The 255,027-nt window shown below is 35.6% G+C and overlaps 1 protein-coding gene across 7 annotated transcripts; it reads left to right on the top strand.

Moving 5' to 3' along the window:
• Nucleotides 1–2,486: 2,486 nt before the first annotated feature.
• On the top strand, nt 2,487–216,275 carry DEG14 (Trypsin family protein with PDZ domain-containing protein). 7 transcript variants are annotated; one of them, XM_089789654.1, is made up of 12 exons: nt 2,554–2,641; nt 2,710–2,882; nt 48,862–48,988; nt 49,131–49,265; nt 49,497–49,679; nt 88,662–88,789; nt 143,969–144,180; nt 161,005–161,083; nt 163,222–163,364; nt 214,901–215,021; nt 215,598–215,690; nt 215,790–216,275. In XM_089789654.1, the coding sequence occupies exons 2-12, from the start codon at nt 2,820–2,822 to the stop codon at nt 215,904–215,906; spliced, it is 1,401 nt and encodes a 466-aa protein (XP_089645780.1). In that variant the 5' UTR covers nt 2,554–2,641; nt 2,710–2,819; the 3' UTR covers nt 215,907–216,275. The 7 variants fall into 7 exon arrangements, 6 of the variants coding, with proteins under 6 accessions (XP_089645785.1, XP_089645800.1, XP_089645792.1 ...); XM_089789659.1 differs by having other exon boundaries at nt 2,487–2,882; nt 49,500–49,679; XR_016353291.1 differs by having other exon boundaries at nt 2,491–2,882; nt 214,901–215,415.
• Nucleotides 216,276–255,027: the final 38,752 nt, after the last annotated feature.

Consider the following 255,027-nt stretch of genomic DNA (forward strand, 5'->3'; position numbering starts at 1 on the left):
AAGCATTCACTTTCTTATTTGCTAGAGGAAGATTGTAGAAGATGACAACAAAGATTGGATGATTCGATACCTGACTATGTTCAACGCTTATATTAAACCAGGTGTGAACTTTGACAATTTGAACGCTCTCAAGTTTAGCACTGTTAATTCTGAAAAATCTAGCAGGAGGAAGCTTAGTTTCGAGCTACCACCGAATGCTAAAGTTGAAGACTCCAATGAGATTCCAGAAGTTATACTGGTTACCTGGAAGAAATAGAGATCGGTAGGGATAGTAAATTTTGTTATAATAAAATATAGGGCTTAATGTAACTAAAATATGCCAGACACTGGATCCTTTGGTGAATATGGAGTATAAACTGATGTGCTCTCATAGACTGTTTAGAAATTTTGGTTTGTAATTCACAATATATAAAGTAAATAAGAAAAAAAACTCTTTTATTAATATTTTGAAGTTTTATCATCAGATTAGTGATATATGAATCCGTGAATGTCAATAAGCAAGGAGGGTTTTAAATCAGTTTTGATTTCATTGAACATTAACGACTAAGGAAAAAGAATTAGATAGTATGATTTTACTCGATTTTCCAATCTGATTATTATGTCTCTACCCTGACAGGTTCAACAAAAATCTTGTGAACTGATATTGATGATCTTCTCATTACTTTATTCTACATTTATCTTCCCTTTTGATAGGTGAAATATCTTTAAAGTTTTGAATGTCAAGGATATAGATTAGATTGCAAAAGATTATTAGTCAGTTTGGAAATTAGATGCCTCCACAGGAGTGTTAGGATTATGATTTTGATGGATGCCCTTAGACAGAGTATCAAATGTCCTGTCTGAATGCCTAGAGGGCAGAGTGTTGTTAAACTATCTAGAGGGTCCATCCCTAGAGACGACGGATTGTAACACTAGATTTGAAATCAATGCCTGATACTTAAAGAGAACCCTTTTTCATTCTTATGAGGATTTTAATGCTTTCTATGGGCTAAACAAAATATAATAATGAAGGGGTTTCGCAGTAGTTTCTTAGACTAGTATTACTCATAATTGGTAAGGATTTCTTACAAAGAAATCTGGGCCTTAGTATTTATGTTAATTACATATTTGTTGGATCTTATTCTTCTGTCTTGATTGATGGGGTTAGGGCAAAAGGTTGGGGATTGAGGATATTTAATGGTCTGAGGCAGTAGATTAGCAGATGAGTGTAAGTTTTCCCTCATAGGAAAATACCGAGCTTCAGACTAGAGAAAGCTCGGGATAGTTTTTTGACTTTAATGCTAGGAGTCTTCTACAGATATGTTTTAATTTGTTCCAAGTTTAGTCGGTTTTATGATGATGGTAGCTCAGATGCATAGTGCTTATGTCATCCTCCTGTTTGCTCCATTTTGATCTGTCTATTTTTTATGTGGTTTGCTAGACCTTTGCTGGCTGAACGTCTGGCTATTTTGATTCTATATTTGGTTTGTTATTTTGTTTTGCATATACTATCTTAGTATTATGCTAGATTTCATAAATGGATTAATTGAAAAGATTCTGTTAGAAGTTTAAGTAGGCTTTTTAGGATATTCCTCTATCATTATATATGTTTAGATTTAATTTCTCTAAATTTCATATATATGGTTAAAACTTTTCCCTTATTTATTGATTTCTTTATATGGTTAAGGCTTTTAAAGGATGGGTTAATTTACTAATTCAATAAGGACTTGGGTCAAATTTGAATTTTTTATAGATCTTTTTTGGCAAGAGCTTTTTCTGAGTTAACTCTGATATAATATACTAGCTGAGATATCCGGTTTAACAACCTAGTTTCATAATGCATGGGTAAATGTTTCTCTCTATATAGGAATAGTTTTTTTTGTGGTGATAAAGTCTTACAGAAAATTATACTCTGATATCAACACCAGAAGATGAGAGACATTTGTAATATACCAGGGGTATGCCCCTGCATTAATTGCAATTTTAATTAAGATGATTATAGTTATTACCACACTGAGGAATGCCCCTTTTAAATTTTGTAATAATATAGGAATTTGTCCTGGGCAAGACTGGAAGTTTTCTTCTCCGTTCTTTCCTACCAGTGCCCGTTTGAACGGAGATAACTATTGTAATCTTTCTTTATTTAATATAATTATCAAGGCCTTGGCCGTTTACTAATTATTAAAAAAATAAAATAAAAAAATAAAAAATAAAATTATAGAATCTAAAAAATAATATTTAAATAAAAAACTAACTTAATATAAAAATAATTTTAAAACTAAAATTTAAATCAATTTTAAAATTCAAAGTTAAATAAATAAAGAGGTACTAATTAATTAAAAAAAAAGAAAATAATTAAAAGTGAAGATAATAAGTAATAAATATGAAAACAAGAGTTAAAAGTGAAGTTAGATTTGGGAATTGACAATTTTTCTATCAAATAAATCAATGCTTGTTCCCACAAATAGCCTTCCCACAAATAGCCTATGGCTAAAATTTATAAAAAAATTGATCGTTTAGAAAAGCACTAGAAGTTTGCAGGGTGTAGTCTTCCGACCAAAAGCTGCTTCGGCATTCTCTGCATGTTAATTGTTTTCCAAGAAACCTTTTAATTCTCGAGGGAAAACACTACATTTTTTTATGACAATTCCCTTCAAAATCCCTTCCTCTTTTGCTTAGAGTTTGTACTACAAAATTTTTTAACGGTCACGGGCTTCCATTTTTCTTATTCTTGATTTTCTTACAAAACTAAGCTGGATCATATATGGAAACAAGTTCAACTAATTTGGGAGATTTTTAAGAAAATTTTGGCGGAGCTTCTGATGAATTGATAAACAGGCATGGCTTTCAGGTTATTCGCAGCGTTGAGGCGAGGTGTGGTTCATTTTTCGTGTAAATATCAGGTACGCAGCATATACATGTGACATTATAAATTTTCTATACAACATTTATATAAATACGCATATATATTAGGTATTTGTGTCTGGAAATCGTGTAAGGGATGGTGTATATCATGTATACAATGTATGTGGATACATCAATATATACAAGCTGTATATATGCCGTCCTGCTAGCGGGGCGACTTCAGAACCTATCTATATCTATATATGTTTTTGCAGGAAGAAGGGCCGTGCATTTTTATTTGGGATGTCTATCTATTTATAGATGTAAATATATTAGGGTATATACAAATCGTGGAAATGAATATATAACTGTGTCTCTCATTATTTATTTGTTGTTGGTTTTCTGAGAATTGCTTACAGATGTAATAGCACTGCCTTCTTGGTATGTGTGTTCCAAGTGCAATGATCTCTCTTTATATATTGAAATTATATTAACTATTCATTAAAATGATAACAACATAATTATATATATAAGATCTTATATATATAATTTATTATTTAATTAAGTACATATATGTGTGTGAGACTTCAGTTTAGTCTCATGAGTTTATCCAATTGAAGCGACCAAACATCAACACTTCCTCTTAGCTAGGAAGGATAAACATAAGACATATATTAGACCATTGGTAATTTTAGGAATGGTAAATTTTAAGGATATTTTTGATCAGAAGATATCCACCATTTTGATCACGAGTATTGTTCTTTCAGAAAATCAACACATGATATTGTCTAAATACTCCAAGTAATATTTTGATATCGCATTTGATATCATGAGTATTGGTTTTCCAGAATATCAATACATGATATTCATCAAGTACTCAAATGAGGTATGATATCAGATTTGATATCATGGGTATTGGTCTCCTAGAATATCAACACATGATTTTTGCCAAGTACTCAAAAAGTTTTGATATCATATCTGATAGCATGAGTATTGGTCTCCCAAAATATCGACATTCGATATTTACCAAGTACTCAAAAAGTTTTGATATCACATCCGATATCATGAGTATTGGTCTCCCATAATATTGACATTCAATATTCACCAAGTACTCAAAAATGTTTTGATATCGCACCTGATATCATGTGTATTTGTTGCCCATAATATTGACATTCGATATTCACCAAGTACTCAAAATGTTTTGATATCACATTTGATATCATGAGTATTGGTCTACTAGAATATCAACACATGATATTCACCAAGTACTCATAAATGTTTATAAGGTATGTGTGTTAAGGAATGTGAGATGTGAGATATGAGATAGAGAACAATTTAATATTTCTTTTGATATCAACAGTAAGACTGATATATACACTTCTAATGGTTCAGATTTATATATTATTCTTGACTGGTCTTATATATGCTTTCACAGAAATATATATTATTTCCTTGATTATGATGTGTTTAATTCTTACCAGCAATGAGCATTGGTTTGATGAGTATGTACCAAATGCAGAAGTAGAATTGCCGTTATTATTGATTCTACTCTCCATCGATATCTCTGTAATATATATCATATTGGATAGTCATGTCCATGTAAGGACATGACCCTTACGTGGAATGACCCACGAAGGGTCATGGCCTTTCGTGGCCATGAATTTAACTAATTGTGTTTAGTGACTTAACATGAATCATGACAATCTAAAGAACTCCAATCAAACACAATGCAATATAATATGGGAAACACTGATAGTATAAGGCAGTTTGATTGTACCATTGTGCACAATACAATATGCGGTTCTCGACATAACTTGTCGATGGAAGGAGTCCATAACAATCATCAGGTCTGAACATACTTTGGCAATACAAATACTTATGTATATATTAACATACAGTTCTCTAACTCGATTCACTGGGCAGATAAGGATATTACTCACAAATTGATTTTGTATGAAGCCCGATCTGGGCATGATCATAACTTTAAATATTAGCATGTAAGGGAGACCAACTACACACACACACACATATATGTATATGTATATATACATACATATATGTATGTGTAGATTTGTTCTACATATTGATATTAGATTCGACTGAAGTTGTTACTTCGACACTCCCTCTTAGCAAGGGAGGATATGATCATTTTCTCAATCTCAATAACCCATGTTGGAGTTAGCATTAAAAGTACCTATCTACAGTGATATCCTTTTAATAATGTAGTCTATCTGATTTCCAACACATTCTGGGACAAAACATAGTCTATTAGATGGATAATCTTGATCTCAAGTCACAAGAATCATGATCTTCGGCTCACTCCAGGACTGAAGCAGTCTATTATGATTAACTTATTGTCATGACTTCTAGCACAATCCAAGACAATAAGTTAATGTAGTCTATCATGACAATGAATCAAGACCTCGAAAGGAACAACACAAGTAGATCATAATTTCCGGCTCATTTGGGGACAATGTAAGTCGATCATGATGCTTTTGCTATCATAATAATCGACACAATCCAGGACAACAACTTAATGAAGTTATATGATAATAGGTCAATCTATTGTGAAGATCGTCACCTTACTGTAGAGACTTTACACCAAAAAGAAAGATTGTCATCTTTTATAAAACAATCCACGTGCACAAGAGCAACCACAACAAATATATATATGTGTGTGTGTGTGTGTGTATTTATGTATGTATTAAACAAAATCGAGATTTAATCTCAGGAGTTACATTTACATCTTAATTATACCTCTTAATTATACCAAGTTTACTTTTGAAATATTCCACTTTTAATTCATAAATATGTTGGTAGTCTACTCTTCAGTGCTGATATAAGCCAACTTGATAACATTTCTATCCACCATATCCCTTATGTAGTAATAGGGAATTTCTATGTGCTTGGATAGAGAGTTTGATGTAGCTTTGATTATCACAATGGATAATTGTGGGATTCAGAGGTTTACCAAATAGTCCGACCAATAACTTTCATAACCACATTGCTTCTCGAGCTCTCATAGAGGCCGCTATGTATTTTGCTTCTATAGAACTCTGAGCAACAACAAATTGCTTCCTGCTAAATCAAGATACCATTGGAGATCCAAGACTAAAACAACATCCTGTAGTGCCCTTTCGATCGATAGGACAACTGGCCTAGTCAGAGTTTGTATATCCAAGAAGCTGTAGCTCAACATGGTTATATTTTAGACCAAGTCCAATGGTACCTCATTAGTATCTCAAAATGTGTTTATGTGTTTAGCTGCCATGAGATGGATCTTTTTAGGCTCACATATAAATTGACTTAATGTGTCTGTAGCATAACAAATATCAAGGCGAATATTCACCAAGTACATTAGAGATCCAATTATTTGTTTGTAGTATGTAGGATTAGTAGCTTTGTATTTAGATGCTTCACTTTTGAGCTTAAGAAGATTTGTCTCCATTGATTTGGACAGTGGTTTGCAATCCATAATGCAAAATTTGTTCAATATATCAATAGTATACTTGCCTTGATTCAGGAAGATATAGTCTTCCTTTTGCCATACTTTTAACTACAAAAAATAGTGTAGGAGACCTAAATCTTTCATTTCAAATTCAGATATAAGATCTTGTTTACACTTTACAATATGGTGATCTTCACCTGTTATTAGAAGATCATCAACATAGAGAACTAAAATTATCATATCACCCTTTGATTCTTTGAAGTATATATTAGGGTCAGCTTCATTTCTTGAGTACCCTAATTTGATAAGATAATTGTCAATTCTCTCATACCATGCCTTGGGGACTTGTTTGAGACCAAAAAGAACTTTCTTTAGTTTACATACATGTGTGTTTGTGTCATGAATAACAAACCCTTCTGGTTGTTCTGGGTATACTTGTTCAATGACACCATTTAGAAATGTTGTGTTTATATCCATCTGATGATTTTCCATCCTTTGGAAGTGACAATTGCAATTATGGTTATGATAGATTTATATCGAGCAATTGGAGCAAATGTATTTTCCATCTCGCTAACAACTAGAAATGTGAGTTCTGAAATCGCGATTTCGGAAAACCATTTGAAGAAGCCTTTCAAGATTCCGAAAAGTTGCAATTTCGGGAATGATTGCAAGACGGGTGTGCGAAAAGGTGAAATGGACTTCTCAGAGTTTTAAAGGACAAATCATTAATTTAATAACTTAAGGTACATGTCAAGTACTTGGGAGATGTGACAAATTGGGCAATTTGTGATGTGAATATATATGCTAAAAGTTATAAATCATAGATGAGGAACTAAATGAATTAATTTCTTTGGCGAAAACGAGTCTTTTCATGTTTAGCATTCAAGTGGAGCTGAGATAGAAGTTGACAGCAAAAGTTCGAAGGAGTCCTCAGTAAATTGCAGAAAAAAGTAAGTTCAAGCTTGTCTTACCCCGGTTACAGTCTACAAAACAAAATGCCTGTAAAAAAGTACACTAGTACTAAAGAATTAAAGGAAGAACACACTAAGAAATTAATTTAGAAGATGTTGTTAGAAATATTTCCTGGTTCCTCTTTTGGTAGTCAAATGACTATTTTTTCTGATAAACTTAAGGACTGTAGAGATGCTAATCTTCCATTGCATGATAGATCTTTGTTTTGGTATTTTTATGCAAACAAAGATAGAAAAGAACCTAGAAACAACCCATGGAGACTAGACCTAGGCAAAATTGTAGTCCCAAATGTGTTTGTAGACACAAAGCTTATAGACATTGTAGCAAATCATTATGAACTAGTTACAAGGATTGTAAGGAAAATGGATGGTATGCCACTACTTGTTATCACAAAGTCTTGTATTGAAGAGTGTTTTGGACTGAGCACCCAAGCCCTTACAAAAATCGATATGGAACATTTCAAGAATGAATATTAGAAAACAATGAAGTTTGGAAAATACAGGGAAACTGCACATTTTATGTATAGAGGCCAGAATAACAAAATGATGTATGTTGATCATATGGGTCCTCATTCCATTAAATCTTTTATGGATTTTTTCAAATATACTTTTTATGCTTGGTTGCAATTGTTTGGAGAAGATGAGAAACATAAAATTCCACTTGATGACATGTACATGTCTATGAAGATTCAAAATCCTCATACCTATTTAGAGTTCGACTTTGCTAGCGAGATTGAGAAAACCCTTCACAATCAATTGGTCAGATGGAAGACTACCAAGTCTTTCAAGAATTATTCTCTGCTATGCTACCTAATTCTCCATTAGAACACCACTCAGTTTAGGAATTCTATGAAGTTGGCTACAATTGATGAGGAGGGTAACAAGCAGCCCATCCAACTCTGGTGTCCACTTTGGGATACACACGCAAAGGATGGTGATTTCATTGTATTCAGAGATGTATTTGTACAATGGGTAGTAAGGATGCTTGGAGGGACTACCACAAGACTACCACAATCAATCAAGGATATATTAAAACCCAAAGAGCATTTAGCTGATAAAGGTTATGAGTTCAACTTGGATGATTGGATCTTCAAACAAAAATATCATTGATAAGGTTGTATGGATGCAGGGAGCCACCTTATAGGCTCTCATTGTTTGTTCCTGAGAGATTAGGTTTCTTGGAGTTCATACTGTAGTTACCATGGGTTGAAAAAGAAATTGCTCAACCAAGGAGAAAAGACAATTGATGCCTTATTTAATAAAATTTGATGGATATACAGTTGGGTATAGTATGATTCAAGATGTTCAAAATTACATAATGAATAAGTTTTGGCTGGTCAGCGATAAGGGCAGAGATTATGATCCAAAATGGCACATCAAGACCATAAAAGCCAGGTATGTACATCAGCTGAACATTGAAGATGACATTATCAGAAACTGTGATGATTTACAAGAGGCATACCAAAGGTTAAAAAAATGGAATGTCCTAACCAGAATAGAGGGTCAAAGATTTGCCTTGTTTTCATTTTGAGGAAGACACTGAAACTCTTAGGATTGAAAAATGAATCAAAGATTTTGAGAATTTGTACCAAGAATATGTTAGAGCAAGAAAAGGGCAAGAAGGTTGAACAGGCACCTCCTCCTCTCCCTCAAGCCAAAAAGAGAAATTTAAGTTTGGCAAGCTCAAGTTGTGATCCCTCTGCTCCCATACCTCAGTAGGAAGAAGGGACTAGTACCGCTTTAGTGTCCAATGAAGATTCAGATGATGAAGGGGCAACATAAATTGTTAGTACTCTGAAAAACATGAAGGAAAATAAGAATGCTGAAACATTAGAGCCACCTCCCAAGTTTTATGAGTAAAAGCATGGTTATTGTGCTTAGACTATGATAAATGATGATCTAATTGATACAAAGGTTGAGAGGGAGGCAATTTCTCGTAGGTTCATTGAACAAGAGAACTTTACTCAAACACAAGAGTTCAAGGACTTTTCAATAATATATAAGATGAGGGACTTTGAGGAGAGAAAAAACAAAAGACTTGAAGGGGTTGATGAATATCAGCATGCCCCAATTGTTCAACAAATGATGGATGAACTGCATTTGGATGATATTTCATGTATTGAAAAAGAGGTGAGGGAAATTGTAAGAAAGAGTGACATTTTCATACTTCTTGGTGTAACATTAAAAGAATTGTTTCTATTAGATCAAGTTTGGAAACAAAAAGACTCAACTTTTGTGTTAGAGTTTGAATCACTTGACAAGGTTGAGGGGACATGGTATGATCCCAAGACTGAAACCCTTACCACTTGGGTTACATTCAAAGTAAAAAATCCTAGGATGACTGATATATCTAAAGGAGAAGAGAGGATGACCCTGGTGCAAATTGTAGACAACACATACCCTATGCTTGTTGCAACACGATTGACACATGAATCCATGTTTAACCAAGCGCAGATTAGATATATACAGGAATTGATCAGAGAATTGCAAAGAAGAGAACTTGAGATGAATTCAATAATAAATAAAATATACGTTAAGACCAGAAGATTGGAGAAGGAATTTAATGAGTTAAAACCTGCTGAAAATATATAAGCCATTGTAGTTCATAAAACTCTTGTTGTTATTAAAGAAAGCCTAAACAAAGAAATGACCCCAGATGTTGATCAAAAAGACTGTTTTTAAGACATTGGAGGAGATTCTTGTCTACAAGGTAAATCTTATTTTAGCCAAATGTGATGAGTTGTTTGAGGGATTTAATAATATATGCAATATGTTAGATTTCTTTGCTAAATAGAAATACATACTTTCTGAGTTAGAAAGGAAATGGGCCCCTTCAAGGTATGAATCGAACAAACTCTTTGAAGTCACAAAAAGGGATCTAGATGCCCTTGCGCAGATAAAGGCCACCATTGACTTCATTGACATTGTTACAAGGAATCTAAGTTATATAAATCAAGAGCATCAAAAGCTGTAATAAAAATTGAAAATGATTGCTTCTGCTGATCATCAATGTTTTCTCGCCATTAGAAATGAAGAAGGTAAAATCAAACCTTTGGAGGATTGGAGGCATGAATTTGCAGTGTTATCCTAGGCCTTGATAATCAGATTCAAGGAGGAGCAGAATTTCCAAATGGATTCATTCCACAGGTTATCAAACTAAATGATTACTATGGAAGCAAAATTTACAAAGTTTATAACAGATGTTAAGATTGCTCGAGGGGAGAAGTAGGTTGATTTGCAAGCCTTTGCTCCCATAGTTTCAAAATTTGTATAGCCTATACATGCTCAAATTGCCAAATGGTTTGAGATTTATGTGTAGGTCCATGAAGATGCTCCTGAAGAGGCAGTGACCATTGAAGGTGAAGAAATTTGAAATAATTTTCATGTTTTCAATTATTGTTTAGTTATGTTTTTAGTTGTTAGTTAGTTGTATTTATGAAGGGGTCTCAAGCTATGTTGCACCTTTTCATTTTTATGAGAAAAGGTACCAAGACCCCTATTTAAGAAGAAAAGGTTTCGAGACATATAGAGGAGAAGATATATATATATATATATATATATATACAAGATATTGCCATATAGAAAAGACGTTATCAAGTAGTTTCCATTTTGTGTAATTATTTGTTTGGATATGCAACTAAACTACTCTGTTGTATTTCCTTATAAATGAAGTTAATACAATGATGTTTCCTTTACATCTAATTTAGCATATGGTTTTCTAAATTGTTCATGTTCTTCATTGTTCCTTTGGATTATTCTATTGTTTTGATGGATTAGAGTAATGCATGAACTTGATTATTTGATATTTTCATACTGAGTTATGGTATTTGTCTAATTGGTCTCCTTTGATTGGGGTTAAAATACATTTAGACTAGGAATTGCATATATATCTTATTTGTCCAATGGTTGATGGGGTGCACATTGTCTCTTGAGGTTTGATGAGAAGATTAGGTGGGGGTTGACTCTATACTGCCCAATTGGATGGACTGATCTTTGCATATTTCTTATAAGTTGATATATACAGTTGCAGATCATTGAAGTTCTATCCACAAGTATTGCATAAGTTCATTTTCCATATTCTATTTACATTCAAAACATTCATACATTTGATTTCTCCACTTGCCAACTCAAGTGTATCAGTTATAAAGTCTGCATTATTAATCTTAAAGCTTGCCTCAAGAAATATAGATAGGGGTACAACCACCTAGGTTTTGTAGAGCCTGAAGTGTGGAGATTGAACAATTACAATTCAATCTTCTTCGTTGACCAAGATTGTGTTGAGATTCCCAACATCGAGCAAGCACATCTCGTAGGAATTCAACCAATAATTTTCAGAAGCAACAACGTGGTTGTTTGATTTTAAATAGCCAATTTGAGGAAACAACATATTTGTCTTTGGGTCTTGGTATAGTGTCCCAAACATCATTGTTTAGTATGGATTGATATTCCTCAATCATGGCATTTTTCCAGGCTTGAGATTGGGCTCATTTATATGAGTGACATAACATAAGTGACTTCTTGTTTTCTTATTTTCTCTAAAGATTTCATCAGGAGCCACATTATTTTCTTCAATCATTTTCCTTTTCCATAATGGTCTTTTCTTGTTGAGTGCATTTGAGTCATTTTTAGGATTAGGGGTTGTGGGTCCCTTATCTTTTGTACAACTCTCCCTCCCAATCATAGAACTTTTATCCAACTTAGGGATGGGGTCATCGTTTGATTGTTCTGTATTTTTAGAGTGTTTATACACAATATCTTCTTCAAATTTAATATCTACTGATTTCAATTGTCCTTGATCCTGGTATGTATACTCTATAAGCTTTGGAAGATTCACTATAGCCAACAAATATGCCTTTCTTTCCTGAGGGCTCTAGTTTAGTCCTTTTCTCTTTAGGTATATGAATGTATACAAGACACTCAAAGATTCTTAGGTGACCTAGATTAGTATTGATTCTTGAGTAGACTTTTTTCAGGTGTTACATTTTCTAGAAATGAATGAGAACATCTATTTTGAATGTATATTGCAGTTATGGAGGCTTCAACCCAGAATGTTAATTGAAGATTTTGTTCATGCATCATAGCCTTAGCTACTTCAATAATGGTTCTGTTCTCTCTCGGCTACTCCATTTTGTTGAGGATTATATGGCACTGTATACTCCCTCTTAATCTCAATAGATATGTAAAAATCTTTGAAGTTTTCAGAAATGTATTCTTCTCCATTGTTAGATCTTAGGATTTTAATTTTCTTCCCTATTTGATTTTCAACTAAGGCTTTAAACTCTTTGAATTTAGATAGAACTTCATTTGACTCCTTTAGTTTCAAGAAGTTGATCCAAGTTTTCCTAGAATAATCATCAATAAAAGTGATATAATACAAGTATCCTCCTAGGGAAGGTACCGACATAGGTCCACATAAGTCAGTATGAATGAGTTCAAGTACAATTTTAGATTCATGTTCACTATGAGGGAAAGATGTTTTGGAGTTCTTTGCTAATCTACAACCTTTACATCTTCCTTCATGTTCAGATTTTAGGTTAGGTATGCCTTTTACAATTTTCTCTATGGAGGTAGAGCTCAGAAATGTAAGTGACCTAGTCTTCTGTGCAAGTTCTCATTATTCTTTGACATCATGATTTAGGGCTATATTTTGAGTGTTGCATAGTTTATATAGACTTCTATCTCTAAATCCAATAGAGATCGCATTTTTAATGTTTGAATTTTTAGGCCAAGATAGGACCTTATCTTCTTGGAAGGTAATGCGATACCCTTGATCTGCTAAACCTGAGATAGAAGATTTCTCTTGATACCTAGTACATATAGATTATCCTTTAGTTGTAAGGTAACTCCAATTTTCAGTTGAACTAAGCATGTTCCAATTCTATGTTCCAATTCCTTTCACAGGGTAAGTGGAGTTATTTCCTATTGGGTCTTCTTTGGTGGAATGTCCTTCGAAGGTTTCAAATTGGTCTCTAAATCCTGTTATGTGTCTAGATGTTCCACTATCAATTATCGAGGCATTCTTATTGGAGTTTAGCTCACTTGATAAGGCAAGGAAGAATAGTGAGTTTCTAGGTTCCTTGACTTCAGATACATCGACAAGGGCTTTCTTTCTAGACAATACCTATGTGTGTGTCTAAATTTGTCACATTTGCAACACTGAACTTTTGAAACCTCTATTATCTTATAATTTTGATTTTTCTTCCCTCTTTTCTTAAAGTGTCTCTTTCTTTTATTGTTAGAGTTCACATGTAAGGCTTGAACTTCCTCTTGTTTGTTATGTGTGACTTCTCTTGTAATTAATTGTGACTGCTCCTGAGTACAATCATTCTTGAGTTGATCAAATTTAGTTAGAGTAGGAGGAGCACTAACCCCTTGATTGAAGGATTCCCATGTAGTAGGTAACCCTTCAAAGAGCTATCAAGTATAATTCTTCTTGTTTACAATATTTCCAAGAGTAGAAAGCTGGTCTCTTATTTTGATATCATGAAGAAGAATGATGTGACAATTTCTCCTTTGTTCATCTTGATGTGAAGGAGTTGAGTTTTTAGAGTAAGCAATGTATTAGTGTTATTGATTTCATATGAGTTTTGAATTGTCATAAACATTTCATATGCGATTGAAGAGTTTGCTATATATGAAAGAATGTGATCTTTTACAGAATCAATTATAATCCTCATGGCTTTGTTGTTGTGTCTTTTCCATACAGTTTTGTTAGGCTCATTTTTAGGCATGGATTTGTTCTCTTCCACGTATTGCTCTAATTCAAGTCCTCTAAGAACAATCACGATTTGTATTCTCCAAGATACGAAGTTTGAGGCTCCATTAAGTCTGTCTTCTAGTTTGACTCCGTTAACCATGATTGCTCTTTCGAGTAGATTAAATAATTTAGGAACCTTTTGAAGTGTTTTCACGACCTGTTTTAATCTCTATTTAACAACAAGGCTCTGATACCATGTTAAGGAATGTGAGATCTGAGATAGAGAACAATTTTATATTTCTTCTGATTTGAACAGTAAGACTGATGTATACACTTCTAATGCTTCAGATTTTTATATTATATTTGACTGAGTTTATATATGCTTTCACTGAAATATATATTATTTCCTTGACTGTGATGTGTTTAATTCTTACCAGGAATAAGTAATGGTTTGATGAGTTAAGTATCAAATGCAGAAGTAGAATTGTCGTTGTTATTGATTCTACTCTCCATCGATATCTTTGCAATATATATCATATTGGATAGTCATGTCCACGTAAGGACATGACCCTTACGTGGAATGACCCACGAAGGGTCATGGCCTTTCGTAGCCATGACTTTAACTACTTGTGTTTAGTGTCTTAACATGAATCACAATGATTTGAAGAACTCTGATCAAACACAAGGCAATATAATATGGGAAATGCCGATAGTATAAGGTAGTTTGACTGTATCATCATGCACAATACAATATGCAGTTCTTGACATAAATTGTCGATGGAAGGAGTCCATAATAATCACTAGGTCTGTGTAACAAGCTGAAAAAATCAATAGCAAAAGTTTACTAAGTTTACCAACTGTTTATGACAAACTGAACTAGTCTACTTAAGGGAGTTGGAAGTGGACAACTATGTAATACACACACACACACACATATTTTAAGCAAGATATAATAAATGCTACACTAAATCTATTATAATGTTCTCGTTATAGAATAAATAAATAATCAAAAGCATTGTTTATGGGCTGATTGATTTAGTATATCTCGGACCCATTTCTATTTAATTGTTTCCATAGGTGTTGCTGTCAGCTATCTTTGTAAACCCTTGGGAGTTCCTTCGAAGGGTATTTAAGAATGACATGTAGGTAGTAGTTGGCATGTGATTTGGATTATATTTTTTTATACTGCAAATTCCAGTCGGAATTCTTTGTTGTTCACCATTTCGGAAGTGAAAGATCTTCCCTACTTTGTTATTCCAGTTTCGGTGAAATTTAACCCTTACCCTATTTCGTCTCTGTATTACTTGCTCAGATCTAGAAAATCCATGCACCATCTTTGTTTGCAAACGCACACACACATATATTTGGAATTGGATTGCAAATACTTGTATTGGCATTAATTTGCGTATTTTGGTAATATATTGTTCACATTGTTTTGGCATCTCAGATTGTAGCTCACTTCGTGGTGAAGCAACCCTCAATCTGTATAGATATAGGTTGCCTTCATCCTCCATCCTACCAAGACCCAAATTGCCCCCAACGACACTTCCTCCTAGCGGACTGTGACTTCCGTATGACATTCATAACCACCGTTTGTACGACACTCAACTATACATACCGTATGGCCTAATTGCAACTCTACATACTGTACGACCAACTGCAATTTCCACATACTATATGACTTAACTGTATATGCTTCCACTATATGGCTACTAGGGAGTTTTCCATCGTACACTGCCCTTATCCTCACCTAGCACACAAATTATATTTGCCGTACAGACATCTCCCCAATTGCCATCGTACGACATACTGTCAAATCCATCGCACGAACACCATTTCCCTAACCGTACAACTTGAATCAAACTGTACGCCTTGAATTTTGTCGTTCACGTTGCCTTACTGGAGTTAAGGGGAGTCAATCTTTAGATTTGCGAAGGAGGAACATTACATCTATCTTTAACAAATATTAGAAAATTGTAGTCAGGCTATCATTTCCCAATTTACTTCTATTTTAAAAGGAAAGGAACTACATGAGGTACTATGTAAGAAACAAAATATAAATTATCTAATTACATACTTCTTTTCCTTCTGAAATTCTAGAAAGTAACATGCAACATCTGAGATTAGAATACTCACATAATGTATGTAGAGGTTGAGTTGATAGTGTGGATACAACATGTAAAAGGTACCAAGTCTGCGACTTGAGTCACAATCTAGGGGAAAAGGCATCACTAGGACGTTTAACCACCCAGCCATGGATCATGTTTGATCCCCCTAGACTGCTTCAATATCCAAGCAGTCCCGACCCTCCGTTAGGGATGGTGGATGATCAAGTCAATAGTTCCAGGGAATTTGGTGTAGGAACACTTACATCGTGATTAGTCGCACTCCATAACTAGCGGTTACCTTGGTACAACTTTTGCCATGATGTATCCAGTGTCATTATTTTCACATCCGTTAAACTTACCTTGGCCAAGCATTTTCAAAGTCTGTAGTCAACTTATCACCTTCCTGATTAACCAAAGGTTTGAGTACTTCTTTACTTATTATTGGATAGATTTGAAATTGAGTCTCTTTCCTAATCAGCTAGTCTGCTGTATACTTTTTAGATGTGGAACTGTTGCAGGGTTGCTTTCGGTTAACATCTTTCCTAATGACTTCCACTAAATTTTGCTAGGAGTATGTTCTATACCGTAGTTCAGCTAACCTTAATCTGCAAGCTTTATCTTGGTGACATGACATTCTGAAAATATTTTCATGTTAATTGGTCACTTTGTTTTCAGATTTACTTTCAGCCATGATGCCAAAACTTTTTCAATTTTCTGTCCAGTGGCAAGACTTTCACTTTTCCACGACAGGAGCATTCAGAGGTTTAGTTCCAAATGTTTCTTAAGGGTTTAGTCACCCAGATTTTTTGGAAAATGACAATCGTTGATAAGTTTTTAAAACAATCTGAACTTATCAAGACTTACAAAGTTTCTTGAGTCTTTGTTCAAGGTGAGTTTACGTTGATAGTTCCCAGCTAAGAGGTGGTCCATTGTTTCTTCCACTTCCTTCATGCTTTTCTTGGTGGGTTGGGTTTAGTTCTTTCTTTCCTACCAATAGTTATAATTATTTTGAGAGGAAAAAGTTCCAAAGTTGCCTCAAAACATGAGGCAAGAATTGGTATAACAAGATAAAGAAGCTAAGAACATAACGAACTCATTGAAGTTTTAACAAGATCATCTTTAAGGAACTTTGTCATAAATGAAAACATTCAAGAAGAGGCATTCACTATTTCTGTTCGATGGCAATATTTTCACATTTCTTTCCAAGAACAGAGAGTGTATATTTGATTAGGCAGAAGTGATAATACATGAGAGATAGTTATTTAAGTATCAAAGGTTAAAGGAAAGTTCTTGCAATGCTTAGCAACCAGCTGCAGGTTGATGCGACTTGCCTGGTTATTTACACAAGTCTTCTAGTATGTTGTAAGGCTATCACTAACGTTTGTTGTCCCTCAAGTCGTTGTGCCGTTGATTCTTTCTAGATAGGTTGTCTACTATCAACAGTGTCGTCCAAGAATAGCATAACTGTTTTTCTTTGCCTTCTATCGTGAGATGGTAGTAGTGTTCGATTGCACTAAGTTTTGGTTTATATATTCCTTCCCTTCTCTTCTACGCGCACCAAGGAACCCCTAAACCTCTTAGCCACCCGATCATTCATGTGGCTATATCTCTGCCCACTTCTATCTTGCCATAGAATTCATTTGAGTGAGAGATATAACCTAAACCAATTCCTAATGTTGGCGTGGTGTAAATCCGTCTTCTGTAGAATTGAAACCGTGATTAAAAGATATCAAAGGTTGGCGTGACAAATCGGGATGTGAAAGATGATAGTCATAAAATTATATCCAACACTAGAGTTGCAAATTAATTTGCTTTAAATTATTAAGTGGCTAAAGGAAAAGAGAATTGTATCTATAGGAAGGTAATTTCCAAGATATGAAGTGAGATGGAGAAACGGCCTAAGCCAAGTTCAAGTTTTTTGATATACCTTTGTAATGTTTCCACTATATTAAGACTTTCTCCAATTTAATGATTAAGTGAGAATATTTTCATGATTGGAGGAGTCAAAATGAATAAAATAGGGTGGGATACTCGTTGATCCCCATCAATCTAAATTGATTGAGATAATGTTTTGAGATAGTAATCGTCATTGATCAGGATAAAATGAAATGGTGAATCCCTCCAATTTAAGTCACCTTGGCCACCTAGGCGTAATTTGCCAGATCTTACCATTTCCAGGATTCGGAACTTGGTCACATTCCCTTTCCCGATGATGCCTCCTCCCCCTTCAGGTCTATTTCACGTTCTTCTTGCATCTAATCCGAATAAGTGGTTAAACTTTGATTTTTAAATTTAAGTAGCAAAATCTTCATCAAATGATTACATTACCATGTCAGTAAACATCTTATTAATATTAATTTAAATCGACATACTAACCAATAGTTTTAACTATGATCTAGGTATAATCAACCAAATCCAAATGCAAAGTGTTAAACCAGAAATACCATAAATTCCGGATCCAGAATCCTTCTAGGGAAAAGTCTGCAAAAACCACAGTTAGTCCACATATACCGCCTAGGGCACAAAAGCTATACCATTGTTTCATTATAACCAAAACCATTGTAGTCAAAACCATTTAGGGCAACAAAAGCACTATTAGATTAGGTTTTTCCTACTTAGGGCACATTTGCAAAACCATTATAGGAAATAGTAAATTTCATCTAGGGCATCCTTTGATAAATATGTGAGCATTAAAGTATTAAAATAAAAAGGGTTGTGATAGTCTGAACATACTTTGGCAATACGAATACTTATGTATATATTAACATACAGTTATCAAACTTGTTTCACTGAACATATACAAATATTACTCATAGATTGATTTTGAAGGAAGCCCGATTTGGGCATGATCATAACTTAAGATATTAGTATGTAAGGGAGATCAATTATATATATATGTATGTATGTATGTATGTATGTATATGTATGTGTAGATTTGTTCTACATACTAATATTAGATCCGACTGAAGCTATTACTTCAACAATGTGCACATGCATTCTCATAACGTGTACCATATAAACATCCACCATGCAAAGTATAATCTATCATGATCTGCATAGACATCATAAGATATCCATCATAATAGAAAATTAAGTTATTTTAAGATTGTCACCTTTCAATAACTTCAACAAATACAAGTGATGATAATTAAGTTATTGTTGTCCATGAGCCTCATGTACCAAAGTTTTTGAAAAGATCTGGTCTGATTAAATACGAGCCTGCAAATCTTTAAAAATAATGACCACAGTATACTGGACCAATGTTGGATTGCAACGCAAAGGAGATAAATATCAGAAGGCAAGTGTTGTTACTCAAATACAATTAAAGAAGGGTGTTTTAGGAGTTTTTTGGAGAAAGACAAGCGTTCTTTGATATTCCTATGATACATATATATTTCTGGTATTCATCAGTAACTTGAGTGACAACAACTTGGTTGACTCACCTGTTCTTGAGGTCAATTATAGCATCAGAGGTGTGACATATATGTATTATACTTGCGGCAAAACTTGGAGATTTCATTCGGGATAACATGCATTGAAAGGCACACATTGTACACACACATGCATGCGCACGAGCACACACACAAATACACACACACACACATGTATATATTTATATATTGTTGAAGAGGCAAGCTATGGAATCAATTCATTAATTATTTCATTCATTGATTTATCAATGTTCAAAGATATGAAGCATCAACATTTCTAAAGTCCCGACAATAGACAAGCCATTTTAGACTACAAGGATAAATGAATATATGGTTTTGGAGATTATTCACACTATACATTCCAGAATTCGTGTGATTTATCGAAGTTTTTAAGTTTCTCAATTTCTGCTTGTGATATATGCATTTGCCTAAGATGAGCTTTCATATTGATGTGTACAAAAGTTTTTCCTTGTGTTAGGTGCATTCATTTTGCAGAGTTGTTTATGCAAAATATACCATCGTGGGTTCAATGTTGGACCTCAATTAACTTTAGCTATCATATTGAGATGACAACGTTGGAGCCTTCCAACATATGAAAGAATTTACCGGTGAATCCTTAATAGTATTGGGTCATTAGGATGATTACCTGTGTAGGCAGAGATTGGTCTTAATGATCATGTTCAAGCTCAAAGCTCAAACTATCTCAGAACGTTGCTATAGTATATGGACATGATACTTCAGAGATAATATACTATGTGGTGTTGAAAGAATTTACTGACAAATCCTTAATAGTATTGGGTCATTAGGATGATTGCTTGTATAGGCAGAGATTGGTCTTAATGATCATGTTCAAGCTCAAAGCTCAAACTATCTCAGAACGTTGTTATGGTATATGGACATGATACTTCAAAGATGATATACTATTTGGTGTTGATTGCTAGTCTTGTATCCCACACTTTCAGCCATATGTGGACCATGCTAGATGGAGAAAGTTGAAAGCCTAATAACAGTTGTGCCAAGTATGAGAAAGAGAGTAATTATAAACGTGTCATAATCTTACAAGTGGGGCTAGTGTTTTAGATAAAATTGCAGCACCACAAAATGAATTTGAATGTGGTAGAGGTGAGACGCTTTACTTGACAATGATGGTCGTGGGGAATAAACTTTATTTTCTTAGGAGCCTTCGACTTCCTTGTGACTATAAGTGCTATATGTCCACCATTTATATGTTTGGTATGTCACTCTATGTAGAAGAACAATGGTGGGAAAGTTTTTTTCTTGAGCCTACGGAGGATAATCTTTTTAAAGAGCAACCACTATTGTTTTATGAGGATGAGAAGGCATCAACAATATAGCAAGCTAAATCACTTGTCATTGGGTATAGTTTAGACTCAATTGCATTATTGAAGCAAAATATCTTCCATGATTGGGACCATGCAAGAAGGGTATGCTTCCATGACAGAGGGAGATGATAGAGAATCTGCTTCAATTGACTTTTGAGGATCTTGGTCATAGTGATCCAGAGGGAGAAGACCGTGTTGAGATGGTTTCACTAGTGACTAGGAAGCTGTAGCACTCAAAGGACTATGATTGGCATAATGAAGCTCCATGTATGCTAATATCACGGTCTTGATATTCTTGGATAAATGGATACTTGTTGGATCAAGGAGCATTCAAAAAATGAGTGTAATTCATACCAAAGAATAAAAAACGACTTGCTGCTAGGAGGTCAAAAGTTTGATATCATATTTAGAGGGAGTCTGATAGTGTAGTGTTCCTGAGTCCTACATCACCTCTGGAGACAATCTTCTTTTGACCATTGCTGAAGAACTACACCGGATGGTGTTATTTCAGAAGTCGTACAGTGCGCAAGTGGCAGTACGGATAGGGGGGTACTATATGGTCACCAAGGAGGATGGAAGCTGTATGGTTGTAAAGTATGGTGGAGCAGGAGAGGATGCCATACGATGTTGTGAATTGGCCATACGGTGTCTAGGAAGGGATGTACAGTGGTTAATGCTGGCCGTACAATGGAGATGGAGGGTGGCGTATGGTGTGAGGGCTAAGAAGGTTGTATGGTGGGTAGATGGAGGATAGAAGTACGGGGGTGCAAGTGGATGGTGTATGGAAGATAGAATGAAGGTCATACGGACAATGAGGTAGTAGTATTGGAATGTCCGGAAGCCGCACGGTTAGGTGTCTGAGCTGGGAATGATAAAACCACAACTATGAATGCAATCTTGTTCATATATAAACACAATAGATTTAGATGAAATCCAAACACAATAATAGAGACTTGAATAGAATAATCCTTCAATTAATATATGCCGAAAGATGATGCTTCGATTTGCTAGATCCGAGTGAAGTGTTACAGGCGACGGAATAGGGTGAGGGTTAAATCCCACTAAAACCGGATAAACCAAATAGGGAAGGTCTTTCACTTTTAAAATGGCGAACAATAGAGAACTTCAACAAGAATTTGTAGTATAGAGTAAATAATCCAAATTGCATATCTAAAGACTACCTATAAGCCGTGCTTAAATAACTATTGGGGAAAACTTTTCGAGGGTGTACAAGATAGCCAATGACAACACAAACTATGGAAACAAAACAAAAATGGGTTCGAGATATATTGAATCAATCCGCCCATTAACAATAGTTCGACTAATAATCTATTTTATGATGGGGATTTTATAGTGCTCTCGTCCCAAAATTTGCTTGTCCTCAAGCAAACACAATGTCGGATGCTGTATAATGTGCTCGCCTTCCTAGGTCGCGTTGTCCAATGACAAGTGTCTCCAGTGTACCAAATATTCCTTCACCATTCGGTTTTGCAGGCTCTTCTCATGTACTTCAATAATTTCTGCTGTTTCCAATATGAGCTTTCCTTCATTGAGCGGTGGAAGGTCTGTAGCTACTATGAGGTTCTATCCCACATCTTTCTTTAGGAAGGAAACGTGAAAAACATAATGAATATGGCTTCCCTTTGGAAGTTCCAGCTTGTAGGCGACTTCACCGATGCGGTGCACTACACGATAAGGGCCATAAAATCGTGGCTTCAATTTTTCTTTTCCAGTTTCTTTCAATGAGGATTGTCGGTATGGCTAGAGCCTGAGGTAGACCAAGTCTCTTACTTCGAAACTCCTCTCTATTCGGTGTCTGTCGGTGTACATCTTTTGTTGATTCTGTGCCCGTTGTAAGTTTTTTCCTTCAGGTATCTTAGGATGCCCTATCCCTCCTGAAGCCAGTCTCTCGCCCTTGGTGCGCGACTATCTCCCAGAACTGTGTCGATGAAGGAGAGAGGTTTGTACCCATATAGAGCTTTGAGTGGTGCCATCTCGATTGACATGTGGTACGTGGTATTGTAACAATATTTCCCAAGGTGTATCCATTTGACCCATGCCTGTTGTGCCAAAACGTAGTTCTAAAGGTAACCTTGGAGCCACTTGTTCACAATCTCCATTTGTCTGTCTGTCGGAGGGTGGTAACTAGTACATGGTGACAATTCTGTCCCTGCCAACCAAAACAGTTGTGTCCAGAAGATATCGATGAATCGCCCATCTCGATCATTGACAATGTTTTGGGGTAACTAGTGTAGACGGAAGACTTCTCTAAAAAACAGATTGACAACTTGCGCGGCTTGAAAATCTAAGGTGATGGCGAAGGAATGTGTGTACTTTGTCAATCTGTCAACCACTACGCAGATACAATCCTTTCTGTTCACCTTGGGAAGTCCAGTTATGAAATCCATCGAGATACTTTCTCACTTATGCTCTGGAATTGACAGAGGTTGCAGTAACCTGGCAGGTGGAGTATGTTTGGATTTGTTCTCTTGGCAGATCGCACACTCTCTTATATACTGCAATACGTCTCCTTTAAGTCCTTTCCCTGAAAACCTCTCTCTGAGATGTTTGTATGTTTTGAGGAAGCTTGGGTGTCCTACCAAGGCTGAGTCATGTACCTCCATCAAGATTTTCTGCTTCAATTTGGATTCCGACACTGAAAATATCCAATTCTTATAGTAAATGATGTCATCCACCACTTTGTACCGATCATCCTGGGTGTTGCCATCCATTAGCTCACAGGCAAATGTGTTTTTGGAATATTCTACCAACAAATGTGCTTTCCAGTCAGCTGAAATTTGGGTTAGTAAGTAGATGACAAGTTTCTTGGACAAAGCATCTGCAACCACATTGTTCTTTCCTTTCACATATTCAATGTCAAAATCAAAAGCTTGAACCTTGCTTACCCATTTTTGTTGCCTCTCGTTCAAGTCTTGTTGCTCCAAAAAATATCTTAAACAATTGTGATTCGTACGAATGACAAACTTGGCACTCACCAGATACTGCTGAAACTTGGTTAGTGCATGTACTGTGGCCAACATCTCTTTGTCGTAGATGGAATATAAACCTTTTGTTTGTGTAAGCTTCCTGCTCTTATAGGCTATGGGGTGTGTATCTTGCATCAGTATTGCACCAATGCCTTCTCCGAATGCGTCGAACTCCATAATGAACGGTTTGAGTGAAATTAGGTAAAGCAAGCATGGTACAAGTGCTCCTTGCTTCTTTTAGCTTATCAAAAGTGAGTTGTGCCTTTTCATTCCACTGGAAGGACCCCTTTCTTGTTAGATTTGTTAGTGGTGCCCTGAGCTGAGAGAACCCCTTTACAAACCTCTGGTAATAACTGTACAATCCAAAAAATCCTTGCAACTCCGTGAGTGATTTTGGGGGAGGCCAATCAAGGATAGCCTGAATCTTCTCCTCATGAACTTGAATGCCATATTTGCTAACATGTCCAAGGTACAATATTTTTGTCATACCAAATTCGCACTTGGATTGCTTAACGAACAAAGGCTGATCCTTCATGATCTTTAGGACTTCATCCAGATGATTTAAGTGCTCTTCCCATATCCTGCTATAAATAAGAATGTCATTAAAAAATACCAGAAAGTACTTGCATAATTGTTTGTTGAAGATGCGATTCATGCATGATTGGAATGTAGCAGGTGCATTCGTTAATTGGAACAGCATGACCAGGAACTCAATGCCTGTAGCGACAATGAAAAGCCATCTTTTCCACATCTTCCTCCCTCATACGGATCGGATTGTATTCGGAATAGAGATCTATTTTCAAAAAATAGACTACGCCATGTAATTGATCCAACATCTCATCTATCCTTGGAATGGGATATCTATTATTTATTGTCTTTTTGTTCAACGCACGATAGTCCACACACATGCACATCGTTTTGTCCTTTTTGACCAATATCAGTGATGATGTGAAAAGGCTAGAACTGGGACAGATCCATCCTTTCTTTAGTAGTTCTTGAATTGTCTTTTTGATCTCATCTTTGAATTTCTTGGGATGGTGGTAGGGTGTGGTTATGACCGGCTTGGTTCCTGCTTCCAACTCGATAGTATGTTCAAACCTTTGATGGGGCGGTATGCCAGGAGGAATGTCTATAAATTTTTTATCGTGATCGCTCAAAATATTTTGGAGATCATCCTGGGAGGTGTCTGTTGCCCTTTTATAGGTTCTGTCGAGACAAAACAGTGTGCAGTCCAAGCAATGTCATCATGCTGAACAATTGCCTCCATCTGATGTGCAGAAACTTCCCTCGGACCCTCATTTGCCATTCTGTGGAGAACAACCTTTTTTGCATTGACAAAAAAAGTGAAATCCATCCGTTTGAAGCTCTTAGTGTATTCATCATTGTCTCCATCCATTGTATGCCCAAAATAACCTCCATGTCATCAAGGTCCACTATGAAGAAATCCTTGGTCATCATGTGATTCGCCATTGTGATACTTAGCTGAGGAACAAGGTGTGTGCAGGGTAGAAGAGTCCCTTTGACAACCTTGACCTCCTACATGCGTCTTTGTAGGTATACCTCTTCGTTTCACCAGAGATGAGTTTATGAAATTTAGAGTGGCTCCGCTATCAAGCATTACCATAACCCTTTGTCCTTGAAGGGTTCCTCGTACATGAAATACTGTGCACCTTGGGCTGCTGGCTAGGGCAATAGTTCCTCTGCGCCACACCAATGCTGCAATTCTTTCCGTTCGGTTCAAACTAACCATTTTGGTGTCTTTGTGGGGTTGGTTGTCTTCGAAGGGTATATCTTCCTATTCGTCCTCATCATTTGACACAACCTCAATGTAGTGGATTTTTCCTTTCCCGAGGCATCTATGCCCAGGTTCCCATGGTCCTTTGCAATTGAAACATAGTTTCTTCCTTCAAAGCTCCTGTCTGGTAGCTTCGTCCAATGATGGCTTTCTCGGTGGAGGATTGTTATCTTTAGCCCTCGAAAACACTGATGGTTTGGAATGTGAGTAACATCATGAGGATGACACCATTGATGATGCCATACTCCTTGTCTTCTTAATGGCCTTAGGGTGGCAAGATTGAACCCTTCTACCCAACCCTTCAGTAGTTTTGTCAGTTTGTCCATGAAGAGTACTATCCGTCTTCTTTCAGAGATGTTCGTGACCAAAATAGAGAGTACTGGTCAACCGATCCAGTTTGCCTCAGTTGTGCCAAACCTTTGAAATTTATTTCTGGATCTTTACCATCATATCGATCTATCAATCTCAGTGAATTGCGCATAGGTATTTATTTTATTACACCCCAGTGTGATGGTGCCGTGCTGTCACCATTCATACGCAACTCCCTCCAAGTGTAAGGCCGCAAATTTAATTGCTTCTTCTTCTGGCATGGGCTTAAGCTAGAAGTAAGTATCTACCTTCATTACCCACGCTTGCGCAGATATGGATCCAGATCCATCAAATGGTGATAGATTTACTTTACTCAACTTCCTCCTGAGATCATCATTAAAATATCCTTTGTTTCCACCTGAATATCTCATTCTCAGATATGGATAATTGTAGGATATATCTTCCTCAAAATTCGCATTCTTCCAGTCTTCTCTCAACTGTTCTTGCATTTCTTCAAAGGTCGGCTGCTTCCCTCCGAGTGGTGTGTCCGTCCGTAGGGGAAAAGATGGCATGGAAGGTCTAGAGTGTGTTGGATGAGGGTTTTCTTTACCCAATATCGAGTCCGTGTTGTGACCATTTTGTTCTCCAGATATTTTATTGTTTGCCAACTTCTTGAGAGTCTCTTCCATGAGTCGCTGAGTATCATTGATCTGTGCTTGATTATTCGCAAGTTCTCTTAGTAGTGCCATGAGTTCGATAGCTGTGGGTTCTTGTTCGGCAGCCATTATATGAATGGAATGGGTTCTTCTCTTCCGGCTATAAACTCTCATTCACTGTCCACAGGCTGGTAGGATCGAAGCTTTGATACCACTATTGTATTCCTAAGTCCTATGTCACCTCTGGAGATGATCTTCTTTCGTCCGTTGTTGAAGAACTACATTGGATGGTGTTATTTCAGAAATCGTACGGTGGACAAGTGGCAGTATAGATAGGTTGTACGGTCACCAAGGAGGATGGAAGCCGTGCGGTTGCAGAGTACGGTGAAGCAGGAGAGGATGCTGTATGGTGTTGTGAATTGGTTGTACAATGTCTAGGAAGGGGGCCGTACGATGTCTATGAAGGGGATGTACGGTAAGCAATGCTGGCTGTATGGTGGTCAATGCTGGCCGTATGATGGAGATGGAGGGTGGCGTATGGTGTGAGGGCCAAGAAGGCTATACGATGGGCAGATGGAGGATTGAAGGGAAGTATAGGGGTGCGGGTGGATGATGTATGGAAGACAGAATGAAGGTCGTATGGACAATGAGGTAGCAGTACAGGAATGTTCGGAAGTTGCACAATTAGGTGTTTGAGCCGGGAATGATAAAACCACAACTGTGAATGCAGTTTTGTTCATATATAAACACAATATATTTGGATGAAACTCAGATACAATAATAGAGACTTGAATATGAATAATCTTTCAATTAATATATGCTGAAAGATGATGCTCTGATTTGCCAAATCCGAGTGAAGTGTTACAGGTGATGGAATAGGGTGAGGGTTAAATTCCATTGAAACCGGATAAACCAAATAGGGAAGGTCTTTCACTTCCGAAATGGTGAACAACAGAGAACTCCAACAAAAATTTGCAGTACAGAGAAAACAATCCAAATTGTATACCTAAAGACTACCTACAAGCCGTGCTTAAATGCCCATCGGGGAAAACTTTTTGAGGGTGTACAAGATAGCCGACGGCAACACAAACTATAGAAACAAAACAAAAATGAGTCTGATATATATTTAATCAATCGGCCTGCTAACAATAGTTTGATTAATAATCTATTTTATGACGAGGATATTACAGATGGTTCATTCAAAGCAACCTTAGACAAGGGGGTTAAAAGATTGATATCTGTGTAATGTGTTCTTCTCTATGAGAGAGTATAATAGCCCTGCTGGCTCTCTCTATAAATATGATGAAGAATATGATTTTTTTGTTTGTTTTTGAATGATATGCAATTTTTTTAGTTTTTTGATTATTTAGTTTTTTTCTATTTTCAAATATATATGAAATGCTGAAAACAAACCAGAAAACAACTACAAATAATGCCAATGTGAATTTAAATCAAACTTATGATCAGACTGATGCAATAATGAGTATTTGCAGATTTGAGGTATACTAATACTTGATTTTGTTTTTGCAGATGATAATCAGATATGTGTGGATCTGAATGTATGAAACTTAAGTTCTGATATTGCCGATTAGAAGAGAATAATGCATTTATAAATTTTGATGATATCTTTTGTGATCGGTCAACGTATATATTGCCATCAAGAGGCATGAGAAAGGCGGTCATGACTGTTCAAGTTCATGTCTCTTTGAAGAGACACAGAAAGCATAAACTAATTTGCCAACAGACCCGATAGTTATTGGGAATGACTAATCATTAAACCAGTAGTCAATAGATCTGATGGTCATAGGGCATAATTATTTACTAAACCAATTTCTCTGTTAAAGCCTCTGATCTGAATGTAGAGGATCAGGAACTCAATCGCATATGATTGCCATTCTATTGAAGAATAGTTTACTTGATTTTCAAGAGATAAAATTTGAATGTACAGATTTCTTCATGCTTGGTTTTGTATGAACAGATTAAGACAAATACAAGGATGAGTACTAGTAAAGTTCAATGGCAAGATATTCACAAGACTTATATGTATGTGTATGTGTGCATATATATCAGTTCATAGTTCACATGATGAACTGATATACATGCATACATGCACATATGTATACAGTTGCCATAGTCAGTATTCTTGTATCTGACCAAAGCTATCATATCTCAAAAGCCAAGACAAATTGTATGTTTCAGAATTATTGTTTTGCAATAAAACTCTTGCAAACTGATATAATAATTTTTTGAAGGAAACTCAATGAAGAACTTGGATAGAGCAATGGTGTTAGAATTACAATATGATCTCCCAACACCCAAATGCCAAACTCTCAGAAGAAAAATGTTGCATTTTTTAACTGCTGCCAGCTAGAACGCTGCTACAGGAAGTGATACTCAGTCCAATTAAGGCGAACCAATCTGCTTATAAGGAGGTCGCGGCTCATGTAAACAGACCCAAACCCAAATGCCAACCTGTATAGTGCAGATGCTGCCTCTAAAAACTCACGGCCTCTGCTGGGAAGATGACCGCCCAAATAAGGGCGCAATAACAAACTTCAAACTCCTAGATATATTAGAAATTCGATGGCCTTCAAGCTGTTGGTTCCCAAAACCACAGATTGGAAATCTAGGAGGCAGCCACTTCTCTGATAGGATTTCGCAATCAGTTCTGGCCAACGAACGAGAATCACCTTGATTCTCCTGCACTTCAGGCTCCGCTACACCTAGGCGGGTAGACCTTCTCCTCGAACCTAATCACTTGGTTTAGAGCTTTTCTATAAAAAAATTTAAGCTTGGTGAGTTTTTTGGCTGCAAGGTCCTCGAACTCGAACAATATGAAATTGAATATTTAATGTTTGAATTGAAATGAATAATTTGTACAAGGTATTTAACAATGGATTTGAGGTTTGTAAGAAGGAAGTTATAGATTTCTGACTTCAAATATAAATCCAATACTTCAATGATAAAAAGACCAGTGCTTTAGCTTATTCGGCCCATAGAGTCAACTACAATGAGGATTATCACGTACAACTTTATAATGTTCTATGCACATAAACTATAAACAGTTTAAGAATCAAAACGCGATAGATCAAATGTATATATGCAATTCTAAACTAGTCTAGATTGCACTTTAACTCCTAAGGTCGGGGAGACAGACTGGTGTTAGTGAACAGATTGTCCTTCGAGAAAGTACATGCAAATCTGACCCTGAATGCCCAAATGAAACAACAAATCGACACCAACAGTTGGATAGGTTATTATTAGATTAATAACCTTCCTCTGAATTTTATCGGGTATAGCTCCCTGTACAAGGTTTACAATGAATTAATTATAGGTACTTTTGACCAGAAAGCACGAAAGGATAACAAGCATCTATCCGTAAACACAGAATAGACGCGAAACCTAGGAACTAAAAAGAAAGGAAACAGAATAAAATAGATTATGCAAAGTTAATCTGCTGTACACTGCATTACATAATGTAAACGAAAATGTATCTTCCATCCTCTTGAGAGAATTAAAAAAATCAGAGCTTTAAAAGACGTTTTGAAAAGATGATGCAACAAGAAAACAACGATATTGAAACGTAATTCAGAGAAAACTGAAAATGACGCAAAGTTCATGATCAGTGGAAGGAAAATACACCATAATCAAAGTTCTGATGTAATTAACCTCCAGCCTCCCTTCCCTGACTGCAAAAGATCACAGAGTATCTTGTACACATTACAACCAAATCACTATTTCAAGAAAGACGGAAACTTCTTTCACAATGTTACATCAACCATTAAAATTCTATCTCTAAATTAGACACACAGTCCTGGAAAAGAGAAATAACCCATGCTCTGCCTCTCACAGCCTCTCAAGAAAAATGGAATAATTTGTAAGCTCTCCTCCCCGCCTGAAGCTCAAAGTTTGCAGTCTGGAAGAAGCCAGAATAGAACCCCCTGTATTCATAGCCTCTGTTTTGCTGTAGCCCAAAGTCTCTCAGCCAAAACTCAGAAAACTGGAACCCTTTTTTGTTTGATGCTTTCACCATATATAGAATTTGCGGGCAAACTGTTCAGTTTCTATAACTGATTCTTGAAATAACTCTTCCCATACTTTGGAATTATCTTCCTCCTTTTCGGAGTCCAGGATATGCCCGTTATCACCTATTGGGTTTATATGATTTAATTAAAAACACACCCCTTATTCTCGGGCAAAGGTCTTCTTTTATCCTCTTTTCAAAAATATCACAAGTGTTACTTATGATATTTAAGCATAAACCTCCCTCCAAGTAGGATGACAAGTGGCTTGATTTTACTGCTTGAGTGAATAACTTTATAAATACATTGAATTTTCTTGCATGAAACCTGGCATCCATTAAAAATAAGCTCGGTTTTTAATGACTTTTCACCTGCTGAAACTATCTATGGAATTTGTGAAATATCAAAGCATCCAAAATTGTTTTCTTACATCACTGCCACAAATTTGTAAATGCGCACACCTCTATTGGCATCTTTCTTTGCATCATTTCCTGATACCATGATAGTCATATCTTATAAAGATAGCATTTGATATCTCAAACGTACTTGTGTGCATTCTGTAATCATTTCACTTGGTGAAGATTGTAGTTGGCATTATTTATCAAACAATGTTTACGAATCTTCATATCCCTAAGTCTTCGCGATCCATTTCCTTTTGCTAAAATATAAATAGTGAGTTCATTCCTTGGTTGAATCTCAGGGACACACGATCACATTGAGAATTTGGTTGGTCTACCACCTCTGATTGTCATCCTGATGCATATGAGTGCGGGTGTATGAACAGAAATCCCTTTGCTTTGATTGGGTTTGAATTGAATTTAACAGGCTCTGTGATTGATTCCATAAATTGCTTTCTTCAATACCCTGTTCAAAGAAACGCTTAAGAGCATTCGCCAAATCCATTTCAAATGGACATATCCTTAGTCATCCATATTTTAAAGATACCCATACTCGATTACCATTATGAGCTTATATGCCCTCGAGCTGGAGATGATGGATTTGAAGACAAGTATAAGTTGCGACACATGTATGGGCTTGGACCATGGCCCGATACATGCTAGATTGTGGATGGAAATTATCACAATGTTGTTGTTGGTTCTGAATTTGAAGAAGAACCCGTGCCATATCACGACTCCAAACACTTCATCAGATGCGCTATATGTGCTGCCCGAGCTATGTGCATGACCATGCATTCTCTTCAAAACTGTGCACCATGCAGTCCATTGGCTCTAAAGATCTTCACGTGCCTCTTCATGGTGCCAACTACACAGACCCGAACTCATGTTCTCCCCTTCTGAGCATTATGCCCGATATTCTTTATCAGCATGGAGATCGGGTTCTTTGCGAGTTCCTGTGGTCGTTTGGATGTGAGTGCTATAATAATGTTTAAATCAACATTGCGGCTTAAAACATGCATAATCTCTTGCTGTCGGGTTGGAACACTTCTTCCTGACATTATATTTCAATGCCTCTGCACTATGATTTTCCGAGCTTTGAATGATGGAGTATATATATATTTTAAAGAATTGGAGGGGGGTGACAACTTATTGTACATGAGGATGCCGATATCTTCATTCTTTGCCAAGAATTAATGCTGATATTTGGTATTCACCGCACGTGCCTCCAAATACAAAAATGAGCAATCCATCTTTAGATGATTAAATGTGACCCGACTGTCAGTTTGGCTTTCAAGTATATAACAAATAATTCACAGGCATGTCTTACATGACCAGTTTCATCTCAACAAATAGCTTGTACCTTCAATGCTTCCCAAATTGTGACCTCTGAACTTACGTATTGACCTTGAATCATGAACTGGGGCTAGGCTTTGAACTTTTTTGAATTAACAAATCTGTGATTTGAACCCAGGATCTAAATCTGCAAGCTGAAGCAATAAGCCACCCTGAACTTCTGAACCATCGAACCACTTTGAACTACTTCGAACCTCAGTTCGAAGTGGTTCAAAAACTCTGAACTTGAAGTTTTAAAACTGTGACCATATCAGGTACTAACAACTGGACACAGATTCAAAAACAATTAAATATTTCACAATATCTGCGATGATCGAGTTTAAAATGCCATAGATGACCTCGTTCACTTATTGGACATAAATTGCTTACAAAATTTTAAAAAAATTGTTATAAAGAATGAATCAACTGCAATTTAAATCTCCATGCCATTTAAATAAAAAAACAGAAGCAATAGACTTTTTATTTATCATTAAAATAAAATATTTGAATTCACATTATAAAGCCATATTTTTGTTGCTTATTCCTTCATACAAATGAATAATGCTTTTCTTCTTTGGAATGTTGAATATTTTTTATGGAATGTGTATATATCCCCTATTTATACATTGATATTTCCTTTGCAAAACTAAATTGCACCTTTTGAGCTAACCAACTATTGTGTTGGATGCATTTTACTTATGAATAAAATATTATATTTATTAATCTTATTAAGTGCTCTTATTAGTTATTAGTATCGTTTCCTTGCAATGTTTCTTTTCCAATGTGGAGCCTTCTTGTCACTGCTCAACTCTTCTTTCTTGGTATTTCGAACATATTAGACTTTTATAATCTCCATTGTTGTGTGTGTTTAAACTTTAAATTATACTACAGCAGTCCTTGCTTCCTGTAGGCGGCACTTTAATTGGGACTTGACATCCTTTGAAATAAATTTGACTTTAGGCAATGATGCCACAGCTAGGGATTTACAGTAGTCACATCTTCCTTGTAATATTCATAGCATTGGAACTCTGTGTTCTGCGATAACTCTTGCAATTGATATCACGACTTTCTCCTCACACCATGCCGTCATTTGCTTCATCAGAAATGAAGCAATGTGTGATGTCCAGGCTGGTTTTTGGTTGTATTGTTGCCGGCTTGTCTCTACTTTTATATTTGGCACACCTTTCTTATTTCACCCTAACACACCTTTCTTATTTCACCCTATACACAACCTTGCAGGGAGAACCTGCCAAAGCCGTATACTGGGTCAGAGATAGATCTCTATATTTGTGAACAGAATGCCGGATTACTTTACTTGATTCTTTGCAAGAGCTTCCTAACGCCTCTGTATCTTTGTGATTATTTGCTTTTATTGTTACAGTTTTATATTATACTCATCGCTTGTCTCCTTTGACCCGTCCATATCCATCATCATGATGCTGGGCTCCAAGTTCTTCAAGAGTAATGACACCCAGCTTTGTAAAGATTCTATACGGTATATAATCTCTGACGTGCGTATTTGCTGATGGACAGTCCTCATCATTGTGTTCATGTGGTGCTGAAGAATTCTAAATTCAAAGTAATCCCAACACATTAGATTTCTTGTGTTCTGCCGTTAGTCTTCATGGTTTTGTATCATGGAGTTTGTAAGAATCAAAACTTTATGTACTTAGTTATTTCTGTGACTCCTTTATGTTGTAGTGTATTTTCCCATTGGCTGAGTATATTCATGTGTCAGTATTTCTGTGAATACATCATATATGCTGGAGATGATTTGTTCACCGTCTTGTACTGTTAACCATATTTTTGCTGTCTTCCATAATCTAACTTTTACTCTTCTGGAAAATTCTATACACATTCTTATTTTTACTTCATAGTGCCTTTAAGTTTCTGACTTATGATTTCCTGTTTTGTATTACCTATGGTATTGTGACATTCTTATTGCTTTCTTTCTCAGGTCATCTAACTGCTTCTTTTCATCATATCAAACTAGACATCACACCTGGGCCATTCACCATGGGAACTCTAAACAGGATCAGAGACCTTTAATCCTTCGTGAACTTTGGGATGAATTTCCTTCATCAAACCTTTTTTTTTTAACAGTAACAACACCTTAAATAGATTAAGAGTCACTGCCAGATTGTTACAATCAGAATTTGAGAAGTCCAACAGTCACTGTGGTAAGATAACAATGTAATTTAGCTTGTGAGCTCAAGCCCTTGAGATGGTTGCAAGGGGTAAACAATTTCCAATGAACGAACAACTCCTGACTGTTACTGTCATGACAGTAATATTCTGATGATCAAACATAAGCCCACAATATGGAATCCCTGTCTAATGGTGGGGAATAGTGTTGAAAAAGGATCACAAATTACAACCTTTAGAAATGATTATGAGAAAGTATATGACAATGGCAAAACATGACTATGACTGTCACAGACTTAGGACACTTCAGCAGGTCACCTTGCTGATCAGAGAAGAATTTTAAGTTCATTCATAACCCTTAATTAACAGAGTTGCACCATAATTTTAAAGTGATTTGAATCAAAAGACAGATGCTAACTGTACCTTATGTGTATATATTTTTATCTTCGCTGACCAGTATTTGCTTATGAGATTATTTGACATCAATTATTATCCCTTTTGAAGCCTCCAACGTCATAAATGGAGGCCCTGGTTTTTGGAAAAAAATAGGGTTCCATCACAAGCAACAACAAATCCGCAGTAATGAAGGCAATAGTTGGTGTCCAAAATCCTGATCAATTGCAGCCAAGTGTTGGAAAATTTGGTATACAACAATGCCAAATTTCCAATCAGAATAATCAGAATGAAACTCAGAATTTCAGAGCACAATTTATCACGTTTTTCAATGGTTCAAAACTTCAAAGTGCTAGTCAGAAGAAGAATCAGTCCTCACTCCTCACAAACCCTTGAAGAAACCTTCAGCCAAAATTCACAAAAGATGAAAACCAATAGACAAGAATATGCCTTTTTTCCTTCATGAAGTTTCTTTCATAAGTTATAATAAAAAATACAACTTGTTTTCTTCGTCACACTTTTCATTAAAGAATGCTTCATCAATAGACTCTTTGATTAGAAGCTTTCATTTTAATAATTTTGAATAAATAACTTCCAAGCTAAAAGCGTCATGAAGACACTTTTCTTTTAAAAGGCTTCTTCAACACACCATCAAATTGTAATGATAAAGTTATTCATTACGATAGCCTTAAAAAATAACTTTTAATTTGAAGCTCTGTTAATTGATTCAATCGAACATTGACGATGCCAAACACTGAGTTCCTCCACTGTACTGCTAAAAACTGTGATTGCCCACAATTGACTTACTATAAATAGCAAATCAATCAACAAAGATGCTCAAGACTATTTGTCAACTCATGACGGTTGCAATGATGAATTGACCTCTCCCAGCTACAGGAACTTGCTAAAAATGGGGACATTAAAGAGAGAAGTGTGAGGTGAAAGCCTTTATTCCACCCTCATATATGATTCATCGTGGATGTCATGTGTGACACCATGACAACACCACGTGAGAGAATTTGTGGTGATTTCCTTGTACTTTTGAAATGAATATTATTGTGAGATGACGATCTCACAATGATAAGACACTTGTACATTGTTACCTTCATTGTGAGGTGACGGTCTCACAATGATAAGACACTTGTACACTGTTACCTTCATTGTGAGGTGACGATCTCACAATGGTAAGACACTTATACACAGTTACCTTAATTGTGAGTTGACGATCTCACAATGATGGTTGATAACTCATAAAATAATGGATATTCATTACATATGTAGATATTTTAAAATCCATTATAGGGGGTAGCGCATGTTGTGATACTCGAGGACATGCCATAATGGTAGATATCATACTTCCATTAAGGAGGATAGGCATATGGTGGTATCCAAGGACATTATGGTAGATATCTTAAAAGTTAAAATCCTTTATGGTGGATAGCCTATGTGGTGGTATTTGAGGATATGCCATGAAGGTAACCTTTTAAATCCATTATGGGGGTAGCACATGTGGTGGTACTCGAGGAAATGCCATAATGGTATATATCATAAATCCATTATGGAGGATACCAAATACAGTGGTATCCATGGACATAATGGTAGATATCTTATAATCCTTTATGGTGGATAGTGCATGTGGTGGTATTCGATGGGTAGTGCACGTGGTGGTATCTGAGGACTTACCATAATGGTAGATATTCTAATCCATTATGGAGGATAGCGCATGTGGTTGTATCCAAGGACATAATGGTAGATATCATAGAAACCCTTTATGGTGGATAGGGCATGTGGTAGCTTCTAAGGATATGCCATAAAGGTAACTTTCTAAATCCACTATGGTGGATATTACATGAGGTAATATTTAAGGACATGCCATCTGGTAGATATATCCAAAATGATCATATCGCATAAGGTGATATCCAAGGATATGTCTTATGGAGATATGTAAAGCTCACTGTGATGTTTATGGTGAACCATAATAATGCAATCATTATGATTCTACCTAGTATGAAAACCTCCCTAGCTAAGAGGGAGTGTTGTTAGCTTTAGGAGACTTAATATTTCGAATAATTATTTGAGATATTAATTAATTAATTTTATTAGGACATTTATATATACTTATATATCATTCTCATAAGTAAATCATTTAAGACAGCGTCAGAGGGACAAACTAGAAGTAATCAAGAGGACTCCTCCCTAGTTAAGAGGGAATGTTGATATTATTATAATTATGGCCGAATTCCTTCAAGCTGACATAAGATAACGTAAAGCTTGTGATAATTTAATTATTGTGTCAGCAATAATTATATGAAATTGAAAATATAATTATTATTTGTTGACAATATAATTTCTATATTAATAATAATTATATTATAATATAATAATAATTATATTATATATAATTCTAATTATAACATAATGAAATGTGGTGTACCTTGGCTATGGGGCCGCACCATCATATATGTAAGAATATTAAGTCTTCCTGTAAGATGGAGATTCAAAAAAACACACACTGCTTGTGGGACCACTCTTTCCAGCGCTCTCGACGCCCTTTATTGGAGTAGTTCATTACCTCTTTCTTCTTGAAGTTGGGTTGTGACACCACAAGGCACTTGGATCCACCTTGCCAGCCTAGATCTGCGAGACCTTGGAGACCCAATTTATAGAGATCTAGTTCCAATTATACCACCTCTTCTAGTTCCAGGCACCTTTAGAGATAGAGACAATGACACCGTTTGCATTGCTCCACTATGATTTAGAGCCCTTTTGGATTAATCATTCAAAGACCAAAACACTCTACAAATAGCCCAATAACCCTCAAGGAACACTCACTATCCCAATTATACACTTTTGCCAATATGACTCAATCTTTCTTCCAAGACCCAACATTGATTCCAAGCCCTCCTATGGTCTCTCCAAAGCCATTTCAACTTGTGTCAACACTTATCAAGTGCCCACTACACTCACTGTATCAAAGACCATTAATGATTAATCATACTCGAAACTAGGCATTCCTTCCTAGTGTTGAAGTATAGCATCAGTCAAAGTGATATACTCATTACATTGAGTATTTGTATTCATGATTGTTTTTTGTCTTATATTATTGATAAGAATAATATATATATATAGTTAACTAAAAATGATTAACCATAGGGACATGTCTCTTGACGAGACATGTCCCCTCTTATATTTATATGAGATCCAAATCTGCATTTGGAAATCATCAATCACATTGACTACATTTGCAGAAACGATCCTAGAAAAACAACATGCTATCAGAGCCAAACTGCAAATGAAAAGAAATGAGGTATAGTAAAGAAACTAATGAAAAGAAAGTGGAATAAAAGTTGTTGATATTCCATGATGATTGGGCCCCGTATATGATTATTATTTTGAAGGTTCATATTCAACAGTGTATTTGGGTTTTAGAAATAACAAGGGAAGGAAATAGGCAGGGACCTGAAGTGATTTAACTGCTTAGACCAAACACCAAGCATAAGCAGATAAGCAGATAAAATAGAAAGCATCATAGATGCAACATACGCCTACGATTCAATGAGCATCACCCCACATTCTTTTCAGCATATCATCAAACTGGGAAGTGAGGATATGGAGGAATCAACATCGATTAATTGGCAGAATATAGTAAGGAAAGAGACGGACTGGAGTGTTTAATACAATAAAGTCAAGTAGACAACTTGGAAACTCATCCAATAAATCATCCAACTCTATTGCCCTTGTTTTGATAATGGAAACAATACAAGGAAATTTCAAATTAAACTCGTGATAGTAAAGGAGGTACTAAGGGGAAAACAAATCAACATTCTTCATAGCAAAGATTACTTGATCAAAGACTTATTTTCATATAATTAGATCTTGACTCCTAACATTGAAGATTCGAGCACAAATATAATTAAAATCATTTCATCCATATATATTACAATATCTTAGTCAATATCTTGGTAAGACATCTAGAACCAGCAATGCAACGTGGATCAAAATTTTTGTTGATACCAACACATTCAAACCCAGATGGTAATACTTTCTTATGGAACCACATCAGCACATCGATATTTATATTCATCTATAAATATCAAACAATGATAAGGAATATCAAACAAGAGATGGAGATAAATGAATCATAAATGTTACAATGCAAATAGTTTCAACTTTCAATAATGCAAAGAGCTAGCACTCCAAATAGTATGACAAATGTCACTCCTACTTTTTAGACAAGATTAAGTGGGCAACTAGATGAAGGTCATTACATCGACACCATAATATATAGAGTAACCGGCCAAAGATGTAGATAACATGTATCAGAAATATACGTGTCATAATAAATCCTAGTTACACTTATATTGAATCACTCGATGTTGAAACGAATATTGGTGCTCCAAATGAAATGAAAGTGTGAGAAATGGAAAGTGTATGAGACTGGTAGTGTGGTAAATCTCTTGCATCATCACATGAAAGATTAAAGAATATTCTTTGAGGGCTTGCTATGTTTCCATCTGAAGATTGAAAAATCAAAATTGAAAGGTTTTACTCTATTTTTGACACATGTAATTTAATCATAACATGGTGAAGGAGAAATCAAGTGCGCTGCAATTAAAGATAGCAAGATATTGTTATGAAGGGGTGCACCAATAATATTAAGACATGCCTTATTAGAGAGGTGTAACCTTAGGCCAATAGAGTTCATAAAGCCTTATTAAAAAAAAAAAAGAGGCTTGATCATGCTTCACACAGAATCCTTATGTGCGGCAGAGAAGAAGTTGTAGGCTATTGTTGAGCAATGAATCAGGGTTGCGAGTGATATGTTGTGAGATGCCCACCCAACATCACAGAAGTAGAGGTAAGGAGTTTGAAATGCTATGGTGTTCAACACTATATGACTACACGTAAGGAAGGATTTACAAGGAGTTCATTTAACTCTCCTTTGACCGAGCAATCATTTGGTGCAAATACCCACCGCAAAGACAATGAAAAGAGAGCATTGTGGCTATAGTCGAAGTGAACCCGATATATTTGGGTTAATACAAGCATTACGTGCCTAAGTTTTTATAAGATGAAATGTTAATAAGATAAGGGTGATGTGTAAATACAAATGAGATGGGATCCAATATCAAATATATAAAAAAAAGGGGTATGAACGTTCGACCCTTAATTATATATTGTGAAGGGTAACATCACTTGTAGAAGTTATAAGGTATGAGAAAGTGTATTTAAATTATGTATGTTACCATTTCATAGTTAGGTTATTCATTTTATAAAGAGATGAAGGATTAGATTATTATTGAGAGTTGTTATGTTATAGTAAACTAATTCTTAAATTTATCATATTGTTATGAATTATCATTATAACAATGTGTAAATATGTATTGTTAAATGATTATTCTTTAATGTAATTATAAATTGTTCTCTTATAAGGAATCTAATGTAATAATTTACTATTATTAGTAAGTGACAAATAAGTTTATAAGAACCGCTATGTAGTAAATAGGAAGTGTGGAAAGAGGGAGGAGTATATCACCCATGTTGGGGTAAGAGAGATCCACATTAGTCATGTCCTAGCTCGAGAAATTGTAATTCTTCCATCCCTTATGTGAGCTGATATATGTGTTATCTAGAATTTCTAATCGAATTTAGTGATGATCTTTACAACTTGGTTCAGGTAAAACTAATTAAATCAAGTTTCGACTTCTAGTGAACCTCATATCCTTTGTAGGATCATTATAAACCAACCTAATGGAAGGGGACATTAAAAGTTATAAATAATTGTTTGTCGATTACAATATTAATGTCTAATGACACAAAAGATTTGATAAAAGAATATTGATGTACAATTTAGTATTCATCCTTGAATATTTTATTAATCAATATAGTTTACTATAAGAGCTATTTTGCCTTGATCTTTCTTCTGAGAATGTTATTGCAAGAAGAGGGAGCTTGACATTTCATTAGAGGCAACCTTGAAAGAGAGGGAGCTGATGGAGGTTGTGATTCAGTTAATCTTTGCCTTATTGAGAGGGAGTAAACCAATGTTGTGATGGAATCTTCAATAATCAATAAATTTTAATAGACAAGAGGACTAGAATTCATGCAACTATGTGAATGGGCCTACCTCTTGTGTACATCATAAGAAAGTTGTGACTTTAATTAAACTGTCTACGATCTCTCTTTCATAAATGAAAGTTGACGTATGAGTTGTAGAGTCATTCAAGTGGCACAATCATACTCAATCAAGATATTGGCGTATTGTGGACGAGCTTGTGTTAGCTTCTACTATTAAGCTTAATGAATGTTTGGAGCTTCAATGGATGGAAAGAGCAAGTTGAGACTTAGAAAGAAGTCGCCAAATTTGATGTGATATAAAAGTGTTCAACGATATAAGAGTGAGATTTTACATTGTGGGGGGGAATAAAAGGCAATGCTTCATTCCCACTTGACCATCTTTAGGAAAAGAGATATTCCACGACCCTCATGTGTAGATAAACTTGTATCTTCTACATTTATCTATTCATTTATTTGTAATTCTATACATACTATAAGGGTTATTTGCTTTGATCTTTTACTTTATGTTTGAGGATATTCTTATAGGAAAAGAAGGTTGGTACTTTACATATGCTACCAAATATTGTGCAGACTAAATCTAATGATAGTAGTTCCAAAGACCTTGATGATTAAGATGGATAAAGTGAGGCTCTTGAAGAAAACATCTTTGATGATTAAGATTATGAGATTCTTCTATATTAAGAGGGAGTATGACAATTCTTTGAAGGCAATGCAGGAGCTTAGAAGATTGATACTCAGAGGGAGTCTAGAAATACATGTGAGTGACTGCATGATGTTGATGGGTCCACTCCTATGTATATCGTGAAGGAGTGATTAGTTCGATAGACATCCTTGGGTAAAGAGAGTTTCTGAGGAAGTAACTAAAGGATCTGACTTCCCAGGATCAATGTTCGGAGGGAGAAATTTTGAGATTCAATCCTTTGAGGATGATATCTTCTCTTTGAGGAGAAGTTCTAAGAGAAATTCTTTATAATGGGCTCTCCTCTATGAGAGAGAAATATGAGGTGAAAACCCTTTGTACCACCCTCTGACTGGGTTCATGGTGGTTGCTATTTCACATATGATATGTAATGAAAGGTGATGATCTTTCATTGACATATATAAACAGAAGGTAACCATTATAAGATGATGATCTTATAAATGGTAAAATTGTTATCATGGTTCTTTGGGCCGGATTTTGCTGGACACCATGATAACAAACAAACAGAAGGTAATCTTTGTAAGATGACGATCTTGCAAATGATAGGCCTGTTATCATGAAAATTCTAGATATTGTTTCGGACAATTAGAGATCATTGATAACGAATGCATTATGATTACTCTAGATATTGTTTTGGACAATTAGAGATCATAATATATGTTATGATAGTGTTCATAACATTGTGATTGTAGTTATTTGACAAGTCACTATTTTAGAGTGTTAAAGTTAGTTAATATGTTGTGTATAGATATCCTTGATACTAATATCTCATAAAATGTCTTTTTGTCGCTTCTCCTTTGCTAAGAGGGAGTGTTGAAGTATAGCATCAGTCGAAGTGATATACTCATTACATTGAGTTTTATATTCATGATTGTTTTATGTCCTATATTATTGATAAGAATAATATATATATTATATAATTAATATTATATATATTATACATTATATATTATTATATAATAATATATTACATATATAGTTAATATATTAATATTACATATATACTTAAAGGTGAGTTATTTATATAGTTAACTAAAGATGATTAACTATAGGGACATGTCTCTTGAAGAGACATGTCCCCTCTTATATTTATATGAGATCCAAATCTGCATTTGGAAATCATCAATCACATTGGCAGTGTTACTACATTTGCAGAAATGATCCTAGAAAAACAACACCTAGTAGCCCTACTTTCACTGATTTTTGGACTTTTGACCCAACACTTTCAAAACACTTGCCAATCAAATTGATGGTTTAGAAATCCAAGTTGGATTAATTTTGGAACATATGTATGTAATGTGGCAATTTGACAGTTTTCAAGGGCCAATTAGCCCATTTTTATAAAGCAAGCTATAGGAATACTTAACTCCTTCTCAAACCCCTAATAGTCTCTGGTAGGTTCCAAAACAAAGGATTTTGGCATTGGTTTGCAGACAAACACCTTCCACATGGGAAATCTACAAAACTCCCATTAAATTGGCCCAAAACCTAAGGCTTTCTCACAACCCCATCAAAATTCACTTCCAACTCCTGAAAATGGACTTCTCATCATCCACTAGACATGTACCAATGATTCCAAGCATAAAAAGCCCCTCTTGTTAAGGTACTTTGGTAGCTGCTATAACCATGGCACCATTCTTATGCACATGTCAGCATATTAATCACGGTGTACACCCACAGAATTAAACTTCCTGCAATTTCTGGTTAGTGACATCATTCAAGGTAACAAGAGCCCATTCTATGAGAATCAGAGGTGCCATTCATAGAATGGCTCTTGAAGCTATTGGTACCCTCAAAGTTTGTGGCAAATACAAGTTCTAAAGACCTGTAAGCACTTTTATGATAGAAACTGATTACTCAAATTTATAAGGGCATTGAATAATGTGTAATATTTTCTAATTTTAATCCACAATTACATATAACAGAGATTCAAACAAATATAAATCAATAGACCATGCCAAATCACAAGGAATTGCAAGAAGATAACCTTCTTATTGAATCTCTTCTTGTCAGTCCATACAATTTGTAATTCCCAATCTCCCGTTATATAATGCCTTCTAGAGGCTTTATATAACCTGCCATCAACTTCCCAAACCGACTGATATAGTTCAGGTTCATCAAAACATGCTTAAACCTCCTGATCTAAGTTTCCTGCCCAAGACCAACTAACCGTTGGTATGTGAAAATTCAAATCTTAGAAACTAATTGAACAAATTCCTAATGACTCAAAACTTTGGATTTGGTCTTTTATGACCTTATTACATCATTATCAATCCTAGGCACCTAATTGACTCAATTGAGCATCATTTTGCCATATGTTAATATTTTGGTCCTAGGGTCCTTATCAAGACCCTTAGGACATTTGATCATTACATCCAATTTATCATACTCAAAAGTCATTATTGGTTTCAAAACCTCTAAATTTGGTCTTAGTGGCTGTCCATTATCTTCTTCATGCTTTGAAGGCTTTATTGGTTTCCTTCGTCTATTAGGTTGTCCTACACCACACTACCACCACCACTACCACCACTTCTATGGTCTATCCCTCTATTCGAGGGTTCTTCTTTGTCTCTTCAGCTCCTTAGATTTGGTTGGTGTGGCGGGGTTACTGTCTTGCCCCTTCAACCCCCTGGCTTGTTGGGTTCTCAGCTTGTTGCTTGTTCCTAGTTCCTTCCCTTTCTCTTTTCTTGTTGGTTTCTGATCACCATTGGGGCTCTTGCAGTTAGATTTTTACCTGTTGCACCCTTAGTCCCTTTGACCTGTTTGTGGTCACTCGTTGGACATTAATAAATTTATCTCTTTCTTTATCGTATCTCTCAACTGAATGGTTGAGCTCTGTATCCTCTTGTATATATATATTCTAAATTTGTGAAATAGTATTTTAAGGTATTTGTGAGTTTTCATGGAAAGCTAATCGTAAATTATCCACTATAGTAAGATAACAGGGACAACATATGTATGTTATCTGTCCAATGTTACCATTGTAAGTATTATAACAGTACCTTGACACATTTGTCAACTTTGTCTTGTGTAATCTTGAATGGAGGGCACTCCCTGTGATGTCCCAAACTTGAGAACACTAATTTGTATCCTATTTTCTTAAATTTTAGGGGGCTTCTTTCTGTTTAATCCTTTAATTATCCTCAATCCTTCATATTATTGATTACTGAACTGATTTCACTCTAATTTAATTGCTCAAGGGCCAACAATGGTTATGCCCAATCTTTGGTAAATCAATCACTATGTTTGATGGTAGAGTCAATTGAATTATTTCTCAAGGAAGAGATAATGGTGTCTTATCACATGAATATCACTTGATGGATGCAAATGAATATATATAAAATTATTTATTCTATATCTCCCGATTGATAATATTCTGGGGGTGATTCTTTCGATTGCTGAGATAATACCCTATGTGGAAGTTTTGATATGTTGTGGTTCTATGTGAATCTGATTATAAGCATAGCAGGTAAAGATGTAATAATTGTTGCTTTTGCAATGATCTAATTACTTTTCCTTTGCTGGATATCCGTATGATCTTTTGCTAATCAATGCTGATTATCACTGTTCTTATTCGCTTCTAATGCTTATCAATATCTCTTGCAAGACAAGTGTATGACATTTGTGATCTGGTTTGGTTAACCTGCAACTATATTGACTCTCCTTTAAGAATTTGCCTCCAGGTTTCTGTAACTGATAACGTTGAATGACCAATTCTCCCTTCCGCAGTCCCAAAGTGGATAAATAGCTAAGACGAGTCCTTCCTAATAGATCATGTCGACTCTATTAATAGTCCATCTGTCAAGTGTTACTAAGTGTTGTGCTTCTGAGATTACCCAGCAACGTTACTGCTATTTAGTCTGGTAAGAGCTCCGTTGTTATGGTGTCTCATCTCTATTCTGTGCCATGTAGGCCTTCTTCCTTGTCTGCCTACAAGTCTTTTGTTGAGCTGATTGTTTTTTGATTTGATGATCTTCAACTCAAGGGCCTGCTTAGAGAATAACGTCTATGCTGAACTCTAATATGGTAAAAGTTTATATACTTGGATTATGAACTTCTGTCTCTGACTCACGCTGCTTCTCTATCATCCAAGGACTGGTTGTTTTCTAAGTTTGCATACGGGGGATCCAATAACATCTGTATGTGTCAACGTGGACTTCATTAATTAATTTACTGATTATATTTGAGGTTGACAGCTGCCGATCTGTTTGGCCGAATAAATAGTAAATAGTATAGGATGCTAACTCGTAATTCATTGTACCAAATGTTCAATCTCTTCTCTGGCTGTGTCTCTATATCTTTCCTTCAATGGTTCCAGATCTATATCCAGGTTCCTCTGTCTGCCGCTCATTGGAGATTTTCTCTGCTGAGTCAGATGCCCCTGCTTGATGTATGCCTGATGACTAAGTTCCCTGTAAGATAATTATTCATGCTCCAATATGCTGTGAGAGTTTCGTTTTGCATATGATACCTTATTTTTTCCATGTTGGCTGCCTGTTACTGTTTATATACACAGTGCCCATAGACAGAAGGTCATGACCCTTCCCAAGGCTGCAATTCTAAAGGACAACTACAAATATTTTAATACCCTTTTTACTAACATGATCGTCAGTATGATGTTAATATTAATACCGGTGCATATAATAATTAGTTGTTATCAACATATAATATCAATCTTGCTGTGTGGAATCAATCGTGGTCTCTCTATGATATAGCCACTATCCATGTTTATTAGTTACCGTGGAATCATATTCATCACTCTTATGGTGTCTGCAGAAATCTGCTTATGATGGCCCCATCTCTAATGTTGTGGATATTGAAAATTCACTTTATTTGTTATTAATCATTATCATAGCTCTTTCACCATTAGAGACTGAAGTATTATTTTGCGTGGAGGTAATCATGGATTGATTATAGTATTAGATTCTTTATTACTGTTTATTGTTTATAATGAAATGATCAGATATATTATCTTTATTTATTATCTCCATATTGCCTTTTAAAATATTTTTTATTAGTACTAATTTACATTTATTAATAGATAAGGTTAAATTAATGTTTAAACTTATCTAATTATATTATTAGTCACTTATATAGTTATTATTATCTCACATTTAGTAGCTTAATATTATGAGATATCTATTAGATTCTCTTGGGAGTGTAATGTCCCCACTAGGAATACCTGCAAAACCAATGTTAGAATTTATCCAATGGTAAATCACATTCATTATTCTACCCTCTATCCTAACCCCGACCTTAAAGATGTCTTCATATCGGGATCGATAATCCTCTTGAGGATCCTTAGGTCCTTGGTTACTTCGCTGTCTTCTATGAAGTGCTTCCTTCAAGGTCCTTCCTAGAATAGATATTCTCTATCTAGGGCCCTTACCACATATGCATATGTTAACATCTATGGAATATTCCAGCCTTATAACCATATTAAGTTCACTCTCTTCCCAAATAGGGACTCTCTTCATCTTAAACCTTTAACCATTAAGTCCATGTGTGCCATTCCCTTTTAATTCTATATCTACATATACATATATATATTGGTATATATGTGTAAATTATCCACATGCAAATAAATTATTTCATAATTAAAACAATTATAGTGTACCCTCCTTACCTTTTTTCTTTTCTTGGTCCACTTGGCTCTCCGTGATCAACCTGCAAATAATTCCTCTTAATATCCTCAATAATATATATTTACTAGATGCTTATCTCATTATATGAATGTATATTTGTGTTATAATTCTTATTTATATCTATTTCATAAATAATACATATATTTTTATATTCACTATTTAATAAAAGTTTATTACTTATAATGTTCATAACTTATCATGACCCAATTATATAATTATATTAACATGTATAAAAAAAAAGGAAGTAAGTGGAGCTTTTAATGGTATTGGAGATTATGGTTTTAAATCATGTGCCTTTTCCCACTTTTACATGTAATGTCCTTTCTCAAAAAAGTATGTTTTTGCTGAATTATTTCCTGTGCTCCTTTCTACATAGGATGCTTGTTCTTAATAATTGCTGATATCTTAATAGGATGATCTTTTTTTTAATGTTATTTTATCCCTTATACTATTCCCATCACCTTGCAAAAGTATACAGTATGGGATTACCTTTTTTTGACTTTTCCCACATATATTACTTGCATTCTTATTTTGCATATCCACGGTGTATCATTGAATGGTTTAATCAATCTTTTCACTTTCCCTTCTACATAAGGTGCTATGTCCTCATTTTTTTCAATGGTTCTCTCCTAAATATATTTCCTAGGGCGCACCGAGCGGTGTGACCCTTGGACAGTCCATCCAAACTTACCAACAGTCACTCATTTTTCTTTATTTATTATTTGTTTAAGTTTGGAATCGGTCCATTAAACGAATGTCTTTATTATTACTGGTGTCATTATAGTATAGGGTCGGTGTAAGGGCGATGCATATTTGCTTATATTTTAATATTAGTTCTGAGATAATAATAACTATTAATTATTTTATTTTATTTTATTTGAATAGTGATAAGTGTTTACTCATTGGTTTATATTAGATATTGTTTAAGACTAATATGAATATATTTTAATTGATAATGGGCATTATTCTATAATTATATTTGCTCAACATGATTAGTCTTTATGCATTTATCATTGATATTGAACAATTATTTTGAGTAACTTTGATAATGAAAATTATTATTGGATTAAAAATCTATTATTCAAATGTCAGTAATTATTCATAGCTCAATCAAGGTTCATTGCAGGGAGAGGGGACATTACATTCCCTAGGGTACTTTTATGTAGATAGGCACTCCATAGGGTACTTTTATCTAAATAAAACTGGGTTGCATTTGAATAGGCGAATGTCTGAAGATATTGCATTACATCCAATTCAAATCATTAAAATGAACTCTCTAATTATTTTGGTATGAATGATTTGACGATAAGCCTGAACTCTATCCCTTTTGTCTGTGATCTTTCATATCATTTTAGGATATTCTCGTTTCTGATTTTAGGACAATATTAGCAATCAATTCCCTCTTTCTGAAACTCCTTACGTATAGCCATATATAACAAACAATAGGTTAAGCATGGATATCATCTTTCTGTAACTTTGTCACATAGCTAGTTATTTTTAATCCTAATCATTTTGGTTGACATCTTATTCTTTGTGGGTAAATTTTTTGCTGATTAGAATGTAGCTTTTATTTGTGATAGACTTATCCAGAAAACAAGGCCTGCGACTTTCCTAAGTGCTCAAGAAAACGTTTTGGAAAAGTTGCCACATCTGTTGTTTTGTTCTCTGCTGCTAGTATAGGAGCACTATGGCACGAAAGGTCCAATGGTATGCTTTTGATACTTTTTATTACCAATAGCTATCAATTTGTTTTGTTTCCCCCTATATATTGCCCGTTATATGTGTTCCTACTGCTCATATTTTTATTGCATATCAATTTGCAAGATGATGAATTTTAACCTTGTTTTAGGTTCCACTGCAAAGGGCTCTTCAGAGATAACAATAAATTTGTCCCCACAGCTTCATTACTTTTTGAAGGATTTGTGGCAAAAAGCATTAGAGTATAACTATCAATCTGCAATATTGTCAGATATTTCTGTATCAGGTATTCATAGTTATGTAACTGCTATTCTTGGTGTAGTGCATAGTTGATATAGTTTTCCTTATGATGTCAGACACTAGACACAGTTAGCCACACAATAATATGACTATTTCCGGTACTCTACATATTTTGTCACTGGTTCCTGTCAGTACATTTTAAGCAGTGATAGATATGGAGAAGAATTTGCAATGTTAAATAATTGATTCATCTGTGAATTCTTTAAACATCATGCAGTAGATTGGTGCACAAGGTTCATTCCTGATAAACTGGGTACTACACATTTTTCAAATAGCTTTCAAGCCGAATCCCAAAATGGTGTGGATACAGGGCCAAATTCAAAATATTTAACAAGGAGTTCTATTGCTGATGCTGCTGCTCAAGTTTCTCCAGCTGTGGTCAATTTGACCACGACGCAGGGTTAGTTTTTGTGCATGGACTTATACAAGTACACATTGTTTTTGTCTTTTTCATCAAGCTAAGAAATATCGTTTTGATAATTTATTTGTCTCTTTCATGCAAATATGAAGTTTTTGTTTTGTTTAGGCATGTTTAATTCCTATTATGTGGTTAAATAATAAGCAGGGATAACTTTAAGAAACCTCTCCCGAGAAAAATATGTAAAATGTTGGCGAATTCAACATTAAATGTGGAGGAAAAATTTCTAATCGAGGGTGATTTTTTGTAATGGCCCTTGCCACTAGGCCACTAATAACCACTAATACTGAATTGTGACATTTCGTCAAACACTTGACATGCTAACTAAATACACTGCTGAAAGTAAAATACTGAATAAAGGAAATTGTTGTGCAACAAATCTACTCAAATAACTGATGTAAAATAGTGCCAATATATTCATTCAAAGATAACCAAATGCTTTTACATATGATATGCGATTTTTCAACTCAAAGCATTACAACATGGCACATTACAAACAACTCTTACTGGCTGAATGCAACTGAGAATTTCTTGCTATTATAAACTGAAATGAAAGAACCTGGATTGAGCAAATGTTGGAGACTGAATGCTGAAGACGAAATGGTAATAATGCAACTCCAATCTGCCCTCAAACTTGATGACCGTACGGCCTGTAGGTACAACTGTACATGTACGGACTGGTACGACGCTTGGAAAAAATAAATGCTGGGTTGAAAGGTGCCGGAAATGGTGTAGAAATAATCGCCAGGCTCTTAGGAAAATTCTCCCAGAAAATAAAAATCAAACTCCCAGCCAACAGTGAGATATGAGCAAAAATGTATGTCCACGTTGAAAATCGAACCCTGTTGGAAATGTTCAAATAAGCCCAACTTGAAGTAGCTGAATACCACTTCCAAAGTGCAACCCTTCAAAGGATATTTCACCTCCTCAGTTATACAAATCCTTAGGAGGCTCCTTTCCTAATGATCAAATGACAATTTGCAGAGCAAGATGGCGCCACAAATGCTCAAAGAGAAAAGTAGTGTAAACTCAAGCCATAGGATGTCCAAATGAGAGGCCAAGCACTCTATTTATTCACTTTTCTAAGAAGCCTCTAAGAACTTCTAGAAATATCCATAAAATATTCTTATGAAATCCCTTTATAATGCACCTTTATATAAAAAGTAACTTCATAAAATAAAAAGTGCAACTCAACTCAAAATTATAATATTTTGGCTCTGCATAACACATAAAAATTAAAATATGATAAACCCCATCTCTCCAAGAGCAAATAAGACTATTCAATCCTCAAATAATCATCAGAATGACTCTCTCACCAAAACCATCTGCCTACAAGAGTCCATGATAGGCAAATTCAAGCAAAATAACATGTCACTAAAAAGGGGACATGACATTTTTTCATTCAAGGCAAGAGAGAAAATTATTTTCTATTGGCAAAATTTTCCTTTCCATATGAAAATTTAATAAAAATTGTGGTGAATAATTTTTATTTTTTTTGGTATGCAAATAAATGTAGGCGATTTTTTTTGGTCATAAACATTCTTGTAATGTAGGAGCCGAATTAATTGTTTCATATAATGCAAAATATTAATATAGTCGGCTAATATGTCAGTTGCTATAGAGCAAGGTTGCATGGGTACTCGTACCCACACCCTTGGTACTCATACCCACGTACCCAAGTACCGGGTACACGTATCCCACGTATCGGGTACTCGGTGGAGAGCATCATAGCTAAGGACCTTGATTAAGATTCTGATTTTTTTTTTGGGTTTTAATTTTTGTTTTAGCTTGTTCTTTATCAAACTTAATTCAATACCAAATCAGTTTGAAACTTTGATACTCATTAACAGTAAACTTTATCACTGTTCAAGTCATAAGTTTATCATTTGCAATATGTCATTGTTATACGATTTAGGATCTTCTTGTTCATGTTTAAAGTCTGCCTTCTTTGTTATGCATCTAAGCATTTATAATGTATTATTATTTCAAACATATAGCAAATCTGAAACTGAAAACAATACATTACATTTGCAAACTTTATCACTGTTCTTGTTTTGAAAAACCATTGTCATGACTCGTAATTTCAGATTTTTTATAAATATAAAAGCATAATTTTTAAATAAGTTTGACATACCCAAGTACCTCCATCCCCTATTATGAAAAATACTTTAAACATTAAACATTCAGCAATAGCATATATATATAATTTGACTTATGGCTCATATTTTCAGATTTCTTGTTTTGAATGCTCAATGTCATGACTCATGAGTCATGATATATATTTTGATTTTTATATTTTCTATAAAATATTAATTATATAGAAAAAATTAGGCATACACACATACCCCCGTACCCTATTTTGAAAAATATGCGTACCCGTAGCTGTTCCCGATCTCGTACCCACCTACCCGTGCAACCTTGCTATAGAGAGATTATTTCATTTTTTGGTTAATTTATAGTCACAAGTGGTCCATGGCCTAGATGCCAAGTGTACGTTGTACAATGTACTTGTAGTCTGCCAATCCATTAAGATTCAATTAATAATGTGCCCTTTTTATTGCCAATTTGGTTGTCATCACTTTTCATGTTATCATTTTTTATGGTGAAAGGAATTAATTTGGACTGTTGATGTAAGATAGATCAATGGCCTTAGCTCTATTTCGGCCTTAATTTAAAATGCTATGACATAACTTCTAATTCTTCTCGAAATTAGGACACGTGTCCCAAAGCCCAAAACATAAAATAGTTGGCTAAATGAGGGTAGTTGGAGACATTCGTCGGTAAAATGGTAGGTGATGCACAACCCTAGAGACAATATTATTATATTCTAAGGGCGAAATAACATTGTCCAATAAGAAAACATTAGGGAAGGCCTGACGAAAATTTTAAAATAATTGTGTCCTAAATGTATATTACATTGGCAATTGGACCGTGATTTGGGACCAATTATGTGTAAACTAATGAGTGATTAGCCTAAGATTTGGACCCAAATTATTTAATGTCTTGGCAATGTAGTTGACCCCATATGTAGGTTTTATTTGCCAAATTGCAATGTCCCAAAAAGATGAAATTGCCAATTGGTGAAGATTTGCCACTAAAAACATCACTGATAATAACATATTTTTCAGTGATGGATTCATCATCATACTTGGAATAGTACTATGGACATTTTAATTTAAAGGATGGGTAGCTTGTAAAGCATCAGTGATAAAGAAGAAATGGTTAATTTCAAAATGACATCTCTATGTTGAATGGGCAAGTTCCTGACTTTCTGTTATCGGAGCATTCATGTCCTATCCACCTGTATTATGTACCCTAATGGTGCTGAATTTTCATATCAACTTTTTCTCTCTTCATATGTTTTCTTCTATTAGTTGTTTGATTATGTTTTAATGCTTTGCATTAACTTAAAATTTGAAAGGTATCATGCATGTGTACAAGGCAAAGAACACATTAAGAGAACAGAGATAGTCCTTGAATGATATTATCAATTTACTTGATTTATAGATATTCAGAAGAGAGGCAGACCATGCATGACATGAAAAATGGCAAGAGAACACAATCACAAGAGAAAGAGACAGTGGAATTTTTGTGGCACTCTATGAGTTTAGCATATAACTACACTGTATTGTCAGATTTACATCCTGAAAGGCTAGAGGTGAAAAAACCCATAACAAAGTGATTCTGGGGGCATACCAAGGAAAAGTGACATCACATAACGTCCTTGGTGATGGAAATAAAATGCAAAGTTAAGTAGCATTGGCAGCTGCTCCAAGGAGCACCAAAGATACTCTATGAGTCTAAAGGCAAAGGTGTAAGGGAAAAAAAAATAACAGTACAGTCTAGCAATCCTGTGCTAGCATTTTATCTCATGGCAAACAAGCATTGAGGAAATTGAAAGAATAAGATCCCTTCAAACAAGAGCTCAAGTGTTGGCATGAGCTACAATTGATTCATCTACTTAAAAGTCCTAATGTTGTGTACTGAATTAGAGAGATATGATTTTGCAGGAATGCTTTTTTATAGCAACATATGAGTGTAGCTACAGCCATACCAAAATTTCTAGAAATAAGAATGACAGTGCTGACCTTATCGCCATAACGTTAATGTTAACACAATAAAGACATGAATAGTACATGCCTTGAATTATGCTGAACAGATGTTGACCTAGAAGAATGAATTGATGGCATAGGATCTAGTTTGTACTTTTTAATACTACAAAAATCACGTTGAATCATTGGTGGTGCCCCTTGGAACTCCATTTTCGAGGCCTCTTTTTTTCAGCCACTTGTCACTTAATCGCTGAGTTTGCATTGTCTTCAAGTCAATTATTGTCTACCCAGTCTGCTTGCAGAGTTTATCTTGTCTTTAGTCCTTTCATGATAAAAGCCATCAGATTTCAGAATGCATAAAGTGGCAAATTGTAGATGAAAGTGTGCACAAGGAGAGAAGTTTAGGAGGCAGAAAGGGGTGTAGTGAATTATCAATTCAATTGTTATTATTGAAGAGCACACATGAATTGAGAAGGTGAATCAATATTTCAGAACTTTCAATCTTTTAATTGCATGAAACCACATAAAACATCGTAAGAGCAACCATAAAGATGCATACACCAAATTTCTTGTGGAAAACCCTTACACAAAGGACACCAACCCAGTGTCCAACACAAAATACAAAAGTGAGCACCAACCCTCTTCAAAGCACCAACTACAGTTGGATGAGGCATCAACCCCAATTTGAGAGCACTAACTTTCAGAGAGCACCAACTATCCTTGACACACCAACTTTGAACATTTGAGGCACCAACCTCAGTTAGAGCACCACCTCAGAAACACACTGAAATCTGAAGTTCTCTTTATGTCCTCGATTACCGGCTCAAACAATATATATGTAGTAATACACATAACTCCAATCCTATGCAACATAAAATCACATCACATAAAATCACATCTCACAGAAAGTCTCCCTTTTTCTTTATTGTATCCGATTTACAATGATCTTGTATCTGTTGACTTCACACACAGCTAGTTGACATGCTCAACAAATAATCTCTTTGGTTGAACCAATCTCTGTATGCATAAAATTTCCTTCAATGCACGACCACCTCGACCTACACAACACAGGTTATTCTTTTAGCCAATGACACACATGTTCTACTTATTTGTGAACATTTACTATGAACACTCTAAAATGGGGACCCAAGCAAAATTCCACCTGCTTGACTCATAAACAAGTGATGAAATGGCCTCGTTCCATTTTTTAACAACCCAACTTATCTCAGTAATTAAATGCTGCATAGACCAGACAATAAAAACGCTTGGCTTTAGTTAATATTGCACGTTTCTTTAGAACATCATCATTAATTTGGAGCCACCCAACAATAAAAAGATAATCATAAAATAAATGTCCAAAGATGCGCCCAGCCAAGGAGTTATTGAATTTTCACCCTTGCAGCCTACCATCTCCATTTATCCTCTATATGTGATAGTACCTTAGTTGCCGATTCGTGACACGAATTTGATTCGGGCACATGAATCGGATCCGTGGATTCAGGATTTTTTTTTCCAATTATGATTCGTGGAGGATTTGTGCATATATATATATACATTAAAATAAGAGAAATATACATAATTCTAAAACTAAATCATTTCATAGTATGTATCTATGATTCTAGTATGCATCTATGAATCTAGTATACTTGACAATTAATCTATTTTCACGATTATAAAGAAAATCAACACGTTCACATTGAATTACTGAAAGTGAAAGTTTGTAACATTCAAAATATAGATCATTAAACTTAAAGTTTGTAACATGATTTACTCATAAAAGAGTCAAGAGTCAAGACTAAAGTTTTTGATTTAATCATCAAATGGATTTTCAAGAAAATCCGCATTAGAGGGGTACTGATGAGCTGCAAATGCTACATCTGTATCAGTAGAGGAACCCAAACCACTAACAGTAGAGGGGATTGTGAACTCATAATTTTCCTCCTCATCATCCACATCAATCAAAGTGGATCTAGCAAGATCTCGAATGGTCATATCTAAATTAGGAGTCTCGGGTGCCCAAACCTTTTCCGGCCCCTTCTTGTACATTGGATCCTTCCATGACAACAAGTGCAAATTGTTGTGAATGGACACAAGGTCTTCTACTTTTTTTGGAGCCAACTAGTTGCATTTGACTGAGTGGATAAAGGAGTAAGTACTCCAATTCCACTTAGTTGCAGAAGAGCTAGCAACCTAAAGAGAAATTAAAAATTATTAATACAACAATCAAGATAAATAATAAATTAAGGAATTGAGAGTATTAACCTTAAGCTTAAGAAATGAACTTTAGGTGATAAATTTTACAAACTTACTTGGGATAGGACCTTTATGGCAAGAGTTTGGAGGTACACAAAGGCTTACCCATGAAGGTACCACCATTTGATGGCATCCATCCTGCTTTGATCTGCTATGGCAACAGGGTGGAAATTCTCACCTGAGATGAAGGCAGCAAATTCACTCCTCACAATTGCCCCAATCTCTAGATCTTGGAATATTTTAGCTAGTGCCCTCTTATACCCATTTGCAACCTCCGCATCTCTAAATGGTGGCACTCTACCTGGAAGGTGAAGTACATCTACACTATAGTACCTGGGGATAACAACAGACAATTGAACACTATCAAATGACAAATATCAATAGTACAAACATTGGATAAAATAAGCACAATCATTTGATAAGCACTACAGTACCTTGGGGATAGAGCATATTCAAGGAGGTGCAAAGGTGTGGTCATCTTGTTCCATCGACGATGAACAATTGTTTCCACCTTCTTGTAAAGGGTGTCCTCAGGATCATTCTCCTTCCTTTGTATGATCTAGGATATGAGATAAGAATAATAATAATAATTAGTGATTATGTCGATCTAAACTTTAGACTCTAGATATCTCTCAAATAAACAATTGCTGTAAAAGAGCTTATAAGTTACCATTTTAAATTTTTTCCAACATAGTGTCCATGGAATCATAAATATCCCCAAGGCATGGCTCATCACTGTCTGCAAAGCGAAGCATTGCCATTATTGGATCGGTGACTTCTAACACATAAGTCACAAGACCCCACCAATCCTCATCTAATATCATTCTTCTCACGTTTAAGGCCCTTGCTATATTGGAATTCTTCCAAATGCCCCATTGGGGGCTAATGACCATATGTTTCAATGCTTCATTTAACTTCACAAGTCGTCTCAAGATGATTGTGTGAGGCAAAACGGGTTTCAACAACCGAAGGACATGCTAAACTCAAGTTAGTAATACATTTAAAAATTAAAACATGTTAATGTAAACAACAAAAAAATTATGGAATCCAATAATATATAATTGAATATTAAATATACAAATTTACCTTCAATAATTCCAAGTTCAAGAAATTCCTAAAAATTGCTTGTGACATGTGGCGATTTGTCACAAACATTTGAATCTCTTTAGCTTCCTCATATATCTTTTTCATCCAATCTATTTCGGTGCCAATTGCTTTCATCACCAAATTTCGAAGGTGCATGGTGTCCAAAAGGTACGATCATATTTAGATTCTATAATTATCCCTGCAGCCCTGCAAACTTTTGCATTGTCCCTGACCACTTGGACAACAGTATCAGGAACCACTGACTCTATGGCATCGATGAGAATGCGTGAAATAAATTCTGAATTTTTCACTTGCCCTTCACAATCAATTGGCTTCAAGAACATTGCCCCCTTAGGGCACACTACAATAACATTGATCAATAGACAATTTTTACAATCTTTCCACCCATCCAAAATAATACACATCCGATTGAACCCAAGAATCTCTTATTGGTTGAAGTTCGGCCTCCACAGATTTCCTTTCATCATGTGATATGGTAGTGTGCAACTTCTCATAACGAGGCGGTTTGGAACCATGGGGTGCTTCATTTATTGCTTCCACCATCTCCATAAAATAAAGTGATCTCACAAAATTAAACGAAACACCATTTGCAATTAAACAACATCCAATTTTGTGATCAACAATGTCTCCCTTTTCATTTTAGAATGACCTATCTAGTGGGCCTCTTTTGTGGGCGAGTGGAGATGTGTCTTCATCTTCATCATTTGTATTTGGCATAGGCAAAAAAGGATGTGTTCTTGTGCTTGTTTGATTGGATGGTGTTGTTGGTGTATTTGTTCTTTTGGAAGCACCATGTTTTTCTTTTGCAACTGCTCTATAAGCATCTTCTTGCTCTTTTGCTACTGCTGCTATTTGTGTAGCTGGTAATCCTTTCTTATCACTACCTTGACACATGTTAAGTCCTTCACCCGCAGGGCCCAAAAATGTAGTTTCACTCGAGAATAAGAGCTTTTATGTTGTACATTGCAATAATTACATTTCCATATGTATGCCCCACCCTCAGGACATTGTGCGACTCTTGTTGTGTGTCTTTATAAAGGAGACCCATTATCAATTTTGAAGCTTGGTGATCCAGCCCCACCCACTAAGCTTTGACTACTCATTGTTCTATTTTTGCAATCTAGAAAAAAAATGAAAAAAAACCATGCTTCACACTTACATAAAAACTTGAAAATTTGGAAAACTAGAAATAATTCAATAATCTATGAAAGAATTCAAGAATATGGTTAAAATGCATACCTTAAATACTTCTTTCAAGGTATTTGGAGCTCCACAACGATCTCCTTTGAATCCAAGCACTTTATTTCAAACTAGCAACTATGAGAGAGCAAAGTAGAGAGAAAATGTGAGTGTAAATGAACTTGACTTAGAGGGTCGTTTTTAGGGTTTGGACCAAAAAGAAAATTAAAAAATTTGATTGGGCCCACTTTAAAAACTTTTTTATGCCTCCTTTGACATGGATTTGTGCAGGTCCGCGGTGGATCCTTGAGGATCTGGGCAGGATCGATCCGTCGGGATGCGCGGGCTGCTGTTCTTGACAGATCCACAAATAGGAAATCAGACCCTGCCTGAATCCTCACGGATCTAGACTCGGATTGGAGCCGAATCTGGATCTGGGGTCCGATACACGAATCCGGTAACTAAGTGTGATACTAATAATATTGCTATTGATAGTGTAGGGCCTATAAATACTTTCATAAATTCGTTTAACCACCCATAGGATTTGCCCATGCTCATATACAAACATTTTCATGTACTTACATGCCAAATATTCCTTTTGGAAAATCTGTCCTTATGTTTCTTTTAGCCATTTTGTAAAAACGAATGACTGAGCAAAATCGATCATATACGCTCATCTACGCTAAGTCTAGCATCTTAACATCTTCATTGAAACAAGGTGTCGACACATTGAATATCTTTTAATTCTCTCAATTATGAGTCGTTGCACCAAGAATAGACTATGAGCTTTTTAATTTTCCCATGAAATAGGCGATTTCAATAAACTATTAGTTGTTTTATTGCCACAATAGATTGTGAGTTGTTTAAACTACATGCCGTTTTGAATTTTAATAGACTATTCCCCATAAGCAGTGTGTTGACTATGTTCATGCCCACGTTCCAATTTTCTGCACATTATAATATACGACTGAGCTAGTACATAACTACATGCCCTATTTAAAGTGAAGACATTACTAAACTTTGAAGTTATGGCAGCACACAGAATAAATTGGATATCTTAAAAATTATCCTGCGGCTTGGTCTCCAAAGTTTGGTCAAATATTACATGGCAATATAGTTTATCCAGCCATCAAGATTTAGGAAATGAAATATTTAACTACACTTTAGTATCACTAAATGAAAAAGTCACTGCAAAAATCAGGTAGCAACATTTTATAGAAACTTTTGAATACCCCCTTGAATTTAAACAAGGACATGACACATTAAGCAGACATGGCGGTTGAAGAAGACGAGCAAACAACTGACGTAGACAGCCAAACAGCTGAACTTGGTAGACAAGTAGCTCAAGCAATTCAAGCCAATTTTTTGAAATTTATATAACCTTGATCATCAACCTTTGACATCAGTTACAATATATTGAACAATCTCCCCCTTTGTTGTTGATGGAAACACCATATGAAACCAACTTGAAACAAAGAAGCTTTAAAGAAATGTTGCTTTGAATTTATACTAAAACAAAGTGATTTATTCGGAAATAATGATGCTTCCTCTGACTTATTTCTCACTCTTTGGCATCAATGACAATTCCAACTTGTGTATTTGAAACCATCTTGCTCGATTGAAACCAATCTGCATAACTGAAACTATCAGAGCAGGGTGCCTTTGGAAATAGAGCTTAAACCTTGGGGGTTGATCTTGAATGCACACATGGAATCTTAGGAAGGTTTGGCCAGGAATAGATCACCCTTATTTGATGGCTCCAACTATGCATCCCAGAGAATTTGAATGCGCAATTACAAATGTCTATTGGTTTGTATGTTTGGTTTGTGGAGACTGGTTGCACTATTCCTACAAATCCTCCAATAGATGTTGTTGGGAAGAAAGGTTTTGAGAATAATTCAAAATATATATTATGCAATCTTATGTAGGTTATCAGAGACAAAATTTGTAAAAGTTATGCATTGTCATATAGCTCATGAGATTTGGAACAAATAATCTTTAATTCATTTAACACGGCTCTAACCATTTCCTGGTCTGTGCTATTCTTTGACTTCTTTTATACAACTTCATTTTTTTGTGGAGTTCTATATGCCTAAAGTTATTGCACATGTAACATATAATATTATTATCCATTAAAGGAGAAAATAAATTATAACTTCTTTTGGTGAAGCTAGGATCACTCTTGCATATATTCTAGAGTCTATTGCTTTGTAACCAAAATGATTGTGTGAATAAAATAGCCATTAAATGAATGGTGGAACATGATTATATATGACTATCCTTGAGAAAAAGACCTAACATTGTCCTTGTTTGCCTTTGGAGGTGGATTAGTCTTTTGTGTGACTATATACTCCTTGATCTCCTTCGTTTTGTAGTTATTATTGGTGAAATTCTCGAGAGCCTTGATGGAGTTCTTTGGCTTTCTTCATTTCCTTCTATGTAGAATCCACAGTTATAGAACTTGTAGCCTCTTTTGAATTCTTTTGATCTTCAAAAGAACCAAGACCATTCTTGATAAATGCTGACCTTTGTGATGATTTTAGCTAATCTTTTGGTGCTTTTGTCAAACTTTAAGCTTCGATAGAATTGTTCAACCGATTTTTTCAATTCTCTTCTTAAGGAGACAACTTCAAGCTCCAATTTCTCATAGTCAGGTCCTTTGGCCTTAAGCTGAAATTTTATGACCTCTTCAATCTGTTTTGCCTCCTCTAATTGAATTTTTAGACCACCTCTTATTTTATCTGATTTTTCTTGAGCTTTACAAACTTTATGAATTTATATCTTTTGTTTTGAAATCCTTTTCTTGAGCTTCTTGTTCTCTTTGTAGGCTTATTCAATTTCTTCCTCGATATCTACTTGTTCTTCATTGTACACCTCTTGTTCTCCTTCCTCTTCATTTTTATAAGTTTTCACTTCGATTGCGATGAAGAGTATCTCTTCTCCATCATTGCTTGAGCATTCTTTCCTACTTGCTTCCAATGTACTATCATTCTTCGCTTAATAGAGACTCTTTCTTGTATTTTCTAGAGTTCTTTTGATGTTGACCATGCCTGTGGCTCTTACCTTGATGACACTTGCTCTCCCATTCCATGTAATTGTTAATCTTCATCTTCACTACTCTCACTTTTATGTTGTGTACATTTGGAAGCAAATATCCAATTTTACTACAATTAAAACATTCAAATGACATCTTACGTTTATTCTTTTGGGATCCTTTCTTCAATTGCTTTGTTCATATGCTTTGCCTTATACCTTTCATTTTTTTTTGGTTGATAATAAGATTTTATATTATTAAAATATCATTTTTACAATATTATATCTTGGCTTCAACGTATAGCCTTCCTTTGCACATACAAGTTTCATCTCTAGAAACTGTATAAATATACAAAAAACTTCTACCTTTCCCCTAACCCTTCTATCTTCACAAACTAAACCCATATACATATTGGCATTTAATAATTGGCCATTGGCATAAACATCAAAAAACGAAAGGAGTATTTGCCACTTGTTCATTTGTACTTTTTCCCCTTTTTTGCTATCCATTCTGTCGCTTGGCCTTTGCTTCACCTCGGTCGGACTACATCCACGTGCGCCTCTGCTCTACTATCCCGGGTCTTACCAAAAATTGCCCTAAAAAACTATTGTTTTTATCGTTGAATTGATCTGCGTGTCATCTTTGTTTCTCTAACCTTCCTCAAAATTTCCTTCAGCGGTCACGTTTATCCTCATCCATCGACTTTCAGACACAAAATATTTTAACCCAAAAAGGGTAACTTTGTTCACTTGCTTCGTCACTCTTCCACCCTCACTGGGAATTTCATCCTTTCCATCCTCCTTATCCTTCTTCCACCCGCACTTCTCCTCTTCCTTGGGTGAGTGATGAAGAAACCTCTAACCCTTTGACCGCTCTCCTCCAGGAAGCTCCCAATTTTTGCTACCAATTTAGCCCATGCCAGCTTTATTTTCACTCTATAAACTTCCTTATCCACCCCTGTTGGCCACCACAGGAAACCCACCCTGCCTCTTCTCAAGCCTTCTTCATAATTTTCGTAGCATTCACTGTAGTCGAAGCCTTTCCCCAGCCACGCCCATTCTAAAAGGGATTCCATTCCCACAATTAGGTCATCCGGGAACAAGTTTTTCATAACCCACTTCACCTCATCTACTGGGCTTGCAATCTCCAGCCTTCATGCCATTATTATTACCGCAATATCCACATTAATCTTCCAATGGTGTGTGGCATTTTGAAATAGCTCTCTAACTGTCTCCTTAATGGCTGCCATCACTTCCGGTGTTGGGCATTTTAGTAGCAATTTCAACCTCTTGTCCTGCATCAGCCAAAATAAAGCCTTTTGCTGTCTGCTCATTCTAAAGGTAAAAGTGGCCTTCATCTGCCTTTCAATTCCGTTACTATCACTTCCTTAGATTACTATTCAGGTGGTTAGAATAGATCTTCTACCATTACTATATATTGCTTTCCGACTGCATTCACACTTAAGAAACTTCCCATCATCCATCTACACACATCAAACAAGCCCTTTTACCACCTCTTGTCATGATGAAAGTCTTTATTGCCGATTTCCCATATCTCTTCATCAGTTTTTTGACAGTCCTTTATGACGTTAGTCATCATTCCTTCATTTCCCCAAAGCATTCAACCATTCTTAAAAAGGTCATCAACTAATCAATGCAAAAAACCTCTTCGATCAATACTTCCCAACGACTACAAATTTCAAAAACTGGCATCCCATCAGCAATTAAACCTATTGCCCATTTTGAAAGGGCATCCACATCTCTATTTGCTTCTCTAAAAAATGACATTTTTGAAACTCCTCAAAACCATTTAACTCTTCCATGATAGAATCTAACAAATTTCCTAGGGGCCAAGCATGAATTGAATTATTACTCACCGCCTGCACAACCACCATCGAATCCCCTTCTAAAATAATTTTTCTTCCTCCACATTTTTTTACACATTTTAATGCTAATAATGCTGCTTGGAACTTTGCTTCATCATTTGTCCCATCTTGCAACCTTAATGCTCCATAAGCCATTGTCTCTCCTAAATAGTCCTTAATAATGCATCATGCACCTAAATTCCCGGGATTTCCTTTAGAAGCCCCATCAAAATTTACTTTTAACCAGCCTTTTTTAGGAACTACCCACTTCGCTTCCTCCATTTTTCTTTGTTTTAGAAATTGCATTTCCTGTAGCTCTCGCCATCCCTATTTCAATCCCTGGCCACATTTTCTGAATTGCCCTGTCATAGTTCATGAACGCAAAATTTGATAAATTTTTCCTAAAAATTGTTGCAATCATCACTTCTTCAATAGAATGATCAATCCGTTTTAGAAGCTGATCAATTGTCTTTGATCTATCTTGAAATATCCTTCTATTTCTTTCCTTCTAAACCTCCCATATCACAATTGAGGGGCTTACTCTGCAAATGCATTCAAAGAAGTTTCTTCTTCTTTCTCTTTCCCATGAGATAAAGAAAGCCTTAAGAGAGGGGCTCCATAGTCCAGCCCAACCCAGTTTCTCCTGAAGGCAACTCCAACACTTTGTTGCTATGTTACAATTTAACAATAAATAATCAGCACTCTCCTCTTCTATTCCACACATAACATATTTTGTAGGGCCTTGAAACCCAAATCTTCGCCTTCTATCCCCTGTTAGGATTCTACCTTGTATTGCCAGCCAGGCAAATGTTCCAGCCTTTGGGAGAATTTCTTTTCTCCAACACAAATCCCTAGCTTCAAAACATTCTTCCACCTTAGTGTCTAACATTTCATATCCAAGCTTAACTGAAAATTTACCTGAGGCTGCTGCACACCAGCTAATCTTATCATCCTTGTTAATAATGCAAACCTTTCTTCTCTTAAAGATCTCTCTTAGGGATTGTTGCTGTTCTCTGGAAAGGCCCTCCATTCTCCAGTCTTTCCACATCCATTTTTTCCCAAATACCTTTCAATTTCCTCCCTATAATTACTCACATTCCTGCCCCACAAATCACACAAAATTGTTTCATATCATTATCTCCTATATCCCCATCTAAAGATTTGTTTCCATTCCAAGAGTCCTCCCAAAACTTTGTCCTATTACCATTACCTATGACCCAAAAAATATGATCTGTGATGACATATCTACATGATAGAATAAAGTTCCATATTGCAGAACCTCTAATTGGATTTTGGATAGTTAAAATCCTTATATTCTCATTAGAATCCAAATATTTAACTTTAAGAATCCTTATCCACAATTGCTCTTCATCATTCGCCAATTACCACACCAAGTTAGCCCCCAAAGCTATATTCATTGTGTTCCAATCTCTAATTCCTGTCCCACCAAACTTCTTGGGCCTAAATTTTTTTTCCCACTTTAGTAAAGATCATTTTTTTCTCCTCTCCTACCCCACTCTAGACAAATTTCCTCATCTGCCTTTCCACTAGATTAATCACCTTCTTCAGGATTTTTAAATACATCATTGACAAAATGGGAACTACTGAAACCACAGATTCTAGAATTAAAATCCTTCCTGCTGAAGTCAACCACTTACCTTTCCTTTCCATCCTTCCATCTTCCTCAGACATTTTTCTGCCAATCCCTTCCACACTTCACTCTTATTATGCCCTTGGAATAAGGGATTCCCAAACACTTACTTGAAATAATTCCTTGTCTTATATTCAAAATTCTTGCAATAGCTCTTCTTCTATAAAGAGGGGTGTTAAAAAAGAAAATCTCAGACTTTGCCCAATTTAATTTTTGTCCCGATACTTTCCCATAAATTTTTGAAGTTTTTTTCATAATTCAAAGCTTCACCCGTGAGAAAGGTGTCATCCACAAACTGCAAATGTGAGATTGGGTCCACTCCCTTTGCCACCTTTACCCCTTTCCACAGGCCTCTTACCCTTCTTTCTTTGATTAACCTCCCTAATACTTCAGCCAAAATTATAAATAGGAAAGGAGATAAAGGGTCACCTTGCCTAATTCCTTTTTCTAACTCAAATAGACCTTGGGGACTTCCATTAACTAGCATTGAAAACCTTACAGAGGTTAAACAATCTTTTACCCATCTAATCCATTCTTCCTTCAAACCAAAATTTTCAAGAACTTTAAACAAAAAAACTCTATTTACCTCATCATAAGTTCTTTTAATATCCGACTTTACCATCATTTTGCTAAGTTTGTTTGTTTTGACCGAGTGGATCATTTCATGAGCTATAATCACCCCTTCAAAAATTGACCTTCTTGGGGTAAATCCACTTTGTTCTTCTTAAATTACTGCATTCAGTACCTCTTTTAGCCTATTGGCAACTACCTTTGAGATGATTTTATAAACTATGTTACATAAAGAGATTGGTCTAAAATTCTCAAAGGACTTACATTCATCCCTTTTTGGAACAAGGGCTATAAAAGTGTTATTCAAATCTTTAAGAACAAACTCTCCTTTTTTAGATTCCTCCACCAGCTCCCATATTTCCTCTTTTGTACATTCCCAAATTAGTCTAAAGAAACTTCCTGTGAATCCGTCAGGCCTCTTGTCTTTTCCCAAACCCCATAATGCTTTTTTCACTTCCTCTTTAGAGACTGCAGCATTTAACCTTCCATTTCGCTCCTCTGTAATGCATTTCTGAATGCACTCTAGAACATCCTCATCTAAAGCCTCCTCCTCAATCTTTGCTCTACCTCTATCTTTGAAAAAATTTACTGCTGCTTTCTTTATCAAGATTGGGTCACAAATCACCTCACCATCTCCATTCTTGATTGAAAATATTTTATTGTGGGCTCTTCTTATTTTAACTGAATTATGGAAGAACTTTGTGTTTCTATTCCCTTCTTTCAGCCACGTTTTTTTTGATTTCTGCCTCTAAAACACTTCCTCTCTTTGCGAGGTCTTAGCATACTCTTTTTTTAACCTCTTTTCATCTTTGAAATCATCCTCATTAATCCCTTCTTGGATTATTTTTTCATTCAAAGTTTTAAGTTCAGCTTCCAAGTCCTTTTATCTTTTAAAAATGTTTTGGAAAGATTCCCGATTCCACACCTTCAGTTTTCCTTTTATATACTGAGGCTTCTTAAAGACTTTAAAAGCTATGTTTCCATCTCACTTCGGAGCTTCCCTCCACCAATTTTTTACCATCTCCTTAAAACCTTCTGCCCTCATCCACATAGCTTCAAATTTGAAAGGGCAACGGTTAGGGGTGAGTTCCTCCTGTATTCTTAGACTAATTGGAAAGTGTTCTGATCCATGTATAGGTAAAATCTCAGCTTCCATAGACCAATCAACTTTTGTCCATTCACCCCCTAAAAGGAACCTATCCAATTTCTTAGCAATATTTATAAACCCTTGCCTCCTATTGTTCCATGTAAATTCCCCTTGTTTAAAGGGTATATTGATAGTCCATTTTCCATAACAAAGGTCGAGAAGTCTTCCTGTGAAGTAGACCTCTAATTTGTACCTCCTTTTTTTTCTTTTGGATATAAGATAGCATTGAAATCACCCCCTACTATAGTAATTGCATCTCGTAAGATTTGCAACATTTCTGTTAATGTTTTCCAAAGTTCTCTTTTCTCTCCACTTTGAGTTGGACCATAAACATTAAGGACATTGAATTCATATCCGAGTTGTTTTGAGGAGACTTTTAACCACTGCCAATTCCTTCCCATTTGCATTATAATTCCATTCATTGTCTCCTTGTTCCATAATACACACATTCCTCTTGAGGCTTCCTCAGTAGCCACCCATTCACTTTCTTATTTAAACAACTTTTTCCTCATCCTCTCCACATCTTCCAGCTTTATCTTTGTTTCTTGCATGAAAACTATATCTGGTTTGGCTTGATCCAGGCCTCTCCTAATCAAGCACATTTTGTCAGGGGCATTGCAGCCCCTGACATTCCACAAGAGGATCTTCATCCCTTCCAGAAGGGGTTTTTTCCCCTTCCCTTTTTTAGTTTACTTTGACCTCTGGCACTTCCTGCTATCTAGATCAATGCATTTAATGTTCTTCTTCCCCCTTTTTGGCTCTCTCCAATAGATACTTTCTGGTTTCTCAATGGTTCGTTTTTCTTTAAGGATCATATTTTCTTCCATCCCAAAGAAATCCTCATCATCATCTACATCTCTATCTTCATCCTCCCCATTGAGACTCTCCTCCAAGCTTGATTCCCTTGATCTTCCTTCTAGGTTTCTTATTGGAGAGATCTCAATATCCTCTAAACATTCTCCAATCCCCCCCTCGGTTTCTCCATCCTGCTCGGTCATATACTCTTCGTTCTCCTCCCATTCCCTTTGTGATTCTTTTGGCCTTTCTGACACCATTACTATTTGACCTCCTTCCTCTCGGGGTTTTTGAATTCCCACTACTTCCCTTCAAACCCTTATTTCAGTTTCTTCTTCAGTTCTGTCTTCCATCCTCTCCCCCCAATCTTCCCTTAGCCTTGGTTCCCTCTTATTTTCAGCATTCTCCCTCCCCATCTTTCTCTGCAAGTCTTCACAATTCTTTTTTTCACTTTGTGGTGTTTTTTTTGAGCCTTCTCCACTTTCCATATCTAAAACTTGTGCCAGCCCCACATCCATAATCTTATTGTCCCCAGGCCCTTAATCTTGACAGTTGTTTGCTCTTGTTTTCAACATCATAACTTTCTCTATTTCTGCATTTATCCTTTTTCCACCGATTTTCATTCTCATCTTTCTTGATTTCTTTTATCCTTGCTATCTCTAAAGCCCTCCGGACCAACCTTTCTTCAATTTTTCCTTTATTCCGTCCTTCTTGTTTACAACTTTCAGAGTCATGTTCTTTACACAAACAAAATTCACACACCTTTAACCCTTCTTCTAGAGACACCGACTGTCTCCAAACTACCCCCTCAATAAAGATCTCAATTAGTTCCAGGATTGGGTGACTGTCATTCCACACTATACATATTCTTGGAAACATTTGCAAGTTTTCCCTATCCACCATTTCTACTGCCTTGATAAATGTTCCTAGCTTGTTTCCTATCATTTTGTAACATTGTTCCTGCCAATATTCCTGAGGCAAATTTCTCAACCCTATCCATAGAGGGAGTTCCTTTATTACCTCCTTTGTTGGATCAAAATTTATGGTCTATTTCTTCATATAAAACCCATATCCGTCCATAAAATAAGGGCCACTATTCAAGATCCAATCCCTATCATGTGCTATATCAACTGTCACCATACAAAAACTATTTTCAAGGGTTTTAAAGTCTTTCACTTCCACCCATTTTTCATCACACCTTTTTTTAACCTTCTCTATTGCAGGATTTGGCCCTCCCCATTTTAGAAATAATGCATTTTTCTCCAAAAAGTCACTCCTTACCTTTATCAAAGTGCTGTCCAACACAACTTTCTCCACTGTGCATCGTGTCCATTGTTGATCTTCAACCATTTGCTTCCCCTGGTTTTCTACTCCTTGAGGTTTTCTTAATTTTTTTGCTATATTTTCAAAAACCACTTTCCCGCCTAGATTTACTGATGTGAATCTTTGCATCGGGTGTGTTCTCCACACATTTTCATTCTATCTGTCTCTTCCATTTAGCTAGTTATCCCTATTGTTCTGTCCCACTCTTTTCCATTGATAGCTTTCGTTTGAAGTTTCTGTTCCCATTTTGCCATCTCCCATTCCTATTTCCCCTGTAAGACCTTCCTTCATATCTTCTGAAAGTTTCCCAGCCATTTCCAAACCTTTCAAACCTCTCATTATTTCAGTTGTTCGCTGTATACCCTCCATGAGCACCTGTTCTCCAGTGCTCTGCCATTCTTTCCAACTTACTCATAGTCTCATAGTCTTGAATGCTATTCTGCCTTATCGCTTTCTTGATGCTTTAAAAGCTGACTTCTTTTGTGATGGTTTGTCTTGAATCCTCATTTCATAGGCAACGAGGATCCAATGCAGCTCTTCTTTTGTCAATTTGTCTAGGTCTTTCATTTCTTAAATTATCAAAACCTTGGAATCAAATCTTTAGGGCAAAGATCTTAGAATTTGAAGCTATGTTTTCCTCTTCGTTCATCTTGAGACTTTCAAATTGTTCCTTGTGGGTTTGAAACTTTGAACCTTCGTTCCTTCACTTTGACATCTTCAAAGATTTTCTTCAACTTATCCGATATGTCCTTCACTGATTGCATTGCATAACCTTTGCAAACTCAAATTCATATAGCCCTCAAAAAATTGCATGTTCGAATTTTGCATTATATCTCAACTGCTTTTTTTTGCTTGATTGATGGGAGGAATTTACAAAGGCATGTAGCCATTCACCACCAACTGCCAAACATTCCCTAGGGTATTCAAGTTGGTCTCCATCCTTGTGTTCCAAAAGGCATAATTTGTCACATCAAAGAAAGGTGATTTGTTTGATGAGAATCCATGTCCTTTTTTGGGCATTTGTGTTCTTATAGATCTACCTTTAGGTGGTTAGGTTTATATCCAAAGTGTTAATTTTTTTATTAGATTTCACAAAGTATGTTTTGTTTCAGTTTATATATATATATTATTGATACTCTTTATCAATATAGTACTTAACAAAGTTAGCGAGGTTGATTGTAGATTGTACTGTGCACTATATTTATTATTGATCTCAGAAGCAATAATCCACCTTGAAGACTTGAATGATGTTATGTGTTTGCATTGCATATCTCATGGTTTGCGATGAGATTAAATATAGGATTGTGAGACATGTCCATGGGGAGGCATAACTCCTCGTGAAGTCACATCCCATGTGGACATGACTTCATATGGAGTCATGTCTCTACATGGACATGACTTCACAGGCTCTCAACAACCTTTCGAAGAGTAAAGACACCCACTGGTCAAAGATATTTTCTTTTGGTTGATATCTCATAATTGTCTTAATTTAATACACACACACACACACAATTTGACGATCTCATCTATTATAAATGCATATTAACCACTTAATCAAATATACAATTAAATCTTTCAATTTGTAACAGGACACTTATCTATATATATGTATGTGTGTGTGTATATATATATATCTATATATATCTATATATATAAGAATGATTTCTATACTAACCAGTTATTCAACCGAAGCTACAAATCATCAACAGTCCCTCATAGCTAGGGAGGATAAAAGAATAATAGCATAAGTTATAATCGTATGTCAAATATCTTTGATCAGGAGATATTTATCACAATAATATTGTCTCATGATATCAGGAGTAATGACTTACAAATATCAAGTCACATGATATTTACCAAGTACTAAGAGTAATGACCTATGAATATCAAGTCGCATGATATTCACCAAATACTCAAATGTTCATAAGGTATGTGCACACGTATCACTCTATGATACTTACCATAGGAACATTATAATCATGGTTTTTTTTAAGGATGTTAGTCCACCATCATGTATCTATACAATATAACTTAGAGATATCTATGTGGTGATATCCATCTCTTAGTTGATTGATTTACAAGATATAATCTATCATGACCTACTTAGATATAAACCATGTGACATCCATCATGATAGAATGTTAGACTATTGTAAGATCGACACCTTACAATAGTAGCCATAAACAAACATCAATGAAAGATTGTCACCCTCCATGATGTTTGCATAAAGTCATGTAGTAACTCACATGATATCCACCATGAACAATTCGAGAGGGTGGAATAAAGGCTTTCACCTCAAGCTTCTCTCCCACAGAGAAGGATGCATTATAGTACATCTTACGTAATCACTAATGTTGAGGCTCCTTCTCACTAAAGGCCTCAATCCATAACTCCAAGCTTGTCTTCAATAATGTAAAAACATCACTTTGAGAGAAGGCTTGGAGAAAATATCAGTTGTCAAGTCTTTAGTGATAATGTACTTTGAATGAATAACATTCCAAGTATTCATTTACGGTTTAGGCATTCACATAAAGTGCTTTTCAATTTACACATATGGAATTTCATCTTATGAATCATAGTTCTTTGACTGTTACAATTTCTTGATCACTAGAGAATCCATCTCGATATGGTCTACTCCCTCTGAATCAATATGATCAAGATCTTCAAAAGTCAATTGAAGCATATCCTCTATCTACTCCCTCTGCCAATAAAGCATACCTTGATTCATAGTAACATGAGTGAATGTACTAAACCGTGGATATATCTTCAGGCTTGGGAACAACAAATATTAAGATAATGTGGTTCTCTTAAGTACATGTATCAACCTCTTGACCTCTTTGTCCAAGGTTACTTCAAATGTCAAGCTCTCTCTTGATATAGAAGGGTACTCATAATCTCAATCATCAGACGTATCTTGCTTCAAGAGTATCTTATTATCTGACATGATTCATATGTGGCTGAAGGTGCTAGATCTAAGACCACTTTGGAGTTACTATTATAAGATCAAGTCTTGGAGCAAATAGTTATATGACTATCTTGATATTTGAGCAAACTCTCATTGCAGTTTACTCCTTGTCATGAGAAGAGCCCCTTGTGTTTTTTTTCATAATTTCGGATGTTATCACCCGCAAAAGATGCCTCAACAACATTCCTAATGCACCATTCTTCTCTTCCTAGAAGAACATCCTTGGAGTCCAAGGAAAGGGACAAGAGTATATTAAGGCAAGTGGCTTTTATTGTTCATAAATAAGCGAGAGACTGCAATAAGCAAATAAATTTAATACTCAAAAATAATAAATACTTATCTACACATCAACATCCTTGATACAAGTTGCTCCAATGCAGCAAATCAGAAAATGCTTCCATATAAGCATTTGTCAAACAATTTGAGTACATTGTCTGTTCTCCCATTTGTCATTATGAAGGTCTCTAAAAGACTTTATTTGTGAAGTAAACACTCTAAGATTGTTTGAGAGACATCTCCCCTTTGAATCATCTTCCCTTTAGGGATGGTTCAAATTGTAACTATGATAGTGTCTCTTCTTTGACATCTCCCCTTTGAGGATGGTTCAAATGGGAATGGAACATTGGTTATTAGCCCCCCCAACAATGTAAAATTCCCACTTATTCCAATTTGTTTGCAAATCCCATGCTAGAGGTCCTACTGGTATTTAGATTGAAATTATTCCATTCCAAACAATTATGATAGTTGACTCAACTCAGCCAGCTCAGGCTGTACTATTCACAAGAGCATCAATTTTTCTTCAGTACATAGACAAATTGCTTGAGAAACTGTCAAACTTCTCTTCAAGAGATGTCTCAACTCAGTCCTTAAGGACAACATGGGCAGGCCCCTCACTCTCCAATTTAGAAATAATCATTCCACTGTCATGCCCAACTGCCAGAAAACTTGCTTTTGGATGTGCAAAAAGAATCTAGAACTGATCATGCCCTTTAAGAGTTCGAAGAATTATAAATTTGGACATACCATTTGGATATTTTTTTCTATCTTCAGAATTTGAAACAATAATGTCTTGGTGTGCACAGACAACACATAACACACACTTTGGTTGCTTCTAAACCTCTGCAAAGTAATTTTAGATAGAGTCCACACCTAAAGACACCATATTTTGTCGAGGCATTCTGTCAAACATGTCATGGGTATTGCGTAGACTCCTGCACTTATCATGCATATCAATAAGAGAACTCTCCACAAGTACATTTCCCACAAGCCCTCTTCTTTTAATCTCTTCATGCAACTCCTTGCCCTGTTTGTAGATCTTCCATTGAACTGCATGCCAATATGACACTAGTTAATGTGAACTGATCAGGTTTTAATTTTATTTGACTAAAAAGGTTGAGTGCCACTTCCCGGAATGCCGCTTTTGCATAAGCTGAAATAATTGCAGTCCATGACACAACATTTCTCTCAAGCATTTTGTCAACAGATTTTTGCATTTGGCATACATAATCACAGAGCTTGTTTTCTAAATGAACTTGACAAGGAAATCCTGCTTGTAAGACGCGGGCATGGATTAATTTCCCCTCTAGCACAACATTGCAGTAGAGATATATAGTCTGAGATGTCTGGAGAAACTCGCTGGAGGTCCATAGACTTCAAAACACTATTGGCTTCTTTCAATTTGCCCTGTTTACAGAGAGTAGAGATGTCTCCATTATTCCTCTTCTTTGTGTCACATATTGCAAGAGAATTGATATTAGCCTTGACATTGGTTGGCCCAGTTGAGATGACAATGGGAGAAATAAGAAACATCTTCTTCTGAACCATTTGACTCGTGCTTCATTGCAGCCTCACTCATGAATAAAAAGAACTGCAAAAGTTTGGTGTATCATTCAATGCATATTTCTTCTTCTTTGCATTCATTCTCAGGAACTCAGGAATGGATCTTGATCTTCCAATTTATTTTCTTTTCCACGGATATTCATTGCTGGCAAGGCCATGAGGTTATGCACGTAATTGCTGTGTATTATGTACAAACTCTGTTCATATTTCATACGGATATTCCTATCCTCATCATGCTTTGTTTAATATTACTGTGTATTGTTTACAAATTCTGTTTGTATTTCATACCTATATTCATGTTGCGTCTGGCCTTTGCATTCCTTCACAAAAAAATCACAAGTGGCAGTGTACACAGACATCAGAATATCTGTATATCCTCGTCAGCTCATTCACCACCATGTGCTTCACAAACATCATTACAATGCCTGTTTCTATTGCATCCTTCCAACCCATCAAAACATCAACAAATTTGAGATATATGTCGAGAGATCATATGGAAACATAAAACTCATACCTGAATAGAGTTGGTAAAATATCATACTTCTAAACTTATCAAAGCATCTGAAAGGAGGTATGCTCAGGTTTATATAAGACACAGGACAGTATTCTGAAGAATAGAAAACCTTTTTTATTTAATCACCTCCAAGATCGCTGATATGATCCGACTTTCTTCTACTTAAATAAATACAAGACACTGCTAGCACTACGATCCGTGGAACTCTTCCCACAGAGCTACCAAGAGCAATTGCAGTCTTATTGGCGGCGTCAGACTCACCAATGACTGTCCTATTCGACCTTGAATGCTGGTAATGAATCTGCTCTGATACCATGTTAAATATTTGATCAGATTTCACAAAGTATATTTGGTTTCTGTTTATATATATAGTATTGATACTCTTTATCAATATAGTATTTAATAAAGTCAGTAAGTCAGTCTGATTGCAGACTGTACTGTGCACTATATTTATTATTGATCACAAAAATAATAATACACCTTGAAGACTTGAATGATGTTATGTGTTTGCCGTGCATATCTAATGTTCTGCGATGAGATTAAATATAGGATCATGGGAGATGTCCACAGGGAGGCATGACTCCCCGTGAAGTCATGTCATCCCCATGAAGTCACGTCCCTTACGGACGTGATTTCATGTGGAGTCATGCTCCATGTGGACATGGCTCCATGGGCTTTCAACAATCTTTCAAACAATAAAGACACCCACCGGTCAACCGTCAAACAGATTTGCTTTTAGTCAGTTTTTCATAATTGACTTAATTTAATGACTTGTAATAGTTAGTATGTGTGTGTGTGTGTGAGATATATATACATATATATATAATTTGACAATCTCATCTATTATAAATGCATTTTAACTACATCAAGAATACAATTAAATCATTCAATTTGTATTAAGACACTTATGTAGATAATCACACTTATATATATATATATATATATATATATATATAAGAATAATTTACATGTCAATCAGTAACCCAACTGAAGCTACAAATTGTCAACACAAAGAAATCTACCGTAATACCAATTAAAGGATATATCAACAAACATTTACTTTTAAAAACTTGATTAAATGCAATAGTAATAGTTCATAAAGCTTAATCAATCACCCACATTGTAATTCCCCATCCCAATGACCAAGGAGCCCAATTTCTCAAACTTGATTAAATGCTATAGTAATATTTCATTAAGCTTAATCAATCACAAATATTGTAATATCCCCATCCTTATGACAATGGAGCTCACTTTTGTGAAATTTCTAAAAGAGACAATCACAATCATGAATTAGAAGATCTGTAAGGACCCCTTCTATTCTGTCCTCAAATTTTCAGTTTGGTCTCATAGGCATTTCAAAAAACAATTGGTATACAAAGTCTGATCTGTGTTTTTCCGTGATTTTTATTTACTGATTGTGACCGAATTTTGTTGGCAAATATCATATGAGAGATATAGATATGAAGAATAAGAATGTCCAAAAAGGAACAACTAATGACAATGAAAAGTCACTCTTTATTGCTTCACATCAGTCATATAAACATTCATGAGCAATTTTGATTTAGAAGTTCCAAACAATATTATCCTAGATAAGTTTTGTCATTTGATTACCTATATGGCCTCAAAAAAAGAACTCACATACATGGTGTTGGACATGTGAATAATTGGAAGGGGGGTGAATCAATTATTCAACAACACTTTCTATAACTTTTACTTTGTCGGTAAACTCATACAAATGATAAAGATTGACTTCTGATCTATCAGTAACCACATCAAACATTCATACTAGATGTAAAATTGAAAGCATAGAAATACCAACACAAGAACACTAGGATTTACATGGAAACCCTTATTGTGAAAAACTACAGAGAAACCATTTCTCATGAAATGAACATGGGTTAAGATGACACTTTTAAGGTGATTTTTATAGACCGCTGAGTGTTGGTTTTCTCATTGCGATTTGGATCATTGACGGTTGGCTCACTGTTGATTGGTCCAACTACTAGATATACGAAGCCAATACAAATAGGCTTACTGCTAATACAATCAAGCTTATAGCCAGAATATTAGTAATGAGAATTAAATCCATCATTGACCTCTCTATCATCAACACTCTGCAATATAGAAAAGATATTACAGTCTGCTACTGTAATGTCCCTTCTCCCATCTTGAGTCTTTGATGCTTAAAACCTGTAACAAATGTTAGTAGATGGAAAAGACAACATAAACATATATGATTATGGAACAATTACTAGAAATTAACAAGATGAATATTATTAAATCATCTAAGAACTAATTCCCATACTAAACCTACCTAATCCTTTGAAGGAGGCTCTACTCAGATTTACCTAACCCTCTAATGAGAATAACTCTCAATTAGGAAACCATCATGTTAAGAGCACCTTCTAAGGCCTCGGGGATCTCTATTAATGAGTGAACTCATTAACAATACATACTTGGTAGAGATCCCACCTCTAACCAAACCTCTTGTCTCTAACATATGCATATGATTAACCACTACAATATATATTGTCTCTAAGAAATTCTCTACAAATCTCTCTCTGGGTTCCAATTTAGAATCTTGACATTCAATCAAGAATGCCTTCTAATCTTTGAGTTTTCCTAAAAGAAACTCAACATTCTAATGAATGCCCTCTACTAAGTTCTTACTTGATCTCTATGAGAACTATAAAGTTCTCATCTCAATCCTTGATCTTGATACTTTTATCTACCAAATGATTCATATTTATTTATGAAATAAACATATCAAATGAACATACCTCTGGTTCCCTTTAGTTTTTCATTTTATAATCCTTCATAGAATATATATTACTTCAATTCCCAACATTCAATATATATTAGTTTAGTTTCTTTACTTTCTCTACTCTGATGGTTTTGCAGTTCAACTCTCTTAGGTATAATTGTTTTTTAATCCTCCCATATTTTATTTATCATCCATGCCCTTTTCAAAGAGTTGCAAACCTTCATAATCACAATCCTTTTGGAAAGTTACAACCCTTTATAAGCACAATCCTTTGGAAAAGTCATAACACTTCATAATCAAAATCTTTTGAAAAGTCACAACACTTCATAATCACAATACTACCAAAAAGTCACAACACTTCATAATCACAATATTATAAAAATGTCACAACCTTTCATAATCAAAATCCTTTTGAAAAGTCATAACTCTTCATAGTCAAATTATTTTTGAAGCGTCACAATCATTCATAATTACAACCCTTTCAAAGAGTCAGATTCTTTCATCATTGAAAATATTTGAAAAAGTCCCTAGTTTTTTTTTCTCATTCCTCTTCTAATAATCCTTCTTTAACTCTTCTCTTCTCTTCTTCCCCACTCTTTAAAATGAACTCTCCTCCCTTTTATACCTTAATTTTAAAGAGTCACATCTTTTTATTACATCTCTTGACTTTTTATTAGATTTAGTTAATTTTTATTATATTATTTCTTACTTATCTTTTTTGTATTTATTATCATTTATTATTAAATCTTATTTAGAAAGATAACATACTTTCTAAATATTCTTTTCTATTTTATTTAATTAATTAATTTATTCATATTAAATTTATTATTATTTAATTATTTTAAATATTATACTAAATATTATTTTATTGATAATATATTTTATATATATAATTCTTATTTCTTATTTCTAAACTTGAATGTAATTTTCTTATCGTTATTATTATTATTATTTTTGTTAAAGAATTATTTTAAAATGGGGACATGACAGCTACCGATTGCACCAACCTAACACAGATTCTGCCTTGTTAGATTCACACTCACGTTGCATATTACTTGCATACTAGCATCATGCATTCGTTGCAAACAACTGAGATCTTTCCTCTTCTTATACTGCTTGATGCCACCAACCATGTCAACCTAAACTGATTCAAACTTGGTTACAATGAAACATTCTAGTAGTAGCAAGGAATGAAACATGGACCACATCGCTCAATACAACACTTCTTGTACGTGCCAATATGTTGCACCATCTTCGAGATTTTTGGTACCAACAAATATGAACAATGCCTAAGACGGTAACTATTGAGATTGAAACATGAATGAACATTCTCCAAATAGGACCAAACCAAAACAAACAATCCACCATATGGTGCACATGAAATTGAACTATCACCAACACAAGAAAATGAAAAATGATAAATACTCAAAGCACATTATTCGGTGTACCTATATGCCAAGAATATTTGTACACATCAATTGATACAACAAAAACACCAAAGGAGAAATGAATCTCCTTTGTGCATCGAATATTATGATATCAATGACAACCATTAATGAGAGTGTCATGTCCCCAAATTTTATTGTAATAATTAAATTAAATTAATTAATTAACTGGTCCCAAAATTTAAATAATAAAATAGGACCTTTAATTAGTTACTTTAATTAATTAATATGGGGCCCAAGTTAATAATATTTGTATTTATGGTTCTGATTGATTTAGTATATCTTGGACCTATTTTTAATTTAATTGTTTCGTAGGTGTTGCCATCAACTATCTTTGTACACCCTCAGAAAGGTTTTCCTGATGGGTATTTAAGCACGGCTTGTAGGTGGTTGTTGGTATTTGATTTGGATTATTTCTTTTGTATTGCAAATTTTCGTTGGGATTCTCTATTGTTGGCCATTTCGGAAGTGAAAGATCTTCTCTACTTGGCTTGTCCAGTTTCGGTGGGATTCAACCCTCATCCTATTCCGTTGCATGTAATACTTCGCTCAGGTTTGGCAAATCAGAGCACCATCTTATTGCAAATATTAATTGAAGGATATTTGTGTTCAATCTCCATTCTTGTTTGGTTTATCGATGAATTCGGATCTATAAATTTATGTTTGCATGACTCAACATTCCTCCTCCATCCATATACCATCTATCCCTCACATCACTAAGTGCATCTTTCGTATTGCAACCGTACGACTTGGACAATTCCATAACTGTACTATTGCTATCGTACCGTATGGCTTGTCTTTTCCCCTCACGACACGACCATTGCACCTCCATATCGTATGACCATCTTTGTGCGTACTACAACATCACCATATCATACGACTTTCCAGGCTACTGTATGACCAATCAACACCACTGTCCATACTCCACTCCAAGCTATCGTACGACCCACCCTAAACAGTCCATACATCATTGTTCACTCCATTCAACTAGATTGTACGACCATCAGGACATTGGCCATTAGGCACACATGAACAATGGGTAGCTAGCCATCAGGCACACAGGACCAATAAGTAGTTGGCCATTAGGTAGACGAGACCAATGGGTAGCTGGCCATTAGGCACACGGAATCAACGAGTAACTGGCCATCAGGTACATGGGACCAACGGGTAACTGGCCATCAGGCACACAGGACCAACAGGTAACTGGCTATAAGGCACACAGGACCAACGGGTGACTGTTATCAGGCACATGGGACGAACAGAACATTACAGAGAGCAACATGAATAGCATCAACCTCACATTCTAACAATCTCCCTCTTTGTCATTGATGGTAATATTCATCAATAACAAATTACACAATCAAATATATCGGCATGAAAGTTCATTAACAGTTCTTCTGCCCTTTTCACCCTTTACACAACAATGACAAAAGGCCAAAACTACCCCTTACTCACTTTGGTCCCCTTCAGAGGGAGCTACCAAGCATTGATCCAATAGAGAGTAAACATGCAATATGCTGTACCAGTGCACTCACTAGTGCATCTAGTGAACACTAGGAAGGGGCAAAATGCCCAACTTCCCCTTGAGATACTCAAAAAGTGTCCTATCACAAAATTTTGTAAATATATTTGCAATCTACTCATTTATAGGTATGTACTCGACTTCACCTTCCAATACCTTCTATCTCAAGAAGTGATATCTGATAGCTATATGTTTATTCTATAATGTTGCATTGAATTGTTTGTAATATTTATAGCACTGGTATTGTCACACATAATTGAAACTAGTTCATCTAAAGTGATTCCTACATCCTTCAAAGTCTGTATTATTCTAATACTTGAGTACAACAAGAGGATGCTGCAATATATCCTGAATCAAGAGTTCATAAAGGTATAGAATTGTGATTTTTGCTTGGCCAAGCAACTAATTGGGAGCCAAGAAAGTAAGCTCCATGACTAGTACTTATTTGGTATGTTGATGTTGTAGCTTCAGTCGGATTGAATTGATTGAGAGATGATCCCTCTATGGTTATTGATTAAACATTATTGCATTTGATTAATCACCAATTAGACATATATGTGTGTGTTTATATTGTTGTTGACATTATCTAATGACAATTAACTTACAATAACCAATATTTATTAACATAGAGACATGTCTCTTCTACTCCTATATATATACATTCAGATTTGCACTTGGAAAACACATATTTTACAAGTAGTGCTATTACATTTGCAGTGATCCTCATAAATCAACATGGTATCAGAGCCAGGATGCAAATGTAAGAAGAGTTTGAACATTCGAATCAACATTCGTCTAGACAGAACTAATATCGAAGGATCCCAATGAGATATCGATTTATATATTCTCAATTTATAGGAATTCAAGCAACAGGGAAGTCAAACAAATTTGGCAGCTTCTAATAATTAGTTAAAGGACACACTTAGCATCTACATAAAAAGTGTTAGAAATACGAAATACTGAGAGGGGGGCGGGACAATCTGTATTCCACAAACTTTTGCCCAATTATGGATATCATTAACAATCTTATAATTTCCATAAATGAATAAATTGATTAAGCTGAACAGTAAACACAACCATAAAACAATGGAACACATAAACCATATTTTGTTAACTAGGGAAACCTTGGCTGAGGGAAAACTTTGGTGGGGATGGTACCCACAAAATAATCCACTAATCAAAAGTATCTTGTGAAAGATATTGACCCTGTTAGGAGTCTATTACATCCATATAATGTCTCGGTCCTTGTTAGAAGCCTCAACCCTGTTAGGAGTTGTTATTACAATTACATAATGTATGCAAGCTAAGCCCACTGCCCAAACATGCAGTATACAATAATATTCAGTATACTAAAGTGTAGATACAAAAACCTCTTTACAATTACTGATATCTTCAATATATGATATGATCTTTCTAGCTCATTGTGCCAACCTGACATACTCTGCCTTTATACTCCTTTACAATCAAGTTCACATCACAAAACAATCACATACTTATCACAACAACCACACTTAACTTCACATTCAAAAAGCTTCCTTTGTACACTGTTATTATGTCCTGTCGGCCTTCATGCCTTGACACGTGTCCCAAAATACAAAATTACACTTTTGTAACTTAGGGTTAACATCTAGGATGTCATCCCTAATTAGTTAAGTAATTATTTTGGTAAACAAAATAATTCCTTAACATTAAATACTCGATTCTTTATCTCTGTCCTGTTCCATTTGTTTATTACTGCAATTGGTAAAACTGCAATGAGTCTGTCCGTACTGACCATATTGCCTCATGCTCTTATGTATGGTATGTTGATATACTGTAGCATCACCAGGTAACTATGTATGTGCCAATGATGCCTCTGTAAAAGCTCACCAATCAAAACTATAATTGTACTGACAGATAAATTGCTTGATACTTAGACAGTTTTCTATGTCTAACTACCAAAACTGTATCTTTATACTTTTCTCACTCCATATTGAGTATATGTTGCCATTAATGACAACCTCATACTATTTACCCTAGCCAAATTGCCAACAATAAGAGGGTGATCCAAGTGGAGATAAGGAAACAAGGAGCCAGAGTATCGGAGGAATCGTAGGAGAAGATCATCACACTTCACATAATCCATTACGGAACACATCACAACCGACGTGGATAAATGATGGATGGATAACAGATTTTAGACGACATAAGGGGAACAAAAAATAGGGAGTAAATGGGATAACATGGAATATGACAGGGAGACATTATTTGCAAGACATATTGTTGCCTAGTTGGAGCAAACAAGGAGATAGAGATAATGACAAGTGGGTAAGGTAAAGTGCCAAATTAAACTCTCAAGCATATGAAGAAAGGCATATATGTTTAGAGGCATCTCATACATATCAAGAATCCCCAATCATGAGATATAATTAAATGTAATGTGGACATTTGAAGCCTTTAACATATATGCTATTAAACTTTAGTTAACTAAAGTATGGAAAGGTATCAAGAGAAATCTATATAAAGAAATATGATACAAGTGATTGAAATATCCTCTACATGGTCTTATATTGAGGATATATATATGATATAGATATATACATAAATAAATATATGCAATCGATAAAGGGGAGGACTCTTTTAGTAAAGATGACAATGTGAGGAAATATAATGAACCTTGAGTGGAAGATTATACAATTTTATTGGTATTGTATTTCATCAAAGTATACACAGTCACCATTAATTGCAATCCTAGAAGTACAAGAACTAAATGGACATATGGATTCTCATTGGAGCAATTTGCATCAAGGATATTAAGTGAGATAAGTATTGTCTGAGTATTGTATCTTGAGAACTACCTTTATTTACTTTATTAGTTAATCTTTTATTTGTATTTCTATACATACTAGAAAAACTATTCACCTTGATCTTTTCCGTTCTCTCCGGGGATGTTTTTGTAGGAAAAGGAAGATTGATATTAGATTTAGAGGGAGTCTGACACTTCATCAGAGGCAACATTGGATGAGGAGCTTTAAAGATTGATATTTAGAGGGAGTATGAAAATCCACGTGTGTGACTGCATGATTTAATGGGCCTGGCCCCTATGTACATCATGAGGAAGTGATGACTTTCAAATGATTATTGTTTGTATTTGTAGAATTTATTGAAAGGTGATGATCTTACAGTAACTTTATCTAATATTATGATGGTCATCTTATGATGACTAAGCGGATCATGATAGATTATAACTTGCATGGTGGATTAAGTTAAACAGACAATGACCACCTATTGTGATGGACATCTTATGATGTCTAAGAAAATCGTGGTAGATGATAACTTGCATGGTGGATTAAGTTCCTTAATCAGACCATGAATGTTTATGGTAAGTATTATTGATCATACATTATCTATGGACATGTTTTGAGTACTTGGTGAATATCACGTGACTTGATATTATGAGGCCATTAGTCCTGATATCATGAGATGATATCTGAATTGTGAGTATCTTCTAAATGAAGATATTTTTAATCATGGCAACCTTATATTACATTTAGGTAATCTCTAACCATGTGTTTATCCTCCCTAGCCAAGAGGGAGTGTTGATGTTGTGGCTTCACTTGGATTGAATTAATCTAGAGACGACCCCTCTATGGTTATTGGTTAAGCATTATTGCATTTGATTATTGTCAAATTGACATATCTACTTATATGTATATATGTTTATATTGTTTTTGATATTGTCTAATGGCAATTAACTTACTACAACCAATACTGATTAACATAGAGACATGTCTCAATGTCTCTTTATGAGACATATCTTTAATACTCCTATATATACATGCAGATCTGCACTTGGAAAACACATACTTTATAAGCAGTGCTATTACATTTGCAGTGATCCTCATAAATCAACAGGTTATAGAAACAACCTCCTCAATCTGCATTTGTGTAAGCTATCGGCATGAAATCTAAGCCTTTTGGATACCATAGTCCAAGTTCTTCTATAGGTATTTGAAAATCCTCTTCACTTCCATAACATGTGACTCTTTCGGGTCATTCTGAAATCTGGTTGGCAAACATATTGCCTACATGATTTCTAGTCTAGTAGCAGTTAGGTACAATCATTTATCGATACTTGCATCAGCTTTTGGTGAATCATCCTCCTTAGTCAACTTGCATCTGGTAACAATAGATGTACATATTGGTAAAAAATTCTCCAAACCAAAATTCTTCAACGATTCTCTCACATACTTGGACTGAGAAATGAAAATGCATTTACTGTTATGATTTACTTACAATCCAAGAAATAAATTCTAACCATGGACATCTCAAATTCCTTCTGCAAATTTCTTGCATAAATCATGTTTTCCTCCAAAAATTATGTCATCAACACAAATTGCAACAATCAAGATATGATTTGAATAGGTGTTTTATTGCAAATTACTGTTTGCTGATCCTTTTTTGAATCCTTGTAAAATGAGATACTTGTCCAATCTGCCAAACTCTGCTTGGGTGCCTTCGTAAATCCTCACAATGCCTTCTTCAGGCTGCACACAACATCCATATCCTTTTCAATCTGAATCCTTTCGGTATCTCAATATAAACTTCCTCCTTCAGTTCTCCATTTAGAAATGTTGAGTTGACATTCATCTAGTAAACCTTGAATTTCTTAAAATGCTGTAAATACTAAGAATATACGAATTGCCTCCATTCGAGCAACATAGGCATTAGTCTCATGAAAATCAATCAATTCCTTCAATCTGAGTGTAAGCTTTGTAAACCAATTTTATCTTGTTCCTTTTTACCTTACCATTCTCATTTAACTTGTTTCGATAAACCAATTTAGTACCAATCACATTCTTATCATCCAGTCTGGGTACAACTTCCCAAGTTTGATTATTTTCATTTTGATCTAGTTCTTCCTTTATTTTTCTAACACAATTTTGATTACAACATGCTTCTTCAACAGATTTAGGCTCTATTGCAGAAAGTAAACATAACTAAACTGGAGAAAACACAAGCCTCCATCCTTCCAAACTTGGTGGTGACCTACTAAAGGTGGAAACCATATACCTCGCTGCTCTATCAACTGTCACTGGATCCGACAACCTCGTCGCCAACCTTTGCTAAAAATCAAAACATTACATGACCCCTCACATGGGAATGTTGCTTGTCAAACTCTCTAGATAAAATATTGTTCAACACTATAGCATAGAGTTTGGCAAAAGAGTGTGCGATCATGATAGTCTTGTAGTTGCCAGGGTCTAAGACTAACTCGGTCTTATGAATCAGATAGATAATGTGCCTTGACCAAGGGTCAGGAAAATTAGTGCAAACCACTTTGTTAAAGAGCACAGAGAAGGAGCCCAATACTATACCCAACTTGAAGAGTTCTGCATCAAACCCTTCCTCGTCTGTTGGTTGAGTGTTGCTCATGGATCTGATGGCCCCACAAATGTCGGAGAAGGTGAAGAGATGACAGTGGGTCGGGGGTTGAGGTGGAGGGGAGGCTGGTTGGGGTTGGGGACGTTGTGAAGAGTGGAGGCGTGGGTGACTAATGCACTGTGGTCTAAGGTGGAAGGAGGTTTGGGTGTGGCGGCAAGGCATCAACATGCAGTAAGAAAGTCACACTTGGGTGAAGGACGAATGATGAGAGGTGAGGCTGAGTGAAGCGAACAGTGGAAGGGCTTGCAGTCATAACTGTACCACTAGTTCATAGGACAAGTGTTCCTTTGCTTGGGGCTAGAGGGCGGGGCTTGTGTTGTGGGGTATGGAAAGGAGAGAAGACTCCTAAAGTGAGTCGCTAGTAGACCGAACATGGACGAAGCATCAATGTACTTGGTGAAGGAAGTCTAAGGAAGGGGCCATCTAAGATGGAGGGTAAAGAGGTCATTGCCATTCTCAAAGAAGCGAAAGGAGGTATGGGTGATAGTTGAAATGACAAAGGGAGGTGGGGGCGAGGGGAGAGGGGCGTGGGAAGATGCTAAAGGAGAGGCTAAGCAGAGCGTGGCTAGCATAGGGGAAGCAAGAGACGAAGAAGAAACTAATGGAGGAGATGAAGGAAGCACAAGAGAGAGCATAGTTCACAACACTCATGCAACACAATGGGGTCAACAAGTGAAGAACCTAGTGTAAGGGAAATAGGGGAGCCCAAGGAGAATCACCAAGTCTGTAGCCTTGCAAAACTGGAGAAGAGGACGTCCATAACTAGTAAGAGGCCACTAACAGTCCTCAAAAAAGCATCAAAGACCCAAATTTGATGGATCTACCCTAGAAGTACAAATTGAGTTAGACTCACAATCGCGAAGGGGGCTCTGAAGATCTTTGGTCCGCGCATTAAAATGCATTAAGATGACGATGTCACCCATGGTTGAGAATATGGAGATGCACTCGTGTAAATCAACAAAAGGGTTCATATCATCCGTTCATAGGACAAGGAGGACGGCGGAAAACAGTATAATACAATGAAGACATTGTTGAGATGTTGATTGGTACGATCAATACAGATCCACATGAAATGGGTCAAAGTGTTAGAATGAACAATAGAAGTATTATGAAGAGACGGTCACAAACCAAGCAGGCAATGCGACTAGATCTGCTAGCTCGACCAGAAGTCTTGACCTCTTCTTTGTAAACAGAGAGCTACTAGTACGTAGTGAGTCCAAGAAAAGGACGAGCAAGACTTTTAACAGCCAACCAAAATGTCAGCATAACCAACAACATCTTGAAAAGACCTGACAATGACCATAAGGTGCCATTGCCATCCCAATAATTGACAAACATGGAACTAGTGGGAAATTTCCTCTCGCCTAACTGCTGTTGAGATCGTCATTTAGCCATGAGGGTCAATCTCAGTTCCCACCTAGGGGGAATCACGAATAACTGCCCACTTCTTGTTGCGTCTAGCCTTCGCTACAAGTCTTCGAGAGTGTTTAAGCTTAGCCACTTGTGACATTGTAAGATCCTCATCAAGAAAAATCTTATAAGGAAGAGAGAAACATTTCCTCTTCACTCTAAGAAACCGCAGCTGGTCGGTCAACAAAAGGAACTTGAGGAAAAGAGTGCCATCCATAACAACCCAAGCTCAACCAAGCGTAATGTCTGAGATGCCTAATTGGTCATTGAGTAAGGAATATCTAGTTGGAATGGGGTTAGTGGAAGAGAGAGATAAGTCCCAAACTCTCAAGTTGAGCTCCTGGACGCACCTAACATGCTCATCGACCAACTTTTCTTGTACAATCGTTTCCACACAAGAAAGAGGTGTAGTACTGTTTACAGATGGATGTCTAAGACTTAATCTGCTGTTCTGTTTCCAAAACTAGCGAGGTTTGCTAATGAGCTTGACCTTTTTATCCTTGATGATGCCAATTTCCCCGAACTGTTCAATAATGGATTCGACGTGAGATTCGATGCCTATAATTTTCGTGGTAAAGGTTGCTGAAAAGTCGTCGATGAGTGTAGAGTTGGAACGGACATGCTGTTTTGTGTCATTTTGCAAAGTAGTAAGAGACTAAACAATGTCCCAGAGGTTCAAAATTTCTTCTTTAATCTTTACTATCCGGTCTATCAACTGCTAATAAGTAATAAACAAAGGCTGCGATAGATTTGTATCCATGATGATTAGAGTAGTACTACTGTAGGCATAATCAGGAATAAGAAGACGAGAGCGCACAAAATCTCGCAATAGAGAGAGGCCAGGGAGGTCTGGACACTACAACAACTACAATCGTAGGAACGCAACACCCACGGAAGGAGCATAATTCTGTATGATTGTGACTCTTCAAAAATATTATAACTTATTGAAAGGAATATGATTATGAAGGGCGGTGATTGTTTGAAAGGATTATAACTATGAAGGTTGTGACTTTTCAAAACAATTGTGATTATGAAAGGTTTTGACTTTTTGAAAGGACTCTGATTATCAAGTATTATGACTTTTTGAAATAGGGTCAATTACACAAGGTTATAAATTCTTCCAATCATGATGAAGAGTTGTGACCTTTCACTTCTATAGGTAGACTAGCACAATCTATTAATACCATATACAATGTATCTATTCTTGGAAGCAACCAATAAGTAGTTATTTTATGAAACCATGACAAATAATAGGATGGGGACATTATACATTCTTCCCTCTATCTTCCCAAAATAGATCTCTTTCTTCTTAGAACACAAGCCTATGGGAGCAAATGCTCCTTTGACAAGGCGAAAACTTCCTAAAAGCTCTACACTTGGCCAAACTTCATGTGAGCTGACCCACAAGACCCATAAGAGGTTCAACAGGAACGACTATTCTAGCTCATGTAATATGATTCATAATAAATAATCTTAAGCATCATGTCCTAGCCAACAAGGAATAATATATGTTATTACAGAATTGATAATCTACCTGGGGTTTGTGTGTTCATGGAAGATATGAAAAATAGGGTCCTGCTCTTAAAAGAGAAGATTCTAAGAACTAACACTAAATAATAGTTTGGGTTAAGGGAAATAGATTCACATGAAAGGTATCATGCAAGGCAATAAAGAAATGACAAAGGCTTTTGAATTTTGAAAAAAAGCAATTAATCTTTTCTGTTAGTTACATCTTATTGCTACCTCACTAAAATATTACTCCCTAGCAACTTCACTAACCATGTACTTCTTAACAAATATACATCCAATCATGTCTCCAATACCTTTTGATCTTTCTAAAGTCTAAATATAACCATAATCTTATGCCTTCCTCATGAAAAGTAATATTAATATGTTCAAACTTTCAATTGAGAATGTATGTCTTCATTTTACGTATGTATATGAATTGATGAGCACTAAAACTTAAGCACGTTTTGGTTATTTGTTTGTGAATGAAAATTTCCTTCATCGCTATTTTTTTTTTCTCAAATTAGTGAGCTTTTGGACTTTTTAGTAATTACTATGCTTTTGCCTCACGTGTATTAAAAGGAAAAGTTTTCTGTGCAGGTCACATGGGCTTATTTTTCGGGCGTTCTACTGGATCTGGGACAATTATAAATGCAAATGGTATAATTTTAACAAATGCACATGTGGTAGCAGACCTTACAAGTGGAGGAGTTCCTCACAAAGGAAAGGTTGGGTTGTTATTCACAAAGGCTATAGTTTGTCTTTCTGTTGTAATGTAATTAGTTGCAAAGCAATGTTCAAGAGCTGTTGAATGATTTCACCCTCCTTATTTGCCTTAAATTTGATTTTCTGTATTGCAAGACCTTTTTTATATCACATTTTTCTGAAGCTGAACAACCTTTAACATATTTATTATTAAGTACAATAAAATGGTAAACTTGTTTAAACACATAAGACTTTGATCCTTACGGTATTGATGAACACCGTGATAGTTATATCTACTTAGAGAATGCTAATTACAACCACTAATATAAGTTTTCCATATGTTATTAAATAGAATGTATATAAGAGGTTATTAAATTTACAATAATCTAGGATTTAGAAGGCCTTCTTAGAATAAAACTTGAAAATTTGCAAAATTTGGCCAAGTTTGGAACTGAGAAATTAAAATAAAATTTGATTCAAGGATGTGTAAATTTGCCAAAGTTTGGGGCAGAGGAAACACCTCTTTGTCTCAAGCTGTGGGTAGAGGAAGCACCTCTCCATCTAGAGGAAGCATCTTCCATCTCAAGCTGGGGGTAGAGGAAGCATCTCTTCATCTCAAATTGGGGGTAGAGAAAGCATCTCTTTGTCTTAAATTAGGGGTAGAGGAAGCTCCTCTACGTCCTAAGTTGGGTGAAGGAAGCAACTCTTTTTCATAATGTTGATGAAGAGAAAATAAGGGAGATTGATTATAATGTCATTAATTGGGATGAAGTTTAATTTCAAGTTAAGGTAAGACCCCAATTTACCTCAATTTTACAAAAATATTAAAGGGTTTTAAATTGAAATGAGATTAGTTTTACCTCTAATTTGCAAAATGAAAATGAGTTTTAAATTCAGATGAGATTACATTTACCTTGATTTGCAAAAATGGAAAAGGGTTTAAAATTGAGATGAGATTAAATCTACCTCGATTTTACAAATGAAATTGGTTTTAAATTGAGATGGATATTAAATCTACCTAAATTTTGCAAAACATGGACTGATTTTAAATATGAATTAACTAATTCATCCATTGTGACATTGAGTTTATTCAAACGGCATCAATTGTCACAAATGGATGGTTGTAATTAATGAAATCAATTATAAATAGCAATGGATTGATAAATTGATTGAATTTTTTTCTTTTCATCTCTAACTAAGTTGGCCTAGATCAATGGTCAAAGACATAATAATAGGAACCTTCAAATTGTAGGGGCCAAAATTGTAGGAAGCCAAAATTGTAGGAGTCCAAGACAAACAATTTCTGCCACGCTAATTACAAGTCAAAGTCAATCGAAGTAATGTACTTAATACTAGAAAATCAAACTTGTGGGAGATATTGCAAACATTTGAAATCAGACTTGAAGCGACAAAGCTATCTCGACAAATCCAAGGCATAACACTTGGAAATTATCAAAGAAAAATCTAAATTAAATTATTTTTTGAATGGAGTCTGTGGCTATGACTGAATTATTTAAGTTTGAAGTGTTCAGTCATTTAGGTGAAATCAGATCTTAAAGGTATCTTTATTGAAAAAATTGCTTCTTTAAGCATTAATCTATATGTTTTTAGATGTGAAATACAAGTATTTGACAATATAATGTTGTGTTACATAGTTAAAAGGCGGATGAGCATTGAAAGGCAAGGTTGAGTTGAAATCCATTCATTGGAGCAACTTAGAAGATCAAGTCAAGAGAAAGACTCTAAGGCTTCTAAGGGAAGAGCATGATAGGAAAGGATTAAGAATATTGAAGATGAAGCAATTGAGAATTTGAGCCATCTCAATTGAAGGCTTAACAATGCTTTTTCATCAGTAAATAAGGGTTATTTGTCAAGTTTCTATTTGAGCATGCTAAGGAGGAAGCCATATTTTACCCCAATAGGAACGTGCCAAGTGTGATAGTGAAAATTCTCATCATATTGAAAATCATATAGAAAATAATATTCTCAAGAATGGCATGGTGTAAATACAAGTGGCATCATCTTATTGGTTCATTAAACGGTGGCTTTGTCTACAAGGTTAATTCTTCTACAAGTTTCTACCTAACCTCTCTTCTCATTGGCCCACAAAATATTGTATTTTTTTTATTAGCCCATTTGTTGGTGCATCTTATCTAGTGGTTAAGTCTAGTCTATTTTGTTATTGGCCCATTAAGGCAGTGTAATGTTTTAATTGGCCCACATGGTGGTGCTTAAATTTAATTGGGTGTAACGACCCCAACTGGGCTTACACTAAGTCTAAGACATAATTTTTCAATGAAATTTTAACACAAGACTGAATATACAAGTTACTTTTCACAACTAACTATGTCGACCATCAAATTGCAGATTAATTAGGCAGTTGGGATTTTTGCAAATTATTTCTTCTCAATTCATTCTACTAATGTTTATGCAAATACAACTCAACTGAATGCAACACCAATGATAAATTGTAATTATTGTCCTTGCATAATAGATATTATCTGGATACAAATTTATTTACTTTAATAACATCAATGAAATACAAGAACCTGGTAAATAAACACAAATTCACATGTCTGTAGTAGTCCACCAGCATGAATGCCACTCACAGATGCAATTCGGTGATGCCAAAACAGAGCAGCGCCATGCTGAAATTCACCCATGTGTAAGGGGCAGCTGACGCCAATTTGCAGTGTTCAATCCACAAGAAACACAGACGCCTATGCTGGTAATTTTACCGTGGCCCGTAGGGAAAAAGAGAGTTGCCTGGCAGTGGCATTGAACCCTCAGTTGGCTATAGGGAAGCCCAATATGCAACACCACAGCCTTCTATTGTGTAGAGATAGAATTGCCGAGCAGCAAAAATAAAACACAATCTCCAGGTGCTTGATTGCAGCTTGCCAAGCTAATGCCCTGAGTAGTGATATCTTGGCATTTGAATTTAGGAAGATTAAACACCTTACAGCAGAAATTAGGGTACTCGATTCTCTAAAGCTACATAAGTACAACCACGCCAAATTGTATGGAGATTGGCGTCCAAGGGTAGCAGAATTCTCAATGCCAATTGCACTAATGTAAATCGCTCCCAACAGCAGCATTATGAATGACAGTGATCATAATTATAAGTCCCAGTTTCCTTAGCTTAAATTTGCCCGAATGCTTATAGTGGGCAATACTCCAGCAATAGATATTAAGGGCATTCACAACTCCCCACACAAAAATGCCTTCCTAGCAACAGCAATGACAGTAGTGGAAGACTCTATACAATTTTCTAGAAATTCAAATACCAAACCTTCTTTTCCTCAACAACGAGATCATTTGTCAGCCACAGGAAATGCAGTAGAGAAAGTCACTAAAATGAAGATACCAAAATCTCAGTTCAAATCCATTATACGTCATCAATAGATTGAATTCACCAACTCCACACAAACTTTCACAAGAGATAATTAAAAGACAAATGACAGTTGGATGCCTTTTCTCTCACAAATGGGCTCATAATTATAACAAAAATCGGCACTTAGCTTCTTCACTCTTTTCACTTAAGAAACTTCATCTTTGCAACTCCATTTTATGACATTAAATAACATAAAGTGCCTTTATAATAATGAAGCCTCATTAATCAATTAATAAATACAAACCTGTTAATTAAATAGTTCAATCCAATGCAAATGATGACTGACTGCTAGCGCCACCAACTGCATTGCTAAATATGACAACTGCCCAAAATAGACTTACTAAAAATAGAAAGTCCACAACTGAGAACCTCAAATCTCACTGTCAGCTCATTAGGGTTGCGATGATGAACTCACCCAACCAACTGTAGGGACCTACTAAAAATGGGGACATTACATTGGGTGGGCATTTAATATTTGTAGCTATGATTATGGAAACCATAATTAGGGCTTATGTGGTTTAATCTTGGTCCTTGATTTCAAAGCAATCTTGACCATTCATTGTGATTGAGCCCCTATATAAAGGTTTGCTCACATCATTTGTAAGAAGCATGATGAAATAGGAGAAAGAGCCGATTGAGTAGGAATCCATCCATGGTCTATATGCATGCTAAAGGGTGGGAGCTAAAAGGTTTTAAATGAAGGGTGCTTCCATTTTAAGATGGTACATTTAGCCTCCACTTTAGCGGGAGTATGAGTTTCCTCAAACTTATGGTAAAGTAGATTGAATGAAAAAGCTAATCTCATCATGACTTAGCAGATGAAACCATCAAGTCCGCAACAAACTTGAGTCTTCATTATATCCAAAATCACAATAGACGAGATGCCATTGACAAGAGAAAAAGTGTAGTCAACTTGCCCAATAAGGTTTGTGTTTCTTATTGTGATCAGGCGGCATATAGCTACCCACGAGCTTCATCATCTCTCTCTAGTAAGTCCTAGCTGATTTTGATCATCACTAACATGTGTTTTTGTAGGATGCAGTTACTAATGTTGTCTTGGAGGAATTACGCTTGTAGAGTTAGCCATATCCTTTTTTATTTATATATTCTTTACTTACTTTAGCTTGCATAAGCATATAGTGTCATATATCACTAAAGTGGGATCTAAATGTACGGTTGGAAGCACTTCGATTTATGACCTTTTAGCTCCTCCTTAGTGTGTTTATATTGTACACTTGTACTTGGAGTACACACTTTCCTTTTTCTTTGTCTCTCTCCTAGGTGAAATTGAGGTAGGACCTAACACATCCTCCTCGATTTCCCTTTTTCTCACTCAAAGGCTGAGGTAGGATCTAGTTTCTATGTATCCTTCTCTTTCTAGGCCCTATTTTCCGATTCTAATCATGATTTATCAATCCCCTATGCACATTATACCTAGGTCTTTTGTAGTCTCGAAATCCTAGGCTGCAAATCCAAGATTCTGGACTCCTAGGGAATAGGTCGAACCAAATCGACCTATTCCGGAATTGGTCGACTTGTTCTCTGTTGGATAAGCAGTTTGGGTCCTTGATCTTATTTCAAATTTTAAATTAATTCCTACTTGCTGTAGTTGGCTCCTGCAGGAGTAATCTCGGAAATTCATTATAAAAGGAATCAATGACTTCATTCACACATGATGGAAGGAAGGTACAAGTATGTGTGGACACCCCAATCTGATATACATCAATTACAAGGTGGAAGCTAAGGGTTGAATGTAATTCTTTCATTGCAAGGTGAGATCTTCATCAACATCTTGCATGAAACCATGGAGGTGCAAGGGGATCATCAAGATGGGTAGATTTCTTTATCCTTGGTGGCTTGGTATGCTTTTTATGCAATTTTCAGATTGATCTTTGTCTCTTCATATTTTGCACAGATTTAATGCCAGGGTTTCATTCAGAGTAGATTCTTAGCATTTTTCTAGCCTTTTACATTCTAGATCTACAATCTAGGATTCACGAACATAACATATACACACAACAATCTTATTAATGGCTATTCGTGGAGGCGGAAATCACCAAAACGGAGGGTTGACTAAGGCAAACCTCTATAAAGCCCCCCACATGCACCAATTCTTCATTTGACTTGCAGGTTATCAAATTTGCTATCATTGATCCAAAAATTATTCGCCGAGACCTTTCTGAAGAAGTGGGGTCAACTTTCCAACAGTGTCCAAAGAACATGTCCATATTCTCGTAAAGTGCATGGACATTTTACCACCAAGTTGACCTGTTATTGGAGGTGTGAGAAAAAAAACATTTTTTGGGTTCTCTATCATGATTGTAGCTCCGCAATCTGAAGTTCTCAATCATAGTTCAAGATTTGTGATTTTTGGTGCATAAAGGTATATTTCCTTGCACACTTTGAGGTAAGTACTTTATTGTTTATTTCATCTTTTAGCATAGACCTATTTTCATTTCTTAATTGGGCTGATTGCATATATTTAACACCTAGAGCCATCTTACACTTGTTATTAAATCAATTGATTCAATTTACTTTCACATTGTTAATATCGAGACATTCACATTGCATGAAAGAGGTATTGCTTGCATACTTCCTTAATGAGATTTTGGTTTAGTATTGGCATCCCTTAATCCTATTTGGGGTTTTACTAATCTAACTTGACTTCATTGAGAGTTTTGTTAGGAAGTTCCTCTTTCTCTTGTATGAAATGACTTAGGGAGAAAGTGTTAAAATTGTTTTACCTAGTTTGCATTGTTAGACTCATTGATGCCATTTTCCCCATTAATAGTACCAAAAATACGGGGGGAGGTGTATAGATAGGATTAACAGTGTGGGATCTACCCCGTTGGTAGATTTTTTTTGATTCAGAATACTTACGAATGTGCTGTGAGAATAAGTGTTGCTGGTCATTTTCGAGCACATGCATATGATAGTATGCATTAGAGGTAAAAATCCAAAATTGTGAGGAGAAAGAAACAAAACGGAAACAAGAAGACCTGCTAGAGGGGATGACAAACAAGTTACATAAGCTACAAAACACAAATAGAGAATGGGGCAAAGAGTATTTCAAGGTATACAAAGGAAGTGGCTCAACGACTAAAAAGAAAAAGAAAAAGTTGCAAGGGCACAAGGAAATACAAGGTGTGTTTTATATGAATAAAGTTGAGAAAACCAAAGACAATCTACAAGGTATGAAGATTGTTTTGAAATCCAAGATGGCTAAAATAAAAGTCATAATTGAACAATTAAAAAGGGGAGAAATAATAAATGTGAAAGGGAAAAAGAACTTAAGAAAAAAGACAAGAAAAGTTTTGTAATGCCTACCCTTACCCTTAAGGGATTTTAAAAATCATCCATGGAAAGGAGGAAGCCATAATGGAATCGAAATGAAGAACCACAAAGAGAAAAATGTAGAGGTAAGCTTAGCAACTCGTACCAAGAGAAGAGGTAGAGATAAGTCAAAGAGCTCGTACGGAGCATAAGGGATTTGTATAATTCATGCAAGAGTAGGAGAGAAAACTATCATTCATAGGGAAGGTTGTACGATAGGTAGCAAAACATACGCAAGGAAGGGAGGTTGTTTGATGCGTAATAACCAAAACCAACGTGTACAAAGTAGGGTGTTAATAGGCTGTATGCCAGGTGACAAAGAACAATCTATACGACATCAAGATCATAAGGGAACACATTTTGTACAATTGGTACAACTCGGACCATTGTCGTATGCTAGACACTAATAGGTATAGACTATATGGTTTATGTCGTCATACTTGTGCAAGTGGGTGTCGTACGAGTTGTAGTCCATATAATAGTCCATACAATTAGATAGATAAGGTAAGATAAGATAATGATATTAATGTCCAACAAGAGACCAACAAGGGTCTAAGGGACTGAAAGATACAACAACACAGTGAAGATAAGTAACCAACAAGAGCACTCAACAGTGATTGGAAAAAAAAAGTGCTACAAAAAGGGAAAAGAAACAACTAGAAGAAAGAGAGAATGACCATCAGTCCTTTCTCGGTACAAAGAAGTCTCGTACAGAGGGATAAGGAGCGGGATGAGCAAGGGGCTGGGTCTAGCTCCGTCTCTACCTCTATATAACTATGGGGCTAGGGTGCTGCTGTCTAAGGAACCCATGTCGAGGTTTGACCGATTTGGTGTGTTTGGTGGCAGGTGGATGGGGTCGTTTCTTGCTCTTGGAAGTGGGTGTGGACAGAAAGAAGTTTGTGATGAGCCAATCCAAGGTTTGGTTCGGATGGAACCAGAGTTATAAGGTGTGATCTCTGAGTTGGGAGGCCTCTTAGAGGTAGAGCGCAAGGCACCTTTGGTTCGAGTAACTGAAAAAAGAAGAGAGGGATTTGCCGTCTTTGAAAAGGCAATGGAATCTACCTTTGATCTCATAGTAGATGGGACACTTGAAGATAAAATGGATTTCTGTTTCCGTCTCGGATAAAGTGCAAAGGTGGCATACCCGTTCCTCTCTAGTTAGGTGGTGATTAGTCTAACAATGGAGTCGGTGGGCTTTGACTCTAAACGATTCCAAGGCGATGTGGAGGGCAAGGCACCAGCGTTGGCTCAAATAAGAGAGGCGAATAATGATACCATCTTGGATCTCCAGAACATGCTCTGAGTAGAAGGCCATCCGAGGGCGTAAATTGTCGGGAGGGCTGATCCAAGTCATGGAGATGTACTGCCTGTATGTCAAGTTTGACGTGTCCGTTTAGCTCTTGCCGTGAGGGGAGGAGGTGAGCAGGAGTATCCAATAAGAACTGGTATGGCGGAAGACTGTCGATGTCAATCCTGATCGAACTCAGTAAAATAGTGGCTTGGATATACCAAGAACGAGTCCTAGTCGTCCCCACCGAGATGGCTATGTCCTGTGATGAGCAATAAACAAGTTACTTGCGCTAGACCATAGTTGAGTCTCCGAAGCCTCTGAGGCGGTGAATAAACCAAATCAAATCGAAAATGGTGCTAAGCCTGAAAGGATGAGCTTTCAATGAGCACTGAGTGTGCTATCGACCTCACACAACTCTACATCCGAGATAAAACTACTATGTACCTCAATCAACTCCTCATCTGAAGAAATGGAAGCCCTCACAATATCAGTATCCCTGCATGTCTTAGCTTCCACCTCAAAGGATAGATCCTGTAAACATTGATCCTGGGACCCATCCAAAACCTCCTCAGAGTCATTAGTTGATACCTAGCAAGGGATATCATACCCAATGCAGCTTATAGCATCATCAAATGTATCATTAGATATGTCCATACTATCTACATCCACATCTCCTAATAAAGCCTCAACTGTTGACACCTGACTCTGAACACATGACTCAGCGTCAACTTGTGAATCAATAATGCTAGAGTATTAACCCACGTCTACTGACTATGCTGTATCACCCAAATCACCAACATCTGAGCTGGGTGATTGCATACATGCATCAATCCCACCTAAGGAAGCAGTTGCCTTCTGCATCGGAGCAACACTATGACAACTCACATATAAATCTCCAATAATAATCCCCTCGAGAGAGTGTGAAGTATGTAATGTCCCCCTACTTAGCCAGTCTGGATGTATGTTGTCGTTAGCCCATTCTTGTATGATCCCGAGGGCTAACCAGGACTTCAAAGGGGATCCTGAGGTTATTTGGCCTAGTCAAATTTAATTACAGGCCAAACGGAGTTCGTTTGTTGGGTTTTCGGAAAGACTTACTATTTTTAGTAAGCCAATAGGGGGATGCAGTGCCTTCAATTTTCAGTGATAGAATGAGATGCGTTTTGTTGGGCTCTTTTTGATGAGCTATTATATGTGAGATTTCGAGTTTATTTGGTATATTATTTTAATGTTTGAAGTTACAACAGTAAAGTGACTATTTAAAATTAAATATTATAATGTTTCATAAAGTCACTTTATAAAAAATCAAGAGTCCCCCTTTTGAGTACATACATGGACTTTGTAAAAGGAAAAAAAGAAGTAATATTAAAACTCATGTATTATCCCACATTGGCAAGACGGAAGCGTGGAGCAAGTGAGGAAGGGATTAAAAGAAAGAGGATAGCCCTCATTTATTCATGGTTGGAAATATCAAAAAAATTGGGGAATTTTTTGGAGATTATGTCTCAATAGTTTGAAGGACGAAATCCCTTCAAGTTGAAAATTTTGACGCCATTGAAAGATATGGTCTTGAAATTCAAAAGGATAGCAGTCTGAAAAAGCAGATACGAAAAAGCAGTCCGAAAAAGTGGAACCAAAAAAGTAGGCCGAAAAAGTAGGCCGAAAAAGCAGAATCGAAAAAGCAGGCCGAAAAAGCAGTCCGAAAAAAGCAGTTCGAAAAAGCAAATCGGAAAAGAAAAGCAGAAGGGGCAGCATTGAAGAAAATTATTACAGCCATCTACAACCAGGTTCCTTTATTAGTATTGTTTTTTAGGGTGAAGTTTCAGCTGTAAGTGTGCATTATACCAGCATTATCATTTTGTAATCCATGTAAATGCCAAAAGTCTTGGCCATATTTCATGAGCATTGTATTAGAAATTTCATTACAAATTAAGAGGATAATAGTTGCTGGTGTCATTTAAGAAATTCAATATCATTATTTATCAAATAGTTAGTTTGTACACCAACTGTTTGTAAAAATGCCAGTTGGCTGTAGGTGTACATTTCTTATGCTTAGATCATATATATGCACTGAATATTGTCAAAATTAGTAGCACACTCATGTTAGACCATTCTGTAGTCCATTTGGAGTCTTCTAGCACAAGATTTTCATTGATGCAAATTGAAAAAGAGTCATTTTAAGCCAGCTGAAATACTATATTAGTCATACGTCCCTTGCATGTGAATTGTTTGATGAAATTCCTTGAGCTTTCATCAGCATTTTTTGAGAGCAGATTTGAGGAGGGTCTTTACAGTGGTATCGGAGCTTGCTTGCAAAGTGTTTGACGAAATGTCAAACAACTGAAGTATAAAGATTTTTGGTGTTTGAAGAAGTTATAACCTATTGGGGTTATTACAGTGGTATCAGAGCTATAAGTCCTGCCATTCTGTGGAGGTCTTATTTGGAATAGTTAGATAGAGAGAAAAAAATGTTTGACAACATGTCTATCAGTCCGGATCAGGGAAAGGAAAGATTCTTACAGATATTAGACACCTTGGCACAGGGACAACGATTAGCAGAGCAAAAAGCACAGGAACAGAGTCAGAGATTGGAGCTTATGATGCAGATGATGGCTCGTCAAATGGGGTTGAATGCTAATGTGGGTGGAGGAAATAATCAGAATGGTAATAGTAAAGATGGGGCACATAATGGAGGCGAACAAGTTGGGAACAATTTCGGTCATGCACCCCAGCAAATTAGGATAGTGAGTTCACTGCCCATGATTCCCATATTTCCTCCTAGAGCTCCAGAGCAGCCCGTACCAGAACCCCAGATCTCTAATATACAGGACCAATTGAGGAGAGATTGGGAAGCCGGAGGTCCAGATTTTATTGCTGCAATCACCTTTAGGGAGTATATAGATGTGCGGATGAAGCATATGCCACGTGGACATGACAGGAACCAGAGCTATGAGCTACAAAAGAAATTAGGGAAACTTCAGTTACCATATTATGATGGCTCGGGGAAGTCTACAGCAAGAGCTTGGGTTCAAAAGCTTGACACATACTTTCAAATGAACCCTATGCATGAGGAAGAAACTATTAAGTATGCAGCAATTCACCTGGATGGGTTAGCACACAAGTGGTGGCATCATGGTATGGTCACTATGGATCATGCACACATTACCTCATATTTAGAGTTTACGGAGAGACTGATTGAACATTTTGATAGGCCTAAGGATCGTACCTTCCCTATGACAAGCAGAAACTTGTATGAGGAGTTTAATAGACATGCGGATTCAATACAGGGAGACATTAGCACATATTCAGGTGAAATGTCCCTTTTCTGATTTTGTATGATATTTCCAACCTTTAATCAGATCTTTGATATCAAACAACTAATATCACAAAGATCCCCCAAATTTCTCAAGAAACCCCAAATTGGGTATGCCAGAAATGGTGCCAAAAGCTTCACAGCTTCACCTATTATTAATAAATCTGAAAATGGACATTTTTACACAAATTTCAGCAGCATAACAGCCTACAAAATGACATTTCCAGATCTATATAGCCTTTACACAACGACATTTTTACACAACGACTCACAAATTTAGGACAAAAACTATGCTCATCGGGCTCCCGAAATTAACACAAAAATGCCCGGAAACACCACAAAAACACTAATAAACTATTTCAAAGGTTTAATCACGTCCCAATACATATATTCAGCTCTATTTTAACAGCTTAAAGTCTGAAATACAGCAGCAACCCAAACTGATATGAAATACTCAACTGAAAACACCAAACTCATGCAAAAAACACACCCGAAAACCCACAAATCTGCACTGTTCAGGACAAAAGCAAACTCTGTATGAGCATGCACATGGAATGGCTTCAAACTCCCGTCCTTAGCCTTCTTGGAAACCTGCAAACTCCCGTTCTTGGGTTTCCTTGGAAACTTGCAAACTCCCGTTCTTGGGTCTCATTCTTCACAGGTTTGGCAGCCTTTGAAGAATAACAAAGAATGAGCAAAAATCAAGTTCTGGCCTCAGCCCAAAATGCCTCCAAACCCCTTAAAAGAGGGCATAACTGTAACTCACATCCAAGAGAGGTTAATGAAACATATTTTAATAATAATTTTCATTTATTAGTTTAACGGTTTCCAAAGATTAACCCCCTTTTTCTGAAACTTCACTTTCTTGGGCCTGCCTGCCTTAGCAAAGATTATTATTTTTTAATTATTTGAAAAGGGGACATGACAAGTCCTCCCCTCCCAAAAATTGCTTGTCCTCAAGCAATGGCTGAACAATAAACCAATCAATCCACCTGGATCCCAAATGTAGTCATGAACTATACTACTACCAATTAACACAGGCTCCTGCAATATCTTCTGCAATATGACCAAGAGGAATCCATAATCAAACTGACAATTATAGCTCAACCAAACTCCAAAATCACAACTTCCACAGTAAAAAACCCATGAGACACAAACTCTTAGAACATCAAAATCCAAGTAAAGTGGACTACCAACACAGTAAATACCATCAATGCATTCCACTGGCCTATATGAAATGTACAATCCAACTCTGCAACAATGGTGAATGCTCCCAAATGAAACTGTACCAAGTATGGAGAATCCACACACTATACAACGCCTGCAGTCAACACAACTCTGTAGATCACCAACCACTATCTCATAACCATAACTACCATGCACCCCTGATGGTGAAAAGCCATCACAAGATAAATAGCAAGAATTGGAACCCAAACCAAATTTTCCTGCCATCAACTCCTCAACACAAGGATCAAATGCTAATTGATGTACATACCTTGCAATATAAAGTTGATAAAAAAAACCAACCCGAGTCAACAGCTCACCATGAACAAGTGATACAACCCACTGTGACTGATCACCAGCTAAGTCAGGAGATGTCATAGCCAAAGGAGTAGAATCAATAACAACACCCGTTGAAGCATCACTCTGAAACTCCTGCTCTAAGTCATGTATTATCAAGCTGTCAATTGTAGAACCTATCACCATGTCATGCCCATCACAACTCTCATCTTGAGACGTCAAACTATCCCATAACTGATGACAAGCACTAGGAACCAAAGTACATCTTTGTATCATCATCTCATCAACATGGTCATCAAAGGTAAATGGATGAGCGTACCTCATAGTGTAATGCCGATAGAATGCGCCAATCTCAGGCAGTGGCTGAGATTGTAATCCAGATGAAACTAACTGCAATTGATCATTAACCATGTTGGAACTGACTACTACCTCCGAAGATATCACCAAGGGAGTAGTATTACTAGCAGGAACCATGCCAATTGCCAACTCACCAACATCACACATGATCTTTGATACATCTCTAGTCTTCATGCCATCAGTACTAGAGGCCACCACCATGTCAGGCATACAACAATCTGCTACAACACCCAACTCAACTGAACCTGACTCTAGTGGGAATGAACCTGATATGCCAATGTTAGTATCAAGGATGGATGCATCCCCATCTCCACTGTCTCTGACAATCTCGGCCATGGACATCCTTGGATCACCAAACACCACAACTTGTGACTGTATAGAATCAGGTAAAGACTGTAGCCGCTCTAACTCCATGGTCACCTTAGCCAAATGAAACTGTGACTCCTTGAAAGCCAACTATGTACTCTCAAGAATCTCAGAAGTCACCTCAAGTTGCTCACTAAGCTAACTCACCTCATCTTCCTTGGCCAACAATGCATCATATGCTGTACTGCCCCACTCCATAAGATAATCTCTGTCAACTACCAACTGCATATAATTCTGTCTCAAAATCTGAATAGCCTCCCATAAAGAGTGGATCTCTGTCAAGGAAAGATAACTGCCTTCTTGCTCATCACTAGTAGGAGAACCCCATCCATAAACTGTTAACAATTGACGAGCAGCATCGAAATGCTGGCAAGTGACAGCAATGTCTCGGTCACTAACTCTCAACTGATTAGACACATGATGGCACTGGCTTGACTGTCTCCTACAAACTTCCTCTGATGCACTATCTAAAGGAGTATCCTCAAAGTTACTAGTCTCTAGAGTATTACCATCCATATCCTGTGAATCAAATCTAAAGCTCATATCAACATACAGAGTATCAAAAACATTAGCACTGCTGTCCAACTCCTCTGTACCTAAGGAAACTAAGTCTTCAAAACTGCCCACTGCATCCTCCTGGATGTCATCAATGCCAATATGATCTTGGGACTCATCTGTACACACTACCAAATATGAAATATCATCAACACATTCCAGCAAGTATGGTCGACTGGATATATGAACAAAGCCCAACACCAGTGTATAAAAACTAATACCAACATCGGATAAGCTCCTGGCACAAGAAAAGACAACACTGTGCAATCTGCTAATCAAATCCATGATAGCACCCAAACAATCACTGCCACCAAAAAGTGTTAAAGATCTCCAGTCAACTGAATCCCAAACGCCAATATAACAATCCCGAGTCCATATCCATAAACTAGAATCAACTGGTAACTCAAGAAAACTCCTCACCTGAGTAATATGACCAATACCAACTAACTCCACATACCTATCATGATGAGATAATGAAGTCACAATACTATCTTTGTTCACCTTCAACTGGCTGGACAAATCATGTGAAGTACTACCAGCCTCAACCTCATGTGATGAACCATCTAACTGTGCCTAGTACTCTTTCTTAGCAAAGTCATGAATGCTCAATGTTTGCTCATCTCTACCAGGTATCTCACCATCCTGCACAACAACATCCTCATAATCATCATCTGAACCTACTACACTGTAGTCACTGCCTATTGTAACTATACCATCCTGAATACCTGTGGCATCACCCTTTGACGACCTGTAAACAATTGTCTCAATTTGAGTATCGAGTTGACTATTACTATGAATCTGTGTAATATCCTTTCCCACCACCTCCTGTGGCAGAGTAGAATTTGAGACCTCTACCTGGCTATCAACTAGTTTCTCAAACTCCTCATGCAAGTTCTTGGCAATTGTGTCATCTGTCTTATGAGAAAATCTGCCAAATAGAAATCCAGTCAACTTATCCACCTTAGCTAGGTCAGACAACATGTCATTCATTATACGATGGTGCTCAATCAACTGTTCAGACATGTCATGGCTTATTTTCATAAGTTTATCTCGAATGTCTAAATAACCATCCTTTCTACTGTTTTGACTCTGGTTATCAATTGTCCAAGATCGTGTCCACTGAGACTCTGTACTATACCTGTCCATTCTGGATAAAGTAGAGTGTAACCCCAATAGGATATAACTTCTTCAAACACCAAGAACTAACATGCAAATGGTTAGAAGTAGCATGCAACCATAGATTTTGACATGCAACTGATTAGAAGCAACATGCAACTGATAAGTAAGCATTACAACTGATTATTTATAGCTCTGATACCACTGTAATAACCCCAATAGGTTATAACTTCTTCAAACACCAAAAATCTTTATACTTCAGTTGTTTGACATTTCGTCAAACGCTTTGCAAGCAAGCTTTGATACCACTGTAAAGACCCTCCTCAAATCTGCTCTCAAAAAATGCTGATGAAAGCTCAAGGAATTTCATCAAACAATTCACATGCAAGGGACATATGACTGATATAGTATTTCAGCTGGCTTAAAATGACTCTTTTTCAATTTGCATCAATGAAAATCTTGTGCTAGAAGACTCCAAATGGACTACAGAATGGCCTAACACGAGTGTGCTACTAATTTTGACAATATTCAGTGCATATATATGATCTAAGCATAAGAAATGTACAACTACAACCAACTGGCATTTTTACAAACAGTTGGTGTACAAACTAACTAGTTGATAAATAATTAAAAAGGGACAACTTGGACGAAATATCTTGGAAATGATGCCTGAAGCATTATCTTTCTGGCAAAGCTAGGGAACCCATGCCCTTACTAACTTTGGATTGAATAGTCAACCTCAAGCTGAATCGCAACCCTGAGAACTTCATGTCGAGATACATATAAGAGGGAGTAATCTCAACCTCCTGACCCTGAAACAAGAAATGAGGATGAGAGGTCTTTAAATAGTTAAAGACCATAACCCGAGTCTTAGACAAGTTGACCACAAGCTGCCGTTGATCACAAAAAGAAGCTAGACCATTAAAGAGTCTCTGCATGCTGTCAGGAGAAGAGGCCAAGAGAACCACATTATCAGCAAAAAGGAGAACGAAGATCAAAACTTGATGCAAATAGCACCCATCTCCCGGTTGTGAGGAGTTTACAAGGAAATCTTCCAACTCATTAATATAAATACCCAACAGGGTAGGAGAAAGAGGACAACCTTGCTTCACGCTAGTGGTGCTCTGAATCAGAATGCTTGAAAATGGTGCATACCTATGTAATTTTGAAGATTTACCAACAGATCCATAAATAAATCAAGTATTTTCCTCCTTCAAACCCTGAGCATTGACAACGACATTCTATAATGGAGGAAGTTTTTTAGCAAAATGAAATAAACTAAATGAAATAAATCAAATGAAATGCAAAGGTCAAGTTAGGGTAGTAAAGTGCCCTAGAACCTTCTAGGTATTCCATCATATTTTATTGATTTTAAAGTAAAATGACCATGTAATCTAATTCCATAACCTTGTGGGTCTTATGTGTTTAAAGAGTCTTGTGTCCCTACATTAAGCTGTAATGTAAAATTTGAATACTATCATATTTGTCAGGTGGTATGTTGGGTTGAGGTATGAATGATAACAAGGTAAAATATAGTATTAATTTGAATACGCTATATTAGTATATTTTTTATATTTACTATTATTTTTTAAATTAATATTATTTGTATTCTTTATTCTTATTCAGCAAATCTATTAATATTTTGATTATTCTCTTTTGTTGGAAATTTCAACATCTGATTAACTAAATAATGGGAGTTCATTATTTTTACATGACTACTATTTTTGAACAAATGGATTAAGAGCATGTTTATAAACTCTTACTCATTATGTTTTGAAAATACACAATTAGAAGGATATGAACATCTTGAGTCAGTGTAGGAGAAGGTTTCTTTTCCCCTCATGGGCATTCATTTGCACATGAGAGAGATAAGGGTACATTGATGGAGTCTATTAGGGAAGTTTTGATGTGCGTTGAAGGTGGTTATGCCTTGGAGGGACTTTTTCCACATTATTGACTTGATATCATAGGGTTGGAATGGCTATTTTTGAGCCTATTTTCTTGCATCCAACCCTAGTTGGTTGGAGTATTGTATTTAGCAAGTTTTGACACTTTTCATTCAGTTCCAAAGTTTGCAGATAGGAGACAGAGTGTTATTTCATATCCTTTGTGTTTTTGTGGTATTTTTTGTAGCTCTTCTCTTATATGATATAGAAAGATTACTTTGGTTTCCATTAAAACAGTTCTATTACTGCTCATCTTTTTGCAGTGTTGTGTATTTATGAATGATTGATAGGATTGCATGTGAAAATATTGGTTCTTCCCTTCATTTGTCTCTCATTTTCATACCATTTCTGTGGTGAATGTTAATGCATGTTCCAGTTTGTGTGAAGTTGATGTATAGCTGTTTAGAGTGAAGTTAATCCTTCCTTTATAGAGCAAGTGCATGTTAGTCCTTTTTGTGAAATACTTATGCATAATATATTCACAAGTTGATTTATGCAATGTTAATGCTGATTAGGTGGTCAAGTGTCATAAATGTCTGAGTATCATAAGATTATGTTGGTATACTACCTTAGATTTGAAAGTTTGTTTTAAAAGTTATTTGTTTCTTTTTTGAGTTTTCTTCTATCCTTTTTCCCGAAATTGTAAGTTTAGGAGTGAGTTGACAGTATCCATTGAGCTCTAGTGAGAACCGAGTTAAGAGTATTCTTGTTCCAATATAATGATCAAGCTGGCAAAGTAGTGTGAACCGAGTCAGCAGTGTCTCTCGAGTGATTAGTATGAATCAAGTATCCAGTATCAGCCGAGTGCCAGAGTTAGCCAAGGTGACAGTGTTGCTTGGGTATCTTCAACATCGCTCGAGTAAGCCATTGGACTTGAGTTACAACACTGAGCCAACTTGGTAATTGTTTATGTTGTAGCAGACCAATGAATGAATTATATGGATGGATACAACTATGAAGTATTTTGTTTATCCAAATATGAGATGTAAGAATTGTAATTGAAGAACATTAGCAAATATGGAACAACAGATTGTTTGAAGGCTACAAGCATTCCAAGGAAAGGAAGAGACTCATCTATCACAGTCAGGTAATCGGTTTACTTCAAAGGATCTTCATCAGCAATCAGAGTTGCATATTAGAGATCAATCCATTGATACATCATAACAAGTGCAACAGTCCCAAATCCTTTAATCGGGTGGACCTAACAATCCTTTGCAGAAACTCCTAACAGAGTACATAATTGATTGTATTGTATAAATCCTTTCACAAGGTGGACCTAACAATCCTTATTACTCTTAATCGAGTAAGATCACTAGAAGTGATCATTTGTAAGCCTTAATAGGCATACTTTATTATTGCAGTAGTGAAGCATTGTGGGTGTCATCCCCACCCAAGTTTTGCCTTCTACTTGGAGGGTTTCTTGGTTACCAAATATTGTGTTATGGTGTTGTTACTTTACTACTTTATGTTTCTTCCATGCAAGTAGATTAGACAACTTAATAAAGTGGGTTAAGTAGAAGTTGTTTAAGTGGTTCCTCATTCAGCCCTGCCCAGTCACCTAGCTTGCATTGCATTTCCAACAATAATAGCATCCTGGGTGTAAGGGCAATATTGCATCACCCAAAAATATGTCTATTTCCAATTTTGTGTTTTTAATAAGGGCTATTCCTGTGCAAAATTGCTATTTGTGGCAAATTGCTAATTTTAGTAAGTTTGTCTTATGTGCTCAGATTGTTCTAATCTCATATGTGGAGGTACATCTTAGACATATCAACTTGCCAGATGAGGTTCATTGCCATATCATATGTATTAGTGCGGTTATTGCAGATTTTTGGTATGAATTTTGGCTATCCAAACTTTAGGTCCAGCAATGAAGGCTTAAATAGCCCTGAAAAGAGGTCAAACCTTAGCTTATGGAGGTTTGCGCAATCAATTGCTATAGAACTTTAGTTGAGGATTCCAAAATGGGGTTATAATAGTCGAATATGCCAATGGTTTGTTAGTTATAGTGTTTAGAAGTGGGCCATCCGAAAATGTAATTTGTAAATTGTCTTGAACAAAATTCTATGTAAAAGTGTAATAAAATAATATGAGGTTGGTCGGCCTCAAGGGTTAGGGCTTAGTATCTAAAACCTTTCCAGGTGGTGAAAAATGTCTATATGAGGAAGGCTTGTAGGTTGTCTAGGACAATTGTGGGTGATGGTCATAGCTTTGTCTTGCAGACTGTTGTTAGGAAGGGCCCATGTGGCTTTGCATATTGTAATTCTGTAATTTCGCGCTTGTGCCAATAATAAGAAGCCCATATTTTGGTTCTCTGAAATTGTTGTTTCTCTATTTCTCTGTGTTTGTGGTATTAAGGGGAGCACCCTTCATCACTGCACCAAATTTGATTGATCTCCCTTATTTTTACATCAATTGAAACCAAAACAATCGCAGATGGAAATTTATTCAGAGGACTAAGCTCCCATGTCAATGGATCTGATCTCCCAATCAGTGATCATTTGTACAATTGTAGGAAACAAAGAAATTACCAATGAAAACTGAATTTAATAGTGCAGAACTCCTCCTTTCATCCAATCATCAATTTACATTGCTTCTCAACCATTTAGGACCTAAGTTACTGGTTCGAGTTCGGGTTCGAAGAACCGGTTTGTTGGTACAATTTTTTTTTTTTTGAAATGTGGTTTTGGGTTGTTTGGGTTTGTTCGTACAAAAATGTGCATAAATTATACACACACACACACACATACATACATACATCCATATACATATGTATGTAGGCAAGAATAATGAATTAAGATTAGAATGCCACATAGTATCATAATAACAACAAAACCACAATACGCTTGTAATCATAACATCATATCTATTATCAACACCAAAATACTAAAATAATATCGAGTCCAAGTATCACTATTTTAACTTTCAACAATTAGAAATTTATACTAAGTTTTAATCATCTAATGGATTACCTAAATCTTCATCTTCTTCCTTTCATCATCAACGGTATTAATTGTTTCAAAAATAATGCCAATGCCAATGGGATCAACTGCACTTTTTCTGCTTTCTAAGTTGTCGAACCCTTATTACTTTTTCATTGTACAGAGAGTTTGTTAGTTTGTAATTAACATTCTACTTGAAAAATGGTATATAAGTAGCTTGCAACTCCCTTCACCAATTGAAGATGTTGTTTAATGTTTAAAATATCATTTATCAAGATACAAAGCTTCCAATTAATCGGATAGGGGTCCTTATCAGCAATTAGATATAAAAATTTCAGTAGAAGATATATTGAGTGCTAGTTTAATTTGATGTAATAAATATCTGAACTCAAGCAAATTTTATTTTGTAATGTTAAAAATCTTTATTCAAATTCTGTAATAATCATTTTCTGCACTAAATTATAGAATGTAACTTAGTGGAATTGTACTTGGTTCACACTCGGTATTCCCTGATTCGACCATGGTTCTACCTAGGTTCGGCTGAGAGGAACTAGCTTGCCTGGGTTTGAATCCAAGTGGAACCGGGACTAGAGCTAAGGACCGGTTCAAAATTTGCTTGGTTCGAAGGGGATGGGGGGAGAACTGGGTACCTAAGTTTGTGACTTATAGCTTCCTATTGTTACTATCCCAACTGGTTCCAACCAAAATTCAATTAGTTGACCATTGGGTTACCTAATTACATCATTTTGTTAATGTTGACAACTTTGACAACATTTCATCAAAAATTGCATTTTCCTTTACAACTTGATTGATAACATGAAGACCAGGTCCAAAATGACCCAAATGAACACCAAACAATATCTGACCCCCTTCTACGAGCCTAGGGTGGTCATTGACCGAGTTTGACCACATGAGTTTGTAATGTCCTCTTTTCCAAAGGCAAAATTTAAATTAAATAATAAATAATAAAAATAAATATAATTTATTAAAACTATATTATTGATATAATAGGACAATTGAGACAATATAATATAAGATAATAAATGAATATGATAATACAATAGTTAAATTAAATGTATAAATAAAGAGAATAATAATCAATAATAAAATATATAAATTATAAAAGAGGTGACTGATATAGTCAACTGTGATTTGTCCATCTTAGGAGGAATCTTAAGAATATTACCAAAATTGATATGCTGCCATAACAAAGCATGGGATAATCAAACGCAAGAAAAATAAAACCTGATATACACATAAATACTAAGTCACAAGGTTCGAGTTCAGGTTCGAATTCGGGAACTATAAAATTCGGATGAAGTTCGACGAGTTAAAAAATTTGAAAAAAATTCGACATTAAAATTCGCCTTTGTATAATTTATTTATTTTAAAATATAAATGATATATCTGCTAAATTATCAAATAATTAAATATAGCTAAATAGATTAGAAATCATTACATGTATACAAGAATATAAATATAAAATACAACAAACACAAGAAATTGCAATCACAAATATTTATTAAAAGTATATTTAAAATTAAACATAATTTTGATTAAAATAAAACTACTAAATTAAATTTGATTTTAAAATTAATAAAGTAAACAAATTTTAAAATATTTATAAATTGACTAGATAATTAGTTTAATTTTAAATTTAAATGTTGTTAATTTCGTATATTACAAACTAATGTATAGAAATATAACAAAATATTAAAATTTAATAATGAAATGTTAACATTAAAATTTAATAATGAAATGATTATATTGAACATTAATACAAAATAAATAAAATATTATAAATTATATCATTATAAACATAGAATAAAAATGTACTCTTAAATTTTTTTATAAAACAACCCTAAAAATTAAACTCTATAAAAAATCTAATTTGAAAATAAGGTGCATCCGCACATTCAAGGTCTTAAGTCTGGCAATACGGGTCGACAACCACGGCCAATACGACTCATTGTCTGGGCTATGCCGTTGAAGGCGGTTTCATGCACAGTGTCATTTCTAAACAGGGTAATCCGTAAGCGTTTATAGTGAATACGTACTATGGCTACGATGGAGGCTACCCAAAGGTATATCGAGTTCAGGGGGCGTCGTAGAGTGACAGAATAGGAGCGGAAGCCACATATGCAAACATGGGTGTAATAGTTATCGAATCAGAGAAGGCATGGCCTTTCTTGGCGAGCTGCAGCATAAAGGAGTTGCAAAAAGTCGTTCGACAGGACACAAACATTTGCATTCCAGAGGAATAATTGTGAAAACTCCACAATGAAGCCTGCGATTCCTTTGTTATCCAAAAAATACAATTGAGAATGTTTTCTAAAATATGTTTTGAGTTAAAAAACCCGACCCAAAATTTCTGTACGAATTTATGGCGAATGAAAACAAATTTTTTGGTGTTTTTAAAAATTCGGAGGATTTCGAATTTCATTCATGAAATTCGCCGAACCTTGTGACATAGCATAAATATATATGTATATGTATTTCATTAAACATTTATATTTCATGATAATAATTCATATCTCAGTATTTCTATTATCATAAATTTCAAACCATATTATATAGTCTCTTTAAATTATTAAATAGAGTTAACGATACAAATATAAAATCACCCCCTTTGGATCAGGGGTCACCTATGCAAAGACTCATTGCCAAATGGAGCAACCTTAATAGCTTATTTAACCACTACCATGGGGGATAGATTGGAGGGAGAGAAGATATATATGGAAAAGAGGATGGTACGCAGTGGGGAATATAGAGGAAGAGTAAAAAGGTAACTAGATGCATTATAAGAAGATTAGGAATCACATTTTACAGATAGTGGACAAAGAGAAGCAATAGGAAGACAAAAAGGAATGATAAAGAGGAATAAACATTCTTTATTGAATAATGCTTGTGGTCAGATTGTCTGCCGCAACCTTTCAAGCAACGTAGATTAATTTATAAAATAGGGATGCAATTACTGTTTCAGCACCTCCCTAAGTGATTGCAAGCTCCAACAAATGAACACTGTCAAATCTAAACAAGGAGGGATTTGAATCAGTGCAACAACTATCATACACATCAATAATAATCCATACGGATAATTTATCTATAGAGATGATTGCGTAGTTTTAAGGGGATGAATATAACAAAAAAACATTTTTGGAAATATAATGCATAGACCACAACTCTGTTGTGAGGTTCTCACACCATCCCCCCAATTCTTTGGGGACCCCCTTTTTTTTTATCACCTTGGCAAATTTTTGGGTTGTCCAAAATTTTTGAGTTTTGAAAATTTCATGCCTTGGCACCTTCAAGACAAATGTGGGGAGGCTTAGCTTATCTTCACCTGGTTTCAACTTGATTTTCCAGAGCAACCAATTTCATCCTTAGGCCGAACAAAATTTTAAAGAGCAATATTTGGCAGGATAAAATTGTAAATTTGTACATAGACGTTTTCCTTTGAAAATCTGGATATAATTGTGTAAGTTTGAATAATTTTTTAAAAGGAAAGATATTTGTTAGACTTAAGTTTTGGAAAATCTCAAATTTTTCTTTGGTGAAAATTTTAATTTTGTTGAAATGAGGCTAAATTGCAAAAATCGATTTTTGGCTCTAGAAGAAATTTTATTTTATTTTTGTCAAATTTTTTTGATTGACATAGCAAAATCGATTTGGGTAAAAATTGCAAAAAATTGCAAAAAATTGGCTTTAATAGATTAAAATTGCCTTGAAAACTTGTTGCTTTTAATGAAATTGGTAATTTAATATTGAAAAATGGCTTTTGGTTGGCCAAAATCCAATTTTAATGATGTATTAATTACTAAATCCTCAGTAAATGGAAATATTTAACATCTCCAAGGCACCATTTAATTTCCTTTTGCAATTTAGAACTAATTGGCAATTTTAAAAGGCAATTTTCATTTTGGCAAAATTAATATTTAGCTAAGTATTTAATTTTGGGCCATAATTTTGCATTAATTATTGTTTTTCTTGCTCCTAGGGTCCAAGTCGGCCAACTTGGAGGCAGTAAGAAAGTTTGGTATAAGAGGAGGATTCTCTCCCGTTTCCTCCGCACTTCTCACTTTCCTTCTCAAGGCATTGGCGATTTTGCAAGAGCAGATCTGCACTCTTCTTGCTTGGTGAAATTTGTGGGAGCCGAAATTTGTGGGAGTCGAAATTTGTGGAGGCCGAATTTTGTGGAAGGCGAATTTTTGGGAGCCGAAATTTGTGGAAGATAAAATTCTGATTTTATCAAGAGCTTGCGATTTTTGCCCTAGGTTGGGTAATTTTATTTGGAGGTGAGTTGCATGATAAATTTTTGATTTGCAAGTGGGTTTGAAGTTCTTGAGGTCTAGTCCTAATTCCGAAAAGTCGCTGTAAGATTATTGGTTAAGGTGAATTTTCATCATCTAAAATTGCAAGGGGTCTTTAAGCTGACATCCTTTTTTTGTTCTAGTGTAAGGATTGCTTTCCTTGGTTCTACTTGCCTTCTCGTCCACCACTCTACCATCCCGTAATAGGGCAACGAGTATGGAGGATGTTAGTGCAAGTAAGAATCCCAAGCGAACAAACACTAAGAAAGACAAAGAGAATATGATGCCCAGAACACCCTTCTTCTTGAAAATGAAGAGAGTAACCGACACCAACATCGGTACAGTAGACATGATACAGATGAAGGAAAGACTAAAGGAAGGACAATCACCCTTGGCAAAGAGGATATACAAAAGTGGAATTGTACATGTGGTAGCTTTTCCTCCCACATGGCTGTGTTCGAAACTGATTATGGGATGTGCATCCAGATTTGATCTAAATAATAAATCCATCATTTTTGGTGAAGGGAAGAGAGTGTTGGCCAACATTGGCAAGCAAGCAATCGAAGAAACATTCAACATTCCCCTTCACAAGGGCATGACGGTTGTGATGATGGATCAGGCAACCGAATCATTTCAAGATAACCAAGAGGCCTATTTCACGCATCTAAAGCAGAATTGGATTCATGAAGGAAAGAAAGGTGTTAGCCGATCATCAAGGTTCATAATGGCAGATTTCAAACCAGAATATGGTGATCTCGTTGTTCTTCTCAGCCAGATCATGGGTCTGGCTCAAGGGATGCAATTTGAAAGCTGGATGTACTTCTTCATTGATGAGATTGAAAAGGGGAATAGAAGATTTTATTGGGCCAAGATCATAAGCAAAAATTTAGAATTGCAACTCAGAACCGTGCAAAACCGAAGGCAATTCTACATGGGCTCCTATCTGTTCTACCTAATTGCTAGATTGTACAAAAGCTCGGGACTTAAGGCCTTAGGAGAAGTTGGTAGTGGACCAGGACAATATTTGGTACATGAATGCTATCCGCAGCTCCATTTGCACAACAACAAGGATTACAAAATATTTTGTGATGCCTTTGCCATGAAGATAGTAAGGGTATTACAAGGGACATCTGCTAAGAGACTTTCATCGGAAGCAGAAGTGTGAATTAAGAAGTATGAGAGTTGGTTCATCCAATTTCCTCAATTTACATACATTAGAGTGGCAGGAAGTACAATTTGTCCAAAGAGGCTTCCAAGATACCCACCCGACAAGGTAGTTTTAATGGAATTGGCTAGGCAATTTGAGCACTATGATAGGATGATGAGAAATGAAGGGAAAACAGGCGTTACATTCTCAATCATAATTGGCAATGATAGTTGCCTAAATCGGGCCTCCTTTGAAGCTGTAGAGAAGGAATTGGAATGGTATCATCTAGGATGGTACAGAGCAAGGCAAGGATTTGATCCTAATGGTCTTATCAAGGTATCTCATGGAAACAAATTCAAGCATGTTCCCACCATAGAAGACTTTTGGGCCAACGCCAAAGAAGACTTTCATGTGAGAAAGCTAGCTTTCTCAAGGCTGTCGGTGAACATGATGAGGGCTATCAGATGGAGAGGCCTTTATATTCCGGATCAACTAGAGGATGATGGAAAAGTGCTAAGAGAAGATTACCATATAGTAGAAGGAACGAAGTTGAATCCAGTGGATTGGGATGACCATCAGGATCCTTCCTTGGAGGCAGTTACAAGGGCAGTGGATTTACATACCGAGTCGTGGTATAATGAAAGACTAAGGAAGCTGCAAAGGCAGGGGATCCCCCTTATCTATGAGATGATGAGGCCAAAGGAGAGACAAATAGAATCAGTCGGACAAAGGAATGAAGGAAGTGGTCAGCAATAGGAGATGGGTAGAAACGACAAGAAGAAAGTTTTGGAGGTGGAGAAGAGAAAAGAACATCCTGAACCTCTAGCCAAGAGACAACACGTAGCGCCATCAAGAGAGAGTATAATTGAGGCTAGAAGCCAAGAGGTCAATTCAAGTAATAAAGGGGCCGCGGTGGAGGTGAGCTCTGATTTGGAATCAAGTGGCTATAGTGAAAGCACCGAGTACTCCCCTCTCTCAGAGAACCAACAAGGAAATGATATGGTAGAAACTAGGAGAGAAGAAGATGGGCCAATCGACATTGAGGCAACAAGTCAGGCACCCGAGGCTGCCGGTGATGCTTTGTTAGTCGAACCAAGTCCAGATTTGGGGAGATGTACTGCACCACTATGGTTGAGGTAAATGCTTATGCCAAGAGGCGAGGTGGTAACGACCCATACAGTTGAGAACATCCAAGGGTTAATGGAAAGGGGTGATAGCGAGAACCAAAAACAAATGGCAAAAATGGTGGCAAGGGTAATCAAGAATGACAGTGATGGTCACCGAAAGGTTCAGATTGCTATTCCAACAGTCAACAAGGTAGTGGATGAGATCGCGACCCAGGAATATGAGATAGTGGAACATAACTTGGGAAGGAATAAAGATGATATGGAGTGTGAGGAGGTCCAGGAAGCTATAGCATCAATCAAAGAAAGGTTGAGGAAGGCAAATGAAAGAATAGTAAAGTTGGAGGTCGAGAACAAATATTGGAGAGATTGCCAGCCCATCCAACAGCTGCACCAGGTAGCCCTTCCTCAAGACAGTAGGAGCAATTCAGAAGAGATATCAGCTTAGCTACATGAAGTCAGGGATTGGATCCATGATACAATCCAAGACGGGCGAAATTTCTTGCCTTCCTTCATCTCGACATTCCAGACATTAGTGGCTGTTAGAGACAAGTTCAAATTATTTGAAGAGGAGTGGAAAGATTTCCTTCCCATCAAAGATTTGGCTATTCCTAGGCTACAGGCGTTCATCGGGCTACCAAAGGCATATTTGCAGAGGGCCAGGTTGGTTGATGAGAGAGGATTGAGTATAGTTGAATCTTGGTTTGTTGCATTGACTACCAGATTTAGAACACTTGAAGAAATACATAATGAGATTGCACGGCACAACATAAGCGTCGACATTTCCATTTCAACCATGATGAGCAACGTTGGGGTGGCACTTGATTTTTAGGATATCAAAGAAGAGGATATCAATGAGACAGATTTTGGATCAAGGTTGGATGAGTTGGGAAAGGTTGCTATCAAGAAAAAGCATTTGGGCACCCTTTCCTCCCTCAGTGCTTTTATTGGATTTGCGAAAGAATATGAGAAGGATCATGAAAGGATACTACAAGAAGCAAGCAACGTGGTGAAGTTAGCGGAACTCAGGATGAAGCACACACCTTGTCCTCCTATGGAAGAAGCTAATGAAAGGCTAGCTAAGTTCATTGCCTTAGCTAAGAAAATAAAAGAAAAGGGAAGATTTATATTAGAAGATCATTTGATGTAAGCCCAAGTGGCAAATTTCTCCTTCTTCTAGAATAGGACAAGTTCTATTTCTGATTGGCCACCATTTTGGTGCCTTCTCATTGGTTGCCACTTTTTGCACTTTTTTCATTGGTCCATTGATGAGGTAGCATCTTCTCATTGGCCGATAGGGTGGCAACCCTAATTAGGGTTTTGAGGATCCAATCTGGATCGTTGATCTTGTTTTCATCTCCACCGTCCATTGTATTTTTGGCCCCTATAAAAGGCCATTTGCTCTCATTTGTAAATTGTTGGAGAAATTGTTGCGAAGATAATACCAAAATTGCTCTCTTTTTCATTGTTGTGATTTGCATGTTGATTAAGAACGTTGGGTATTATTGTATGTTTTCTACTTCCCCATAGTTAGATTTCCTTTCAAGTTGTTGAAGCAAATTTTATTTGAAGTTGTTTAAGTGAGGTTAAAGTAGATGGATAGTTGTATGGTAGCTTTGGTAAATGTTTGATAAGGGGTCAATACTAGAGCACTAGCATCCTAGCGGCTGGTTGGGAAGCTTTGTGTGGCAAACTAGTTTATTATTCCTTTGAATCCTTGCACCTATGGAAGTGAGGCTGCTGGTCAGCTCTCATTAGGTTTGATCCCTGTCCATTTGCTAACCTTCCATTCATAGTAGGAGTAGAATAGTGAGTAGTTGGGTAGTCAAAGTTTAGGGAAAGGAGTTAGAGGAGTAGGTCGAGTATTAGAACACATCCATTCACCTTCCACCACCATCGCTTTTCCATCAACATCATCATCGGCAGACTCATCTTCCATCATCACCACCATCAACATTATTTGCCACCCACACATTTCACAAACCGAACCACCATCACCTTCATCCCACCAAAGTCCAAGTCATCCTCAACAATTTGCTAAAGGCCGCCTACGTGATTACCAGCAAATCACATCGATAAAACTGAGCAAGTATCCACAAGTGTAAGGAACATTGGAGTTATTCTCATGTCTCATGAGCAATAACTTTTCAAGAGAGGAGTTGCATGTTTGATATCCCATATCAAATATTCAAATCCTAATATGTTATGTAAGTGATACAAAACTCACATCAACAAACTCATAATCAAATCGTAAAAGAGGAATATACAAAACCAGAGTAACAACTATTAAGCATTGCATAAATAGTAGGAGTTTTTCATATTAGTTGAATTTATTATAGAGGGAATTGAAGGAATAAGAAAATAATGAATATAAATAGTAAGAACGTTGTAATACATACAATCTGCTCAAAATATATTGGACCCAGAGTAAGATGGATATACAGCCTTCGACTGCAATGTCTTACTCATAGAAGCACAACAAATAATTATCTCCAATGCGAGAATAAGAGATAGATGACATGAGTGGGTGTTTTCAAGATTATTAATTGACTCCAAAATGGTAACAAAATACAAATGTATAGACAATCAAGAAGATTACAATGACACATATCATATGTAGTGAATACAATCTATTTCTCAGGAGTCCTTTGTACACGTCATTTAGATTTCCTTCTTGATACCCTGATTTATCATATTATACAAAGACAATGTGGAAGCACATACAAATATACGTTACCATAGTGCTCCAAACTCAAGCAATTACAAATTTTGACTGGTGACTTATTATCTCAGCAATCTGCATATGTGGATATGTCCATTTAAAATAAATTAAGGCTCTATGCATCATTGGGAACTAATAAAGAATTAAGTTTAGAATATATGAATGGTTGCAAATAAAGACACATCAGTGATTGATCGTGTTTAGGCATAGTGGGATCATGTCATCATGGAGGGAAGAGATTAGTTATTATTGAATTATCTTAGTCAATGAGGCAAGGAGACATGATCATTTGGTCAATAAGCTAAACCTTTTCTAGTGTTTAAGAGAAATAATTTTTCATTTGCAAAGATTTAATAGGAAGAAGTTTCTTGCTATTGGAATCCTCAAAATATTATTCTGATAGCCCCAGATATTCAGATAGGGGATATTACAACTTCCTAATGCATTACAAATACAATATTTTTTCTATTGGCCTTATTACAACCTATCAAACTATGGAATGGTCTATAAAAGGCCCTATTACAGCACAAAACTTCTTCAAGCTACCAAAATGCCCTTAGGAATCATTCAAATCCTTGGGTGCCCTGCATCATTGCCTAGGACCACGATAAGTAGTGAGGTTGTTGGTGTTACATTCTAGGATGCTTTGGTAGGAGATATTCCTTCTCATTAATTTCAGTTCTTTTAGGTATTTCAGTCTGGGTTCTCATGATGAGTACTTTCATGGGGGATTTTAGAACAAGAGAGTGCAACGCAATGGTTTTTTGGTCATGGTCATAGTAGTGCAACATCAACATGGTGTATTCCTCATGAGATTGGTGTGGACTCTAGAATCATTCTTGATTCCAGTTTGGATTAGTTTGTTTATTGGAGACTACATTGGCATTGCTTGAGGACAAGTAATCTTTGGGAGGGTGGATTGTAATGTCCCCATTTTTGTGCCTTACCTAGTGTCAATGTTTCTTTAGGGGATTATCCTATCGATGGGGTTCTTGTAGGATAACATAGTAGATAGGGAGCCCTTTTTGGGGAGTTATGGCCTTTTGGGAAGGTTTGTTTGGTATTTTATAAGCTCAAAATCAGTCTCCTTTTTTAAGGAGTTTGGCAGCCAGTCTATTGGCCACCAAGAGCCTGTGGGTCCTTATAGGGGGTGCTATGAGCCATTCTAGATAATCAGAGGTAGTCTCCTATTTTCTAGGAGACTACGAGATGGCTTGTTATGCATTCTGAAACATTCCATTTTTTAGGAGGGGATCGATAGTTGGCCTACTATTTTGGACATCACCCAGGGGCCTAGTGTAGAATCACTTTCTACTTAGAGATGCCAAGTGATGAGTTTTAGAATTACAAAATTTTAAAGATTTCAACTTTAATTTTTTAAATTAAAAAAAAAAAAGTACTTGGTAAGTTACTTTATGTTAATTTAATAAAGTATCTTAAGAATAAATAAATAAAGTATTTATCTCATAAAGTACTCCATATTATTTCAATAAAGTGATTAATAAAAAAGGCCAACTAGTGGTACAAGCATCTTAGGAGGAATACATGGTGTTTAAAAGATGAATTAAAAATAAAGGGGGGCTTGGGTTAACACCAATTTGGAAGGAGGATAATAAAACATTAAATGGAGGTGTTTTATGAATGAAACAAAATAATCAAACCCTAGAAAGATACATCCAAGTTGGGCAGAGATAATCACAATTTAATTTCAGTTTTGACTTGTGTTGGTTTGTGAGCTTTAGACCTAGTGTTTCAGTACATCAAGTATGGAGACGAAATCCTTTACAATTATGGAGGCCTACAAGATTGCAATACCTTCCAAGGGTTTGATTTCATTGTATCATTCAAATAATTGGTGATAGAATTGCATTTCACTTTTGCTTCAAGGATATTGACAGAGCTTTTCTGTTATTATCATAGAAAGGGATAGGTTTGGACATTTTAGACATCATGCATCAACAATGTCAATTCCTAGAACTAGCTTCTTTTGCTTGCTGGCATAATTACACCTATAGGAGATGTGGGTGAGCAGAGATTTTAGATCTAATTACATCATTGCTACAACCTCATTCTGCGACATACAACAAGGTTTCTATCATAAATTTCAGAAAAAGGCAATTTTGGTTGTAGTGTATCATAGAGAAAATGTAATTTCCCTATTTTCACGAGTAGCAAAGGCTGTTTGGATTATCCTATCATTGGCCCTCACAGGCTATGTTAGATGGTTAGAGGGTTCCCATTTGCTAGAATAGGAGGCTCTTTCCCCTTCTAAAGTACATAAGCTTTCAGGATCTGGTCTTAGTTTGGTTCAATTCGGTAAGGTTCCTATTTGTAGTAAGTCATCTTTACAACATTTTGTTGTCCTCAATTTTGGCTTCAGAAAATTGGGGCAACCCTATGCAATTTTCTTATGGGTTCATAGTTGCACCCTCTAAGTTTTAATGTTTTTATAAAGCTTCATAAACTCAATTTGTTATCCCTGAATTGAACTTAGTGTTGCTCTATCTTGCATTTCTTTTGAAGGTTTTTGTCGAGTTGAATCTTAAATTATTTGCTAGTAAGAGTTTTTCTTCTCTGACTGGAAACACTTGATTTTTGGCAATCCTTCGCATCCTTTTGTAAACAATTTTTAGTCTTTTTTTTGCCTTAGGTGAATAGCCCTTGGAATTCTGCTCGTTTCAAGCTAACTTAGGTTGAAATCGGAGTTGTCTAGCTCAAGTTATAGGGGAAAAAGTGGGGTTTTTTTAGGACTTCATATCTCGATTAAAAAACCTCATAAAAGTGGGCTTTTTATTGGTGAAAACATGATATAAAATTATATTTGATATTTAAAGTAAATTTTGTAGTCCATTTCAAAAGTTCAACTCATTCTGAGTTGATTTGATCATAGTTTTTTTAATGTTCTATGAAATTAACCTATTTCAAGTCTATTTTTAATGTTACTTTATTGAAACTATAGTTAAATATTGAATTTGATTGCATAAGACAACTTAAATGGTTAAAAGTGGGGTTTTTATTACACATTGCATACATCAACATGTAAATCATTATGTGAAAACTGACTTCCAATACATTATAAGTCCTAACATTAAATTAAATGGACTTTTTATATGCAATGACATGTTTTAATGTGTTAAGTGGGTTTTTTATATGTATTTCCATATTTTAAACTCATTTAATTATTGCAAGTGGAAAAATCTGGCCCATTTATATATACATCTTTTAAAATTGCTACTTAATGGACTTTTAAAGTTAGAATACATGTTTTAGTAACATGTAAATACACTAGGTGGTGATTTTGGGGCCAATTGCATGTGTATGTAGCATGGTTCCAAGAATCACGGCGATTCATGCGATTCACGCGATTCGGCGATTCGATTCAAGCCAAACGATTTTTTGTGAATTGGTGAATCGAATCAGCGATAAAGGGTTTATGAAATAAGTTACTCACTAAATTTCAAGGGTTTTTTAAATTTTCCAATTCATGGCCGATTCGATTCCGATTCATGGCCGATTTCGATCCGATTCCGATTCTTGTTACTTTGGTATGTAGTATTAAAAAACCCATTCACTTAGCCTAAGACAAAGTGGTGTTTTTTGGCCCAACTACATGCATTTTAAAATGTGTTTTCATATTTAAAAAACCCCACCAAGCTGAAGTGGCAATTTTTAGCCCAACTGCATATTTTTAAAATACATTTAAATGGCCATGACAAATGCGTTTTTAATGACTTATATTTGCACTAAAGCATAATGGCGATTTTTGGCTCAATAGGATGTCATTCAAGACATATTAATGAACTCCGAAAGTGCGTTATGCACTAAGTCATTTGACCAAACGGCTGCAAGTGGCAATTTTTGGTTGAAAACATGTGATATTATACATGTGTTTGCTCCCTAATAATGTGTTTTCAAGCAGCAAAGTCTCCTTCAAAGCTAAGTGGTGATTTTTGAAGAAGAAGCATATCATATTAAAACATAGAAGTGCGTTTCAATGTCCAGCCTTGTTTTGAGAGGGTTTTTAGTATATTTTTCATGTGCTAATGGCATCTAAAGTTATGTCCATGTATTAGCAACATATTAGTAAGTGTTTTCCAAAAAAAAATGCTCTGTATTTGACCAAACATCAAGTCATTTTTGGACGTGTTTGAAGAGTGGCGAATTTGGGAGCGAAAGCATGTTCTTCAACACATGCATTTGGCCAAAAGCAACTTGTCTAGGGCACATTTTCTATAAAAAACCTTGCATTTCTTGGTGATTTTTGGTTTACAGTCATTCCAAAGAGCTTTCTAGAGTATGTATTTCATTTCCATTTTGTTTTTCATCATTTCCAAGCTTACAATGATGCCCTTTACACCACTTTTCAATGCATTTGCATATGGCATTGATTTGGTCTAACTTTGTTACTAGTTTTGGGCATTTAATCTCTTTAACTATCTCCACATGTCCAAATTCGAACCTTGACTATCCTCAAAGTTTGAATTTCGATGTCTTATGATATTAAACAAATCTTAATCTGAAATCTCTTGGATTTATTTTCAAAATTTTCAAATGATTTGAAAAAGGCTTGTTATTTTGTGGTTGGTGAAGAGAGTTATGTTTTTCCTTTACTTTCCATAAGACGTTTTGGTCTTGTTGAGTTTCTTATTGCAAGTCTTTCAATTTCCATTTTCAGATTTTCATGTTTTTCTCCTCTTTTTCTTCTTTCTTCTTTAAGTTGCATATGCAAGGTTTCAGTTACTTGCATATGTAGTTAGGGTAAAGTCGCGTTCTAATATGAAAGCAAGTCCCTATTTTCTCCACATGAGAATTTAAGTGCAAGTCCCACCAATATGCATTCCATGAACGTCCATATGGCTGCCCTATGGTTGAAAAAGAATTTCCGACATGCTTGCCAGATAAATAGGATGATTACAGCTATTAAAGCATGCTATGCTTCCATTTCATTACACTTCAGTCCTCATGTGCACATTTTAAAGTTCTCTGTCCACATATGCAATCCTCTCAAAAGAACTCATTTTTTTAATATTTTAGTCACATTTGAGCCATTGTGAACTTGATCGACTTGTTCATTCGCTATCCACAATCATTCCATACATTTTCCCTATCCATACTTTGCCCAAATCTGTGTTTCTACACAGCAAAAGTTTTACATGGACCCCTCATATGATGATGTTCTTACATTATGGAACTTTCATGTAATAGTTACACAGATACATCATTCTGTGATTTCAAAAGAACTTGCACCAGCAAAAGGAAAACATAAGAAAAAGATGAAATACTATTATGACCAGTATTACAACTTCATCTCACCATCACAAGCAACTTGCCACCATGATGAGGTTCGAGATACGGATGTAAAACACATGAATATGAAAGATTTTCTCAGAAGAGTCAATGCCACAAAGAACATGACTTGGATCAAACAAAGTTATATTCATTTGCTATCCAGCTTTCCTGTGACAGCTCATGTTCTTGAGTTTATCCTTGTACGTGCCAGACATTTTGATGCAACCTCCAGAACTATCAGGGACTAAGATGTCAATACCATCATTAATCTTGATCCAAGGACTATTGATCAAATTTTTCATTTTCCTCACACTCCATTTGTCACAAGCATCACTAGATAGAAAGCCTTGGAGTTGTGGAACGAAAATAGTTCTTACTACATCAAATTCATTAACAATAACGGGTTGATCAAAAGGAGACCCAATCTTTCCTTAAAGGCACGCGGATGTCAAAGTTTAGGGAGGAGATCTATGATCTTATCATATTGCTTAGCTGCCTAGCTGGGCTTACGGACTTAATTTTTTCATTAGCTTTAGAGTAGAATGACAAAGATTAGATGTAAAGAGCGATTATGTTGTAGGTACAGGATGACATGTCCCTATATAATCATCTCATGTAGTCAAGTTGCAATTGCATTAGGCATGTGACTTTGAATAAGTAAATTAGTTAGTTATAAGTTTGTTAGAGAATAAGTCAAGGTGATTGAAGATTTCCTCTTTTTCCTCCACCTTTCTCTCTCCTATTTTCGTATATAAATGAGGGAGCTCATTGTATATTATCATATTTTGACAAGGCAAGAAAATTCTGCCAGTTTATATGTGCACTCTAAGAGTTTGTGCTTGGATGTAAATCTAAATTGCTATTAAAAAAAAAAAGGCAATTAGCTTTCAAACTTAGTGTTGATTCAAGGTGTTATGTGACGACATTTTTTGGATATTGATTGTAAGTTTTGGAGCTTTGGTCAAGAGGGATTTGAATTTAATTGTGCAAATTTTGAGCTGCCTATTGCATTAAGATCCAATTGAACTTTTGAAGACTTTGTGCTGCAGGAGGACAAATTGCTATAGATAGTAGTGGCTGTAGTCACTTAGATTTGAAGACTTTGGGCTTCAAATGTAAGCTTTTTTATTGAATTTGAGGGTATCTAGTAAGAGACTTTGTGCCTTACTGGTTATTCTGGTAAGTCTTTATTTGAGACAAATGTAGGAGACTTTGGGTTTCTGTTTTTGTTTCACAAAACATAAAAAGTAAATTATTGCCCTTGGTGTTGTTCTTACGTCAATTCCAGGGTCACTAGTATTATCATAGCAATAAGACACTTTTTATTAAGTTGGAAAGTAATAGTTATATGCAAACCATTCCCCTAAAAACAGTAATTGATCAAGAGAACCATCCTTTTTGTAATTTCAGTTAAGTTCCTATTGAAGCCACCTACGGTAAGAAGGGAGCCTCCCCTATTGTTGAGAGGAGAGAGAAATCTCATGAAATGTTGCCTAAAGTCATAGTCCTTGATGCACAAAATATTTAGCTAACACATTTCTATATTTGGCAGGGCACTTGGGCTGGCTTTAATTGCAGTGATGGCCTTTGGCACCTTTATTGTTCAAGTATTTAAAGATTTACTAATTTTAGTGAATCAAGGCTTAAAAGAGATGGACCCTTTCTATTTTTAGTAAGGCACCCTGGTTAGTAGGAAATGCAATGAGTTACCTCCTAGTTCTGACAGATTCAATAAATAATATCTTTGGAGTTATGACATTTTAATTATAAATAAAGTAATAGTTAATTACAAGTGCACATCAAGTGTTATTTAACATTATTATAGAAAAAGGAGGTATTAAATGATTGTAAAGTCAATTAATAAAGTGCATTTGAGGAAAAATTTAAAGTCCTAATTTAAAGGGGAGATATAAGAGATCAATAAAATATACTTTATGTTATTTTATTGTGCACCAAATGGAGGGAAATATAATAAACTATTGTATTTCAAATCATGAAAACCAAAGCAAATATGTTAAAAAGCCTATGCTTAGGTTTTAAGTCATGACAAGAGTATTCAGGAAGCTACTAGCCGATTGGGGTTGAAGTTATAAATGCATTCAATGCAAGGTAAAACTCATTCTGGATGCATTTTGATTTTTGTTGGTGTGGAGAGGGAATTGAAATAAGGGTTTCAAATTATGATCTTAAGGAATTTTAAATTCTTTACTGCTATAGTACTTTGAATTGGTTGCAAGATACCGGTGACTTGTGCAAGTGCTTTGACTTCATACAAGGGCCAAGATTGATTTCTTTGTATGCAGAAATTGGCGTTTGCAGCCCCATTTTATCTCAGAGATTGTTTGCAAAGTAGGGGACTTTTAATTATAGTAGATCACAGCCTATAGAAGATCTGCGTTTGATGTCTTCAGGCAGCCACGTGCCATTTAGAGGTGACAACATTCATTTAGAGGGCAGCTGTTTAAGCTGTAGACGTACATTTTGACTGGATGACATCACCAATTAATATTTGCAAGCATTGGCATCATTTTTAGAATTGATACATTCGTTCGTCAAATCTAACATCACATGCAATTTGATATCAGGTTCCTGCATTTTGAGTTTAGTAAATTATAATTGCATAAGGTAGTCATTGTAAATAGTTGGAAGTTGATTCTCAGCCAATAAAGAATTCTTGTGTTCAAGTTATGTAATTCTCTATGGATTCATGCTTGTTATTTGAAATATATGGTCAAAAATCATTTAAAGCATATATTTCAAAAAATCGTGAAAGTGTTTAAATTGTGCAAAAACCAAACGAGAGTCACAACTTGTATGCAAAGTGTTTGACAAAATGTCAAACATTTATTGATTGAGACAATCTAGTGTTTGGTAGAGTTAGAACCTATTAGGGTCCTTACAGTTATTAGAGCTTGCATGCAAAGTGTTTGACAAATGTCAAGCATTCAAAATTGACAACCCAAATCGGATTTGAGACAATATCCTAGTGTGAGATATTATAGAAATCAATCAGACCCATGAGAATACATCTTTTGGCAAATGCTAGATTTATTGTGAAAGTTTTTGGCATGCAATATTCATCATCAAACTTGTACATGTTCAGATTGGGTATGGTACTAGTTATTGTTTCAAAAAACTAAAGATTCTTTCATTGTTTGGATTATAGTTTCAAGACTCTTTAGGACTCTCCGTGTCATGGTGACTCCAAAGCTGAGTTACCCTAGCCAAGTCCTAAGGGCCCGAGACTCTCTAAGAAGTGAGACTTACTAGAAACTAGTTTTTTTGGTCGAGTTTTTGTGAAGTACTACTGAGTCTTGCCAAGTCTTGAGTTGTGTTAGGTTCGTTAAGTCTGAGTCTTGTATCTATAGTTTGGATGCAATTGTTGTTGTTGGTAAATTCTATATTGTAGCCGACGGGTAGAATAGTATCCGAATGGGCACGTGACGGTTGAGTCACCCCTTCGGGAAAGTATATGTACACTGTCTGGAAGGGACATCATTAGAATCATCATAATCATATTGTAAGCATTGGAGTGCATATTGCGTATATGAATAAAGTATCTATTTAGTGTTATATCTTACTATACTAAATGCGATAAGTATCATTTTACCTTGCACGGTAAACATTTGGCATCGTTGCCAATCAAACCTGGAACGACAGTAGTGTTATGAAGATTAATGCTGAATTTGCTTAACATGGATAGGAATAAGATAAAAGATAAGGATGAGATACGCACAACATAGGAAGTTTTAATTTTAGCACAACAGACGAAGCACAGACGCAAGCTTCAGCAACTTACTGACAGATATCGAGGGGGTGAAGGAGCACAGACGGAGGGAGTGCATTCACCTAGTAGACTAAGGAGTGCCGAGGAATTGCTAGAAGAACTCAACAGCGATTAAATTTGGTGGAAGAGATAAAGGAGGAGTTTCTTAACTAGTATACGTCGAGGGTAGAGAATCCGAACAGAAGGGAAGTAACTCGCACGACTCGAAGTGCCGAAGGAGCACGAGTGTGGAGTCAACTCTTTGTTCTCAATACACTTGACGGTATTGACGAATGGATATAGGCAGAGAATCAAACAACTTCACTTGAGGAAGATCTTTTCTCACCAAGTAACGCGGTTGTTGGAAGTGGGATGGTTGTCTGAAGTAGTGTGGTTGTGTAGAACAATGCGGGTAATCAGAATAGTGTGGGTACTTAGAACAACATGGGTGCTCAGAAAAACTTGGGTACACAACAAGTACCAAAAAATCAAAAGAAAGTAGCAATGACAAGACCAAGGGAAAAATTGCCGAAGTTCAACGGTGATGGGACGATAGATCCGATCAGACACTGGAAGACATGTGAAACAATATGGACGGCAAATGGTGTAACGAACCAGGATGATTGGGTTTGATAGTTTCCAGCGACCATACGAGGTGTAGCAATTGATTGGTTTGCAGATACCGATCCTCAAAAAAATTAACTACATGGGCAGACGTTAGGAAGGAGTTCATAGCAGAGTTCCGACTGCTAAGGGATGATAATGAAATTGTTGCAGAAATATACAGTAATAAGCAAGGAAAGAATGAAACGATCTGTGTATATGCAAGAAGGCTGAAAGAGTTGGTGGGGAAGATGGAGCGCCCACCAGTTGATAGATTAAAGATACGATGGTTTATTGAAGGGCTACGATTGACACTAAAGAAGAAAATGAAGATTGTACCTCCAGTATTGCACATAGATGCGTATAATCGGGCAATGGATTTGGAGAGTGAGCAAAAAACAAGCAAGAATAAGCACAAATCGTCGGACTCAGACGATGAGACGATTCATTGTCTGAAAGTAGTAACAGCAATGAAGAATCAAGTAAGAAAGTTCGAGTGTTGCAGAAGGATATGCTACAGATGATGAAGGAATTTCAAAATTTGGAAAAGAATGTTGACTCAGTAAAGGGGGAATTGTGGTGTACGGACTATAAGGAGGGCCACACAAACGACTCCTGCCCGAAAAAACAATTTTGCGATATCTCGTAGATTGCGGGACATTCCACAAAGGAATGCCCATTCAATATGAAGATAGGGACAGCAACGGGTGCTAATAATGCTGGAAGTATACATCGGAGTAGGAACGAGCACAAACAATAATGACGCAACCTCAGGAGGATATCGCAACAATAACTGGTGCGGAAGTGGTGGTAATAATAATAACAATAATAACAATGGAGGCCGAAGTCGGATACAGTACTACTTGAGTGGGCGACCGATGATACAATGCCATGCGTGCAACCTTTGGGGGCACTTAGCTAGAGATTGTATCACGAAGGAGTTGTCGCAGTTGTTATGTAGATGGTGTGATCTGGGAGACCACAAAGATTCAAAATGCTCGAAGCAAGGAGTGAATTTGTTAAGCATCGAAACATGTGATGAGGAAACATTAGCCATTACACGTGAGTAAGCAAAGAAAGCAAAGTACCTTGGTGCAGAGGAAGAAAAAAAAAGGTTGCAGCAAGCACGAATAGAGGTGGAAAAACAGATGGAAACGAGAAAGTTGCAAGCAAAAGACACTACTAACACCTCGAATAGGAACCTGGCTGAAAAAAAATGATAAGGCAGGTAATGCAAATAGAAGTCCCTATAAAATTAAATGACTTTCTTACAATGCCTCATTTATGGACAACGATTCTGAATATGACACCACTTCTGAAAGCAACAGAGGAAACAGGAAAGGATGGTAGTGGAACGACTGCAGCAGACCTAATGCTACTAGCACTCACGACAGGAAGACATCCGATAGTGGTAGAGATGGTTATCCTCGAAACCATACTTATGGACACAATTGTGGATGGAGGGTCAGGCTTAAATGTGTTACCAGAGGATATATGGAAAAAGTTGGGAAACCTACGTTGTGGCCACCTACATTTTAGTTACTTACGACGGATCAGCATGGAATCAAGCCGTTGGGAACCCTGATGGTGCAGCCAGTAACTATCGAAACTCAACCATTTCTATTAAATTTTGTAGTCATTGCACTAAAAAGAAAAAGGTATGATGCTATCCTTGGACGGGGTTGGTTGGTGCAAGCAAAAGTGAAACATGATTGGAAATGAAATAACCTATCCATGGAACGTGGAGTCTGAAGATTTGTAATTGATTTGCATACACAGATGATAGGTGAAGAGGTAGTGTCGTCAGATTTCGAAGGTGAAGGCGAAGGTGACAATGAGGGGAAGAAGAGAATGAAACCAGATGAAGGAGTATTGAGATTAGGAGGGTTGAATGATGATGACTTAGACTCGGTGAATGGCTTACTCCATTGGCAGATGGAGGATTATGAACTCTTTACGAGCTATAACATGTTGGGAGTTGAAGAGGGAAAAGAAGGGAATGAGTTCCGAAGGAGTATAGTGGAGTAAAGGAGGGAGAAGCACATGTAGATGAAACACCGACGCATACGTTTAGTGATGACAAACCTATAAAGTATGAAGAGCCTAGTGTAAAAACAATTAACTTAGGAGATGAAGCCAGTCCAAAAAATATTTTTGTGGGGGATGATTAGAATCTAGTCCTGAAGGCAGCAACGTGCAAAGTATTTATGGAGTACAAGGACGTCTTTTCATGGATGTATAAGGATTTGAAAGGAGTACCACCAGAGTTATGTGTCCACCGGATACCGTTGATAGAAGGTGCAGTACCTGTGCAAAAGCGGCCGTATCGGATGAACAAAAATTATGCCTCACAGGTCACTGATGAGATCGATCGGATGTTGGAAGTAGGAATTATTTTTAAATTGCAGACGAGTGAGTGGGTATCACCGATTATGATATCTCTATAAAAAGACACCATGCAGATAAGAATATGCGTAGACTTTCGATGCCTAAATGTGATGACGATTAAAGATCCGTTTCCGATACCATTCACCGATAGCATTCTGGAAGAAGTTGTGGGGCATGAGATTTACTCATTCATGGATGGGTTCTCTGGATACAACCAGATATCCATTATTGAAGAAGACAGGTTGAAAACGACATTCATAGGGGAAGATGGAGTGTACGCATACAACAAGATGCCGTTTAGACTGTTTAATGCTATGGCAACATTCCAAAGAATTATCATACACATATTTGATAAAATGTTTGTTGGAAACTTTAAAGCATTTTTGGATGATTGGTCAATTTTCAGTGTGGAGGATAAACATATAACAACACTTGGAGAATGCATGGAGAGATGTAGATGGGCGAGACTGGCATTGAATCCGAAGAAGTGCTGGTTCATGGAACTACAGGGAAAGCTATTAGGACACATCGTCTGCAAAGCAAGGTTGAAGAGGGATCTTGACAAAGTTCGTGTAATTTTGGATATGCCACCGTCGACGGATGTATCAGAAGTAAAATCATTTCTCAGACATATAGGATACTACCAAAGGTTTATCAAGAACTTTGCGAAGATATCCTACCCGTTGGACAAAGTCACCTGCAAGGGCGAACCTTATAAATGGGAAGCGGAATAGAATGAAGCTTTCAATGGATTGAAAACGAGGTTGGCCACAACACCGATTCTAGCTTATCCGAACTGTGATAAGGAATTTCATGTTCATGTTGATGCATCGAACTATGTGATTGGAGCAACACTGACACAAACAGGTGATCATGGATTAGACCATCCGGTATATTTTGTAAGTAGACTATTATCTAAGGTAGAGAAAAATTATAGTATGATGGAGCAAGAGGTACTGGGGATGGTGTATGTAGTACAAAAAGTTAGACATTATTTATTGGCTCTATGTAGATCATCAAGCACTACTATATCTTGTAAATAAGCCGATCATTTAGGAAAGGATAATTTGATGGTTATTATTGTTGCAGGAGTTCACATTCAAGATTGTGGTGTGGCCAAGAAAGAGTCATGTAAGTGTGGATCACTTGTTGAGGATAAAATCAGGAGAGCCACCAGAGGGAGTGAATGATGATTTTCTTGACGCGCAGCTATTTCACGTTGCAGTATTGCCATCCTTGTACACAGGCATCGGAAAGTATCTATTGATGGGATAGTTTCCTAGTGAAATATTGCCGAATGAGAGGAGGAAACTGGTGCTAAGGAGTTGAAGATTTCAGTTGATCAACGGGTTATTGTACAAGATGGGACCCGATTAGATTCTAAGTTGATGCGTTCTGGAGGAGGAAATTTCGAAGGTGTTGAACGAAGCCCATGAAGGACCAACAGGACACATGGGGCTAGACAATTGCGTGGAAGATACTTCTGGCAGGGTTATGGTGGCCACCCGTGCGCAATGACGCTAGGGAGTGGGTTGTTGCATGCGACACATCTCAGAGAGCTAAACCACTGAAGAGGGACTTCATGCCTCTGAATCCTTCGCATGTGTAGCAGCTTTTTGAAAGATGGGGATTGGACTTTGTCGGAACCCTTAAGGTAAGTAATACTAGAAGATGTAGGTACATCGTGGTGGTGACAGAATACTTGACCAAGTGGGTAGAGTAATGTGCACTACTAGAAAACTCTGTGGTGAGCACAGCTAAATTTATTTATGAGCAAATCGTGACTAGGTACGGGATTCCACTGCAGTTGACAAGCGACTGGGGAGGACACTTTGTCAATCATGTCATCCGACTGCTCACTATCGAGTTCAAAATTTATCATTCACTATTGAGCCCACATTACCCGAGAGCCAACAGACAAACAGAAGCTCCGAATAAGATTTTGGTTAGGGTGATGTATAAATCTTGTGTAGTGAAAGGAGAAGATTGGGAAGAAAAACTACCATCAACATTATGGGCATACCGCACTTCATATAAGGTAACAACTGAACACACTTCGTTTCAGTTGATGTATGGACAGGAGGTAGTGGTATCAGCAGAGTTTATGGTATTGAGTTTAAGGACTGCGATCGAGAACAAACTGGGCGATATGGGAAGCCTGAGGGAGAGATTATATAACTTGAATAAATTGGATGAGTGATGATTGTAGGCACAATGGGCCACAAAAGTTAAACAAAACAGGCGTAAGGTATGGTATAACAAGCATTTAAAATTGAATAAATTTGAACCAAGACAGCTAGTTTTGAAGTATAATGGGCGAAACGAGATTAGACTAGAAAAGTTCAAAGTGAAGTGGGTGGGACCATACAAGATACGCTAAGTTGGCAATAATGGAGCAATCAAATTATGGATGTTGGATGGGAAGGAGGTGCCTAATGTAGTAAACGGGTCGAAGTTGAAAATCTACCAACGCACCTCCGCATTCGAACAAATTGGAGAAATGTAGAAATAGTAGATAAAGAATGTAAATTTGTAAGATAGGTAAATGTAAATAATATATGTAGAGTTAAGCACATTTCCTTAGTACGGTCCAAAGTAATAAAAGTAATAAATATAAAGAACAAAACAATGAGTACTGTACGACTATTAATCTTATATTAGCATATGAGTAACGAAGATGAGCCTTGTATTAACATACCACAAAGAGAAGAGATTTAGACTAGAACCGTACGAAGGAAGAGACCAGTGTACGACCCGTAAAGATCAAAAGGAGCTATTTGTACAAGTAGTCACTGTATGGCTGTACAGACAGAAGAAGCACACCATAGCGGTGAAACAAACCCACCGTACGGTCAGTATGAAAATCATTAAAAGGAAACATATGGCTATTAGCAGAGACTGTACAACAAAGGAGACGGTCACAGGAGCAATCAAGTAACACCGTATGGCATTGCATTGTATTACACATGTGGAAGGAGAAAGTGAGCGTATGGACATGCGTTGAAGGAGAAATTTGATCGTACAAACATGTGGGGAAGGAGAAATTTGGCCGTTATGGCTCAAAGAGGAATAAAATTTGAGCACCACCACCGTACAAATAGCTAACAGCTAACAGATTGGACCGTACGACAGGCAAGCAGAAAGGAAGGTAGGGAAGTAAGGCACAAAACACCATACGGCCTAGTAAGGACACCGTATGGCTAGTCAAAAGGTTGTAGGAGTTAAGGAAAACTTGTACGGCCAATACAAAAGGGAAAAATATATGATATGGAATACTAAGGAGCAAAAAAAAAAAGCCGTACAAAGGCAAGTAGGTTCTAAAAAGTTGTGACGTACGGACTCCTCACGTGGGAGAAGGGAATATTGTATAGCCATACAGCCCTGCAATATTGTAGATACAACAAGTCTATAGTTACAAACTTAGTAGAAGCAAGTTGAAGAGCAGCCGTAACAAACCTTGGAGAGCAATATTTCATCCGTACGACCACAATAGATAGAAGAATACAACCGTACAACAGTAGAGCAAAGGCAAACTTAGAGTAAAAAAAATTGTATGGCTCCATACGAACGCCAAAGACAGGAGAAGGAACTTCGAAATAACATTGTATGGAGGGAGGTAACTGGCCTAACAGATTTTTGTTTTTATTTTGAGAAAAACGACAAAAGGGTGATAGTTATGCATTCAGCCGGCAAGAGAGCTTGGAAAAAGAAATTGGATGAAGATTCAATAATGATTGTAGTCATGAACAAGAATGTAAAGACTTTGCCATCCGGAGTCCATGTAGCAGGAGGAACAAGTATAGGACCAAACAAAAAGAAAGTGAAGCAACCAACATAGTCGGCTATGACGGATAATCCCACAATGCAAAATGTTGCATTTGAAGGATTGAATGGAGCAGAATGTAGGAAGTGGTGGCAGGAGACACTTGATAACCATCCAATGAAGGCCAGCATTTGAAAGGCATAGGTTGAATGGGTGATACAAATGCCTATGTTGTATTAGAGATTATGAAGGGTTTTTACACCTCATGATAGAAACGTGTGATAGGTTCTCTCGAACTAGTACATTTTCTTACCTTGTTTACAACTTGGTGATATCATTCAAACCGGCGGACTTCAAACAGGTATTCAGGATACCTGGTCATGCACAAGGGGGAAGGAAAATAGATAGCAAACCAAAAAAGTTGAGTCCGAAGGTAAAGACACAATTGATATAGCTGGTATGTGGGGAGTTGATGTAGGCTGAGCAAGAAGCTCTCACAGACACGTTGAGGGGTAGAGAATTGAAGAAATCGAACATGTAGGAAGGTCATTGGCGTTGTCTTACGGACGTTGTGAAGTGTCTCTTCACAAGCTCTAGCCGTGTCTCAGACATTTCATTCCCACAGGTGGCGATGATGAACGAGATTCTGCAAGGAAGAGTGTACGACTGGGTTGCATTGTTGGCAGAACGGATGTATGAATTAATGACATTACAACACAAGACATTCTACATGCCGCATTATGCCATCGGGCTATTCTTGGAGGCAACAATGTGGATGATCCCCAACGATACACTAGAGGGAAAACCGGGACCACTTGCGCTAGGCGAACCCTCGATCATGCAGTGGAGACATCTTGATACACTTCGCACTAAGACCATGTTCGAACAAAAATGACCAAGACCGGACAACAAAAATATTGACAGTGGCTGTGAGGAAACTTCTTAGGAAAGTGGGACTGACAGGGAGGAGGAAGAGGATGAGAAGGTAGAAGTAATTACAGCTACACCATTGAGATTCCCACAACCTGCACTTTCAGCAACGACACACTTGGCTCCCGTAGGTATACATGGCATCCCAGGGTTTGGTCAGTTCTGGTAGCCAGTAGTGATGACTCTGGCTTCAGTTGGGATTCAGCCCATAGCGGAGACATAAGCTATTCTTGAGGCAGTAGCAAAGGCACATCCGCTACCAACGGAGACAGTTGTTTTGGAGGTAATGATGGAGCTTGCTCGCAAGGTTTTACCAGAAGCTAGAGCTGAGGTACTTGTACCTAATACAGAGATGGACACTGAGGAAGGAGTAATGGAGATATCAATAGGCAAGGGTTTGAGAGTGCCGTGTGTTCATTTGGACGTAGTGGATTCAGATGCAGTGGTTACAGTGGATACGACAGTGTTAGCATCGCCTGAGCCAGACAAAGAGGGCAAAACCCAAAAATTGAGCATGTACCTGAGTACGAGGTTCCACCGTACCCCAGCACCTCAAGTGACATACTTGCATTCACCTACACGAGAAGTAGTCCCGGAGGAAGACCCTTTATAGGCACAGGTGGAGGAGCCGACACAGAATGATGGACTACCACATAGCACTGTTGAGCAGATGGCAGAAGCAGTAGAGAGGGCTATGGGTGTGCAACAATAGCCTCCAATAGCGCCAGAAACAGTGATGAGTGAGGCATTCTTCGCTGATATAGCGGCTCTAGCGACTTAGGCTCACTAGGTAGTGGCCTCTGCAAAGATACAGGCTTTGGACTCGGTAGTGAAGGAGCTGAAGAGAGTAGTATCCTTTATGAAATTAGGATGCCTGACTACCTTTACAATTTGTTTTGAGGAACGGGGATGGCTGAGTGTGGAGATTGTAGAGATGCGACAGGATTGGGCCACTACAAAAGATCCTGCTATGGAGAGCCGAGTAGAGGTTTTGACTCAAGAGATAGTCGAGATACATAGGGATGCATATTACACCCTTTGGAGGAGCCAGGCAGACCAGGTAGCAATTGAGAGGGCTTGGGAGGAGTCAACTACCAGGCTAGCCATGGAGAGGGCAGCTTGGGAATCCAAGAGGGCAGCCTTGTTAGCTAGGCAGAGTCAATTGCAGAATGTGGCAGCGGAGAAGGAACAATTAGCAGTGGAGAAGGGGGGGTGGCAGATGAGAAAGAGAGAGAGTTGGGAGAGATTGTTGGGATGATGCACTCAGCTTTGGAGCTTTAGATGGAGGTTGAGGCAGAATTGAAAGTTTGGAAGGAGCGAGTGTAAAAGCTACAAGCAGAGGGGAACGAACTGAGGGCATGGACGACCACTACACAGGGATGCATCCCTTTGCTTAGTATCTAAACATGGATGTAATTAATTGTTTTAGTGAAATTTGAGTTTTGTTGTCTTTATTTTGTCGTCCGGAGACAGTTCTATATTGTAGCTGACGGGTAGAATAGTATCTGAACAGGTGCGTGACGGTTGAGTCACCCCTTCGGGAAAGTATATGTACACCACTTGGAAGGGACTTTGGAACATCATTAGAATCATCATAAACATATTGTAAGCATTGGAGTGCATATTGCGTATATGAATAAAGTATCTGTTCAGTGTTATATCTTACTGTACTACATGCGATAAGTATCCTTTACCCTGTACGGTAAACAATTGTTTGATTTTGTTCATTTTCAGCATGTCATTTGGTTCTATCGACATTCAAGTAAACAACAAAACAATTAAAATCAGAAAACTAAAAAAATTGCAAACACCAAAGCTAGAAAGAAAATAGAAAAAATCTCAAAAAATCAGAATTAGAGGTAGATAGAAATAAATCAGAACTTTGGCATTTTGGATCAGGGGTGGGTATTACAATCATGAAAGATGCTTGATGGTGGAAAACTTAAATTAGTTTGGTTTCTTACATCAGTTTTGATCCTAGAAGCACCAACTTTGATCAACTGAAGCACCAACTCAAAAGAAAAATTCTAACACCTTTCTGAACCTACTAAATACTCCAAAAATCATGCAAACTTACACAACACCCCCTTTTTATCTGCAATAATTGAATTGAAAGATTCTCCTATTTCCTTAAAATTATATGCACAACAGTATATAATGATAGCATGCCTAATTTATGAATACCTCCACATCAAGCTCTTTTTTATATACTGAGCTCCTTTGATCCTGTCCAATACAGAAATAACAAACATTGTATAGACTCATAAAATATTCAATTGCTAAATCTCCTCGTGCTGGTTTGACCTCAAAACCAAATCAACCTTACAGAAAATCCTCACAAAAGATTGTAAAATGCTCAAAGCAGGACCCAGTTTAAATCAATGAAGACAAAACTGCTGACCAAAATCAAGAGTCAACTTGGCCATTAACTCTTCTTTGCCTTTGTGTAAAACATTTCATTTAAAAACTATAGCAAGGTGTATAGTCATTGCCTATACTCACAATTTTTCTAAAACAAAGTTTTCTAACTGCATAGTTGTAGCAAGAATAATCAATGATGCACAGCCATGACCATGCACCCGCTTTTGCTTTTTGTTTTTTCAAAAACGACCAAAGAAGACCATGTTATCTCAGCTCAACATGAAAACTTTACACTCAAAGATAGTTCTCATTCTATCCAATCGTTAAATAGAATTTCATGTCATCAATAATTTTCTTCATGTGACTAACTTTGATAGAAACCACGAGTCCGAAAAAAAACGCCCAACAATAGTAAGCATAATCCTCATGCATGTCTCTAAAACATCTTATTGCCAAATAATTACTAGAATTGCTAGCACACAGCTCAAAATAGCAATAATAATATTGCTTCAGTATTTGTGATAAAAAATGTTTTCATGGAACGCAACTTTATATTTAACTGTCAACAATGAGATTATTTATTCCCTTTAAGCTTCCATACGTTGATTCTATATTTGAAAGATGACTTCTCCATAAAAGGCTTGGCTGGAGACTTTTACTTGTCTTCTAAATAACTCTTTTGCTGCTGAGGAAGAGCATTGCATTCTATCATGCTAAGGAATAGAAAAAAGTTAAAACACCAAGTAATAAAATCTGATGGCAATATCACAGCCCATAAATAATAGAATTGAGCCTCTTATCATTGGAAGTCACTATGCGGCCACAAATTTAGACATCATACCAAGGGGGCACGTTTGGGAAAAAAGCCAAGTGTACAAAGTGCCCCCTTGGTATGATGTCTAAATCTGTGGCTGCATAGCTGCTGCCCTTTTCATTGGCTATTCTTGAATAGCCAACCTTCAAACTGTGACATGGCCGATAATTTGAGCTGGCAAAGTAGACAAGCAAGAAAATCAAGTAGACAACCAAACAACTCAAGCATGCTGCCAAGTAGCTCAAGTAGACTACCAACAGCTAGCAAACCAAGTAGCCAAGTAGGTCAAACAGAAAATCAAGCAGCTGATGAAGATCTGATGAATAATCGGTAGCTTGATAAGGATTTACTTTGATTAATCCTCCAAAGTTATATGACCCTGATCACAAACCTTTGACATCAATGACAAAATATTAAATAAAATTTTCCTCCCTCATACTAACACTTGCTCCATGGTATTGAGAATATTTCAATGATACATGTCCTTCCTCACCTTGTACTAAATTGGCTAAATCCCATTGCAATTAAAATTCATTACATGTCAAACCTTGGCAATGTACATCTGGGAACCTTATAATGAGCTGCGTACATCCTGATCCCTTTTGACACTAAGGCCCAAGCTAATATTGCAAATCTATAATCATATAATGCATTAAGCATCAAATTCTACTTTTGTACCATATAAGTTTTATTATATTTGTAGTTACTTAGATGACAAATAACATTGTTTACTTAATTGAATAGTAAAAAAAGTTATCAAGAAATCAAAACTCTTTAAATAACATAGTCCTAAGAACATGTTAATTATGTGCAATAACATGCCAATGCTTATTAGCAATATGCGAATGATATTAGATGTATGGCAATATATCTAACGGTTTGAGGACTTTGAGATTTGCAGCCAAGATGCTAACATCTTACATGATTACATGTTTAGATATATCTAATGTATTTTGATAATTTAAAAATCATCCTCAGTGATGTCTACTTAGATATTTCAACTCTCTTCACCCTCCCTGTTCTCTCCAAATGCAGGATTTACCAAGATTATTTGGATACGTTTAGTGGAACCCAGGGTCAAAGTGATTAGAAGCAAGTTGGTGCTTCTACCAATGTAATGGAAGCCACTTTCCTTTTGCAGTCATTTTATTTTTTGTCAGGTCTTAGGGTATTGTTATTATCTTCTAATTTAGGCTTTATTAAGATTTTATATCATATTTTTGATTTCTTTTTGCTCTCTTGTATCATCCTGATGATAAATTATGGAGTATGGTCCAAAACGTTGATGCAGAAAACTACGATGCAATCACCCAAAGAGGAACTTCAAATAATCTATTGTGAAAATTTATTATCATTAACCCTCAATCTATTGAAAAAAATAATAATAGCGATTAAATATCTTGGTGATTGCATTGACAATTCAACTCATGGCAATGCCATTTGAATTTCATGAATGCTGCTGTTATGCATTGATATAATTTTTCCATGATTAAATCACTTATGTTTTTGGAGTGTCAACTTTCATGAAGAGATAGATTAACAGTAACAAAATTCTTATTTATTTTAGCAGATACATGTGGACCAATAGGTGTCATGTCGCCACCAAAATAAAACCCAGTGATAATAATTATAAGATTAATATATTTATAATAAATAAGTAAATTAAGTAAATAATAAATAAAGATATGATAAGATTAGTAATAACTCAAATGTTAATAAATAAATAAATTATAGTAAATAATCTATATTAATATAATAATAATAAATTATATCATTTTAATCATACAATCTTAATGTACTAATATATTATTAAAATATTAGAGTGATAACTTGATAATAACCTAATAATAATATGATATTAAATAAAACAATATAATAATAAAAAGCTTAATATAATAATACGATATAATTCTAAATAATGTTTAATCATTTACTTGTTGACTTTAGTTGACAACCAGGATTGCGGACCTAACAAATTATCTCTCGTGGTGAAGAAAGAGTCGGTGTTTTCTCTCCATGGAGGATGCAAAATGGCAATTGACAGAGTCTTCATCCATACTATTGAATTGTAGTGTGCGAGAACGTGGAAGGGTAGCAAGTGTATACGGAAATGACTCCAACACGCAGGTTTATAGTTGAAACACTTGAAGACTATTGAAGTTGAAGCACTATCCTTGAGATTAGAAATGATCAGGGTCAACGATATACATACATCTACAATGTAACAAGTTGATAAGTCTGGCAAGTAAGGAGGTGTAATGTACTCATGAACATTGATCAATTAGACTAGATCAGACATTGAAGCAAGAACACTAGTTGATATGGCATATAGCCAATGACATGTAGAATAACATGAAGTTTTCTATAAACAACATAGTTTAGGTCGATGTAGAGAGGGAGTGTTTTAGGGAAAGACTCGAATCGATGTCTAACAAGTAACTGTTATAATCCATATTATTATACATAGAAGTGATTGAGGAGACTGGTCTGAAAGAGCAAAAATATAAAATACTGATTTTATTGATTCAGATTTTTTGGATACATTCAAATACATATAGAATTGATACTGAATTATTTCACAGTGATATGTGAACAACTTTATACAACCTTATTTTCCCTTACAAAAACTACTTTTGGGAATAACTTCCGAGCAACTATATATCTAACTTATTTATTTAAATTAAACTTAGAAACTAACCTAATTAATGTAATAAATCTAACATTCCCCCCTTATTACATTAATCCAACAGATCTAACATTCTAGCTTATTAGAAACTAACCTAATTAATGTAATAAGTCCGACATTCCCCCCTTATTACATTAATCCAATAAGTGAAAGCCTTAAGTAATATTATTCCTCGGGAAACTTTGATGAAGCTCCTTCACCAATCTTTGAAAGTAGATTTTCTCTCTGCAACTTCAGATTGCAAATCCTGATCCTGAAGTTGCCCTCATATCCCAACTTCAGACTACAAATCTTGAAGTTGTCCTCATAATAAGATTGTTTCCACCTCCCCTTACACAAGGAGACATAGTTCCTCCAAAATTTCACATCTCCATGGAGTGTGTCTAATGCCTCCTTTGGTGCTGCATATGAGACGCCTTTCCTCCGAAAGTCCACATCTCCTCCAAGTGTGTCTAATGCCTCCTCAAGTGCCGTAGAAGCAATCACCACTAATATGTTTGCACATGGACGCCTTTCCTTTGAAAGTCGACATCTCCTCCGAGTGTCTCTAATGCCATTCTTCAAATCCTACCTCCCCCTCACTCCATAGAAGGACAATCACATAGCCAAGCCCCCTCTTTTCTTCAGGGACACAAATCTATCAAGTCCCCTCTTATCTTCAGGGATGACTTTGCCAAGCCCCGGCTTTACAGGGACACAGATAGTTGATTCCCATGCAATAATCATCTTTGAGTGAGAAGCTAGCTCGAGATGATAAAAATCCTCCAACCTCCATTGCTTCCAGCCTCCTATTTACTTCTATTCTTTATAGAAAAAATCTTGTAGCTTTTTCACCAACCCACATACAATATCATAGGTATTTTTTTTCAATCAAAAGCAACTGTATCTTAATTTGCCATGTGTAGAATTTAAAACCTTCAAACTTAGCAGTAGTAGACATTTTATCCATTTTCTTCTTGATTGCTTTGAAAGAGAATCAAGCAACTTAAATAAAATGCACAATAGTAAAGCAAACACTCTTTACAAATTTTCAAATGAAAATGCATCCAAGGCTGCAGGAAATGGTTCTCCAAGTTGACTAGCATATGAACCAAAGCAATTTGCAAATTATGAAAAGCCAAGAAAAATCTCTGTCATAGAAACATTAGATACTCTCCAAATTGATGATCTCATAGAATACCAGATGGACACACGGTAGCACTACTCGTGATCTTATTGCGAAATAGAAAAATAACTAAATTTAATGATGCTTCTCCCTTCACATTCACATAGTAATCTGATGTTAATAGATAGTGTTCTTTGGCAATGACTCCATTCCTCAATCCATTTTCTTGAATGCCTTGATAGGGAAATTGCCTTCTTCGACTCCTCAGACCGTTATAAACATATATTCTTTCTACCAATCAGAATCATTTCTCTTACGTCTATAATGAATGCAATGCTTGTGAGTACTGCTTGAAAACTTCACTGTTGCATACAAACATTGTCTTCACTGCTGGGCACAACACATTTTTCACAAAAGCCATGTTATTATTGTATCATACTATGACATTTGCAATGAATTTCCTCCACCAAGTTATACTTGGATCATTCCATGGCATTCAAAAGTGAATGCCCTCCACCAAGTTATACTTGGATCATTCTCCACTAAGTGCACTTGGATCATATCATGACATTCATAATGAACATCCTCCACCAAGCTATGCTTGGATCGTATGCTGACATTCATAATGAATGAACTCCACCAAGTTATACTTGGATTGTATCATGACATTCACAATGAATGCCCTCCACCAAGCTATACTTGGATCATATCATGACATTTCTAATGAATGTCCTCCACCAAGTATTGCTTGGATCATAAAGATTATATCCATTTAATATTCCAAATATCTATTATGATCTAAAACATTATATTAATTATTTATTACATAAATTTATACTGATATCTACTAACATATTAGTTACTCTTATAATATCAAATCATTAATTATCATTGTTTCAACAAAAATCACAGTTCTAATATTAGTAAGATTCAAACTTGAATATCTTTTATAATTTTCTATGTATAAATATATTCATATACATAAATATATAATAATATGAAAAATGTTATACAGCAAATATATCTACCATATAAAATAACTTTTGTACTCAATAAAATATCTTACCTTTATCTTACAATATCTTACCTTTATCTTACAATATCTTAACTTTATCTTACATACCCCCAAGTTCTACCCCCTATAATTTCGGGATTGATTGTTCCTTCTTTCATTTTCGATGGCCCATGATATATGACTTCTTTAAAATAGGTTTTTCCTTGAATACTTTTCCATTCTTTTCCATTGGGAAGATGTGTTATTTACTACCAAGCCACTTTCTATATATAATTGTAATTGCCAAGAGATGTGACGTGTGGGGGTGTCTGAAGTATGGCCCCAAGTTAGGGTAGTAATTCATTATTACTTTATTATTTATTTCTTGATTTTTATTTATGTTTAGTTTTTTGCTTGTAGTTTATATATTCAATCAATACATAATATTAATTTGTCGATAACTATTTAGATATTAAAATAATATTGTTTTTACTATATAATTCATAACATAACTAATACATGTTACTTCATTCATAATAATTTAGTCATTTCATTGTATTTCTATTAGCTACATTGATTGAAATTTTAATGGTGGATTTCATCATTAGAGGGGGATATTACAGAAATAATCTCATTTGTTCTTTAAGCAGCTTACATTGGAAGACCGGATTCTGCACATTGAGTTTGGAAATTGAATGGGTAGTGAATCATTTTCATGTTACATTTTTTTAACCCTGAAAAAATGATTAGCTCTTGGTTTATGTTAATAGTAAATACACTATGCCTTGATATTACTTTATATACTAATATGAAATTCCCTCAGGCCACCAAAAATAGATCTTTATAGCTTTTGTAATTTTTCAGGAAATGCTTTTTTTAGAATTGTTCCTAAATTTCATTATGAAATAGATCTTTTTTTTAACAAATTTTTATTTAGTTGAGGTAATCAAATGAGCAGCTTTCTAAATTTGTGCAGCTACTTTTATGTTATGTTTATGTGTATCTGATCGTTTATTCCTTTGGCAACCATTTGTCATAGTCATTTTGTTTTGCTTATGGAATTCAGATTACTGTAACTCTGCAAGATGGACGGAGCTTTGAAGGAAAAGTTATCAATGCAGATTTTCAAACTGATATTGCTATTGTTAAAATCTATACAAATGCCCCATTGCCAGTAGCAAAACTTGGTTCTTCCAGCAAGCTACGGGCAGGAGATTGGGTTATAGCTTTGGGAACCCCTCTCTTTCTCCAGAATACTGTCACAGCAGGAATTGTGAGGTGAGATGAATCTTTAGTTTTCAAAGTATATATTTCTATATGATTTAGACTGAACTTTGAAGAACTATCACAAATTGAGTTCAATCAATCTATATGCTTGTAAGATAAGCTACCAGTTTTGGTAAGGGTGTGGGTAGGGTATTGCAACTCGGTATGCAATCCTTACCTTAATTGACCATAGTACATACAATATGCTGTTTAAACAGGCAAGGTCTGATAGGCATATGATGACTGATGATAGTCTGTTTCAGCTCCAAACAAGGAAATGTCTGGTATCATCAGCTAAACATGCTCGAGACTCCCTTTATCTGCTGCAAGGGGTCTGTTAAGCTTCCCACACCTCCAGATTACTAAAATGATCACAGTCACATGACACAGTCTCAAAATTTATCTACAATGATTCCAACTCACTTTCAAATGCTACAGTAGAAGCGGAATCGTGAATGACAAGGCCATCTTTCACCAAAAACCGTCATAGTAATTGTAAACTTCCAAGTGTGAAAGAGTATTCAATATTTTTTTGAAGGATTGTAGGTGGGCACCCTCGCATCATGCCACACGTTAGTTATAAAATCCCATCCCATACAAGCACTGCCTTGACCAGTAAAGCATACATACTCTCAAGCATATTTGATCCTTTTTGACAGAGTTTTTCCAGTCTTTCCTTGTGAAACTAGCACATCCTATTATTTTTACTGCCGTGGAATGAAAAACATGTAGCATAAAGCTAGTGGACCTTAGTGTAGGCTGAAGGGGGCAGCTACAATTCCTTATGATGTTTGTTTTTGTCTTTTAGGGCAGTTTTATCCTCACAATTCACATGGTCCATCCTCTTGAATTTCTGAAATGGTTCAAGAAAATTGACATGACCTTTCTATTATTGTACCCTCAAACTGGTCTCAAACAACTGAAAATCTGTTGACTCAATACCAAATTCTGTTGACTGCACAATTAAACTACATTTGAAAACATACTTCACCAGATATTATGTATTTGACATCTTGGTTAGAGACTCGATAGGAAAAACAATCTTCCTCTTTGAGTTTACTTTAAACCTCACCTATTCTGATGTGAGAATGTAATGTCCCCTACAAGGACTTTACTTAATTTGCCCTAGAATTTGTGAATGAGTGTAGAGTGGAAATATCACACGATTACATAGATACACAAAATAGTCCAATTGATACATATGAAGTAAAACCTAGAACACAACATTCATACCACAATACCAGTAGGTGAGAAAATGATTTCTTTATTAATACCAAAAATCAACATGAGTAGATTAACAATGTTCCAAATATTAATAGAAGGGTCGGTTGGTTGGAAACCAACTGACGCATTTCCTCACCACCTAACTACCCAACCCAACTAGCTTTAACAAGTACTAAACATAATAGTTACTTTATTCCGACTACAACGAGGCATGGATTATCACTTTGATTTAGAGCTAAATGAGATACAAATTAAAACCTTGATTTAGAGGTATGATATTCGATAAAGATGTAAATGCTTTAGAGTTTGCAGCTCTTATTATATTGAATGCTAATCCTTGTCTCTGATGCTTTTTAGTTGATTGGATTTATTGATATTTCTTTTGTGGGACTGGCTATCTTTGGCTAGCAGGACTTGACTGACATGCCATCGACTCTCCCCTGCCATCGGTTACCTACCAACAGCTCATGAACCGCATGGCCAAGCTTGAAACCAAAAATTTGCACCTTAAAGACTTGCTTCAGGCCCTATCCTCAGTTGTCACTAAGCTAAAATTACAATGTGTGGGCCTCTCTTCATTTGACAACGCCTCTTCCAACCTTAGGGAGCTAGTGGATGGCAACAAAGTGCAAGTTCGTGAGATCCAAGATCAATAGGCGGATTTAGTCAACAAATAGTCCTTGCTTGAATCTGAGATCGAGAAGCAATTTGAATCTCCCGCCTTTGTTTGTAACAACTCCAGTTTGGTTCTACTTTTAGGGGTCGAGGAGCTTGTCTAGGCCAAGTTGGTTGATGAGCATGTCAGGCGGGCTCACAAACTCAACCTTATGTTTTGGGGCCTTCCTCCTCCTTTTAATCCTATCCTTGTAGGTTAGTGATCAATTGGGTATTAAAGACACTACACTCGACAAGGCTTGAATCAGATACGATGGTACTCTCTCAAGATTCTCACATTTGCTGACTGCTTATGCGCTCTTAGGGCGAGGAGGAAGCTCTTTCCTCTTCACACAAAGATCTTTCTTGATGAGGATCTCACTAGATCACAGGTGGCAGAGTTGAGACATTCACGAGGTCTGGTGGCAAAGGCTAGACGCAGTGGGAAGTGGGTTGTTATCATGAATCTCAGTGTATATTTTCGAGATTCTCCCCCTCTTGGGTGGGAATCAACATCAACAAATAAGGCCAAATGATAGTTCCAATGACAGTTGGATTTGGCAAAGGCTCCCATTGGTTCCTTTCTTGTCCACTGTTGGAACGATAATGACTCTTTGTGATCCTTGTTTGGTCGCTTTTAGGATGCCCTTGGTTCCGTCGCTTTTAGGATGCCCTTGGTTCCGCTGGCATATTCTTGTTACTGATACATGAGAGCTCGTACGCCCTCTTCTAGGAGTCTCTAGTTATGAGTGGTTGTCTGATTTCAGGGATGAGGTCAAGCGGTTTGGTGGGTTGCCTATTTGGTTAGTGACCACCCGTTGAGATCGAGTTTCGTGGTCCATTCTGACAACTTCGCTAGATTCATGTGGGTCCGCATTGGCCGACTAACGTCACATTGCAGGGACATCTCCATCCCAATGCTTATTTCCTGTCAGCTTCGTCATGCTATGTAGTTCATAGCACAAAGAGTGGTGACCTTTTTGAGGACCTATATAATCACACTATTTGGTTTTCTACGATGGGAGACATCATTATTTTGGGGTACTTTAATGCACAGAGAAGATACTGTCAAACCCCCTCTCGAATTGTGGGTTTGATTCAGTTTGTTTGACTATGTCGGACCTGGACACACTAGTCTTGTAGCGATTATCTAAGGACTGTCACCTATGTTGAGATAATGGTTGTTGCACACATTGCATAATATTGTTTATATTGTATTATTTTATTTTATTTTGTACAATGTTGCACCTAGGAGCATTTAGATGAATGTGCAACATGGAGAGATTCCCATGGAATATTCTTGATGAGTTGTATTGTAACATTGTGATAATATTTGATGTAATTGTTTAATATTGGGGAAAATATCAAATATTCAATGTTAAATGTGGGTCAATGGGGGTTTGGTAGCACATTGTTTATGTAATACCACTTGGTGGTTTTGTGAGAGCTTGCTACTATATAAGAACCACAAGGCTATAGTTGTTGGTAAGAAGGGAAAGAAGACAAAAGGAAAGCCGAACAAGGCAAGGCTTGACAAGTTAGCTGAGGGAGCATTTGTGAAAGGTTGGAAGCATGGCATGAGATGTGTGGATTCATGCTTGTTCACATGGATTGCTGGGTTGTGGCTATGGCTTTGCAAGCTTCCATGGTTGTATTGCAATGATGTTTTTGCTAAGTAATACATGGTGACGGATGCTTTTGGAGGCTATGTTTTTTTCTCAATGAGGGTATCCAAGGGTATATCTTATGTCACAAAGTTTTGTGGGTATGTTGTCTATTGTCTTGCATGTGGATGTTAATTGCATATTTATTTTATATCTATTATGGGCTATGTGAAAACGGTAATATTTTTGGTTGCAAATCTCCTTACAGGTGGTATCAAAACTATGGTTTTATTGTTGTAACCTTAGATTGAATCCATGAGAATGCATGAAAGAAAGGGAAAGATATATGGGTTTTGTAGGTTGTTTATTGTAGATCTTGGTTTAGTTTTGGAACTTTGACATTGATCTTGGTTTAGTCTCTTTGTATTGAGTACATTAATCATTTGTTGGATACTTCATGATATTGCTATGTTGCATTTGGTGGATACTTCATGACATCGCTACGTTACATTAATTATTAATCATATGATGTTGATTTCTCTTGTGATTAGAGACATATTTGTTGGGACAGTTGTTTGGTTTGAGCAGGAAGTTCGAGTGGCATTCCCCTGATATAGACTTGAGAGGAGATTGTTCTTAGATTAGTCTTCTTTGGAGAATATCTTGATGAGCAGTCTCATTCCCTAGTCTTGGTCTACTTGGCGGTTTACTACTTGAGAGGTATAGCCCATTGTTTCTCTCAAGTGTATTATATTTATGCTCATCTTTCATTGATATAGATCTTGAGCTATGGTATATGAGTTAGTTCTAGAGGTTTCATTTGAGAGATTGTTTAGCATTGGCTATCTCCTTGTTCATATGTTGTTATGTTGGTTGAGTTTGGGAGATAGTTTATATTGGACATATTCCTTGGATTAGGAATGGTTATTCCTTGATTTAGGAATAGTTTGAGTTTGATCTTCTTATGAGAGGCTTACATCTATGATTAGTTATATGAAATGATTTGTGTGTTTTTGTGGCTTTTTGTTTGGGGTTTTATGAAAGAGATCTTACTTGGTACAATTTACATCTAGAGTGTGTGGAGGACATGATACAAGTTATGATTTACATGTTTTCTCTTTGGTCTTGGTTATCTTCCTAGATGTTTTGTTTTACTTACATTGGATTTGAGATTGGCTGGAGCTTGTGATCACTAGTTTGTGTTCACAGATGTCATGTGAGAGATGACATGGTTATTTCTTTATCTCTTTTCTTTTGTTAGTTGTGGAAAATGTGGGAGAGAGTGTTGGAGACTTGTTATAGGAGTTGTTCTTACAGGTTATTGGTTTATATGTTGTGGATGTCCTTAAGACATGGATTCACTTTTTTGAAATGTTTTGAGTGGATTGGTTATAGATTTGACATTATCTTTTGCTGTGGGAGCTTCGTGGTATATATGTGCTAGGTCAATCTTGAGGCTTTGGATTGCAGATTACATATTGGATATGTTGATGATGTGAGATTCACTTGGTATAACTTTGGAGGTATGGATAGTTTGATGGGTTGGTACTTGTTTTGGGTGCTATTTCAGCTATGGATATTTGACAACTACGGATATATGTGATTACCTTAGGATTAGGTGTTTGTGTTTGGCATTTGAGTTGGTACATGATTTTATGATTCTTATATGATAGGTTGGGTGACTTTCTCTTTGGATGATTTCTATGTACATCTGGTGGCAGTGGCATAATAGGAGTTGTGATCATTCATGTTTGAAATGTTGGATACTTTAATATTTTTGTGGGTACTAGGATGGAGCACATGGTGTACTTATGGTGGATGTGCTAGTAGAGATTGTTTCCTTGTTCATTTATGTGGGTTCAAATTGACTCTATGCAATGTATACAACAAGTGATAGATTGTTGAGATAATGGGTGTTGCATACATTGCATAATATTGTTTATATTGTATTATTTTATTTTATTATGTACAATGTTGCATGTAGTAGCATCTAAATGGACATGCAACATGGAGAGATTCCTATGGTATATTCTTGATGAGTTGTATTGTAACATTGTGATAATATTTGATGTAATTATTTACTATTGGAGCTACTTATAACCATGAAATTTAAATATTTTTTCATGCATTATTTAGTCAATTAACATCAAATACACAATAATTGAGATAAATAGAAGCTACTTAACACTCATACACAATTTTGCATAGATCACATAAGTATAACAACGAATTTCTGAAGGAAAATAAATAAATAACATAATATAAAGTTAAACATAGTGTCACTGTCAAATGTCTACGATAGATGAATCCATGGAATCAAAAGTTGAAAACATATATCAAAATATCAGCTAGAGTGTAGAAGACTAAGGTTGATAATAGCCTATGCCCTCCTATGAATACACCTAAGATAAGTCATGGAAGACTTAGAGATTGAGAAATATGTTTGTTATAGCTTATGTGCGCATTGTAGACAACAACAGGGCTCTCAAGTATGTCTACCAATTTGCTTGGTGAAACACAACTTTTAACAGTAAAAGTCTTTTAATAACAATTATAGTTGGCTTACAAATTTTTGCCAAGAAAATGATCGAGGACATAGCTAGCAAAACATATACACGTAAGTCTGAAAGTTTATAACTTTATGTACAACGCTAGAGAGTTCTAACATTCATGAACACATAAGTCTTAAAAAAAAAAATCTCATTTACATCATTATAGAATTCTAACACAAATATATGTAAATATTAAAATATCTATACAACATTACTAAACTATACAACGTTGAAAGCGACTTCTTCATAATGAAACCCACATAGTAACCAATATTGGCAGTGAGCCTTCAATTTGGGTAACTATCCTTCATTTTGAGATGCAGGTCTATTCAGTTGTGTAATTTGCTATGACCTGGTTAACGACATTTGAAGATTTAAACATTAAATTTGCTAAAATATTCAAGATTTTCAGACATAAATTTGAAAATTTAAGATTTAAGATTCAATCCTTAATAAATTCTTGACATATCACAACATTATTTTCAGAATTAATAAACACTAAAAAAAAAACACCTTCCAGAAATCTATCTTTAAAACAAAATATTTAATTTTTTTCTAAAAATAAAAAAAAATAAAAAATTCCTGGAGAGTCCTGGGCTCGGGACTTGGCGAGTCCACGTGAACTTTGCCAGGGCTTGGCCGAGTTAGTGTCTAGAGGCCATTTTCCTTGGAAAGGCTGCCTTTCCCTCGGACTCACAAAGTCCTGGAACACTGGTTTATACTGACTTTCCCTACTCTTGGTCATGATACATTAGCTAACCGATTCATAAGACTATGTCAGCCTCAAAACTTGACAACTACAATACCATCATGGTTGGGCATATGCTCACCAAATTCTATGCCACTATGTTGGACACAATCTTATCTAGGGAACTCGATCATCTACACTATTAGGCTAGGGTGCAAGCGGGTTTCCACACTGACTTTCAAACCTTGGATTTTGTTGTTCCTAATAATTCATTGTATCCCTTCTTCTCTAGGTCACCATGAAATCTAGGAAGAACTGTTGTGTCCTAATCACCACTTTTTGTCCCATTAGAGTCCCTATGGGTTTGATCCCATGTTGATTTGCTTCTACCAACTGGAAGTGGGTGGCCAAAGGCTTGGTTTCTCGAGTGCCTACCGGGTTTCTTCAGGGAGAACATTAACACCCGAGCCCCCATCCACAATAGTATTGGTCAATTTGCACCCCATTATCTCCTTTTCTACCACCATTGGTGTCCTTCCCATCCCTATGGTAAATATAGTGTTATTCTCCTTCTCTTCAATTACTTCTTCCTTTTGTATTTCGGTTTTAGTACTACTTTTGTGTGCTATTGCCACCCTTAAGTGAGGTTGTGTATCCAATAGATCCCAATCTTCATTGGTATAGAGGCCTCGAGGACTTGCTTCATGATGTTAGTTTCCAAGATGGACTTAGTGGAGGAAGGTTTAGAAGTACTTACCTTTCCTTCCGTATCTATGATGTCTTGGACCTCCTTCCTAGCTTTTTCCAACCTTTACTTTTCTCTACTTATATTAGGATATGTGAGTTTTTTGTCCTACATTCGCGTAATGGATAATACTCCCTCCTCTAGTTCTGCCACCTCAAGCATGTTCACACTTGTCACATGGTCTTCGAATCCATTTTTCTCTTTGTCGACGAAGTGGTCCTTTTGGCCTCTTCCCCAGAGGAACTTCAACGATTTGTTGATGGTTTAGCCTCCTTCTATGATATATGGTAGTTAGTTGTGAACCTAGGCAAGACTCGAGTGATGGTCTTTAACTACTTGTAATGTCCCCACGTTAGCAGTTGTCTAGTTGTGTGACCATTAGCCTTTTATTTTATTTTATTTATCCTACATTGCTTGTGAAAAGTGGTCAACCCTATGAAGTAGGAATAATAGGAGAGCTTGTGGCTATTGTTAGGCAGGTTGGATATGCGAAGAAAATAGATGTGTGAGTTATAGATCTATTTTGGGCATTAGAGGACGTCTATCCTCTCTTGTGACATTCTAGACGTCATTCCCTTGGGATTTGGCTTTTGGAATTCATTGCTATCAGTTTCATTAACAGGTAGTGTGGGCGCATTTCCAGCCATAGGCAGATTGGGTGTTCACTCATATCATTCTTACTCCTTGTCCGATACTTATGCCATTGTGGAGGGATGATTTTATGAGGGTCTTAGACTGATTGAAGGCAGTGTTTCACTGTAGCGGCACTATTCATATTACTATAGTAGCAAGATGGGAAGTCATTACTGGAATATCATGTTATAATGCGGGAGTAATTATTGAGTTTGCTATGTATTTAATTTTATTAGTTTGAAAACTAATATTATTTCAGCAGTAGTTCAATCTTCAATTTGCATAAATTTCTTCTTGTTCATGTTATGTGGTTTCAAATCTATGCAAAAACATTAATATCTCTACTAGCAGTTGGTTCAGTTCTTGGGCATTTCAAGGGGGCGGACTGTAATGTCCCCACTTTAGCAATTGTCCAGTTGTGTGACCATTAGCCTTTTATTTTATTTTATTTTATTTTATTTATCCCACATTGCTTGTGAAAAGTGGTTGACCCTATGAAGTAGGAATAAAAGGAGAGCTTGTGGCTATTGTTAGGAAAGTTGGATATGAGAAGAAAATAGATGTGTGAGTTACAAATCTGTTTTAGGCATTAGAGGACATCTATCCTCTCTTGTGCCATTCTAGACGTCATTCCCTTGGGGTTTGGCTTTTGGAATTCATTGCTATTAGTTTCATTAACAGGCAGCGTGGGCACATTTACAGCTACAAGCAGATTGGGTGTTCCCTCATATCATTCTCACTCCTTGTCCGATACTTATTCCATTGTGGAGGGATGATTTGATGAGGGTTTTGGACTGATTGAAGGCAGTGTTTCACTATAGCAGCATTGTAGCATGACACTGTTCATATTGCTATAAAAGCAAGATGGGAAGTCATTACTAGAATATCATGTGATAATGTTGGAGTAATTAGTGAGTTTGCTATGTATTTAATTTTATTAGTTTGAAAACTTATATTATTTCAACAATAGTTCAATCTTTAGTTTGCATAAATTCCTTCTTGTTCATGTTATGTGGTTTCAAATCTATGCAAAAACATTAAAATCTCTATCTCTACCAGCAGTTGGTTCAGTTCTTGGGCATTTCAAGGGGGCGGACTGTAATGTCCCCACTTTAGCAACTGTCCAGTTGTGTGACCATTAGCCTTTTATTCTATTTTATTTTATTTATCCCACATTCCTTGTGAAAAGTGGTCAACCCTATGAAGTATGAATAAAAGGAGAGCTTGTGGCTATTGTGAGGCAAGTTGGATATGAGAAGAAAATAGATGTGTGAGTTACAGATCTGTTCTGGGCATTAGAGGACGTCTATCCTCTCTTGTAACATTCTAGATGTCATTCCCTTGGGGTTTGGCCTTTGGAGTTCATTGCTATCAGTTTCATTAAAAGGCAATGTGGGCCCATTTCCAGCTACAGGCAGATTGGGTGTTCGCTCATATCATTCTCAGTCCTTGTCCGATACTTATGCCATTGTGGAGGGATGATTTTATGAGGGTCTTTGACTGATTGAAGGCAATTTTTCACTATAGCAGCACTGTAGTGTGGCACTATTCATATTACTATAGCAGCAAGATGGGAAGTCATTACTAGAATATCATGTTATAATGTTGGAGTAATTAGTAGGATTGTTATGTATTTAATTTTATTAGTTTGAAAACTAATATTATTTCAGCAATAGTTCAATCTTCAGTTTGCATAAATTCCTTCTTGTTCATGTTATGTGGTTTCAAATCTATGCAAAAACATTAAAATCTCTACCAGCAGTTGGTTTAGTTCTTGGGCATTTCTAGGGTGCCCATTACACTACTTGAAGACCTCACGTCTCCATTTCTACTTTCAAGACAATGAGATTGAGATCACCTCCTCCTATATTCACTTTGGGGTTGAGTTTTTCGGGTGTCGTTTGAGCCCGACATCTTCTATGCAGCCCCAGGTTAACAAAGGGGTTATTTCCTTGGCTATGCTCAAGAGACTTTGCTTCAGACACTACTTATAGGATACCTCGACCAAGATGTCCATTTTGGACTTTTTGGTTAGATTGATGGTCCTCTATGACTCTATTGTTTGGGGACCATCTCTCTTGGAGTCTGCTAGGCTTTGGTTGAGGGAATCCAGACCCTCCTTTAATGCATTATCAAATGTCATCGGTCCACCCCGCACAATATCATCTTAGCCGAGTTTGGTGCCTAGCATTTCATGTTTCGGAGTATCTTTGATTTGGTTTGGTTTCTCCATTGCCTTTAGGGTTTTGTGGCCTCCTTTAAAAGTCATCACAAATATTCTTACCTAATCTATTGCTCTTCTGAGGTGGTTGCAGGGTTCGACCTGACTAATAGAGCTCATTGTTGGTTCGCCCAAGCCTCAACTCTTCTTGGTTCGATTGGGATTGTGATTGATCTCCTCCCTTCTAGTTTGGATGCTTCCACTTAGCTCCTTCCATCTCGATAGGAGCTGAATTAGCATGTCATGTCTAACATCTATAGACAGTATATCATGATGACTTGGAGTAACCCTCCAAGGTGAGTCCACCCAAGGATGACCTTCTATGCTGAGCATAACATGGATTTCAGGACGTGGTCATTGTTCATCCTTAGTACCTCGCATGTCATTAGATTCATGCCTTACGCATCTCCTTAGGATCCTTTAGGGTGGTTTGACATCGGCTTCGCATATAGACAAATCATGAAATTGATAGAGAGGACATGATTTTCCACTTCTACCCTCTTGGGGAGGTGGTGTCGTAGACCCATTTTGTTTTTCATTGCCTCATCTACTATGAGATCAGGGGGAGGTTTAATTGCTTATTTAGAGGGTGTTTCAACCTATCATCTTTCCTCAAATACACAGACCAAGGATGTCTTGCCCTTTACCTGTAGGAGGTCTAGTGGCTTCCCGATTACACTCTTGAGCTTTAGTTCTTGTTGATACATACTTCAGACCAGGTCATCACCTCCTCCTTTACTCTTGGGTCTCCTACCTACGGGGTAAAGGGTTCGCTTGGCCATTCTTCAAGACACACCAAACCTTTGAGACCTTGCGGAGATTACGCTAGATAACATCCACATCAGCTTTATCCTATCTCCAACAATTCCTTGAGAGGCCTCAAATTGTACCCTTTTGTTCTGGACTACTTATCGTTTGTGAGGAGTTCTTAGGTTTCTTTTGCTCTATCTTCGGCTTTCCTATTGTGTTCTTTTTGTGGACACTATTTGGTGCTCCTACTGTTTGCAACCTTGTTGTAGGCTTTTCAGTCCCTTAGACCCTTTTGTGGTCTCTTGTTGGACATTAATAAATCTATCTTATGTAATCTTATGTTATCTTGGATATCCCTCAAGTTTGCATATTCTACTTTCCAAATCTGTTGCACATTATATCCACTACTTCTATAATAGTTAATTTGTCTGATTCTAATTAATGTGAATATTCCCTTTTGGAAGTAAATATTAAATTATAGTAAACATAAATAACAAATAAACAATTGATACAAATTAAATTAATATTTATTAATAAATTTTAACAATTATCTTAATGAACATACAAAACTAATAAATATCCAATTAATATATTATTACTTGTTTATAATGAATATTATAGACAGGCAATAATTAGTGATTACCAATGGTAGTGGTTATTAAAAACAAAAGGATGTAACTCTAAGGACAAACATATCTCAATAATATAACCCTTCATTCACAATAAATGATATATAGGGCAGTTCCATCATTCAATTGAAATCATCGAAGAAGAAAGATGCATAAGAATAGAAGATTATTTGGTTAGTGGGAAATTTTAAAGCATTCTTGGATGATTGGTAAGTCTATAGTAGAAAGGAGATTTACCTCACGACCTTGAGGAAGTGTATGGAGCAGTGTTGAAGGGCATGACTGGCGCCACAGGGAAAACTTGTTGGGCATATAGTTTGAAAAGAAGGCTCAAAACCTGATCCAGACAAGGTGAAAGTAATCATTGAGATGAGATTCTTGTGGACGTGACTGAGCTGAAGCCCTTCCTTGGACATGTGGGCTACTAACCAATGCTTTACGAAAGGGTTCGTGGAAATTCCACTACCATTGGAGAAACTTGCAAGGGTCAAGTGTTCACATGGGTTAGGAAATAAGAAACGACATTCCAAGAACTGAAGTCAAGACTAGTAGGTGAACTAATTCTAGCCTATCCTGACGAGGACAAAGAATTCCATGTCCATGCAGATGCCTCCAACTATGCCATTGGGGCCACCTTAGCACAAGTGGACACGAGAGGGGTGTACCAGCCAATATATTTTTCAAGCCGACTACTATCAAAAGCGGAAAGGAACTATTGTTCAACACAAAGGGAAGCTTTGGGCCTGGCGTATGCCATTCAGAAATTTTGGCATTATCTCCTCACCATACCCTTCAATGGACCACGAAGCACTAATGTACTTGGTGAATAAACCCATCATCCAAGGAAGGGAAAGTCAATAGCTTCTACTACTGCTAGAATTCACATTCACAATTGTTGTACGGCCCAAACAAGAGCCTTGTCATTGTTGACCAACTGTCAGGTTAAAATCTGTAGAATCAACTTATGGGGTGAACAAGGACTCCCTAATGTCCACCTATTTCAAATAGCATGTAAAGAACCCATTTGGTTCTAACTTCAATTCTAGTGGTTTGACATATTGTCAAAGACTTATCACACAAGCTCTAATGCCACTATAAAGAACCTCAACTAGTTCTATCTTCAACTTTAGTAGTTTGACATTTTGTCAAACACTTATCATGCAAGCTCTGATACAATTGTAAGAAACCCTGTTGGCTCACTCCGAATTTATGCTAAAGAATTGTTTTAGTTGTGTTTTGAGCTTTTGAAATTTGCAATTCTTGTTTTTTGGGTTTTTGAATATATAGAAACGCTCTTAAAATAACACAAATGGAAACTAATATGGAACACCAATACAATGATCTCAATTGCAATTATCAAACTTGCAAATTAATTACAATGCAAATAATTCAATTTATTAAGGACCCAATTTAGATGATAGTGTTGGAAAAACAAGTTGCAATAGAGGTGAATGTAGACTCTAGGCCAAATCTAGCATAGGAAAATGCCATGCCACTCTCTATAATTTGTAGCCTTAAGGAGAAACACTACCAATAGTGAGTTGTAACGTTGTTGGAGACCAAACGCAACTCGCATGTTGATAATGTGCAATGATCGCACATGTAAGTAAAGCCCAAACATTGCTTCAATCAGTTAACCGCAACACACCTAAACATTAATTGTAGTTGTATAAACCATAGTTTAAAAAGTCTGTATCGACAATATCTCGGCCGATCCAAAATTTTTGAAAAACTCAGAATTGGCAAAAACTTGGTGAAAAAATCGGCAATAAATCGACACTTTTATCAAACATTTGAAAATATATAATTTCTTAAAATATGTTAAAAAATGCACATACACACCAAATTTGTAGAACATATAATAATTTGAGATATCCACCACATATTAATCAAAGTTATTAGTAATTGTTAAATTATATAGATAAATAATAAAATAGTATTAGAGGAAATTTAAAAATTAAAACACACTATCTATGTAATTATAATTTTTTATTATTTACCAAAATAAAATATATTTTGATTTTACTGGTACAAAATAAATTAAGTTTTAAACAAAAATTCTTAATAAAATATATTAAAGTTTTTAAAAATAAAATACATTGAAGTTAAAAAGATTATTTCCAAAATACTATCGAGCAAACTTGGAAAGTAGAAAAAACCTCCTAGTCTGCAAGCTACCAAATACTTCCCAATCCAAATCGATGTAGACAAATTTATTTTGTGATTGTATGTATGATTCTTTTCCAATTGTCGAATGCCAATGCAAATGTCAATAGACTCGGTACCGTCTGTGATTCTTTTCCTATTGTCGAATGCCAACTGAAAGGACCCTATTCATGTCATCACATGGTAACTCGAAGTCAGACATTGTTGTCAAATGCAGGGATCAAGTTTTGAATGCGGAAAAATGTGAGTCGGTAGGCTAGGTCATGAATATTTTAAACCTAAAATGGCCCGCTTGACGACTTTTAAACAATATTTGCCGGCGATTTTTTGCTTTTACTGCAATATATTCCAAAATTGGCACCGCGATTTTATTCAATATCTCGTTGCCGATTAATGGTGCAATATTCCCGACCAAGCTTGTGCTCCGCAAAATATCGTTAGATTGGTGATATTTTGCTGAAATTTTAAACTATGGTATAAACCCTTGCAGTAATGGCATCCAGACTTATTCTTCTCCTTTGCCAAATCACAACAGATGGAATGATACTCAATCATTCGATCCTTAGTAAATGATTCAGAATTCAGTAGTATGAAACCTCGCTCAAAGTGCAAACAAATTTGAGGAAGGAATCTAGATTTCTTCCAAACTCACATTGAAACCCTTGGAGCTCAATATTATCAAAACAAAGATGTTATAATGGAATAGGTCAATTTGTTTCATGAAGGCATTTTATAACATTTACAAAGCCCAAGTCTTCAACAACACACTAGACACCTAATAGCTTCTTAGTTACACCTTTCACCAAAGCCCTTTGCTTTATACTTAGGCACATATTTGAATAATACAATTTATTAACTACCTTTGGCTCCAAAAATAACCTTTTCAACAATATTATGATATTATGACACATGAGGTCATTGTTTCATGTGCTCAAGATTTAAAACTTCTCAACCCGGTTCCAATGAGCTATGACACTAAGGTGGCCAATATACAATACCCAAAAAAATAACAACCTCAACATATTTAATCAAATAATAATCATAATTCACCTGTCTTGTGAAAATGACTAAAGAAGCATTAGAATCAAAACATAATGACACATGAATGATCCTGATGAAGAAAGACAATGAATGAACTTGACAAGGTGACTGACTAAAAATAGATGCTCCCTCCAAGATTCTTGGAGCCCAAACCAAAAGCCAAAAATAAAAGCTGAGAGCATCAGTCAACTTTAACTCATTTGAGCACATCTGGACCATCCATTGACTTTCTATATATAGTAAGTCCCACCAAATAGAGTCATAACCCTCAACAAAGTCCTTCAATCACTAGTATTAGCATACAAGGACCCAGTTTTAGGCTAAATCCATACACTATCATGCTCATGCTAAAAAGGGAGCATTACATAGAATGCCTACCTTCATGGTACAAACACATTGGGCAATACCTCTCTACTTCCATGTTCCCCTTAGAGATGCCACCAAGTGAACAAACAAAGATGGCTCCCAAGAGTAAAACATTCTAGTTAGTTAGTGGGTTACTATACAAGAACTTGACCATGTGGTGCAATGATGTGTCATGGAGGAAAAAATACCAAGTGTGTTGAGGGAATAGCAGGAGGGCACATGGAGCCCAATGTAATGACACATCAGGTTCTAGTGACAAGACTATGGTGGCCAATGTTGTACAATGATGCACATTAGTGGGTACTCAGTTGTGATACTTGCCAAAGGGCAGTCAAACCATTGAAATGAGATTTTAGGCCATTATTTTGTTCCCAATCACAGGTGCTGTTTGAAAGATGGGGCCTAGAGTTCATGGGACCACTCAAGGTGAGTTCCACACGACGATAAGAATGACCCGATTTCTATATGAGAAAATAGTTACCCAATTGGGCATACCTATATCCATCACCAACAACCAAGGGGTACATTTTATCAATCAAGTGACCAGGAAAATGACAGCTGATTTTTGTATATTCCATAACTTGTCGAGTCTGTACTATGATCTATGATGTTTGCTACCAATTCTTGATTAAGCAATAGCTTTTTACAAAAGATTTGGCTAAGTATTGTATAGTGTAATATTCAGGAAGAAATAACTACAGAATGTTCTACTTGAATTTGGTCAATGGGGTTGAATGATGCTAGAATGAGTGATAAGAAGCAGGGAATGCTAGGTTCGCACACTCTGCTGGTCTGCTGATCATGCTTTGTATATCTCTGTGAAGGCAGTTTGAAATACTTTTAATAAGGCTATGAACCAGCTTTCATAATATAATAGTGGGGTGGTTGCCCATTCCCCAACCAATAATCTGACTTATAAGTCTATAATTAAATAATTTTGATCCTTTTTGTGAATAATCATAGTATGGTTATTATAACTGTTAATTTAGTTTGGTTAATTCTCTGCTAGCTGGTTGTTTCTTGGTTGTTAGGGTAGTTCTCTGCTACAGTGATGTCTCCTGTTTGTTTTTGCTGGTAGTGTGCTGGTTGCCAGCATTTTGTTTGTAAGGGCCGACACCCTTGTTTTGGTCGCTTTATATTTCAAAAACATTGGCCTCTTTGCTGTTTTCAGATAGTTTATAACAATTTATTAAAACTCTTGGAAATAGATGAACAGCACTCCTTGGTAAATGATTTGTTCTGAATATTTCTTTAGTCAATGTTGAGTTCCATTTTGCTTAAGAATGAACATGAATGCAGAAACATATACCAGTTAGAAAAATGGTAGAGACAAGCCAATCACTGTCATTCCATCACCTCTCCAGGCATCACAGAAGAAAAATACATATTTGAGATTTTTGATTGCTATTTTTCAAATAGCGGAAACTTGAATCAGTGTTTGGCTGTTGTGAGATTCTGTAACTGTTAACTTTCTTAATTTGCATGGCACTTCAGTACGTGCTTTATATTTTGCATGGCACTTCAGTACATGCTTTATATTCACATATGATATCGGTATTCTAGTTGTGTAGATCGCAAAAGCAGTGAGATAGGCCTGGGAGGACGCAGCGAATACTTACAAACTGATTGTCCAGTCAATGAGGTATTTCCCTATTTATGAAGACATTTTGTTTTCTGTGGAAAATGTGATGGGAACATGCAGCAAACATATCTACAAAAGTGTCCATTATTTTATTATCAAATTACTCATGATGCTTACTGCAAGTATTATTTTCAGTTGTTTGAGACATGCAATGATTTAGGTGGATTCCTGCCCAATCTTTCTTGTGTACATCTTGGATTCTGGTGTGGGGTTTTGAGCCTGGTCTATGCATTTTGATTTTATAACATGCTGAGCTGTATAATACAGTTTTAACTTTTGAGCATATTCATAAGTGGTCCCAAAATTATATCAATAAAGAACAAATGCTAAATACGGAAGAGAGAACATACCATACCAAATGTTATACACGCTAAGTTGAGAGTTTGTAGCTTTATTGATTTTCTGTAGCATATATCAACTAGCTAAGGTAAAGGGAGAACCTCTCAACATGATAACTATCCGACTCTCATCATACTATATATGGGCAATCAGCCAAGAGATATATGTTGGTTAGACTGACAATTTCAAGGTACTTATCGTACTAACACAAATAATAAACTTAAGCAGGCATTTGATATAAATGCTGACACTTGATATGCAAACCATGCTTGACATTATTTTAATGACACACAACCACCAATTAGAAAGTAACCGTTTAATATATCTCTTTCAAACAAGTCAATGTCCTTGCAAAGACCTATAAGGGACTATAAGGGACTGAAGGTTGGGGGAAAACTGGCAGCTAACATGTATATCCAAGTCTCCTGCTATAGTGTGGTTGTTGCAGTCATTTCCGTATATGATCATAGGAGTATATGGGGAAACATTCGAGGAATATTTGATAGAGAATTGATGAAGATGAATACTGGGCTGCAAGAATGCATTCAAGTCTTTACTAGCAGATTTATGGCCTGTCACCCCATGTTGCAAACTTCATAATGATTGGAAAGGCTTCAGGAACTGAAGGATGATCTCTTTTTCATTATGCACAGAACAACTAAAATGACATAGCATTGTAACACTCAAATATTCTCAGATAGAAGCTTTGTCTTTTCTACTCTACCCAATCAACGGGAGCTGCCCCCAAGGCAGCAGTTTGCATATATCAAGTAGATAAATAACTATATTAGTATATTATAAATTTTCTAATTTGTAAAACATTCCTACTTTTTATACCATCCAATTTATCCCCTAAAAATGGCCTCCCATCCTCTACTGTCCCATAAATGCATTATTTCTTGCCATCTCTATGAGTGAAAATGCCACAGAACACAGTTTAACATCTTAAGATTTGTTTTAATCTTTGAGGTTTTGATATGTTCCCCAGTGGATCCCCTTTACTCTTAGGATAACTCTTTCTTGCCATTATCCTCACGGGAGTAGAGGTAGCCCTACATTCTTAATAACAAGTATCCTCCTTGGAAGATTAATCTTGTTGTCTCTTTTTGATGAGAAGAATGCTGTCAAACATTTTGTAGGCATCAAGAGCAGCACCACCAATCTTCTGGATTTCCAGTTTCCCTAAGCTCAAGCTTTTGACATTTTGAGTTCATAAAAGGATCCTTGAGCCCAAGTCAATCTTCCATCTCTTTTAGAAAGCTGATTTTTGGAGGCTTCCCCATTTTTAAGCTGCATGCATTCTCTTCATTTTTCCCAAGGGGAAAATGTGTTTTGAAGTTCTTTGGGCATGATATCTGACAAAACCATGTTGATCCTTTCTTCAGACTTGGTCGGTAAGAGGAGTTATCTATGAAACTCTGGGTTCGTGGCCATAGGTTTGTTGTATCTTTAGAAGGAAATCATTGTCTCCTCTTCCGATTGTTTTACCTTTCAGTAGTTAGCTTTTGTGACCAGGTCTGCAGGTAATGGGAGGGGTATGGATATGGGGTGAGTTGCATGTCTAGGGTGATGTTGCACGAACAAGCAATAAAGCTGTGTTCTACTCTCAACAACATAATTTGGAAAACATATAAGCAATGGTTTCATTGGAATAGAATGCTCAGTAAATTCATACACCTATTTCAGACTTTCAGTTAATTGTGTTGATCCTTTCTTGGGTGGATTATGTGCTCGTCAATAGTTTCTTGTTCTGATGTTGGCCTTTGAATCAACTTGAATGTTTGGCTGTACTGTGACAGGGAAATTCTGGTGGACCATTGGTAAATCTTGATGGTGAAGTGGTTGGTGTCAACACATTGAAGCTTCGTGGTGCTGACGGAATGGCATTTGCCATTCCTATAGATTCTGTAATAAAGATTGTTCAGCAGTTCAATAAACATGGGTATTTTCATTGGCTTTTGAGATGTTCCTTTGCATTTTATTTCTCACTAATAGAGATAATTTTTTATGTTTGTTACATTTATACATGAGTTCCACCAAATATTTTTTAGGTGATAAATTGATTGTTTATGTAAGGATTTTGTTATCGATCAATTTAAACAGAATTGAAGTCGAACAAAGAAAATGGTTGAATTTTATTGCTGGGAAATATATTTTTTGTCTGAAAATTGTCACTGTATTCCATAGGAATCATACCAACTCTTGGCCACTTAAAGAATTGAAGATCCGATAAAACAATTTGAGTTTACATCTGGGACCTATCTTACCAACTGTTGAAATGTAGGAAATCCTTGATGGGATATCAGTCTAGAATTTCTCAAACCAATAAAGGTCCACTTGGATGGATACAATCCTTTGGTGCTGTACTAGATTAGCTAGCTTACCTGCAAACTTGCTATCAATTTGTTTTATCGAAAGGCATCTCTATCCTTTAACAAGGAGTAGAGGTTTTTATCATGTATTAAGGTTTCTCTGAATATCTCAAAATCTTACTAATTCTAGCACAGCAACAGAGCATTGGTCAACTATGTCTAAATAGCATGGAGTGGAGTTATGGACCAGTATTAACTTGGTTCCATGAGCTTCTTCACTCTAGTAATTAATGATAAAGAAGCAAAATTTGCGATTAGTCATGGATCTGCAATGTTTGTGAATATTTCCTTGTTAAAATCATAGTTTTCAAATAAATTGTTGATTGGCAAGTTCAAGTTTATCTCAATTTTAAATTTTTTTGCAACTAAACATGACTTCAATGTTTTTTACTTTTGTATGGTTGGGTTGGTTGGCAGATTTGAAATTTTTTTTTTGTGCGGGATATATTGTGTATGCATGTGGTGTTTGTTGTCGGTAAAACTATACTATAGCCGACGGGATTAGTTAGTGTCTGAAAGGTTACGTGACGGTTGAGTCACCCCTTCGGGAGATATATGTACATCGTCTGAATGGAATTATGAAGCATCATTGTAATCGTGATTGTATATTTGCGTATATGAATAAAGTACTATTGTGTTACTCTATTACATTCTAGTCTCTTAATGCGATAACTATTTGTTTACCCTGTATGATAAACATTTGGTGCCATTGCCGTCACCTATGAGAGAAGTATCTCAGGTGATGGATCCTCCAACCCCACCCGAGAAGAGTCATCCTACTATTGTAGTTGAGCCACCACCCCCACCTTCGACAGGGAGTACTATAGAGAGGATGTTAGAAGCAGTAGAGTTAGTGATGGCCATGGAGCGCCCCACATCATCAGACCTCTTGGCAGCTATAGAGGAGGATGTTGAGACGTACTTAGTGGACGTGGTTTCAGCACAAAGACGTGCTTTGGAGGCAGCGGTGCAGGAGTTAGAGTAGGTTTTGTCATTCATGCGGGTTGATTGTCTAGCAACCTTCTTAGTATGTTTCAAGGCACGAGGATGGCCGAACACAGAGACCCCAAAGATGCGCTAGGAGTGAACTGCTAAGGAGCCTATAGCAGAGAGCAGAATTGAGAACCTGACATGAGAGATAGTACAAGTGTATCAAGAAGCGTACTATGCTCTACAAAGGAGTGAGGTAGATCAAGTAGCAATAGTGAGGGCTCGAGAGGAGACAACTACCAAATTAGCTGCAGTAGAAGCCAGTTTGGCCGCACAATAGGCAGCTTGGGAGAAAGAGCAGGCAACACTCATTGCTAAGAAGGAATCAGAGAAGGCAACATTTGTATCTCAGTTGGGGGACGTGAAGAGGGAATTAGATGCAAAGGAGGTGGAGCTCCGAAACATAGTTGAGATGATGAAGAGAGCATTAGAACTTCAAATGTAGGCTAAGGTGGATTTGGATGCCTGAACGCAGTAGGTACACGAGTTGTAAGCACAACTGACTGAGTTACGGGCATAAAGGACATCTTCTACACCAGACCTACCAGGGATGCACCCCTCTTTTTCTTAGTTTTTTCTGAGTCTTGATGTACTTAGTAGTTTAGTTGTCTCTATTTTGTCGTCCAAAGATGACTTTTCTTTTGGGGGGGATGATGTTGTTGGCAAAACTATACTATAGCTGACAGGATTAGTTAGTGTCTGAAAGGTTGCGTGACAGTTGAGTCACCACTTCGGGAGATATATGTACATCGTCCAAATGGAATTATGAAGCATCATTGTAATCGTGATTGTATATCTGCATATATGAATAAAGTACTATTGCGTTTTGGGTACATTCTAGTCACTTAATGTGATAACTATCCGTTTACCCTATATGGTAAAAAATGTTTACAAGAATGATATATTGTAATGTCTCCTTTTTAGCATGACCATGATAGTGAATGGATTTAGCTTATTATCGGGTCCTTGTAGGCTAATACTGGTGACTAGAGGTCCTTGTTGAGTGTTATGGCTCAGTTTGGTGGAACTTACTATTTGTAATAAGTTAGTGGATGGTTCAAATGAGCTCAAATGCATTAGACAAGTTGAATGATGCTCTTAGTTTTTGTTTTTGGCTTTTGTTTTGGGCTCCAAGAATCTTGGAGGGGGCGTCTTTTTTTAGTAAGTCATCCTGTTAAGTTCATTCATTGTCTTTCTTCATCAAAATCACTCGTGTTGTCAGATTTTGATTTTGATGCTTCTTTATTCATTTTTTCAAGCTGGGGTCAATTATGATTATTATTTAATTAACTACGCTAAGGTTGCTATTTTTGTTGGTATTGTCATTGTTCACCTTAGCATCATAGCTCGTTGGAACTAGGTTGAAAAGTTTTAAATCTTGGGCATAGGAAACAATGATCTTGTGTGTCAGAATATCATGATATTGATGATGCGGTTGTTTTTTGGAGCCAAAGGGAGTTAATAAGTTATATTATTCAAATATGCGTCTAAGTATAAAGCAAAGGGCATTTGAGTGAAACGTGTATTCAAAAAACTCTTGGCGTTGAGCGTGTAGAGGAAGCTTGGGCATTAAAAATGTTACAAATGCATTTCCTTGCAAAGGATTGAATCATTTCATTAAGCATTGCTTATTTGATTAAGTATGGATTCCAAGGGTTTGGCATTGAATTGGAGGGAATGATGAATTTTCTTCAATGGTTTTCAACACTTTGAGTTGAATCTTATGCCAATGAACTGTGTTTGTTATCTGATCAGCTGAATGCAAACCAATCTGGTTTTGGTGCAAATCATTGTGACAAAGGACAGCTACATCAGGTGTTTATATTCCTGCCATAATACTTAGTATTGGATGCCATTTTAATGCACATTAAAGGGCCGTGATCATCACTATAGAAATAGCGTTGGAAATTTTGCTAGTTCGAATCTCTAATTTGGAATAGCATATCTTGTCATAGGGCTTTGAATGATTTTCAGAAGGCAGCATTTGAACATATGGAGGTTCCATTTGTTGTTAAAGTCATTTTTAGCATCAACAAGGAACCCAATGTTCAATATCTACATTTGCTAGAAGTCTTCAGCATAGATTGAGTGTGAGCTAGAAAAGCTGAATACAGTGGTATCAAAGCTTGCATGATAAGTGCCTGACAAAATGTCAAATCACTAGAGTTCAAGTTAGAACTGGTTGAAGTTCTTTACAGTGGTATTTGAGCAGTTTCCTGCTATCCTGCGGGGTTGGGAATTTTATGTGCGCTTAATTTGTGAGTGATCAACACTCTTGCAAGTTATTTTAATCTTGGACAATTATAGGAAATCCATTAAATATGGAAACCAGGTGAGCAGTGTGTCATGTCTCAGGAAACAAACAAGTGCTATGGTAAATGAAATGGAGCATTTAAGCCAAACACTGGAAAGCCTAAATGCAAGACTTGCAGAACCGGTGACAGTTGATAGGGCAGCTAGGTTTATGGTTTATGGTTTCCTACTATCCTGCGGGGTTGGAAATTTTGAGTGCGCTTAATTTGCGAGTGATTAACACTCTTGCAGGTTATTTTAATCTTGGAGAATTATAGGAAATCTAGTAAATATGGAAACCAGTTGAGCAGTGTGTCATGTTTCAGGGAACAAACAAGTGCTATGGTAAATGAAATGGAGAATTTGAGCCAAACAATGGAAAGGCTAAATGCAAGACTTGCAATACTGGTGACAGTTGATAGGGCAGCTAGGTTTATGGTTTCCTTTTTCAACAAGTCCTCTTTACAGAGAATGCAGGAAGAGAAACTAGAGATTTTCATAGAGGAGACATCCAAGAGTCTTCACAACGAGTTTCAGCAACTAGTGATCATGGTGAAGATGTTAATTTCCAAATATATATATTTAATTACTTACATAAATGATAAATTGCAATTTTAAAAAATATATTTCATATTTTCTGCTATTAAATATTATTTTAGCTAGCCATTGTACCCAAAATTTATGGTCTTCAACCTGTTCTGATACTCCATAGAACACTAGCAAATTGTTTTATTTTTTCAATAGAAATCAGATGTTTTGGGCATTGGAAATATCTTTGACAACTCCATCTGTCACAAGGAATTTAATGGACAAATAGTGTTGAAAAGCTTTTTGTGCACATCAACAGCTAAGGGGTTTGTAGCCGTTCAGAAGGGTAAACCACTCATGTTTGAGGATCTCTGAAATGAAACTCAATGCTTAGGTTGCTTGCCACACACAATGATCCTACCCAGATACAACCTAGAGGGCCTGAGCCATTCACACACAAATCAAACATAAAAGGAAACAATATCTAAATATGCGTATCTGTGTAGTATCATTTATTTATATAGAAAAGGAAAATGTTTTAGGGGAAATCAGAGAAAATTATTTTAGATTGATCGTGATCAAAGATAGCATAAATCTAATTTCAACCATTCTTACTACAGAGAAAAACAATTTTTGAATAACCACTGCCATTTTCACAGTATGTTTTAAGATCTCAAGTTCAGAATTCAACCAAGCATCTGAAAACACTGAACTCAAGTCAAACTCAAGACAGTTGCAAGAATTATGAAAGTATATATTAAAATAGCTTTGCTCAAGATATACTCAGTATTCTTTCTGTAAAGGTAATTGTTTATTTCTAGAAACTACTCCAATTGTTATGCCATTCTGAAAGCTATAAAAAACAATTATGAAAATGAAGAAAGTTGCACACTCTTATCTAGAGAGGGGTTGTTAAATCAATATAAGAACAACTTTTTCAATTTGTAACTTTAGCAATCCTAGCCAATAATCAAAACATCCACACGAATAAGATCTAGCAAATTAGAAAACTAGATGAACTGATTTTACATGGAGACCCTTGTGGGAGAAAACTACAGCAAAATATTTCTGTATAAAACATTTATTATAACTTTGTAGGCACCAACCTACAAGAGACACCAATCCCTCTACACTAAGCACCAACTCAGCAAGAGACTTTGTTTTCTTTGACTAAGGGTCTCCAACCTTTTGAAGTAGAAGGAACTAAAGTAATATGATTGTGATATTGTTGGATCTACCCCAGATTCGTTCAAGGTTTTTAACAAAAAATTGCACTCAATTTGCCCAGAACCGTTTCTCTTAAAATCCTATTTCAGTTTGAATTATGATCTTCAATATAAGCTCACAAATCTAATTTTTGCTCTCGTTAGTACTCTCATAAATCTGTTATATTATCTCATATTTCTGCTCTAAAGAATCTGCAATGATATCCCTTTCTTCTGCTCTCAAAAATCCCTGATCGACACTCTTATTCTCTGCTCTTAATAGGAAAAATATATAATGAACAGTTGCAGAAATGACTCCCAAACATTTCTTATTTATACATCTTCAAAGTGCCTTATCTTCCAACATTTATGAGCCTTGGACCAGGGCGGCCAGCAACTCTAATTTAATTTTATTAAAATAACTCTTTTCTCAGGGCTGAATGAGGTTGACCAAACACAATAAACCTTATTTATTATTTATTTATTATCTTGCCCAAAGCTGGGTGCAGCATCTTAGGGGGGCTGAACCAAATAGGAGGGGACACCAAATATGCTTACATGTTTATTTTCCACACAACACACTTCTGAAATATTTTCTTAAGGAAGTTGGTCTAATCAATGACATGACCTCAATGATAATTTAATTCAACAGCAACCCCCTTTTTCACTGATGGTAACCCTGCAAATGACAATCTTCGAATGCAACTAGCTGACTGAAATGCTCCCCCTTCGACAAACTTCTACCCTTTGACAACAATGGCAAAGAGTATTCAGGCCTTACTGTATAAGGCAATGAATAGTCTCCCCTCCCCAACCCCCCCTTCAACCTCCCAAACATATGCTTTTGTTGAAATTTGGCTAATGGATAAGAAAAACTTAACCCCCAATTTATCCTTTAGGTACTCAAAACTCACGAGTCTCTTTTGGAAGAGGCCTTGTGAAAATATTTGCAATCCTTTTCTTTGTAGAAACTTATTCTAACTTTACTTGCTGCACAAGTACTTGATCCCACAAAGAAATTATATTTTGTAATGACCCCAAAGAGGGCCTTACTTAATTTTTTTTGAAATTCTTAATTTGGGATTTTGATTGCATTTGTGAAGGACCCCTTATAACATTCTTTACTAAGAGAATGCCAATTCCTAATGATTACATTCGTCTGTATGCCTTTGAATTGGACAAGGAATAAACACTATTTTATAATACATACTTAAGTGTAATACCTTAACCCTCTCCCAATCACTAACCCTGAAGTGGATGGTAGAATTACTACTGCTCGAGTATGACAATCTACTCGAGGCTTTCTCATGGTTCTCACCCATATTGAGATTCCTTTGCCTTAGAGTGATTGAGTTACTCCTTCCCTTAAGCAAATTCCTGATCTGCTTGGTTGTATTAATGAGTGATTAAATAATTGACTTGGTATATATTATTATGTTTATATCATAAATATATGTTAGATGTTCTTTTGAATAAGCATCCAAGTTCATGATGCATTTAGCTGCTAACTTGTTTAAGTATTGATTACTTAGTTCTCTCCTAGACTCAATCCTAGGGAGAGCATGGATTTACTTATCATAGGGCTTGACACCAATACATTCTCTAGATTTACTCCACATTTCCCTACATTACACCATCTATCAACTCTTGGGGCAATAGTAAGGGATTAAGGAATAAACTATAGAAATTTTAATTTTTTTTATTACAAAATATACATACATACCTTAATATATATATATATATATATATCTGTGTGTGTGTGTGTGAATGAATGTGTTTATATAGATAAGTATATTAATGTTCAACAAGAGGCCACAAGGGCCTAATGGATTGGAAAAAGTATAACAAGGCAACAACCAACAACGGGAGCACCAATAGTGTTTGTAGAAAGAACTAGCAAGAAAGAAAAAGAACAAGAAAGAAAAGAACTGAAGGATACGATGCAGGGCGAGGCTGTTTCCTGGTCCATATATATAATTCAAATATATTCTTCACATATAATATTTCTATTCTTAGCATATAGAACTATTGTACAAAATAGTTCATACATATCTCTAACTCATTTCTATTAATGTATAACAAAACATATGTTGATCCCTATATACATTTCTATTCATTAGCTTATATTTAAATGTATATAATAATCCATATATAAATAAGAGAAATTTTTCTTTAATGTAGTTCTCTTTATAAGATGATTCACTTAATGTTTTGCCATTTTAAATATTGAATAGTCAAGCCTAATAATTAAAGTGAGCAGCGAGAACATACCTCAAACATGGCTTGACCTATATGTTATTGAGAAATGGCGAGTAAGAACAGATCATTGTATAACTTCGGGGTCACCCTATAACGTCGGCTTTTGTCCTATTACTTAGCCTTTATTAACTTGTTTGACCCTTTTAACACTATATGCTTATGTTTTAGTGGTATGTTGGTTTTGGTATTGTTTGATGTCCACAAACATGCAAGAATTTACCTCCTTTCCTTTTTATATCCTTCCTATGTTATACCTCTTATTATAATTATTTATCAACTATATAAAAGCTATATATATCGACATCCATTATCGAATATAGTCACCAATATATTTAAGTTACTTTGTTTAATTATATAATATAAGTTTATTACACAATAACATTGATGTATTTCATATTATTGTTAATATATAATTCATGCAAGTCTTATAATTGAATTAATTCTAAAAGATATATACTTACCTTCTTTCCACATTGGATGATTTTTTTTATTTGTTAAGTTATTCAATGTTTCTTATAATATTCTCCTTCATTTCCTCCTTCATTTTCTCCTATGATTCTTTTCTTGTTTTCCTTTTGAATAATCCACTGCCTTATTATTATTCTCTTCATTTTATTTATTTCTTTTTCTTTTCTTCATGTTTCTTCCTTTGTTGTGTATGATCTTCAAGTCATTTGTAATGTAATGGCCAGTCACAACCCCTTTTATTTAGCCATTGGGTTAGTAAACATTTAAGATATAATACTTGATATCGTTTATTGTGAATTGTATAGAATTCATCTAAACCATAATATTTGGTGATTTAATAATAATACATATTTATTATATATATCCAATATTAATATTAATGATTATTAGAATTTTATTTTTATTTATACAATGGCACATTGATTTATTACTATACAATTAAAAGACAGAATTATTTAATTAATTATTGATCAGTTATTAAATAAGGGGTTCATGTATTTATTATTAGAGCAATGGATAGAGTACATACATTTAGGAGTCTATTTGTATTATGCACCAATGAGGGCTCATGATTTAATTAATCAGATTATGCACCAATGAGGGCTCATGATTTAATTAATTAGAATATGTTTTGTTCTTCAGTGCATAACATAATTCTTGGATATGTTGATGGCACATGCATTATCATATTGTACAAGGAGTGGATTCTCATACTCAACGTTGATATGTTTCAATTGTTTTTTATCCATAAGACTTGTGCACGCTGCCATGATATATTTTGCGTCTTCTTTAGATAGTGAAACTGATGCTTGTTTCTTGCTTAGCCAAGCTACAAAATAATTGTCAAGAAAGAATGCACCTCCATCCACTACTGTTGCTCCTGTCATCAGTACCACCAGCCTAGTCACCATCTATGTTTGCTATAAGGGCAAAATCTTCACTTCTTGGATACCACAATCCGAAATCCATAACCCTCTTTTTTCCAATATTCTCTTGAGTGCATTAACATGGCTTTCTTTTGAAGCTTACTAAAACCGTGCTACTAAGCCAATTGCTTGCATAATCAAGCCTCGTGGTTGTTAGATATACCAAGATCCCAATAATGGATCTATACATAGTCTGATTTTCTGCAAGAGAGTCACCATCTTTGCTCAATTTGCAACTATTAATGGTAGGTGTACATATGGGATTGCAATTTTTCATTGTAAACTTTTTAAAATATTTGGTCTAAAACATAAAGGTTCCTTTTGCAAACCAAGAGGGAAAGATGACTCACCTAGCATTGACATTTCAAATTTCTTTTGCATGTTTGAGGTGAAATCTTGGCACATCTTATCACTATCATTACCAAAAATGATGTCACCATCATATGCAACAATTAACAGCTTATCTCCTTCATTCTTGATATATAGGTTGCTATCCACCACCTCTTTCGAAACATTTCTCGTGGAGGTACCCATCTGCCCTTGAATGCCAAACCATTCTGCCCTGCTTTAGCCCATAATAGATGTTCTTTAGTCTACACACATAATCTTCATTCTCTAATAAGATGAATTCTTCAGATTGTTCATTACACACTTCTTCAAGTTTTCCATTTAGAAACTCTGACTTGACGTCCATTTAATAAACATTGAATCTTTTGAAACTTGCAAGGGCTAAGAACATTCAAATGGTATCTCATCTTTTAACAAGGGCAAATGCTTCCTCAAAATTCATTGCTTCAACTTGTGCACAGTGCTTGAACATGATTTATCCTTTATTCTTTGCAACTTTGCCACCTTAACTTTTCTTATTTTGAAACATCCACTTGGATACAAAAATGTTCTTTTCCTTAGGTCTTGGCATAAAAACTCAAGTCTCATTCTTTTCCATTTGATCCAATACTTCCTCCATGTTTTTGATTCACTGCTTATCTTTTCAACTTTAGAAAGAAAACACAGGTTTGCATTCTCTAGTGTATTGGCATGTTTTCTCGTTTAAATTTATGTGCTTCAATAATCCAATTTCAGGATGGTTGCTAAACAAACTTGGATGGTGTCTTGGGTGGTGCCTTTGATGAAATTCTTGTATTTTCTTGCACTATTTCAGTTTCAGTTCCATTCTTTGTCTCTCCTTCTTTGCAGCTTTCTACCTTTTGACAATCAATTCCTCATGTTGTCTCCCTTTGATGCTTTTCCAACCTTCATATTGGCACTTTTAACAACTTTGTGCAATTGCTTGTTAGAGCACCTGTAAATATTGCTTCTTATGGAATATTTGAGGAAGATAATATCATTGCTTCTAGAATCAAATTTTCCCAAATCTGCCTCATCCCTTCTTATGTATCATTTGTTTCCAAAAATCTCATTATACTCTAATGATGCAAGTCTTCCTTTCCAAAGTTCATAAGGGATGTTGTTGTTGTTTAGCCTGATTTGCGCTCAGTTGCAAATGTATTCGGCTCCAAGAATTGCTTCTTTCTAAAATGTATCAGCTATCTTGGACTCATTGAGTGTGACTCTTGGCATGCCTTGAATGCTCTATTCTTTCTCTCAACTAGTTCATTTTGCTATGGAGTTCTTGCAGCTGAATGTTGTCGTCTTATACCTTTCCTTTCATAGTATTCTTCAAACTCATTCGAGTTCCTTTGTCAGATCTAAGATGTAATACCCACAATTTCATGAATATCAACTTCATCAGCCTATTTTCTAACCCTCATAGGCTAATGAAGTTGTTCAAAAGGTCTTAATTGGTTGAGCTAGAGGCTATTCTCCCACTCTAGTGGCTAAGTATGTTTAGGATTGCTCTTCATTTGAGTTAGATTGGAACACTTTCTATTTATAACAATTTTGTGGTAGTGTTGAGATTTTGTAATGTTGACTAGAGTAGTTATTTAGACTTACAATTTATAGTCAGTCCTATTCAGGAGTAGCTATATCTTGCAGAGGCTCCCAAACTCATGGTATACACAGTGATTAACTCATTCGTTAATTGGCTCGTTTTGAGGGACTTACTATTTATAGTAAGTCAATTATGCCCATGTTTCTATATTGGTAAGTAAGGGCATCTAGACTGGCCTCAATTGCAGTAATGACCCTTTGCACTTTTGATTTGATAAGGTTCAAACTTTTAAGTTGAAAGTTAGAACTTGCAAGGGCTCTTATAGTGGTATTAGAGTTTGCATGTAATGTGTTTGACAAAATGTCAAACATCCAAAATTGAAAACTGAAATCAGTTTTGAGATAATATCTTAGTGTGGGATAATATATTAGACATTTGATCTTCAGCCCTATTTCATTCTCTACGAAATCTTTCAATGACTTATTCTTCTCTATTGCTTCAGGTTTTTCTTTAAAAAACGTTACCCATGTCATCCCAAAAGAATATAACCAATCAACAACATGAAATAGTTCTCATCTTGCAAGCTTTTTGTCCTTGTTGTCCCACACAAATTGGTGCAAATATCTTCCAAAAGCTTTGATGTAGAGTACGCCTTTTTTGAAGCTTGTTCTTGTTTGTTTCTCATATTGACATCATTTGGAAATGGCATTTGTTTGCACAAATTTTGTTGGAAGGTATTGGGGATTAAGGGGACACACAAAGAAGTAAATAAGGTATGTTCATCGTTTTGATATTACTATATCCTAGAGCTCCTAGACTCGCCATGACTCACTGAGTCTAGGTGAGTCCTGAATCTAGTCAGCGTCGGCAAGTGAAATTGACTCTGATTTAGATTTGTACAAGTCAAGAACGTGACTCACCATGACTTCCTGAACCACGAGTCACATATTGACTGTCCAAAAGTTTGTGTTACATCCCAATTTTTGACCTAGCTTGAAATATAGTCGTTGAGGTTTGCATGAAGTTAGTTGGCAGTTTAATTTAATATAATCTGGCAAAATGGTAAGATAGTTGGTCGTTATGATTTCAAGTGAAGATGACATGTTAGTTGATCATTAATCGCGAATTCATGGAATTCAGATGAAAGGTTAACTGTTATGATTATTTATGATTAAATAATATATAAATTAATTACGAAGAATTTCTTTGCAGGAAGCATGTTGAAGGGGTGAAAGCATTGTCAAAAAAGGATTAGGTAGGGCATCACCAATATTGGGCAAATAGGTAAAGGACCTAGCTAAAATACATCTAGGAGACTTGCATGAGTTATTTAATAATTTAATTAAAATATTTGGGATAAAATGTTAAACGTATCTTAAAGGATTTTAAATTATCTTTTGTTGTAGTATTTTTAATAATTGTTTATAAATGTTCATTTAAATATAACAATGATTTGGCACCATTATCATTTAATAATTTAATAGTTGTACATTATAATAATGTTCGGATTATAATAATTGTATTATTATAATCTTCGAATTTTAATCTTCCAATTCTTTCCAACTTCTTATTCTTTTCTTTCTTCTTAGTCAATTTAATATTTGGAATCCGAATGGTCATCTTGGGGGTTTTCATAGGGATTTTCTTGTAACTGATGGACGCTGTAAGAACATTTAATATATTTATATGAAACCTTTAAATGTATATGGACATCCATCCTTGCTCTCGACATTCTTCCATGCTCTTGGCATTCTTCCCGCTCTTGGCTTTCAAGCCATTCACATTTGAACCCCTCAGCTAGCATACAAATAATTGCAGAGGTAATAGCGGGTGTATACTTGCTTACGGTTGAGTAAACTTGCCGTGGATAGAAGGTCTCCCCAAACACCCAAGCTACTTAGTAACCAGGCAGAGTCACGTAAGGTTTATATTGCATTTCATTGAAACCGTTTTCCATTCCATCATAATTGTTAATGCATAAATAATCGTTCCTGTAGTAGACATACATGTTAATCATCTTTCATTGCGAGTATATCATTTTCCTCTTGTATTAGAGAATACGAGCTATGAAGAAGTCATACGTTTTCCATATTCAATCTGCCTTTTATTTAATAGTGTTGTAAGATAATGGTTGAAGCCGATTGTCGTCCTTTTCCAAGTTCATTATAATCTTTCAAGATCAATCGACTGCCATAGTAATTTTCCAATTTGAGTCTGTTTATGATTATAATATCCGAATGTGCAATATTCTGTAAATCATCTTTGAAATGCTTTTCTTCTTTGATAAAATTATTAGACAATCTGAAATAAAGTTATCATCCAGTTGGATAACAATTACAAGATATTAGGTCACCAAATATGTTCATTTCGTTGATTGTCCCTTTAACTATAAACTGTCTCAATTTGGAAAAATGGATATTGTAATGAAGTTTAGGATCTAAACTCTTCCATTAATACTCAATTTGGAGATGAATATGAAATCATGAAAAATCCAACGTACTGGAACTAATATAATCACAGACTGAATCATGGTGGATAGTAATAGATTTCTAGTTATTGGAAACTACTCTTATATCATAGATGTTTTCTTAATTCATAAGAGTGTATCAATCATGCATATAAGAGATTGAAATGCAATGAAAGCTGTGAGCAATTAAATTTAGCTTAGAATGTCATACATTCATTCAAACCATACATAGATGAAAATATTATCATAAATCCAATTACCATGGAATTCACCAGGCAATATGGTGAAGAGGTGGAGTTAATTAATTAGATATTCAATTTTGAAATCTTTAGAGAACATAATTATGTAATCACTGTTAGTCAAATGCGGATGCATGTTTAATTGACAGAATCGGTTGTTCTGAGAATTCCTAACACTTGGGATCCACCCGGTTGTGTAGCCAAGAAAAAGAGGTGAAAGAGAGGAATCATCAATAAAATGAATGAGAATCAGTTATGACATTTCAATATTTATCATTTAATATGAATTAATTAATAGCTCATGTATATTCTTGTTATTATGATCTTCTGCTACCAAGTCATATAGTGAGTTAATTACCAGGAAGCCCAGAGGATGGCATGATGACCCCTGCCTATTTCGGGTAAGGACGGCCTTTCTCGTTAGAGATCGTGTGGGATATGTTGTGATCCGAGGTTGGGTGGTGAAGCCCCCAACAATGTTTCACCTCTCTCAAGATGTCGGATTTGTGTCAGAGAGATATAAGCTATGCATTCGATTGTTTATTGAAAACAGGTATTATCAATTTTTATTTATGAGGAGGTAAGATAAATTGAGTTAATTTATTGTTACCATTATTTTACACTTTGATGTAAGATATAGAATCGTGCATTGATTTTCATTTACATGAATATCAAATATAAGTATATTTCTAACCTTGAGTTACTGTCATAGTTAAGCAATCGAAAGGAAAGGAATTTGAAGCCCTATTTGATTTCGTCGTCGTGGAAACCCTAAGTTGAATCCCTCATCGAGGAAACCCTAAATTGAATCTGTGGTTGCGAAAGCCCTAAAATGAATCTGTGGTATTGGAAGTCCTAAGTGAGATAGCGGTATTGGAAGCCCTAATTGAATTCATGGTAGCGGAAGCCCTAAGTGAGACAGCGGTATCAAAATCCCTAAAATGAGTCCATGGTATTGGAAGCCCCAAGTGAGATAGCAGTATTGGAAACTCTAGTTGTGGTAGCGGAAGCCCTAAGTGAGACAGCAGTATCAAAAGCCCTAAATGAACCGAAGGTAAATGATGCCCTAATTGATATAGTGGTATGTGATGCCCTAATTTAAAATATAGTGGTATTTAATTATAATTATCATTTGATTTTAAGGTAGCAGTTTGTAGATGATAGTCATCATATGAAATTGTTATAGTGTATTTGTGGACTAACCCAAGTGGTTGCAGAAGCATCCCTAGTTTGATTTCGATTTCAGTTTTTCCGAGGTATGTGGTTTTCAATTTCTGTAGTAATTTCATTTGATGGTATTTCAAGTTTTCAATTAAGAAATTTTGTCTAACTGATTTTAACGGTAAATCTTATTCACATGAACATGAATGATATAACTGTCTTCCTATGAAACAAAGTAGAAACTGTATTCCTTGAGTATGTTGAATGATAAATTAGACCCGAGAAATTGGGATGTTACATATGGTATGAAAGCGTTGGGTTCAACGCTGAAACCTTGGGTCCAGCATTGTTTCTGAGAAATTGAGATTATAAATGTTGAAAAGGATTTATTTTTGCATAATGGATATTGCAATCAAAACTGGAAAAACACACTGGAAAATCATTTAGAATAGCCAGGAAGGCTGAAATGATATAAAGTGGACAAATGTATAAACTATGATATCATAAAGACGAAACTTGATTAAAAAGATAAAAAGGATTGGCAAGTGGAGTGGTGGAGATCGGGTTGTAAACCCAAATTTTGAAATCCTTGGCTAGGGTGGATTGTCCAGACGCTTAAGTTATTTTGTCGAATAACTGTTGGGACTTCAACCCACTTGAATACTCAGATGGCAGGACCAGAATTATATATATGCCTCATCCCTGGAGGGACTGCCATTCTTTGTCAAGAATGAAAAGGTTAAAAATGGGTCCAGATACCGAGACTTGTGCAATCCAAACACAGTTTATATAATTTTGATAAAATGTTATCTAAAACCATCATGATCGGGTTTGGTGACCCAAATTAATGACGGAAATAAATTGTTACCTATTTGAACTTGAACTAAATGAAAACAAAACTGTGAACCATGATCCTTTTTGATGTTGGTTAAATGACAAGATCATTAAGTGCTCCAGTAAGGAGTAAACACACTTGCAAAATTGGAATTATAAATGTTTGTTTACAGATGTAAACTTTTGATGAGATGGGCATGGAAGCCTGAATCACAGAAATGGGAAAGATGAATTTCCAAGTATTTACAAATGAATGATGAGAATCTTATGAATTATTTCAGATGCCTATGATCTTGATTAGATTTATGATGATCTTGCATAGTATATCATGTTTTTACTCTTTGACACATTTTATTCATGTATAATACACGTGTGATGTTGACTTTACTTATTGAACTGTTGTATATTGTTTTGGAGATATCCTATCATGAAATGATTATTCTAATGAAATATTGGTCTTGAAGGCCAAGGTTGCAATGGAAAACATGGATTCACTAACCTATTATAGGGAATTTGTAAGTTTGCAAGGAAGATCTATCCATTAATGAGGGCCATATGCCAGATGGTATGTATGAGTGATTTAAATTATGATCAAGTTATGATCTAGAACTTGCTGGTTGAAGAATTTCAATTTTTGAATACTTATCTTACTTTCAATAATTGAACCTTGAAAGTCCTCTTAAATGAACATATCAATATGGAATCGAAACTAATGATATGGTGAGTGTCTACATGAGTATGACAAGAAAATGAAATAGAATCAACTCAATTGATGACCACAAGTTTGGTAAAGTGAACTCAGGTGAGTACGTGTTTAATTTTATGTTACCATGTAAGTATCTTTATGGAAATTTTAAAGTAAAATGGATCTTGAATTTTGATTGTGATTTTCATTCTGACCCAATTGAGAAAAGAAATGATATCACAATGTTATATATATATATATATATATATATATATATATATATATATATATATATATATATCTTGTATGTGGAATATTCTTTTAGTGTCTAAAATTGTAGAGGTCATCGAGGACGATGAACCACAAGGGGAATGGTATGTTACATTCCAATTTTAATATACTCCTTTATAATGTTTGTTGCAATTTCAAGTTCATCGAGGACAATGAACCACAAGGGAAATGGTATGTTACATCCCAATTTTTGACCTAGCTTGAAATATAGCCGTTGAGGTTCATGAAGTTAGTTGGCAGTTTGATTTAATATAATCTGGCAAAATGGTAAGATAGTTGATCGTTATGATTTTAAGTGAAGATAACATGTTAGTTGATTGTTAATCGTGAATTCATAGAATTAAGATGAAGGGTTAACTGTTATGATTAAATAATATATAAATTAATTATGAAGAATTTCCTTACAGGAAGCATGTCGAAGGGGTGAAAGCATTGTCAGAAAAGGATTAGGTAGGGCATCACCATCACTGGGCAGACAAGTAAAGGACCTAGCCAGAATACATCTGCGGGACTTGCATGAGTTATTTAATAATTTAATTAAAATAATTGGGATAAAATATTATACGTATCTTAAAGGATTTTAAATTATCTTTTGTCGTAGTATTTTTAATAATTGTTTATAAATGTTCATTTAAATATAACAATGATTTGGCACCATTATCATTTAATAATTTAATAGTTGTACATTATAATAATGTTCGGATTATAATAATTGTATTATTATAATCTTTGAATTTTAATCTTCCAATTCTTTCCAACTTATTATTCTTTTCTTTCTTCTTAGTCAATTTAATATTTGGAATCCGAATGGTCACCTTGGGTTTTTGTAGGGGTTTTCTTGTAACTGATGGAAATTGTAAGAACATTTAATATATTTATATGAAACCTTTAAACTTATATGGACATCCATCCTTGCTCTCGACATTCTTCCATGCTCTTGGCGTTCTTCCTGCTCTCGGCTTTCAAGCCATTCACATTCAAACCCCTTAGCTAGCATACAAATAATTGCAGAGGTAACAGCAGGTGTATACTTGCTTATGGCTGAGTAATCTTGTCGTGGATAGAAGGTCTCCCCAAACACACAAGCTACTTAGTAACTAGGCAGAGTCGCATAAGGTTTATATTGCATTTCATTGAAACTATTTTCCATTCCATCATAATTGTTAATGCATAAGTAATCGTTCCTGTAGTAGACGTACATGTTAATCATCTTTCGTTGCGAGTATATCATTTTCCTCCTGTATTAGAGAATACGAGCTGTGAAGAAGTCATATGTTTTCCATATTCAATTTGCCTTTTATTTAATAGTGTTGCAAGATAATGGTTGAAGCCGATTGCCATCTTTTTCCAAGTACATTATAATCTTTCAAGATCAATTGACTACCATAGTAATTTTCCAATTTGAGTCTGTTTATGATTATAATATCCGAATGTGCAATATTCTGTAAATCATCTTTGAAATGCTTTTCTTCTTTGATAAAATTATTATACAATCTGAAATAAAGTTATCATCCAATTGGATAACAATTACAAGATATTAGGTCACCAAAAATGTTCATATCGTTGATGGTCCCTTTAACTATAAACTGTCTCAATTCGAAAAATGGATATTGCAATGAAGTTTAGTATCTAAATTCTTCCATTAATACTCAATTTGGAGATGAATATGAAATCATGAAAAATCCAACGTACTAGAAACTAATATAATCACAGATTGAATCATGGTGGACAGTAATAGATTTCTAGTTACTGGAAACTACTTTTATATCATAGATGTTTTCTTAATTCATAAGAGTGTATCAATCATGCATATAAGAGATTGAAATGCAATGAAAGCTGTGAGCAATTAAATTTTGCTTAGAATGTTATACATTCATCCAAACCATACATAGATGAAAATATTATCATAAATCCAATTACCATGGAATTCACTAGGCAATATGGTGAAGAGGTGGAGTTAATTAATTAGACATTCAATTTTGAGATCTTTGGAGAACAAAATTATGTAATCACTGTTAGTGAAATGCTGGATGCATGTTTAATTGACAGAACTGGTTATTCTGAGAATTCCTAACTCCTGGGATCCACCCAACTCTGTAGCCAAGAAAAAGGGTGACGAGGTGAAAGAGAGGAATCATCAATAAAATGAATGAGAATCAGTTATGACATTTCAATATTTATCATTTAATATGAATTAATTAGTAGCTCATGTATATTCCTGTTATTATGATCTTCGGCTGCCAAGTTGTATAGTGAGTTAATTACCAGGAAGCCCAGAGGATGGCATGATGACCCTTGCCTATTCCGGGTAGGGAGGGCCTTGCTCGTTAGAGATCCTGTGGGGATATGTTGTGGTCTGAGGTTGGGTGGTTAAGCCGTTGACAATGTTTCACCTGTCTCAAGATGTCGAATTTGTGTCAGACAAATACAAGCTATGCATTCAATTGTTTATTGAAAACAGGTATTATCAATTTTTATTGATGAGGAGGTAAGATAAATTGAGTTAATTTATTGTTACCATTATTTCACTTAGATGCAAGATATAGAATCGTGGATTGATTTTCATTTATATGGATATCAAATATAAGTATATTTCTAACCTTGAGTTATTGTCACAGTTAAGCAATTGGAAGCAAAGGAATTTGAAGCCCTATTTGATTCCGTTGTCACGAAAACCCTAAATTGAATCCGTCATCGCGGAAACCCTAAATAGAATTCGTTGTCACGGAAACCCTAAATTGAATCCATGGTCACGGAAGCCCTAAAATGAATTTGTGATATTGGAAGCCGTAAGTGAGATAGCGATATCAGAAGCCCTAGTTGAATCCGTGGTAGCAGAAGCCCTAAGTGAGACAGCGGTATCAAAAGCCCTATAATGAATTTGTGGTATTGGAAGCCCTAAGTGAGATAGCTGTATCAGAAGCCCTAGTTGAAGCCATGTTAGCGGAAGCCCAAAGTGAGACAGCGGTAACAAAAGCCCGAAATGAACCGAAGGTAAATGATGCCCTAATTGATACAGTGGTACTTGATGCCCTAATTTAAAATATAGTGGTATTTAGTTATAATTATCATTTGATTTTAAGGTAGTGGTTTGTAGATGATAGTCATCATATTAAATTGTTATAGTGTATTTGTGGATTAACCCAGGTGGTTGCAGAAGCATCCCTAGTTTGATTTCTATCACAGTTTTTCCGAGGTATGTGGTTTTCAATTTCTATAGTAATTTCATTTGATCGTATTTCAAGTTTTCAGTTATGAAATTTTGTCCAACTGATTTTCATGGTAAATCTTATTCACATGAATATGAATGATATAATTGTCTTCTTATGAAACGAAGTAGAAACTGTATTCCTTGAGTATGTTGAATGATAAATTAGACCTGGGAAATCGAGATGTTACAGTTTGTGTGACTTGACTCGGCTGACAAACAACAAGTTTCCCAATAAAAAACATACAAACATTTTTTTACTTTTCCTTTTGTCTTATTTCATCCTTGCAACCCTAAAAGGGATCTTATTTCATTTTGAGAAGAACAGAGGATAAATGTGAGATGGGAAGAAAAATTAAGAGTCAAATAAGAGTCTATAGGTTTGCAATTATTAGGGAGGAAGCATTTAAAATATTCCACAAATCATATTGAGGCAGCATTATACTTGCATTTAGAGCATCAAGGAGTCCATAGCAGCAGGTGCAAAGGATTTTGTTGGTTTTCTTGTGTGTTTATGCATTTTATTGTTAATTTTTTTAAGCTTTCCAAATCTTGAAGTTGAACGTTTTCCTTCCAAATCTAAATTTCACACTTCAATAGTTCAATGAGATCTTAAAGAAAAAAATGTAACCATTTATTTAAATTTTTTTCTAAAATATAAATCTAGGATTTGTTGGCTTTTCTAAATACTTTCTTTGAGCTTTGAAGTTTGATGTTGAATTTGAAGGAAAAACGATTGAGATTCAAGAATAAAATCCAATGTACAAATGTAGGGGTTGCTGGTTTTTTCGTATTAGCTTATAACTTTATAAAACACATTGCACAAATGGGAATTCTTTTGTAAAATTGTCTTATTGCAGAAGCTTTCATGTTTTGAAAAGAACACTTTTTCCCCAGCGTCTCCTTGTAATCCTCAACCTAATTTAAAGCCTAAATCAAAGGAATGCGACTTGGCAATAAATTGAAGAATTTTTTGGCAAGTAAATTTTGTAAAGAAATTAATCATGGCGGCATAAGTACATTTTAATACCATCTTGCTAGCATATGTGGCTGTAATAACCCCAACCGGTTATAACTTTATCAAGCACCAAATTCTTTTATTATTTAGTTGTTTGAAACTTTGTCAAACACTTTGTACAAATACTTGGCAAACAAACTTTGATACCATTGTAATGAGCTCTGCTGGCTCTCAAACAATCTGTGTCAAAGAAATGATTTTTGTTTTTTTTTTTTGTTTTTGAGGTTTTTAAATTTATGACACAACAATATAGCAACAAAATAGAAGATATTACAATAATAATTTCAACTCAAATATTTAGGATATTACATAGAGAATATACAGCTGAAAATTTCAGATTTTAATATCAACTTAAATACCAAGTATTTTCACAAAATACCAACAACCCAGTTGATAAAATATCCCCTATTATCTAAATCAACAATACCCAAAAAAATTAGAAGTTACAATTTATGAACTTACAAGTAAGACATGCCTTGAAACCCTTTGAAATGAAGTCTAGCAACAAAAAAAGAATTCTCCAACAAACAAATGCAACTGCAAATATGTAAACCGTTGCTCCCAAAGTGCAGATAGAAAATAATGCCTAGCAGCAAATATAAATGGGTGCTCAACCAACTCCAAATTAACCAGCACCCAACCGCTTCTCAGTAACAATAATAACAATATAAGAAGACACCAAATTCCAAATTCCCAACACCATAGTATCTCCCAACCATAGTGTATACAATAATGGAGATAAAGAACAATTCTCAAGAATCTAATTCACAATACTTTAGCTGTGAATTACAATGAACTTCTCAAGAACAAACGCTTATACTTAAGTAGGGGCACAGAAAAATCAGACTTCATAAATGTCATAAAGATGATAAAGCAAAATAAGACAATCAAATAATTGGATCCTTTTCTCATCAAATTTCCTCATATTTATAATCTCCAAATGGCACCAGTTTTCCAAAAAGAACTCCACTTAAGAAGCTTACTCTACACAACATTAAAATATAACAAAGTGTCATTAATATAATTTATTAATTGCTTTTGGCTTCGGAAAATGACCTTTTCCATCATAACTTAAAATTTTGACACACAAGGCCATTGTTTCTTGTTCCCACAAGTTAAAACTTTTCGTCTTGGTTCCAATGAGCTATGATACCAAGGTGACCAACAAACAACAACAAAAATAGTAACTTCAACGTATTTAGATGAATAATAATAATTTACCCATCTTGCGAAAACAACTGAAGAAGCATCAAAATCAAAATCTGACAACAGCAAAGTGATCTTGATGATGAAAGACGATGAATGAACGTTATGTGGCGACTTACTATAAATAGGTGCTCCCTCCAAGAGTCTTCGAGCCCAAACTGGAAGCCCACCATAAAAATTGAGAACCTTACCCAACTCCTCTAACTTAGTTGAGCTCATCGAAACCAACAGTTTGACTTACTATAAATAATAAATCCCTCAAATATAGCCAAAACACACCTTAGGTTGCTAAAAAGCTTATAACCCCACAACTGAGACCCTCAAATCCCACTATCAGCTCACAAGGGTCTCGATGGTGAAGTGACCAAGCCAACTGCAGGAAGTTGTTAAAAATGGGGACATTACAATCCTCCCTCCCTAAGATTGCTTGTCCCCAAGCAATCTCAGAGCAAATGAACATCACAGTCCACTCGTATCACAAGAGTAGGACTATGTACTATCCCTGTAGTGTACAAGCAACTCCTATAGCATCAACACTCATATAACTGATATGAATGACAGAATCATCTGGAAACTGACTGTAGACACTGATGGTGATAATAACCCATCGGAACTCAATCCAACTGAAATACTAACTCTATCCAAACCTGAGTTCCCATCAAAATGATACTCACACCCAATTGCATTGTGGAGATGGTAACAACCATAGGTAACTAAAACACTACCACCAACTCCAACCTCTGTCAAATTGTCTCGGGTGTGTAGATACTGTAAGGGGTCTAACTTGTAGATGTCAATCCCATCTACAAAAGATGTTGCTAACACATCCCATAATGGATGGTATGAAATTGGAGCCAACCCACATCGACATGAAACCAAGTCCTCTACCTGTAGGTCAAAAGAAAAGTGATGAGCACTCACAGTATAATGCCAATAAAACTTCCCAATCTCTGTCAAGGGCTCATCATCATCAATCCGGGAATCAGAAGATGGCTCCAATCTTTGACTTCGAACTATTGGTCAGGAAGGATCTTGGGCAACCCTCTTAGCAAATCTAATTTTGAAATCCCTATGGGGAAGCATAGTAGACAGAGTCCCTACAATCTTTCCCACCAACCTCTGAATAGCATGAGAGCCTCGAATGAGAGTACTCTCAAACACTTTGTATGAATTCTCTTGCACTTCCGAACTCTCGAAAAGATACTCCATGAAAGACTCTGTGCAGTAGAAATTATATGTGGAAGGATCAACCTACTCCCTTGTGATCGACGAATGATCCCTTTGAAGATTTGGCATTGCCAACTGTCCAATGCTATCAGCTGTATGAGATGAAGAAATAGATTTGCTTCCAGCAAAAGGAAGCAAATCAACATGAGAGCTTGACTCCACTAATACTCTCACCTTATCCATACCTACTGCACCCATATCCTAGATGGATGTGTCTGCCACATTATCACATCTCTCATCCCCAGCCGTGGAAGCAAACTCACCACCAACCATAATATGTAAGTGTATAGAGTCTAGGGCTAGTGTTGACTGTACTCAGAGAACTCCATGATAACCTCATCCAACTGTGGCTGTGACTCCTGAAGAGTCAACTGAGTATACTGAAGAGAGTCCACAGTCACCTCAAGCTCTTGGGTGAGCTCAACTACCTCCTCTTTCCCTAACAACGTCTCATAGCAGGTTCTACCCCACTCCAGAAGGTAATCCTTGTCAGCAACTAACTGAGAGTACCTATGCTTCAAAATCCTGATTGCCTCTCGAAGCACATGAACCTTAGCTAGTGAAAAATTACTATCACCGTGCTCATTTGATGCAGGAGCACCCCAACCAGATGTAGCTAGCATCTGATGGATAGCATCATAATGTTCAAGAGCTAAAGAAACGTCACTATCACTCACCTTTAGTTGACAAGTCACATAATGCCTCTGTAACCCTTGACTTCTATGTAAGCTCTCTGTTTCACTAATTGCACTGTGATAGAAACTAAATTAAAACTACCCATCGCAAGATTGCTCATACGTGTGCTATTGTCCTCGCACAACTCTACATTTGAGATACAACTACTATGTGCCTCAACAAACTCCTCATCCAAAGAAATGGAAGTCCTCACAATATCAATCTCCTCGCATGTCTCGACTTCCACCTCATAGTAAGATCTGTAAACATCGGTCTTGGGACCAATCCAAAATCTCTTTGGAGTCATCACTCAATATCTAACAAGGGTTGTCATACCCAGTACAACTTGAGAGCATCATCAAACAACTCATCAAAGGTGTCTATACTATTTGCATCCCCACCACCTGATAGAGCCTCAACTGTCGTCACCTGACTCTTCACACATGGCTCTATGTCAGGCTATGAATCAATAGCGCTAGAGCATGAACCCACATCTACTTTCTCCATTGTAACATCCAAATCACCAACATGACATCTGGGTGACTCCATACATGCATTGGTTCCACCCGAGGAAGCAACTACCTCCTGCATTGGAGCAACTCTATGATAGCTCACATGCAAGTCTCCACTAATAATTCCCTCTTCGAGAGAGCGTAAAGTATCTGTAGTAACAACTACATCAGTTGTCTCTGCATCAACTCTAGGAGCCTAAACTTGCTGAAGCTTAGTGCCACTATCCTCCACTGGTACTGGCACAACCACATGTCCTTTTGAAATAAGTTCATCATCAACACTACAGATAGGAATAGCAAGTGTCGTACTAAATATAGGTACATCTACATCATGGACACTTATCGGGGAAAACTCAAGCCTCCTCGCTAACCTTCTAAAGGCGGAAACCATATTCCTTGCTGCCCTCTCAGTTGTCTTTGGCTTCGACAAGCTCTTCGCCATCCTTTGTTGATGAAGCTTAAGTTTCTCCATACTCTCCTGCAAAGCATTCATTTTCGTGCTAACTTCCTCATTACTCCACCGACTTCTAGAATTGTTAGTTCTCCTATATCCGTCCATGGCTAAAAATTGCTAGAGTATTGTTTACTCCAAATGCAACGATTCTGAAATAAAATAACTTTCCCACCCATAAGATGGTAGGAAACCACTGTGGTTCCACTGTAATAACCTCAATTGGATATAACTTCATCAAACGCTATATTCTTTTATAGTTCATTTGTTTGACATTTCATCAAACACTTTGCAAGCAAGCTTTGATACCTCTGTAATGAGCCTTGTTGGCTCTCAAACAATCTGTGCCAAAGAAATGATTTTTTTGTTGTTGAGGTTTTGCAATTTATGATACAACAATATAGGAACAAAATAAAAGATATTACAATAATAATTTCAATTCAAATATTTGGATATTACATAGGGAATAGACAACTAAAAATTCCAGATTTTGATATCAACTTAGACACTGAGTATTTTCACAAAATATCAACAACCCAGTTGATAAAATATCCCCTATTATCTAAATCAACAATACCCAAAAAAATTAGAAGTTACAATCCATGAACTTACAAGTAAGAAATGCCTTGGAACCCTTTAAAATGAAGTCTATCAGCAACAAAAGAATTCTCCAACAAACAAATGCAACTGCAGATATGTAAAACACTACTCCCAAAGTGTAGATGGAAAATAATGCCTAGCAACAAATATAAATGGGTGCTCAACCAACTCCAAATTAACTAATACCCAACCGCTTCTCAGCAACAATAATAATATAAGAAGACACCAAATTCCAAATTCCCAACACTACAGTATCTCCTAACCACAATGTATACAGCAATGGAGATAAAGAACAATTCTCAAAAAACTAATTCACAATACCTCAGCTATGAATCACAATAAACTTCTCAAGAAAAAACCCTTGTACTTCAACAAGGGCACAAAAATATCAGACTTCATAATTGTCACAAAGATGGCAAAGCAAAATAAGATAATCAAGTAATCAGATCCTTTTCTCATCAAATGTCCTCATATTTATAATCTCCAAATGGTATTAGTTTCCCAAAAGAACTCCACTTAAGAAACTTAGTCTACACAAAATTAAAATATAATAAAGTGCCATTAATATAAATTATTAATTGCTTTTGCCTCCAGAAAATGACCTTTTCCACCATAACTTAAAATTCTGACATGCAAGTCCACTGTTTCTTGTTCCCACAATTTAGAACTTTGCATCCTAGTTCTAACGAGCTATGATAGCGAGGTGACCAATAAACAACACCAACAAAAATAGCAACCTCAACGTATTTAGATGAATAATAATAATTCATCTGTCTTGCGAAAACAACTGAAGAAGCATCAAAGTCAAAATCTTACAACACCAAAGTGGTCTTGATGATGAAAGATGTTGAATGAACCTGATGGGGTGACTTACTATAAATAGACGCTCCCTCTAAGATTCTTGGAGCCCAAATTGGAAGCCCAACATAAAAACTAAGAGCATTACCCAACTCCTCTAACTCAATTGAGCTCAACAGTTTGACTTAGTGTAAATAGAAAGTCCCTCAAATGGAGCCAAAACACACCTTAGGTTGTTGAAAAGCCTATAACCCCACAACTGAGACCCTCAAATCCCATTGTTAGCTCACGAGGGTCATGATGGTGAACTGACCAAGCCAACTGTAGGAACCTGCTAAAAATGGGGACATTACAGTGGCCATGATATTGAGCCATGTAAATTAGCACCTCTTGAGGCAGTTCATTCATGTTATTTGCAACTAGAAACATCTGAACAATTCAAGGAAACAAGAGGCAATTGGACGAGTTATAGCTCATACTGACTCCTATTCATTGATATCCACATTTGTAGGTTGTGTAAGAGAGCGTTCTTCCATGCCTCCCGTTTGTCCTAGTGCTTTTGTTAGTGCTAGTTCTTGCAAGCATTCTCTAAGGAGGGGAGATTGTAATGTCACCAAAACGAGACATTAAAAATGTGATTAAAATAAATTGAAGTTTGAGATTGAAATTTATTAATATAGACATTAGTGACTAGAAGGACAATTAATGTCATACATATGATGATAATGCACAAGGAGCTCTCAAATTTACATGGGCTTGAGGGCAAGTATGATTTAATAAAAACCGAGTATGCATTCAATGTGCATCATGGAGATCATGAATCACCTTTGAGGGAGATCCCAATGAAAGCTCGATCATAGATGATAATGGGATAGTTGAGTACATGCTTAGTGAACCATCCACTAATGTCATGTCCTTATATGACGATTAAGACAACCATAATGCAAGATTAGTTGAGCCATTGGTCATACATGATAAGTTATCTCTTCTAGAGGTTACTTGGTAGAACCTTCATCTTTTAGACCAGCTTATAATGCAGTACACACGAATGGTGGCATTGCTAATTCAGATTTGTTTGAGCATAAAGACTTTCTTGTAAGCAATTATTGATACTCTACATCCTCAAAATGTATGTGGAGCTATTCTTCTTGGAATGTACAAGTATGTATGATCATTTTCTCTGGTATTGAATGGTGTTTACTTGTAGCAGCTAGTTAAAGTAGATGATGGTATTTGTATCATCCATTCCTTGATAGAGGCTAGCATAATGTTGACCTTGTACAATTATTTGACATAAGAGATTACCAGTGGCTTTGACCGATGTGAGGTTCTTAATTAGATTGAGGATTTTCTCATTTATGATAGTAGCACATGGCAGGTTGACTTGACTAATTATGCTCAAGGGGTTATTTGGGATTCCGTGAGTAGTATTTACTTGTAGCAACTAGTTGGTGGAGATGGAGGGATTTGTATCATCGATTCCCTAATAGAGGTTGGCATAATGTTGGTCTACAATCATTTGACATCAGAGGTACCTATGGCTTCATTTGGAGTGGGGTATGAATAAGATTTAGGGTTTTCTCATTCATGCTAGTGACACATGGCAGGTTGACTTGACTAATTATGCACAATGGGTGATTTGGGATCTTGGAAGTTAGAACCCACATGATTGGTGTATTATTTTTTATGGACCATGATGAGTTGCTTCACAACTATGAGCATGGTGATGCTTACATTTGAGTAGTGCAATGGATTGATGAAGTAGGGTTTTGAAGGTTGATATGGGATCCAAACATTTGGTTTCAGCATTCAGGTGCAAATTGCTTGGCCCAAGCAATCTTCAGGGAGGACTATAATGTCCCCATTTTTGCGCATTTCTAAATAATAATTATTTTAGAGGTTAACCTATTATTTATGGTCCTCATAGGCTAATGTGGTGATTAGAAGGCTCTTTTGAGGGTGTTCTGCAGTATTTTAGCTTACCTTTTGGTGCTTATTTTAGTATTATTCAGCTTAGTGTCATATTTTATTTGTGGTGTGCCTTCCACAAATCATTCAAGACACTTTGATTGACACTAACTATTTTTAGTAAGCCACTAGGTGGTCAATTAGTGTCATATCTATATTCAAAACGTGGATGGATTATTGCCATAAGTGATATTGGCAATTATCAAGGGTTTAGTGATTTAAGTTTAATTATTAAAGTTAATATAAGTTTAATAATATTAATTATATTAAATGACTTAAAGATTTGACGATATAAAGGGGGTTAAAGTGTATTTAAGTTGTTTTCGTGAAGTGACTTTGTTTTGGCATCTATGGACTTATGAAGTTTTATATAATGAAATGAAATATTCTATGGAGATAGATGCCAATATTGGGAGATACACTATGTGGTAGGGTTTGTACCCACATGCTCTCTACCCAGTGTGGGTGTGCACTTGGTTTGGGTGCGTTTATTGGTACATGTTGGGTGCACACATGTTGTGGGCCCAACATTTGTGGGTGCACCTGGGTGTGCATACCCACACCTTGCGCGCACCCAACGTGGACCCAAGTGCACTTGCAGGCTTGTTTTTATAAATGGCCCCAAAAATAAATTCTTTTTTTTACCACACCCTAAAGCAACCCAATATGACACCATTGAATACAAAAACATCCCATTTTTGGCTTTTGTTTTCCTTTCACCATATTTTCTCTCGATTTTGGCATTTTGAAGGGAGGTGATTTTATTCAAAGGGGATGGATTATGGAGTCTCAGATAGCTTCTAGAAAGAAGATTTAAGTGTTTAAGATATGCATTTAAACCATATTATCTTAGTCTTTTGATATTTTTTTTCAAGTCTGTGATGGATTTCTTCAAGTTTGTGAAGATGTTTTATTTTTCATTTTGTATGTATTGCAACAATGGCTAGTAGTCATAATTCAATGGGTGGAGAGGGGAATCAACAGTTCAAAATTGATAAAGCATCTCTTTTATAGAGACACAGCACAAGAATTTTACAACTTCTTAGAGGTGGGGAATTTATTTTCATGTGTAATTTTTGTAATGGACAATATAATAGATCTTACTACCAAGTGAAACTTCATTTTATGGGCCCTAGTGGTAAAAGGATTAATATGTTTGAAGGCCGAGATAAGAAGGGGTTTCCTACTTCAAAATAACAAGATTTATTAAAAAACAAGCAGATGCTAACAAATTGATTGTGAAAGCAAAAGAAAGTGGTTGTAGTCTTGGAAAGAAAAATACAATGACATTACCCTCGCAGGCAGTTGCAGTCTCCAAACATCCCTTCTTTCCTATGCCCTCTACAAAAGATGAAGATGAATTGAAGATCTCCACCTGCAAGAGAGGTCCATTGGATAGGACATTTAAAATAGAGGCAAGAGATATTGTTGTAGAAAAAAATGCACGTCACCTCTATGCCAATGGTCTTCTATTTAATTTGGCGAGATTACCATATTGAAGAGACATAGTGTTAGCAATAAACAGTGCATCTCTTGGTTTCATAAGTCCTAGGTATGAAAAGGTGGGCACCACCTTATTGCAAAAACGACATGAAATCATTAGAGGCCCAATTAAAGCTAATTAGAGATTCTTGGAGTGAAATAGGTGGATCTATCATTTCCGACAGATGGAATTATTGCAAAAACCTGTCAATTGATCAACTTTGTTGTAGTGTCCCCCAAGGGGGCAATGTTTTTTAGTGTGGTTGACTGTGAAGGGGAAGTGAAAAATGCAGATTTCATTTCTAGGATTCTCATTGAGATGGTGGGTAATAAAAATGTTGGTCATGTAATTATGGATGTACAAGTGCTTTGGTAGAGGCAAGTTATGAACACATCTATTGGACATTGTGCTTTATACGCTCCTTAATTCAGTGATGTAAGCAATTGGCACCTAAATAGAGTGGGTGTAAGAAAGGTACTAGGAAGTTGAGGAGATTGAGATGTTTGTGATAAACCACCATATGTTCCAAGCAATTTTTAGAAATATTTCAAGATTGGAGTTGTTGAAGGTAAATTTAATTTATTTAGTTTCATGTATACCATGTTTTACATTATTGAATAAAATATTTTTTGTGCTATTTACATACTTTAAATGCATTATTAACTTACTATCAACATATTCTTAGGTTGTTGAGACCCATTTTGTATCTTACACAATTGTTCTTAGACGATTTTTGAAGGTGAAAGAGGCATTGTCAAATGGTTATTAGCACTCAATTGAGTATATGGAAGCAATCAAATTCATAGAGGGCCTAAAATGTCAATGAATTGATCTTGGATGATGAATGGTGGGTTTCTTTGTAATATGTAGTGGAATTCACCGAACCTATCATGTCTATGCTTCGGTTTGCTATTAAAGATGCTCATGTTTGGGAGATTTCTATAATAGCATGGACACAATGTTGGAAAGAAAAGTTTTATATAGAAGAGAGAATGATCCTAAAAACACCTTTTACAAAAGGGTAGAAGCAATCATTCTTCATGGTTGAAACAAGATGACTACACCATCACACCTCTTTGCATATGCTAGCACTTCTGTACATTCAATCCCTAGGAGGCTACACCATACAAAAATTTTGAAGTTGTTATTGGGTACAAGTGGACATTTAGTAGAGTCTTCAAATATCCAAAAGTGGAGTCAAATGTTAGGCAAAAATTTGGATTGTCTCAGGGAAAAATCAAACCCCTTGTGTTGTTAAAGGCCAGTTTAAAATGGATGCTTCTACATGGTGTTATGTCCATGGTCAAGAATATATGAATGTCCAACCTCTTTCTATCAAGATCCTCTCACAAGTAAGTTTTTTTTGTATGTTTTGGCCACTCGTATTCTAGAATTTAATGCTTAACATTCTTGAATTTATCTTACACTTTTTTATTTTTTATATTGCTGGTTTTCTATCTAAGTCGCAAGCTCTTCTAACACTAAAGAGTACATGCTCCTTTATCCACTCAGTGAAGTGTAACTGGTTGGCTGCAAAAAGAGACGAAGACATGGTGCATATTCATTCCAATTTGCATCTTCTGTTGTGTAAGGATCCCCAATACAAACTGGGGGCAATGAAGCTTTGGGATGTAGCACCTGAGTCTGCTGACTTGTATGCAACCATTCAGGATCTTTTTAGAGCCACAATGACTGATATGGATGATGACATACCACATGGTGCATCTGGTGCAAGTGGAACCTCTTTGGGTTCAACTGATGATGATGATCTTCAACTTGCAGCTGCTGCAAATCTAACAGATATTTTTTGATAATCCCTTTGATGATTGATGAACATTGAATCATATTATATGAACTAGTTTAGTATTCAGTAATTGCAATGATTTTCATTGGAATTGTGAACATAGACATATATGATATCATTGATATGACTTATTTAAATCTTTTCAACTATCAATAGGCATTTAATATCAATCTCTAGCATTTGGCATTGATTGATGATCAAGTATCATATTATAAAACCATTTAGCTTTACAATTTATATATCTCTCTTTTTTTTGTATATGTATAATACACACACACACATACCCATATGCACACAAACCCCTAAAAAAATTCATGCATCCACAAACCGAGTTCACGTACGAACACCTATTCACAAACTCAAACCGGTAATTTAGGAGATATAAGGTGAATATACAGTTGATATATAAGTGACAGTTAAACTTATATAAGGGGTCACTTTATTATTATTCCCAATTACAAGTTAATATGACAATTAAAAGAGTTTCCAGAAGCTTCATGAGTGGATTATAGAAGGGGATTCAGGGAAGTTATTTCGTATACTTGCTTTTATTGAATTTCTCTATTGGAATCTTGAGTGTTTTGACTTTAATTTCTAGGCAATCTAAGGATGGAAAGTGTTGCAGTTTCTTGATTGCGTCGATGAAAACCCATTCAGCCTATTGGGTGGATTCGTTCCAGATTTTACATTGAGTTTATTGCAGGTTGAAGGCGATACATTTAAGTTTGGGACAGCTTTGGACATATTTTATCATCAAGGTTATAGCCAAGCATAGGAAAGTTTTTCGTACAAGTTTGAAGGGTTTTCGTGGTGAAAATCAAACTATATGAGTGACTGAAATTTAAATCAGAGGTCTGCAATTTCATTACAGTCAAAGGTCAATGGTTGTTTTCTCACCTTTTGGGAGCTACAAGTTCATTGGTTCAATCCTAGCCCTAGCAGCCCAGTTCTAGAGTCTAGCCATTTGGTTTCGTGAAATCTTGATCAACACTAAAGAGGGACTTAATCTACAGACTTCGATGGCAGTGCTTTCAATTTTACTTCAGCCATTAATCCATCATTATTGAAGCAGTCAGCAAGTGGGCTATTCATTGCAAGGACTTCGGCAATATTTCTAGGGGTTTGGATGAATTGTGGACTTAGTTCATTGTAGGCAAAGGTATGAAGAAGTACATATCAGGCTGCCATTTTCTTATCAGATTTCAACATTTCAATGTAATTGCCACCTTTCTATAATCCAGGTATGCTCTTGTTTAATGATTTAATTTCGGTTATCATGTTTCTGTTATTTTATTATTTGTTCGTTATCACTTATCAGCAATAGGTGATTTGCTATCTTTTGATCTACATTGCATGGCAATATAACAAATGAAAACATAACAAAAGCCAAATCCAAACTCTTATTTGCATGCAAAGTGTTTCTTGGAATGTCAAACCTATCTAACTGAATATTAAAGGGCACAATATGAAGGGATTCTTAAAAGCTACATGCACCCTACAAAAATGTCCTTGAATCTGGAACACTTGAATCTGGCAAACTCCTGCTAAAACATGAATTGGTCAAAGGCTCCAATGGCTGACATTGTTCTTATTAGAAAACCTTTCAAAGATAGAATGCAGATTCTAAATAGCTGGTTTGGCTTGCTTTGTCCACCTTTTTGTAATAATCTCAAAGCTGTATGTTTTGAGGAAGATACATTTCCCTGATAATAGAGGCAGATACTGAATGTAAAAAAGTTCTTTTTGCATATTATAAATATTATATATATGATGTCAGGAGGGCCCTCAACCATCACGTGACATATTAAAAAACAATGTACAATAACTTCATATTACTAAAGAAAATAAAAACAATAATAATTATATAAGGAATAACTAAATAATTGTTAAAGCTCTAATTAAATGATGATCGAATTCCAAATAACTAGCCATAACATCATATACATAGGAACGATTAAGGGAATTTAAACTTTCATATTTTTGATCGTATAGAGTCCTTGAAGAATTGTAATGAAAACTATTTACAGAGTTGTGTCCAGAAATGTTGGACTATTTATGCACAAAAGTCTCATCACGTATGTATTTTTTCGCTTTGTTCTTTTCTTGTTTGTTGTCTTTTAGAAGCATATCAATTTTATTTCTTGCTATAATAATAATATTAACCTAGTTACTAGATTCGTGCCTAGGAGGTCAGATACAAATTCCGGTTCAATCTAGATTTGGATTTGTGACAGATTCGTGCTGAGTCGGGCAAGATCCTTGTTTTACACAGTGGATTCATCCGAATTCACGAGCTCGAGAGGCCGGATCTGGGCTTGGGTTCAATCCAGATTTGGATTTGTGCTGATTCAGGCATGATCCTTATTTTACATAGTGGATTCGTTTGGATTCACGATCCCACGAATCTTGATGAATCCATGTAATGTCCTGATGCTGTTGAAGACAAGATTTCACTGAATCTCAATTTCGTTTCTGTCGACTAGCTAGAGGGTGTGGTACAAATCGAGCATGATGTCGGGAATGGCCATACACAACAATGATATTGGTGCAGATGGGCTGTATAGTACCAAAGGATTGGCCATACGATGACTATGTTGTGGCTGTACGGAGGTGAGGGTGTATGGTGGCAGGGATGGGATAGTACGGTGGAGGGAGGACGAATGTGCAGAAGCCATACGGTGTCAAGGTCGTATGGTGGAGACAAGGGAATGGTCGTATGGCATGTGGAAGCAATCATGGGTGTTGGTCGTATGGTGAATAGAGGTGAAGCTGTACGGTGTGGTGGTAAGGTGTGAACAAGGCTGTACGGTGGTAGAACACAGAGCCATACAAATGAAATACTGAGTAATATGGATGAACAGATGGGTGAAGGCCGTACAGTTAAGGAGTAAGCAATACGGGAATGACAGGAAGCCACACAGTTAGGTATTTGAGCCCAATTCTGAACACAATCTTGTTCATACACAAACACAATAGATTTAGATGAAATCTAGACACAATATTAGAGGCTTGAATATGAATAATCCTTTTAGTAATATTATATGTCGAAGATGATGCTCTGATTTGCTAGATCCGAGCAAACTATTATAGATGACGGAATAGGGTGAGGGTTTAATCCCACCGAAATTGGAGAGCCAAGTAGGGAAGATCTTTCACTTCCAAAATGGTGAACGACAGAGAATCCTCAACAAGAATTTGTAGTATAGAGAAAATAATCCAAATGTCATACCTAAAGACTACCTACAAGCCGTGCTTAAATACTCGTTGGGAAAACTTTCTGAGGGTGTACAAAGATAGCCAACGTCGATACAAACTACGGAAAAAAAATAAAAATGGGTCCGAGATATATTAAATCAATTGGCCCATTAACAATAGTTTGATAAATGATTTATTTTCTAATGGGAACATTACAATCCATTGTGTAAATAAAGGATATGCCCGAATTAGCACAAATATAATGTTCTCGTTATAAAATAATTCATAATCAAACTATTGTTATTGGACCAATTGATTTAATATATCTTAGACCCAATTTTGTTTTGTTTCCATAGTTTGTGTAGATGTCGGCTCTCTTTGTACACCCTCGGAAAGTTTTCCCCAACGGGTATTTAAGCACGACTTGTAGGTAGTTGTAGGTGTGCAATTTGGATTATTTTCTCTGCACTGCGAATTTCCATTGGGATTCTCTATTGTTTGCCATTTTAGAAGTGAAAGACCTTTCATATTTGGCTCTTTCGATTTTGGTGGGATTCAACCCTCACCCTATTTTGTTGCTTGTAGCACTTCGCTCGGATTTGGCAAATCAGAGCACCATCTTTTGGCAAATATTAATTTGAAGGATTATTCGTGCTCAATCTCATTTCTTGTTTGGCTTTTCAATTTCGGATCTCTAAGTTTATTGCATGTTTGAGCATTTCATCTCTATCCGTACACCATCCAGTTCACCTAACATGAAGTCCATCTTCTCGTGCGGTTACATTACCCTATTGTACAACCAATGATTTCCAAACTCCCTCATTCCATCACTGTATGGTCATTGGGCCTTCACTTCCTTGTTACCGTACGACCAATATTCTATATGGTCACCTATTCCATACTGTACAGCTACTACTCCATACCGTATGGCTGCTTGCTTACCCCATACTGTATAGATGCCTACTCCATACCGTATGGTTGCTTGCTCAATCCATACCGTATAGAAAACATACTGTACAGCTGCTTGCTCACTCCATACCGTACGGAAAACATACCGTATGACTAGATTGTATCCCCCACCCCATCGTACTAAAAGGTATACTGTATTGCTAGTTTGATCTAGTTCCCCCATGGACACGTTTTGTTTTCACCTCCAGGAACATTCAATTACTAGATAGGAACATTATAGAGGTATCAGAGCCCCGATCCTTCCAACCTGTGGATATTGAATGAGAGTGTATAGTTGGAAGAAAAGAACCCATTCCGTTGATAGAATGGCTGCAGAATTGGAACCCACAGCTGCTGAACTCGTGGCACTACTAAGAAAACTTGCGAGTAATCAAGACAGATCAATGATACTCAGTATCTCATGGAAGAAACTCTCAAGAAGTTGGTAGACAATAAAATATCTGGTGAACAAAATGGTCACAGTGCAGACTTGGTGTCGGGTAAAGAAAACCCTCATCCAGCATGCTCTCGACCTTCCATGTCGTCTTTTCCCCAACAGAGGGAGGCACCACACGAGCAAGATACATAATACAAAGATTACACAGATCTGAGGATGGGATATTCGGGAGGTGGAATCCAAGGATATTTTAATGATGATCTCATAAGGAAGTTGAGTAAAGTAAATTTGTCTCCATATGATGAATCCGGATCCATATCTGCACAAGCATGGGCAATGAAGGTTGATACTTCTAGTTTAATTCTATGCCAGAAGAAGCAATTAAATTTGCGGCGTTACACTTGGAGGGAGTTGCACATGAATGGTGACATCATGACACTATCACATTGGAGCATGTTCAAATAAATACCTATGCAGAATTCATTGAGAGACCGATAGATTGATTTGACGGTAAAGATCTAGAACTCAATTTCAAAGATTTGGCACAACTGAGGCAAACTGGATTGGTTGACCAGTACATTGCGGAATTTCAGAAACTCTCTGTTTTGGTCATAGACATTTTTGAAAGAAGACGGATAGTGTTTTTCATGGATGGACTGATAGAACTACTGAAGGGTTGGGTAAAAGAGTTCAATCTGGCCACCCTGTTGGAGACCATTAAGAAGGCAAGAAGTATGGCTACCAAAAAACAGTCCACCGATAAAGTCGTTGTTGGACGAATTTACCAGATAGGAGTTCCGAAGGAAGAAACTATGTTTCAACTGCAAGGGACCATGGGAACTTCGGCATAGATGCCTCGGGAAAGGAAAAATCGACTACATTGAGGTTGTGTCTGATGATGAGGACGAACAAGAAGATATACCCTCAAAAGACAACCAAGTCCACAAGGACACCAAATTGGTTAGTTTGAACTGTACGAAAAGAATTGTGGCATTGGTATGGCACAGAGGAACTATCACCCTTGCTAGTAGCCCAAGGTGCACGGTGTTTCGTAATTGGGGAACTCTCCAAGGACAAAGGGTTATGGTGATGCTTGATAGTGGGGCCACTCTAAACCTCATAAACCCCATCTTTGGTGAAGCAAAGAGGTCTACCTTCAGAGACGCACACAGGATTCCAAGTCAAGGTTGTTGGAGGAACTCTTCTGCCCTGCACACACCTTGTACCTCAACTAAGTATCACAATGGTGAATCACACAGTAATCAAGGATTTCTTCATAGTGGACCTTGATAATATGGAGGTTATTTTGGGCATACAGTGGATGGAGACACTTGATGAATACACTCAGAGCTTCAAATGGATGAACTTCTGTTACATCCCAATTTTTGACCTAATTTGAAATATAGTTGTTGAGGTTCACTTGAAGTCAGTTCGCAGTTTAATTTGTTATAATATGGTGAAATGGTAAGATAGTCGTTATGATTTCAAGTGAAGATAACATGCTAGTTGATCGTTAATTACGAATTCATGGAATTGAGATGAAGGTTAACAGTTATGATTATTTAGGATTAAATAATTTATAATTTAACTACGGAGAAATTCCTTGCAGGAAACACATCAAAGGAATGGAAACATTGTTAGAAAAGAATTAGGTAGGAGCATCACCATCACTGAGCAAATGTGTTGAGGACCTAGTGACTTGAAATAGGATACATCTGTAGGAACCGCATGAGCTATTTAAATAAATAAATTGAGAAAATAATTAGGTTAAAATATAAAACGTATCTCAAAGTATTTTAATTTATCTTTCGTCATATTATTTTAATAAATATTTATAAACGTGCATACAATATAAAAATGATTTGGCATCATTATAATTTAATAATTAATAAAGTGATGTTACATGTACATATAGGATTATAATAATGTTCGAATTATAAACTTCCAATTCTATTCTTTGCTTTTAATATTTTTGCTTTTAATCGATTAACACTTGGCATATTAATTGATTTTATATTTGGTAATTCGAGTTGTCTTAATCTTTCCAACTTCTCTTCCAACCTTTTATTTTCTTTTCCCTCTTAATTCGAATTTATGATGTATTCGAAGAGTCTTCTTGAAAACTATAGGTAGCCGAAGAGCCAAGCAACCATTTTAATAGAGTTTCAATGATCGTATTTGCCATAACCTATTCCTCTCTGCATTCGGTGGCTCTTCTTTTATCTGCTTATATGTTTTAACAAAGGGAGGAGAACCTAAGATTATTATCGGCTTCATTAACTTGTTTCCCCATCTTCATTTCACCTTCACGGCTTTTTCTATCCGCTGGATTAGTGCGGAGTCTATCTTTTCTGGCTGTGGAAGCAAGGAGCAGTCTGTATAAATCACGTAAGATATATTGAGTTCCACCGAAACATGTTTAAAATCCATTAATTCCTTTGTTCATAGAGCTATGCCAGTCGGTGTCCTGCTATATTCATCTTTCCATGTAAAACTAAATACTGTTGCCAAATTAAATTCAGACTGAATGGAGTATGCATTTATATAGTTTTCTAGTTGGAATTAATTTTACTCTTGACTTGGCTTTCTTTTATAAAATAACATCCATGGCTCCTACTGTGGAGAAGAATGCTAGATTATATATATACAGGTGGATGTTGCATGGATCGAATGTTCTTTTCTAGCATTTGATTTGTGTATAGGTCCTTCACTTCTTGTATAGTTTATACACCATTAGACTTTTAAAGTGTCTTCTAGTGAATGTCTTACCTCATACTCCAGATTGAGGCTGATTAACAGGTAATGTTTAATGAGAAGCTTAGAATGAGATGAAGATCTATGGATTTATAAATGAACATATATTTTATGTTTGAAAGTCCTCATATTGGATTTGACATGACTGCGACCTTAAAATGGTTCTATCTTTAATTGGCCAGCTTGGACCATTTATTGACAATTTAAGAATAGAGAATGCTTGATGTATCATATTGAGTTTAGGTTGTTGCCTTGAAAGAATCTTATGTTATTTGTCTTGCAAACTCGATACATGTTCTCCAGAGTTATAAACCCAAGTTTTCAATTATAAACTTGTATTGTTCTTGAAAGTATCTTACATTTTGGTGTATAACAGTCTTACAACATGTCATCTAGTATTTACATCAGGCTTCAATCTAGCCCATTAAACTTTGTTTTCCTTGTATGTATCTGAAATTTGTTTTAATACGTTCCTGTGAATGCTCCTTGGGTTTTGCAACTTTAATTTCTTTTTTTTAAAGAATTATTAAACCTATGAGTGACGGAAAAGAATTGATTGTTAATGGAAGTAATGAATCAAATACAAAAGAAGTCTTAAATGATGTGACACATCCCAAATTGTTGAACCTTGAAGATTTTTGAAAAACTTCTTCTTAACCTCTTTATTTTCAGTTGATTAGTATTAGATAAAAAGAGTTTCAAATGGTATCAAGAACCTGTATGAATGTTGCCGATTTGAAGAACGAGTTTTATTTTTGTCACAATTCCTTGTAAAAGATAAAAGAGTAGTTTGCTCATAATTTTTCATAATACTGAGGAGCTCACCGGCATGATGCCATAAAATTGGTGAAGAGATGTACATAATAATAAGGTGATTGTAATTTTTCAGATAGCTAGGATTCACCTGGACATAGAAGCCATAGAAGGGTGAAGAGGTGAAATTAAACCTACAAGAATCAACAATGAAATCAGATTTGAATATTAATTAATAGCTCATGCATGATTTCATTAAATGTAATTTCCTACTGTCAAGTTGAGAGAGGTGTCTAGATACCAGGATGCTCAGCTGATGACAAGATGACTCCTGGCTATTCTGAGTAGGGAGGGCCTTTCTCGTTAGAGATCGTGTGGGGATAAGATTCGGTCCGAGGTTGGGTGGTTAAGCCCTTGACAACGTTTCACCTCTCCATAAGTTACGGGACATCCATTGGACAAAGATAAGTCATACATTCAATTGGTTGTCAAAAACAGGTATTATCACTTTTATGATTAATATGCAAGAAGGTAATATTAATTGAATTATTTCATTGTTACACTTGCAAGAGATAGATTTATGGATTGTTTTTTATTTATATGAATATCAAATATAAGTATATTTTCTAATCTTGAGTTACCGTCACAGTTAAGTAATCGGAAGGAAAGGAATATGAAATTGATTGAGTGATAACTGGAACCCTAAATGATACAGTGGTATCGGAAGCCCCAATTGAATTAGTGGTATCGAAAGCCCTAATTGATACAGTGGTATCAGAAGCCCTAATTTAATCAGTGTTATCGAAAGCCCTAATTGAATCAGTGGTATCGGAAGCCCTTATTGAATCAGTGGTATCAGAAGCCCTAAATGATCCAATGGTAATCGATGTCCTAATAGATACAATGGCATGTGATGCTCTAATTTTATACTGTCATTTAATTTCAATATAGCGGTATTGAATGGTAGTTGTTGTCGATATTGTTATAGTGGTATATGTGGACTAACTTGGGTGGTTGTGGAAGCATCCCTACAATGATTTCTTGGTTCGAATTCCATGGTATGTGGATTTTATTTTCTATAGTAAATTCAATGATGATGTTTTAAGTTAAAAAAAATAAAAATTGTTTAACTATTTTTAATAGTAAATCTTTTTCACATGAACATGACTTTTAGAACTGTCTTCTTATGAATTTGAAATAATAATTGCATTCTTGGAGATGATAGTTGTTAAATAAGACCCAGAAAATTGGGATGTTACATATGGTATCAGAGCGCTGGGTTCAATGCTGAAACCTTGGGTCCAACACTGTTTTTTTTTAGAGAAACTGAAAATGCAATGTTGAAAAAGATTTATTTTGCATAACTGGATAATGCAACCAAAATTGGAAAATCATTCAGAATAGCTGGGAAGGCTGAAATGATATAAAGTGGACAAATGTATAAACTATAATAACATAAAGACGAAACATAATTAAGAAGATAAAAATGATTGGCAAGTTGAGAGGTGGAGATTGGGTGTGTGAACCCAATTTTGAAATCCTTGGCCAGGGTAGATATAGGTAGATGTGCCGAACATGAGATCTTTTTTTGTTTGTCCAGATACTTCAGTTATTTTGGAGAATAACTGTTGGGACACTCAAACCACCAGATGGCTCAGATGGCCGGACTAATAAACATCCCGAGGAAGCCATTCTAATAGGTTAGAATGTTCGAGGGATGAGTATGGTTCAAGGCCAAGGCTTGCGCAATCCAAAACAATTTCTATAATCTGATAAAATGTTATCAAAATCCATGATGATGTTTAAATAATTCTTTATGCAATTAATGACAGGAATAAATTGTTACCTATTTGAACTTGAACTGAAGGAAAACAAAACTGTGAACCATGATCCTTTCTGATAAGATCATTATGTGCTCCAGTATGGAGTAAAACACACTTGCATAATTGGAACTATCAATGTTTGTTTACAGATGTAAACTTTGATGAGATAGGCATGAAAGCCTAAATCACAAAAAAAGAAAAGATAAACTTCTAGATAATATAGATGACTGATGAACCACTCGATAAGAATCTTATGAATTGTTTCAGATGCTTATGATCTTAATTAGATGTATGATGATCTTGCATAGTATATCATGTTTCTACCCTTTGACACATTGCTATACATGTATACTACGCATGATGTTGATTTTACATATTAAGCTATTGTATTCTATCATGAGATGATTGTTCTAACAAAATGTTATGAGATGAACATGAAGACCGAAGTCAATAAATGGAAAAACATGGATTCACTAACCTATTTCAGGTGATCTGTAAGTTTGCAAGGATGATCTATTCATTAATTAGTCTCATATGCCAGATGGTACGTATAAGTGATTTAAATTACAACCAAGTTATGATCTAGAACTTCCTTGTCGAAGGAATTCCAATTTTTTATGGTTAACTTACTTTTAGTCATTGAACCCCGAAAATTCTCTTAAATGAAGATATCAATATGGGACTAATGATATGGTGAATGCCTACATGAGTATGGCAGGAACATGAAATAGAATCAACTCAAATGATGCTAAGACAACCACAAGTACGATAAAGTGAACTCAGGTGAGTACATGTTGTATTTTATGATATCATTCAAATATCTTTTTGGAAACTTTGAAGTAAAAATGGATCTTGAGTTTCGATTATGATTTGGATGATATCACGATGCTCTCTCTATATATATATATATCTTGTATTTGGAATATTCTTTTAGTGTCTAATTTGTAGAGATCATCGAGGACGAGGAAACTCAAAAGGGAATGGTACGTTACATTTCAGTTTTAAAAATACTCCTTTACAATGTTCGTTACAATTTCAAGTTCATCGAGGATGATGAACCACAAGGGGAATGGTATGTTACATCCCAATTTTTGACCTAATTTGAACTATAGCCGTTGAGGTTCACATGAAGTTAGTTGGCAGTTTAATTTGTTATAATCTGGTGAAATGGTAAGAGAGTTAGTCGTTATGATTTTAAGTGAAGATAACATGCTAGTGGATTGTTAATCATGAATTCATGGTATTGAGATGAGGGTTAACTGTTATGATTATTTAGGATTAAATAATTTATAATTTAATTACAAAGAAATTCCTTGTAGGAAACACGTCAAAGGCATGGAAGCATTGTCAGAAAAGAATTAGGTAGGAGCATCACCATCACTGAGAAAATGAGTTGAGGACCTAGTGACTTGAAATACGATACATCTATGGGAACCGCATGAGCTATTTAAATAAATAAATTGAGAAAATAATTGGGTTAAAATATAAAATGTATCTCAAAGAATTTTAATTTATCTTTCATCATATTATTTTAATAAATATTTATAAACGTGCATACAATATAAAAATGATTTGGCACCATTATAATTTAATAATTAATAAAGTGATGTTACATGAACATATAAGATTATAATAATGTTTGAATTATAAACTTCCAATTCTATTCTTTCCTTTTTAATATTTTTGCTTTTAATTGATTAACACTTGGCATATTAATTGATTTTATATTTGGCAATTCGAGTTGTCTTAATCTTTCCAACTTCTCTTCCAACCTTTTCTTTTCTTTTCCCTCTCAATTCGAATATATGATGTATTTGAAGAGTCTTCTTGAAAACTGTAGGTAGCCGAAGAGCCAAGCAACCATTTTAATAGAATTTCAATGATTGTATTTGCCATAACCTATTCCTCTTTGCATTCAGTGTCTCTTCTTTTATCTGCTTATACGTTTGAACAAAGGGAGGAGAACTTGAGATTATTACCGGCTTCTTTAACTTGTTCCCCCATCTTCATTTCACCTTCATGGCTTTTTCTATCCACGGGATTAGTGTGGAGTCTATCTTTTCCGGCTGCGGAAGCAAGTAGTCTGTATAAATCACGTAAGATATATTCAGTTCCACTGACACATGTTTAAAATTCATTAATTCCTTTGTTCATAGAGCTATGCCAATCAGTGTCCTGCTATATTCATCTTTCCTTGTAAAACTAAATACCATTGCCAAATTAAATTCAGACTGAATGGAGTATGCATTTATATAGTTTTCTAGTTGGAATTACTTTTACTCTTGGCTTGGCTTTTTTTCATAAAATATCATCCATGGCTCCTACTGTGGAGACGAATGCTGGATTATATATTTGCAGGTGGATGTTGCATGGATTGCCTGTTCTTGTCTAGCGTTTGATTTGTTTACAGGTTCTTCACTTCTCATATAGTTTATACACCATTAGACTTTTAAAGTGTCTTTTAGTGAATGTCTTACCTCATACTCCAGATTGAGGGTGATCGACAGGTAATGTTTAATGAGAAGCTTAGAATGAGATAAAGATCTATGGATTTATAAATGAACAAATATTTTACGTTTGAAAGTCCTCAGATTGGATTTGACATGACTACGACCTTAAAATGGTTCTAGCTTTAACTGGCTAGCTTGGACCATGTATTGACGATTTAACAATAGGGCGCACTTGATGTATCTTATTGAGTTTAGGTTGTTACCTTGAATGAATTTGATGTTGTTTGTCTTGCAAACTCGATGCATGTTCTCCAGAGTTATGGAGCCACGTTTTCAATTATAAATTTGTATTGTTCTTGAAAGTATCTTACATTTTGGTGTATAATAGTCTTACAATATGTCACCTGGGATTTACATCAGGCTTCAATCTAGCCTATTAAACTTTGTTTTCCCTATATGTATCTGAAATTTGTTGTAATACATTCTTATGAATGCTCCTTGGGTTTTGCAACTTTAATTTCTTTTTTTAAAGAATTATTAAACCAGTGAGTGACGGAAAAGAATTGATTGTTAATGGAAGTAATGAATCAAATACAAAAGAAGTCTTAAATGATGTGATACATCCCAAATTGTTGAACCTTGAAGATTCTTGAAAAACTTCTTCTTAACCTCTTTATTTTCAGTTAATTAGTATTAGATAAAAAGAGTTTCAAATGGTATCAAGAACCTGGATGAATGTTGCCGATCTAAAGAACAAGTTTTATTTTTGTCACAATTCCTTATAAAAGATAAAAGAGTAGTTTGCTCATAATTTTCCATAATACTGAGGAACTCAAAGGCATAATGCCATAAAATTGGTGAAGAGATGTACATATTAATAATGTAATTATAATTTTTCAGACAGCTAGGATTCACCTAGACATAGAAGCCATAGAAGGGTGAAGAGATGAAATTAAACCTAGAAGAATCAACAATGAAATCAGATTTTAACATTAATTAATAACTCATGCATGATTTCGATAAATATAATTTCCTACTATCAAGTTGAGAGGTGTCTAGATACCAGGATGCTCAATTGATGACAAGATGACCCCTGGCTATTCCGAGTAGGGAGGGCCTTTCTCGTTAGAGATCGTGCCTTTCTCGTTAGAGATCGTGCGGGGATAAGATGGGGTATGAGGTTGGGTGGTTAAGCCCCTGACAATGTTTCACCTCTCCATAAGTTACTGGACTTCCATCAAACAAAGATAAGTCATACATTCAATTGGTTGTCGGAAACAGGTATTATCACTTTTATGATTAATATGCAAGAAGGTAAGATTAATTGAGTTATTTCATCGTTACACCTAGATGCAAGAGATAGATTTATGGATTGTTTTTCATTTATATGAATATCAAATATAAGTATATTTTCTAATCTTGAGTTACTGTCACAATTAAGTAATCAGAAGGAAAGGAATATGAAATTGATTGAGTGATAACTAGAACCCTAAATGATATAGTGGTATCGAAAGCCCTAATTGAATCAGTGGTATCAAAAGCCTAATTGAATCAGTGGTATCGAAAGCCTAATTGATACAGTGATATCGAAAGTCCTAATTTAATTAGTGGTATTGGAAGCCCTAATTGATATAGTGGTATCAGAAGCCCTAAATGATTCAATGGTAATCGATGTCCTAATAGATACAATGGTATGTGATGTCCTAATTTTATATAGTGGTATGTAATGGTAATCGTCATTTAATTTCAATATAGTGGTATTGGATGGTAGTTGTTTTGATATTGTTATAGTGGTATATGTGGACTAACTTGGGTGGTTGCAGAAGCATCCCTACAATGATTTTTTGGTTTGAATTCCATGGTATGGGGATTTTATTTTCTATAGTAAATTCAATGATGATGTTTTAAGTTAAATTTTTTTTTTTAAATTGTTTTTAACAGTAAATCTCTTCCACATGAACATGACTATTATAACTGTCTTCTTATGAATTTGAAATAATAATAGTTGTTAAATTTCACTTTTGTTGTTGATGGAAAGAAGGTTGCTCTCTGCGGAATGGGAAATGAGGGTCCGAAGAAAGTTTCTGCACATCAAATGGAGGTAATTTTTCGTCGTGATGACGTTGCCTGAGTTGCACACTGTTTCGTCTCGACAAAATCTATAAAAGGGCAACAAACACCTCCCCAGGATGATCTCCAAAATATTTTGAGTGATCATGATAAAGTTTTTATAGACATTCCTCCTGGCATACCGCCTTATTGAGGGTTTGAACATACTATCGAGTTGGAAGCAAGAGCCAAGCCAGTGATAAGCATACACTACCACCATCCCAAGAAATACAAAGATGAGATCGAAAAAATGATTCAAGAACTGCTAGAGAGAGGATGGATCCATCCCAATTCTAGCCCTTTCATGTCGTCAGTGGTGTTGGTCAAAAAGAAGGATGGGACGATGCGCATGTGTGTGGACTGTCGTGTGTTGAACAAAAAAACAATAAAAAATAGATATCCCATTCCAAGGATAGACGAGTTGTTGGATGAATTATATGGCGCAATTTATTTTTCAAAAATAGATCTCCGCTCTAGATACCATTAGATCCACATGAGAGAAGAAGACCTGGAAAAGACGGCTTTACGTTGTCACTACAGGCATTATGAGTTCTTAGTCATGTCATTCGGATTAACAAATTCACCTGCTACATTCCAATCATGCATGAATTGCATCTTCAACAAACAATTGCTTAAGTATTTATTGGTATTTTTTTATGATATTATTATTTATAGTCGTGGTTACCGGGAGACTCGTCTCCCCCCTAAAAGTCGCGTCTTGGAGACCGAGACGCGTCTCGAAGACTTTTCGCGTCTCCAGAGACCTCAAAAAAGGTTGGAGACTTCATGACGAAGTCTCCTGAAGTCTCCCCGTCTGCTAATCCAAAAAGTGAAGTCTCCTCGAAGTTTCTTGGTAAAATATAAATGTAAAATATAATATTAAATAATTTTATATATTTTAGCCCTCATTTTAATGTTTTTAATACAAAAATTAAGACCACTGACAATTTAAATGATTAAATCATTTAAAATATTTTTGGAGAGATGATTTTTTGGAGAGTATGATAGCTAAAGACCTTGAGATGGATGATCACAACCTTGTGGAGTAGGTGATAGTACCATCGACATACTAATATTAGATATATTTCTGTGTTTTGTTTATTGTACAAAGTGTTCATTTTTGTTTGAATATCAGCAATTCAGCATCAAACTATACTTTTTTGAATTTAAAATTTGAATATGTAATGATAATCTCAGCGATTATCAATTTGATATGATGGTGATCATATGCAATATTCGAAAAACAAATATCTCTATGAGATACAATATTGTGATCATGTGAGTTTTGAAATCTTTGACTCTATGAGTCTTTTAATTTTTAATGTGACATTACTATTATTATTTACTTTAGTCTTACAGTATTACTATTTTCAAATTTTGTATTTACTTTTAGTATTAGACTCTTTAAACTATTAAAAAAAAATTTTAAAAAAAAATTTGCCGTCTCCAAGTACCCCCATCTCCTATTTGAAAAATTGTCGTATCGGTACCAGTACCAGTACCGAAGACCTCAAAGTCTCCCCATCTCCCGGTGACCTTGTTTATAGTAGGACATGGGAAGAGCGCCTAAAACATTTGAATGAAGTCCTATGGATCATGAAGGATCAGTCCTTGTTCGCCAAGCAATCCAAGTGTGAATTTGGTATGACAGAAATATTGTACCTAGGGCATGTTGTCAGTAATTATGGAGTTCAAGTTCATCAAGAGAAGATTTAGGCTATCCTTGATTGGCCTCCTCTAAAATCACTCACGAAGTTGCGTGGATTTTTTTGATTGTGCAGTTATTACCGAAGGTTTGTAAAAGGATTGTCTCAGCTTAGTGCCCCATTAACAGATCTGACAAGAAAGAGGTCCTTCCAGTGGAATGAAAATGTGCAACTCACTTTTGATAAGCTGAAAGAAGCAATGAGCACTTGTCCCATACTTGCATTACTTGATTTCACTCGACCGTTCATTTTGGAGTGCGACGCACCCAGAGAAGGCATTGGCGCGATACTAATGCAAGATAGACACCCCATAACCTATGAGAGAAAAAAGGTTACGGAAACAGAACGCTTATATTCCATTTATGACAAAAAGATGTTGGCCATTGTACATGCATTAATCAAGTTTTGACAGTATTTGGTGGGTGCCAAGTTTGTTGTTCATATGGATCACAATAGTTTGAGATATTTTTTGGAGCAATGGGACTTGAATGAGAAGCAACAAAAATGGGTAAGCAAGGTTCAGGCTTTTGATTTTGACTTTGAATATGTGAAAGGAAAGAACAATGTGGTTGTAGATGCTTTGTCCGGGAATCCCACCATCTGCTTACTGACCTAGATTTCAGCTAATTGGAAAGCACATTTGTTGGTGGAATATTCCAAAAACACATTTGCCTGTGAGCTAATGGATGGCAACACCTAGGATGATCATTACAAAGTGGTGGATGACATCATTTACTATAAAAATTGGATATATTTAGTGTCAGAATCCAAATTGAAGCATAAAATCTTGAATGAGGTACACGACTCATTCTTGGTAGGACACCTGGGTTTTCTCAAAACCTACAGACGACTCAAGGAGAGGTTTTCATGGAAAGGTCTTAAAGGAGACATATTGCAGTATGTAAGAGAGTGTGCAGTTTGCTAGCAAAACAAATCCAAACATATTTTACCTGTTAGGTTACTGCAACCTTTGCCAATTCCAGAATAGAAGTAGGAAAGTATCTCAATGGATTTCATTACTAGACTTCGCAAGGTGAATGGAAAGGATTGTATTTTCGTGGTGGTTGACAGACAGATGATGTACACACATTTCTTCACCATCCCCTTAAGACTTAGGCCGCACAGGTAGTCGATCTATTTTTCACAGAAGTCTTTTGTCTACACGGATTACTCCGAAACATTGGCAGTGATCAGGATGGATGATTTATCAATATCAACAAAATTGTTTTGGCTGGCAGGAATAGAATTGTTGCCAAGTGCTAGTTACCACCCTCAAACAGATGGACAGATGGAGATTGTGAACTAGCTCGAAGGCTACTTTCAGAACTACATTTTGGCACAACAGTAGTCGTGGGTCAAATTGATGCACCTAGGGGAATATTGTTACAATACCACCTACCACATGTCCATCATGATGACACCGTTCAAAGCACTATACGAGTACAAACCCCTTTCCTTCATCGATACAGTTCTGCGTGATAGTCGCACACCAAGGGCGAGGGACTGGCTTCAGGAGGGATAGGACAGCCTAAGATGTTTGAAGGAAAACTTACAACGGGTACAAAATCAACAGAAGATGTACGTCGATAGACATCGAATCAAGAGAAGTTTCAAAGTGGGAGACTTGGTCTATCTCATACTTTAACCATACTAGCAATCCTCATTGAAGGAAAAGGGAAATAAAAATCGAAGCCACGATTTTATGGTCGTTATTAGGTAGTTCGCCACATCAGTGAAGTTGCCTATGAGTTGGAACTTCCAGAGGGAGTCGTATTCATTACGTTTTTCATGTCTCCTACCGTAAGAAAGTTGTGGGACAGAACGTCATGATAGCTGCAGACCTTTTGCCACTCAATGAAGAAGGAAAACTCGTATTGGAACCATCCGAGATCATTGAAGTACATGAGAAGACCCTGCGAAACCGCACAATGAAGGAATATTTGGTATGTTGGAAACACTTGTCGTTGGATGATGTGACGTGGGAGGGCGAGCACATTTTGTAGCATCCAACATTGCATTTTGTTTGAGGACAAGCAAAATTTGGGATGGGAGGACTGTAATGTTCCCATTATAAAATAAGTCATCAATCAAACTATTGTTATTGGGCCAATTGATTTGATATATCTCAGACCTATTTTTGTTTTGTTTTCGTAGTTTGTGTAGCCATCGGCTATCTTTATACACCCTTGGAAAGTTTTCTTTGACGAGTATTTAAGTACAGCTTGTAGGTAGTCGTAGGTATGCAATTTGGATTATTTTCTCTATACTTGAATTCCCATTGGGATTCTCTGTTGTTTAACATTTCGGAAGTGAAAGACCTTCCCTATTTGGCTCTTCTAGTTATTTCGTCACCTATAGCACTTCACTTGGATGTGGCAATTTGGAGCACCATCTTTTGGCAAATATTAATTTGAAGGATTATTCATGTTCAATCTCATTCCTTGTTTGGCTTTTGAAGTCTGAGGATTTCATCTCTATCCATACACCATCCACTTCACCTGGTACAAATTCCGTCTTCCCATGCGGTTACATTACCCTATTGTACAACCAACGATTTCCAAACTCTCTCATTCCATCACCGTACGACCATTGGGCCTTCACTAACTTGTTATCGCGCGGCCAATATTTTGTACGGTGACCTATTTCATATCGTACATCTGCTACTCCATATTGTACAGCTGCTTGCTTACCCCATACCATACTGCTGCTTTCTCACTCCATACTATATGGACAACATACTGTATGACCAGACTGTATCCCCCACCCCACCGTACTGATAGGCATACTGTACGGCCAGTCTGATCTAGTTCCCCCACGGACATTTTTTTTTTCACCTCTGGGATCCTCCAATTCTAAGGTGATTACCAGATAGGAACATTACAACAAATCCATCACAAATCCTCAAGGATCCAGTGCGAAACCTCAAGGATAGATGGGTTGGCCAAGGTTTTAAGTGGGTCCAACTTATTTAATATATATTTTCCTTTCTAACCGTAAAATGGCCCTTTTATTCAACATCCAAATACATTTCACCTCAAATTTGCTCTCTCTCTCTCTCTCTCTCTCTCATTTTGCTCTCTCATTGTATATTTCTCTTTTTCTTTTTTTTATAACACACACACACACACACACGAATCCTTATAAACCATAATTGGAATTGTTTTTTTCACGAATCCATGGATCCAATTCATGTGCCTGAGTTGGATTTGTATCCAGAATCAGCAACTAAGGATATTAATAGAGTATTCTTTGATTGGCAATCATTGTATAAAATAGTTTGATTTGATCATAAATCATTATCTGTTATGTTAATCATTGATGATTATTTATGTTGTTTACTAATAAATAATAAATATAATCAACAATAAATGTCTCAAGTTATAGCTGGCATGTTTGTAATGGCTCTATGGGCATGGGTTAATGTCTTGAGCAATCATGAATGCATTTAGAGGTCAGGTATCACTTGCTAACATATGACATCATTGATGAATTAACTGCTGAAGTAGGAAAGGGGTATCCGAAAATGAACTTTGCATTTTTCCTTCACTTTATAACTGTAAATCTCGTAACTTTATTTTCTCAATTGTCAACCTGCATCTTCTAAAATGTGGTTAGATAAGGGAGCAACTCATCTTTAATTTATCTTGATTAAATAAAGTTGGTCAACTTATTAATATTGTATCCTTGTGTCTCAAATTCAGTGTTTATGGAAAGAGCATTTCTCTTCTGTTGAAACAGATAGATGCATTATGATGAAGCCGCATGTATTTCTCATATTGCAGAAGGGTTGTGCGCCCATGGCTTGGGATGAAGATGCTTGCTCTGAATGAACTCATTGTTGCTCAACTTAAAGAGAGAGACCCATCATTTCCTGATGTAGTTGAAGGTGTTCTTGTGCCACAGGTGAAATCTGTTGGGATAATTTTTTTTGGATTGAAAACTAATGCTGTGTTGAAGTGTTGATGATCCCATCATTTAAGCAATAATGGATATTTTTAAAGACAGGCCACAAATAGATACAGTTACATGAAAGCATATGAATAGGATATGGTAGCGTATGGTTTTCCTCTGTTTTGTTATTTCTGGTCCAATGTATAAATTAATAAAATCAGCATGCCTTATAGGCATATGGAAACCCTTCATGGGCTTAAAGGGCTTTTCATTTTATGTTCCATGACATTAACTGATTACACTTTAGCTAGTCTGTATTATTTTGAAAAAAGAAAAATCTGTATTGAAAGCTATGGAGGCCACAACTGGGGGACCTCATCCTCATCCCTGAAGGGCCTTGATCGCAGTATGTCAGCTGCCCAAATTTTAGTAATTTTTTATTACACTGCCGGTCTATAGTTAAAGCTAGATCTTTCCCCTGCCTTTGTTTATATGTTTGTTTTATGCATATACAATAGAGGCAACATCGTAAGCATGGAAATTTGTTTACATGTTTATAACTGTGGATTAACAGCCAGAACATTGCAGGTTGTTCCTGGGTCTCCTGCTGATAAAGCTGGAATTCGTCCTGGAGATGTTGTCATTCAGTTTGATGGAAAACCAATTAAAAGTGTGAAGCAGGTATTCTCAATCTGTAGTAGTTGTTTATGTGACCAATAGCATAATAACAGAAGAACTTGATGGTTTCTAACTATTTTTTTCATAAATGGAGTGCGTCAGATTGTTGAGATACTGGGGGACAATGTTGGTGCAGCTTTCAAGATAGTGGTTAAGCGAGCAGGCAATGTGCAAGTTACCTTGACTATAGTGCCTGAGGAAATAAGCCCAAGTTTTTGACAGGTAGAAAGGATAATACAGATCATTCTCCCATATAATCAGTATCTCATATTGCACATCTCCTGATGTCAATATAAAATTAAAGCCATTGTTTATTTCTGTTAGTCCTGGGATTGCCATTTAACTATATTAAATGGTGTCATTGCAAGCTCCCACAATGTACATTCCATGGTTTCAAAACCCTAGGATTATGAAATCTTGAGATCTACAAAAAATATGAACAAACTATATATTTGAGCTCTAGAAATTGTGGGTACATTATCCTTGACATATGTTGGTGAATGCACCAGTGCATATAAATTTTGTACGTGCTGCTTTTATTCTTACTCTAGAGGTTCCTAATGTGAAATGGCTTTAAATTTTATAACATTCAGCTTATCATTTGCATCTTATGCCATTGGTAGCTGACTCTAGTGATGCTGCTTCCACAAGTTTCTTTCTCTTTGCCTTTTTATGACATGCTATGATTTAGACAAATAATACATTTTCCCCGTTTTGGTAAATGTTTTATTAAACTGTCATTTGTCCAAGCAACAGTATGATGAGGTGCACTGGAGTCTCAAAGTGTTAAATCCATTACCCATAACTTGCCATGAAATCGTGCCTGCCAGGATAGTATGTATATAGTTTGTGTTTTTTTTTCGCTAAATAAGGGGCCGAAGCTGGAAGATTATATTAAAATATGATATAAACAACATCAAATTTCTATAGTGAGCCAAAAAAACCTAAAGGAGTAGGTGTCTGACTTGAAAAAATAGCCAACACTACGAAGTGAAGTCACAATTGGCCTAAAACTTGATCTGCAGTTGAATCAAACACTAGAACCTGTGACATTTTTTTTGCAAAATAAAATGAGGCAAAAGAGTGAAGGTTTTTATCTGTTATTCCTCAATCTGATGAAGAGGAAGATCCTTTTTCCTCCTCAAGCTGTTGTGAGGCCATCTCTTAGGAGTCTTCTTGTTCTTCCTTTGTGTTGTCTCTACTGCTTCCTACTCATTTTCCTCTGCCGCTGCAACTCCCTCCACTGGCTTGTCTTCTTCAATATCCTCGAAGGAGTCCTCACTTCTCAGGCCCTCCAGTTTTTCATCATATTCATATTGATATACCAGCCCAAGTTCTCATCCAGATTGTCACCATAAGGGGACTCTCTCTCCCATCCATCAAACCCGCATTTTTTTCAAAAATGCTAGGCCCCTTCAAATCATCCTTCTTGAATCTTGATACTCCCTTTCGTATCCCCATAAAATGAAGAACCTATATGGAGGACCTTCATAGACATTCTTCTCGATCTGTTCCCGAATCCTGGAAAGGGGCATCCAGCTCTCATCACAATTGCATAGTTGAAGAGAAACAAGATGGTATGATTTTCATCAGCTTTAATGACTGCATCATGAAGGCCCACCATTTATTTTTCTTTAAACAATTTCAGACACATTCCTCTGAAACAAGAATAGAGGCGAAGAAACCTGCACAAATGTCTGAGTTGATTCTGCTTTGGTGATTGGTATTGAGAAAGTTGAAGTCTAGAACTCTTTTCATTTCATGCATCACCATCTTTTTCTTGAAGTGCTTGATATTTCTTTGAACCACTGCTCTGTTAATGGGACATCAAAGGTCGATTGTCTTGCCACAAATTTTAGTTTGATAGGAGTATCCATTGTTTGCACTTCTGTTTGAGATATTTTCTCTTCAATCTGCAAACAACTAAACAGTAGAAAAAATTACTTTGGGCTTGTAGAAGTTGATAATTGTGGATACTTGAACATTTTTTGACTCATCATTTAGTGTGCTAATGATAGATTGGACTTGCTTAGCTGTCATTCTGCCCATCAAATGCCCTCTCATACTGTTGGCTATGTTTTTTTGTAATTCACTTTGATCACAACTTACAAAATTGTGACTTTAGGCAAGGAGATTTCTCTCTCTTAGTAATAGGAGAGGCTCCCTTCTACCCTAGGTGGTTTCAATAGATACTTAACTGAAATTACAAAACCAACAATTCTCTTAATCCATTCCTCTTTTTTTTTAAAATTATTTGCATACAACTTTGTAATGTTCCCTTCTCTGTGCTAGACCTAATGGCACCTTGTTGGTCTATCTTTCCATCTGGATAGGCTAACGACATTTGTTTTGAGAATGCCAGCCAGTCACAGGGATCTATTTGGTTTCGTTGGGGGAGATACTTAAGTGGGAACTCTTAAGGTTAAGTCACTTTATTTTATGATACTTAAGTGGGCAAGACTTATAGTTCTAATACCATTGTAATATATTATTTAAAGTCACTTTATGACAAAAATGACTTAAAGTGACTAAAAGACAAAATAGACTTTTACACCACATTGCTTAGTTAGTCACATTTACCCTCACTTCGAGGTTATAAAAGCAAGCATATGCTTTGGGATTATCACCATGAGATATATTAACATATTATTTCGAAAAGCAGTTGCTTGAATGTGATTGGTCACTCTTAAGGACGAAACCTCTTAAGAGAGTGGAGGAGCTGAATGTAGCCCAGCTACTGATTGGAGATTTTATTTCAGAATCAAGTACAGAGATTGGAAGCTTCTATCATAAGCTAAGAGGTGCCATTCAGAAGTAAGTATCCTAGGTAGGAGATTGTTGTTTTGCTAGGGACCACAGGTAGATATATTAAACCATACGTAGGATTGAACAAGACTCGATAATCTTCACCAATAAGGAATAAGTAATAAGGTTTGCATATAGTGCCATGAAATTGAGCATAGTTCAGTAGCAGGTACATGAAAGAGGAAGTGAAAAATGTACAAGCCCTACTAGGAAGCTTAGATCACTTACAACAAGAGCAAAGTTAACAATTCAGTCGGCCACACATCATAACCAAGTAGTGGTTATAGGAATCGGCAGAGTTAATAGTCATTGGATTGGACACAACTATCAAGGGCATGACTAAATTTCCCTCAAACCATCTTTTTGGTGGCTTCATCACAATCGCCACCTACAAACCCGTCAATTAGAGACCAATAATGTAGGTAAAATAGCAGATATAATCACCATGGCCGCAAGTAGCATCCATCTGGCTTATGCGTAAACAACAGTGAATTTTGAAGATCACGTGAGTGGGTGTAACTACAGGTGCCATGTCTTTCTATCTTATGTTGAATATCGTATATGTTGTCAAGCCATTTAATCGGGTGACTGTAAGTTAAATGTATGCACGTTTTTTCCTATACAGATGAAGTGAAGCTATATGAATGAGCTAATAATTACTATAATGCGATTAGTTGTTCTATTGTATGGTCTTCTTTGTAATGTTAGTTATTTGTCATCATGCTAACAGGAGAACTCGGGTTCTTAGTAAACTGTATTAGCATTTCCCTTGTACTAGTTTTCTTGGTTGGTATCTATACATTACAATTTGGTATCAGAGAGTTCATTTCAGGGTTGCTTACAAACTGTTCGTAAAAATGCCACTAGACAAAGCCTGAATTCTTTGACAAAACTAGGGGGTTGGATATTACAATGGTATTAGAACTATAAGTCTTGCCAACTTGTGGGAAAATATTATCACATAACAGGCTAGGTTAAACAACAAAAATGACAGTTAGGCATGAGGAGGAAACTTTATAAATTTAGTCACTTCCAACCTGAACAGGAAAAATCTTCAGATCAAATTGACATTGAGGATAGTTATTTAATTGGAAAATAATTAACTTTTGGGATAGGTGAACAGGTTGAACAGGTTGATTAGATTGAGAATATTGAACATGTTGAATAGGGTGAATAGGTACAGGACACCCAAAAGGCTTGTAATGAGAATGAACAAGAACAAGAAGTGAGTGAAACCTTGAGGGCTATTAGAAATGGGCAGAACAATATAGCTACTGTACTTCAATAGCTTACAAGTGCTATGCAACAGTTAGTCTGCCTCACAGGGCAGCCCCGAGTCATCACAATGGAGGTGGTAGTGTGGTAGGATCACCTCGAGCTGCTAGGGCCCCCACACTGAACACTGACAGGGCTTTGATGCTCGTTTTTAATGCAGAGGAAGAGGTAGTACCACCCGTGGCACCAACCTTACTGTCAAATAATGTTATGAAAATGTACGATGAATGGGGATCTATTCCCTGATCCAATTAAGAAAAAATGTCTTTTGATCAATACTTAAATAAAAAAAGGAAGAAAGAGAGACCACAATAGGACGGGAGACCTAGAGCACAGAATAGGGACTTGAAGCATGCCATGAACAAACTATCTCTCCCCACTTTTGATTGTAGCAGTAAGACATCCACGAGAGCTTGGATTCACAAGATAGACACCTATCTAACACTTAAGTCCATGTTAGAGAGAAAAGCCATTAGATTCATCACAATGCATTTAGAGGGAGTGACATATGATTGGTGGCATCATGGGCTAGGCACCCAGGATCATGATCTCATTACATCTTATGAGATTTTTAGCTCTAAGTTGATCACTCGCTTTGACAAGGACATTGAGGTCTATTACAAGGATTTGACACAATTGCAACATGGTGGATCTCTAGATGACTTCATCGATGAGTTTTAATGGATTTTGGTGATGGTTCCAGATATGTTAGAACAACGTAAGATAATTTTGTTTACTGAGGGTTTACAGGACATATATAGAGGTTTGGTTAAGGTACTTAAGCCAAATACTTTACACGATTCTATTAAGATCGCACATGATCTAGACTCACCCTCTTTGATATTACAACCTCCTAAGAAACCTTATAAGGGTCCACTTCGTTCCAAAAGAACAAGAACCAGCTTAAGGCTACCCTTCCTAGATTAGACTTTGAGACACAAAATGAACTCAAGAGGAAGAAGTTATGCTTCATTTGTAGGGAGCCATGGACATCGGATCATAGATGCCTTGGCAAAGACAAAATACATTATGTCGAGGTACTCTCAGAGGAGGATGAGAAATAGGAGGGTAGCAATGTTGATGGCGTGATGAGGAAGAAAGTGAGGAACAACCACCTAGAGATAGAGAAGGAATCCATTGAGGGACAACCTCCTATCATAGCTTCCCTTTCCAACGATCCCATGAGACATCCCTTTCATTTAAAGTGAGTAGTTAGGAGACAACGTATTGTGTCTGTTAGATACAGGTGCATCACATAACTTCATAAGCACACACTGGGTTACAAAGAGAAAGTTACAAATTGATGACATACCTGAGTTTGAGGTTAGAGTGGCAAGAGGTGAGGGATTTAGATGCATAGGGAAAGTGTCAGAACTTCTGATTCATACTGATGACTTCTTTCTTGAGACAGATTTTAATGTGGTCAATTTGGATAGATTAGATACCATGTTAGGAAGATAGTGGTTGTAGACTATTGATAGGTACATGGTTGATAATGACAAGATGTAGTTGGAATTCTTACAGGATGGCCAATAGGTGATGTAGGAGCATCCTGACATCACCAAAAAAATATATTTTATTTTCAGTCTCTACTATTTTAATAAGGATTAGTAGACAGGGTGGTTACTATTTATGAGAACTTGCTATTTTTAGTAGGTTTGTCATATGCGTTGGAATGTTCTCATTTTCTGCAAGAAAGTTCATTTTAGAGTTATAAGCCTACCATAAAAATTTCATTGCTTAAACATAAGTATTGAAGAAGTTACTGCATATTTTCCATGGAAAAATTTGCAAAAAAATCTTTAAGCTCACCGTTGGAGGCCTTAGAGTCCCCGGATGAGGTTTGAAAACTTGATGGAAGGGCGCTTGCACTATTTTGAGCCTGTAGATCATGAACTAGTGTTTCCAAAAAGTGGTTGTAATAGCCAATCGGAGCAACAATTCGAGAGTTATGCCTTCCAAAGTTGGGCTATCTGAAATATCTAAAATAATTGTCAAAGATGTATTTGGCCAACTCTATATGTATTGTTAGGGTCTATTGGCCTTAGGTATTAAGTTTTAATGTTTAAAACCTTCCCAGACAGCATAAAATTTCCTATTTAAGAAAGACCCAAACATTGTCTAGAATAGTTCTGGGTGGTAGTTTGTAGCTTAGTCTTGCAGATTATTGTAATGAAGGTGCCCATGTGGGTTAGCATATTGTACTTGTGAATTTTGTAATTCCACATTTGCAGTGCAAATAAAAAGGCCATATTTTGTTCTCACATTTGTTGTTGTATCCTTATTTCTATTATGTATTTATGGTATTAAGGGGAGCACCCTTCATCAAGTGCTATCAGAGCCTAGTTCTTGAGTGCGTGGACAGATTGCCAATTGTGAGGTAGTTCACACCAGGACCATGGTTTGGGCTAAACATGTAGATAGATTGCTGATTGTGAGGTAGTTTGCACTACGGTTTTAGTGGAAGCGTGAAAATGCCTCCATGAAGAGAGCGTGGCAGAGTCCAAAGACAAATGCAAGCATTGGAAGAACAAATGTGCAGACGAATAAATCTTCCCGTAAGAGGTGAAAGCGAGGATGAGGACAAAGTAGAAGAAAATGCTAAAGCAGAGGCAGTTCTAAACCTAGAGGAAGAGAGGCTTTTTAGGGCCATCTCCAAGATTGGAAAAAAACCTAAGTTTGAGTTTCTCACATTTTTAGGAAATCTCAACCGAGAGGAGCTGATCGATTGGATCAATGAATTGGAGTAGTACTTTGAGTATGAAGATATTGAGGATCTTAATAGGGTCAAGTTTGTGAAGGCAAAACTGAAGGGACATGCAAAGATCTAGTGGTAGGAGGTTTAGTCAGAGTGAAATAGAAAGGGAAAGGACAAAATCACTAGATGGGAACGAATGGTAGCTAAACTGAAGTGAATTCATTCCCGTGGATTGTGAGCTTGATTTGTTGAAGAAAATGCAAGGGTTGAAGCAAATGGGAAAATCTGTTCAAGAGTATAATGAAAAGTTCTATCGAGTTCTCATTAGAATCGGCCATGTAGAAGCTGATAAGGAGAAAGTCGACCATTATCTTTATTGGTTAAGGCCAAACATTCAGTATGAGTTGAGTCTGTTTCAAATGAACAGTATTGAGGAGACATACTAGTTTTCCCTAAAAGTTGAGGAGAAACTAAGCAGGAAGTTTGATAACAAGAATAATAGAAGAGGTCGTAGTGGAAGATCTGGCGAATGATCTTATGGAGCTCGTAATGATGATCAGAAGAACAAGGATGAGGCTGGAAGTAGCAATTAGAACTAAAGGGGAAACAATTCCAATTGTTAGTATGATCAGAACAATAGAGATTAGAGAGGAAGAGGCAGAGGACAGGGATCTGGAAGAGGAGGCTTCCGTGGGAAATGTTTTCACTGCAAAAAAGAAGCGCATAGAGCATTTGAATGTGCCCAGCGCTAAGGAAGGACAGATAGAATAACAAAAGGCCAGGTTAGAGTTGCACATATTGATGAATATGCCAGATCTTCACATTCTAATGATGCTGAAAGAGGAGAATTCCTAGTTAACAAAAGAGTCCTGTTGAGTGGTGAGAATGACCTTGATCAAAGAAGGAGCTTGTTTCGCACAAGGTGTAGTTGTGAAGATAAGTGTTGTGATGTGATCATTGATGGTGGAAGAACTGACAATCTAGTGTTAGAAACGATGGTCACCAAATTGAAGCTGAAGACATAGAAACACCTGCGTCTATACCATATTGCTTGGGTGCAAGATGACCACAAGGTCATAGTCAATGAGCAGTGCTCAATGAAGTTCAAGATTGGAAGCTACCAAGATGAGGTACTATGTGATATCATACCTATGAACATGTCATATGTTGTTTGGTAGGTTGTGATAGTTTGATGGGCATATTATACACGATGGGCAAGTAAATACCTACACTCTGACCAAGGATGGAGTGAGACATAAGTTGAAACCATTGAAGGCTAAAGAAGAAAAGGTACTTAGTGCTACCAGAATATGTTTTGTTGATGGAAAAGAGTTTCTCAAAGGTATGAAGCATGAGCATGTGTGTTTTGCTATAATTCCAAAATATAGTAAGGAAGAAATAGAGGAGGTACCTACAAAAGTTGCATATATGTTGGGAGAGTTTTATGATATTGTATCAGATAATGTACATGATGAATTGCCCCCAATGAAGAAGATCAATCACTAGATGGATTTGGTTCCGAGACCCAGTTTGCCAAACAAGGCAATGCACAAAATGACACAGCAGAAAGTGAAGAGTTGAACGTGCAAGTTCATGAGTTGTTGTAGAAGGGGTTGATTTGAGAGAGTCCAAGTCCATGTGTTGTACCAACAATATTAGCACCAAAGAAGAATGGAGAATGGAGGATGTGCATAGATTCTCATGCTATCAACAAGATCACAATCAAGTACAGATTTCCATTGCCAAGGATGGATGATATTATGAACTGTTTGAGTGGAGTTGAGTATTTCACAAAGATAGATCTAAAGAGTGGGTATCATTAGATTTGTACTAGAGAAGGTGATGAGTGGAAGACTACTTTCAAGATAAAAGGACTGTATGAGTGGTTAGTCATGCCTTTCGGGCTAACCAATGCACCAAACACTTTCATGTGGCTCATGAATGAGGTACTGAAGGAGTTTCAGGATAAGTTTGTTATTGTTTCCCTAGATGATATTTTGATCTTTAGTAAGACATTGAAGGAGCATTTGATCCATATTCACAAGGTGTTTGATAAGTTGAGGGAAGAAAAGTTGGTGATAAATTTGAAGAAATGCAATTTTGTAAAGGAGTTGGTGTACCTGGGATTTGTAGTCTCAGCACAAGGTTTGAAAATGGACCTAGAGAAAGTAAAGGGTATCCTTGAATGGCCTACTTAAAGGAGTGTGATAGAGGTAAGATTTTTTCATGGACTGACTAGTTTTTACAAAAAGTTCATAAGAGGTTTTAGCAATATTTGTGGACCCTTGACTGAAACAATGAGAGGGGATAGGAAAGAATTTAAGTGGACCGTAGGAGCATATAAGAGTTTTAATTTGTTGAAACAAAAAGTTACTGAGCAACCTATTTTAGCACTTCCTAATTTTAACAAGGTATTTCAAGTAGTCTGTGATGCTAGTGGTACTGCAATAGGAGCTATTATGAGCCAAGAAGGTAGACCTATTGCTTACTTTAGTGATAAATTGAATAATTCCAAAAGAAAATATTCTGTTTATGATCGGGAATTTTATGCTATAGTTCAAGCATTGAAGAAGTGGAGACACTATTTTCTTCCTAAGGAGTTTGTTTTGCATAGTGATCATCAAGCTTTGCAATATTTGAATAGTCAAGGAAAATTGAACCAAAGGCATTTGAAGTGGGTTGAGTTTTTGCAAAGTTATACATTTGTTTTGAAACATGAGTGAGAAGTCTAACGAAGTTGTAGATGCTCTTAGAAGAAGACAACTTTTGTTGACAGAAATATAGATGAAGGTGGTTGGGCTCAAGGAACTCAATACTTTGTATCTAGATGATCTTGATTTTGATGAAGCCTGTAAGACTTGTATAGAACTTGTTACACTTGACAGGACAAAGTGGTTGGATTTTATGATCCAAGATAGTATGTTGTTCAAAGGTAGCCAGTTGTGTGTTCCAAGAAGTTCAATGAGAGAGAATCTGTTCAAGGAGAAGCATGGTGGAGGATTGCCTGGTCACAGTTGCAGCAAGATGTGAAGAAGTTTGTATAGAGTTGTAGAGTATGTCAAATGACGAAAGGAGCATCCTAAGATGTGATAGAGTCACTTCTCAAATTTACCCTGGGTGACTGATGCAAGAGCATCCTAGGTGTAAGAGCAATCTTGCATCACCCAAAAAAATATTTTATTTTTGAATTTTTTCTATTTTAATAAGAATTAGTAGATAGGGTGGTTGTTATTTATGAGAACTTGCTATTTTTAGTAATTTTTTCATATGAGCTTGAAATGTTCTCATTTTCTACAAGAAGGTTCATTTTAGAGTTATAAGCCTACCATAAAAATCCCATTGCTCAACCTTAAGTATTAGATAAGTTATTGTGGATTTTCAGTGGAAAAATTTGCAGAAATTTTTTCAAGCTCACCATTGGAGGCCTTAGAGTGCCCGGATGAGGTTTGAAAACTCAATGGAAGGGCATTGGTGCAATGTTGAGCCTATAGATCACAAGTTGACATTTTCGAAAAGTGGTTATAATAGCCAATCAGAACAACAGTTTGAGAGTTATGACCTTCCAAAGTTGGGCTACTCGAAATATCTAAAATAATTGTCAAAAATGTATTTGGCCAACTCTATATATATCGTGAGGGTCTGTCAGCCCTAGGTATTAAGTTTCAATGTCTAGAACTTTCCTAGGTGGCATGAAATTGCTTATTTAAGAATAACCCGAACATTGTCTAGAATAGCTCTGGGTGGTAGTTCGCAGCTTAGCAGTTACTGTAATGAAGACACCTTTGTGGGTTAGCATATTGCACTTGTGAATTTTGTTATTTCACATTTGCAGCGCAAATAAGAAGTCCATATTTTGTTCTCACATTTTTTGTTGGATCTTTGTTTTCGTTATGTGTTTATGGTATTAAGGGGAGCACTCTTCATCAACAGGTGATCCTGAAGGCTATGCTAGAGGGTGAATCTAGGTTATTTGCAGCCCACGAGATGGAGGCTATTATGAGGCATGATGACATGGTGTGGGTAGTGCATTGTTTAATTTCCTCTAAGGCCACCTTAGACTCAGGACAATAGATTCATGTTGACATTCAGCTAGTGCTTGATTAACACGAGAGGGTTTTTGAGGACATACCTCTAGCTATTCCCTCAGATGGAGGGTTTGAGCATATCATTGAGTTAAGGAGGGCACCAAACTTGTTATTACTACAACTTATCATCATCCTAGACACTATAAAGAGGAAATTAAAAAGACGACTAAGGAACTCTTAGACATGGGACACATGAGACCTAGCACCAGTCCCTTCACTTCTTCAGTCATATTGGTGAAGAAGAAGGATGACGCTCTTTGCATGTGTATTGATTACCATGCTCTTAACAAGAGGACCATCAAGAATAGGTACCATATTCCTCGCATTGATGAGTTATTGGATGAGCTATATGGGGTAGTTTATTTCTTGAAGATTGACCTCAGATTTGGATACCATCATATACAGGTTCACGAAGAGGATGTGCATAAGACAACTTTCTGATGTCATTATGGACACTACAAGTTCTTGGTTATGCCATTTGGACTCACTAATGCGCCAGCTACATTTCAGTCATGCATGAACCATATTTTTCGAAAATAGCTGCGAAAGAGTGTGTTAGTATTTTTTAATGACATCTTGGTTTTCAACAGAACTTGGGAGGAGCACCTACAACATATAGATGAGGTACTTAGTATTATGAAGGAGCACTCATTGTTTGTGTAGGAGTCAAAATGTGAGTTTAGATTGACCAAGATTCTTTACCTTGGTCAGGTGATTGGTGCAGACAGGGTCATTGATAAATTTTGACCCATTTTTTTGACAAAAATTGGTTGAAATCTCGATACATATTGGACGAATTTGCGACCAAGTTGTGCATCACAACTTTTATCGTCAAAATTTTGACAAACACTCCAATTGGTTGGAATTTTGACCAAGTATTTGGTCAAAATAGGCTACATTTGGTGTGAGCATTATTGGTGGCCATTGGTTGAAATTTCGACCAATCTTTGTTGAAAGTTCAACCAATTTTGGTCTACCAATGACTAGGATGCCATACTCATGACCAAATAATTGGTCAAAATTTTGACCAATATTTGTCAAAATGGCCACCAAAGTGTGGTCAAAAGTTCGACCAGTTATGGTCTATCAACGACTGGGATACCATACTCATGGCCAAAGAATTGGTTGAAATGACCACTAAAGTATGGTTGAAATTTTGACCAATTCTGGTCTATCAATGACTAGGATGCCATACTCACGACCAAAGAATTGGTCAAAATTTTGACTAATATTTGGTGGAAATGTCGACCAATATTAGTCAAAATTTCAAACAATTTGATTTCTTTAAAAAAAAAAATTAGTGTGAGATAAATGTCCAAAGTAATCACCAGCTTGGTCAGTGATTAGTTTGGATATTTATCTTCAGGTCTTTGGTGGGTATGGCACAACCTTGAGATGAGATTTCATAGACCTATATTGATGGCACTACAAGTGGCTATAGATGGATGAGGTTTTGATATTGTCTACATATGCAAGTCCAAATGTGATTGTACCTTGATCATTGTTTGCATATGGAGTTGGGGGTGGATTTCTTAATCGAAGATGTGTGAGGTAAGGAGCTTTTAGTGAGGTTAAGATATCTGTATTGACAAGGACTCTTTTATAAAGGAACCTCCAAAGCAGTTTCTTGGAAGCTCTCTCTTTATGGCTTTTCCCCTAAATTGGTTCCTCTTCCTAGTAATAAAATTCAATCAACTCTTAAAAAATATCATTACAATATAAACATTAACTTCTAATTACAAAGATGTAGTAACTACCAATCAATCGACTAATCATGCCCATATTCTAAACTTAAAGGAAAAAAAAAAAAAAAAAAACTAAGATCTCAAATTAGATAATAACTTTTGTAACACTTTTCATTTTACTTTGTTTATGTGGGGGACCTTCTCTCCATGTATCTTAATGGAATCTACCTGCTCTCAAACTCTACCTTCTTTAAAATGGTTTATATTTATATTTTTAATATTCAAAGTTGGCATAATGCCACTGTACTTAATCTTTATACAGTGACTGATAAGATCCATCGTTTATAGTAATGGTTTAATAGGTCAGGTAGTTTTTGACAGAATTCTTTAACTGCTCTAACAGGGACACCTCGAGTGAAGTTTACCAATGAACAAGAACACTGCCAAAAGCTAGTTAAGTCTAACAAAATTCAAGCATCTACCTAAAATAAAAGAACCATTTGAGACTAAGAGCACAAATAGTCAAATGGCCTATTAACTAAAACATTTAATATCATGAGCATTTGCATCTTAATCTATTACTACTAAACCTAATTAAAAGAAGCCATAAAACACCTAGAGCATACCGACAATGAAAGTCATAAAGCATGACAAACTTAAATAATATCTATGTGTGCAACAATCATAGCTGATGAGTGAAGAATAAATATATAATCTTACGATTGTTAACAACTTTTTGAGGTGATTCATAACAGTGGTAGTAGAAGTTCAAAAGGATATGGTTATATGAAATTAGTCTAAGGGCAGCTTCCAAAGGAAGAACTCAGTCCAATGAACAAGAAAATAGTGTCAAAAGCTATTCAAAGCCTAATAAAAAGAAATGTAATCACATTTTTTATAGGCTGTAGGCCAATCATGGTCCTACATATCCCAATGTTTGCATCCTTATTTGTTTTCTTGAAAATTTCTTCCAAATGTTCCGATAAGATAACAACTATGATATGGCAGGACAACATTAAAGCCCATGTTGAGGGATGAATATAAAGAATTGTAAACATTGATTAGTTGAAATTTAATACCAAATAAATTATATATAACACCCAGTTGTAATTAAATTTATTTAAGAAAAAATCATTATCTTAATAAGCTTAGCTAAAACTAATTATGAAACACTTCCTATGGTGACCTATTAGTAGATGAATATAATATATGTTATCAATATTTAGTATTCAAGGAGATTAAATGGTAGGACAAACCTGTCCTAGAGGTGGTAAATCTTTTAATGAAACCTTGATGGAGCACCATCGGGTACACTAATGCAATTTTTATACCCAGCTTATTCCATGGAAAGTTTATCTGTTTCCCCTTCAACCTACACAACATCAAGCTTATTTACCAAAAACATCATCAACATGAATTTCAAATAATCAAATTAAAACTGGATTAGTACGATTATGATGTCTTAAGTTCCCTTTATATAATTTAGCCTATAAGGAATCTTTCCACCATGCTTTTCCTGCACATAGAATAGAAAATGCATGTTCCTACTTAAGAACTCTTTTGTGGCCATTCAATGACTCAATAATAAGCTTTCTATAGAGAAAAAAACAATAAATATTATAAAGTTGAATTGCAATTAAGAGTTTTCTTAGTACTAACATTCATAATCTACTTTGTTCATAATTAAAAGTGCATTAAAAACTCATAATTAACCTACCAGAAGAAACCTCATTCCATTCTTTCTATATGTAAATGCAATTATAGGTTGTAGAAAAAAAGAAGAAGTTTCAAGGATGCCAAACTAGAAATTAAACTATACAAATTCATTTAACATAGCCAATTCAGCCTGAGTTCAGTCAACCTTATTAGCACATGAAATCTGCATAACACCATTCCTCTTAAGTGTTTCCAAAAAAATACCTCACTCCATAAAGTATTTAGAAATCTGCAAAGAGAAATATGATTTTCATAAAAAGTACCTAAAAGACTATGAGTAATGCATGTTGTGTAGTTACCATCATAAAAACTACAAGAAATGAACAAAAATACCCAAAGTTCCATTGATCCATAAATAATCAGCTTAGACAAATTAAGTGCAAAAACTAGACTAGAAGTACAAAATGTTTAACATTAAGCATAATAATTATTACACAATATTATAGGGAAACTATCCAAAAAGGATTTCTATGCTTCTTATAATATTAATTAACAAACTTCAAGTTAAATTCAAAATACTTGATAGCATCAACACAACTACAAGAAAAAATTAACATACCATTTCAATATGAATTAGTCAACTTGAATGTCATGTTAAATATTCATTGGTACATACCAAAATAATAATTACAAAGCTTTGTGAAAGGAATTAAGTCGTTAATTCCTTATAACTATAAAAATAAAGTCTACACCCCACTACTATCTAATTCATGAAGCAATCTGCAATCAAAAACAAAATACCACTTTTTATTAGCTGACCTTATTCTTTCCACACCTTGCCACTATCTAATTTTTGAAGAAGCAATATGTAATCAAAACATGGCTATACACCACTCTCTGTTAAATTAAAACAATATGCAATTTTGGCTACTTGTTAAACAATCTATAACCAAAATGTAAGTAAATATTCAAATTTTAACAATCAAACAATCAAACCAAATGCATTAGCATTGCCACAACACCAAAATGTAAGTAAATACTCAAAAATTCAAAATCAAACCAAATGTATTAGTGCAACAACACCAATTTCATTTGATTCAATATTGAATAATGTAAGTGTATCTATATAACCAGTTTTTCAAAATCAAACCAAATGCATCGGCAAGAGATTCTTTCATTCAACAACATGCAAAAGATAGATGGTAGTGTAGCTAAATCCCCAATTTTTAGAATTATTAGCACTGAGTTTCATTTGATTTGACATTGTCAGCACGGAGTATTATCCCAAATTGTGAAAGAGACCAATTTAACAAATTGTGAAAGATACAAAGAGACCAATTTAAGATAGTAAGAGTCTGTCATCCTCATTCCAATTTAAGATACTATGAGACTGTCATCTTCATTCCAATTTAAGAGACTAATGTCTTCATTCTATTGAAATCTTGGTTTACCAATTTCTATTCACAAATATAAGATACAAAGAGACCAATTTAACAAATATAAGATACAAAGAAACCAATTTAAGATACTAAGAGACTGTCGTCTTCATTCTATTGAAATCCTAGAATCTTGGATCCTGGCTTCTATTCAAGGTCAATCCTCATGTTTTACCAATTTGTGTATTAAAAATATAAGATACATTTCTCTTTGGCATTTTCATTCCACGTTACCAATTTATAATATACAGAGACTACCATTTTCATCCTATTAAAATTCTAGTTTGACAAAGTTCCAAAAGTATTTAGGAAGGTCAATCTTCTCAAGTTACCAATTTGTGTATAAAAAACAAACATTATGAATTTGTGTTTAAAAATATATAAGATACAATTTTCTCTTTGGAATTTCCATTTTAGTATATCGCATATTATTTACCTACCCTAGTTAGAAGAGAAAATCTCTTATTGATCAAGCTTGCAAATCTAGCAATATAAAGATTGATATCTTACCACTCAGTATAGGAATGTGCACAAGCAATTCCATTTTAGTATGTCTTAACTTTTATTATTTATCTATGAATACATGGTAAGAAGTTGAATAATCTCAAACTCTATACTGTAGTTGGCCTTACAACAATGGAGAGTGTCAACATACACTATGCAATCTACAAACAACTAGTAAGAAACAAATACTTTAAAACATCTTACCACGTGGAGTGTCAATACATATATCGTAAAGGATTAAAAACTAGGGGTTCAATTTTAATCAATGAGAGAATGCTAACCAAGTTGCAACTAAACACATTCTACAACTCAACACATTCTAGTCTCCCATTCTAATGTAACATCCTACATGAAAATTTAGGGGTTTAATAGAAACAATGGATAAATGGGTCAAAAGATAATAGTCGTTTTCTTCATAGACCAACCTTCGAAAGGTTGTTTTAAATTATCAATGAATTTAAATGTGCACACGATTAAAAATTTTGAGCATATCGATTGTCTCACCAAATTTGATATGGAGGTTGTTATATTCCAAGGTGTTTGATGCAGGAGCATCCAGAGGTATAAGGGCAATCCTATGTCACCCAAAAAAAATGTACTTAGACTTAGTTTCTGTTTGATGTGTTTTCATTTTTGGATACCCATTTGGGTCAAATAAAGGTTCCAACTCTCACAGTTCCACTATCAGTGTGTTTGAAAATCCTGAAAAAATAGGAGCATGTATTTGGGCCATCATTTTGGTAAACTAGAAGGTGTGAATTGGCCAGATGAATGTAATCATGATTTAGAGCATTCTAGAAAAAGAATCAGGTCAATAGGCCCCACAGTTTGAAAGTTATTGCAGTTTTTCGAGTTTTGGAGACCTCCTAAGAATGCTTCAAAGTCAGGTTTGGGGCATTAAATGACCTCAAAAAGGGTCGAAAAATGGGGGACGAGCAAAGCTGGTCCATAGGGCTATAGAGCGCTTCGAGAGCTTTTCAAAAATGTAAACGGTTCGTCAATCGGAGCTACGGTTCAAAAGTTATGCCTCCCGAAAGTTCGGTTACCATTTCTGAATTCTTCTAGATTTGCACCGACTTCTAACGCAGCTTCTGGAACCTTCTATTTTGTCGATGGATGCCTACTAGCACTTTCTAGAATGTACTCCTAGTCCTTAACCCTTAGGGGTCTATTTAAGGAGATTTCTGGCATTGTAAAAGGCAGTTCGGAGTGGAGTTTGAGAGGAGGTACTGAAAGGAGAAATTATCTCCAAATTTATGCTATTGTAAGCCCTTAGGGCATGTTTTGAAGTTTATTTTCCTGTACTGTTGTACTAGCTTATTTTCTCAGTTAATATAATTTTCCCTTTTCTGTTGTGTCCATTTTGTCTTGGGTTGTGTCCCCATCAGTGTTTATCATTCATGGAAAGGATTTGAAAAATACACCTAAAAGATAGTCAAATGTGTGAAACTATAAATTGCTTTTTGGTAAAAAAAATGTTATTTACTATTGTGCAACGTAGGTCTACAAAGCTCCATCAAAAAGACTCTATATGACCTATCAACATAAACAATAGTGCAACTATCACTATCAGCTTAACTCTTGTACCTTCAAAGTTACAAGTGCTAATCAACAACACAAAAGAGAAAACTCATTCATAATTAACAATTGCCTCCCAACTCATGGTAAGGCATTTGACACGAAGATCTTCCTCTATTTTTATTAAACATTTTATTTATCATTTCCCCATAATTACAACTAACTTCTAGATGGATTGTCCTAAAAATCTAGAGGATATCTTCCAATGCCTCAAGTCTTTTGATCACTGCAAGATAAAAATCATATTTTAGCAGATATGCTTGTCTCCTGTAGATGGGGCAATGATTTCCCTTATTAACCCATTGTTCAATGCAACTTCTGTGAAATGTGTGACCTTCATTGCGATACTCTTGTGCAACTTTAGGACCATATAAACAAATGACACATACAACATCTTCACTAATATGATTCTCAACAATTTTTATTATTGGGAGACCTTTCACCACTTGATTTACCTCTATCAATCATTCCCTCAATTTGTTCTATCAGTTCTTCTGACCAACATTCCCAAATAAGATCTAATATCTCAATGAAAACATGTTTGCCACTTTCAAGTATATCACGATATCCTTTGCATTTAGGGCTAAGACTTTTGCATATACACTTATCAATGTTTTCTTCTAGTGAGGAAAACTTATCCTCTAATGACTCCACAACACCCACAAGCACATTAACTTGAAAAGTGAAGTTACCATGTTTATTATCATCTGGGTCTCTTTCGTAGGTAGTTTTCTCTCTAATAATTTCACTTCTCAACTCACATGCTTCATCATTTATGTCAGCAATCATTTTGAACCATTGCTTCATGCAACTCTTGTGAAACATGTGTGCTCTATTGCAAGGAAAATGACATGGCTCTAATGGAAAGTCATAACCATGAGTTAAACAAATATTGCGTTTAACATTTTGGTAGGGATGATTCTCAGTAAATATATATATGGTAGGTAGAGCTTCTACCACTTGGACTACCTTTCTCATCATGGAGTGCCTCTCCCCTCTTTCTTTCAGTGTGTTTATCAAAGCTATCCTAGATCAACTCTTACAGATCCATAAAAAGACCAAGCTCGATATTTGTAAGTGAATTACAGTATCGACTAGAGAATCTAGGGACAAGATTGTCACATATACAACAGTCTTGGACTTTGGACTTAAAAGCAAGAAACTCCTCTAATGAATGTTGGATTGTTTGGGAGGTTTTAAGGTGGCATACAAATTGATTTGCTTCATTATCAGGATCTTCTTCATTTGAAGTTTTATGTTGAATAATTTCACTTTTTAGTTGAGAATCTCTATTGTTTAAGGCAGAGAAACATTTCCTAAGAGCATCCCTTCCACTTGAGCATCTAACAGCCTCATTATTAATGATCTCAATGATTGCTCCTTGCTCTACCATTTTGTTGAATGCTTTATGAGTTTGTAGCTTGGAATAAATAAGCAAGTTTGGATTGATTTCATGCTCCTTTATATATGTTACAAATAAATCAAGAGATGTGAATGAATAGACAGAGATGATAAGAGAAGGCGGGCTATGTCGTGTATATGTAAAGCCCTACAACTTGCATAACTTTATTATCACATTTTATTATATTTCTCTCTAATTTGTTACGACCTTTCAATTCTCACGAGTTTCACTATCATATTGACATGATGTAAATATTCAAATTCAAGTTAATAAGAGATTCCTCTCATGTAAAGACTAGATTTTCTATAATAATGTGATATAAGAAAACACCACAAAATGAGGAAAGAGTCATTTGAAAAGTCAGAGTTCATATGCACAAAGTGTTGAAAACAATGATTTTTCTATTAAATTAGTGATACAATAATCATGTAATTCAATCACTTGTGGAAACAACTTAGTCTAAAGTAATGTCAATCAATATAGAAATATAAGCATGTACACCATAATTAGCATGTTCTTAATACAACAAGAAGCCAACCAAATTTTCAAACTTCAATAATATCCATACATCATGATACATAATTGTCTAAGATTATACATTAGATGTCAATCTTTACATTTTGCATCTAGAATACATAAATAGATACAATCTTACAACATGAATGAAAATAAAATATTGGCATACTTATAAACAAAGCATGTGGTTTAAATTTGTTGTACAAATAAATACCTTGTATGGTGCTTTTCTTGTGCTTGCTACATCATTTTCAGTGAAAATTGGAACTACGTGCAACTCTAGAAAAGAACCTATAGTTTCACTCAATTATTTTCTAAACTCTAAATTCTTGAATTCATTATCAGTTACAAGAAGTTTGGATGATGCAACACCCAATTGCATGATAGCAAGACATATTTTGATTTGTGTAATGCATTGAAATAAATTCTCTTTCCTATTTATCTCCTAAGAAAGTATATTGAGCGTTAGAAATATGACAATCATAAATAAGTTAAGGCTATTGTAAACCTGACTAAACAAACTGTCATACATCATGATACATAATTGTATAATATTATACATTAGATGTCAATCTTAACATCATTAAGAAAGTATATTGAGCGTTAGAAATATGACAATCATAAATAAGTTAAGGCTATTGTAAACTTGACTAAACAAATTGTCATATATAGCCATGAGACCACTTTTCCCAACAACAACACATGGTTTTCCATCAAGTTCCACCTATGGTTTTTGGAGATTTACAAAACTGTTTAATGTTGTAGACATCAATGTCAATATAATAGAGTATTATCAAGTCATGGATAATAGGGATGCCAATGCAACCACATTAAATATGAATAGGAGCATTATACAGGAAAGAAAAGCATGTTGAACAAGGTCAACCATGCATTTCAATACACATTCAAACATTTGTTTGAACATGTAAGAAGAGTTACTGCACTATTGATCGAAACATTATTTCAACCAAGTAAATACACTTTGATCTGTGTCACAAACAACATCACTCCCTCTTGATAATTTATCTAATCTTATTTGAATAAAAGAACTAAGATTTGGTTTTAAATTCTATGCACTATCCTTTTGAGGTGATTGTAGAGCATTATAAACAAATACCTTTTTGGGAAATTTCTCCCCTCTTTCCTTAGCAATGTGTTGAACATTCAGTAGAAACTTGCCACACTGCTCATAGAGATCACTGCAATAGTTGTTATTATCAGGTAGTGTCATTAGCCCACTCATTGTAGTACCAAATGACCAATATTTTTGAGTAGGAGCACATGATCATTGCCCGTATTCAGGTTCAACATATAGTTATTTTGTAAAACAATCATAGTGTTATCTCCACTAGGTTCTTCCATTGATAGACCTATATCAACAACCTAACTAAGTTATTATCTTATGATCTAATAGACCCTTATAATCCATATATAGTCCTTCTCTTCACCAAATATTAGAAAGACTCAATAAATCAAAGAATACATTTCATATAGAAACGATGAATCTTAGAAGTTATTGAATCTCGCCCCCTTTGCCACTAATCATTGTTCATGTCACATATGTATCAGATTTAATTACTAAAGTGTATCAAATTTGCACAATCTATACTAGATAATTATTTTCTCTTCTTGAATAGACCACGAGATAGTTTTTAGTATCAATGTTGATCATAGTACGAAAGGCTAGTGTAAGCATGTGTTGGACATGATTTTATTTTTTAACAAAAATATTGCGAGTTCTAAATTTAATGCTATAATGAACCTAGATTTGTATTATAGGTGGTGAATTCAATGCTATAATGAATACTAGAGAGAAATAGTGGAGAATCACCAAATTATCTCAATAACAATTCATTTCAATATACTATCTTGGCCCATATCCTCCCTCATTCTAGTTCAAAACACTTTGCAGTTCAGTTGAATATGATTGAGGATTCACTCCCAAAACAATGTCCTTTCAAGTTCGAAAAAATGTCGGTGAGAGATGAAAACCTAATTAATACAATAGTATAGTAGTTGAAGGAAGTAGAGGTATCAAGACTAAAACTATATTGCTTGGTAACTAAGCTAAAAATGATTAAGAATAAATTGCTACTTTGGTAATAGTTTTGAAGCAAAAGAAAGAATAAAGTAGGAAATCGAGAATCCTAAAAGCATAGTGATTAATAAAGGAATGGACACAAAACTCTATCTCAAAGAAAAAAAACTATTAGCTAGTTAGGAAGATATCCTTGGTATGTTAGTTTGAGCTTCACTTAGTTTCGAGAATACTTTAATATTCTCTACTTAACAAGGCCAACCATGTGAGGATGGAAGCTCATCTGGCCTCACCCCCTTCCCCTAACATTAATCTAAATTCTCCATTATCATCTAATTACATACTTCATTCATTCATTTATCCATTTATGAACTATAACATTCAATCAATACAATCACATAACATTCATTAATATATTATAAAATTTATTAATACACAATACTAATCAAGACTTCATTACACATAACAATATTCATTAACATGAAATAAAAATTAATATTAATATGCAACATTCATAGATAGTTATTTAAAACACCGTTCTTTCATTATCCAACAAAAATTATCCAACAAGGTTTATCAAAAAGCATTTTTTAAAAATCATTTCTTTTTTTTTCCTCTTAGCTCTCTGAAGAAAAGGCTGATAGGAGTATCAATACCTTTCTCATTCTCCTCCTATTGTGGCACATGTAATGTCAAATTATGGCACCTCCTCCTATTTTGAGGAGTAGGAGGTTGTTGCACTATAGAGGGCTTTGTTACAAGAACAAGTAAATGGGTTAAATTGGCATACTCTTTTTTTTTTTTTGCATGTTACAAGTATTTAATTAACTAGTACAACATAACATGTATTTTTCTTATCTGACAATGCCACATCATGTACATTAACATTTTGATCCATTGCCACGTCAACATGCTGAACACTTGGAACATGCTCCACTAACACCAAAAAATAAATTTCTCAACTCTTCAATTTGATTTACTTTTCATTTGATCAATTTACCTACGTCTCATTTGGTGCACCAGATTCTTGGGTATGGCTTTCAGATTCTTGGCATAGGCGTGTAGCCACAACTTTATAGCCTTCCTTCAAAAAAATTTTTTATCTTCATCCATAAGCTCTACATTGAATTCTGTGCCCTATATTTTTTTCTTAATATTGTTAATTTTGCATGTATGATTTGATTAAAAAAAATTGTTTGTAACATTTTATATACATACATATGTATATGTATATGTATATGTATACACACACACACACACACACACACACACACACACACACACACACACACACACACACACATGAAATTTCATTATTGCTACTTATAAGTCAAGACTGAAGATTCATATAGCCACTAGAGCCAAGTTTGTGTTGGCCAACCTTTTCTAGTCCCACTTTTGTAGCTATTGATGTATCTTGTAGTCTATGAACAATTTGAAACATGTTAGATTGTATATTTACAAAGATCACTAATTAGTGCATGATTACATTCTACTTAATACTATCATGACATATCTTCTTTTTCCCTCTTTTGGTTCATTTCCTTTATTATCACATTGCCTTTTCTCTTTTGTATCTTCTATTATTTCATTCCACTCCATCGGTGGAATCATAGGAGGACAGTGGTACTTTGGGTTCTTCTTTAGACCCCTTCTATATTGGTCCCTTACATTATTTATATGTTTTGATGCTCTTTGGGAAGTAGGACTATGTCAAAAATGTTTTTTCCAAAAAGGTCTTTAAAAGATGTAATGAGCTGATTTTTTAATTCAAGACCCTAGTCATTCCACCTTTTAAAAAAAAATGTTAGATCAATAACTTTAATATAGTACAACAAATGGAAGGTAAGAAAAATATTTAAGCAATGATATGAAGCTACGTACCTTTTACATATGGTGGGTCCAAATAGCCTCAACTTCATATCAAAAAGATGATCAAAGAAAACAATTTTAAAGCACCTAGAAGCTTTTGCAATTTTAACAGAAACATAGTTTTCTTATTCAGCAACAATTTTCCCACAAATGAACCAGTACTATTCACATGGATTGCTCTAGGAAATGGATTAGCCTCAGTAGTACTAGTTTCTGTTGCTCTATCAATTAAAGGTCTATCTATTAGTGCACAAAATAGGCACATGAGTATAAAATCCACCCAACAAAGAAAATAATGCATGATTAGCACCTTACAAAATATAGAAAAATAAGGTTATACTAGTTGTACTTGGCATAGTCGAGGATGTTTGCATGCTCCTTGTCACCAACAATGCACTTGGCAATATCGAAGCAACGATCGAAGGAGAAGTCCGCACTTCATCATGAGTTGAAGAATACAATATTGTTAGCAAAGACATTTGCAATGGATAAAAGATCAAATGGGATACTAGCTAGAAGCATCTGAAAATAATAGTTAGGTGTTATAAGGTTGATGAAAACAAAAATGTTTCACCAGTTTCACTTTCAACATTAGATGTCGTATTTCAACACTAAGTAGGATGGGCTAAGAAATCAAATAAATATACCCATAATAGTCATAAGGTTACTAACACAAACACAAGGACCAAGTTAAGTAATATGGATCAAATTGTTTTCCACTACATTCAAAATGGCCCACCTACTGATGCCAACACAGATGATCAATGTTGCTCATGTACCTAACTTTCAAAACACATTAGTGCATTAAATAACTTTTGTTGGTCTTAATATATTGTTGGTACCTACGTCTAATGTTTCTTTTAAAATAGAATTTTAAACTTTTACAAGACATCTTGTACCTCTAATATTACTTCCATATTAGAATTACAAACTTTTATGAGACATCTTAAACCTCTATTTCTTTATTTATGGTCACTTAAAATATTGTTGAAAGCATATTAGATATATTCAAATTCTAAGGAATTCAAATTTAGGTTGCTTGGTTGACTCTATTAATTTTAACTCTAAATGAATTATTTTATTAAAATTAATAGAATAGGCAAAGTGGTATTTTTCAAAAGAAAAATGATTGTTCTTGCAATAACAATCTAGATGTATCTAGAATTGGTTAAGATGTGTACATTATTATTGTGACTTTTGAAGAATATTCTAAAGAGGGTTGGAAGAAGATGATATGTGATATGATATGAATTTCACTAGTTTGACACCTATTTTAAAATAGTGGGATTTTTTAATTAGTGAATTCTAAATTAAGATAATTATATTCTTTCAAAAAAGGAGGATTCAGATAGTGATGCTTTAATTCTCTTTTATCCCATGTGAATCTTGTGTTTCCACATTTTGAGAAATCAAACATACCATGAATGAGCAACCATGAATGTCTAATTAAATACTAGACCTTGCTGAGGAACTAGAATGTGCAAGGCATATTACAATATCTAGAAACCCTATGTCTAATTTAGTAGATTATGATTGATTTAACTAGTGTAATCCTGCTGTTACATGGATTTGTTAACAATAAATAAGTTCTTAGTTGAACTTGGTGGTCATAACACTCTCACATTTCATAGTCAAGCACAACTCAAAATAGTTCAAATAGAGACCCAAGTATGGAATAACACTCAGTCATAATTAAATCTACCTTAAATAAACTCAACAGTGTAATAATACTCTAATTTTCAGTAATGTTGTAAAGAGAAAGTGTTACTTACATGAAGATTGTGTGCTACAACTCTCACCATGTTCACCACACAATCTCATAAGTGTCACAAATTTTTGTAGAAGAACATCCATTAGATACTTAAAATATAAACTTCTATTGAACTTCTATTATTACTTGAGATTAATTACTACTTACCTTCAAAGGTTTGGCTCTACGTACCAATTCTTCTTTCAATGCCTCTGTCTCCTCGCTTGTGTCACTCTCAATGATAATGTTAAGAATTTCATCACTATATCTTTGAATAATTTTTTGGGCCATAAACACGGTGTCAACACTAAGGGCGATGTCATCTAGAAATGACACATGTGTTTAAGATCACAGATGATCTGCTATCATTTTAACTTTTCCCTATCAATAAGTATCAAGTTGTGATATTGATATCAATAATATTCCATTAAAACAACTCTGGAGCCATAAAGAAAAGAACATAATAATACAACATTTGTTTCTATATAATTTGAACAATTATAATAATTAAGGTTTACCTTTGCTGAAGAAGGTGTGTGAGATGGTGCATCCCCACTTGTGGGTGGTGGTTTATCCATATCGCCCTATGAAAAAGATTAGTAATTCTTAGCAATCAACAGTGAAATCAAAGTAATAGACTTACCAAAAAAAATTATTAATAAAATAGTAGATTGTACATTGGAGTCAATATTAAGTGGAGGCAATTGGTTTAAATGTTATACTTACCAGTCCCATGATAGGGAATTTTTTTGTATCTACACGATTCAAATTGTAATCTATCAGAAGCTCTTCCCTTGCACTTCTTGATTTTATTGCACGTACAAAAACACAATTTCCCTCATGTGCCTCAAATATACATTTTGACCACTTATTAGTTGACATAGGTTGAGAACTATTTATAGACTCTGCAATATTACTTGTTTACTTTGGCCTTCCATCAATATACATGGTGAACCTTTTACTTTGATCATTTTTTTTTGCGTTGTATATAATTTGATGACAATGCATACCTACACATACTTTATTTATATTATACAGTCTGCATCCAATTGTTGTAATTGTAACAAGGTCCTACATACTCCATCAATTCAAAAAAATTATTGTAACAAACATTTATGCCATCCATGGAAAATAGGCCCAAACCATGTAATGAAGATGGAGCTATGTGATATATCCTTTTATTAATAGAAAAATCAATGTTAATTGGAGGTAGTTCCTTGGGTACCCATTCTTTTTGAAAATATGTGTACCTTAAGGGAGCCTTCCTATCGCCTTTGCTCTCATTATCATAAGAACATACCCCCCCCCCCCCCCCCCCCCCCTCCCGAAAGAAACAATTGCATTCATTTATTGAATTTTCCTCTAGTCTTTTGACCACTGGTTGATCTCCCTATTTTAGACCTACTCGATGTCTCACTTTTGTCTTGTATTACTGCATTTTCCTCACTTGAGGAAGATAGATCAGACAAATACCTATTTGGTGATACCTACAATCCATAAAATGAGAGACATACTAGGACTAGAGTTGATGTTGATCGTAAAGAGAAGATATGCAAATAAAAAATTATATCTATAGGGTTTATTAACTTATACTTGTTGATCCATGTGACCGTGCAAGATCTTGGTCAAAGGGATAATAGCCTGCATATGTAAATCATTTATCTTAAGTTAGCCACAAAATTAGTCTAATTAATGTGTATATATAAAAAAATATTGGGCATGTTGTACTATTTTGAAAGAAAAAGTTGGTCACCTTGCTGATCAAATTCACCCCTATTATAATGAATGAAAAATTATCTGCTTACAATGCTCTATATACTACAAATTACATAGAATGCAAAAATTACATGATGTATACATCAAAATCATTGTATATTTTATAATTCCTTATCTCTACTTTATGTGTGGTAGCTATGCAATATCATTGTATATACTCCATGACAGTAGAGTTCAATACATAATAACCTAAAATACATAATAACCTAATTATAAAAAAATTCAAGTCAAACAAATTTATATAAAACAAATCATGACCCCATCATACTTGACATTGACCCCATCAAACATGTCAAGATTATTTGCATCAATCGATGAGTTGATATTAAACTTATGGGTCATGATTAGTAATCTTTTGCGTACCTTTTTATCTCTTAATCCATGTTACTAAAATTTTGCACGTGTAAAATTTAAGTATTCATATGAGAAAAGTACATAAAAGCCATTCATTTCACAAAAAATAGAAATGTCCTTGTATTATTTGTTTTCAAATATACAACTAATGTTTTCACAAATGAAATGAATTGATATGCTGAAAGAAAATGAAAAAATCTCACACAAGCCATGAGTATGACTATTGCTTTCATATATACTGAAAATAAGAAAAATATAGCACAAGTAAGTAGAGTCAGAGGTAACCAATCATTGTCTTTCAGCCTTTGACTGGTTAAATGTCCTTTGTTGTTGCTCTTGGTCTAGCTCTTCATCTGAAAAACTTTAGGTCTTCATTCTCCTACATGGGAAAAGTGGGGTTAGATCTTTAAGATCTAAGCAATGACTGAGTACCTACAACTACATACCCACACATGCAATATTTCTCTTAATCTGAATACATATCAAAAATAGTACTCTAAGTGCTCAAACACAAATCACAAAAAGATAGTTTCATGAGTGTCACAAGCCCATGCTCAAACCTTATGAAATAATTATCATTATCACATTACATGTCATTATCATTGCTATAACTCACGATGTATTCAAAAGAAGCAAAGAAGACAATAAGAGACATTGTCTTTGATATTGGTGCGATGAAGAGAACTATTTATCTATTGGAGAATGAATTGCTGAGAAATAGAGCATTGCTTTGTAAATCTTAAGTTTTCTCATTGCTAATGAACTTTTCAATTTTGGCCAGCAAAGTTCAGATGCAACTAAGTAGTATTAAAGAAGATAGGCATCTTCAACAACGAAATGAATAGTTCTAGGGAAAGCCTATTCTAGTTGTAATGAAACTATATCCACCATTGTCCATCCTGGTCATACTGAAAACATAAGTGATCATAAAACTTCTAAAGTCACAGAGTTAAGAAATTTTGATCAAGGATTAAAAACAAGTTGCAATGTTGAGAATAGTAACTGTGTGACTCTTAATACTAAAAGTTTTGAGGTTGAAGCCCCAAGCTATTACATTAGAATGTTCACAACTATCTGATGCTGATGAAGATGAAAGACATCATTATTCTTTTGAACATAATAACATGAGTCTTTGGAAGAAGTGGACAACAAAGTTTCTATTTCACACATAAAGCTTCTCACATCAATGGCATAACAACTTGTGTTAAAGGAAACCATTATATACAAATAGGGGATAGAAGGGCCATCCAAGAGTAGGGACCAATTTCATTTCAGTGATAACATTATACATGAGTCAAAGATAATAGAGTATAAGTGGGTAGAAATTCAATATTTCAATTTACTCTTAATCTCGAAGATTTGAGGAACTACCTTACATAAATGAAACTAAACACTCCATAGTTTTAGAAAAGATGAAAGCTAAACATTTGATTTCTCATGAAAGACAACAGAGAAAAGACCTTCATTCAATTCAAGCAATGCTCTGCCTTCTTGTTAACATGGATATGATATTAGTTAGAATTCCCATTATGCAAGCAACTAAGGAACTCAAGGAAGTCACATAAAAGCTCCTAATTTGAGCCCGCGACATTCAAATTGTTTTTTCTTTTTTATAGATATGTTTTTTGGAATTCTTCCAAAGATCTCACACTTGAAAAATCAAATTTTGAGGAGGAAGGATCTAGGGGTTCGAACTATGGGCATTTTGGTTAAACATCAACATTCTATTTCCATGCTTCCATATTGGCTAAGGCTATAAAAACTTGAGAAAATATGACTGGTGTAACAGATACAAATACTATGGACATTACTATTCTATCTAATGGGCTAGGTGAATTGGTAACATGGGTAAAACCTAATGTACATGCTCTGAAGTGATATATCAGCAAGAAAGGATCCAATTTACACATCTCGGTGGAGAACTAAAGCTTGTTTAGTCTTTGGAAGAAGGGTATAGATGTCTTGATCTAGATCATTTTTTGTAATGGCTATTTCTTGGCCATTTTCCAAATAGGTTGGTATTCTGGAAGAAGAATACACAAAACTTCATAAAGACTTCTTTTCTAAATCCTATAGCAATATTTGTTAAATGCTATAGGTGTTGTTATAACCCATATTAAATAAAAAGAAGGAAAATAGCAAGTTCGGATATGATAAGAGTAGCAAGTACGTCAACAATAGTATTATGATGAAAAGAAATACTCAAAAGTTACAGAGGCAAAACCCATTATGCAAAGAGTAAACATGAAATCCATTATAAACATTTTTCTTCAAAATGACAGTTTCAATCCATGTTTCCAGCAAGCTTCCAACAAATGCAAAATGGCAGATAGTGAAAATACATGCAGTGGAACCCATGTTTTGGGTTTCCTTTTAATAAAGTTACTATAAAATATGTAGGCAAGCAAACCTGATTTGGGTTATATGGGAAAAAAATTCAACTTCCAGCATTCATTCTAACATCAACAAAAACCTTTATGTAGAATGATAAATGCTAAAAAATGTGTTGGAATATATATAACAACAGGAAAAAAGCCCTCAACATCAATAATGCTAGTATATTCAAAGAAGCTATTCTACCAGTCATGATAGCTCCAAGTTTTAGCAAACAAGATTCAAGGAAAAGCCAATAATCCAGTTGCATACAATCATGGTGGCAAGATCTAGAAGATGAATAAAACAAATGCATCAAATTTCTTACCATGTTTCCAGTGAGCTCAACAATGGGGCAACAAAAACCAGTAAAATCATCCAAGACCAACAAATCATCAATGGTGGCCATGAAACAAAGTGAAACCCTCAAATTTCTTAAGACTCCCAAGATGCAAAGACAAAAAAATGAATGACAGTTAGGGTATTCAAGACTTATTATGCCCTATTTTATTTTTCATTAATTTTTGAAATCCGCAGGTTCCATTATGGGATTTTAATCCCTTTTATTTATTTTACTTTGAGCTTAATGTGGGGGTTTATGTTTATACCATGGGTTTCTTTTTGTGTTTGAAGTAGTCTTATATTTTGCATGAATGTTATATTGTAAAGGAAATAATATTAAAATGATATATAATCATTTAATATTATTTCTTGTTGAAAATGCAAAAAAAAAAGAGTTATATGAGTTATTGGTTTTTGCATAAATGTTTTATTTTATAGGGAAAATATTTTAATGATATAATTATAAGTCATTAGATATTTTTCTATCTTTAATGCAAAAGGGAGTCTTTAAGGAAAGAGTTAGTTGGGAAACATGTCGAGAGAATATAGGGGGTCAAATTTGACTTTTTCAAGTCAGTTTGTGGGTCTTTATGACTTGTTGGAGCATTTTTTGGGGTAGTTTTGATGAGTCATGGGAGGCAGTTATGAGTTAGTTGAGTCTTAGGAGTTATGAGACTTCATTTTTGGAAGTTTCTAAGCCCTGATTTTGAGGCTTTTATTCTGCACTCAACCCAAGGCTAAGATGGTACTTAATGAGTTTTACAACTCATATTTTAGGAGTTTTTATTTTATGATAGAGTTTTGAGACTTCTTTGAGTCCTGAGCTTTGTTACAAAGTCTGTAATTCATCATTTTGAAGACATAATACAAGTGATAGTAGTGTGATGATGCTTTTTTGTGTTCATTGTTAAGCCTTTTTCCTTTCTACAAGTTTTGTGTGTCTTTTTGAATGATTTGATAGATTAACTTGAGAATGTTCATTATTCCTTGTCTTTCTGTTTCATTCTAGCACCTGTTTGTAGGAAAGTAAGTTTATTTGTAGGTTATGATATGTGTTTAAAGGTGAAATTGATTGAAGTGAGGCATTAATTTTTCCTCCTTTTGTTGTTTCATTCTTGAAGCCTTATCATAAATTATTTGTGCAAATATTTATAGGAAGATGTACTTTGTTTGCATTTCACATAGCTATATAGTCCTCTTTTTCCAGTGTCTTTGAGTCTTCATAATCATTTTTGGTATATCACCTCCTTTTCTTAATTTAAGCTTTAGGTTTTAGGTTTACTTTTAACAGTTTCTCATCTTTTCCCCTACAAGTTTACATTAAGTATTTTAGATATTTTCACTAAAAGATCCAATAGGAGCCAGCCTAGAACCCAGAGGTTTCATTTCATTTGCAAGTCTCATGGAGTGAAGTGATTCCCATGTTAAGTAAGGATTAATGAACTCTTTCAGTTCAGTACTAAGTGCATATCTTGAAACTTAACAGTTTTGGCATGCTTGGTGGGACATGAAGGTCATAGTTCTCACAATTCTTGCTGGTTTTGATATGCATCCAGCAGGTTGTAGACCTTTGAGAGGTCATTATTTTGCATATCTAGCAACTAAGCAAGTGTATCTACTAGTTTTAAGCAGATTCAATGCTTAAAATGGATTACCATCCTCCATTTCAAGAAATGCGTCCTCCATTTTCTAAATTTTAGTTGTCCCAAAATGGTTGTATTGCAGGTTTTATGCTAGAAGTTTGTGAACATTATTCACCTTATGCTCACTGACCACCCACCCCTGCTGAAGGATTTTGGAAGCATCAACATGCGTACCGTCAGCCTCATGAAGAGATGCATCAACACAGATTTGATATGCAATGACAAGAGCTTGGTTTTCAAGCTCATACCCAATAGCAAGAGATGTTGGTCAGTCGGAAGCAACAACATAAAGAGATCAAAGAGCAAAGAAAATACTATGAAGAGCTATTGGAGACACAGAAAAAGCATATGCGAGCACAAGAAAAGGAGCAATTTGATGCTAGATGGAAGTAGTATGAGGAAGTCATTAAAGTACAACAACAAAGTTAGGCCACCCTTACAAGCCAGTTGACAACATTGCAGAAAGTTTATGAAGAAGAGATGAAAAAGATTTCTATTGTTGTAGCTACAAAAGAAGAAGAGTTTCAGAGAATTTTAACATCCAATAAAGAGTTTCATGCAAGTGAGTTAGAAGCACAAAAGTTATAGCATGAAAAGAATGTTCACCAAGCATTAAGAGTTCATGAAGAATTTCATGATAAAAAGCTAGAGGAGTATAGTGAAAGAATGGAACTCTTAATGAATGAATTCATGAAGAATAAGGAGACCCAGGCTCATCATGAAGAAGTACTTGCTCAGAAAGTTTGAGAGGAGTAGCAAATGAGCTTGCTACTTGCACAAGTACAAGAGCTAGAGGATCAATCAACAATCCATTTTCCTATTCATCCTGTGAGTGAAGAAGTTCTTAACCCTATAATTCCAAGTTTTAAGGTAGAAACTTCTTTTGAAATCCCGATTCAATTTTTGAAGCCAAGGATTCCACCTTTCAAGGCTCATAGTTCAGCTAATCCAATAAGTTCAGCTAATCCAATACAACAGCCCCTAGAAGAACCCTTGAGTGCTCATAGACAACCAAGTCATCTTATTAGTTCCCCTATTCAATCATGTCAAGAACCTGTTAGTAATCATAATGATCAACAAACATGTCAGTTTTCATGGACTAGGTGTCCTAGTTATGAAATGCCAAATCTTGTCAATGATGTCCCATGTGAGCTAATCCAAAGTTAAGAGATTGAAGATGTAGTCACTTCAGCTCATTCAAAATTATGGAATAAAGAAATAACTGTGGAAGGCCAGTTGGGATAGCACATTTATGAACAACATGTTTGTGAATAGCAAGTTTGTGAACATCATGATGAACAAACTCCATTAGTTGTAGGAGAAGACATGGGTAAAGAAACCGTTATGTGTTTCTTTGATGAATTACCCTTATTTATCGAGCAAGAGGAGAATATTGATGTTCAAAACATACCCATCCAAGCTTTTCAACAGTAGGATGTAAATGCTAAAGTTACATGTGACAACGTATTTGCTCAAGATATGGAAGATGACGAGGTTCTAGGAGAGGAATGTTTTGATAGCATTATCAAAGATTTTTATGAAAATCTTGTTGTTGACATTAATGATGGATAATAATTAATTAACTACAATAAACATCTTATAATTACCTCTCACTCTTCTCAATCTACATTTGCTCGTCAGGTACTCCCCTTCAAATTTGTTAATAGAGTTGGAATCCCAAGCGATTTACATGGATATTTTCTACAAACTTTGGAATATATTCACTAATGTACACTATGGTCTAGTATACCATATATCCCTCTATCATAAAACCCTTAGGACATTGTCTTTGTTGAACCAAGCCCTTAATAAATCTCAAGTGCCTCTCAACCATCCAATTGACCTAGTTTGTACAAGTCCACATAATTCAATCTCCTCAACATGATGTATGAGGTAGCATTCTTGAGCATTGAAAAAATGTGAAGGTGGACACTTTTGCATTTCACCCATAAGCTGTTAAATTTTTCTCTTCCAATATTTTATATCTTTTTTATTAATTTCTTTAGATGATAGCCACCTAGAAGAGATTCAACATGCAAGAACATATAAATACTTAAAATTATACAATAGATTATATAAAAAGTAAATTAGTCATAAATATAATATATGTGCAACAAATCTAAGAAATAACACTTCTAACCTAATGTATTTTCCAAGCTCATATATAACTTGTTTAATACTATTGTCAAACTAGTGTGAGAGGCATAGAGGTAGGACATACTGTAATCATTAAAAAAATGATCATTTCAATATATTATAAAATAATACAATAGGTAGTACATGAAATTTTACAAATATATTGTAAATAGAGAACATAACTTATCTTGACGAAGGCATGCCAATCATGTGTTTTCAACCCTGGCCTAAAATTACATTTTTTTGATACAAGAGTGCTTATATTTTTGACAAATCATATGAATTTTTATTTTTTATTTTTTTTTATGACTTCTTTTAATGCATCAGTTTGTTGCTATGTTAATAACCAAGGGCACTCATATTTATGTAGTCTCCAGTGCTATTTGATTCAATAAAATCTTTCAATGCATGATTGAATTCATGGATGTCAGTACAATTTTTTGTAATTTTTTCTCTATCACATTTTCCATCTAATATTTTCGATAATGTCTCTATTACATTCTTTCCAATATGAATATCGTCAAAGAAATGCACGATTGAGAGATCCTTGTGTTGGAAGTTTGGTTTGATGATGATATTTACATGCATGCATGAGTTTGTCATTGATGTCAACATAGCATGTTTGGTGTCTTCTATGGTATCTGAAAAAAGAACAATGGAAATATCAAGTTGATATGGATGACTAGTTGAGCATGATAACCACTTGAGGTTATGGGAGATACTTTTGAGTATATGAAATATGTAGTTAATGTCCGAGGCAGAAAGGATAAGTCTAGAAGAAGTTATGAAAGTTTTGGTGATATATGTTCCAAGATAGAGTTTACAAAAGCATGTTCTAGTAAACTTGTTATATCTCTTAACAGAGTTGATATCTTGAGGATCAAGGTTGAGGACATGGAGAAGACACGTTGAGGATGATGTGGATATGCCAGTTCATCATAATATTGTGTGCATGGAAAGTTATTCAAGTTGCAAGGCAAAAGATTTGTGTTGCCACTAAGTGCAATGTACTCTTAATGTGGTCCTATAATAATTAATTGAGAAGGACTAACAACTAACTCAAGGAATTGTTTAATGGACTTGGCATAAAGGAAGGATACTTTCCTTTATCGTGACATGGATATATGTGAATTATGAATGTTCAAAAGTGGCAGAGTGTGGAATGCAAAGTTGAGTAGAGCAGTTCGGAAGTGAAGGAAACTTCATTGTCGAGGTTTTCCTAAGTGATCCAAGGTTTGGTATTTGGATCTGAGGTTCATGAACTAGTCTACAAGGTCTGACAGTGATTGGTCCAGTTGATAGGATAGAGGAAAGAACAAGCAAGGAAGACAAATAGTAGTAAATTATTTGTTTGAGCAGTGAGCTCTTCTTGTAGTTGAAATTGCATGTTTGGACAGTGGGCTCTTCTTGCATACATTGTACCACAAATCCTAACAAGGACTCATTGTACTAATAGACTCCTAATAGGGTCCATCCTCTAATAAGAAATATTATATTAGTACATCATCTTGTGGGCATCATTTCCATTTGGGTTTCCCTAGTCAATATATTTGGTGTAATTGTTTATGTGCATCTTTGTATGGTTGTTATTTACTTTGGGTGAATGGTTAAGTTTGTTTGAAGAAGAAAAATGTTTTAATTGTTGGATAACTAATTCAACCCCCTCCCCCCTCTCAGTTATCTTGGTGGACTATTGTTTCTAACAATTGGTATCAAAGCTTCAAGTCCTTGAAGAAAAAGTTTAACAACTTTGGAAAATCCATGGCAAACATGTTCAAGAAAGATAGTCCAAAGTTTGATGGAACAAATTATGATAGTTGGAAAGAAAAGATGAAGATACATTTTTTGTGTATGGGTTTAGGATATTGGATCTTGACAAAAACAATAAAGACAATCATTGAAGAAAAGGACTTGGAAACTTGCACTGAGGTAGAAAGAGATCTTTTCATGTGTGATATGAGAGCTAGAGAAGGACTATTGAGTGCACTTCCTAAAATTGAGTACAATTAGGTAAAATCACTTACTACTTCACATTTGATTTGGAAAGCTTTGGAAAATAGTTTTAAAGGTGATGAATACTCTAAGAAGTTGAGGTTGCAAAATTGGACTTATGTGTTTCAAGATGCCAAGATGATGGAAGATGAATTTGTAAGAACATATATGGCTAGGATATCAAAAATTACTATAGTTATTAAAGCTCAAGGAGGAACCAAGGATGATGATGAAGTTATATGGAAGATATTGAAGACTCTAACACCACCATTCAAGTTGGTAGTTTAGATGATATAGTTGTTGATATCATGCACCAAATATTTCACAAAGGAAACATTGCTTGGAAGACTTGATGCAGTTGAGAATGAACTTAGAAATTTTGGAGAATTGACCAGAACAAAGATAGTTTTTATTGCCTTAAGTATTCGACCTAACTTATCAAGGAGCACAAGTTCTAGAGGAGATTTTGCTAGCAGCAACAAATCCAAAGAAGATAGAAAGATTGATGAAGTAGTGTCCTAAAAGGGAGAAAATGTATAAGGAAAATAATAAGCTTGGAAAATATAGATAATGTTTGTATGCAAATGAAGATTGTGATTCTGATGAACAAGCATTGAGTGCTAGTGATGATGAAATTGGATTTGTGGCAATTAAAGAAGAAATTCTAGAGAAGGTAGCTTTGATATCATAGGTTGAGAAGAAAGCTAATTAGATATTTGATAGTGGTTGTTCACATCATATGACTGGTGACATGAACATGTTTTTTGACTTCAAAAGTCAGGATGGAGGAATTGTTAGAGTTGGAAACAATGCAACATGCCAAGTAAAAAGTATTGGATCTATAACTCTTGATGGTAAAACTAATACTGAGGATGTATACTTTTTTGATGGTTTAAAGCACAATCTTTTGAGTGTTAGAAAACTAGTAGAAAAATGTTATCAGTTGCAATTCTCAAAAAAGACATGCATGATCATAGATAAAGATGGAAAGGTAATTGGAATAGGAACCGGATCTAGAGGTAATGTATTTCAATTGAATCCTATTGAAATGACATGTTTGGTTGCAATGGTAGATGACAGTTGGTTATGGCATAAGAGATTCTATCATATGAACTTTGATAGTATTGTGAGGACAAATATAATGTTTGCTATTAGATATTTACTAAATATTGTAAAGCCTACTAACACAATTTGCAAGGAGTGTGTTTTGGCAAAACATAACAAAACTTCTTTTCCCAGCAAAAAATTTACTACTACAAATAAGTTGGAGATTGTACACTAATCTCAGCAGTCCTACAAAGACTAGAGGATTCTATGGTGAAAGGTATTTTATGATTCTAGTTGATGATTTTTCTAGAATGATGTGGGTTGCATTCCTTAAAGAGAAATCAAAGGCATTTTACAAGTTCAAGATATTCAAGAATAGAGTTGAGAATGAATCTAGTATGAAGATTAAATTTTTAAGATGAGATAGAGGAGGATTATTTACTTCAAATGAGTTTAACATATTTTGTGAAGAAAATGAAATTAAAAGACAACTATCAGCTCCTAGAACCCTTGAACAGAATGGCATTATAGAGAGAAGAAACAAGTTTGTTATAGAAGTTGCAAGAGCCATGCTAGTACAGAATGATGTATCCAAGACATTTTGGAGAGAAGATATGAATACAATAGTTTAAACTATGAATAGAGTACAAGTCAGGGAAGGACACAAATAAGACACCTTATGAACTATAGTTTGGTCACTCATCTACAATTAAGTATTTTAGAATATTTGGAAGCAAGTGTTACATAAAGAGAGATGGTGATATTGGTAAGTTTGATGTTATAATTGATGAAGGTATGTTTCTTTGTTATTCATTGAAAAGAAAGGCTTATAGATGTTATAGTCAAAGAACTAATATTATCATGAAAAGTGAAAATATAAGAATTGATGAGAAGTTAAGAATACAAGAGAGAATAGTTGATTACAATTCAGATGATGATGTTATTACTAAGCCAAGGAATGATGAGATGTGTCTTGAGACTAACAATGATTTGTAGAATGAAGGAGAGCCAAGTCATGAACATTTAGTAGAATCAAGTGTTGAGATAGCAACTCCTACTTTAGGAAAGAACATGATAAAGAATCACCCATCCGAATAAGTCATTGAAAGCAAAGGCAAAGGTGTGGTGACAAGAAGTAGAGTTAATGAAGAACTATGTTTGATATCTCAAGTTGAATCAAATAATGTAGATGAAGCATGTAAAGATGAGTACTAGAAACAAGCTATGAAAGAGGAATTGGATCAGATAGAAAAGAATGGAACATGGAAATTGGTCCCTAGACCAATAGAAAAGAATGTGATAGGAACCAACTAGGTATTTAGGAACAAGATAAATGAGCAAGGAGAAGTTGTTACAAACAATGCAAGATTGGTATGTAAAAGTTACTCACAATAAGAAGGAATAGATTATGAGGAGACTTATGCTCCAGTGACTAGAATATATAGAAGCAATAAGACTATTTTTAGCCTATGCAGGACAAAAAAATTTCAAAGTATATTAGATGGATGTCAAATTAGCATTTTTGAATGGAGAACTTGAAGAAGAGGTATACACTGAGTAACTTGGAGGATATCCTTTGATATATGAGAAGGAAATAGTATGCAGACTAAAGAAAGAATTTTATGTATTAAAGAAAGCACCTAGAACCTAGTATGCAAGGTTAGACAAGCATCTGAAAAAGCTTCGATATAGCAAAGGTATGGCATATTTAAAATATTCAAGACTATGCTAAGTTACTAAGAGGGGAGGGGTGAATCAGTAACTTCTAAAACTTCAACAATTTAAATTCTTAATCCAGCAATCCAACTAGCATTTAATCCATCACATATAATCAGATCTAATTGCATGCATAAGAAACTAAAAATATGAAAGCATTCATAACATTGTGAGACAAAGATTTGGTGACCTAGTATTAGTAATGGACACAATTTTTCAAAATTTTAATTTGTGTTTAAGAACCAATTTGAACCTTAGTTCAAAGTAGTTCAAAGTGGTTTAGTGGTTCAAATGATCCACCCTGTGGGTTCAATATAAGAAAAGTTCAGAATTAGGGTTCAAAGTACAGATTGGTTGACTCAGAAAAGTTTAGAATCCACTTTCAGTTCATCACTAAAATCTAATTCTAACTTTGAAGTTCCCTTCAAAAGTACAAAAGTTCAAAGAAATTCAAGGTGGTTTTAAGTGATTCATCTTGTAGGTTCATTGGTTATCAAAGCTGAAGTGCAGATTCTAGCCTTCAGTTTGAGTTCAAATTCGATACTCTACATCTACAAATCAATGAGCCAAATTCAAAAGTTCAATTTTTGAAATTTGGGTTTATTAGAGACACACTTTCAAAAGGCTCAAGATTTTTATTTCAAGTGTTCAAACTCAGGTG

This window comes from Cupressus sempervirens, chromosome 1 (assembly GCF_028749045.1).
Source record: "Cupressus sempervirens isolate cs-2001-9-10 chromosome 1, ASM2874904v1, whole genome shotgun sequence".
NCBI lineage: Eukaryota > Viridiplantae > Streptophyta > Pinopsida > Cupressales > Cupressaceae > Cupressus > Cupressus sempervirens.

Excerpts from the sequence above, each read along its gene's own strand:
- DEG14 (XM_089789654.1), top strand. The coding sequence starts at position 2,820 with ATGGCTTTCAGGTTATTCGCAGCGTTGAGGCGAGGTGTGGTTCATTTT. Across the intron at positions 161,084-163,221 it reads CTGATTGTCCAGTCAATGAG|GGAAATTCTGGTGGACCATT; the intron begins GTATTTCCCTAT and ends GTACTGTGACAG. Across the intron at positions 215,691-215,789 it reads CAATTAAAAGTGTGAAGCAG|ATTGTTGAGATACTGGGGGA; the intron begins GTATTCTCAATC and ends GGAGTGCGTCAG.